General features: G+C 45.5%; 3 protein-coding genes across 4 annotated transcripts in view; 2 read left to right on the forward strand and 1 right to left on the reverse strand.

The window, feature by feature from the left end:
• PHF20L1 (PHD finger protein 20 like 1) overlaps window positions 1-34,266 on the reverse strand; it is a 91,138-nt gene extending 56,872 nt beyond the window's left edge. Inside the window, exons 1-4 of one of the 2 annotated variants that reach the window (XM_075825710.1) lie at window positions 34,089-34,266; window positions 13,787-13,894; window positions 5,234-5,423; window positions 3,530-3,614 (exon numbers count right to left, since the gene is read on the reverse strand). In XM_075825710.1, the coding sequence (XP_075681825.1) occupies window positions 3,530-3,614; window positions 5,234-5,423; window positions 13,787-13,869 (358 nt within the window). In that variant the 5' untranslated portion in view covers window positions 13,870-13,894; window positions 34,089-34,266. Of the gene's footprint in view, window positions 1-3,529; window positions 3,615-5,233; window positions 5,424-13,786; window positions 13,895-34,088 lie in introns of those variants that run through there. The other variant, XM_075825711.1, reaches the window with a different exon arrangement.
• Window positions 34,267-54,619: 20,353 nt separating this feature from the next.
• On the forward strand, window positions 54,620-123,541 carry TMEM71 (transmembrane protein 71). Its single transcript, XM_075827960.1, has 11 exons — window positions 54,620-54,664; window positions 66,654-66,723; window positions 71,847-71,907; window positions 82,122-82,331; window positions 83,211-83,353; window positions 84,633-84,752; window positions 85,959-86,102; window positions 87,677-87,790; window positions 94,336-94,470; window positions 122,458-122,542; window positions 123,426-123,541. The coding sequence occupies exons 2-11, from the start codon at window positions 66,657-66,659 to the stop codon at window positions 123,451-123,453; spliced, it is 1,107 nt and encodes a 368-aa protein (XP_075684075.1). The 5' UTR covers window positions 54,620-54,664; window positions 66,654-66,656; the 3' UTR covers window positions 123,454-123,541.
• Window positions 123,542-135,314: 11,773 nt separating this feature from the next.
• On the forward strand, window positions 135,315-211,221 carry DNAAF11 (dynein axonemal assembly factor 11). Its single transcript, XM_075827935.1, has 6 exons — window positions 135,315-135,389; window positions 200,888-201,055; window positions 201,192-201,269; window positions 205,413-205,585; window positions 206,541-206,770; window positions 211,041-211,221. Exons 1-6 carry the CDS (start codon window positions 135,380-135,382, stop codon window positions 211,219-211,221), a joined length of 840 nt encoding a protein of 279 aa, XP_075684050.1. The 5' UTR covers window positions 135,315-135,379.
• Window positions 211,222-219,315: the final 8,094 nt, after the last annotated feature.

The following is a 219,315-nucleotide window of genomic DNA, read 5'->3' on the forward strand; positions in this document are numbered from 1 at the left end:
GGCAAAAAACTGACAAAATTGCCCCCATTGATTTCAGGTGTGTTTTTTTTCCCCCCTGGCAGCTTTTGGCTGCTTGCGGGAAGAAAAGCGTCCTGTCCGTCCTTGTCGCGGTTTCCACTTGAATCAATGGGAGGCAGAAAAAGAACCGGCAGCACTCGTTTTCAATGGCCAATTAAACGCAGAGAAATATATACGTGCAGGCAGTTCAAAATCTGCCTAAAAATTCCTATGGGTCGATACGATTACGGCGATACTAAATTGAAATCTTTTTTTTTTTTACAATGTACTACAATTTTTTTTTTTTTAAAAATAGTTTTGTGTCGCCGTATTCTCCCAGCCGTAACTCGAGGTGTGAGGGATTATTTTTTGCATGGAGAGCTGTAGGTTTTGTTGGTACCATTTTGGGGTACATGCGACTTTTTGATAAAGTTTATTCCATATTTTGGGGGAAGTAAGATGACCATAAACAGCAAATCTGTTTTTTTTTTGTTTTTTTTACAGCGTTTACCCCTATTTCTTATGTCTTAGATGCAACGGTCGCTATTGACCAAGGCATCTAAGTGGTTAAATGTTTGTTTAATATCTCTAAGGCCCTGTTCACACAGAGCTTTTTGTGGGCAGAATTCCTTCAGGGAAAAAAACGCCTGTGTCTCCCTTTGAAATCAATGGGGGCGAATTCAGTTATTTTGATGCGGATTCTGACATGGTTTCCACGTCCAAGTCAGCGCCAAAAAAACCTCTGTGTGAACAGACCCTAAGGGATTCCTAGTATGTATATATACGCTTTGACTAAATATTCGCTTTGACTAAATCAATATCGTAGTCGACTGCGCTACTCATTCCGTCAAAACGACGGAACCCTTACACAACGGTGACAAACGGAAACCATTTGCACCGGATCCGTCACCATTGAAATCAAAACCTATGGTTTTCTTTTGTTACAGTTTGGATTTCGTTCATGGGTTACCCTGACGGGAAGGTCCGATGGAACCCGCGAACAGTCCCGACGCAGACGTAAAGGAAGCCTTACACGAATAAACTCAGGACAGCCCTGGGCCTATGTTAGGCCCAGGGATGCCCTTAAAACACCATACCATTACGTCCGGGGGTTGATGTTTGGAGCGCGCTCCATAGACTGCGGGTGTCGGCTGTATTTTACAGCGGACACCCGGGACTAACAGCCGGGAACAGTGATCGCGCTGTTCCTGGCTGTTTAACCCCTCAAACGCTGTGGTCAATCGCGACCACAGCATCTGAGGCTTTGAAAAGAGGGGCGGCCCCCTCCAACGCAATGAGATCGGGGGGTGATGATGGTTGTTATGGCAGCCCAGGGGCCTACTGAAGGCCCCCAGGACTGCCTTCATTCTGCCTTTGCCAAGCCCTGCATGTGGCAGGGCATAACAGATGCCTGTAAAAATGACGATATACTGCAATACATTAGTCTGGGGATGTCTAATACATTAGTATTGCAGTATATTGTACCAGCGATCTAACGTTCGCAGGTTGAAGTCCCCTAGGGGGGCTAATAAAGGATGTGAAAAAAAAAGTGAAAAAAAATTTTTTTAGTAGTAAAAAAAAAAATATTAAAAAGTTCCCAAAACCCCCTTTTTCCCCATAAAGTAATGTAAAAAATGTAAAAAGTAAACAAAATTAGTATCGCTGCGTCCGTAAAAGTCTGAACTATTACAATACAGCGTTATTTAATGCGCACGGTAAACGCTGTAAAAAAGAAAAAAAGTTACTGTTTTTGTCAACTTAGCTCTAAAAAAAAAATGTAATAAAAAGTGATTAAAACGTCCTACGTACCCAAAAAAAAAATGGTACCGATAAAAACGACAGCTCGTCCCGCAAAAATTAAGCCCGCACACGGCACAAATGGTGAAAAAATTTAAAAAAAAAGTCGTGGCTCTCAGAATGTGGGGAGACAAAACATTTTTTTTTTTTAACAAAGAGTTTATTATCAATAAAAGTAGTAAAATATAAAAAAAACAAAAACTATATAAATTTGGTATCACCGTCATCGTATTGAGCCACAAAAAGATAAGTTGTCGTTTTTACCGCACGGTGAAAGCCGTAAAAACGAAACCCAAAAACAATTGAGTAATCGCAGTTTTTTTCCAACTTTAGACCGCAAAAAAATTTGTTTTCCGTTTCCCAGTACATTATATGGAACTATAAAATGGTACCAAAAGAAACTCCTCCCGCAAACCATAAGCCCTCGCACCGCTCTATTGTCGCAAAAATAAAAGTCTCTTGGAATGCGGGGAGTGAAAAACGAAAATTAAAAATCAAAAAATGGCTTCGTCCTGAAGGGGTTAATGCCTTTCATCGATGATAAACAATGTGAGAATTTACCGTTATGGGGATTAAATATAAGTTTATATTATTTGCCGCGATAGAATTTTAACCCCTTTACACCGAAGGTATTTTAACCCTTAATGACCAAGCCATTTTTGACGTTTTTCCATCGTCTCATTCGAAGAGCTAGAACTTTTTTATTTGTTTTTTTGCGTGACAAGTTGTATTTTTTATAGCACCATTTGACCCTGAAATTTCGCCATTATTTTTTGCGTCTTAAATTTTCGCCGTTTACCGTGTGGTATAAATAACATGACTTTATTCAGCGGGTCGTTACGATTGCGGCGATACCGAATGGAGATCGTTTTTTTAGGTTTTCCTACTTTTACACAGTAAAAACACTTTTTTCAAAATAATTCGTTTTTGTGTCGCCATATTTTAAAAGCGATTTTTTATTTTTCCACCGATGCAGCTGTACGAGCTGTATTATTTTTTCCGGGACGGCTTGTATTTTATATTGGTACCATTTTGAAGTACATCCGACTTATCAAATTTTTTAGAAAACAGTCATTCTGGCATTGTTTTTATTTTATTTTTACGGCATTCACCGCGCGGGTTAAATAACGCAATCGTTTTACAGTTTTGGTCGTTACAGACGCGGGCGATACCAAATATGTGTAACGTTTTACTTTTTTTCCTAATAAAGTATTTTGTAAGGGGAAAAAGTGGGTTTTTAATGTTTTTTTTACATGGGACTTTTATTTATTTATTTAAAACTTTAATAAACTTTTTTTTTAGTCCCAGTAGGGACCTTCACCATGTGATCCGTTGATCGCTTTTATAATACACAGCAATACAATCACAAGGGGCAGACCAAGGGGCCTTTGTTAGGCCCCCAGCTGCCATAGAAACCATCGGAACCCCGCAATTGCATTGTGGGTTGCCAGTCTGATGCGTCAGTCACTTTTGATCGCCGCATCCGAAGGGTTAAACATAATCGGAGACCACTGCTAGTGGTCTCCGATCGTTGCTTTGAAGCCCGAGGCTTGCTTCAGGAGCCCAATGCGGGAAAACTCCTTCTGAAGTGCCGACGTGAAAAGGCGGCGCTTCAGAAGAACTACCCTGAACGGCCGAGGTAAAAACACTATATGGCGGTCGTTAAGGGGTTAAATAAACAGATCTCAGAGCCCACGTTATATTAGTCAGTGACGAGCTCCTCAGTACTACAAACCTTCCTTGTTTATGGTTTCGATCTTGGCAGGATAATAGCGACAGTCCGTCCAACGTGCAAGAACCTCTTCTCCTTCTTTAAAATCCTAGCAAAAAAAAAAGACAGTAAAAATGTGCTGGAAAAAGAAATTGGCCCATTTTGATGACCCCGGGGTAACTCTTTACATTCCATTGTTTCAAGAAAGTATCTAAACTTTTCTCGATCCAGTATTATTTTAGATTCACAGCTCTTACAGTAAAGAATCCTTTTCATGTATAGGGATTTCATTGATTTACTTCAGTTGCAGAGGGCAGCCCTGTTGTCTTTCAGTGGTGACTACACAGCCAACAGCTGCTCACATTATTTTTTGTACGGGGCATTTATAGATTTGTATCAACTGATCATGACCTCCCTTAAAGGTCTCCTCTCAAGTCTGAATACATATATTCACCTCTGGACATAAAGCCTACCTATAGAATTAATCTGGAAGAAAACGTAAGACCATTGTAAATACATTGCATTACTTATCTTGCAGAGATTGAATTATACTCCAGAGCTGCAATCATAATTCTGAGCCGAAATATCCCAGTATTCCCTGATGGTTCAGTGTCTGCATGTCTTAAGCCACGTTCTCACGCGGCACATTTATTGCGGATATTTCTGTGACTGCAAATCACTTCCATACATGTGAATGGGGTTGTTTCTGCAGCAAGCGCGTGCATTTCTGCACATTCAATTCAGATTAATGGGGCAGTCACAGATTTTATTTTTTTAGCTGCGTGTGAATTTACCCTTACATACTCTAGTAACGTCCAGAGCTGCATTCAACGCTTTACTAGTTTCCTGTGAGTTTTCCTGTTCGAGTGAGTTCAGACAAGACAGATAAAATCTTCTGCAGATCGGCCCGTGAATCCGCCGCAAAACCCACACGTGTTACATCCGCATTGTACTGTAAACTGTCCTGGAAATCTGCAGCGTGTGAACACACCTTTAAAGCACTCTGAAACCTTACTGCTGCCCCTTGCCGGTTCAGTGCCTGGGCATTGTCCTGGTGTGGCACATTGTAGATGTAGACGGCTCAGACACGGTCAACCTCCATCAATCCAGAGCAGCAGCATGCGGCGCATTACAGAATGTCGCGGTGCATTGGAGGGGTCACCTGGGAAGCAAAAATCTTTTTAGGGCCTGGAAAAGACCTAAATAAAACCAAAAAGCATCACTTACCTATCCTTGCTCCTGGCGATCCAGTGCTACTCCGGCACTGGATCCGGCGGCACTCCCGGTGCTTGTTTACATGCACGTAGCATGTAACCGCTGCAGCCAATCAGAGGGCTCAGCGGAGCGCTCTGGTGACGAATCCCCTTATTGGCTGCAGCAGTCACATGCTACGTGCATGTAAACATCCACCGGGACTGGCGCCAGCGCGGCAGCACTGGATCGCCGGGGGCAAGGATCGGTATTGCTTTTTTGTTTTATTTATTTAATTTGCAGTCCCTAAATGTCACTTCCTGGATGACCCCTTTAATGGATTTGGCTGCTGACTGGCCTTTGAATGTTGACCGATCCCAAGTAGCAACTAGGAGAATTTTGGATGCAGCTCTGAATGCAACTGGAGTATGAGACATGATTTAACTCATGCAAACGGTCTGCAGAGTTACTGAATATTCTATGTGGAAAAGCAGATCTACACATCGGTCAGGACAGCGTAAGAATATGGAGCATTACAGGAGACGGTGACTGTACAACGTTCTCCTCATCGTCCCGCAGTCCTTCTTTTCTTAGTGCCGGCCTTTCGAAAGGACGGATGCGGCTGCTGTCCCAGTCAATCCATTCATCGTATCGGCTGCTCCAACGTTCAAAATGGATCAACATTTTTCCCTCTTCATAATCTATTTTCTCTATCTTTGATGCATACCTGAAGAAAGAAAACCAACAGAAATCATAGAGAGCCCAACAAGCGACTGCTTCATGCAACAAGCAACGTCTACCAGAATCTATTGTAGAATAAAACCTTCTGCAACTTTCTAATATACTCTGTGCTTCAATTTCACACTATTTTCAAGTTCTCTGCTTGCTGTCAGTGAATGCCAACATTTTTATTTACATACAGAGGCTGAAAACCTGCAGAGAACAAATACAGCGGAAGAGTTTGCTACAATTGTGTCCTGTCCAGACAGTTCTCTGGGAGCTAAACCGTGGGGGATCTAGGCGGATACATTTTACATAAGTTATATTCTTGCACATTTGCGCTGATACATTGTAGCAAACTTTCAGGACAGGAGAGATATTTGTGCTGCAATGTTTGGCTCTCAAACTATGGTCTAGACTAGATACTAGGGTTGTCACAATATCAGAAATTGGACTTCGATAACGCTATTTCGTGTAGTATTGCGATTCTCGATAAAAAAAAAAATGAGATTTTATGATGTGAGGCGCGCGGTGTGATGAATTTTGAACCTCCAAGTGCCTCACATTAATAGTAATTAACCCCATCATGTTTCTCAGTCATCATGGACAACATTGGGTTAATGTGTGGGGTACATGATGGGGTTAATTACTATTAATGTGAGGCACTTGGAGGTTCAAAATTCATCATCACACCTCGTGCCTCATATTAAATACGTGAAAGAAAGAAGTTTTTATTTTAATTTATTACAGCGTAAACATGAATGTTGCTTTAGATTTGTCCGTACGGTCACGCCGATACATGTACTGTTCTATATCTATATACTGATAGTAATGTACTGTTCTATATCTATATACTGATAGTAATGTACTGTTCTATATCTATATACTGATAGTAATGTACTGTTCTATATCTATATACCGATAGTAATGTACTGTTCTATATCTATATACTGATAGTAATGTACTGTTCTATATCTATATACCGATAGTAATGTACTGTTCTATATCTATATACTGATAGTAATGTACTGTTCTATATCTATATACTGATAGTAATGTACTGTTCTATATCTATATACCGATAGTAATGTACTGTTCTATATCTATATACTGATAGTAATGTACTGTTCTATATCTATATACTGATAGTAATGTACTGTTCTATATCTATATACGGATAGTAATGTACTGTTCTATATCTATATACGGATAGTAATGTACTGTTCTATATCTATATACTGATTGTACACAGGCAGCTGTTCAGACAGATCTCAGTATGCCCTAACAGGAAATATGGTAAGACAGCCCTGGGGTCCTTCAATGGACCCTGGGCTGTCTGCCCATATATGGTATGTCCCTCGATCGCATGACAGGGATTCCCAGTGACGCGATCCAAGGGGCATCCCCCCTTCTCACTCACCCCTTGAATGCTGTGGTCAGCTTTGATCGCAGCATTCAGGGGAATAACGGCGAGGTGAGAGGTTTCTCCGATCTCCGCTGTTATTAGCGGGGCTGCGGCTGTGTAATACAGTCATTGCCCCACTGCTGACAAGTGCGCGCGCGGTCAGAATGAGGTGATGCGGCCGGTGCTGCGCTAAAGAGCGGCGGCACGGGCACTGAAACCAGAGAACATGGGGGTGTTTTGCAGTGCGCCCGCCATGTTCAGTGCTGGCGCTCATTAATGCAGCGCTGGCCGCATCACCTCATACTGACCGCGCGCGCACTTGTCAGGACTCAGGAGCGGGGCAATGGCTGTATCGCACATGTATCACACAGCCGCAGCCCGCTCTGACTACATTCTAAGTTACTATACTAAGAGGTGCGGCCGAACAGCTTAGTATCGAATACATGAATTAACGGTATTGAACCGTTTGAGGGTGCACAGTATCAAAATAGTATCAATATTTCGATGCATCGTGCACCCCTAGTCTAAACTAGATACAATTGCAGAAAATCCTCAGATGGGAGGAATCGGTCTGCGGGGTGTCAGCAGAGATCTTCAAAATAGCGTGGAATCTAAACAAAGTATATTAGAACGATTTTTAATACTTTCCATTTTACAATGAGAACGCCCCTTCCTGTTTGACCCTGACCCCTCTTAGGTCCTGGTCCCCGGATTTAGTGGACAGGTAGTCGTGAAGCTGTTCTTCATTTAAAAGGAGATTTACAACGATAATAAATCGCTTAACAGTGTGAGAAGACGGCGGTTGTAGAGATTCATCTCCCTCTTCCTGTGTACCTACAACTATGAACATTATTTTATTTTTAGATTCCAAGTTCTGTGCGGATTCATTTAATATATATTTCTAGGTGTCGAAGCTCCATTTTTCTAATACAGAGCTCCAAATCCCCTGAGAGCTATACGATAACTTACTGGTTGCCTGCAGCCACCACTAGAGGGAGCTTATGTGCTTTCTGCATATATATTATGGAGTTCAAGGTGAGATGTATAAATCTGTATGCAGTGAGCTCCCTCTAGTGGTAGCTGCAAGTACCACCTCTATGGCTGTGTAAAGGGAAGTGATTTGGAGCGCTGAAAAGAAAAAAACAAACATAGCTCCGACGCCTACAGAGATATATTATTAAAATTATTCACCACTGAATTTTGGACCTACAATGACGTTCACTGTTGGACTTTAACACCGCGCATATTACACCGTGTGGAGATTTACAATGTTTAGCCCGTTTGGCATAAGTCTACATCCCCTTTAAATTAATGGGGGGGGGGGGGGGGGGTTATAGAAAGTAAGAGCAGTAAACTTCATCTGCAGCACTGAAGAGTATGGTTGCTTAGCTGACTAAGAATTGCCTGCACAGATATATTGTAACAAACCATCAGCTGTGTGAGAAAGACTAGGTCAGAATGGTTTCTCAGCCTATAGATGTAACTAGGAATGTATCAGTTCGCTGACAGCAAGCAGATTTCTTGAGCTAGTTACAGAAAACACTTTCAACTACTGTCTAATGGATAGTATAATATACTGTATACCAAATCCTCACCCTTTGAGATTTTGCTTGCTGTCAGTGAATGACAACATTCTTTTTACATGCAGAGACTGAAAACCCGTACAGACCTAATGCTTGTCACATCTGAGGGTTCGGTACACTTGTATCCAGTCTGGACAATCCTCAGAACTGCAGACTGATCCAACGTAGCAAATCTTCAGTACAGGAGAGAAACCCCCTCCCTGGTATCTGGTATTGCAGTAGTCACTTAAAGGGGGCTGAGCTGCAATACCAGACACATCCCATAGAGAAAAGTGGCGCTGAATCCTGGACAACCCCTTTAAAAAATAATTTTAACCTAAAACTCCAAAATGATCAGTAAATATATTTATTTCAATCGTCCGGTCAGGATGCTAGAATTATTTTATATAGAAGGTCGTACGGGAGCTGGACATGTTTCACTATGTAACTCGCTCGTATTTTCCATTCAGGAATTTGAGAAGCTGGATGACCACCTCGGTGGGAGCTGCACTAGTGGATAAATTGGTGGTCACCCAGTTAGTCCAGAAAGAGATGTGACCATATTTTCCCTTAAAATTGATTTTCAGCTGTTTATTGAAGGTACTGCCCAGTACTGAACAGTCTCCCATGGTAGGTAAGGACAAAAAAATAAAAAATAAAAATGGTTTTTCTTCCGCCCACCCCTTGGTTGCTCTTCCAGGCCGCGGCTTCATAATGTAGCGGGCAGGCAGATGCGTGTTCTCACCAGCTGTACCCGCTCGCTCCACTCACTCAGACCATGCTGAAGTCTATATAAGAGGCTTCGGCTATGCTCAGAGTTTTATTTTGCGATGTATGCGTTGGGTATGCTTCCGGCGTATATGCTGAAGATATGCATAGGCCCATTAAAGAGACTGTCACCACATTATAAGTGCCCTGTCTCCTACATGAGGAGATGGGCGCTGTAATGTAGGTGACGGCAATGCTTTTTATTTAAAAAAAACCAATCTATTTTCACCACTTTATTAGCGATTTTAGATTTATGCTAATGAGTTTCTCAATGGACAACTGGGCGTGTTTTACTATTGACCAAGTGGGCGTTGTACAGAGGAGTGTATGACGCTGACCAATCAGTGACCAATCAGTGACCAATCAGCGTCACACACTTCTCTCCATTCATTTACACAGCGCATAGGGATCCTTTTAGATCCTTATGTGCTGTCTTATACTAACACATTAACGATACTGAAGTGTTTAGACAGTGAATAGACATTCCATGGGATGTCTATTCACAATCCCTGCACTTTGTTACTGTTCCTGTGGTAGTTACAGCAGAGGACGCGTAATCTCGCGAGATTACACTGTAAATGACAGGTTACAGGGAGATTACGCTTGCTCTGCTGTAACTACGACAGAAACATTAACGAAGTGTCGGGATTGTGAATAGACATCCCGTGGAATGTCTATTCACTGTCTAAACACTTCAGTATCGTTAACATGTTAGTATAAGACAGCACATAAGGATCTAGCAGGATCCCTATGTGCTGAGGAAATGAATGGGGAGAAGTGTATGACGCTGATTGGTCACTGATTGGTCAGCGTCACACATTCCTCTGTACAATGTCCACTTGGTCCAATAGTAAAACACGCCCAGTTGTCCATTGAGAAACTCATTAGCATAAAGCTAAAATCGCTAATAACGTGGTGAAAATAGATCTGTTCAGGGAAAACCAGTGAAGGGGAATGAAAGGGGTGCAGCACTGTGTCCCCTCCACAGCGGTAAAGATGGACGGGAGCGCCGCTGCACAGGCGGCAAAGGTTAGAAGGGAAGACAGCACTGCGGACCCTTCATTCTCAGTATCAGTGGGGGTCTCACCAATCAGAGTGATGGCAAATCCTAGCGATATGCCATCACTTTATAATATAGGAATAACCCTTGAACCTGTTTAGCATTTGGACATTCTGCTACCTCCAAATGTGTTACCGGGTCAAAGCAAATTGCCAGAAGGTTAAACTAAAACGATTCTGATCCGTGTGTTAAACCTGCATCATTTATTTGTTAAAAATTCCACATGTAACCTTTTCTCATGCAGTTACATCCCAGGCTGTCAGCTACATTGATTTTCATTTAAACACAAGTAGGAGGAGAAGCTAGCTACTTCCTCTCGCTGCTGCTATCACTATTCAACGACACTTCCCAGAATTCCTTGTTAACAGCTCGTTATAACAAAAAGCCTAAAAGGTAAAAGCTACAAGTTATTGATAAGAATGTCTTATCTTTCACATCCCAGATGAAAAAAAACCATTGGATACACTGAACAAATAAAAATGTGGTCGCTGATAGCTGGTCATGTGTCACATGGCTTATCTCCCACAAAGGATAGGACATATTAAAATCTAACATGCCCTACCTTTCTACCTTTCTTTCCCCCCCCCCCCCCCCAACATCTGCTGCCGGGGGGAGGGTTGGGATACCACATACACATTAGTCCTCCAGAAATCTGCCCACTTTGCTCCATGTTTGGCCTCCTTTAGAGGGATGTAATGAGGAATGACACAGGGAGGTTAAAAGACTGGGTGACAGAGTAATGAGCCCCATGAGAGTCAATATGGACGACGCCAAGAATCTTTCAGACAGTTGTGGCCTGGGGGGTCAGGAACTGAAGTCTGGAGTGAAAAGTTGAACTTACAAGGGACTACACACAATGATTCACGAGAACAGGAAAGTTTTATCTCTTTGGCTTACCAGCCTTACACTTTACCAGGCTGGCACCATTAGACAAGAAGAGTTCAGTACGGCACGGCTAACAAAATCAACACTCTATTAAATACAGATACTCAAATCAAATGCCGATTTAAATGACGTTCACCTTCGCAGAAATGTCCAATACATCGAAATTAAAAATGAAGTAACTTTGTATATAGTCTGGATTACAAAACTTCTACAATTTTGCAATTACAGCTTCTATCCTGTCCTGTGTGTCTCCATGGTTACAGACTACAAACAAACCACGTGTAGTCAAGATCCTGCAGTCATGATTCCTTTCTTCTGTCCCCTTCTAAGGCTATGTTCACACGGAGTATTTTGGGGGAGGAATATCTGCCTCAAAATTCCGTTTGGAACTTTGAGGCAGATATTCCTCTCCCTGCACGCCGATTTTCGCGGCGATTATCGCGCCGTTTTTCGCCCGCGGCCATTGAGCGCCGTGGGCATAAGACAGCGAGAAATACGCTTTCTCCTGCCTCCCATTGAAGTCAATGGGAGGTCAGAGGCGGAAGCGCCTGAAGATAGGGCATGTCGCTTCTTTTTCCGGCGAGGCAGTTTTACTGCTCGCGGGAAAAAGACGCCGACGCCTCCCATTGAAATCAATGGGAGGCGTTCTCGGGCCGTTTTTGCCGAGTTTTGCGACGCTGTTTCCGCGTCAAAAAACTCGGCAAAATACCCCGTGTGAACATAGCCTAACTTACCTACCGAACAAGAAAAAAACAGGACACGCGGAAAGGAGTGTCACTGCAGAAGCTGACTACATATGGATTGTTTGTAGTCTGTTACCATGGAGATATATAGAACTGTATCGGAGCTGTGCACATAAAGGTAGGACATTTTTAATTAAGAGTATTTGCAAAGTTGATTTATTTTTCATTTCAGATGCACTGGAACAATAAAACAAAATTGGTTGCAAAGCTTATAGGGGTCACAACAACACAACATCCAATATTCACAATGACATGAGCAATACAGTAGCAATGTTACTGTGGGTTAAGAAAATACATACACTACCTCCTACTACTTTCAGTCCGGGTTAAAGCCTGTATTATATTCCAGAGCTGCTTTCACAATTTTGAAGGCTTTAGAACTGAAATCTCCCAGCATTCCTTGCCAGTTCAATGTCGGCACACCGTTTATCCTGGTGATTTGCATATTGGGAAATGTTGTCTTTACACCAGACACTGTACAGTACAGATGTACGAAAACCTGACCGCTCAATGGATCATAAAATCTAATTTAAGGTGTCAAGGGTATGTCTGATGACAAGCTTGTTGACAGTTTTCAATAACCACCATCAGAAAAGTGAGTGCAGCTCTGGAGAATAATACAAGCTGTAACTCAGGATCAGTACTGGATAAGTAATGTAATGTATGTACACAGTGACTCCACCAGCAGAATAGTGAGTGCAGCTCTGGAGTATAATACAGGATGTAACTCAGGATCAGTACAGGATAAGTAATGTAATGTATATACACAGTGACTCCACCAGCAGAATAGTGAGTGCAGCTCTGGAGTATAATACAGGATGTAACTCAGGATCAGTACAGGATAAGTAATGTATGTACACAGTGACTGCACCAGCAGAATAGTGAGTGCAGCTCTGGAGTATAATACAGGATGTAACTCAGGATCAGTACAGGATAAGTAATGTAATGTATGTACACAGTGACTCCACCAGCAGAATAGTGAGTGCAGCTCTGGAGTATAATACAGGATGTAACTCAGGATCAGTACAGGATAAGTAATGTAATGTATGTACACAGTGACTCCACCAGCAGAATAGTGAGTGCAGCTCTGGAGTATAATACAGGATGTAACTCAGGATCAGTACAGGATAAGTAATGTAATGTATGTACACAGTGACTCCACCAGAAGAACAGTGAGTGCAGCTCTGGAGTATAATACAGGATATAACTCAGGATCAGTACAGGATAAGTAATGTAATGTATGTACACAGTGACTCCACCAGCAGAATAGTGAGTGCAGCTCTGGAGTATAATACAGGATGTAACTCAGGATCAGTACAGGATAAGTAATGTAATGTATGTACACAGTGACTCCACCAGCAGAATAGTGAGTGCAGCTCTGGAGTATAATACAGGATGTAACTCAGGATCAGTAAAGGATAAGTAATGTTACGTATGTACATAGGGACTCCACCAGCAGAATAGTGAGTGCAGCTCTGGAGTATAATTGAGGCTATAACGGAGGATCAGCACAAGATAAGTAATGCATGTACATGGTGATAAATGTTTGATCGCTGGGGCCCCCTACAGATCCCTAGAATGGAGGTTCCTTTTTGTCTACAACAGCACAACCTCGGTGAAGAGGAGCATGTATGGAGTCGCGGTCATACAAATTCTTCCTCACGGTGGTGGGACGTGTGGGGAGGAATTGTGGACTCAAAAACCACATTCTCATGATCAGTGGGGGTCCCAGCGCTCAAACATTTATTAAATAGGTCAAAAATGTTTTGTGAGAAAACCCCTTCAACACCGAGCCAACAATTCTGACAAATACAGCGAATCCTGTTTTTTCATGGTTTTGTGCGGCTCCCTGTGCTTCTTAATGGTATTTTTCACTAGTATATACGATTCAAAAACAAGGGGAAAATACATCAAAATATATAAATGCCAATAACGAAACCGCCATACCATTTTTGCAGGTAGTCCTGCGCTTCTACACGAGCGCCAACATCAAACGTAATTCCAGGGCGAATCGGAGGCGTCTTACTCATCTTAGAGTCTTCTTTTCTTTTCAACCTAAGGAAAAACCGAGACATTCAATAATCAGAAAACGTTTTGATACCATCATTAAACTCTGCTGTGCCGAGATATTGATTACACATCCCCCTCCCCGTTCTGACCGTATCACTTGTACAGTATTTCTAGGGATGCGTCTTATGTTGGCCATACCCATCAAATTTATGTGCGAAAACTGGTCGACTTCAGCAAGATCTGCCAACAAAGTCTAAATTCTGTGCGGATTAACCTTCAAATCCATCTTTATAGCGGTCGGAGTGCAGTTTTTTCTTTATATAGCTCCAAATCCCCTGCGTAAACTTAGCGTTAAAGTGAACATGTCATATTGAAAATGCAATCCAATCTGCAGGCAGCACGCTATGGAGCAAGAAGGGCGGATTGATATATACACCGATCAGCCATAACATTAAACCACCCGCCTATTATTGTGTCGTTTGCCCTCGAGCCGCCAAAACTGCTGACCCGTCGAGGCCTGAACGCCACGAGACGTCTGAAGGTTCCTGTTGTTTCCGGCACAAGACGTCTGAAGGTTCCTGTGGTTCTGGCACAAGACGTTGGCAGCAGATCCTGTAAGGTGTGAGGTGCGGCCTCCATGGATTGGACTTGTTTTTCCAGCACATCCCACAGATGATCGACCGGATTGAGATCTGGGGAATTTGTAGACCAGTCATCACCTCGATCTCTTTGTCATGTTCCTCATCATTCCTGGACAATGTCTGCAGCGTGGCGGGGGCATTATCCTGCTGGAAGAGGGCACTGCCATAGAGAATACCGCTGCCATGAAGGGGGTACTTGTCTGCAGCAATGTTTAGGTCGGTGGTACGTGTCACCTCCACATGAATGTCAGGACACAAGGTTTCCCAGCAGAACATTGCTCAGATCCTCAAACTGCCCCCGCCGGCTTGTCTTCTTCCCATAATGCATCCTGGTGCCATCTCTTCCCCAGATAAGTGACGCACACGCACCCGGCCGTCCACATGATGTAAAGGAAAACATGATTCTTATTCCATTACTCCGTGCTCCAGTTCTGATGCTCACACGTCCATTGTATAGGGACTTTCTGTGGTGGACAGGGATCAGCATGGGCGCTCTGACCAGTCTGCGGCTACACAGCACCGTATACAGCAAGCTGCGATGCTCTGCATGTTCTGACCTCTTTCTATCATAACAAGTAGTAGCTTTTTCATGAATTTGTGCTACAGTGGCTCTTCAGTGGGATTGCATCAGACGGGCTAGTCTCCGCTCCCATCAATGAGCCTTGTGCACCCCTGACCCTGTTGCCAGTCACCAGTCATCCTTCCTTGGAGCACTTTTGGTAGGTAATAACCACTTCATACCGGGAACACCCCACAAGAACGGCCGTTCTGGAGATGCGGTGACCCAGTCGTCTTCACATCACAATTTGGTCCTAGACAGATTCTAAAACTTCTCCATTATTCTGCCTCCGACATCAACTTCAAGATCTGACTGATCACTTTCTGCCTAAAATACCCCCCCCCCCCCCACCCCTGATAGCCGCCATTGTAACAAGATTTTATGGGAAAATATAACTTGCATTTGATTCATTTAAACCTCCGCTAATTCTGATCTTAGGAGTCCAGTGGATGGTCCTACGCAATGATTGACATCCTTCCCTGTATGAAAGAACATATAAAGACAATCACTGAGTGTAGGACCGCCTACTAGACACCTAAGCCAAGAATTGGAGGTTTACATTAATAATTTACAAATACAGAACTTTTTTCCACAAAAAAAAAATATATCAAATCATTTCTTCTTGCTCTACAACACGCTACATGCAGATCGGACTGCATTTTCAACATGACACTTCCCTTTAAAGGATCAAATTCTTGTTTCCTGCAGTTACCACTAGAGGGAGCTCTAGAGCTGTCTGCATACAATATACAGTCAACTTAATAATAAAATAGTATGTCTTGCTCCCTCTAGTGGTGCCTACAGAGAGACAAAATGCTTTCATTTTAGGGGGTTTCCGCTCATAACTACTTTCAAATGAAAAGTGAAAACAACTGTATCTAATCTAAACAATGCTGATACATTGTAGCAAACTATTAAGCCTCATGCACACGACCGTAGCCATGTGCACGGCCGTGATTTTTGGGTCGGCCAGCCGCGGAGCGTCACGCCCGAGCCGCCCGCATATCGCCGGCCGTGCACATTCTATGAGACTTGTCCGTTCTTTCTGCGGTCCAGGCTCCTGGGCCATTCACGGACCGTGGAAACCACTGTCATGTGCATGGGCCCATAGAAATGAGGGGGTCCGCAATTCTCCCGTGGATTTTCGGGGAAATTGCGGCCGCAAAAGCGCGTTCGTGTGCATGGGGCCTTAATGATTGATTGTTCAGCTGATGTATTTAGGTCACAGACAGAGCATTGCCCAGACTGAATAAAATTGTATTGTATGTAAACAGTAAGGCCTTGTTCACACAGCGCTAAAAAAAACCCTATGTGTAAACGCGTAAAACAAAACGCTAGTATTTTGTAGCGCGATTTTTAAACTACAGGCGTTTTTGACGTGTTTTTTGTGTGCATTTTTCTGGCGCGTAATTAGGACTCCCATTGACTATGGGAATTAGGCATGTTTTTGCTGCGTTTTACTACTTTTTTTTTGCACAACGCGTTTTTTTTATACACTAGTACGTAAAAAAAGGGTTGTATATGCACTAACAATGCGCTTTGCCATTGATGTCAATGCAAAGCTTAAATGGGTTTTCCCACGAGAGACATTTATGGGATATCCACAGGATAGGTCATAAATGTCAATTAGATGCGGGTCTCACCTCTGGGACCTGCACCTATCTCCAGAATGGGGCCCCCTAGACCCCGTTCAGCCGCTCTGTGTTGCGGCTGAATGAGGCGTTTTCCAACCATGAAAAACGTTAAATGGTCGTGAGATACGTAAACAGCGTAGCCCGCTGAGCTCCGCTGTTTCCGTAACTCCCATAGAACTGAATGGTAGTTACGGAAACATTGTATCTCGCATGCTGCGCTGCTTCTGTAACTGCCATTCACTACTATGAAAGTTAAAGAAACAGCGGAGCTCAGCGAGTTACGCTGTTTACGTAACTCCCGACCATATAAAACTTTTTTCATGGTCGGAAAACACCTCATTCAGCCGCAACACAGAGAGAGCTGAACGGGGTCTAGGGGCCCCGTTCTAGAGATAGGTGCAGGTCCCAGAGATGGGACCCGCATCTATCTGACATTTATGACATATCCAGTGGATATCCCATAAATGTCTCTCGTGGGAAAACCCCTTTAACTGGTTCCCGACCGCTGGCTGTATTTTTACGGCCAGCGGTCAGGGACGGGTCCTTAAAACCCGAGACATGGACTTTCTACGGCTCGGGTTTTAACTTGCTGCCCGCGCAATCGGGCAACTGAATGTCGGGTCTCCGGCTGTCAGTGACTGCCGGGGACCCTGAGGAGAGGATAGAAGCAGCTTTTGCTGCTTCTGTCTTCTCCTATCTCTTTTTACACAGCGCTCAATGAACGCTGTGTATAGGAATAGAGACAGCAGCAGCGCCGCTGTCTCTATTCCTCCCGGTGATCATGTGACTGGTCACATGATCGCCGGGTGCCGTTACTGAGAGACTGCTGCTGGGTCGGTCTTACTAGACCCAGCACAGCCCTATTAGTGACAATCGTCACTATGAGAGGGCTGATTTCCCTGCTGTGCAGCCCCAGTTACAGTGGAAAAAGATGGTGTTAGGCCTCATGCACACGACCGTATTTTTTCACACCCGTAAATACTGGCGTAAATACGGGTCCGGTGTCACACGTATTCCACCCATTTTGCACCAGTATTTACGAACCCGTGCCCGTAAATATGGGTCCGGTGTCACACGTATTCCACCCGTATTTATGGGCACGTTTTTGGCAGCAAAATAGCACTGCACTAATCGGCAGCCCCTTCTCTCTATCAGTGCAGGATAGAGAGAAGGGACAGCCTTTTCTGTAATAAAAGTAAAAGAATTTCATACTTACCGGCCGTTGTCTTGGTGACGCGTCCCTCTCTTCACATCCAGCCCGACATCCCTGGATGACGCGGCAGTCCATGTGACCGCTGCAGCCTGTGATTGACCTGTGATTGACCTGTGATTGGCTGCAGCGGTCACATGGCCTGAAACGTCATCCAGGACGTCGGGCCGGATGTCGAGAGGGACGCGTCACCAAGGCAACGGGCGGGAGACCGGACTGGAGGAAGCAGGAAGTTGTCGGTAAGTACGAAAGTCTTTTATTTTTTATTTTTTACAGGTTTATTCTGATCGGTAGTCACTGTCCAGGGTGCTGAAAGAGTTACTGCCGATCAGTTAACTCTTTCAGCTCCCTTGACAGTGACTATTTACTGACGTCGCTTAGCAACGCTGCCGTAATGACGGGTGCACACATGTAGCCACCCGTCATTACGAGAGCTCCATAGACTTCTATGGACTGTCCGTGCCGTTATTACGGCCTGAAATAGGACATGTTCTATCTTTTTCAACGGCACGGGCACCTTCCCGTGAGAAAACGGGAAGGCACCCGTCGCCAATAGAAGTTTATGAGCCCGTTATTACGGGTCGTAATTACGACCCGTAATAACCTGAGTTTTTACGGTCGTGTGCATGAGGCCTAAAAGAAAAAAAATATATAAACTTCCCCAAAAGGTCTTCTTTGACCTTTGAGGGACAGACCATAGTAATAAAAAAATAGTAAAGTAAAGGGCAAAAAATTTTTTGATAATAAACACACATAAAATACCCACCCCAAAAAAAAGAAAAACGGCTCAAAATAGCCCGGTCCTGAACTGGATAAATCGTGCATTTTTTTTTACACGGCGGAAAACGAGTCGAATACACGCTGTGTGAACAAGGCCTAAATGTTCCAACTCACTGACAGCAAACAGATATATTGGAAAATGGTGAGGAACTGAAATACAGTCTATTAGAAAATTGCAGTCTTTTCACTACACATGAAAGTGCTTGCCCCACGTTTGCGACTCCACGGTCTCGGTGACTGTCAGGGTCCCGGAGATTGGAAACTATTTATTTCTGCTGCTTATACAGCGCTAACATATTCCGCAGAGTTGTACACAACTTCTCCGTGCTCACGGTCGCCAGTGGCCTGTCCGGTGCTGCGAGACATGGTGCGAACCACTGGCCCACTTAACCCCATTTTCAACATGTCATCAATCATATCAGTCCCTGTTTTCAATGGGGCTCACAATCTAATTTCACTATCTCAGACACATTAGGGCCAATTACAGAGGTAGCCGTCTTTATCTTGACTATCAACGCATTAAATAAACAACGGCTAGATCTCTTATCTTGGCATTTTCAATGACTTGTTGTGCGATATCACGCTGCAGCAAGTGATCAGTCAAGATAAAGATGGCTACATCCGTACAAAGGAAGACAATTAAAGAGGCTCTGTCACCAGATTTTGCAGCCCCTATCTCCTATTGCAGCAGATCGGCGCTGCAATGTAGATTACAGTAACGTTTTGTTTTTTTTCAAAAACGAGCATTTTTGGCCGTTATGACCATTTTTATATTTATGCAAATGAGCCTTTCTTATGTACAACTGGGCGTGTATTGTGTGTGTAACATCTGGGCGTTTTTACTTGTTTTACTAGCTGGGCGTTGTGAATAGAAGTGTATGATGCTGACGAATCAGCATCATCCACTTCTCTTCGTTACCACCCAGCTTCTGGCAGTGCACAGACACACAGCGTGTCCTCGCTCATCCGACGCGATGAAGTTCCTGGGGCAGGAAGTGACGTCACAGCGTGTGCACTGCCAGAAGCTGGGTGTTAACGAACAGAAGTGGATGATGCTGATTCGTCACCATCATACACTCCTAGTCACAACGCCCAGCTAGTAAAACAAGTAAAAACGCCCCGATGTACACACAATACACGCCCAGTTGGACATAAGAAAGGCTCATTTGCATAAATATAAAAATGGTCATAACTTGGCCAAAAATGCTTGTTTTTGAAAAACAAAACGTTACTCTTATCTACATTGCAGCGCCGATCTGCTGCAATAGGAGATAGGGGTTTGAAAATCTGGTGACAGAGCTTCTTTAAAGGGGCTGTCCAGGCATGGGGTGGTTTTTCATACTGATGACCTTTCCACAAGATAAGTCATCAGTATAAGATCGGTGAAGACCCGGACCCCGCACCGGTCAGCTGTTCTGGCATTGGATGTTATGCAGTGGTCGGTGCCGGAAGCAGAAGTCTCCAAACAATGTATAGCGGCCGTGCTGCGGGACTGCAACTATTCACTTGAATATTAGCAGAGCTGCAGCGCGGCCGCTATACATTTGTCGGAGCCTTTTTCTTCCGGCACTGAACACTACATAGCTGAATGGTGCCGAAGGCAGCCGATCGGTGCAGGGTCCCAGTTTCAGACCCCCACCGATCATACACTGACAACCTATCCTGCGGATAGGTCATCGTCATGAAAAACCGCCCCGTGCCCGGACAACCCCTTTAACCTATCCGTATATTTTTGGAGCATGGGAGGAAATCTGGGAAGTTGGAGGAAAACCACAACAACATGGGTAGAACATAAACTCCATGTAGATATTGTCTTTGTACAGATTGAAAACCAGGACCCCAGCGTTGTAAGGCAAGAGTGCTTAAAAAAAAAATAAAAAAATTATCTGCATTAAACCAGAAAATCCCCAGATAGCTGCAACAATGCACCAGAAATCATCCCCCAGAAAACATCACTGCAGAGACCATTCAATGCGGGACCCATTTAAAGCGAATGTGTCGCTAGAAATTTTTTTTTTATATTTTTTCAGTTAACCAGTTAGTATATAAGTGATTACACATTGTTTTAATTTTTTCAGAAGTCAGGAAATATTCTAAATTAGATTCTTATTTATAACATTTCCATGTGCTGGCCACTAGAGGGAGCAGTTCCCAAAATTACAGCATGGTCAATGTGGTAAAGCAAGCTCATTGGTGTATGCTGCAAATTTGGAGAAGACACACTCGCTCTAGTGTCCTCACACAATCCCCCCTCCCTTATTCTGGCTAGTGCCAGGAGAAAGGAGGGGGTTGAATGTTCAAACCTCCTACACTGTGTGCCGCCATTTTCTGAGCGACTGCACAGTGTAGGAGGATTAGATACAGTGGTTATCAGACAGTATAACACGAACGTACACGGACATAATACACACATCACATACACGAACATAAATTACCCGCCGACTCCGCCGGTCTACGCTCCTATTCCTTGCTCCTGAACATATGGTGGCCGGAAGCCGTGGCCGGAAGTCGTCATCTTACTGTCCGGCATCGGCTTCCGCTCCACATGAAAATGGCGCCGGATTTCGCTCTGCGAACGAGCTTCATTTTGGTCTATGTGGGAGCGGCGCATGCGCCGTTCCCACACAGACGCCGTACGCTTCTCTGAATGGAACGGCTCCTGTTCGCATTCTCTATGGGGATGTATGTGCCGTATTCCATCTCTGTATGTGTCGTTAATCGACACATACAGAGATGAAAAAAAAATGGCAGCCCCCATAGAGAAGTAAAATCAAGAACACATTAAAAAGTTGAACATGAGAACAAATATGTTAATAGAATATTAAAAGCAATATGATAAAAAAAAATAAAAAATTCATGACACTTTCCCTTTAAGGGGAAATCTTCCTTTCTATAGTCATCTAACAAGCCGGCTCCATGTGTAATACTCTAGAGATCGGTGTCATTGTCTGTACATGGCCGACGTGCTGCAAGATGAGAGCCACGTGACGGGACTTGCACAACTTCCCTTGTAGTCTATTAGGTAACGCTGCTGCGGGACGGTTTGTATTTTCTAAATGGCCAAATGTTCTATTGTGCCGTCCTTGGGAATAGAACAGACAAAATACACCCTATAAATAAGTCCCAACTGCACAACTGTTCTCAGTAATAAGCCGCCCCGGAGATCAGCGGTCATAGGTCTGGAGAGCCGCCGCTGCAGCAGAATTATAGTATTACACGCCAATAAGCATTTAAGTCAATGGGCAACTATGTACCACGTGGGCACATCAAGTCTGCGCCTGGTTAGCGGCTCTGCTCTGGCTCATGGGGGGGTGCAGAATGGGGTTATTCTAGTCTAATAAATATATGGAAAGAGGAGGTCTAAAGAATGACCGCAACGTGTGGAAAAACCCTAACGCCTGGCCATAAAGTCTAACTTTGCCTCATATCCGACCAGAAATTGGTTGTCAGGTTGTTAACCCCTTAAAGAGGACCTGTCACTAGGACATACAAGCTGAACTGGTTACCTGACCTGAATAGCGCGGTCTCCCTGATTCCAGCGCTGTTTTTTCTTTCCTGGACCCCCCCCATTCCAGAGATATGGCCCCCTGTTGTGTTGACCAGTTATATGTCCTAGTGACAGGTCCACTTTAAGGGACGGGCAAATTTTGGCCTCAAAGACCAGAACTTTTGTTACATTTCTCTACTTTGCATCCCAGCATGCATAACTTTTTTTACTATTTGTTAGTTGTGCTTTATGTAGGTGCCATTTTATGGTACATTTACATTAGCGTTTAAGTTATATTAATTTTTATTTTGGCAATTTTGTTGCAGTTTTCATTTTATTTATTTTTTATTTGTACAGCATAGACCGATCATCATTACTAACATTTGTTGTACAGGTTGTTACGGTCGTGTCGATGCCGAATATGTGTATATTATTTGAAACCCTCCCCAGGTTTCCCCATTCTCCACCATTAGGCCAAGTTCACACAGGGCAAATACACTGCGTAAAAGCATGCAGCGTATCCGCCCTGTGCGCCGCAGGAAAATCCGGGTGAAAAAAATCGCACCAAACTGTGGTACAGATTTTCGCCCGGAATGTCCTCTGCGGCCTGATCTACTAGCAGGCCGGCCTCCTGGCATGATGTTTCATCCCGGAAGACTACTGCAGCCTGTGATTGGCTCCAGCGGCGGTCACATGGGACGAAACGTCATTCTAGGAGGCCGCGCTGGAGGGAGGAACACAGACTATTGGGCAAGTATGAGGGGGTTTTTTTCTGAGTTGCGTTTTTTTGCGGCAGAATCGCTGCGAACCAAATGCAAAAACCTGCCATTTGTTGCAGGATTTACCTCCCTGTTGAATTCAATGGGGAAAACCCGCAAAACAAATAAGCAGAGTTTACGCAAATACAATTGACGCGCTGCGAATAAAATTCTGCACCGCAGGTCAATTTCTGAGTGGTTTTACCGCTCCGTATTTACGCAGCGTGTGGAGGAGATTTGTTTTATTTCATCCACTTCGCTGCTACTGTATTTGCTGCGGTTTTTCCGCAACAAATTCCATTGCGGAAAATACGCAGTATTTACGCAACGTGTGAACCGACCCTTAGAGCGAAGCTACGGCTGTGTAGAACAGCAGTTGCTCGATCCTTATCACATGGGTACACTTGCTGCACCTGCACGATCAGAATGAGTGTATGATCGTCCTGATGCAGCAACGTCTAGTCTCATGACTAGCACACTCGTCCTAAGCTCCACTAACACATCCGTAGATTTCATCCATCCGTAAATACGGATCAGTAGTCATTTGTAGTCATCCGTAAATCATCCGCATATACGGAACAGTGTCCGGATCCACAGAAAAACAGGGCGGAATCTTGGGTAATCCCCTGGCGTCGCATAGCAACAGTTCCGTAATAACAGATGGCTACGGATGCACATCTGTCGCCGTCCGTAATTAGGGAAGCGCCCATAGACTTCTATGGGGAGTCTGTGCCGTAATTACAGACAAAAAAAGGACATGTTCTATCATTTCTACGGCACGGACGCCCACCAGTAAAAATATGGAAAGGTGTCCGTAGTCGATAGAAATGACTGGGTCTGTAATTACCCATGAAAAATACTGTAGTGTGCCTGGGGCCTAGTCGGTAACCATTTCAAGAAGCACACACAGGGAGACCTTCAACTATCAGAATAAATGTTCTCATAGAAAAAACCTTTTGATTGCTGCAAATATAAATTTGTATTTATTGCTGCTCATGCAGCTTCTCGTACGGTATTCTCGTTTTGACAGGATGAATAGCGCAGTCGACTATGGTATTCGTCGCGTCAAAACGACGGAACCCGCGCACAACGGAGACAAACTGAAACCATTGGCACCGGATCCGTCACCATTGAAATCAATGGTGATGGAAATGGAAACCTGTGGTTTCAGTTTGTCAGTCAGGGCTCCGTTCTGACAGAAAGCTCCGGATGTCGGAACGGAGCCCTAGCGCAGATGTGAACGGAGCCTAAACTCTCACTGCAGAATAGAAAAAAACTCAGCTGAAACCACAGCTTCCGTTTCCGTCACCATTGATATCAATGGTGACGGAAACATTGCTACTGGTACATGGCTACTGAAACATTGCTACTTTTAACGACAGAATCAATAGCACAGTCGACTGCGCTATTGATTCAGTTGGAAAAAACGCAACACTGCCTGAACAGTGACAAACGGAAACTATTAGCAATGTTTCCGTCACCATTGATATCAATGGTGACGGAAACGGAAGCTGTGGTTTCAGCTTGACTTTCCGTTGCGGGGTTCACCCGACGGAAACCTCCTACGCTACCCCGGAACGGCAAGCCAACGCTGATGTGAACAGACCCTTAGGGCTAGTTCACAATGAGTATATTGGTGCGTTTTTTGACAAGGAAACCGCATCAGAAAAAGCGCCAAACACACCCTAAATCGCCTCCCATGGGAGGCCGAGGCGTTTTTCCCCGCGAACGGTAAAAAACGCTCGTAGGAAAAAGCAGCAACTTGCCCTTTTTTCATGTGTTTCTGTCTTTGACCTCCCATTGCGACAGAGAAAGCGGTTTTCACTGCGTTTTTTGCCCGCGGCCGAAAAATGTGACAAATGTTCTGCTGGCAGGTCGAAATCTGCCTCAAAATTCCGCCTGCAAAAAACTCTGTGTGAACATGGCCTTATAGTGTATGTTCACACAGAGCGGATAAGATGCATAAAAACACACACCGTACGTGCCCTGGGCGCTGCTGTCAATTCCGACCGAAAAACCGAACAAAAATGTACTGCAGTTTTTTTGAGCGAAATATCCGCTGCGGAAAACTGCACAGAAAAAAAATGATACTTACCATTGAAACGCGTCCCTCCGACGTCAGACGCTCTGCAGCCCAGGGACGACATTTCATACCACGTGTCCACTGAAGCCTGTGATTGGCTGCAGCGGTATCATGTGATGGAATGTCATCCCAGGAGGCCGGACTGGAGCAAGAAACACAGGCACAGTAAGTATAAGATTTTTATTATTTTTTGTTGCGTTTTTTGCGTTGAAATCGCTGCCATTCTTCCGCAAAAAAAATTAATTCTGCTATTTGTTGCGCGTTTTACCTCCCCGTTGAATTCAATGAGGAAATCCTGCAAAAATTCCGTAAATACAATTGACATGATGCGGAATAAAGTTCTGCAACGCATGTCAATTTCTGGGCCTTTTTTTCCGCAGCGTGGAGAAGATTTGTTTGATCTCATCCACTTTTCTGCTACCATATTATGCTGCGTATTTTCCGCAACTAAATCCATTGCATTTACGCAACGTGTGCACTGAGCCTTGTAATTCAATTTTTCCACTGATTATTTACAAAAATTGTCTTAAGCGGACATGAATAAAAGTTTTTTTTTAATATATTAACCCCTTTAGGTCCAGTCTATTTTGGACCGTTAGGACAATGCATTTTTGTTTTTTTAGTTTATTCATTATTGCATTCCAAGAGCCATAACTTTTTTTATTTTATGGCTGTGTTTTCACAGTGCAGATTTGATGAAGATTTTGCAAGCCAAGACCAAAACTGGATCCAGGAGAGCAGACCTATAATGCCTTCCTCTATATATGTTATTCATTTTAGGTTCTGTTCCTGGTTTTGGCAAAAAAAAATTTGAGCAAAATCTGCAGCAAAACTGCATTGTGGGAACACGGCCTATATGTATGTTTTGGTATGTAGAGATATATATATATATATATATATATATATATATATATATATATATATATATATATATATATATATATATATATATATATATAACATGATATCATTATTCTATGGGTCGGTCCTATTAGGCTGGGTTCACACGACCATGTTACGTCCATAATATACGGAACGTATTTCGGCCGGAAGTCCCGGACCGAACTCCGTGCAGGGAGCCGGGCTCCTAGCATCATAGTTATGTACGACGCTAGGAGTCCCTGCCTCTGCGTGGAACTACTGTCCCTTACTGAAAACATGATTACAGTACGGGACAGTTGTCCCGCAGCGAGGCAGGGACTCCTAGCGTCGTACATGACTATGATGCTAGGAGCCCGGCTCCCTGCAGAGTGTTCGGTCCGGGACTTCCGGCCGAAATACGTTCCGTATATTACGGACGTAACATTGTCGTGTGAACCCAGCCTCACGGTGATACCAAAAATGGATCGTTCTTTTAATGTTTTGCTACTTTTGCACAATAACCGCACATTTCATAAAGTAAAAAAATTTATTTCGCCATTTTCCAAGAGTAACAACTTTTTCTTTTTCTGATCATGTAGCCATATGTAGGGATGTCAAGATACCGGGACGATACTTTGCCAACAGTAATAAAAAAAAGTTCTCCCGTTTTCTGATGTGAGCCACGAGGTGTGATGATGAATTTTGAACCTCCATGTGCCTCAGATTAATAGTAATTAACCCCATCATGTTCCTCACAGTAATAATGGACAATATTGGGCTAATGTGTGAGGTACCTGATGGGGTTAATTACTATTAATGTGAGGCACATGGAGGTTCAAAATTCATCATCACACCTCGCACTAATAAGTGAAAGAAAGAAGTTTTTATTTTATTTTATAACAGCGTAAACATCATAAATGACGCTATAAATGTGTTATTGCGGTCAAGACGATACCCAATGTGTGTATATTTTATGTATCGAGACTTTTAGTTTAATGTTTATTGTAAAAAATGTTTTTTTTTATATTTAACAATACTTTTATTTTTAAACTTTAATGTACTGGCATATATCTATTTGCCAGTACATTAGCTTGTGCACTGATTGTACACAGGCAGCTGTTAGGGCATACCTCAGCATGCCCTAACAGGAAATATGGTAGGACAGCCCTGGGGTCCTTCAATGCACCCTGGGCTGTGTGTCCGTATATGGTATGTCCCTCAATCGTGTCACCGGGATTCCCTGTGACGCAATCCAACGGGCATCCCCCCCCTTCTCATTTTCCCCTTGAATGCTGTGGTCCGTTTTGATTGCAGCATTCAAGGGAATAGCGGCAGAGGGGTTTCTCTGATCTCTTCCGTTAGAGTGGGGCTGCGGCTGTGTAATACAGCCATTGCCCCGCTCCTGACAATGAGTGCGCGTGATCAGCATGAGGTGATGCGGCCGGCGCTGCACGAATGAGCGGTGGCGCAGGCACCAGAGACAGAACACAGGGGTGTTTTGCAGTGCGGCCGCCATGTTCTGTCTTCAGTGCCGGCGCTCATTAGTTCAGTGCTGGTCGCATCACATCATGCTGACCGCGAGGACACACACTTGCCGGGACTCAGGAGCGGGGTTATGACTATCACACACCCGCAGCCCCACTCTAACTACACATGTATTACAATGCTAAGAGGTGAGGCCGCACAGCTCAGTACCGAAATACACAAATTAACGGTATTAAACCGTTTCAGGGTGCACAGCATTGAAATTTCGATACAGCGTGCAAGCCTGGCCATATGTATGTTTTTTTTTTTGTGGGACGAGTCATTTTTTAACAGAACCATTTTGTGTACATAATCATGTAAAACAGTGTTTTGTATTGTCTTTATTTCTACTGTGAATACTTTTTAATTATAATCTTTATTAAAATTGATTTCAATATTTGCGCTACGGGAATTCACAATGCAAACATTTGATTGCTTCAATACTGCTTTGGTAAAATCACTAAACCAAAGCATTAGTCCGTGCCAATATTCCTAATACGTATATAGACATGGCTGGCCTAGGGCCTCTGTAGGCCCCCGGTTGCAGCGACAACCATCGGCATCCCACGATCCTGTAGCAGGGATGCCAATGGGAAAACAATGGGTTAACAGCCAGGATCGGCAACTTCTGTGCCTGCATCATAATGTTGTGGTTAAAGAGGCTCTGTCACCACATTATAAGTGCCCTGTCTCCTACATAAAGAGATCGGCGCTGTAATGTAGGTGACAGCAGTGTTTTTTATTTAGAAAAACGATCTATTTTCACCACGTTAGGAGCGATTTTAGATTTATGCTAATTAGTTTCTTAATGTCCAACTGGGCGTGTTTTTACTTTAGACCAAGTGGGCGTTCTACAGAGGAGTGTATGACGCTGACCAATCAGTGACCAATCAGCGTCATGCACTTCTCCCCATTCATTAAGTCAGCGCATAGTAACACTGCGTTATTCACTATGTGCTGTCTTATACTGACACATTAACGTTACTGAAGTGTTTAGACAGTGAATAGACATTCCTTCCAGACAGGACGCGATGTCTATTCACAATCCCTGCACTTCGTTAACGTTTGTTTGGTACTTACGGCAGAGCAAGCGTAATCTCGCGAGATCACACTGTAAATGACAGATTGCAGCGAGATTATGCTTCATCTGCTGTAAGTACCAAACAAACGTTAACGAAGTGCAGGGATTGTGAATAGACATCGCATCCTGTCTGGAAGGAATGTCTATTCACTGTCTAAACACTTCAGTAACGTTAATATGTCAGTATAAGACAGCACACAGTGATCTAGCAGTGTCTATGTGATGTGTAAATGAATGGAGAGAAGTGCATGACGCTGATTGGTCACTGATTGGTCAGCGCCATACACTCCTCTGTACAATGCCCACTTGGTCTAAAGTAAAAACACGCCCAGTTGGGCATTAAGAAGCTAATTAGCATAAATCTAAAATCGCTCCTAACGTGGTGAAAATAGATCGTTTTTCTAAATAAAAAAAAGCACTGCTGTTACCTACATTATAGCACTCATCTCCTTATGTAGGAGATAGGGCACTTATAATGTGTCAGTCCCCAACTCAACATACAGTTACGTTGTTGTGCGGAAAGGGGTAGAAAATAAAGAGTAACCTCTCCTGTGCTTTGTAGTATAGAGGAGCCGTCAGCTCTCCTGTGTAGTATAGAGGATCTCTCAGTTCTCCTGTGTGGTGTACTATAGAGGATCTGTCAGTTCTCCTGTGTGGTGTACTATAGAGGATCTGTCAGTTCTCCTGTGTGGTGTAGTATGGAGGATCTGTCAGTTCTCCTGTGTGGTGTACTATAGAGGATCTGTCAGTTCTCCTGTGTGGTGTACTATAGAGGATCTGTCAGTTCTCCTGTGTGGTGTAGTATGGAGGATCTGTCAGTTCTCCTGTGTGGTGTAGTATAGAGGATCTGTCAGCTCTCCTGTGTGGTGTAGTATAGAGGATCTCTCAGTTCTCCTGTGTGGTGTACTATAGAGGATCTGTCAGTTCTCCTGTGTGGTGTAGTATTGAGGATCTGTCAGTTCTCCTGTGTGCTCTAGTATAGAGGATCTGTCAGTTCTCCTGTGTGCTCTAGTATAGAGGATCTGTCAGTTCTCCTGTGTGCTCTAGTATAGAGGATCTGTCAGTTCTCCTGTGTGCTCTAGTATAGAGGATCTGTCAGTTCTCCTGTGTGCTCTAGTATAGAGGATCTGTCAGCTCTCCTGTGTGGTGCAGTATAGAGGATCTGTCAGTTCTCCTGTGTGGTGTAGTATAGAGGAGCGGTCGGCTCTCCTGTGTGGTGTGGTATAGAGGAGCTGTCAGCTCTCCTGTGTGGTGTAGTATAGAGGAGCTGTCGGCTCTGGTGTGTGGTGTAGTATCGAGGAGCTGTCGGCTCTCCTGTGTGGTGTAGTATAGAGGAGCGGTCGGCTCTCCTGTGTGGTGTAGTATAGAGGATCTGTCAGCTCTCCTGTGTGGTGCAGTATAGAGGAGCTGTCGGCTCTCCTGTGTGGCGTAGTATAGAGGAGCTGTCAGCTCTCCTGTGTGGTGTAGTATAGAGGAGCGGTCGGCTCTCCTGTGTGGTGCAGTATAGAGGAGCTGTCGGCTCTCCTGTGTGGCGTAGTATAGAGGAGCGGTCAGCTCCTGTGTGGCGTAGTATAGAGGAGCTGTCGGCTCTCCTGTGTGGTATGGTATAGAGGAGCGGTCAGCTCTCCTGTGTGGTGTAGTATAGAGGAGCTGTCGGCTCTCCTGTGTGGTGTAGTATAGAGGAGCTGTCGGCTCTCCTGTGTGGTGTAGTATAGAGGAGCTGTCGGCTCTCCTGTGTGGTGTAGTATAGAGGAGCTGTCGGCTCTCCTGTGTGGTGTAGTATAGAGGAGCTGTCGGCTCTCCTGTGTGGTGTAGTATAGAGGAGCTGTCGGCTCTCCTATGTGGTGTAGTATAGAGGAGCTGTCGGCTCTCCTGTGTGGTGTAGTATAGAGGAGCTGTCGGCTCTCCTGTGTGGTGTAGTATAGAGGAGCTGTCGGCTCTCCTGTGTGGTGTAGTATAGAGGAGCTGTCGGCTCTCCTGTGTGGTGTAGTATAGAGGAGCTGTCGGCTCTCCTGTGTGGTGTAGTATAGAGGAGCTGTCGTCTCTCCTGTGTGGTGTAGTATAGAGGAGCTGTCGTCTCATGTGTGGTGTAGTCTAGAGGAGCTGTCGGCTCTCCTGTGTGGTGTAGTCTAGAGGAGCTGTCGGCTCTCCTGTGTGGTGTAGTCTAGAGGAGCTGTCGGCTCTCCTGTGTGGTGTAGTATAGAGGAGCTGTCGGCTCTCCTGTGTGGTGTAGTATAGAGGAGCTGTCTGCTCTCCTGTGTGGTGTAGTATAGAGGAGCTGTCGTCTCTCATGTGTGGTGTAGTATAGAGGAGCTGTCGGCTCTCCTGTGTGGTGTAGTATAGAGGAGCTGTCGGCTCTCCTGTGTGGTGTAGTCTAGAGGAGCTGTCGGCTCTCCTGTGTGGTGTAGTCTAGAGGAGCTGTCGGCTCTCCTGTGTGGTGTAGTATAGAGGAGCGGTCAGCTCTCCTGTGTGGTGTAGTATAGAGGAGCTGTCAGCTCTCCTGTGTGGTGTAGTATAGAGGACACGTCAGCTCTCCTGTGTGGTGTAGTATAGAGGATCTGTCAGCACTCCTGTGTGGTGTAGTATAGAGGAGCTGTCAGCTCTCCTGTGTGGTGTAGTATAGAGGAGCTGTCAGCTCTCCTGTGTGGTGTAGTATAGAGGATCTGTCAGCTCTCCTGTGTGGTGTAGTATAGAGGAGCTGTCAGCTCTCCTGTGTGGTGTAGTATAGAGGAGCTGTCAGCTCTCCTGTGTGGTGTAGTATAGAGGATCTGTCAGTTCTCCTGTGTGGTGTAGTATAGAGGATCTGTCAGCTCTCCTGTGTGGTGTAGTATAGAGGAGCGGTCAGCTCTCCTGTGTGGTGTAGTATAGAGGAGCTGTCAGCTCTCCTCTGTGGTGTAGTATAGAGGTTCTGTCAGCTCTCCTGTGTGGTGTAGTATAGAGGAGCTGTCAGTTCTACTGTGTGGTGTAGTATAGAGGAGCTGTCAGCTCTCCTGTGTGGTGTAGTATAGAGGACACGTCAGCTCTCCTGTGTGGTGTAGTATAGAGGACACGTCAGCTCTCCTGTGTGGTGTAGTATAGAGGACACGTCAGCTCTCCTGTGTGGTGTAGTATAGAGGATCCGTCAGCGCTCTCAGATTCCAATGAAATGAAAAAAAAAAAATCATGTCCATTAGAGGTCATATTATGGAGGTATTCTCTTCTAGAATACTTTTAGGGTACAGTACGGTGCAGTTTGGAGGCACTATATATATATATATATATAGTGGCACATTGTGCCTGAATGACTACAGATGCGTAACACAGAACTGCAGGGACTCAGTGTGCCACCACTCAGGCTCCACATACACGGCAGCTGACAGTACTGTGTGCCCCAAAAAAAAACTCAACAAGTGATCCGGTATGGGATGAGTAACGTACCGTCTGTACCTTGTGATACATCCTGACTGTATATTACACCACCATGTACCCTCCTGCATATACCGCCACCTATCTTACACTTACAGTGAACAACAATGAGGCTCTATATACATCTTTTTGCTTGTGTCCTGTATTGTACAGCAATCTGAATGTTTTGTATACAGACTGCTGCTCTATTATGGTATGTATAGTGTACAGAACCAGTATATAAGCACCACTGTCTTGACTATATACTATATAGCACATAACAGAAGTCTGCACATAACTGCCCTGATACAATGTAACATAGCGGCAGCAGTCTGTAAATATTGTGTACACGCTGCCGCCCCATCATCAGGAAAACAAAGGGAACATCTTTGTATTTAATGTAAATATTAATTTATCTTATTCTGGTCATATTATGATAAAATCAAGAAGTGGTGGAGGAGGAGCGACAAGACGGAGGAAGACGAAGACAGAAATCATGAACACGACACTGAGAACCCCCAAACAGAAGACCGTGAAGAACTACAAGTAACAGAAGAGCCGCCTGCACTGCATGGCGTCACAAGCGCTCTCCCCCCTCCCTGTGGTGCCGTCTCTTTCTCCCCTCCCCGACACGGGCCTGTCTCTTTCTCCCCTCCCCGACACGGGCCTGTCTCTTTCTCCCCTCCCCGACACGGGCCTGTCTCTTTCTCCCCTCCCCGACACGGGCCTGTCTCTTTCTCCCCTCCCCGACACGGGCCTGTCTCTTTCTCCCCTCCCCGACACGGGCCTGTCTCTTTCTCCCCTCCCCGACACGGGCCTGTCTCTTTCTCCCCTCCCCGACACGGGCCGGTCTCTTTCTCCCCTCCCCGACACGGGCCGGTCTCTTTCTCCTCTCCCCGACACAGGCCGTCTCTTTCTCCTCTCCCTGACACAGGCTGTCTCTTTCTCCTCTATTGGACTGTCTTTCTCCTCTCACAGACACAGGCTGTCTCTTTCTCCTCTCCCTGACACAGGCTGTCTCTTTCTCCTCTCACAGACACAGGCTGTCTCTTTCTCCTCTCACAGACACAGGCTGTCTCTTTCTCCTCTCACAGACACAGGCTGTCTCTTTCTCCTCTCCCTGACACAGGCTGTCTCTTTCTCCTCTCACAGACACAGGCTGTCTCTTTCTCCTCTCACAGACACAGGCTGTCTCTTTCTCCTCTCACAGACACAGGCTGTCTCTTTCTCCTCTCACAGACACAGGCTGTCTCTTTCTCCTCTCACAGACACAGGCTGTCTCTTTCTCCTCTCACAGACACAGGCTGTCTCTTTCTCCTCTCACAGACACAGGCTGTCTCTTTCTCCTCTCACAGACACAGGCTGTCTCTTTCTCCTCTCCCTGACACGGGCCTGTCTCTTTCCCTGGCGTAGGCCGTCTCTTTCTCCTCTATTGGACTGTCTTTCTCCTCTCACAGACACAGGCTGTCTCTTTCTCCTCTCCCTGACACAGGCTGTCTCTTTCTCCTCTCACAGACACAGGCTGTCTCTTTCTCCTCTCCCTGACACAGGCTGTCTCTTTCTCCTCTCACAGACACAGGCTGTCTCTTTCTCCTCTCACAGACACAGGCTGTCTCTTTCTCCTCTCACAGACACAGGCTGTCTCTTTCTCCTCTCACAGACACAGGCTGTCTCTTTCTCCTCTCACAGACACAGGCTGTCTCTTTCTCCTCTCACAGACACAGGCTGTCTCTTTCTCCTCTCACAGACACAGGCTGTCTCTTTCTCCTCTCACAGACACAGGCTGTCTCTTTCTCCTCTCCCTGACACGGGCCTGTCTCTTTCCCTGGCGTAGGCCGTCTCTTTCTCCTCTATTGGACTGTCTTTCTCCTCTCACAGACACAGGCTGTCTCTTTCTCCTCTCCCTGACACGGGCCTGTCTCTTTCTCCTCTATTGGACTGTCTTTCTCCTCTCACAGACACAGGCTGTCTCTTTCTCCTCTCCCTGACACGGGCCTGTCTCTTTCCCTGGCGTAGGCCGTCTCTTTCTCCTCTATTGGACTGTCTTTCTCCTCTCCCAGACAGTCTGTCTCTTTCTCCTCTATTGGACTGTCTCTTTCTCCTCTCACAGACACAGGCTGTCTCTTTCTCCTCTCTCCCTGTCATACTCTATTTTTATCTCCTCTCCTTGTTATTGGCTCGGTGTTTCTCTCCTCCGTATCAGTCTATTTACCGCCTTAATGTCACAGTTCTCTCACCCCGGCTGGCTCTCTTTCCTGTACGGTGCAGACCGCTCAGCCAATGAATGACACGGAGCCTCGTCTCAGATTTCGGGGTGTCCTAATCTCCGGGGAGCCTCATCCTTCCAGTAGAAGCTTCTCCGCCGGACTCCCACCCGCAGCTCCCAGAGAGCCCTCTGAACGGCCACCAGCCAATCACACCGCGTTACGTCAGAGGTCGAACATCCACGACTTCCGGGTCACCGCGTCAAAAAGAGACGCGTACGCCGCCGTCTCCAAGGTGAGACACACGTGACTTCCGGCGTGGTTGAACTGGTTTGCGTTGGGGTCGGCGGTGTGATCATGTGATCTGAGGAATTGAGTGGGCGGGGCTAATACAGCTTTGAATGGTCTGGATACTATAATTGTAACATTTGTCATATAATAACGTCATATCATTAATATATATTATGTAATTGATGGGATGAATATTATTATATTATTTACATTGCACATTTATTTCTCCACAACGTCCCCCAATTATAACCCCATCCCCTCTGCAATGACGCCCACAGCGTGCAAGCAATAGGCCGTATGCCTTATAGTGTCACTGTACACAGTGGAAATGTAATCCGGCCTTGTGCATGGACCACGTTTACATGTACCGAAAGCGGAGCGAGCAATTTAATGTAAATACACCCTTTTTTGGAGCTGCAGTTCACTTAGAGCGGTCGCCCCATCTGGACAACCCCTTTCCTATACGCCCTATTAGGACTTAAGGAGGAGGTCCACACTTGGGACCCCCTTCTGTGAGCCACGGTGGAGGGTCACTGAAAAAAGTGGCCCCTGTTCTGGCGGATTTTGTGCAACCATGCGTTAAATGGTTCCCTACTGATCCCCGCAGTGTTAGAGCGGATAAAGCCATATCCAGAGTCCCATTTTTGAGACATTTGTAAGCCCCACCCCATATCTGTCCAGTAATGCCCATAAAACCTAGAGAAGCACCAACTTTCAGGCCCATTTTCGTACATGCCCCTTTGGGGGTCCGTTTCGCAGGACAATCCCACGAGAAACAGCTTATTGCTTCATTCTGTAGAAAGGTGATAAATGTGTGATTACTGGGGGTCCCACCGATCACCAGAATGGGGGCTCTGTTTCCCCCTATGACCCGCAAAACCTACAGATCTTAACAATATGTAGAGAGTTGGTAGTGCTAAAAATTATCATACAATCCTTCCCATGTAGTCATCCTGTTATAGTAAAACAAGTTATAGATAAGGATAATATACTAGATGAGACCATAAAGGAGGGAGTGGTGGGGGTCCGACCACTGGGAATCTCACTGTTGTGTGTGGCCAGTTATCCAGGCAAATATGATTTGGCAATAATCAGTCCTTGGATAGGTGCACATACCCACCACTCCATGGTGCCCCAGGTGTATTCAAATTCACGTATTGCCCCTATATTCTGGACAGTTTTCGGGGTGGCAAATTAGGAAATTCTTTAGGACCCCTATTTTTAGCGAGCCCCGAAGGACTGAATTCCGAAGCAATCTGGTAGTAAAGCCTGTCATCTGCCATGGTGGAGACTGGCTTCTCTCTGATGTAACTCACTGCAGCCTGCGCCGTGGTGGTGACCGGCTTCTCGCTAATGTAACTCGCTGCAGCCTGCGCCGTGGCGGTGACCGGCTTCTCTGATTTATTCTGCTGCAGGCCGCGCTGTGGTGGAGACTGGGTTCTGTTTGATTTAACTCGCTGCAGCCTGCGCCGTGGTGGAGACGGCTTCTCTCTGATGTATCCTGCTGCAGCCTGCATTGTGGAGACCGGCTTCTCTATGATGTATCCAGCTGCAGCCTGCATTGTGGTGGAGACAGCTTTTTTTTATGTATCCTGCTGCAGCCTGCGCCGTTGTGGAGACGGGCTTCTTCCTGCTGTATCCCACTGCAGTCCGCGCTGTGGTGGAGACCGGCTTCTCTCTGATCTAACTCGCTGCAGGCTGCGCCATGGTGGAGACCGGCTTCTCTCTGATCTAACTCGCTGCAGCCTGCACCATAGTGGAGACCGGCTTCTCTCTGATGTAACGTGCTGCAGCCTGCGTTGTTGTGGAGACCAGCTTCTCTCTGTTGTATCTTCCTGCTGCAGCTTGCAACGTGATGGATACCGGCTTCTCTCTGATGTTTCCCTCTGCAGCCTGCGCCATGGTGGAGACTGGGTTCTCTGTAATGTAACTTGGTGGAGACTGAGAGTGACCGGGTGGGGAGACACTGCGCATGCAACAAGGGGCGAAGTTCAGCAGAAGAGCCGGACGAAGGAAGAAGAAGGAGCGTTTGCGAGGATGTCCCTGGAGGAGCTGATGGCGCGTGTGCGGGAGATGGCGGAGGATCGCGGGCAGGACTAGCTGGCGAGGCAGGTGTCCGGGATGAGGTTGGCTGCGGCAGAGTCTGGGAGGCCGGTGAGGATTTCCAGGCCTCCGGTGCGGCTGACCCTAGCCCTGTGAGGCCTACCAGGAGGCGGGCTGATGGGCGGAGACGGAGGACAGCGGGAATCGAGGTGCGGCAAGTGACGAGGCCTGCGTCCGGGCTGGGTCCTGTGCGGAGTGGCACTTCGCCCATCAGAGACAGGCAAGTGGATGTTGTGACTGCCGGGGAGGGCCCGGTCCGGCCTCTTGCGGTGAGGGGTAGCCTCACAGCTTGTGATGGTGTGGATGATGTGGGTGGCGCTCGGCCTCTGGGCAGTCCTGCACCAGATGCGGTGGGCCGGCACATGGAGGAGTGGGCTTCTGAGGCTACGACCGGGGCCTCTTCCAGGGGGCTTGCGGCTTTGAGGACGGGTCAAGCCCGGGACGACCGGTTAGTTGATGTCCTCTCGTTTGGCCATAGGATGCAGGTGAGGACCGGAGCGGCGAGGCAATCGTTGACTGGGGACAGATACTGGAGGTCAAGGACGAAGACGGTCAGCAGGGAGAGGAGTCGAGTGGATCGTGACAGTCGTTCCACGGGTGGAGCGGACAGGCACAGGACTGGAGGTTCGACTGTTCGGCGCCGTCAGCAGCATGGTGTTGGAGTGGAATCGAGGAGGTCTTCGGTGTATGGTCGGGAGGCCTTATCACCGGCGCCGCAGGGTGGACGATCAGCATGGATGGATGCCGCTGGTGGGTGTGGTGGTGATCCGGGTAGAAGGACCATGGAGTGGCAGTCGGAGCTTCAGTTGTCGGAGTACACCGGTGGACCTGGTGGTCGGGCTTCAGGAGGTGGTGGTGAGTGCTGTGGGGCGTCTGGTGACTTGGTTAAGGTAGGTTTTAGGTGAGGTTAGGGATTTGCTAGCGGCCCGGGGTGTTAGTGCAGACACGGTGGTTGATCCTGGGGTGGAGGGGGCATGGAGGTTGGTTACGGGTTCGGTGTTTTTTTCCCAGGTGGGTAGCGGGGCGGATCGGGAGGAAAGCTTGTCGCAGGTTGGGGAAACTTCGGTGGGTCCCATGGCGGACATGGCCCAGAGGGGCTCTTATTTGGCTTTCTCAGGTCCTTTGGGGGCTCATCTGAAGACCGAGGTCCGGGAAAAGATCGAAAAAGGGGAGTACGTGGAGCTTTTCTCGCTATTGCCGTTGGACGAGTTCCCGGAGACTAAGGAAACGGATGGGGCGGAAAAACAAAAGAGGGAGGAGGAGGAGCGAAAACATCGGTACCTGAAAATTCAGAAAACAATTGGAAACTGGGCTTTTTGCGTTTTTGCGAATGTGTGGGGGGCGAAATTTCCTGATAGGTGCGCGTCTTTGTTTTGCTACGTGGAAGGTATCTGGGATGCGTGTAAGACTTATAGTGGGTTAGCGTGGTGGCGGTATGACGAACAGTTTCCTCAACACTTGGCGTCTTGCCCGTCTATGAGGTGGGACCAGTTGGACCTGCCTTTGTGGATGCAGTTGATGATGGCCCAGCGCCCCTCCCCCTTTCAGCCCGGGGCCGGAGGACAATTATCCGGCCAAGTGACGTGTAACAAAAAAGGAGTTTGTTGGCCGTTTAATGAAGGACAATGTAAAGCCGGTGTGTCGTGTAAATTTTGACACAAGTGTTCTGGGTGTGGGGGTTTGCACCCCTTCTCCAGATGCTTTAAGCGCTCTGGCAAACGGCCGGGGGAGTTTGGCAAAGGGGAAGACGCCGGTGAACCTCGGCGCGATGCTGCCGTGGCTAGGACGGTATGGTAACAAGCGGCATGCGAAACTATTGCAAAAGGAATTTTCGGTGGGTTTTTGGTTTCCTGGTAGTGGGGGGCGGATAGATTCGGGGGGTTCGGGTAATCTCAAATCGGCGGTGCAATTTCCGGAGGTGGTCAGAGCCAAGCTGTGCACGGAGGTGGCTCTGGGTAAGATGGCGGGCCCCTTTTCCTGCCCTCCTTTGGTGAATTTGAGGGTGTCCCCGTTGGGGGTGGTTCCAAAGAAAGAACCGGGGAAGTTTCGGATGATTCATCATCTGTCTTTTCCTACGGGGGCTTCGGTCAACGACGACATAGATAAGGATTAGTGTTCGGTGTCGTATGCGTCCCTTAATCGGGCCGTTGTTTTGGTTCGGGAGGCTGGCCCGGGGGCTTTGTCTCCCGATTCATCCTGAGAGTCACCATCTTTTGGGATGTTTTTTGAAGGGGCTTATTTTGTGGATTTATGACTGCCAATGGGATGTTCGTTATCATGCTCCTACTTTGAGGCGTTTAGCACATTTGTGGAGTGGGTGGTGAAGGAATCGTCGGGTTGTGATAGCATCATTCATTACCTTGATGATTTCTTGTGTGTCGGGCCGGCGGCTTCCGCAATGTGTCGTCACATTCTGGACACGCTGCAGGCTGTTGCGTGGAAGTTTGGCATTCCGATGGCTGAGGACAAAAAGGTGGGACCTGTATCCTGTTTGACCTTTCTGGGATTGGAATTAGATTCGGTGGCCGGTGTTTGTTGGTTGCCGGACGATAAGCTGTCTGATCTCAGATCCGAGGTAGCGAGAAAGTGAAGCTGCAGTCCCTTCAATCGGTTTTGGGTAAGTTGAATTTTTCTTGCCGAGTCATTCCGATGGGTTTTAGCCGACTATTATGTGCGGATCACCAAGGCTCACCGGGAGGATCTCTGAGTGTGGGATGACTTTCTGGTGTCTTTCAACAGGGTTTTGGTTTTTCAGGCGAGTTTGGTGGAGTTGGGCCTTCAGACTGATGCGTCCGGTAGTGTGGGCTTTGGCACCCTGCTAGGTGTTAGGTGGTGCGCGGCGAAAAGGCCCTTGTCTTGGTCGGGTTCTTCGCTACTGAGGAATTTGACCTTCTTGGAGCTGTTTCCGATTCTGGTGGCAGTGTATGTTTTGGAGGAGGAATTCAGGAATAGGCAGGTGGTGTTTCTGTCTGACAACATGGGGTGGTGCATGCGATTAATAATTTGTCTTCTGGTTCTGATCCGTTCCGTTTGTTGAGGGTGTTGGTAATGCAATGTTTACATTTGAATGTGTTTTTCCGGGCAAAACATGTACCCCGGGTTCTGAACTTTGCAGCTGACGCTCTTTCCAGTTTTCAGTGGGCGCGCTTCCGGGAGGTGGCGCCAGAAGCCGAGGAGGTCGGGTTCTCATTCCCTCCTTGCCTGTGGTCCGTGATCATGCCGTGATGGACGAACTGGTGCAGAATTATGTGGCGCCATCTACTTAAATGTTATGGCAAGGTCTGGGGTGCATTTATGGAGTGGCAAAATGAGTTTTGGGGTTCGGAAATACAGCCGGAGTCTCTCGAGGAGGCTCTTGAGGCTTTTGTGGTACACTTGGTGGAATTAGGGGTGTCAGCGTCTGGTGTGGAACGGAATCTGTCAGCCCTGGCCCTCCACTTTGAATTGGTGGGATGGACTGACGTGACAAAAGGATTTCGAATACGGCAGGCCCTGAAGGGGTTGAAGCCCCAGAAGAAGTCGGAGGACACCAGGGGGCCGATTACGAATGGTCTATGGGGTTGTTTGATTGGGAGCTTGAACGGGATTTGTCTGCCGGGCTATGAGGTGGGGTTGTTTTCCTTAGTTTTTTCTTGGGCCTTTTTTGGGGCATTTAGGGTAGGGGAGTTGGTTAGTGGCAGTAAGACCCGCCCTGGTGGTATAAGGATGGAAGATGTGTCTATGGGTGAGGGGGTAGTTAGAATATGGTTACGAGGGTCGAAAACTGATCAACTTAAAAAAGGGGTGGCGGTGGTTCTGTCGGCAATCTCTGATTCCTGGATCTGCCCGGTGGCCAATTTTGAGGTTTTCCTGCGGGCCCGTGGAGTTGCTCTCCCGGGTCCGCTGTTCGTTCATCAGGATGGTCCCTGGCTGTCGCGTTACCAATTTTTAGCGGTGCTCAGGAAGGGTATTGGGAGTTTGGGGGGCAGGGACTCCGAATTTGGCACGCATTCCTTTAGGGTAGGGGCGGCGACGGAGGCTGCTCGCCTGGGATTGGGAGTGTGGGGGGTAAAGCAAGTGGGCAGATGGAAGTCCGGGGCATACAGGAGGAATGTCCGGCCTGGAAGGGTGTGGACGCTGTTGGTCTAGGGGGGTAGTGGTGATATTGTGGGGGGCATGTTGCTTGATGGCGTGTGACTTTGCTTTTGTTGCAGGCTCCTCTCCAGCGGTGGCGTGGATTGTCGGTCACTCGTTTACCTACTGGGTTCATCGGAGGGCTGGAGAAGGGCGAAATGGAGAGAGGCTTGGGTTTCCAATGGCACAGTTGGACTTACGTTGGTTCGGCTACAGGGGTCTGCGGTGGGACGACGTAGTGAATGAAGTGATTCGTCTGGCAAGAATGGTTGGCCATCCGAAGATATTGGTGTTACACGTTGGTGGCAACGATCTGGGACAGAGGACGCAGAGGGACTTGATTCGTACCATGAAGAGGGATGTGGTCCGCCTGTTAGGAATGTTGCCTGGAGTTCGGCTGGTCTGGTCAGAATTGGTGCCAAGGAAGGTACTTAGAGGCATTATGCCGGTCCCGTGGGAAGGTTAACAAGGAGATGGATTATTTTGTGCGTCTCCTTGGGGGTGTTGTGGTACGTCACCGTCTGTTGGAAGGTAGGACGACTGGTTTGTTCCGTCCAGATGGGGTACGTCTGACGGACGTTGGACTGGACATATTCAACTTTGGGCTGCAGGACGGCTTGGAAGAGGCCTTGGCGTTGGTTGGGGGAGCGCAGCCGGCATGAGGTGTCATACGGCTGGCTCTTGGCGGGGGTTAGTCAGCATGGGGGGTGTGGTAGGCTGAAAAAAGGGGAGTCTGAGCGCATGCTCACTCAGTTGTAAACTGGGTGGGGCATGAAGACCATCCCCTTTCTATTAAAATCTTTTAATTTTATGTTAATTATGTTAATTTATGTTAATTTTTGATTGATTTGGATAACAGTTTATGTTATATGGCTGGCTAACGTGTACAGAGAGAGGTTGTAATTAATAAATCGCCTTGGCCAAAGTTTATCCAACATATGTTTCTGAGTATTTCTTTAAGGTTTAGTGATAAAGGAGCAAGTTATCCCATCCACCGGTCATGGGTTCTCTCTAATGTAACTCGCTGCAGCCTGCGCCGTGGTGGAGACGGCTTATCTCTGATGTATCCTGCTGCAGCCAGCATTGTTGTGGAGACCGGCTTCTCTATGATGTATCCAGCTGCACCCTGCATTGTGGTGGAGACGGCTTTTCTTGGATGTATCCTGCTGCAGCCTGCGCCGTGGCAGCCTGCGCCGTGGTGGAGACGGGCTTCTTCCTGCTGTATCCCACTGCAGTCTGAGCTGTGGTGGAGACCGGCTTCTATCTGATGTAACGCGCTGCAGCCTGCATTGTTGTGGAGACCTGTTTCTCTCTGTTATATCCTGCTGCAGCTTGCAACGTGATGGAAACCAGCTTCTCTCTGATGTTTCCCACTGCAGCCTGCGCCGTGGTGGAAACTGGGTTCTCTCTAATGTAACCTGCTGCTGCCTGCGCCGTGGTGGAGACTGGGTTCTCTCTAATGTAACTTGCTGCTGCCTGCACCTTTTTTTTTATAAATTCTTTTATTTATCAATTTTTACAAACCTGACACGTTAATGGCAAAAGAATATGCAACCATATAGTACTTCGGCATGCAGGCCGGCATATGTGGACATCCTGAATGGTAGGTGTACAAACAGAGTAATGTTAAACAATAATTGGGGCTCACCCCATGCATCCTGAACCTGCAGACATGCATTAAGGCCCACAGTGAAACATATCTTAGAAAGGGGTATGAAAAAGGGAAGAAGAAAAGAGGAACGACAGAGGAGGGATAGGAAGGGACGAGTTCCGTTGTTATATGTCATGCAGAAAGTACAAATCAAGAGGCTACGATGTTCCTGAACTCCAAAGATGATTGAAACCTGACCCAATGATACCAAGTCTTGATGAACTTGGAGTGAGTACCTCTCATAGAAGCCGTGAGATCCTCCATCCTCATGATCTCCTGTATCTTATCGAACCACAAGCTGAGCGACGGCGCACAAGATTGTCTCCACACCGCTGGTATGCAGGCCCTGGCAGTATTCACGAGATGGCGGACCACAGAGCGACGATATGAGAACAACGGGACCTCGCACAGATGGAGCAAGAACAAGGCAGGTGTGCACGGGAGTGGGAAGTCCGTGAATTTGGAGGTGATACGCCACACTTCTGACCAAAAGGCAGTCAGCCTCGGGCACTCCCAAAAGACATGTATTATCGTTCCCACCTGGTTACCACATCTCCAACACAGCGGGGAGACCGCCGGAATCATGGCATGTAATCTTGAAGGCACCCTATACCAACGCGTTAAAATTTTAAATCCCGCTTCCTGATACCTACTGGCCATGGACAATTTATGTGTCATTGTGTATACCCTATCTTGTTGTTCAGCCGAGAGTGTGATTCCCAAGTCCCTTTCCCACCGTAGCAAATATGTGGGTGTGGAGAGGGTAGATGGGGAGATCAGTAGGGAGTATAGTCTGGATAGTGTGTGACGCATCGAGCCAGTGCCCACGCAGTGGAGTTCAAACTGAGTTTTGACCCGAGCATGTTCCGCAGGGTTAGGCTAGGACACCAGGAAATGTCTCAGCTGAGTGACCTGCCAGGGAGTGAGGGGGAGAGGGTCTGTCAAAGACGTCAATTGCGGGCCAGTCATCCATGACTCCCCGTGCAGATAATGAGAGGTGGGGCCCCTGCCTGCCCGCAACCAACTCCTAAATGGACCCCCCTCCCGCCCTGGAGGAAACGCCAGGTTACCCAAGACTGGAAACAGGGGGGACGGAGAAGGGGAGATCTCTTTCTGGGGAAAGACCTTCGACGCAACTGCCAGTGAGGGCCCTATCGTCGGGTGTGTCCTTGCTGACAGAGGGGTATCCCTGCCCAGCCAAGGCAGGGCCTGCAGGAGGAGAGCCATAGAAGACTGTTCCATCGAAACCCATTGTTTGACCTCCGTGTGGCAGAACCAGTCCAGGATGCGCGCCAAGTGCGAGACCTGTTGGTAGGACATAAAGTCAGGGAGCCCCACGCCCCCTTCACTCTTAGAGCGAAAAAGCGTGGAGCGGGCTATACGGGCCAGTTTCCCCACTCAAATGAAGCGGTGGAGTAAGGACAACAAAGCTCGGAAGAAAGTGCGGGGAATGTGGATCGGTAGGGCTTGGAAGAAGTACAGTATCCGTGGTAGAATGTTCATTTTCTAGATTGCACATCTGCCGAACAACGTGAAGGTGCCCTTCATCCAGGAATCCAAATCGCTCTTTACACGTTGTAGGAGAGGAGGATAGTTAACTGCATAAAGGCGAGAGGGATCCCTGGAGAGCTGGACCCCCAAGTATTGAAGCGAGTCTCTGGCCCACTTAAAGGAGAAGGACCCCGACAGGTCCTCCACTAGGGACTGCGGCAGCGATATGTTGAGAGCCTTAGACTTCTGATAGTTAATTTTGAAATTTGACAGTTTCGAGTATCTACTCATCTCCGCCATGAGGTTGGGCAAGGAGATCCTGGTCGCAGTGAGAAAGAACAGAAAGTCGTCCGCATACGCAGCCACTTTATGAGACCTTCCATCCACTGATACACCCGCTATATCTGGATTAGATCGAACCCGACAGAGGAAGGGCTCCAGGCACAAAATAAAAATCAAGGGAGACAGGGGGTATCCCTGCCGCGTACCGTTGGAGATAGAGAGCGGAGAAGATAGGGTACCGTTAACCTTAACCCTGGCAGAAGGAGATGAGTAGAGGCTTGAAATCCATTACATCATGTGGGAACCCAGCCCGATGTGCCGCAAAGTGGCGACATGAAGTCCCAGTCTAACCTATCGAAGGCCTTCTCCGTGTCCGTGGACAGCAGCAGCGTGGGCAGAGACGAGGCAGTCGCGTGATAAATCAGATTAATTGCCCTAGTGGTGTTATCCCTAGCTTCCCTAAGGGGCATGAAGCCCACCTGGTCATAGTTGATCACACTGTGGAGAAGGGGGGTAAGCCTATGGGCCAAGATCTTTGCGAACAGCTTGAGATCTACATTAAGCAGTGAAATGGGGCGGTAATTTTGGCAGCTGGTGGGATCCTTTCCTTCCTTGGGTATAACCGTAATGTATGCCCGCAAGGCATCCTGAGGGAGAGAGCACCCGTCTGTGAGAGAGTTATAGGCCTGCAGGAAATGAGGCACGAGAAGGTCTGAGCAGACCTTGTAGAACTGAATGGGGAGACCATCCGGGCCCGGCGCCTTCTCCACCGGCGAGTCCTTCAGGGCCCAGGACCACTCCTCTGGAGAAATAGGCTCTTCCAAAGCAGCTAGAGCTTCCTGCGGGATACTTTTCATCCCCGAGGAGCGGAGATATGCCTCCATCTGCTCCCGTCTAGTTCCCCCATCTGCGGTAAGAGAGGTCCGCGGGAGATTGTAGAGTGAGTGGTAGTACGCCAGGAAGGCTTCCGAGATGTCCTGGGGGCGGTGCAAACCCCCAGCTCCTGGAACCTGTACCTGGGGGACATAGGTACGTGACCTAGTTTTCCGCAATGCCTGTGCCAAAGTCCTGCCTGGTTTGTTACTGAATTCGTAGAAATGTCGTCTACACTTTACTAGGGAGGCCCTAGCCTTGGCAAGACAAAGAGAACGGACTTGAACACGCAACTGCCCCAGCTCCGCCCTCACCACCCGGTCCAGGGAGGCCTTGTGGGACTGCTCGAGGAGGTGTATAAGAGATAACAGGTCACTCAAGTGAGCTGTCCGCTCCCTTTTAAGTTTAGATCCGATCCGAATGAAGGAGCCCCGGATCACGCACTTATGTGCCTCCCAAACACTGAGCGGACTTACATCTGAAGATACATTCGTAGCAAAATACTCCTGTAGGTCCCTGTGTATTTCTGAAATTACCGTCGGGTTCTGCAGGAGCGAATCATTTAGCCGCCACTGCCAGGAGCGAGGGTGGGCTGCTGGGAGACAGAGAGAGAGTGTAATGAGGGCGTGGTCCGAGAAGGTTATATTATCAATAGAGACTGAGGAAAGGTTGGAGAGATGGGAGTGGCACAGGAAGAAGTAGTCTAGTCTGGTGTATGTGTTGTGGGGGGGCGAAAAGAAGGTGTAGTCTTTTGTCATCGGGTGCATAAGCCGCCACGCGTCTATCAGTTGGTGTTCATGTAGCAACCGACGCACCCGGCGGTGTGCCGACCTGGGCAACGACGAGTGTCCACGTGAGGAGTCTATAGTCGGGTCCAATGTAAGGTTCAGATCCCCCCCCTAGTATGAGAGTGCCTTCCAAAAAACCATCCAACACCGTCAAGACCCCTTCAAAAAAGGCGACCTGACCAGTGTTAGGGAGATAGCATGTAGCCAGTGTGAACAGTGTTAGCAAACCTACCCTTCACGAAGATATACCGTCCCACTCCATCTGTACGAGTCTCCACGTGCTCCCACGGAAGAGAACGAGAGATCAAGATAGAGACCCCCTTGGTCTTGGAGTCCGGTGAGGTACTGTGATACCCCTCCGTATAGTGAGAGTCCGTCAACCGTGAAACGCTGTCCGCCTGGAAGTGAGTTGCTGCCTGCACCTTGATGGCGACTGGTCTTTCTCTGATTTAACCCGCTGCAGCCTGCGCCATGGTGGTGACCGGCTTCTCTCTGATGTATACCGCTGCATGTGGTGAAGTCTTCTCTCTGATGTATCCTGCTGCAGCCTGTACCGTGGTGAAGAACGGCTTTCTCTTTGTGGTGGAGACTGGCTTCTCTCTGATGTAACTCGCTGCAGCCTGCACCATGGTGGAGATCGACTTCTTCCTGATGTATACTGCTGCAGCCTGCGCCATGATGGAGACCGGTTCTCTCTGATGTACCCCACTGCAACCTGCGCTGTGGTGGAGACCGACTTCTCTCTAATGTAACTCGCTGCAGCCTGCGCCGTGGTGGAGACCTGCTTCACTCTGATGTATCCCGATGCAGCCTGCATTGTGGTGGAGACAGCTTTTCTCTGATGTATCCTGCTGCAGCCTGCGCCGTGGTGGGGTCCAGCTTCTCTCTCATGTATCATCTCTCACCTGGGGAAGAGATGGCACCAGGATGCATTATGGGAAGAAGAAAACCTGGCGAAGGCAGTGTAATTCTCTGGGCAATGTTCTGCTGGGACACTGTAATGACACTGTAACGTCTATGGCCGCGGACCGACGGTCGCGGCCATAGACGAACGAGTTCACAGCGGAATCTCCCTCCTGGTAGACGCCGGCACTCACTTCCTGGTCTGGACACTGTCTCCCGCAGGGGGCGTGCGCCCGGCCTTAAAGGGCCAGTACATGCACAGTTGCAGAATACTGCAATTAGCCCAGAATGCTTCAGGACTATAAAAGGGGCTCTGCCCTCTCGATCCTTGCCTCAGCGTTGTTGTGTTACCTTTAGTTTGTCCTTGCAAATAGTCTCCTAGTGTTTTCCAGTTCCCAGTAGTACCCGTTCCTGTTGCCTGTACCCTGTATCCCGTGCTACCGTGCCTCGGTGCCTTCAAGAGTTGGAGTCGTGTTGTGCCCTCCGCTGCATATATTGTGTCGCACCCCGCCGGGTGTCTGTCTACTATCGGAGCCTCATCTTAGCCTGAATCTACCGCTACTGTCTACATTGCCTCAGGTACCCTTTCTGAACTATAGACATTGTTTTGTACCTGTTTGGCCAGCTGCTATCCCGCTACGCGGTACGGCGTCGTGACAGACACCTTGTGTCCTGGCATTCATTATATTTACATGTACCACCTATCTAAACAATGTTGCAGACAAGTCCACCCCGTTCATGGCAGTGGTATTTCCTAATGGCATTGCCCTCTTCGAGCAGGTTAATGCCCCTGACACACTGCGAAAATTGTTCAGGAATGGTTTAGTCAGCAGCAGATTATCAATAGGGCACCCTGATGATGAATCTGGCGCATGCTACATACACATAGTTGCCAACATTTGATTTTTTTTCCAGGGACACTTAGGGTGTGGCATCTTTGGTGGCTGTGTCGTATGGGGCATGGTTTAGCTGATTGGCGTGGCTAGTGGGCGTGGCTTTTCAGAATTTCTGCATACAAAAAAACAAACAAAATGTCTGCACTAGTTTGGCTGACAACTACTATGGTGGCCGGTATGTCTCTGGTTATCTGGTTGTTTACAGGCAGGTGATTTATCACTAAGGCTAGGCGATATGTGCTGACCACTAATCGCAGCATAAAAACCAGCGTAGATAGTGCCGCACGCAGTGCCCCTTGTAGATCGTGCTCCACACTGCCCCAGTAGATATTGTCACACTCCTTCCTGTAGATATTGCCACACACTGCTCCCTGTAGATATTGCCACACACTGCTCCCTGTAGATGATGCCACACACTGCTCCCTGTAGATGATGCCACATACCGCTCCCTGTAGATGATGCCACATACCGCTCCCTGTAGATGATGCCACATACTGCTCCATGTAGATGATGCCACATACTGCTTCCTGTAGATGATGCCACATACTGCTCCCTGTAGATGGTGCTCCACGCTGCCCCAGTAGATATTGCCACACACTGCTCTCTGTAGATGATGCCACACACTGCTCCCAGTAGATATTGCGACACACTGCTCCCTGTAGATATTGCCACACTGCTCCCTGCAGATGATGCCACACACTGCTCCCTGTAGATATTGCCACACACTGCTTCCTGTAGATGATGCCACACACTGCTCCCTGTAGATATTGTCACACACTGCTCCCTGTAGATATTGCCACACACTGATTCCTGTAGATGATGCCACAGTGCCCCCTGTAGATAGTTCCACATGGCCCTCTGTAGATAATACCACAATGCCCTCTGTAGATATTGCCAAACCCCCCTCCAGATGATGCCACATCCCCCTGTAGAAGATGCCACACCGCCCCCTATAGATGATGCCACACAGACCCCGGTAGATGATGCCACACAGACCCCCTGTAGATGATGCCACACAGACAACCTGTAGAGGATGCCACACACAGCCCCCTGTAGATAGGGCCACACACAGCCCCCTGTAGATAGTGCCACACACAGCCCCCTGTACATAGTGCCACATACTCCCCCTGTAGATAGTGCCACATACTCCCCCTGTAGATAGTGCCACATACTCCCCCTGTAGATAACCCCCCACCCTCCCTCCCTGTAGATAGAGCCATTGTGGCTCCCTCTATAAGCGGAAGCCCCGGCCAGCGTCAGCAATGCTCTGGCCGGGGATTCTGCTACAGGAGGTGCCCCTGACGTCACTGCCTTTATAAGGACAGTGAAGTCATGGGCTCATTCTATGAGCGGAATCTCCAACTAGGCGTCGGCAACACTTTTGCCGCGGATTCCGGCGCGCCATGGGGAGCCCCTGACTTCAATGTCTTTATATGGACAGTGACGTCGTCAGTCGCTCCCTCTATGAGCGGAATATCCGGCCAGGCTCCGGCCATGCTCTCGCCGGTGATTCCGCTGCAGGAGGTGTCCCTGACGATACTGCCATTATGTGGACCATGAAGTCATGGGCTACTCCTGGAGCGTTGGAACTCCCAGCCAAATCGCTTCTGACGCCTTGGCCGGAAATTCCGCTCATAGAGAGAGCCCTGACTTCATTGTCCATATAAGGGCAGTGACGTCAGTGGCACCCCCTGCAGTGGAATCCCCGGGTAGGGCGTCGGCAATGCTTTGGCCAAAGATTTTGCCCCAGGAGTGAATGGCAGAGAAGGAAGCTCTGCCATAGCATTCAATTGTCTTTGTGTCCTGAGGACGCAGATACAATTGAATGTAGCAGTTTCCGGGATAAGACCCGGGACAGTAATTTGCCGGGACTGTCTCCGTAAATTCGGGACAGTGCACCAGTATTAATAAATCTCCCTCAATAGTAAGGCTGGATTCACACGAGCACATTACGTCCGTAATGGACGGAACATATTTCGGCCGCAAGTCCCGGACCGAACACACTGCAGGGAGCCGGGCTCCTAGCATCATAGTTATGTACGACGCTAGGAGTCCCTGCCTCGCTGCCGGACAACTGTCCCGTACTGTAATCATGTTTTCAGTACGGGACAGTAGTTCCATGGAGAGGCAGGGACTCCTAGCGTCATAGATAACTATGATGCTAGTAGCCCGGCTCCCTGCAGTGTGTTCGGTCCGGGACTTGCTCCCGAAATACGTTCCGTCCATTACGGACGTAATGTGCTCGTGTGAATCCAGCCTTATTAAACCTCAGTGCCAAAAAAAGTGGGTAGTACTTTAGAGTAGCACCGTGCGACACATTTATCCGGTTATTCTGATTAGAAAAGACCTGATGTTAAACGGAACCCGTCACCAGCATTTCACCTATTGAACTTTACTTATCCCTCACTGGCCGCTGCTATGAAAAGTTCATTTCCGTTATCCCCTCTTCTAAACTCCTCCTCCGACTGTAAATAACTGTCTGCAAACATTTTGCGCCTTTTATCGTAATAATCCGGTGTCCCTTTGTGCGCACACACCAGAAGAGGACATCAATGCAGAAGCGCAGGATTTTGTGTGCTGGGGGAAGGCGAGGAGCTGTCAATCAAAAGTAAGGAGGCGGGGTAAACCCGGAAAGACTTGAGGAATGAAGATGTAACTCTTTTCAAACGAAGATTTGACTCTTTTATGCTCATTAGCATACGGTGCGGGAACACTAAAAAGCTGAATACTAAAGCTACAGAGCCGACTAAGAAGACACTTATTGGTTATATAGAAATGATTTTTCACCCACTACCGCCTGGTATTGCTGGTGTAATAGGTGAAATGCTGGTGACCGGTTCCCTTTAAACATGCACCTGATTCCTTAAAGGGGTTGTTCAGTTTAGAAAACCCATTACCATGCACCCTGTTAGGGAATTCTGAGATAATAGAGGGGGGTCCTCTGTTCAGGATCCTCATCCCTTGGTCAGAGTGGAGAGCGGTTACATAGAGCGTCTCTTGCTCTGGAGGTCCTGTCCTGTATTACACAGACAACGCTTTTTCCCCTGTGGTGGCGCTGCAGGGAAATTGAACGCTTAATGATAGGTTTCCCCACTGACTACAGCTGATCGCTGGGGGACACTTTGTGATTTGCTTATTGTTAAGAGACCTAGCCAACAAGTAGGGATTCTTCATGCGGAGAACTCCTTTATCCCCCTAAGGGGAGATTCACACGAGCGTTGCGTTTTTGCGCGCGCAAACAACGCGGCGTTTTGCGAGCGCAAAAACCATTTGACAGCTGCGTGTGTCATGCGTGTCTGATGCGCGGCTGCGTGATTTTCGCGCAGCCGGCATCATAGAGATGAGGCTTGTCGACGCCCGTCACTGTCCAAGGTGCTGAAAGAGCTAACTCTTTCAGCACCCTTGACAGTGAATGCCGAACACAACAGCGAAAAACCTGTTAAAAAAAAAGATAAAGTTCCTACTTACCGAGAACTTCCCGGCCGTTGCCTTGGTGACGCGTCCTTGGTGACGCGTCCTTGGTGACGCGCCTCTCTTGACATCGGGCCCCACCTCCCTGGAAGACGCGGCAGTCCAAGTGACCGCTGCAGCCTGTGATTGGCTGCAGCCTGTGCTTGGCCTGTGATTGGCTGGAGCTGTCACTTGAACTGAAGTGTCATCCCGGGAGGTCGGACTGCAGGAAGGAGACAGGAGTAATCGGTAAGTTAGAACTTCGTTTTTTTTTACAGGTTCATGTATTTTGGGATCGCAAGTCACTGTCCATGGTGCTGAAACAGTTTAACTCTTTCAGCACCATGCACAGTGAATCTCTCCCGACGTCGCGGACCGGAAATTTTTTTGCCGGGTTCGGCCAAAACGAGTTTGGCCGAACCCGGTGAAGTTTGCCTCGGTTGTCGGGGTTCGCTCCTCGCAAAGACACTCCGTTTGGATGCTTGGAAACAGAAAAGCACGTGGTGCTTTTCTGTTTTCATTCATCCTTTTCACTGCTGTTGCGCGAATCACGCTCGTCCCACGGAAGTGCTTCCGTGTGGTGCGCGTGATTTTCACGCACCCATTGACTTCAATGGGTGCGTGATGCGCGAAATACGCAGAGTTATTGAACCTGTCGCGCTTTTTGCGCAGCAGACAAACGCTGCGCAAAAAGCACGGACTGTCTGTACTGCCCCATAGACTTGTATTGGTCCATGCGTGCCGCGTGAAAACCACGCGGCCCGCACGGACCGAATACACGCTCGTGTGAATCCCCCCTAACCGTCACATTCAAATTGGTCGTCCCAAAACTGTTTTTTTTTTTAGCCATCCATAATCATGTATGCATTTTTTTTTGTTCAAGTTATCACAAATATGAGGATTAGCAAATAAGCACATGAAGGGGGTGGAGAAGATTGACTGCATCAATATATGCCATTTTTGCCGCGGTTTTTGTTGCAGTTTTTAGAAAACAAAAATGTGGGAAAAACCGTAAACTAAACTTTCACTGTGCAGGGAGAAGCTGCTGCAGAATACAAGCTGCTCTCCCAGCCCAGCGCTAAGGGTATGTTCACATCGCAAACTAAAAACGGCCATAATATACGGAGCTGTTTTCAAGGGAAAATAGCTCCTGATTTTCAGCCGTTTTTAGAGGATAAAGCGTTTTTTTCATGCGTTTTTTAACCACATTTTTAGAATGGTTTTTCTATTGAGACAATGAAAAATGGCTCCAAAAACGGCTCAAGAAGTGACATGCTTCTTTTTACGGGGCCTTTTTGTTTACGCGTCTTTTCACAAACGGCCGTGTAAAAAACCGCCCCATGGGAACGAAACGCAGTTTTTCCAATTGAAATCAATGGGCAGATGTTTGGAGGCGTTCAGCCTCCGTATTTTTTGCCGTTTTTCGAGGCGTTTACGTAATTCTCCCACATTGCATATTAATAAGTTGCAGAACTTTTCCTAATAGCGAATAAACTTTATTTAATTAAAAACGGAAAATCATCTTAACTCTTTCTGAGCTGTATTGTGATAATGCATCGTGATATCAGGATAAGTCGTGCCAGACGACCCACTCGGCTCTGCTGCATCTGCATCTATCCCTGTGAAAGCCTCTAAGCTGCAGCTCGACAGGAAATGTGACCTCATTCTGCCTGACAGTCGCTGACTGTATTTGAAAAGAAACAAGACAGTTGAGAAGTGAACTCGAAGCCGGAGACGGCACAGAGAGGGAGATCCAGATTGTGGGGGACTTGTGGGGTGTTGGGGTGGTCACTGCGCCAGTTTCCATGTAATAGACTGAATGATGCTGCAGATTCCACGGATGAATGTACAAGTCACTGACAGGTGGCACTGGCAGATTCTCGGAGTTGCATTGCATTTTTGGGACGTACCTGCAGGATCCCTCTAGAAGATCCACTAGATCCGTTCAATCTCTCCAGACAGTGATAGAAGATAGAAGCAGATCAGCTAAGACTGGTAAGTAATGCCCCGTGCTGCCCGCATCTTCCTATTCTGGAGCATAATATTGGACAATTCCTTAAATAACAATTCCTCATTACCCAATTCCCCAGAATATAGTGTGCTGAGAGATAGGCAAGGAAGCTGTGGGGAAATCCCTTCACACCGGCCAATTATCGGGCTAACGAGCGTTCACATAAATCGTTCCTGATCACTGCCCCGTATAAACAGGGCAGCGATCAGCCGATGAACGAGCAAACGCTCAATCATTGGCTGATTGTATCGTTCATGCCACAATAAATAGTATCGTTGTCCTGATAGAAATGTATGAGGACGAACGACCGGAGTAACGAGCGCTCGTCCCCATACATAGCTCATTGTGACAGGAGCAAACGAGCGCCGATCAACACACTGTCTCATTGATCGGCCCACGTCAGGCCGTGTAAGAAGACCCTTAGTCCTGTCCCATGTAGTTATCAGATTTCCCCCGTAGTGAAAGGGAGAGATACCAATAACAAATATAATGTTAAGTACCGTAATTGCTACGCAAGCAATTTCCTCACATACTTTACGTAGAAGCTTCCAGAAGATTTCATATGTTCTCTTGTTTGTATATTCACACGGCTTTTTTTCGGCCGTTTTTCAGGCTATCAACGCCCGAAAAAACGAAGCAGAACGCCTCCAAACATCTGCCCATTGATTTCAATGGGAAATATGGCGTTCTGTTCCGTTCTGTTTTTAAAAATGGCCGCGTAAAAAAACGCCCGTGAAAAAGAAGTGCATGTCACTTCTTGAGCCGTTTTTCATTGACCCTATAGAAAAACAGCTCCAAAAACGTCCGTAAAAAAAAAAGAAAAAAAGCAGCGAAAAACGTGAGTTGCTAAAAAAAACGGCTGAAAATCAGGAGCTGTTTTCCCTTGAAAACAGCTCCGTATTTTCAGACATTTTTTGCTAAGCGTGTGTGTGAACATAGCCTTTCTGTTTTGGTGTCATGAATGATTTCCATTAATATTTCAGTATAGTTTCAATGGTTTTGTATCTTCGGGTGTCTCCACATGAATTTTTTTGTGTGCTGGAAACACAGATGTAGCAGAGCTGAGTTTGCCACCATAAATTCTATTATAATACGTGATTTAACTGACTTGTCTAATCTCAATAGGGCAGATTTATTATAAAACGCCAGTCCTAAGGCCCTTTTACACGGGCCAATTATCAGGCGAACGCTCGTTCCCGATCATTGCTAGTTTATGCAACCAAAAATATCGTTATCGACAGCGCATCTCCCTCTCTACGCTGCAGAAATGTATGAGGAAGAGCGATCGCAGTAACAATCACCCCCATACATAGCGCCTTGTGTAATAAGAAAACGAGTGTCGATCAATGAGCTGTTTAGTTGATCGGCGCTCGTTTACTCGACCCATGTCGGACCGCGTAAGAGGACCCTTAATAACCAATTCGCTTTAGTAAGATAACGCCTCTGAATAAACAGCTGGCCGTGCGCTAACATTGTGGCGGAACGACCGCTCCTCAGTCCATCCCATCACATTTCTCTCAAAACTGACCAGTGTCATTGTTGTCCATAGCAACCTATCAAATTTCAGCTTTCGTTTTTTGTTTTTTTTTCAGAGAGGGCTTGAAAATAAAAGCAGCAATCTGATTGGTTGCTATGAGCAACAATGACTCCCGATTTCAGGATGTGGTGCGATTTTCTAATTTAAATAATGTCGTCATGGAGGCAGACCACACAGGTGCTATGCGGGCCGGTGGGCTGGTCGGGCCCGGTGTCCTGAGGTTGTAACACATTCAGTTGAATAAGGGTTGTCTCGTTTTTGTCGCTTTTTTGTCACGTTTCTCATAACTGAGGCAGGAACACTGTGGTTTTGCGAAAAACACGGCCAAAATACGCAGCCAATCACAGTCACTTCTTCTTGGATGGCGCTGGAGCAGTGACGGGGGGAGTAGTGAGTTGGGGACAACGGGCAGGTACAACGTGGCAGCGAGGCAGGCTCTGCACAAATTGCGACTTTTGACCTTTTTGTGCCACCCTCGTTACTTTTCTAAAAAGTAAGCAAGGCTTAGTGGAAGGGGCAGAGTCTTCCATAGCCCAACAATTTACTCTAATTTATGCCAGAAATTGTCGTAAATTATGACCTGAATCCGTCAGTCTCGCAGACCTGACGGGTTCGGTGTCAGCTGGTCCTGCGTGTCTCTGACACACAGGATCCACTTTCACAGAACCCATCAGTCCCGCGGACCTGACGGGAACAGGATTCAGCGCTACATATAGCTGCTCTGTAAAGAGAATACAGAGCAGCTGCTTCTAAAAAAGTAAAATTAAATTTTAATAAAAACAAATTATAAGATTGCACCAAATACACTGACTGACCTGTTTATTTATTTATTTTTAAAAAAATGCACCTTAAAGGTTTACATAGCCTTCAACGTCTTCCCGACATCCGCCGCATATATACGGCACATGCCAGGCAGGGGAATATGGAGCGGGCTCACAGGCTGAGCCCGCTCCATAGGACAAACGTGGCTGCTGTGTGTTACAGCCGACCCTTCCGGGTAACGAGAGGGATCCCACTCAAGCGCGATCCGGTAAATGCCGCACGTCAATAGCGACCGCGGCATTTAAATGACTAAAAGCAGGGGGGATGACCCCCTGTAACTTTCCAACACCCCCCCCCCCCGCGCGCCGCCGCCGCGAGATCGGGGGTGCCGTTGGTTGGCATGGCAACCTGGGGGCTTCATAGGAGACTGTCAGAATCACGATATACTGCAATACATTAGTATTGCAGTATATAGTGCAAGCGATCCAACGATTGTTGGTTGAAGTCCCCTAGGGGGCCAAGTAAAAAAAAGTAAAAAACAGTGAATTAAAGTTGTTTTTTTAATAAATAAAAAAAAGTTAAGAAATTTAAAAGTTTAAAACCCCCCTTTTCCCATTTTCCCTCAAGCACAATGTAAAAAAAAATTAAAAACGAACATAATTGGTATCGTCGTGTCCGTAAAAGTCTGAACTATTACAATATATCATTATTTAGTCCGCACGGTGAACGCCGTAAAAACAAAACCACCCAAAAGATTGAGGAATCACCGTTTTTTTCCTATTCCACCCCACAAATTATTTTCTTCCAGTTTCCCACTACATGATATGATACAATAAATGGTGCTGTGAAAATCTACAACTCGTCCCGCAATAAACAAGCCCTGATACGGCAGTATTGATGGAAAAATAAAAAAGTTACGGCTTTTGTAAGGTGGGGAGGAAAAAAAAGTGAAAATCCGAAAAATGGCTGCGTTGGGAAAGGGTTAATAATAAATCGGTATAATAATAACCATGATATTAATAATAAGGATATATTAGATCACGTAAGAGAAGAATCTTTTCTTGATTCCGGAAGCTGCTAATATGTCTTGACTCGCTAAAAATAGATACCGTAAGCGCAGGAGATAAAAACGTTTTGCAAGAAACCCAGTGAAGAAATTCCACGCTGTTCGCCATTGAAAAGCAATGGAAAAGCAAAGAGAAAATGATATCAGTTGTTATTTGTCCACAGGATATAAGGACGCCGGATATTTAGCAAACACCTTCTCAACTTTTGTGTCTTCAGTTCCTTGTAATTTGCAGCAGTTTTGCCCTTTCTGTGCCCTGATTGGTTTCTGTTTTGTTTCGTTAACCCATTCAGAACCCAGCCACTTGGCCTTACATGGTAACTAAATGCTCAACAAACTTCGGACATGTCATAGTGACATGTCAGAAGTTTTGATTGGTGGGGGTCCGAGCACTGAGACCCCCACCAATCACTAAAACTAAGCGCGAGAAGTGCTTGTGTGATCGCTCAGCCGCTTCGTTTCTGTTCGGCTTTTTCCGGAAAGCCGATGTAGCGGAGTACGGGCTCATAGACTTTCTACTGAGCCTGTACTCTGATACATAGATTTCCGAAAAAAGCCGAATACAAACGAAGCGACTGAGAGATCACACGGGCACTTCTAAAGCTTTGTTTAAGCGATTGGTGGGGGTCTCAGTGCTCGGACCCCCACCAATCAAAACTTCTGACATGTCACTATAAAATGTCAGAAGTTTGTTGAACGTTTACTTACCCTTTAAAGCAGTTGTCCAGTTTAGAAATCCCATTGTCATACACCCTATTAGGGAATTCTGAGGTATCAGAGAGGGGGGTCCTCTGTTCAGGATCCTAATCTTTTGGTCAGAGTGGAGAGCGGTTACATAGAGCGTCTCTCTCTCTCTGGAGGACCTGCTCTGTCCTGTATTACACAGTCAACACATTGATATGAATGGGCACTGTGTAATACTTAATTTCCCCTGTGGTGGCACTGCAGGGAAATCGAACACTTACCGACAGGTTATCAGTATATGATCGGTGGGGGTCCGACACCCGGACCCCACACCGATCAGTCACTCCGGCTTCCTCCGGGCACCGGATGTCTGTGCTGGAAACAGATGCCTCCGGTCACACTATAGCGGCCATGCTGCAGTACTGCACCTATTCAAGTGAATATTAGCAGTGTAGCAGTACGACAGCACGGCGGCTATGCAGTAGTCAGACTCATCTGTTTCTGACAGCGACCACTGCATAACATTCGGTGCCCGGAGGCAGTCGGGACAGCTATTCGGACCCCCACCGATCATATACTGATGACCCAGCCTGTGGATAGGTCATCAGTATGAAAAACCGCCTTGTGCCCGGACAACCCCTTTAAAATGATTTAACATTGTTTTCCTGATATAGAGCTTCAAATCCTGATTGACTCAAATACAATCCAGACATTAATGGCCAATAGTGTTTTAGTCCTAGAAAACCCCTTTAAGTGATAAAATTCATAGATGCATATTCTGCCTACCTGCAGCCACCACTAGGGGGAGCTTACTGCATACTGTGTTATAATTGAGTTCAGTGTTTAAACAGTATACAGTTATTCGATGAGGTTCTGCTTTTCCGTGCAGAACTAGATCTACAAATGGCTTTTTTGGCCAAACTGCAATCACTATGTAGCATGCTACTTATTTCTGTGGCTGTTTATTTTCCACGGTGCGGGGAAAAATCTGCGCAGAAATTTTCCGTTGTGTGTGAACGGGGTTGCGGAAACCGCATTTACATGCATGGGATGCAGATTTTTAGCGGATTTGATGCAGATTTGGACGCATAATCCAACACACATAAAATGAGCCTAAGATGTGAATATGTGTGACATTATTTTGTGAGATCCTTATTTTTATTTTTACTTTATTTTGGTTGTGCCAATGACAAGGCGCTCAGCGATCTTCAGTAGCGGTTTGGCTGTCCAGTCACTTCTGTTATTATTCTTAAAGGAGCGCGCACATAGCTGGAATTCCAGCTATGGATCTCACGTGTCACATCAGAGCCGGCCTGGGACTGTTCAGCAGACGTTGCCATTGTACAGGGCGGGGGCTGCGCTCATATACAGTAGACTGAGAGTATTAGGGCCGGGGACATATGGGGCGTTATTTTTATATTTGGGTTTTTAAGACATTGGATAAATTATATGTAGAGCTGAGCGAATAGTGTGACGTGATTCACCCATTGTATTCTATAGACAGAACCGTCGGCCAATCAGGTAAAAAGATTCACTCTTCTCATACCACACTAGATCTAATGTTAAAGCCTATTAATATACACCAGGGGTGGGCAGATGTTTCTGGTAAACAAGCTACTTTTTATCGTCAACCATATGCACCCCCATTACAGCCTGCACGGCCACCTACACCCCCATAACACTGAAAGCTACGAAAGCCTCCATTCCAGCCTGCCCCAGTCACAGATACCACCATTACAACCTGCACCAGTCACATATGCCCCCATTACAGCCTGCACCAGTCACAGATACCACCATTACAGCCTGCACCAGTCACAGATACCCCCATTACAACCTGCACAAGTCACAGATGCCCCCATTACAGCCTGCACCAGTCACAGATGCCCCCATTACAACCTGCACCAGTCACAGATACCACCATTACAGCCTGCACCAGTCACAGATGCCCCCATTACAACCTGCACCAGTCACAGATACCACCATTACAGCCTGCACCAGTCACAGATACCACCATTACAGCCTGCACCAGTCACAGATACCCCCATTACAGCCTGCACCAGTCACAGATACCACCATTACAACCTGCACCAGTCACATATGCCCCCATTACAGCCTGCACCAGTCACAGATACCACCATTACAGCCTGCACCAGTCACAGATACCCCCATTACAGCCTGCACCAGTCACAGATACCCCCATTACAACCTGCACCAGTCATAGATGCCCCCATTACAGCCTGCACCAGTCACAGATGCCCCCATTACAACCTGCACCAGTCACAGATGCCCCCATTACAACCTGCACCAGTCACAGATGCCCCCATTACAACCTGCACCAGTCACAGATGCCCCCATTACAGCCTGCACCAGTCACAGATGCCCCCATTACAACCTGCACCAGTCACAGATGCCCCCATTACAACCTGCACCAGTCACAGATGCCCCCATTACAGCCTGCACCAGTCACAGATACCACCATTACAGCCTGCACCAGTCACAGATACCCCCATTACAACATGCACCAGTCACAGATGCCCCCATTACAGCCTGCACCAGTCACAGATGCCCCCATTACAACCTGCACCAGTCACAGATACCACCATTACAGCCTGCACCAGTCACAGATGCCCCCATTACAACCTGCACCAGTCACAGATACCACCATTACAGCCTGCACCAGTCACAGATACCCCCATTACAGCCTGCACCAGTCACAGATACCACCATTACAACCTGCACCAGTCACATATGCCCCCATTACAGCCTGCACCAGTCACAGATACCACCATTACAGCCTGCACCAGTCACAGATACCCCCATTACAGCCTGCACCAGTCACAGATACCCCCATTACAACCTGCACCAGTCATAGATGCCCCCATTACAGCCTGCACCAGTCACAGATGCCCCCATTACAACCTGCACCAGTCACAGATGCCCCCATTACAACCTGCACCAGTCACAGATGCCCCCATTACAACCTGCACCAGTCACAGATGCCCCCATTACAGCCTGCACCAGTCACAGATGCCCCCATTACAACCTGCACCAGTCACAGATGCCCCCATTACAACCTGCACCAGTCACAGATGCCCCCATTACAGCCTGCACCAGTCACAGATGCCCCCATTACAACCTGCACCAGTCACAGATGCCCCCATTACAACCTGCACCAGTCACAGATGCCCCCATTACAACCTGCACCAGTCACAGATGCCCCCATTACAACCTGCACCTGTCACAGATGCCTCCATTACAACCTGCACCAGTCACAGATGCCCCCATTACAGACTGCACCAGTCACAGATGCCCCCATTACAACCTGCACCAGTCACAGATGCCCCCATTACAACCTGCACCAGTCACAGATACCCCCATTACAGACTGCACCAGTCACAGATGCCCCCATTACAACCTGCACCAGTCACAGATACCCCCATTACAGCCTGCACCAGTCACAGATGCCCCCATTACAGCCTGCACCAGTCACAGATACCCCCATTACAACCTGCACCAGTCGCATAAGCCCCCATTACAACCTGCACCAGTCACAGATGCCCCCATTACAACCTGTACCAGTCACAGATGCCCCCCTTTACTGCCTGCACCAGTCACAGATGCCCCCATTACAACCTGCACCAGTCACAGATGCCCCCATTACAACCTGTACCAGTCACAGATGCCCCCATTACTGCCTGCACCAGTCACAGATGCCCCCATTACAATCTGTACCAGTTACAGATGCCCCCATTACAACCTGCACCAGTCACAGATACCCCCATTACAAGCTGCACCAGTCACAGATGCCCCCATTACAGCCTGCACCAGTCACATATGCCCCCATTACAGCCTGCACCAGTCACAGATCCCCCCATTCCAGCCTGCACCAGTCACAGATGCCCCCATTCCAGCCTGCACCAGTCACAGATCCCCCCATTCCAGCCTGCACCAGTCACAGATGCCCCCATTCCAGCCTGCACCAGTCACAGATGCCCCCATTCCAGCCTGCACCAGTCACAGATGCCCCCATTACAACCTGCACCAGTCACAGATGCCTCCATTACAACCTGCACCAGTCACAGATGCCCCCATTACAGCCTGCACCAGTCACAGATGCCCCCATTACAATCTGTACCAGTTACAGATGCCCCCATTACAACCTGCACCAGTCACAGATGCCTCCATTACAACCTGCACCAGTCACAGATGCCCCCATTACAGCCTGCTCCAGTCACAGATGCCCCCATTACAACCTGCACCAGTCACAGATGCCCCCATTACAGCCTGCTCCAGTCACAGATGCCCCCATTACAACCTGCACCAGTCACAGATGCCCCCATTACAACCTGCACCAGTCACAGATGCCCCCATTACAGCCTGCACCAGTCACAGATGCCCCCATTACAACCTGCACCAGTCACAGATGCCCCCATTACAACCTGCACCAGTCACAGATGCCTCCATTACAGCCTGTACCAGTCACAGATGCCTCCATTACAACCTGCACCAGTCACAGATGCCCCCATTACAACCTGTACCAGTCACAGATGCCTCCATTACAGCCTGTACCAGTCACAGATGCCTCCATTACAGCTTGTACCAGTCACAGATGCCTCCATTACAACCTGCACCAGTCACAGATGCCCCCATTACAACCTGCACCAGTCACAGATGCCTCCATTACAGCCTGTACCAGTCACAGATGCCTCCATTACAACCTGCACCAGTCACAGATGCCCCCATTACAACCTGTACCAGTCACAGATGCCTCCATTACAGCCTGTACCAGTCACAGATGCCTCCATTACAGCCTGTACCAGTCACAGATGCCTCCATTACAACCTGCACCAGTCACAGATGCCCCCATTACAACCTGTACCAGTCACAGATGCCTCCATTACAACCTGTACCAGTCACAGATGCCTCCATTACAGCCTGTACCAGTCACAGATGCCTCCATTACAGCCTGTACCAGTCACAGATGCCTCCATTACAACCTGCACCAGTCACAGATGCCCCCATTACAACCTGTACCAGTCACAGATGCCCCCATTACAGACTGCACCAGTCACAGATGCCCCCATTACAACCTGCACCAGTCACAGATGCCCCCATTACAACCTGCACCAGTCACAGATACCCCCATTACAGACTGCACCAGTCACAGATGCCCCCATTACAACCTGCACCAGTCACAGATACCCCCATTACAGCCTGCACCAGTCACAGATGCCCCCATTACAGCCTGCACCAGTCACAGATACCCCCATTACAACCTGCACCAGTCGCATAAGCCCCCATTACAACCTGCACCAGTCACAGATGCCCCCATTACAACCTGTACCAGTCACAGATGCCCCCCTTTACTGCCTGCACCAGTCACAGATGCCCCCATTACAACCTGCACCAGTCACAGATGCCCCCATTACAACCTGTACCAGTCACAGATGCCCCCATTACTGCCTGCACCAGTCACAGATGCCCCCATTACAATCTGTACCAGTTACAGATGCCCCCATTACAACCTGCACCAGTCACAGATACCCCCATTACAAGCTGCACCAGTCACAGATGCCCCCATTACAGCCTGCACCAGTCACATATGCCCCCATTACAGCCTGCACCAGTCACAGATCCCCCCATTCCAGCCTGCACCAGTCACAGATGCCCCCATTCCAGCCTGCACCAGTCACAGATCCCCCCATTCCAGCCTGCACCAGTCACAGATGCCCCCATTCCAGCCTGCACCAGTCACAGATGCCCCCATTCCAGCCTGCACCAGTCACAGATGCCCCCATTACAACCTGCACCAGTCACAGATGCCTCCATTACAACCTGCACCAGTCACAGATGCCCCCATTACAGCCTGCACCAGTCACAGATGCCCCCATTACAATCTGTACCAGTTACAGATGCCCCCATTACAACCTGCACCAGTCACAGATGCCTCCATTACAACCTGCACCAGTCACAGATGCCCCCATTACAGCCTGCTCCAGTCACAGATGCCCCCATTACAACCTGCACCAGTCACAGATGCCCCCATTACAACCTGCACCAGTCACAGATGCCCCCATTACAGCCTGCACCAGTCACAGATGCCCCCATTACAACCTGCACCAGTCACAGATGCCCCCATTACAACCTGCACCAGTCACAGATGCCTCCATTACAGCCTGTACCAGTCACAGATGCCTCCATTACAACCTGCACCAGTCACAGATGCCCCCATTACAACCTGTACCAGTCACAGATGCCTCCATTACAGCCTGTACCAGTCACAGATGCCTCCATTACAGCCTGTACCAGTCACAGATGCCTCCATTACAACCTGCACCAGTCACAGATGCCCCCATTACAACCTGCACCAGTCACAGATGCCTCCATTACAGCCTGTACCAGTCACAGATGCCTCCATTACAACCTGCACCAGTCACAGATGCCCCCATTACAACCTGTACCAGTCACAGATGCCTCCATTACAGCCTGTACCAGTCACAGATGCCTCCATTACAGCCTGTACCAGTCACAGATGCCTCCATTACAACCTGCACCAGTCACAGATGCCCCCATTACAACCTGCACCAGTCACAGATGCCCCCATTACAGCCTGCACCAGTCACAGATGCCCCCATTACAACCTGCACCAGTCACAGATGCCCCCATTACAACCTGCACCAGTCACAGATGCCTCCATTACAACCTGCACCAGTCACAGATGCCCCCATTACAACCTGCACCAGTCACAGATGCCTCCATTACAGCCTGTACCAGTCACAGATGCCTCCATTACAACCTGCACCAGTCACAGTTGCCCCCATTACAACCTGTACCAGTCACAGATGCCTCCATTACAGCCTGTACCAGTCACAGATGCCTCCATTACAGCCTGTACCAGTCACAGATGCCTCCATTACAACCTGCACCAGTCACAGATGCCCCCATTACAACCTGCACCAGTCACAGATGCCCCCATTACAGCCTGCACCAGTCACAGATGCCCCCATTACAACCTGCACCAGTCACAGATGCCCCCATTACAACCTGCACCAGTCACAGATGCCTCCATTACAGCCTGTACCAGTCACAGATGCCTCCATTACAACCTGCACCAGTCACAGATGCCCCCATTACAACCTGTACCAGTCACAGATGCCTCCATTACAGCCTGTACCAGTCACAGATGCCTCCATTACAGCCTGTACCAGTCACAGATGCCTCCATTACAACCTGCACCAGTCACAGATGCCCCCATTACAACCTGCACCAGTCACAGATGCCTCCATTACAGCCTGTACCAGTCACAGATGCCTCCATTACAACCTGCACCAGTCACAGATGCCCCCATTACAACCTGTACCAGTCACAGATGCCTCCATTACAGCCTGTACCAGTCACAGATGCCTCCATTACAGCCTGTACCAGTCACAGATGCCTCCATTACAACCTGCACCAGTCACAGATGCCCCCATTACAGCCTGTATCAGTCACAGATGCCCCCATTACTACCTGCACCAGTCACATATACCACCATTACAGCCTGCTCCAGTCACAGATGCCCCCATTACAGCCTACACCAGTCACAGATGCCCCCATTACAACCTGCACCAGTCACAGATGCCCCCATTACAGCCTGCACCAGTCACAGATGCCCCCATTACAGCCTGCACCAGTCACAGATGCCCCCATAACACTGACAACAACCATTGATGTTCAAAAATCTACAGCTCTGCACAAAGGGATTTGAGTGCTTTAAATATAGTCCTGACTCCTTCAATACCAGAACCACCAAACAAAATCTCTGAAACCCCCCTCGAAATGACATTCTCCGACTTTATCAGCTGGGTAACATTAGAGAATAAACTAAAGGGAAAGCATGAGCACCACCGACTATTCATACACATTACAAATTCTCCTTCCTCAGGATTTGCTTTTTATCTGATAATATTATAAATATTGTTCACCCTGTCAACACCATGACCTGAACCCGGCACATAGAAAGCACTTCAGATAGGACAGGAATTTTTCCAAGTATCTCTAGTCTTTGATACAGGACAGGGAAGAAGATAAAAGTTGAGACCTTGGGGACTGGTGGAAATAACTTTTGAGTGGCAACAACAGAGACAATGGGGCACTAATACTTTTCACATCTTGGTGGCCAATCATATTTGATTATCCCCCTGTGTATAAAGATAAAAGGCCACAGCACAGCCCCCGTCATGAGACAAAAGGCTCAATTCTTGTCGGTGGGACAGAAGGGCATCAAGACCCTTGGGCTGGTTTATCCTTCCTTTGTTTGAAAATATTGCGGTGCTTGCGCTTACCTCCCAACAGTCGAATCCCCCTTTGCGGGACATTATTAAGCTGTGCCCCCATTCTGGCCAGTAACCCCCAACTAGGGGCATATTTGCATAAGCCCCGCTCCATATAAAGTATAATTCATCGGACATATAGAACGATTGTGAGGTATACTTGTGGAGAGGGGGAAGCGGTGCAGGTTAATAGCACCCCTCATATCACCCCCTAGGTTCATATCACCCCATAGTGAGATGGAGCCAAACTGACAGGGAACTCCCCTGTGGGAGTTCTGCTGATCGAGAGAAAGTGGCAAAGTAGCAGTGGCATTCGGAAAGTCCCAGGCTGCTCATTTAGGATATATTTTTTTTTACTAAAGACATAGATGGCATATCGCTAGGATGGTGGGATAGGATAGTGGCTTTAGAAATCAGCCGAACCCCTTTGGCTCATGTTGGCTCTGCTCATTTTTTTTTTCGGGGGCCACTAGGATGGCCAATTATATTTAACAGCCAAAGGGGCAGGGCTGATTTCTAGCGCCACTATCCTTTTCCACCGTTCTAGCAGTATACAATAAAAAGAGTTGCATTGGAACATTGTCATTGATGGGTAATTTGGGCATCCACTTTAGACCCATTTAAATAAATGAGATCTAGTGCCAGACTTGGACATCTCTCCAGCTATAGAGAACTGGTTTATAGCAAAAGCACATTAACCCCTCCACTGTAAAAATGTTTTTACATTTTTTAATATATAATATGATATAAATAAATATATATATATATATATATATATATTTATTTATACAAATATAAAATGTTGTACAGCCTAATACAAGTGGTAATAAAGTCTAATACCTCTCTGTATTCAGGAGCAGAGCATTGCAAATGCATTCAAATATTCAGAATTCTTAATGTGGTCACTAAGACTCGACTTATATGTTTGTAGATCCACTTAAAGGGCCTCTCTGCTTTGGCCAATCCCTACTTGTTAAGGGTCCCCTGATGATAAACTTATTTCAGGGTTTTTTTCTGGTGGAACCTCCAGCAATCAGCTGTAATTAGTGGGGGAATCCAACAACAAGTCTTACATTTATCTGCAGCGCCACCACAGGGGAAGTTGATCATTACACAGTCCCCTTAGAAATCAATGGGCTTTCCCTATAATGCTCGGACATGCTGGGTCCTCCAGAGAGAGAGCTGCTCTTTGTTACTACTGAATAGGGGGCATCCCTTTAATTACTCAGAATTCATTCAAAGGAAATATGAAAATATAATTATAATAACAAAATGGTGGGGAAATTAAATTATTCTCCAGTTTCCTGCCTGTGTGACGGCTAACATGGTCTATAGTCTACATCCCAATGTATTCCCTGTACTAACAGCAACTATCTTTCTTACAGATTATGAACTCAGACTTTTTCAAGATGGCGGCTCAACCTCCCATGATGTCAACGCCAATAAAGGGAAAATGTAGGTGTCCTGGTAATTTGCTAAATAAAAAAAGGACTGTCTTATGTTATATGTACAGTATGCGGAGGTATCACTCATAGACCCGATAGATTGAGTTATAGTAAAGAGGTATTACAGCTGCTAACATTTACCATTTGTGCCATGTAAATTACATTCTTTGACCCCCTTAGTGACCGCCAATATGCCTTTTTTTTAATTATTTTTTTTTTTTTTTTACAGCGGCCACCAAGGGGCTTTAGGCTATGCTGCCACCTTTTTACGGCGGCCTATTCTAAACTCTGCACGATTGTCCCGTGCTGGGTGAAGCGGGAGCTTGGCTGCATCTTAATGGTCTATAGAGGGAGGGGGCTCTCTCTGTAACCCACCAGCTTATAAAGAAAATAGAAATTAAATACAAGACATTAAATAAATAAAAAAAACAAAAAAAACATACAAGTATTTTATTTTAAAAACAAAATAAAGAAAGCGACAGATAATTAGCGTCTGTTACAACCTGAATTATCGAAAAAAAAAATCACGTTATTTATCCAGTACGGGGAACGGCACAAAAAAAAAAGCAAGAATTATTGTTTCTCGTTCATCCTGAATCCCGGCTATGTCGACAGAAAAATATATAAGTTATGACTTAGAATATGGCAACACAAAAAAATTCTTTGAAAATGTTTTTTTACTGGGTTAAAGTACTAAAACATTAAAAAAAAACACAAATTAAATTAGGTATGAGTGTAATCACGTCGACTCGTAGAATAAAGTTGTAACAGCTCTTGGAATGCGACAACGAAAAAATAAAAAAAATAGGGTTCTTAAAGGGACTCTGTCACCTCCGAAAACGCCCAAACTACAATAATCAGTTAATATCTTAGAAGACGCGGATTCCAAATCTAAATAACAAAAGTGGGTGGGGTCTGACATTTGCTGGCATGGGAAAATAATTGTCATGAAGGTGACAGCCACGGTCTGCTACAATGTAGAAACCTTACAGTAAAGTACAAGGAGCAAAATATTTTGCAATGTGCTCGCAAGGAACACAAATTACTATGGGAGATTTCCTTTAATAGGTCACGAGCTGCATCAGTGATGTCATGATAGTGTACTATGACATCATACTGGTAAATATAACTGCCACATATGGCCTCCGGTATGGGAAACCTACAGACCGACTTACACTAGTCAGTGTTTGATCAATATGGCTGAGGTGTTCCAGTAAGTACAAAATACAGTATATAGCCAGTGTGGTAATTACGTGCGCATGTAAATATGACGTCAGTGAACGGAAAGATTATTTTTAAAGGGTAACTAAACTTTCAGAAAACCTCTGACATGTCATAGTGACATGTCAGAAATTTTGATCGGTGGGGGTCGAGCACTGGTTCACGGATCGCTAAAACGAAGCGGCAGAAGTGCTCGGGTGAGTTTATGATCGGCTTTTCTCGGGATAGAAAGTGTATGAGCCCGTACACCAACTGCTCGGCTTTTTGAGAAAAGCTGATCAGAAGCTAAGCGGCTCAGCGCTCACCCGGGCGCTTCTGCCGCTTCGTTTTAGCGATTGGTGGGAGTCTCAGTGCTCAGACCCCCAACCATCAAAACTTCTGACATGTCACTATGACATGTCAGTAGTTTTTTTTGAAAGTTTAGTTACTCTTTAAGGGGGAGTTCACACAGAGTTTTTTTACGCGGAAACCGCATCAGAAAACACGCCAAAAAACGTCCGAAAATGGCTCCCATTGATGTTAGATAAAATTGTGCCACATTTATTAAAAGGTGCACATCTTCTAAAAAATGCTGACGCATTTTGGACTGTCCTAAAGATAGAAAATAAAATCGATGTGCGCTAAAATTTTCTTTTCTTTAGTGATAATAAATCTGTCGGAAAGTTGTTGGCCAAGACCCCTCCTCCGGTTAACCCCACTCGGTTTTTCTAGCCAGTTTTCACAAGTGGTGACTGATAAGAAAAGTTTCACATTTTAGCGCAAATATGGTGTGCGCCAAAATGCGCAAATAGTTTTTTCCATCACAAAACCGGTACAAATGGTTTGTAAATTCTCTTCAAAGTATTTTAGAAAGATACAGAAACTTTTATTAGACAGTATTTATATCAAACTGGAAAACCCATTTTTAACAGTGAATATAAGTCCTTGAGTGATCGGTATGGCCGCCATTACAACTCCCATCAGAGCTTTTCCATACTCCTGAATGGAAAATCTCCCTAGTTACAAAGTGATACATTGCCTGTTCTTTTGTTACATGGTGATCTCAGGCTTGTGTGCAGCGACCATGGAAATCCATTTCATGAAACTCCAGGCGCACAGTTCTGGTGCTGATGTCATTTCCAGAGGCGGTGTGAATCTCTGTAGTGAGTGATACAACAGAGGATAGGCAATTTTTTCACGCTTCAGCACTTCATGGCTAAGATTTTGCTTCCCCTAGATGCTTTTAATTCACAATAATAGCACTTACAGGTAACCGGGACACATCTAGCAAATAATAAAACACTTACAGGTGACCGGGGCAGATCTAGCAGATAATAATAGCACTTACAGGTAACCGGGACAGATCTAGCAAATAATGATACTACTTACAGGTGACAGGGGCAGATCTAGCAGATAATAATAACACTTACAGGTGACTGGGGCAGATCTAACAGATAATAACAACACTTACAGGTGACCGGGGCAGATCTAGCAAATAATAATAATAACACTTACAGGTGACCGGAGCAGATCTAGCAAATAATAACACTTACAGGTGACGGGCAGATCTAGCAAATAATAATAACACTTACAGGTGACCGGGACAGATCTAGCAAATAATGATACTACTTACAGGTGACCGGGGCAGATCTAGCAGATAATAATAACACCTACAGGTGACTGGGGCAGATATAGCAGATAATAATAACACTTACATGTGACCAGGGTAGATTTAGCAAATAATAATAACACTTACAGGTGACCGGAGCAGATCTAGCAGATAATAATAACACTTACATGTGACTGGGGCAGATCTAGCATGTAATAATAACACTCACAAGGTGACTGGGGCAGATCTAGCAGATAATAATAACACTTACAGGTGACCGGGGCAGATCTAGCAGATAATAACACTTACATGTGACTGGGGCAGATCTAGCAAATAATAATAGCACTAACAGGTGACCAGGGCAGATCTAGCAGATAATAATAACACTTACATGTGACCGAGGCAGATCTAGCAGATAAGAATTGTACTTACAGGTGACCAGGGCATATCTAGTAGATAATAATATCACTTACAGGTGACCGGGGCAGATCTAGCAGATAATAATAACACTTCGGGAATGTTCACACGGCTTATTTTTAGCCGTAAATATTTTAGCCGTAAACGCCCCGAAAAACGACTGAAAATACGGGTGCTGAACGCCTCTAAACATCTGCCCATTGATTTCAATGGGAAAAACGTCGTTTCGTTTCCACAGGGTGTTTTTTACGTGGCCATTTGTAAAAATGGTGCAGAAAAAATTGCCCTGTAAAAAAGAAGAGCATTTCAACTCTTGAGCCGTTTTTCGAGCCGTTTTTCATTGGGTCAATAGAAAAACAGCTCCAAAAATGGCCGTATAAAACGCATCAAAAAACGCCTGATGCATAACAACGGCTGAAAATCAGAGACTGTTTTCCCTTGAAAACTGCCCCGTACTTTACAGCTGTTTTTTGTTAAAGGGAACATGTTACCAGCATTTCACCTATTGAACTTTACTTATCCCTCACTGGCTGCTGCTATCAAAAGTTCATTGCCGTTATCCCCTCTCCCAAACTCCTCCGACTGTAAATAACGGTCTGCAAACATTTTGCACTTTTTATCGTAATAATCCTGTGTCCCTTTGTGCGCACACACCCGAAGAGGACATCAATGCACAAGCGCGGGATACTGTGTGCTGGGGGAAGGCGAGGAGCTGTCAATCAAAAGTAAGGAGGCGGGGTAAACTCGGAAAGACTTGAGGGATGAAAATTTGACTCTTTTCAAACAACGATTTGACTCTTTTCTGCTCATTAGCATACGGTGTGGGAACACTAAATAAACAGAATACTAAAGCTACAGAGCCGACTAAGAAGATAATTATAGGTTATATAGAAATGATTTTTCACCCACTACCACAAGGTATTGCTGGTTTAATAGGTGAAATGCTGGTGGCAGGTTCCCTTTAAGTGTGTGAACATACCCTTACAGGTGACCAGGGCAAATCTAGAAGATAATAATAGCACTTACAGGTGACCAGGGAAAATCTAGAAGAGAATAATAGCACTTACAGGTGACCAGGGCAGAATCAGAAATTTCCCAAATTGACTTGTGGCAAAGATGGCATCCTCTGACAGTGCCACATATAAAGTCCCTGAGCTCTTCAGTATGACCCATACTACTACCAATATTTGTCTATAGAGCTTGCATGGCTGTGTGCTTGATTGTATGCACCTGTGTGCAATGGGTGTGGCTGAAACACCTAAACTCAATAATTAGAAGGGGTGTCCACATACTTTTAGCTATATAGTGTATATTAATTCAATCAGGCAGATATATTAAGACTGACGTTTCATATGACAGTCTTGACAGTAGAGTGTTGGAGCAAAAAGCGGCACATTTATTAAGTGGGGCATGCCTCTTTATAAATTTGACGTATCTTTGGCTGTCCAATTTCTGGCCTAAATCTGTTGGTCCAATGTGGTCCCGCCCCCTCCCAACTGACCCTGACTACTTTTCTTGCCACATTTTAAAAGTGGTGAGATGAATATAATTTTTTTTTAGCTTTTAACTTTTTGACATTTGAAAACTGGCGTAAATTGTATATATAATTCCCCCTAATGTCTTCTCATAATTGTCCAAGGAAACAACTGAATGACACACTCAGCTCTGCTACATGTAAATCATCCCATAAGAAATATGTGACAAGTGATTGGCTCCAAAGACCCCTTCAAATAGGGTTGTTTTCTGCTGAGCCTTTGGGGCCCATTATGTCAATTTTGTGGCCCTACAGAGGATCCTCTGTTCTCTGGTGGGCCTATCCGATCCTGGGAGTAGTTAATTTACTGCATATTGTATCTTCAGAGCTCCGTGGTGTCACTTGCTTATTATCTGTTACTTTTTTCTTACAGATTCATCGTTCTTCCAGGACATAGCGCTTCTGCCTTACAGACTTTTTGGACATTTCTCACGGTAAATATACACTGAGACTGAGCTCCTAGTCTTAGAGTATGCCCACACGTAATGTAAATACTGAGACTGAGCTCCTAGTCTTAGAGTATGTCCACACGTAATGTAAATGCTGAGTCTGAGCTCCTAGTCTTAGAGCATGTCCACATGTAATGTAAATACTGAGACTGAGCTCCTAGTCTTAGAGTATGTCCACACGTAATGTAAATACTGAGACTGAGCTCCTAGTCTAGAGCATGTCCACACGTAATGTAAATGCTGAGACTGAGCTCCTAGCCTTAGAGTATGTCTACATGTAATGTAAATAGTGAGACTGAGCTCCTAGTCTTAGAGTATGTCCACATGTAATGTACATGCTGAGACTGAGCTCCTAGTCTAACTCTTAGAGCATGTCCACATGTAATGTAAATAGTGAGACTGAGCTCCTAGTCTTAGAGCATGTCCACATGTAATGTAAATGCTGAGACTGAGCTCCTAGTCTTAGAGTATGTCCACATGTAATGTAAATGCTGAGACTGAGCTCCTAGTCTTACTCTTAGAGCATGTCCACATGTAATGTAAATGCTGAGACTGAGCTCCTAGTCTTAGAGCATGTCCACATGTAATGTAAATGCTGAGACTGAGCTCCTAGTCTTAGAGCATGTCCACATGTAATGTAAATGCTGAGACTGAGCTCCTAGTCTTAGAGTATGTCCACATGTAATGTAAATAGTGAGACTGAGCTCCTAGTCTTACTCTTAGAGCATGTCCACATGTAATGTAAATGCTGAGACTGAGCTCCTAGTCTTAGAGCATGTCCACATGTAATGTAAATGCTGAGACTGAGCTCCTAGTCTTAGAGTATGCCCACACGTAATGTAAATACTGAGACTGAGCTCCTAGTCTTAGAGCATGTCCACATGTAATGTCAATACTGAGACTGAGCTCCTAGTCTTAGAGCATGTCCACATGTAATGTAAATGCTGAGACTGAGCTCCTAGTCTTAGAGTATGTCCACATGTAATGTAAATAGTGAGACTGAGCTCCTAGTCTTAGAGCATGTCCACATGTAATGTAAATGCTGAGTCTGAGCTCCTAGTCTTAGAGCATGTCCACACGTAATGTCAATACTGAGACTGAGCTCCTAGTCTTAGAGCATGTCCACATGTAATGTAAATGCTGAGACTGAGCTCCTAGTCTTAGAGTATGCCCACACGTAATGTAAATACTGAGACTGAGCTCCTAGTCTTAGAGCATGTCCACATGTAATGTCAATACTGAGACTGAGCTCCTAGTCTTAGAGCATGTCCACATGTAATGTAAATGCTGAGACTGAGCTCCTAGTCTTAGAGTATGTCCACATGTAATGTAAATAGTGAGACTGAGCTCCTAGTCTTAGAGCATGTCCACATGTAATGTAAATGCTGAGTCTGAGCTCCTAGTCTTAGAGCATGTCCACACGTAATGTCAATACTGAGACTGAGCTCCTAGTCTTAGAGTATGCCCACACGTAATGTAAATACTGAGACTGAGCTCCTAGTCTTAGAGCATGTCCACATGTAATGTCAATACTGAGACTGAGCTCCTAGTCTTAGAGCATGTCCACATGTAATGTAAATGCTGAGACTGAGCTCCTAGTCTTAGAGTATGTCCACATGTAATGTAAATACTGAGACTGAGCTCCTAGTCTTAGAGTATGTCCACATGTAATGTAAATACTGAGACTGAGCTCCTAGTCTTAGTGCATGTCCACACGTAATGTAAATACTGAGACTGAGCTCCTAGTCTTAGAGTATGTCCACATGTAATGTAAATACTGAGACTGAGCTCCTAGTCTAGAGCATGTCCACACGTAATGTAAATGCTGAGACTGAGCTCCTAGCCTTAGAGTATGTCTACATGTAATGTAAATAGTGAGACTGAGCTCCTAGTCTTAGAGTATGTCCACATGTAATGTACATGCTGAGACTGAGCTCCTAGTCTAACTCTTAGAGCATGTCCACATGTAATGTAAATAGTGAGACTGAGCTCCTAGTCTTAGAGCATGTCCACATGTAATGTAAATGCTGAGACTGAGCTCCTAGTCTTAGAGTATGTCCACATGTAATGTAAATGCTGAGACTGAGCTCCTAGTCTTACTCTTAGAGCATGTCCACATGTAATGTAAATGCTGAGACTGAGCTCCTAGTCTTAGAGCATGTCCACATGTAATGTAAATGCTGAGACTGAGCTCCTAGTCTTAGAGCATGTCCACATGTAATGTAAATGCTGAGACTGAGCTCCTAGTCTTAGAGTATGTCCACATGTAATGTAAATAGTGAGACTGAGCTCCTAGTCTTACTCTTAGAGCATGTCCACATGTAATGTAAATGCTGAGACTGAGCTCCTAGTCTTAGAGCATGTCCACATGTAATGTAAATGCTGAGACTGAGCTCCTAGTCTTAGAGTATGCCCACACGTAATGTAAATACTGAGACTGAGCTCCTAGTCTTAGAGCATGTCCACATGTAATGTCAATACTGAGACTGAGCTCCTAGTCTTAGAGCATGTCCACATGTAATGTAAATGCTGAGACTGAGCTCCTAGTCTTAGAGTATGTCCACATGTAATGTAAATAGTGAGACTGAGCTCCTAGTCTTAGAGCATGTCCACATGTAATGTAAATGCTGAGTCTGAGCTCCTAGTCTTAGAGCATGTCCACACGTAATGTCAATACTGAGACTGAGCTCCTAGTCTTAGAGCATGTCCACATGTAATGTAAATGCTGAGACTGAGCTCCTAGTCTTAGAGTATGCCCACACGTAATGTAAATACTGAGACTGAGCTCCTAGTCTTAGAGCATGTCCACATGTAATGTCAATACTGAGACTGAGCTCCTAGTCTTAGAGCATGTCCACATGTAATGTAAATGCTGAGACTGAGCTCCTAGTCTTAGAGTATGTCCACATGTAATGTAAATAGTGAGACTGAGCTCCTAGTCTTAGAGCATGTCCACATGTAATGTAAATGCTGAGTCTGAGCTCCTAGTCTTAGAGCATGTCCACACGTAATGTCAATACTGAGACTGAGCTCCTAGTCTTAGAGTATGCCCACACGTAATGTAAATACTGAGACTGAGCTCCTAGTCTTAGAGCATGTCCACATGTAATGTCAATACTGAGACTGAGCTCCTAGTCTTAGAGCATGTCCACATGTAATGTAAATGCTGAGACTGAGCTCCTAGTCTTAGAGTATGTCCACATGTAATGTAAATACTGAGACTGAGCTCCTAGTCTTAGAGTATGTCCACATGTAATGTAAATACTGAGACTGAGCTCCTAGTCTTAGTGCATGTCCACACGTAATGTAAATACTGAGACTGAGCTCCTAGTCTTAGAGTATGTCCACATGTAATGTAAATACTGAGACTGAGCTCCTAGTCTTAGAGTATGTCCACACGTAATGTAAATACTGAGACTGAGCTCCTAGTCTTAGAGTATGTCCACACGTAATGTAAATACTGAGACTGAGCTCCTAGTCTTAGAGCATGTCCACACGTAATGTAAATACTGAGACTGAGCTCCTAGTCTTAGAGTATGCCCACACGTAATGTAAATACTGAGACTGAGCTCCTAGTCTTAGAGTATGTCCACATGTAATGTAAATACTGAGACTGAGCTCCTAGTCTTAGAGTATGCCCACACGTAATGTAAATACTGAGACTGAGCTCCTAGTCTTAGAGTATCTCCACATGTAATGTAAATACTGAGACTGAGCTCCTATTCTTAGAGCATGTCCACATGTAATGTAAATACTGAGACTGAGCTCCTAGTCTTAGAGTATGTCCACATGTAATGTAAATACTGAGACTGAGCTCCTAGTCTTAGAGTATGTCCACACGTAATGTAAATACTGAGACTGAGCTCCTAGTCTTAGAGTATGTCCACACGTAATGTAAATACTGAGACTGAGCTCCTAGTCTTAGAGCATGTCCACACGTAATGTAAATACTGAGACTGAGCTCCTAGTCTTAGAGTATGCCCACACGTAATGTAAATACTGAGACTGAGCTCCTAGTCTTAGAGTATGTCCACATGTAATGTAAATACTGAGACTGAGCTCCTAGTCTTAGAGTATGCCCACACGTAATGTAAATACTGAGACTGAGCTCCTAGTCTTAGAGTATCTCCACATGTAATGTAAATACTGAGACTGAGCTCCTAGTCTTAGAGCATGTCCACATGTAATGTCAATACTGAGACTGAGCTCCTAGTCTTAGAGCATGTCCACATGTAATGTAAATGCTGAGACTGAGCTCCTAGTCTTAGAGCATGTCCACATGTAATGTAAATGCTGAGACTGAGCTCCTAGTCTTAGAGCATGTCCACATGTAATGTAAATGCTGAGACTGAGCACCTAGTCTTAGAGCATGTCCACATGTAATGTAAATGCTGAGACTGAGCTCCTAGTCTTAGAGCATGTCCACATGTAATGTCAATACTGAGACTGAGCTCCTAGTCTTAGAGCATGTCCACATGTAATGTAAATGCTGAGACTGAGCTCCTAGTCTTAGAGCATGTCCACACGTAATGTAAATGCTGAGACTGAGCACCTAGTCTTAGAGTATCTCCACATGTAATGTAAATGCTGAGACTGAGCTCCTAGTCTTAGAGTATGTCCACATGTAATGTAAATACTGAGACTGAGCTCCTAGTCTTAGAATATGCCCACACGTAATGTAAATACTGAGACTGAGCTCCTAGTCTTAGAGTATCTCCACATGTAATGTAAATACTGAGACTGAGCTCCTAGTCTTAGAGCATGTCCACATGTAATGTCAATACTGAGACTGAGCTCCTAGTCTTAGAGCATGTCCACATGTAATGTAAATGCTGAGACTGAGCTCCTAGTCTTAGAGCATGTCCACATGTAATGTAAATGCTGAGACTGAGCTCCTAGTCTTAGAGCATGTCCACATGTAATGTAAATGCTGAGACTGAGCACCTAGTCTTAGAGCATGTCCACATGTAATGTAAATGCTGAGACTGAGCTCCTAGTCTTAGAGCATGTCCACATGTAATGTCAATACTGAGACTGAGCTCCTAGTCTTAGAGCATGTCCACATGTAATGTAAATGCTGAGACTGAGCTCCTAGTCTTAGAGCATGTCCACATGTAATGTAAATGCTGAGACTGAGCTCCTAGTCTTAGAGTATGTCCACATGTAATGTAAATAGTGAGACTGAGCTCCTAGTCTTAGAGCATGTCCACATGTAATGTAAATGCTGAGTCTGAGCTCCTAGTCTTAGAGCATGTCCACACGTAATGTCAATACTGAGACTGAGCTCCTAGTCTTAGAGTATGCCCACACGTAATGTAAATACTGAGACTGAGCTCCTAGTCTTAGAGCATGTCCACATGTAATGTCAATACTGAGACTGAGCTCCTAGTCTTAGAGCATGTCCACATGTAATGTAAATGCTGAGACTGAGCTCCTAGTCTTAGAGTATGTCCACATGTAATGTAAATACTGAGACTGAGCTCCTAGTCTTAGAGTATGTCCACATGTAATGTAAATACTGAGACTGAGCTCCTAGTCTTAGTGCATGTCCACACGTAATGTAAATACTGAGACTGAGCTCCTAGTCTTAGAGTATGTCCACATGTAATGTAAATACTGAGACTGAGCTCCTAGTCTTAGAGTATGTCCACACGTAATGTAAATACTGAGACTGAGCTCCTAGTCTTAGAGTATGTCCACACGTAATGTAAATACTGAGACTGAGCTCCTAGTCTTAGAGCATGTCCACACGTAATGTAAATACTGAGACTGAGCTCCTAGTCTTAGAGTATGCCCACACGTAATGTAAATACTGAGACTGAGCTCCTAGTCTTAGAGTATGTCCACATGTAATGTAAATACTGAGACTGAGCTCCTAGTCTTAGAGTATGCCCACACGTAATGTAAATACTGAGACTGAGCTCCTAGTCTTAGAGTATCTCCACATGTAATGTAAATACTGAGACTGAGCTCCTATTCTTAGAGCATGTCCACATGTAATGTAAATACTGAGACTGAGCTCCTAGTCTTAGAGTATGTCCACATGTAATGTAAATACTGAGACTGAGCTCCTAGTCTTAGAGTATGTCCACACGTAATGTAAATACTGAGACTGAGCTCCTAGTCTTAGAGTATGTCCACACGTAATGTAAATACTGAGACTGAGCTCCTAGTCTTAGAGCATGTCCACACGTAATGTAAATACTGAGACTGAGCTCCTAGTCTTAGAGTATGCCCACACGTAATGTAAATACTGAGACTGAGCTCCTAGTCTTAGAGTATGTCCACATGTAATGTAAATACTGAGACTGAGCTCCTAGTCTTAGAGTATGCCCACACGTAATGTAAATACTGAGACTGAGCTCCCAGTCTTAGAGTATCTCCACATGTAATGTAAATACTGAGACTGAGCTCCTAGTCTTAGAGCATGTCCACATGTAATGTCAATACTGAGACTGAGCTCCTAGTCTTAGAGCATGTCCACATGTAATGTAAATGCTGAGACTGAGCTCCTAGTCTTAGAGCATGTCCACATGTAATGTAAATGCTGAGACTGAGCTCCTAGTCTTAGAGCATGTCCACATGTAATGTAAATGCTGAGACTGAGCACCTAGTCTTAGAGCATGTCCACATGTAATGTAAATGCTGAGACTGAGCTCCTAGTCTTAGAGCATGTCCACATGTAATGTCAATACTGAGACTGAGCTCCTAGTCTTAGAGCATGTCCACATGTAATGTAAATGCTGAGACTGAGCTCCTAGTCTTAGAGCATGTCCACACGTAATGTAAATGCTGAGACTGAGCACCTAGTCTTAGAGTATCTCCACATGTAATGTAAATGCTGAGACTGAGCTCCTAGTCTTAGAGTATGTCCACATGTAATGTAAATACTGAGACTGAGCTCCTAGTCTTAGAATATGCCCACACGTAATGTAAATACTGAGACTGAGCTCCTAGTCTTAGAGTATCTCCACATGTAATGTAAATACTGAGACTGAGCTCCTAGTCTTAGAGCATGTCCACATGTAATGTCAATACTGAGACTGAGCTCCTAGTCTTAGAGCATGTCCACATGTAATGTAAATGCTGAGACTGAGCTCCTAGTCTTAGAGCATGTCCACATGTAATGTAAATGCTGAGACTGAGCTCCTAGTCTTAGAGCATGTCCACATGTAATGTAAATGCTGAGACTGAGCACCTAGTCTTAGAGCATGTCCACATGTAATGTAAATGCTGAGACTGAGCTCCTAGTCTTAGAGCATGTCCACATGTAATGTCAATACTGAGACTGAGCTCCTAGTCTTAGAGCATGTCCACATGTAATGTAAATGCTGAGACTGAGCTCCTAGTCTTAGAGCATGTCCACACGTAATGTAAATAGTGAGACTGAGCTCCTAGTCTTAGAGCATGTCCACACGTAATGTAAATGCTGAGACTGAGCACCTAGTCTTAGAGTATCTCCACATGTAATGTAAATGCTGAGACTGAGCTCCTAGTCTTAGAGCATGTCCACATGTAATGTAAATGCTGAGACTGAGCACCTAGTCTTAGAGTATCTCCACATGTAATGTAAATGCTGCAATTTTCCACAACATATTCCATTGCAGAAAAACAGCAGCGTAATACCTCATCCACACGCTGTGTGAAAATACACCAAGACCGTTATTAATGCTGGAAATAAATTGCCCGCCATGCATTTTTTTAATCCGCAGTATGTCAATTTATGCTGCGGAATCGCTCCTTTTTGTTGCGGGTTTGTTGTCTGTTGTATACATTTTTTTTTTCTTTATGATGACCTGTATACGTTCTTCACAACATTTATTTTATTTACCTTTCTTTTATTAACCATATTATTTTGAATCCCAATTTATCAAAATGTTAAAACTCATAGGAATTAACGATTTAATTATTATTTGAGACTAACTATTTACTTCTACCTGTGAGTAGAACTGTTATACACATATATTTTCTGATGTCTCAACTGTTTAATAAAGACATATTGAAACAGAATTCAATGGGGAGATAAAACCTGCAACAAATAGCAGATGTTGCAATTTTTGCGGCGGAAAAGCTGCGATTCCGCTGCAAGAATCGCAACTCCGAAAAAAGAAAAAGCTTATACTTACCCAGAATTCTGGTTTTTTTCATCCATGCTGGCCTCCTGGGATGATTTTTCATCCCATTTGACTGATTCAGCCAATCACAAGTATGAAATGTCATCCCAGGAGGCCGGGCTGCATGACATCAGACGGATGCGTCGCCATGACTACAGGCGAGCATAAGCTTTTTTTTTTTTTAACCTGCTGTTTTCCGCAGCGGGTATTCTGTCCAAAAAACTGCACCACAATTTGGTGCAGTTTTTCAGCCGGAGTTCCCTGCAAGGTCCAGGGTGGATACACTGTGCACTTTTACGCAGCGTATCCGCCCTGTGTGAACATACCCTTAGGGTATGTTCTCCTGTACTGGTCGATGCTACCACATCTGGCGTAACATGGCAGTGGTGGTCAACACTTCATATTGTGGGTGTCTCAAATATGGCCATTGACTCCATCAAAAGACCACATATCACATTCAGCCAGGGTCGGGTAAAGTGGTAAGCGCATATGTATGACTTTTTTTTACACTGCTGTATTTATGGCCATAAGCGTATATAAATACAAACGAAAAGAGGGATGCCTCCAGCTCACCTTATATATCTGGACTTTTGTTTTGTAGTCCTTGCGCACGGGTCTTCGTGACGGCACACGATCGGTCAATTGTAAATAGGAGAAATGGTAGATCCAGCGCTGATTGTATTTAAAAAGAAACTTATTCCAAGTTTTTATTTCTATCTGTTTTAAAATTTAGGATCAAATGAAAAAATAGATGGTGGTGTCCTGTATTGCCAAGAGAATGTATATTAGGTAGATGGCCTACGCGTTTCGAACGCTGCCTGCGTTCTTAATCATGGCTTGTGATTACTGACTGTGAGTGTTGTGTTTAAATGTCCGGACATCTACTTAATATACATTCTCTTGGCAATACAGGACACCACCATCTATTTTTTCATTTGATCCTAAATTTTAAAACAGATAGAAATAAAAACTTGGAATAAGTTTCTTTTTAAATACAATCAGCGCTGGATCTACCATTTCTCCTATTTACGTATATAAATACACATACAACAAGACTTTGAGATCGAAAAGATACCCCGGTGCCCCCGTAACAGAAGACAAGAAAACAGGGTAGTTCTTCTGTATATGGTTGGGCAGAGGACACTAAGCGCCCAGTATTATGGGAAAGGTAGATGCTCCCAAGGGCAAACGCAGAATGTTTTCAAGTGCGTTGCCCACAACGGAAGCCGCAACATGCCCCCGATTATACAGACTTTGCCAACTTTCTACATTTTTGCATTGGTTTAGGGGTCAGTGATGGTATTCCTGTCTAGAGTGGTTTAGTGGTTCGTACGTAATATCTCAGGCGGTCTAAGGTGAGGAAAGGGTTAATATTGATATACATTATACACGGTGGTTATGGGTTAATATCTAATATTCCTGGAGGTCTTTGGGGCTTTAGTGGTTAGCACTTAACTATTTATTATAATTATATTATTGTATAATATTATTATATTGTTTAGGATGGGGCAGAAGTTAGTGGTGGTCTCGGGCCAGAAAGTGTACCTATAATTTAATTTTAATACATGGGTCCAGAATTCTTATAAAAGTTGGGTTCTGTTATTTTTGTTATAAAGAGCTCCAAATGCCCGGGTTTCCTTCACACCTCCTTAGAGGAACATGATAAAATTCTGTCTTCCTGCACCTGCCACTAGGGGGAGCTCACTGCATCAGGATTTTTACAGCTCTCATTGAGTTAAATAATAAATTCATTTTAATATTCCTTGAATTGGATTTTTTTTTCCTGGATCGGTCCAGGTACTAGTAAAGCCCTAAGTGCACTATATGCGTTTGCCTTCCCCTGGGGGACACACATCAGGCACATAAGGGCTGCCAGTTGGGCATCACTGGTCTTTTGGTTTTAGGTGCTCTATAGTTTGCCACAACTTTTTTAGTCTTTCAATTTAATAGTTCCCGGGCCTAATATTTTTGGATTTTTGTTGTTATCATCTATTCAAAAACAACCCATACAGAACGTCGATAATAATGGATTACGGTCCTATTAATATACTATTCACTGGGCATTGACCTTCTTTTCTTTCACAGAGATAATTCTAATACACAGAATATGGGATCTCCAAAGAACGGCTCCCCAATTCCATCCGCTGTCAATATGAGTCCCTGTCGTCATAGCCTGCGCCTGATCTCCAATGGTTACTACGTATGTGACGAAGACAGTTTCTGCTGGGATGATCTGGGGAACATATCTTTCAGCCCTACACAATGTACAGTGTCTTACAAAGAGAACATGGTAAGGTAAGTGCAGGGGCCATATGGACCCATGGGCAACAAAGTCTTAGTGGACCACACCCTTGCCTTGACAAGTTTGGGCCCTGGCATCTGTCTAGGCAATGTGATGTCTGCCCTGGGTAGGTGGTCTGAGTGTGGACAGGTTATGAAATACTTACTCATAATAATAAAACAGATGTAGAAGAGCACTTTTGGGCACTAAACTCTTTGGGGCTGCATTGTTAGCGCTTTATCATGCAGGATATTGTATTAAAACACTATAGTTATTAAAATACAATATGTGACCTTATTTTTCTAGCTTTTTACCAACAGGCTGCCCCAAATCAGTTACTTGACTAAACTTAGTGTAAACCTCCCTAATGGGAGGAGCCATAGGGAGGTGGAGAAGGGAGGCAGCACTATGTATCTGTTTGAAGCTTGGGTGACTCTGTGACAACATGACATCCATAGCTGCTAAAAATGGCTGCTGAAACTGAGCTACTTCCTTGGACCAACCAGAGAAAATATATTTGTTGGCCCATCCTCCACAACTGGTGTATGTCCACTAGAGATTGCATAGTAAACTGTGCTTTTATCTTTCCACATATAGGCCGTATTCTCGGTGAAGATTAATTAGTTATTTGTGAAATAACCCCCCCCCCCCCCCCAAATAAAAGTATTAGGCCCTGACGGTAAGTTATCTGCTTAGCTTCTGATGGAGTTGAATATCCATTGGCTCTTATAGCTGAGCCCCATCCCAGAGTCAGAACTTGGGCCCAATACAGGGTACTCTGATCTTCTGGTGGGCCAATATATCCCTGGAGGTTGTCAATAACCTGAACACCCAATTCATTGAAGAGCTCATCGGAAGCTTTGAGAATAATAACGGTCTTATTGTCCGTGTAGAATTTTTAGGAAAAGACGTAGAACCCTGGCACAAAGACGTCTCGATCTTACGATTCATGGAAACCTTGAAGACAGGCAACATTATGAAGAAATAAAATACATTGAACCTCTTATGGTCGAGCAAATCTACCACTCCAGCTCCGGTACGTTTTTTTTCTTATTTGACTTGTTTTATGTTGTTTTTTTTTTTATAGGAGGGTATTTATTGTACTTAAAGGAATTGTTCACTTCGTACAACCCCTTATCATATGGGGTTTCCTCTTTCTCGAAGGTCTCCAAGAGCAGTGGCATGCTGACAATCGGAGCCAGATCCAGTAGCAGATCTGGGGGTCTTATATGTAAGGGGAATGTGTTGCTAGAAATTTTTTCTTTGTTAAACCGTTAGTATATACATGATTAGACATTGTTCTAATTTTTTTAATTTTTTCACAAGTCAGGAAATATTATAAGTTAGATTCTAATTTATAACATTTCCCTGTGCTGGTCACTAGAGGGAGCAATTCCCAAAATTGCAGCATTGGCATGTGGTAAAGCAACCACATTGAAAAATTTGAGAAGACACACTCACTCTAGCGTCCTCCTTTTTCCTGGCTAGTCCCAGGAGAAAGGAGGGGATTGAATGTTCAAACCTCCTACACTGTGTGTCGCCATTTGTTGAGCGAATACACAGTGTAGTAGGGTTACATACAGTGGTTATAACACGAAACATACACAAACATACACAAACATGACTTACCTGCTCCTGCCGCCGCCGCCCCCTCCGGTCCGTCCGCTCGCTTCTGAACACATGTCCGCAAGCCGCGACCGGAAGTAGTCATCTTACTGTCCGACCGCGGCTTCCGGTCCACAAGAAAATGGCGTCGGATGTCGCTCGGCCGAATACCTTCCATTTGGACTGTGTGGGAGCGGCGCATGCGCCGTTCCCACACAGACGGCGTACAGCATAGTAAATGGAACGGCTCCCGTTCGCATTCTCTATGGGGATGTATGTGCCGCATTCCATCTCTGTATGTGTCGTTAATCGACACATATGAAAAAAAACATGGCAGCCCCCATAGAGAAGTAAAAGTTAGAAAAAAAAAAAGTAAAACACAAACACACAAATAAATACAATTTATTTGAATAAAACACTAAAAGCAAATAGATATAAAAATTTTTTTTTCGCGACACCCGTCCTTTAAGGATGGTATTTGTTGTACTTAAAGGAATTGTTCACTTTGGACAACTCCTTATCCTATGGGGTTTTCTCTTACTCTACAATGTCCAGAGCAGTGACTTGCATGCCGACAATTGGGGTGCCAGTTTCAGTAGCGGTTCCAAGGGTCATATTAAAAAGAGTTGTCATTTATTTTTGTTTGTTTATTGTGATGATACTCTTTTTGGAGTCAAATTTCTCAATATTTGACTTTTTTTTCAATCCAGAAAATCTAGATCTTTGTGATTCAGGAAACACCAGCAATATATATCCTCCAACCCTCCTTGAGATAGTGGAGTCAGATACTGACTATGCCTCATCTGGATATTCCCAATACATGAATAATGGTAGGAGACTGGAATATTTTTTGATTTGTATAGCTATTACTTCAATACAATTATGGCTTCATAGACTCCATCAGGTTAAATGAGTTATCCTGTATGTGAATTTTTTTGTTATTAGTTGCTGGAAATTTAAAAAAACAAAAACAAAAAAGCAATACTTACCAATCCTTGCCCCCCGGCGATCCAGCGCTGTTGCTCCGACTGTACTCCTGGTGGTTGTTTACATGAACGTAGCATGTATAACTGCTGCAGCCAATCAGAGGGCTCAGAGCACTGGTGACTAATCATATTTCTGGCATAATGCCAGAAATACAACATATGGCCGCTGAGCCCTCTGATTGGCTGCAGCAGTCACATGCTACGTGCATGTAAACAATCACCGGGTGTGCCGCCGGAGCAACAGTTCTGGATCGCTGGGGGCAAGGATAGGTAAGGATTGCTTTTTTGGTTTATTTATTTCATTTCCAGCCCCTAACTAAAAAATTGTCATATCCCGCCTAACCCCTTTAAACAATATATAACACAGTCTAAAAATGAGCTTTATCCAGTAACTTCCAATAGTCCAACATTTTTGTGGTGCAAATGCTAAAGTCAAAGCGACAGAAGAGAAGTAGAAATGTTGGGCGGATATTTTTGAGCAGCGGTAATAAAAGTAAAACTTAATTCTATTAAAAATGTTCTTGTGAGTGCGACGGGAGGAAACAGAGGCCGAATGGGCAGCAACAGGTTGCAAATATAATAGGAAAAAAGAGGGAATAAAGACAGGACAAGAATAGCTGATCAGATGAAAAGGAGGGAATGATAAGGATTGTAATGCTACAAAGTAAGCAGGGGCGGGGCCGTGACAACCTCTCATTTAATTTTAGGAACGGGAAATCAACTCTCGCAATTCCTTTGGACACATAAAAGTAGTCGGTCACATATATGAATATGTCTAGGAGCAGTTTTTTTTGGTGGGTCTTATAACATTAACAAGCAGTAATCCTTTATTATTGTGGCCGGCCCCCGCAGTATCTGATCAGATTTCCTTAGGATGTGAGGGTATACATACTTACATAGGGAATATAGCAGTGATGTGAAAGTGCTGCTCTGTAGTGTAGGAACGGACATATACAGGATGTATCCCCGGGGTCCTTGGATACATTTGTCTCAGAACTTAATAGGCTTTTATTTTTGGGGAAACTTTTAACCATTTTTCATGCTTTATAGGAAACGCGGCTCAGTGTCATCCAGAAAAATGGCCAACGATTTCGTGCCATGCCGGCAATTCTACTAAGATGCTACAACCCGAGTACAATGATGACAAGTCATCTCATCCTGTGCCCCCTGGAATCCCCCAAAATGTGAATAACGGTAGGAGCATGCAGATAGTAAATATATCTTCTTCATAGGACGTAATAACTTGCATTGTACCCATATACAGTGTCATTTTTATGTCGTAGCTGCATGAGTTGTATTTTTTCATGCCATTATTTTCGGGGTACATAAAACTTAGCGCTTAACTTTTATAAAAAAAAATTTGGGGAGAGAATGCAAAAAAACAGCAATAATGGCATTGGATTTTTTTTATGCCATTGACCGTACGGTATATAACATGCTAGCTTTAATCTATGGTTCATTATGATTATGGAGCAACCAAATATGTATAATTTATATTACATTTATAATTTTTATTATTTTTTATTCAATAAAGGCAGTTTTGATGAGAAAAACGGATTCATTCTTTTTTTTTTCCTTTATTTTTTTTCTAAACTTTATTAAAAACCCTACCAGCCGACCCCATGTAAATTAATGGGCTACTTCTGTATTCTGGTGGTTGCTAGGAAACTCTGTGACATCATTAATGACATCACGGGGATTCCCTTTGCAGAGAGGGCCTCGGGGCATGCAGAGAAGATAAGATCTGCGTTTTCTCTGCAGGTCTGTATACAGATCACTGGTAATGAATGGGCTGTTATTTGTATTTGGGGACAGATCATAGTTTACTGCTAAACTGTAGTAAAAAATAAAATAAAAATTCTAGCAATATAAATAAAAAAAATGAAAAAATAATAAATACAATGAATTTTTTAAAAAAAATTAAAAAAAATAACTAAAAAAAAAAAGTCATCTTCCACCCCGAACCCACAGACCTCCCCGAACCCACATGCACCAACATTAGACATCCTGAGTGACACAAATGCGTGGGCGTTAGGTGCTCAGCCATTAATACGTACCTGTCAAGCAGAATGTACGTTATCCCAAATATATCATAATTACCCCCGACCACCATTTTCTGTCTGTTCTACCCCGGCCTTATCTGCTTTTGCGCCTTCACTAAAATATTTCTGTACCTGGATGATTTTCCTCATGTACAGATGCTGCGTATATAGTGACCGAAGGGGTGATTTCCATGGGAAGTCAAAGGTGGAAACCGCAGCGAGAAAGGACATGCCGCTTTTTTTTCCCACGAGTGGCCAAAAGCCATACTGGAAAAAAACGCTTCTGCCTCCCATTGAAATCAATGGGAGGCGGTTCCGTCCGTTCTTTGGTTCTGATTTTGACGCAGTTTCCGTGTCAATTAGTGCCAAAAGCTCTGTGTGAACTGACTTTTAGAGGATTCATTTTTTAGGTTAATATTATTAATTGAAGAAACTACTAAACTTGAAAAAAAATGAGATCAAATTTGTATTTTTTTTCCGTTTCTGACCATTTTACGTAAATAAGACCTACAAAATAAAAAGATATCAGCTCCAGAGAAAGCCCCATGTGTCCTACAAGAAAAAGAAATATTTCAAAGGGTGACATTTCTGGGCATCAAGGCCTAAATAACCAACATAAAAAGTGTTGAACGTTTTTCTTCTGTGGACTGTTGTCATTCAGTATTAGGTTTACTGTTCCTTTACTATGATGTGACGTATAACCACATATATCCTGTATTTTATCAGAAAGTGCGAATCTAATGTCGCCTTTAAGACGTTTACCCCGCTTGGAAGAAAAAGACAACGGTGACCGACCGATCAGCCGCTATTCTTGTGGTGGATACGTGTTTGTTGACAATGGTAGGTCCTTAGAAAGTCGTCAATAGACAGAAAAAGCTAAACATACGGCTGTGTTCCTATAGTGGTCATTATGAGGCTCAAGAATGGCGGCTGCATGGACAGTAGTGCCGCCACAGGTCAGGTGACATGGACGCAGGAACATTTCATCCTTTTTTGATCCTTGATTTTTGAAAGGCGTATTGGCGGTCACTAAGGAGGTCCACCAGGCGGCTTTGTCACATGACCGGTCTGTTAGTGAAGCCGCAGTACTCATTGAGCTCTGTGTACATGTCATAGTGCTCAATGAGTACTGCGGCTTCACTAACAGACCGGTCATGTGACAAAGCCGCCTGGTGGACCTCCTTAGTGACCGCCAATACGCCTTTTCACGGCGGTTACTAAGGGGCCTTACTCCGATGCATTAGCCTTTTTACGGACAGGAGGAGCAGGTGCCCGGTTGTCTGATGACAGCCGGGCTCCAACTGTAACGGCTGTGATCGGAGTTAACTCCCATTACAGCCATTTAACCCTCTAGATGCCGCGATTAATAGCGACCATGGCATCTAAGTTGTTTACCATTGGTGGCCCACAAATGTGATCGTGGACAACCAATGGACAAGCAAAGGCCCTCAGGCCTCCCTTGGCTGTATACCAGAGGCATAGCCTAATAGACTGGCAGGCAATATACTAAGTATAACAAAGCATTATATAAGCGATCAATAGATTGCAGACTGAAGTCCCCTAGTGGAACTAAAAAATGTATTAATGGCAATTAATAAAAAGTGTACAGTAAAAAAATATATTTTGTCAAAGTGTAATAAAAATACACATATAGGGTATCGCCGTGATCGTAACGACCTGAACAATAAAGTCAAAATGTTATTTAACTCCTTAATGACCACCCACCGTCTTTTGATGGCAGGTCACCAGCCTACAACAACGTATTTTGGCGTCGTTGTAGATCAGGCTGATGAGCACTCATCCTCTAAGCAGGAGCTGTAACTAACAGCTCCTGATCCTAGAGAAGCCTCCTGAATACAGCTGGGGTCGGAAAACATTCGGACCCCAGCTGTTTAACCCTTTGATTGCCGCGGTCCGTCACCATTCCGGCAGGTTTCCGTTTTTCCGACGGAATCAATAGCGCAGTCGACTCCGCTATTCATTCCGTCGTTAAAACGGAAACCTGCCGGAATGGTGACGAATGGAAACCATTAGCAATGTTTCCATCACCATTAATATCAATGGTGACTGAAACGGAATCTGTGGTTTCAGTTTGACTTTCCGTTGCGAGGTTCACCTGATGGAAACCTCGGAACGGAACGGAAAGCCAACGCTGATGTGAACAGGCCCTAAGTGGTATGAGGTATTATTTTTTGCAGGATAAGCTGTAGTTGTTAAAGATACTATTTTGGGGTTCATGCGACGTTTTGATCACTTTTTATAAAAAAAATGTTGTGGGAGATTAGGTGACCAAAAAAGAGCGATTCTGGCGTTTATAATTAATTTTTTATACAGCGTTCACCGTGCGGGTTACATAGTTACATAGTTACATAGTTACATAGTTAGTACGGCTGAAAAAAGACACATGTCCATCAAGTTCAACCAAGGGAAGGGAAAAGGGAAGGAAAAATTTCTACACATAGGAGCTAATATTTTTTTGTTCTAGGAAATTATCTAAGCCTTTTTTAAAGCCATCTCCTGTCCCTGCTGTGACGGCTCCTGCGGTAGGCTATTCCATAAATTCACCGTTCTTACTGTAAAGAAGACTTGTCGCCTCTGCAGCTTGAACATTTTTTTCTCCAGACGGAGGGAGTGCCCCCTTGTTTTTTGAGGGGGTTTTACAAGGAACAGGATTTCACCATATTTTTTGTATGTGCCATTAATATATTTATATAAGTTAATCATGTCCCCCCTTAGTCGTCTTTTTTCAAGGCTAAATAGGTTTAATACTTTCAATCTTTCCTCATAACTTAAATTCTCCATGCCCCTAATTAGCTTCGTTGCTCTTCTTTGTATTTTTTCCAACTCCAGGGCATCCTTTCTATGAACTGGAGCCCAGAACTGGACTGCATATTCTAGATGAGGCCTCACTAATGCTTTGTAAAGTGGTAATATTACATCCCTGTCCCGCGAGTCCATGCCTCTTTTAATACACGACAATATCCTGCTGGCCTTTGAAGCAGCTGATTGACACTGCATGCTGTTATTGAGTTTATGATTTACAAGTACACCCAGATCCTTCTCAACAAGTGAATCCGCCAGTGTAGCTCCCCCTAGGACATATGATGCATGCAGGTTGTTGGTACCAAGATGCATAACTTTACATTTATCTACATTAAACTTCATCTGCCAAGTGGACGCCCAAACACTTAGTTTGTTTAAATCTGCCTGTAATTCATGAACATCTTCCATAGTCTGAACTATATTACATAGCTTGGTGTCATCTGCAAAAATAGAAATAGTGCTATTAATCCCATCCTCTATATCATTAATAAATAAGTTGAATAATAGTGGTCCCAGCACTGAACCCTGGGGTACACCACTTATAACCGGTGACCATTCAGAGAAGGAATCATTGACCACAACTCTCTGGATACGGTCCTTGAGCCAATTCTCAATCCAATTACAAACTATATTTTCTAAACCTATAGTCCTTAATTTACCCATTAGGCGTCTATGGGGGACAGTGTCAAATGCCTTTGCAAAGTCCAAAAACACTAAATCCACAGCGGCCCCTCTGTCTAGGCTTCTGCTCACCTCTTCATAAAAACAGATTAGGTTAGTTTGACAACTTCTGTCCTTAGTAAAACCGTGCTGGCTGTCACTTATAATGCTATTTATTGTCACATAATCCTGTATATAGTCCCTCAATAGCCCCTCAAACATTTTCCCCACGATGGATGTTAAGCTTACTGGTCTATAATTACCCGGGGAAGACCTAGAGCCCTTTTTGAAAATAGGCACCACATTTGCCCTGCGCCAGTCCCTTGGCACTATATCAGTCACTAGAGATTCTCTGAATATTATGAAAAGGGGGACAGAAATAACTGAACTAAGCTCTTTAAGAATTCTAGGGTGTAACCCATCTGGTCCCGGGGCCTTGTGCACATTTATTTTATTTAATTTAGCTTGGACCATATCTACATTCATCCAATTCAGTATATCAACTGATATATTAACAGCACTGGCACCGGCTTAAATAATGATATATTTTAATAGTTCAGACTTTTACGGATGCGGCGATACCAATTATGTTTATTTATTTATTTTTTTACAATGCTCTAGGGGGAAAATGGGAAAAGGTTTTTTTTTTTATATAAAAAAAACCCTTTATTTTACTAATTTGTACTTTTTTTATGAGTCCCCCTAGGGGTCTTTAACCAGCGATCGCTTGCACAATATACTGCAATACCAATGTATTGCAGTATATCGTCTTTCTGACAGGCCGGAGGCAGGGCTTAGTAGGAGCACAAAGATGGCGGACCTCTGGGCCTTCATTACGCCCCCAGGCAGCCATAGCAACCACCGCCACCACGAGATTGCATTGCGGGGGCGCGATGAGCTACTAGAGGGTGTCACCCCCCTCTTTCTAACGATTTAAATGCCACGGTCGCTATTGATCGCGGCATTTAACGGGTTAAACGAGCGGGATCGCGCGCGAACGTTACTGTGAGGTGTCGGCTGTAACATACAGCCGACACCCGCATCGTATGGAGCGGGTTCATGAGCCTGTTCCATACTTCCCCCTACCCGGCTATGACGTATGGATACATCAAATGTCGGGAAGGGGTTAATCAATAAGTACCATGTACCCGAAATAGGACCAATGAAAAATACAGAGGAAACGACTCTTGGAATGCCATGATGCAAAACCAAATTATTTTCTTTCAAAAGTGTTTTTATTGTGCAAATGCAGTAAAACATAACAAAAAACGAAACATATTTGGTATCGCCGTAATCGTACCGATCCATAGAATAAAGGTAGCATGGTATTTACATCGCACGGTGAACAGCGTAAACTTAAAACTCAAAAAATATTGGTGGAATTGCTGTTTTTTTCCATTCCCCACCCCCCAAAAAAAAAGTTTATAAAAATGAATCAATAAACTACATGCAGCTCAAAATAGTGACATTAAAATTACAACTCATTCTGCAAGAAACGGGTCCTCATATGGACGGAAAAAGAAAAAAATTCTGGTTTTTTCAATGCGGCAATGGAAAAACTGAAAAAATTGCTTGGTCATTAAGAGTCAAAATAGGTCGGTCATTAAAGGGTTGAGCGCGTCCAGCACAGCGGCTGAGGTTTAGCGCTCTGCATTACATTGTGATCACAGAGGCACAGTGCGTGTGATTGACAGCAGACCTGTTAGGGCATCCCTGAGCTACGTCGTCACTGCTGGTGGTGCATTTTACATGCACAGAGAGTAAGGGCATGTTCAGACGTGGCAGAGTTTTTCCGCTGCAAATGTTGGTGCAGATTTGGGGCAATTACGCAACGAATCTGCTCCAACATTTGCATATTTGACAGGTAATTCAGACGTTGCAGATATCACAGCGGACTTGCCACAGATTTCAGTTTTTGCATTGCAGAGGCTGAAATCTGCAGTGAAATTCCGCTTCTCCTCCGCAATAGACAGTGCATGCTGCGGAGGGAAAATTCTGCACCGCAGCCTATGGTCCGCAGTGGAGTTTTCCGCAACGTCTGAACTAACTTGCCTAAAAATGTATTGAAACAAATGTAAAAACCGTCTGCTGGAGAATTCCACTGCAATTCCGCCACGTGTGAACCTGCCCTAAGGCCTCATGCACACGAACGTGTATTTGCGTCCGCAATTGATCCGAAAAAATTGCGGACCCATTCATTTCTATGGGCGCACGGACCGTGTGGGGCCGCAATTGCAGACCGCAAAAAGTCAGGATAAGTCATTTTACGATCCGCAATTGTGGTCCTGCCCCATTGAAATAAATGTAGATCTTCTGTGTGCACGGTCTGTGATTGTGGACAGCCCGCGTATGACACTCCGCGGCCGTCCGTGCCGTAATCACGGACCGTGCATACTATAGGTGATCCAATTCATTATAATAATAAAAAATAAATGAATTAAATAAAAATTACAGTAAAAATCCCTTAGAGGGACATAACATTTTTGATAAAATAAACAGTAAAATAATTAAACCACAAAAATAAAAAAAGACTGAAAGCAATTCTTTAAAAATATATATATATAAATCCTTATTAAAGGCTATGTACACCTTTGGAAACCTTTTTTTTTTTTGTAAATACATTTTATTAGAAATAATTTTTACTTTTTGAGATACAGCTGCTTTGTATCCTGTATACAGAGCAGCTGTATCTAGCGCTGAAACCTGTATCCGTCAGCGGAGCTGACAGTTTCAGTGTCAGCAGGTATGAACTTAGATGTGATTGGTAAGGCCCCATGCATACGACCGTGCCCATATTTACGGTCTGTCATTACGGGCACGGCCGGCCGTGGACAGTCATCCGTATTTGAGGACCGTACTCCCATTATAAAGTATGAGAGCACGGTCCATAAAATAAAATATAGGACATGTCCTATTTTTTACAGAAGGTTTCTACGGCCCAATCACCTTCCTGTAAATATACGGGAAGGTGTCCGTCGGCCATAGAAATCAATGGGTCTGTAATTACGGATGAAATCTACGGTCGTGTGCATGGGGCCTAACAGCTCGATCCTGCATGTCAGAGGCACGCAAGACCTGCTGACACTGAACCTGTCAGTCCCGCTGATAGATTCAGGTCTCAGCGCTAGATACAGCTGATCTGTATACAGGATACAAAGCAGCTGTATCTCAAATAGTACAAATAATTTTTAATGTAATTACAAAGTTGCACTAATCACACTGATAGACATTTTTAGTAAAAAAGAGTTTCCAAAGATGTACATAGCCTTTAAATAGAAGTAATTAAATGAGGTGTCCCCTTACTCGTTACAACACATACAATAAAGTTCTCATGTAGTTTAGATTTCTCGGAGAGTGACGTAGAAGTAAAAAACAAAAGTGGAATTCCACCGCACATGCGCAACCAACGCTCCGTTCAAAATCCTTCCTACTGCAATCGTGTAGAGAGAAGGAGCGCAGTAAGCTCCCCCTAGTGGTGGCTGCATGTTATGTTTTAATTCTAGATCTTTAGGGATTTGGAGCTCTGTTATAATCGCTATAAAGATATATTAAGACTTAATCAGCAGGAATATTAGGTCAGCGTTAATTGCAAATAATGATGGTTGATTTTGCTGGACAATTTTTAAAACCGGAAAAAAGTTATTATCCCAAATATATATGTACAGTATACATACAGATGTAGTAGAGCTGAATTTGTCATTTAACTGTGTCTTTTATGCATCCTTATAACTGACTTATATAATGCAATACTGTAGATTTACCTGCAGTTCTATAGGTATGACTATCCATGGGTTGTGTCGAATGACAACATCAGCTCTGCTACATCTGTTTATGCACGTTACAGCTTTTAACTTGTGTTCTTTGTTTACACGAAGCTCTTAAAGTACAACATATTTTTACAGACACGGACACTTGTCGATTTTCAGACAATATTAGCAGCTGGGGACCAACAGAGAGGCGGCTCCTAAATAAACATTCTTCAGATTCCATAGCTACAACTCTAATGCCGTCTATAGAAAGTGTCTCTATGGATGTGGGTAAGTGGAAAAGTATTTGCCCCCTAATTGCTGTTGAATTCCGCTGCGGACAGTCCGCAGTGGAATTCTGCAGCAGCCGTTTTTTACATTTGTTTCTATAGATTTTTAGGAAAGTTAGGGCAAGGCCCCACGTGGCGGAATTGCTCTGGAATTCCGCTGCGCACACTCCGCAGCGTTAATCCGCAGCGGACCCGTTTCTCCATTGCCTTCCACTGCTTTTTAGTAGTGTTCGTTTAGACGATGCGGAAAATTCCGCTGCGGAGCATAGGCTGCGGTGCGGAATTTGGTGTCCGCAGCATACAATGGATGTTGCGGAGCAGTGGCGGACTGGTTGCGGACTCATTGCGGAAGTTCTCCATTGACTTCAATGGAGATTCTAAATTCCGCAATGAAGTCCGCAGATGTCATGCACATGTTATGTGTGCTGCGGAGCGTATTGGTTTTTTAACATGACATTTCTTCATTCTGGCTGGACCTATGTATTTCTAGGTCTACAGCCAGACAGAGGAAGTCAATGGGGCTCCCGTAATTGCGGGTGACTACGTGTGTGCACCCGTAATTACGGGAGCGTTGCTAGGCGACGTCAGTAAATAGTCACTGTCCAGGGTGCTGAAAGAGTTAAGCGATCGGCAGTAACTGTTTCTGCACCCTGGACAGTGACTACCGATCCCAATATACATCAACCTGTAAAAAAAATAGAAGTTCATACTTACCGGGAACTCCCTGCTTCTTCCTCCAGTCCGGCTTCCCAGGATGACGTTTCAGTCCAAGTGACGGCTGTAGCCAATCACAGGCCAATCACAGGCTGCAGCCGTCACATGGACTGCCGCGTCATCCAGGGAGGTCGGGCTGGATGGTGAAAGAGGGATGCGTCACCAAGACAACGGCCGGGTAAGTATGAATTTCTTTTTACTTTTACTAGGGAAAGGGCTGTGCCTTCTCTCCATCCTGCACTGATAGAGAGAAGGGAAGCCCTCTTCCCCTCAATACGCAACAGCTAGTCCGCATCAATTTAATGCCCATTTTAGGCAAAGCCGCAACAGAATCTGCAACGCATATTCTGTGCGGCATTGATGCGGACAGTGTATGCAGAACTCCGCCACGTCTGGTCATACCCTAAAACAAGTATAAAACAGTATAGTAGAAGTATAAAACAGTACAATACAAGTATCAAACTGTACAATACAAGTATAAAATAGCAAAATACAAGTTCTGTATAAAACAAGTATAAAACAGTACAATACAAGTATAAAACAGTATAATACAAGTATAAAACAGCACAATACAAGTACTGTATAAAACAGTACAATACAAATATAAAACAGTGTAATACAAGTATAAAACAGCACAATACAAGTACTGTATAAAACAGTACAATACAAGTATAAAACAATATAATACAGCACAATACAAGTACTATATAAAACAAGTATAAAACAGTATAATACAAGTTCTGTATAAAACAGTATAATACAAGTACTGTATAAAGAGAAGGGACAGCCCTTTCCCTAGTAAAAGAAATTCATACGCGTCCCTCTTTCGACATCCAGCCCGACCTCCCTGGATGACGCGGCAGTCCATGTGACCGCTGCAGCCTGTGATTGGCCTGTGATTGGCTGCAGCCGTCACTTGGACTGAAACGTCATCCCGGGAGGCCGGACTGGAGGAAGAAGCAGGGAGTTCTCGGTAAGTAGGTGTAGTGGCAGGAAGGAGGTGAAGGGAAAGTGAGCCCTAATCTACCCACCGCCCTGTCCCTGCCTACTTGCAACGACCCGCCCTAGGCGACGAGGTACAACTGGGCGGCGGTCCCTACGCTGGCTAAGTGCACAGGAAGACAAACAGGGAACACGCAAGGGAAGGGGCAGTAGCCACAGAAAGCCACGAGGAAACGGGGCGGCGAACGAACAGTCAGGACCAGGACGAAGTGAGTACACCCGAGCAGGCACGGAGACAGAAGCAAGCCAGGGCAAGCAAGCAGGTCAAGCAGAACTGCAGCAAGGCAGAAGCACGGCAGAAGCAGGCTGGAGCAAGCAGCAGTGGGGCCAGGAATCCAAAAGAATTACAAGCACTGAGGGAGAGCACAGGGCAGGTAATAAAGGGCAGGGGGCGGAGCTAACTCCGAGAGACCAGGCCGCGATAGGCTCTCCCACTCCTGAGCCTGCCACCCTGGTTGGTGGGAGATGGTGTCAGTCGAGCAGGTCTGGCCTCAGGTGTGGATTGATTAATCCCAGGAGTATAGCTAGATGAAGTACCTGGCAGATCCCTAACAGTACTCCCCCTTTTATGAGGGGCCACCGGACCCTTACTAAGGGGACCCGGTTTAGTGGGGAAGAGGAGGTGGAACCTCCTGATCAATACCCCAGCGTGAACATCACGGGCAGGTACCCAAGTCCTCTCCTCCGGCCCGTATCCTCTCCAATGGACCAGGTACTGGAGGGAGCCCTGGACCATCCTACTGTCCATAATCTTGGCCACCTCGAATTCCACCCCCTCAGGGGTGAGAACGGGAACAGGAGGTATCCTCGAGGGGGACCAGGACGGGGAGCAGCGTTTAAGGAGGGAGGCATGGAAGACGTCATGTATGCGAAAGGATGGGGGGAGCTCCAGACGGAAGGATACAGGGTTGAGGACTTCAATGATCTTATAAGGTCCAATAAATCGGGGAGCAAACTTCCTGGACGGGACCTTAAGGCGCAAGTTCCTGGACGACAACCAGACCAAATCCCCGACGACAAACCGGGGGTTAGCAGAACGTCTACTATCCGCCTGAATCTTTTGTGCGCTCTGGGACGCCTCTAGGTTCTTCTGAACCTGGGCCCAGACAGTGCACAGTTCCCGATGAACCTCCTCTACCTCAGGATTATTGGAACAACCAGGGGAGACGGAGGAGAACCTTGGGTTAAACCCGAAATTACAGAAAAACGGGGAGACCCCTGACGAGTTACTGACCCGGTTATTCAGGGAAAATTCAGCAAGGGGAAGGAATGAGACCCAATCGAATTGACAGTCAGAGATGAAACACCTTAAATATTGTTCCAGGGATTGGTTGGTCCTTTCCGTTTGGCCATTAGTTTCGGGATGGAAGGCGGAGGAGAAGGACAGATCAATCTCCAACTTTTTACAAAAAGCTCTCCAAAATAAGGAAACAAATTGTACCCCTCTGTCAGAAACGATATTGACTGGGGCCCCATGGAGACGCAGGATGTGTTTCACAAACAAAGAAGCTAACATCTTGGCGTTAGGTAGCTTCTTAAGGGGCACAAAGTGGCACATCTTGCTGAAGCGGTCGACTACCACCCACACCACCGACTTGCCCTGAGATGGAGGCAAATCGGTGATAAAATCCATGGAGATATGGGTCCAAGGTCTCTGGGGAATGGGCAAGGAACGTAGTAGGCCCGCAGGTCGGGACCTAGGGGTTTTGGACCTAGCGCAAACCTCACAAGCGGCGACGTAAGCCCTAACATCTTTAGGCAACCCAGGCCACCAATAGTTTCTGGTAATGAGGTGTTTGGTGCCCAAGATGCCAGGATGACCAGATAGAGCGGAGTCATGGTTTTCCCTGAGTACCCTCAGCCGGTATTGCAGGGGAACAAACAGTTTGTCCCCAGGGACGTTCCCGGGAGCTGCACCCTGATCAGCCGCGATATCAGAAGCTAAATCAGAATCCGTGGCAGAGACGATTATACCAGGGGGTAAAATACAAGCGGGATCCTTCTCGGAAGGAGGATTGGCCATGAAACTACGTGACAGAGCGTCAGCCTTAATATTCTTGGACCCAGCCCTATAGGTAACCAAGAAATTAAATCTGGTAAAGAATAGTGCCCACCGAGCTTGTCTAGGATTAAGCCTCCGGGCCGATTCTAGGAAAACCAGATTCTTGTGATCCGTAAGGACCGTTACCTGGTGTCTGGCCCCCTCCAGGAAGTGCCGCCACTCCTCAAAAGCCCATTTAATGGCTAGAAGTTCGCGGTTACCAATATCATAGTTACTCTCCGTGGGCGAAAACTTCCTAGAGAAGTAAGCACAGGGGCGGAGATGGGTGAGGGAGCTGGTACCCTGGGACAAGACGGCCCCCACTCCCACCTCGGAAGCGTCAACCTCCACAATAAATGGCTCCTCTTGGTTGGGCTGAATCAGCACGGGGGCCGAGATAAAGCACTTCTTGAGAGTCTCAAAGGCCTGGACGGCCTCAGGGGGCCAATGGAGGACATCGGCACCCTTGCGGGTAAGGTCCGTAAGAGGCTTAGCGACGACCGAGAAGTTGGCAATAAATCTCCTGTAATAGTTGGCGAACCCTAAAAAACACTGTAACGCCTTAAGGGAGGCAGGTTGGACCCATTCCGCCACAGCTTGAACCTTGGCAGGGTCCATGCGGAATTCATGAGGAGTGAGGATTTGCCCTAAAAATGGTATCTCCTGTACCCCAAAGACACATTTTTCAGTCTTAGCAAACAGATTATTCTCCCGAAGGACCTGGAGCACCTTCCTGACATGCTCCACGTGGGAGGACCAGTCCTTGGAAAACACCAGTATGTCATCAAGGTACACAACAAGAAAATTACCCAGGTACTCTCTCAGGATTTCATTAATAAAATTCTGGAAGACAGCAGGGGCATTACACAACCCAAAGGGCATGACCAGGTATTCGAAATGACCCTCGGGTGTGTTGAACGCAGTTTTCCACTCATCCCCCTCTTTGATGCGGATAAGGTTATATGCCCCCCGTAGATCGAACTTAGAAAACCATTGGGCTCCCTGAACCTGATTAAAAAGATCCGGAATCAAAGGAAGTGGGTACTGGTTCCTTACGGTGACCTTATTCAGGTTACGATAATCAATGCACGGCCTAAGACCACCATCCTTCTTCCCCACGAAGAAGAAGCCAGCACCTACAGGAGAAGTCGAGGGGCGAATGAAACCCTTTGCCAGGCATTCTTGGATATACACCCTCATCGCTTCACGTTCAGGACATGAAAGATTAAATATCCTACCCTTAGGAAGCTTGGCACCAGGCACCAAATCGATAGCGCAATCGTAATCTCTATGGGGGGGCAACACCTCGGAGGCCTCCTTAGAAAACACATCGGCGAAGTCCTGAACAAACTCAGGAAGCGTGTTTACCTCCTCCCGGGGAGAAATAGAGTTAACAGAAAGACATGACATAAGACATTCATTACCCCATTTGGTGAGATCCCCAGTATTCCAATCAAATGTGGGATTATGCAACTGCAACCAGGGAAGACCTAATACCAGATCAGACGATAATCCCTGCATCACCAGTACAGAGCACTGCTCCAAATGCATGGAGCCAACCAGGAGTTCAAAAACAGGAGTATGCTGAGTAAAATAACCATTAGCAAGGGGAGTTGAGTCGATTCCTACTACAGGGATGGGATAAGGTAAATCAATACAAGGCATCTTTAGAGACATAGCAAAATCCACAGACATGATATTAGCAGATGAGCCAGAATCCACGAAAGCACTGCCCGTGGCAGACCGGCCGGCAAACGAGACCTGAAAGGGAAGCAAAATTTTATTGCGTTTCACATTAACGGGAAATACCTGTGCGCCCAAGTGACCTCCCCGATGATCACTTAGGCGCGGAAGTTTTCCGGGTTCTTATTCTTGCGCCTGGGACAGGTGTTCAGTAGATGCTTGTCGTCCCCACAGTAGAAGCAGAGACCATTCATTCTGCGAAACTCTCTACGTTGTCGAGGGGACATGGAGGCCCCGAGTTGCATAGGTACCTCCGAGTCCTCCGTGGAGGGGCGAGGAGACGGGACCTCGGGGGGAATCGCAGAAAAGTCAGAGGGGAGCACACTGAAGCGTTCTAGCTGACGTTCCCTGAGACGTCGGTCAAGTCGTACTGCTAGGGCCATAACCTGGTCAAGGGAGTCAGGCGAGGGGTAGCTAACCAGCAGATCCTTCAGGGCGTCAGATAATCCTAACCTAAACTGGCACCTTAGGGCCGGATCGTTCCACTGAGAAGCTACGCACCACTTCCTAAAATCAGAACAGTATTCCTCAACCGGTCTCCTACCCTGACGTAAGGTCACCAGCTGACTCTCGGCTAAAGCAGTCCTGTCAGTCTCGTCGTAAATGAGTCCGAGGGCAGAGAAAAAACGATCAACAGAGGAAAGTTCAGGGGCGTCAGGAGCCAAGGAGAAGGCCCACTCTTGGGGCCCTTCCTGGAGTCGGGATATGATGATACCCACCCGCTGGTTCTCGGAACCTGAGGAGTGGGGCTTTAGGCGGAAATACAGTCTGCAACTCTCCCGGAAGGAGAGAAACGTCTTACGGTCCCCTGAAAACCGGTCAGGTAACTTGAGGTCGGGTTCTAGAGGTGAGGTGAGGGGTACTACTAAAGCAGCGTCACCCTGATTGACCCTTTGGGCCAGGGCCTGGACCTGTAGGGAGAGGCCCTGCATCTGCTGGGTCAGGGTCTCAAGGGGGTCCATGATAGCGTCAGCGTAGGAGAAATGGTAGACTAGGTAAGGGCTTGTAATTATGTAGTGGCAGGAAGGAGGTGAAGGGAAAGTGAGCCCTAATCTACCCACCGCACTGTCCCTGCCTACTTGCAACGACCCGCCCTAGGCGACGAGGTACAACTGGGCGGCGGTCCCTACGCTGGCTAAGTGCACAGGAAGACAAACAGGGAACACGCAAGGGAAGGGGCAGTAGCCACGGAACGCCACGAGGAAACGGGGCGGCGAACGAACAGTCAGGACCAGGACGAAGTGAGTACACCCGAGCAGGCACGGAGACAGAAGCAAGCCAGGGCAAGCAAGCAGGTCAAACAGAACTGCAGCAAGGCAGAAGCACGGCAGAAGCAGGCTGGAGCAAGCAGCAGTGGGGCCAGGAATCCAAAAGAATTACAAGCACTGAGGGAGAGCACAGGGCAGGTAATAAAGGGCAGGGGGCGGAGCTAACTCCGAGAGACCAGGCCGCGATAGGCTCTCCCACTCCTGAGCCTGCCACCCTGGTTGGTGGGAGATGGTGTCAGTCGAGCAGGTCTGGCCTCAGGTGTGGATTGATTAATCCCAGGAGTATAGCTAGATGAAGTACCTGGCAGATCCCTAACAGTAGGAACTTCTATTTTTTTTACAGGTTGATGTATATTGTGATCGGTAGTCACTGTCCAGGGTTCTGAAACGGTTACTGCTGATCGCTTAACTCTTTCAGCACCCTGGACAGTGACTATCTCCTGACGTCGCCTGGCAACGCTCCTGTAATTACAGGTGCACACACGTAGTCATCCGTAATTACGGGAGCCCCATTGACTTCTATGGGCCTGCCCGTGCCGTAATAACGGCCCGTGATTACGGGCGTTTTTACGTTAGTGTGCATGGGGCCTCAGTCTGGCTATAGACCTAGAAATACATAGGTCCAGCCAGAATGAAGAAATATCATGTTCGTAAAATCAATACGCTACGCAACACACATAACTGCGTATTTCATTGCAGAATTTTGACTCTCCATTGAAGTCAATGGAGAAATTCCGCAATGAGTCCGCAACAAGTGCGCTACACGTCCGCAACAGCCAGTGTATGCTGCGGACACCAAATTCCGCGCCGCAGCCTATGGTCCGCAACAGAGTTTTCCGCAACGTGTGCACGAACCTAACTAAAAAGCTGTGGAAAGCAATGGACAAACTGTCCGCCACATCTGTCCATGCCCTTATACAGAACTTGTATTATACTGTTTTATACTGTTCTTGTATTGTGCTGTTTTATACTTGTATTATACTGTTTTATACTTGTATTGTACTGTTTTATACTTGTTTTATACAGTACTTGTATTGTGCTGTTTTATACTTGTATCATACTGTTTTATACTTGTATTGTACTGTTTTATACTTGTATTGTACTATTTTATACTTGTATTATATTGTTTTATACTTGTATTGTACTGTTTTATACTTCTACTATACTGTTTTATACTTGTATTAGTGTTTTATACTTGTATTTTACTGTTTTATACTTGTATGGCACTGTTTTATACTTCCATTATACTGTTTTATACTTTTATTGTACGGTCTTATACTTTTATTATACTGTTTTATACTTCCATTATACTGTTTTATACATGTATTGTTTTATACTTGTATTATCCTGTTTTATACTTGTACTGTACTGCTTTATACTACTATTATACTATTTTATACGTGTATTGTACTGTTTTATATTTGTTTTATACAGAACTTGTATTGTACTGTTTTATACTTGTATTGTACTGTTTTATACTTGTATTGTACTGTTTTATACTTCTACTATACTGTTTTATACTTGTATTAGTGTTTTATACTTGTATTGTACTGTTTTATACTTCTACTATACTGTTTTATACTTGTATTAGTGTTTTACACTTGTATTGTACTGTTTTATACTTGTATTATACTGCTTTATACTTGTATTGTACTGTTTTATACAGTACTTGTATTGTGCTGTTTTATTCTTGTATCATACTGTTTTATACTTGTATTGTACTGTTTTATACTTGTTTTATACAGTACTTGTATTGTGCTGTTTTATACTTGTGTTATACTGTTTTATACTTGTTTTATACAGTACTTGTATTGTGCTGTTTTATACTTGAATCATACTGTTTTATACTTGTATTGTACTTTTTTATACTTCTATTATACTTGTATTGCACTGTTTTATACTTGTATTGTACTGTTTTATACTTGTATGATATTGTTTTATACTTGTATTATAGTGTTTTATACTTATATTTTACTGTTTTGAACTTGTATGGTACTGTTTTAAACTGCTATTATACTGTTTTATACTTTTATTATACTGTTTTATATTTCCATTATACTGTTTTATACTTGTATTGTACTGTTTTATACTTGTATTATACTGTTTTATACTGTATTGTACTGCTTTATACTTGTATTATACTGTTTTATATTTGTATTGTACTGTTCAATACTTGTATTATACTGCTTTATACATGTATTATACTGCTTTATACTTATTTATACTTGTATTGTACGCTTTTATACTTCTATTATACTGTTTTATACTTGTACTGTTTTATACTTCTATTATACTGTTTTATACTGTACTTCTATTATACTGCTTTATACTTGTTTTATACAGTACCTGTATTATACTGTTTTATACATTACCTGTATTATACTGTTTTATACTTGTTTTATACAGTGCTTGTATTGTACACTTTTATACTTGTATTATACTGGTTTATACTTGTTTTATACAGTACTTGTATTATACTGTTTTATACAGAACTTGTATTATACTGTTTTATACTTGTTTTATACAGAACTTGTATTATACTGTTTTATACTTGTTTTATACAGTACTTGTATTGTGCTGTTTTATACTTGTATTATACTGTTTTATACAGTACTTGTATTGTGCTGTTTTATAGTTGTATTATACTGCTTTATACGTGTATTAGGGCGGGTTCACACGTGGCAGAATTTCACTGAAATTCCGCTGCGGACACTCCGCAGCGTTAATCCGCAGCGGTGCCGTTTGTCCATTGACTTACACTTTAATTTAGCAGTGTTCGTTTAGACTAGGCGTAAAATTCCGCTGCGGAGCATAGGCTGCGGAGCGGAATTTGGTGTCCGCAGCATGCTCTGTCTGTTGCGGAGCAGTGGCGGACTGGTTGCGGACTCATGGCGGAATTTCTCCATTGACTTCAATGGAGAGTCAAAATTCCGCAATGAAGTCCGCAGATCTTATGTGTGCTGCGGAGCGTATTGTTTTTACTACCATGACATTTCTTCATTCTGGCTGGACCTATGTATTTCTAGGTCTACAGCCAGACTGAGGAAGTCAATGGGGCTCCCGTAATGACGGGAGCGTTGCTAGGAGACGTCTGTAAATAGTCACTGTCCAGGGTGCTGAATGAGTTACGCGATCGGCAGTAACTGTTTCTGCACCCGGGACAGTGACTACCGATCTCAATATACATGTATCTGTAAAAAAAAATATAAGTTCATACTTACCGAGAACTCCCTGCGTCTGTCTCCAGTCCGGCCTCCCAGGATGACGTTTCAGTCTAAGTGACGGCTGCAGCCAATCACAGGCCAAGCACAGGCTGCAGCGGTCACATGGACTGGAGCGTCATCCAGGGAGGTCGGGCTGGATACCGAAAGAGGGACGCGTCACCAAGACAACGGGCGGTAAGTATGAATTTCTTTGACTTTCACTAGGGAAAGTGCTGTCCCTTCTCTCTATCCTGCACTGAATAGGGAGAAGGGAAGCACTTTTCCTGCAGTCCGCAGTGGCCAGTCCGCATCAATTTTCTGCACATTTTGTGCAGATCCGCAGCAGAATCTGCAACGCAGATTCTGTGCGGCATTGATGCGGACAGTTGCGGAGGAAATCCGCCACGTGTGGTCATGCCCTTATACTGCTTTATACTTGTATTTTACTGTGTTATACTTGTATTGTACGCTTTTATACTTCTATTATACTGTTTTATACTAGTACTGTTTTATACTTCTATTATACTGTTTTCTACACTACTTCTATTATACTGTTTTCTACAGTACTTGTATTATACTGTTTTATACAGTACCTGTATTATACTGTTTTATATTTGTATTATACTGTTTTATACTTGTTTTATACAATGCTTGTATTGTACACTTTTATACTTGTATTATACTGGTTTATACTTGTTTTATACAGTACTTGTATTATACTATTTTATACAGAACTTGTATTATACGGTTTTATACTTCTTTTATACAGTACTTGTATTGTGCTGCTTTATACTTGTATTATACTGTTTTATACTTGTATTGTACTGTTTTATACAGTACTTGTATTGTGCTGTTTTAGGGTATGTTCAGACGGCCTATTTTCAGACGTAATTCGGGCATTTTACGCCTCGAATTACGCCTGAAAAGACGGCTCCATTACGCCTGCAAACATCTGCCCATTGCTTGCAATGGGTTTTACGAGGTTCTGTTCAGATGAGGTGTAATTTTACGCGTCGATGTCAAAAGACGGCACGTAAAAAGACGCCCGCGTCAAAGAAGTGCATGTCACTTCTTGGGACGTTTTTGGAGCAGTTTTTTATTGACTCCTTTGAAGAACAGCTCCAATAACGTCCATAAAAGACGCCGCGAAAAACGCGAGTACTTGCAAAAACGTCTGAAATTCAATAGCTGTTTTTGCCTGAAAACAGCTCCGTAATTTCAGACGTATTTTGCTACTGCGTGTGAACATACTCTTAGGGTATGTGCACACGATAACTGCATTTACGTCTGAAATTACGGAGCTGTTTTCAGGAGAAAACGGCTCCGTAATTTCAGACGTAATTGCTTGTACTGGCGTTTTTTGCCGCGTCTTTTACGGACGTAATTTGGAGCTGTTCTTCATTGGAGTCAATGAAAAACGGCTCCAATTACGTCCCAAGAAGTGTCCTGCACATCTTTGACGAGGCTGTTATTTTACGCGCCGTCTTTTGACAGCGACGCGTAAAATGACAGGTTGTCGGCACAGAACATCGGCAAACCCATTGAAACGAATGGGCAGATGTTTGCCGACATAATGGAGCCGTCTTTTTAGGCGTAATTCAAGGCGTAAAACGCCTCCTTTACGCCTGAAAATTGGTCGTGTGAACCCAGCTTTAGGCTATGTTCACACTGAGTTTTTTGACGAGTTTTTTGATGCGGAAACCGCGCCAAGAAACTAGTCAAAAACGGCCCGAAAATGCCTCCCATTGATTTCAATGGGAGGCGAAGGCGTCTTTTTCCCACAAGCGGTAAAACTGCCTCGCGGGAAAAAGAAGCGACATGCTCCATCTTCGGGCGTTTACGCCTCTGACCTCCCATTGACTTCAATGGGAGGCAGAGAAAGCGTGTTTCGCTGTGTTTTATGCCCGCGGTGCTCAATAGCCGCGGGCGAAAAACGCCGCGAAAATCGGCGTGCAGGGACAGGAAAATCTGCCTCTAACTTCCAAACTGAATTTTGAGGCAGAAATTCTGCCTGCAAAAAACTCTGTGTGAACATAGACTTATAGTTGTATTGTACTGTTTTATACTTGTATTAGTGTTTTATACCTGTATTATACTGTTTTAGACTTATTTTATACAGTACTGGTATTATACTGTTTTATACAGTACTTGAATTATACTGTTTTATACTTATGTTATACAGTACTAGTATTATACTGTTTTATACTTATGTTATACAGTACTAGTATTATACTGTTTTATACTTATGTTATACAGTACTAGTATTATACTGTTTTATACTTATGTTATACAGTACTAGTATTATACTGTTTTATACTTATGTTATACAGTACTTGTATTATACTGTTTTATACTTATGTTATACAGTACTAGTATTATACTGTTTTATACTTATGTTATACAGTACTAGTATTATACTGTTTTATACTTATGTTATACAGTACTAGTATTATACTGTTTTATACTTATGTTATACAGTACTAGTATTATACTGTTTTATACTTATGTTATACAGTACTAGTATTATACTGTTTTATACTTATGTTATACAGTACTTGTTTTATACTGTTTTATACTTATGTTATACAGTACTTGTATTATACTGTTTTATACTTATGTTATACAGTACTAGTATTATACTGTTTTATACTTATGTTATACAGTACTTGTATTATACTGTTTTATACTTATGTTATACAGTACTTGTTTTATACTGTTTTATACTTATGTTATACAGTACTTGTATTATACTGTTTTATACTTATGTTATACAGTACTTGTATTATACTGTTTTATACTTATGTTATACAGTACTAGTATTATGCTGTTTTATACTTATGTTATACAGTACTAGTATTATGCTGTTTTATACTTATGTTATACAGTACTTGTTTTATACTGTTTTATATTTGTATTATACTGTTTTATACTTGTTTTATACAATGCTTGTATTGTACACTTTTATACTTGTATTATACTGGTTTATACTTGTTTTATACAGTACTTGTATTATACTATTTTATACAGAACTTGTATTATACGGTTTTATACTTCTTTTATACAGTACTTGTATTGTGCTGCTTTATACTTGTATTATACTGTTTTATACTTGTATTGTACTGTTTTATACAGTACTTGTATTGTGCTGTTTTAGGGTATGTTCAGACGGCCTATTTTCAGACGTAATTCGGGCATTTTACGCCTCGAATTACGCCTGAAAAGACGGCTCCATTACGCCTGCAAACATCTGCCCATTGCTTGCAATGGGCTTTACGAGGTTCTGTTCAGATGAGGTGTAATTTTACGCGTCGATGTCAAAAGACGGCACGTAAAAAGACGCCCGCGTCAAAGAAGTGCATGTCACTTCTTGGGACGTTTTTGGAGCAGTTTTTTATTGACTCCATTGAAGAACAGCTCCAATAATGTCCATAAAAGACGCCGCGAAAAACGCGAGTACTTGCAAAAACGTCTGAAATTCAATAGCTGTTTTTGCCTGAAAACAGCTCCGTAATTTCAGACGTATTTTGCTACTGCGTGTGAACATACTCTTAGGGTATGTGCACACGATAACTGCATTTACGTCTGAAATTACGGAGCTGTTTTCAGGAGAAAACGGCTCCGTAATTTCAGACGTAATTGCTTGTACTGGCGTTTTTTGCCGCGTCTTTTACGGACGTAATTTGGAGCTGTTCTTCATTGGAGTCAATGAAAAACGGCTCCAATTACGTCCCAAGAAGTGTCCTGCACATCTTTGACGAGGCTGTTATTTTACGCGCCGTCTTTTGACAGCGACGCGTAAAATGACAGGTTGTCGGCACAGAACATCGGCAAACCCATTGAAATGAATGGGCAGATGTTTGCCGACATAATGGAGCCGTCTTTTTAGGCATAATTCAAGGCGTAAAACGCCTCCTTTACGCCTGAAAATTGGTCGTGTGAACCCAGCTTTAGGCTATGTTCACACTGAGTTTTTTGACGAGTTTTTTGATGCGGAAACCGCGCCAAGAAACTAGTCAAAAACGGCCCGAAAATGCCTCCCATTGATTTCAATGGGAGGCGAAGGCGTCTTTTTCCCACAAGCGGTAAAACTGCCTCGCGGGAAAAAGAAGCGACATGCTCCATCTTCGGGCGTTTACGCCTCTGACCTCCCATTGACTTCAATGGGAGGCAGAGAAAGCGTGTTTCGCTGTGTTTTATGCCCGCGGTGCTCAATAGCCGCGGGCGAAAAACGCCGCGAAAATCGGCGTGCAGGGACAGGAAAATCTGCCTCTAACTTCCAAACTGAATTTTGAGGCAGAAATTCTGCCTGCAAAAAACTCTGTGTGAACATAGACTTATAGTTGTATTGTACTGTTTTATACTTGTATTAGTGTTTTATACCTGTATTATACTGTTTTAGACTTGTTTTATACAGTACTGGTATTATACTGTTTTATACAGTACTTGAATTATACTGTTTTATACTTATGTTATACAGTACTAGTATTATACTGTTTTATACTTATGTTATACAGTACTAGTATTATACTGTTTTATACTTATGTTATACAGTACTAGTATTATACTGTTTTATACTTATGTTATACAGTACTAGTATTATACTGTTTTATACTTATGTTATACAGTACTTGTATTATACTGTTTTATACTTATGTTATACAGTACTAGTATTATACTGTTTTATACTTATGTTATACAGTACTAGTATTATACTGTTTTATACTTATGTTATACAGTACTAGTATTATACTGTTTTATACTTATGTTATACAGTACTAGTATTATACTGTTTTATACTTATGTTATACAGTACTTGTATTATACTGTTTTATACTTATGTTATACAGTACTAGTATTATACTGTTTTATACTTATTTTATACAGTACTTGTTTTATACTGTTTTATACTTATGTTATACAGTACTTGTATTATACTGTTTTATACTTATGTTATACAGTACTAGTATTATACTGTTTTATACTTATGTTATACAGTACTTGTATTATACTGTTTTATACTTATGTTATACAGTACTTGTTTTATACTGTTTTATACTTATGTTATACAGTACTTGTATTATACTGTTTTATACTTATGTTATACAGTACTTGTATTATACTGTTTTATACTTATGTTATACAGTACTAGTATTATGCTGTTTTATACTTATGTTATACAGTACTAGTATTATGCTGTTTTATACTTATGTTATACAGTACTAGTATTATGCTGTTTTATACTTATGTTATACAGTACTTGTTTTATACTGTTTTATACTTATGTTATACAGTACTAGTATTATGCTGTTTTATACTTATGTTATACAGTACTAGTATTATACTGTTTTATACTTATGTTATACAGTACTAGTATTATACTGTTTTATACTTATGTTATACAGTACTTGTATTATACTGTTTTATACTTATGTTATACAGTACTAGTATTATACTGTTTTATACTTATTTTATACAGTACTTGTTTTATACTGTTTTATACTTATGTTATACAGTACTTGTATTATACTGTTTTATACTTATGTTATACAGTACTAGTATTATACTGTTTTATACTTATGTTATACAGTACTTGTTTTATACTGTTTTATACTTATGTTATACAGTACTTGTATTATACTGTTTTATACTTATGTTATACAGTACTTGTATTATACTGTTTTATACTTATGTTATACAGTACTAGTATTATACTGTTTTATACTTATGTTATACAGTACTAGTATTATACTGTTTTATACTTATGTTATACAGTACTAGTATTATACTGTTTTATACTTATGTTATACAGTACTAGTATTATACTGTTTTATACTTATGTTATACAGTACTAGTATTATACTGTTTTATACTTATGTTATACAGTACTTGTATTATACTGTTTTATACTTATGTTATACAGTACTAGTATTATACTGTTTTATACTTATTTTATACAGTACTTGTTTTATACTGTTTTATACTTATGTTATACAGTACTTGTATTATACTGTTTTATACTTATGTTATACAGTACTAGTATTATACTGTTTTATACTTATGTTATACAGTACTTGTTTTATACTGTTTTATACTTATGTTATACAGTACTTGTATTATACTGTTTTATACTTATGTTATACAGTACTTGTATTATACTGTTTTATACTTATGTTATACAGTACTTGTTTTATACTGTTTTATACTTATGTTATACAGTACTTGTATTATACTGTTTTATACTTATGTTATACAGTACTAGTATTATACTGTTTTATACTTATGTTATACAGTACTTGTATTATACTGTTTTATACTTATGTTATACAGTACTAGTTTTATACTGTTTTATACTTATGTTATACAGTACTTGTATTATACTGTTTTATACTTATGTTATACAGTACTTGTATTATACTGTTTTATACTTATGTTATACAGTACTTGTTTTATACTGTTTTATACTTATGTTATACAGTACTTGTTTTATGCTGTTTTATACTTATGTTATACAGTACTTGTATTATACTGTTTTATACTTATGTTATACAGTACTAGTATTATGCTGTTTTATACTTATGTTATACAGTACTAGTATTATGCTGTTTTATACTTATGTTATACAGTACTTGTTTTATACTGTTTTATACTTATGTTATACAGTACTAGTATTATGCTGTTTTATACTTATGTTATACAGTACTAGTATTATACTGTTTTATACTTATGTTATACAGTACTAGTATTATACTGTTTTATACTTATGTTATACAGTACTTGTATTATACTGTTTTATACTTATGTTATACAGTACTAGTATTATACTGTTTTATACTCATTTTATACAGTACTTGTTTTATACTGTTTTATACTTATGTTATACAGTACTTGTATTATACTGTTTTATACTTATTTTATACAGTACTAGTATTATACTGTTTTATACTTATGTTATACAGTACTGGTTTTATACTGTTTTATACTTATGTTATACAGTACTTGTATTATACTGTTTTATACTTATGTTATACAGTACTTGTATTATACTGTTTTATACTTATGTTATACAGTACTTGTATTATACTGTTTTATACTTATGTTATACAGTACTTGTTTTATACTGTTTTATACTTATGTTATACAGTACTTGTATTATACTGTTTTATACTTATGTTATACAGTACTAGTATTATACTGTTTTATACTTATGTTATACAGTACTTGTATTATACTGTTTTATACTTATGTTATACAGTACTTGTTTTATACTGTTTTATACTTATGTTATACAGTACTTGTATTATACTGTTTTATACTTATGTTATACAGTACTTGTATCATGCTGTTTTATACTTATGTTATACAGTACTTGTTTTATACTGTTTTATACTTATGTTATACAGTACTTGTATCATGCTGTTTTATACTTATGTTATACAGTACTTGTATTATACTGTTTTATACTTATGTTATACAGTACTAGTATCATGCTGTTTTATACTTATGTTATACAGTACTAGTATTATGCTGTTTTATACTTATGTTATACAGTACTAGTATTATGCTGTTTTATACTTATGTTATACAGTACTTGTTTTATACTGTTTTATACTTATGTTATACAGTACTAGTATTATGCTGTTTTATACTTATGTTATACAGTACTTGTTTTATACTGTTTTATACTTATGTTATACAGTACTAGTATTATGCTGTTTTATACTTATGTTATACAGTACTAGTATTATACTGTTTTATACTTATGTTATACAGTACTAGTATTATACTGTTTTATACTTATGTTATACAGTACTTGTATTATACTGTTTTATACTTATGTTATACAGTACTAGTATTATACTGTTTTATACTTATTTTATACAGTACTTGTTTTATACTGTTTTATACTTATGTTATACAGTACTTGTATTATACTGTTTTATACTTATGTTATACAGTACTAGTATTATACTGTTTTATACTTATGTTATACAGTACTTGTTTTATACTGTTTTATACTTATGTTATACAGTACTTGTATTATACTGTTTTATACTTATGTTATACAGTACTTGTATTATACTGTTTTATACTTATGTTATACAGTACTAGTGTTATACTGTTTTATACTTATGTTATACAGTACTAGTATTATACTGTTTTATACTTATGTTATACAGTACTAGTATTATACTGTTTTATACTTATGTTATACAGTACTAGTATTATACTGTTTTATACTTATGTTATACAGTACTTGTATTATACTGTTTTATACTTATGTTATACAGTACTAGTATTATACTGTTTTATACTTATTTTATACAGTACTTGTTTTATACTGTTTTATACTTATGTTATACAGTACTTGTATTATACTGTTTTATACTTATGTTATACAGTACTTGTATTATACTGTTTTATACTTATGTTATACAGTACTTGTTTTATACTGTTTTATACTTATGTTATACAGTACTTGTATTATACTGTTTTATACTTATGTTATACAGTACTAGTATTATACTGTTTTATACTTATGTTATACAGTACTTGTATTATACTGTTTTATACTTATGTTATACAGTACTTGTTTTATACTGTTTTATACTTATGTTATACAGTACTTGTATTATACTGTTTTATACTTATGTTATACAGTACTTGTATTATACTGTTTTATACTTATGTTATACAGTACTTGTTTTATACTGTTTTATACTTATGTTATACAGTACTTGTATTATACTGTTTTATACTTATGTTATACAGTACTTGTATTATGCTGTTTTATACTTATGTTATACAGTACTTGTTTTATACTGTTTTATACTTATGTTATACAGTACTTGTATTATGCTGTTTTATACTTATGTTATACAGTACTTGTATTATGCTGTTTTATACTTATGTTATACAGTACTAGTATTATGCTGTTTTATACTTATGTTATACAGTACTAGTATTATGCTGTTTTATACTTATGTTATACAGTACTAGTATTATGCTGTTTTATACTTATGTTATACAGTACTTGTTTTATACTGTTTTATACTTATGTTATACAGTACTAGTATTATACTGTTTTATACTTATGTTATACAGTACTTGTATTATACTGTTTTATACTTATGTTATACAGTACTAGTATTATACTGTTTTATACTTATTTTATACAGTACTTGTTTTATACTGTTTTATACTTATGTTATACAGTACTTGTATTATACTGTTTTATACTTATGTTATACAGTACTAGTATTATACTGTTTTATACTTATGTTATACAGTACTTGTTTTATACTGTTTTATACTTATGTTATACAGTACTTGTATTATACTGTTTTATACTTATGTTATACAGTACTTGTATTATACTGTTTTATACTTATGTTATACAGTACTTGTATTATACTGTTTTATACTTATGTTATACAGTACTTGTTTTATACTGTTTTATACTTATGTTATACAGTACTTGTATTATACTGTTTTATACTTATGTTATACAGTACTAGTATTATACTGTTTTATACTTATGTTATACAGTACTTGTATTATACTGTTTTATACTTATGTTATACAGTACTTGTTTTATACTGTTTTATACTTATGTTATACAGTACTTGTATTATACTGTTTTATACTTATGTTATACAGTACTTGTATCATACTGTTTTATACTTATGTTATACAGTACTTGTTTTATACTGTTTTATACTTATGTTATACAGTACTTGTATCATACTGTTTTATACTTATGTTATACAGTACTTGTATTATACTGTTTTATACTTATGTTATACAGTACTAGTATCATGCTGTTTTATACTTATGTTATACAGTACTAGTATTATGCTGTTTTATACTTATGTTATACAGTACTAGTATCATGCTGTTTTATACTTATGTTATACAGTACTTGTTTTATACTGTTTTATACTTATGTTATACAGTACTAGTATTATGCTGTTTTATACTTATGTTATACAGTACTAGTATTATACTGTTTTATACTTATGTTATACAGTACTAGTATTATACTGTTTTATACTTATGTTATACAGTACTAGTATTATACTGTTTTATACTTATGTTATACAGTACTTGTATTATACTGTTTTATACTTATGTTATACAGTACTTGTATTATACTGTTTTATACTTATGTTATACAGTACTAGTATTATACTGTTTTATACTTATGTTATACAGTACTTGTATTATACTGTTTTATACTTATGTTATACAGTACTAGTATTATACTGTTTTATACTTATGTTATACAGTACTTGTATTATACTGTTTTATACTTATGTTATACAGTACTAGTATTATACTGTTTTATACTTATGTTATACAGTACTTGTATTATACTGTTTTATACTTATGTTATACAGTACTTGTTTTATACTGTTTTATACTTATGTTATACAGTACTTGTATTATACTGTTTTATACTTATGTTATACAGTACTTGTATTATACTGTTTTATACTTATGTTATACAGTACTAGTATTATGCTGTTTTATACTTATGTTATACAGTACTAGTATTATGCTGTTTTATACTTATGTTATACAGTACTTGTTTTATGCTGTTTTATACTTATGTTATACAGTACTAGTATTATACTGTTTTATACTTATGTTATACAGTACTAGTATTATGCTGTTTTATACTTATGTTATACAGTACTTGTTTTATACTGTTTTATACTTATGTTATACAGTACTAGTATTATGCTGTTTTATACTTATGTTATACAGTACTAGTATTATACTGTTTTATACTTATGTTATACAGTACTTGTTTTATACTGTTTTATACTTATGTTATACAGTACTTGTATTATACTGTTTTATACTTATGTTATACAGTACTTGTATTATGCTGTTTTATACTTATGTTATACAGTACTAGTATTATACTGTTTTATACTTATGTTATACAGTACTAGTATTATGCTGTTTTATACTTATGTTATACAGTACTAGTATTATGCTGTTTTATACTTATGTTATACAGTACTTGTTTTATACTGTTTTATACTTATGTTATACAGTACTTGTATTATACTGTTTTATACTTATGTTATACAGTACTTGTATTATACTGTTTTATACTTATGTTATACAGTACTTGTTTTATGCTGTTTTATACTTATGTTATACAGTACTTGTATTATACTGTTTTATACTTATGTTATACAGTACTTGTATTATGCTGTTTTATACTTATGTTATACAGTACTAGTATTATGCTGTTTTATACTTATGTTATACAGTACTAGTATTATGCTGTTTTATACTTATGTTATACAGTACTAGTATTATGCTGTTTTATACTTATGTTATACAGTACTTGTTTTATACTGTTTTATACTTATGTTATACAGTACTAGTATTATGCTGTTTTATACTTATGTTATACAGTACTAGTATTATACTGTTTTATACTTATGTTATACAGTACTAGTATTATACTGTTTTATACTTATGTTATACAGTACTTGTATTATACTGTTTTATACTTATGTTATACAGTACTAGTATTATACTGTTTTATACTTATGTTATACAGTACTAGTATTATACTGTTTTATACTTATGTTATACAGTACTTGTATTATACTGTTTTATACTTATGTTATACAGTACTAGTATTATACTGTTTTATACTTATGTTATACAGTACTTGTATTATACTGTTTTATACTTATGTTATACAGTACTAGTATTATACTGTTTTATACTTATGTTATACAGTACTAGTATTATGCTGTTTTATACTTATGTTATACAGTACTAGTATTATACTGTTTTATACTTATGTTATACAGTACTAGTATTATACTGTTTTATACTTATGTTATACAGTACTTGTATTATACTGTTTTATACTTATGTTATACAGTACTTGTTTTATACTGTTTTATACTTATGTTATACAGTACTTGTATTATACTGTTTTATACTTATGTTATACAGTACTTGTATTATACTGTTTTATACTTATGTTATACAGTACTTGTTTTATGCTGTTTTATACTTATGTTATACAGTACTTGTATTATACTGTTTTATACTTATGTTATACAGTACTTGTATTATGCTGTTTTATACTTATGTTATACAGTACTAGTATTATGCTGTTTTATACTTATGTTATACAGTACTAGTATTATGCTGTTTTATACTTATGTTATACAGTACTAGTATTAGGGCGGGTTCACACATGGCGGAATTTCACTTAAATTCCGCTGCGGACACTCCGCAGCGTTAATCCGCAGCGGAGCCGTTTCTCCATTGACTTTCACTTTAATTTAGCAGTGTTCGTTTACACGATGCGTACAATTCCGCTGCGGAGCATAGGCTGCGGAGCGGAATTTGGTGTCCGCAGCATGCTCTGTCTGTTGCGGAGCAGTGGCGGACTCATGGCGGAATTTCTCCATTGACTTCAATGGAGATTCAAAGTTCCGCAATGAAGTCCGCAGCTGTCATGCACATGTCATGTGTGCTGCGGATGCGTCTTGCTTTTTTTACTTGACATTTCTTCATTCTGGCTGGACCTATGTATTTCTAGGTCTACAGCCAGACTGAGGAAGTCAATGGGGCTCCCGTAATGACGGGAGCGTTGCTAGGAGACGTCTGTAAATAGTCACTGTCCAGGGTGCTGAAAGAGTTAAGCGATCGGCAGTAACTGTTTCTGCACCCGGGACAGTGACTACCGATCCCAATATACATGTATCTGTAAAAAAAAATGAAGTTCGTACTTACCGAGAACTCCCTGTTTCTGTCTCCAGTCCGGCCTCCCAGGATGACGTTTCAGTGTAAGTGACGGCTGCAGCCAATCACAGGCCAAGCACAGGCTGCAGCGGTCACATGGACTGGCGCGTCATCCAGGGAGGTCGGGCTGGATGGCGAAAGAGGGACGCGTCACCAAGACAACGGCCGGTAAGTATGAAATTCGTTTACTTTCACTAGGGAAATTGCTGTCCCTTCTCTCTATCCTGCACTGATAGGGAGAAGGGAAGCACTTTTCCCGCAGTCCGCAGCAGCTAGTCCGCATCAATTTTCTGCACATTTTGTGCAGATCCGCAGCCGTAATCCGCAACCCGGATTAGGTGCGGCATTGATGCGGACAGTTGCGGAGGAATTCCGCCATGTGTGGTCATGCCCTTATGCTGTTTTATACTTATGTTATACAGTACTTGTTTTATGCTGTTTTATACTTATGTTATACAGTACTTGTATTATACTGTTTTATACTTATGTTATACAGTACTTGTATTATGCTGTTTTATACTTATGTTATACAGTACTTGTTTTATACTGTTTTATACTTATGTTATACAGTACTTGTATTATGCTGTTTTATACTTATGTTATACAGTACTTGTATTATACTGTTTTATACTTATGTTATACAGTACTAGTATTATGCTGTTTTATACTTATGTTATACAGTACTAGTATTATGCTGTTTTATACTTATGTTATACAGTACTAGTATTATGCTGTTTTATACTTATGTTATACAGTACTTGTTTTATACTGTTTTATACTTATGTTATACAGTACTTGTATTATGCTGTTTTATACTTATGTTATACAGTACTTGTTTTATACTGTTTTATACTTATGTTATACAGTACTTGTATTATGCTGTTTTATACTTATGTTATACAGTACTTGTATTATACTGTTTTATACTTATGTTATACAGTACTAGTATTATGCTGTTTTATACTTATGTTATACAGTACTAGTATTATGCTGTTTTATACTTATGTTATACAGTACTAGTATTATGCTGTTTTATACTTATGTTATACAGTACTTGTTTTATACTGTTTTATACTTATGTTATACAGTACTAGTATTATGCTGTTTTATACTTATGTTATACAGTACTAGTATTATACTGTTTTATACTTATGTTATACAGTACTAGTATTATACTGTTTTATACTTATGTTATACAGTACTAGTATTATGCTGTTTTATACTTATGTTATACAGTACTTGTTTTATACTGTTTTATACTTATGTTATACAGTACTAGTATTATGCTGTTTTATACTTATGTTATACAGTACTAGTATTATACTGTTTTATACTTATGTTATACAGTACTTGTTTTATACTGTTTTATACTTATGTTATACAGTACTTGTATTATACTGTTTTATACTTATGTTATACAGTACTTGTATTATGCTGTTTTATACTTATGTTATACAGTACTAGTATTATACTGTTTTATACTTATGTTATACAGTACTAGTATTATGCTGTTTTATACTTATGTTATACAGTACTAGTATTATGCTGTTTTATACTTATGTTATACAGTACTTGTTTTATACTGTTTTATACTTATGTTATACAGTACTTGTATTATACTGTTTTATACTTATGTTATACAGTACTTGTATTATACTGTTTTATACTTATGTTATACAGTACTTGTTTTATGCTGTTTTATACTTATGTTATACAGTACTTGTATTATACTGTTTTATACTTATGTTATACAGTACTTGTATTATGCTGTTTTATACTTATGTTATACAGTACTAGTATTATGCTGTTTTATACTTATGTTATACAGTACTAGTATTATGCTGTTTTATACTTATGTTATACAGTACTAGTATTATGCTGTTTTATACTTATGTTATACAGTACTTGTTTTATACTGTTTTATACTTATGTTATACAGTACTAGTATTATGCTGTTTTATACTTATGTTATACAGTACTAGTATTATACTGTTTTATACTTATGTTATACAGTACTAGTATTATACTGTTTTATACTTATGTTATACAGTACTTGTATTATACTGTTTTATACTTATGTTATACAGTACTAGTATTATACTGTTTTATACTTATGTTATACAGTACTAGTATTATACTGTTTTATACTTATGTTATACAGTACTTGTATTATACTGTTTTATACTTATGTTATACAGTACTAGTATTATACTGTTTTATACTTATGTTATACAGTACTTGTATTATACTGTTTTATACTTATGTTATACAGTACTAGTATTATACTGTTTTATACTTATGTTATACAGTACTAGTATTATGCTGTTTTATACTTATGTTATACAGTACTAGTATTATACTGTTTTATACTTATGTTATACAGTACTAGTATTATACTGTTTTATACTTATGTTATACAGTACTTGTATTATACTGTTTTATACTTATGTTATACAGTACTTGTTTTATACTGTTTTATACTTATGTTATACAGTACTTGTATTATACTGTTTTATACTTATGTTATACAGTACTTGTATTATACTGTTTTATACTTATGTTATACAGTACTTGTTTTATGCTGTTTTATACTTATGTTATACAGTACTTGTATTATACTGTTTTATACTTATGTTATACAGTACTTGTATTATGCTGTTTTATACTTATGTTATACAGTACTAGTATTATGCTGTTTTATACTTATGTTATACAGTACTAGTATTATGCTGTTTTATACTTATGTTATACAGTACTAGTATTATGCTGTTTTATACTTATGTTATACAGTACTTGTTTTATGCTGTTTTATACTTATGTTATACAGTACTTGTATTATACTGTTTTATACTTATGTTATACAGTACTTGTATTATGCTGTTTTATACTTATGTTATACAGTACTTGTTTTATACTGTTTTATACTTATGTTATACAGTACTTGTATTATGCTGTTTTATACTTATGTTATACAGTACTTGTATTATACTGTTTTATACTTATGTTATACAGTACTAGTATTATGCTGTTTTATACTTATGTTATACAGTACTAGTATTATGCTGTTTTATACTTATGTTATACAGTACTAGTATTATGCTGTTTTATACTTATGTTATACAGTACTTGTTTTATACTGTTTTATACTTATGTTATACAGTACTAGTATTATGCTGTTTTATACTTATGTTATACAGTACTAGTATTATACTGTTTTATACTTATGTTATACAGTACTAGTATTATACTGTTTTATACTTATGTTATACAGTACTTGTATTATACTGTTTTATACTTATGTTATACAGTACTAGTATTATACTGTTTTATACTTATGTTATACAGTACTAGTATTATACTGTTTTATACTTATGTTATACAGTACTTGTATTATACTGTTTTATACTTATGTTATACAGTACTAGTATTATACTGTTTTATACTTATGTTATACAGTACTTGTATTATACTGTTTTATACTTATGTTATACAGTACTAGTATTATACTGTTTTATACTTATGTTATACAGTACTTGTATTATACTGTTTTATACTTATGTTATACAGTACTAGTATTATACTGTTTTATACTTATGTTATACAGTACTTGTATTATACTGTTTTATACTTATGTTATACAGTACTAGTATTATACTGTTTTATACTTATGTTATACAGTACTTGTATTATACTGTTTTATACTTATGTTATACAGTACTTGTTTTATGCTGTTTTATACTTATGTTATACAGTACTTGTATTATACTGTTTTATACTTATGTTATACAGTACTAGTATTATACTGTTTTATACTTATGTTATACAGTACTTGTATTATACTGTTTTATACTTATGTTATACAGTACTAGTATTATACTGTTTTATACTTATGTTATACAGTACTTGTTTTATGCTGTTTTATACTTATTTTATACAGTACTTGTTTTATACTGTTTTATACTTATGTTATACAGTACTAGTATTATGCTGTTTTATACTTATGTTATACAGTACTAGTATTATGCTGTTTTATACTTATGTTATACAGTACTTGTTTTATGCTGTTTTATACTTATGTTATACAGTACTAGTATTATACTGTTTTATACTTATGTTATACAGTACTAGTATTATGCTGTTTTATACTTATGTTATACAGTACTTGTTTTATACTGTTTTATACTTATGTTATACAGTACTAGTATTATGCTGTTTTATACTTACGTTATACAGTACTAGTATTATACTGTTTTATACTTATGTTATACAGTACTAGTATTATACTGTTTTATACTTACGTTATACAGTACTAGTATTATACTGTTTTATACTTATGTTATACAGTACTTGTATTATACTGTTTTATACTTACGTTATACAGTACTAGTATTATACTGTTTTATACTTATGTTATACAGTACTAGTATTATACTGTTTTATACTTACGTTATACAGTACTAGTATTATACTGTTTTATACTTATGTTATACAGTACTTGTATTATACTGTTTTATACTTACGTTATACAGTACTAGTATTATACTGTTTTATACTTATGTTATACAGTACTTGTATTATACTGTTTTATACTTACGTTATACAGTACTAGTATTATACTGTTTTATACTTATGTTATACAGTACTTATATTATACTGTTTTATACTTACGTTATACAGTACTAGTATTATACTGTTTTATACTTATGTTATACAGTACTTGTTTTATACTGTTTTATACTTACGTTATACAGTACTTGTATTATACTGTTTTATACTTATGTTATACAGTACTAGTATTATACTGTTTTATACTTACGTTATACAGTACTTGTATTATACTGTTTTATACTTATGTTATACAGTACTTGTTTTATACTGTTTTATACTTATGTTATACAGTACTTGTTTTATACTGTTTTATACTTATGTTATACAGTACTTGTATTATACTGTTTTATACTTATGTTATACAGTACTTGTATTATGCTGTTTTATACTTATGTTATACAGTACTAGTATTATACTGTTTTATACTTATGTTATACAGTACTAGTATTATGCTGTTTTATACTTATGTTATACAGTACTAGTATTATACTGTTTTATACTTATGTTATACAGTACTAGTATTATACTGTTTTATACTTATGTTATACAGTACTAGTATTATACTGTTTTATACTTATGTTATACAGTACTTGTATTATACTGTTTTATACTTTGTCCTCCAGATGACACCAGACAGAGGAGGATAACGCACCTCACCCTCGTCTTCATTCCTTTTTTGTTACTCTGCCTGATTTTTTGGTGGTTCAGGTATGTAAGTATTTGGTTGACCTCTCTCTCTCTCTCTCTCTCTCCCTCCCTCTCTACATATATGTCAGTATACCTATTACTAATGGAGACAAGGAGCCGTGGCCATTGGCCGATCACTAACAGGGCAGCAATTTTTCTTATTGCCTACCAGAGCTAATCATAGAGGTGCCAGGACCCCTTAATAGGGTATTCTCATTTTATAAAGTGATGGCATATCTCTAGGATATGCCATCACTTTATGATCAGTCGGGGTACGAACTCTCTGAGACCCCCACCTGAGAATGATGCAACTGGGACTGGTAACTAACATCCTCCTTATTATATCCAGATGGATTAACCAGTCTGTAGAAAGCATTAGGCTTGACTTCCCATACAGTCCCCAACATCTGTCATAAAAGAGTAAAAGGAATTAAATAGACAGGATTTTTACCAATGCAATAATGTATTGGATTTATTTTGCTGCGTTAAGCGGCACCTTAGGTGACTTTGCAGCTGCTTATCCCCTTAATATTAAAATAACATAAGTGTTTAGTCGTGCTGATTGACCATATAAATGGGGTTGTTCAAGATTTAAGAAACAGCGCCATTCCTGTCCATGGCTGTGTCTGGTAATGCAGGTCAGCCCCATGTAAGTAAATGCAAAACCAGATGCAGCCCCCACAACCTCTATATTAGGAGTGTGAGGGCTGTTGGCCGAACAATCTTATGTCTATCTCCAATGTCTAATGTGCTGTGGTAGGAGGTAGGACTATCCTTGTGGTAGGGGGTAGGGCTATCCTGACCTGGCCTCTCTCCTCTCATGGGCCCTATAGCAGCTGTATAGGTTGCCTCTATGGCATACACACCCTCGGTTTCTTATATGTACATTTTATTTTATCTATAGGCTACCTGACTACGATGCCATCCTGTGATCCGGACCCGGCCTGGAGTCGGCTTGGCGCTTCATTATAATATGATTATTACAGCGTTACTTATAATATTATAAGTATCGGACATCAATGATATTGTGTGTGTGTATATATATATATATAATCTATGATGCCTATTATACCAATTACTGGAAGCACTGGAATTGCTGGAGGTAGCAATGTACTGACAAACCCTCGGGTGCACATATATGTAGTTGTAATAGTTATAAATGCTTCTCCCATGTCCAATTAGGTCCAGACCCCACTCTTCTGGCTGGACATGGCTCTGGGCTTGGTGCAGGACTAGGGGCTTACATTGAAATGAACGGGCTGACGATTATTCCATTGAGTGTCCTGGTTAGTCTGGTTTTCTGTTGGGGAAACAATTACTAGTACTGCAGCAGGACCCCCACACTCAGCTGGTCTGAGAGGGACCTGTCATCCTAAGGGTATGTGCACACACACTAATTACGTCCGTAATTGACGGACGTATTTCGGCCGCAAGTAGTGGACCGAACTCAGTGCAGGGAGCTGGGCTCCTAGCATCATACTTATGTACGATGCTAGGAGTCCCTGCCTCGCTGCAGGACAACTGTCTCGTACTGAAAACATGATTACAGTACGGGACAGTTGTCCTGCAGCGAGGCAGGGACTCCTAGCATCGTACATAAGTATGATGCTAGGAGCCCGGCTCCTTGCACTGTGTTCGGTCCGGGACTTGCGGCCGAAATACGTCCGTCAATTACGGACGTAATTAGTGTGTGTGAACATACCCTAAGGCCTTATTCACATGAACGTGTAATACGTCTGGGTGACGGCCGGTAAAACAACGGCCGTCACACAGACTCATGTGATTCAAGGGGGTCATTCACGCGGCCGTTGTTTCAACGGACCGGGTGAAGGGTCCGTGAGAAAATAGGACATGTCCTATTTTTTGTGCTTCACGCATCCCTCCATAGTTTTTCACGTCCCCCCGTTTTTCACGTCCGAGATGCGCAGCGCTCGTGTGAATCTAGCCTAAAAGGTAGACAAGCCGTTTAGTGATAGAGACTTTTGATTACTACCTTTTATATTTCCTGAATTAAATTGAGGAGGAATAGGACCTCACGTAACCTATCAGATCATTGAAATGATAACAGCAGCACAGAGTATTTCAGGCAATGATTATTCTGATCTTGTAGAAGGCAATGGCATGTCCACTTCTGGCAGTACATTAGTGAGGACAGGGCTGCATGTGGCAGGACATTGTCAGAGATGAAGCGGTTGCGTCACGCTTTAAACTCAGTCCCTGTGAGGTGATGGCGCAGGAAGAGAACAACCAGGAGAACAGTGGGCTGCAGTGTGGGTGACAGACTAAGGCCTCATTTACACGAGCGTAATATACGCGCGTGCGACGCGCGTGCTTTTCACGCGTGTCGTACGCACCTATATTACTCTATGGGGCAGTGCAGACGATGCGTGAATTTTGCGCAGCGCGAGTGCGTTGCGTAAAACTCTCGACATGTTCTATAATCGTGCGTTTTTCGCGCATCACGCACCCATTGAAGTCAATGGGTGCGTGAAAACCACGAAGGTCGCACGGAAGCACTTCCATGCGAACTGCGTGATTCGCGCAAGAGCTGTCAAACCGAATGTAAACAGAAAAGCACCACGTGCTTTTCTGTTTACAAACATCCGAACGGAGTGTCTTAGACATGAGCGAACCGAACTTTACCGGGTTCGGCCGAACTCGTTTTGACCGAACCCGGCAGGAGACAGTCACTGTGCAGGGTGCTGAAAGAGTTAAACTGGTTCAGCACCCTGGACAGTGACTTCCGATTCCAATATACGTGAACGTGTAAAAAAAAAGTTCTGACTTACCGATAACTCCCGGCTTCTTCCTCCAGTCTGACCTCCCGGGATGACAATTCAGTCAAGTGACAGCTGCAGCCAATCACAAGCCAAGCACAGGCTGCAGCGGTCACATGGACTGCCGCGTCATCCAGGGAGGTGGGGCCAGATGTCAAGAGAGGCGCGTCACCAAGGACGCATCACCAAGGCAACGTCCGGGAAGTTCTCGGTAAGTACGAACCTCTTTTTTTTTAAACAGGTTACTCGATATGGTGATCGGAATTCACTGTCGAGGGTGCTGAAAGAGTTACTGCCGGTCAGTTAACTCTTTCAGCACCATGGACAGTGACTGACGTCGACTAGCCTCATCTCTATGATGGTGGCTGCGCGAAAATCACACAGCCGCGCATCATACACGGCTGACACACGGAGCTGTCAAGTGCCTTTTTTGCGCGCGCAAAACGCACACGCTCGTGTAAATGAGGCCTAAATGTGTTTATCTGTGTTGTGAAGTTAGTCTGGTGTGTGTGCTGTGTGTGAGGTGTGCTTGGACCGCACCGTTCTGGCACCTTGTGAATCAGGTTTATGGTCAAGGGGTGGGCCGCCGTGCTCAGCGCCACCGCCATGCCTTCACCTTCTACACCCTGGGTGTCTGCAGCAGCATGGGCTTTGTTGGAGTTTGATGCTGGTGCAGGTATTGGCGTGTGGTGCTGGTGTGTTGCGCCGCAACGCTGGTGTTCGTGGGCAAGTGGAAGTAGTTTTGGCGCCATGAATGTGGGAGGCACCTGGAGAACCTGTTGTTAGACTGTGGATTTATGAGGCCTGGGCTTGTCTATCGGGGGCATGATTAATTAACTGTAGGCCACAGATGGCTTGTACACGTGGTCAGGCTTCGGTGGCCTGCCGTGGTATGTCTATTGTGGGTGGGACGATGGGCTGGAGGCCAGGTGAGGTGACGCAGGGCTTAGGAGGAGGTTGTGGGCTAGAAGTAAGCAAGTCCTTTGAGGGAAGCAGTACGGCTGCTCTACCGGGTGGTCAGTAGTTTGCATCACAGAGCAGACCATGAGCTATTGGGAGACTATGAGAGTCTGGTGGCTGATAGCAGGCCGTGGAGGAGGGTGATTTGTCCAAGTTCCCTGTACACCACCGCTCAGGTGGCAACGGCTGTAGTACATTGTTGGCCAGGGTGCTGGCTCTGGGGAATCTGCTGGAGCTGTCCAGGAGTCGGAGCTAGTGGCCAAGTGAGCGGTAATGTGCTCAAACCCGGCGGAGACTGTAGTGGGGCCTAGTGAGGGGAGTAGGAGGATTCCTGTAGCCAGGGGACCGGAAGTCTTGTTGCACAGCCTTCTTTGATGACGATACGTCTCTTCGTCATGTGACCGATCCCGCTCTACTCCATGTACAAGCAGGAGAGCAGTAATACAGCGAGGTCGGTCATGTGACAAAGAGTCGTATCGTCATCACAGAAGACTGTGCAACTAGACTTCCGGTCCCCCGGCAGTGCTATAAAAATCTATGAAAATATCATAATCAGCGCGACGGGGGACCAGAATGTATATTAGCGAGTACTCACATCCTGCAGGAACTACACTGATAATAATTTTTCTTCCCCACATAACTGCTTTAAGAGAAGACCACCTTGATCCTGTGTCAGGGTCTGGAGGTCTTGTGGTGGAAGTGCATGAGAGGAGTGATCGGTGGAGGAACGTAGGACGACCGTGCCCTTAATATACTTTACCCTTGAGAGTCAGGTAGCGGTACAAAGAGGACCCTGAGCAGTTGGAAGAAGGTGTAACCCTTGAGAATCAGGAGACCGTGACGGGAAAACTACCCCTTGTAGACTGGAACCCTTATAAAACAGGGACAGTGCCAGAGGGAGAGACAGGGCTCTAGAAGACAGGATCGGGAAGTATAAAGAGATAGCGCCCTAAAAACTGGAGCGGGGAGTGAGACAGACACCTGAATCAGAAAGGCAGGAAATCTATGAGACGTGAGACTGTGTAAAGTAACATAGTCTGTCTGGTCTACCGGAGACAAGTAGAGACCGGTAGGGGAGATATTCCCGGTTGGTTGTGTTTCCAATGATTAGGTATTTATTAACCTTCAAGGAATTGTGGCACTTTATGTGTTGTAACCTCCACAACTATGTGCCTCTTCTGAGAGTTGTTTGTGTGAATGAGTGGACTGCCCGGAGGTCTAACAATGGCCAGTATGGTGTCATTTAGTTATGATAGTAGTAGTAGTAGTAGTAGTAGTAGTAGTAGTAGTAGTAGTACTATGTGTGACAGTCGTGTGTTTGATATGTAAGGACGTATGTGTGTTGGGTTCCAGAAGCGCCCTTCATAGTGACCAGCAACAGCGCCACCTGGAGGGAACTACAACCACGAAGCTCATTGTGCCCTTTGCAAAGTGAACTGTAACCACTACGCCTTTTGTGCCTCTGTATATACACTCAAGTTCAGTAAAGCTGTTGAACTGTTACGGTTTGCGTTCCATTCATCTATCTTCGGTAACACCCGTTACAGACCAAAAAGATGGGGAATAAAAGTATCATATGGAATGTATCTTTATCTCTTGTCTTGCTGCTCTCTCTTAATATATTCTGCAGGTGTTAGTTCAGGTTGCTTAGCAACCACTTGTCTTCCTGTTGGGTGACCATCATTTGACTTCACGTAGCTCCGTGTCCTGAAGTGGTCCGGGAAGTTGTTTGCTTTGCAATGCACTGCCTCTCCATTCTACACAGACTTGTTTCAGGTCCCTCCCATTTAGGTAACCAGGAACATGAGACTGCAAAATCCTTAACAGGACCCTCCAATGTCATTTATAGCACTAGAGTCCAGCGACGCACATTAAAGGGACAGGTCCCATCAGGTCCGACTTCCTCACCCATCAAGGACCGCTGCATATTTATATATGGGGGCAGAAACACTAGCGGTGACCACAGGCTACCAATGGGAGGATGTTCTCTGCCTAAATTCCCTAATAGTATTATTATTCACAGGCATGACGTACTGGTATATACAGATATATAGGCACTGGTATATACAGATATATAGGCACTGGTATATACAGATATATAGGCACTGGTATATACAGATATATAGGCACTGGTATATACAGATATATAGGCACTGGTATATACAGATATATAGGGATGTACCAGTACTCTATAGTTAAAAGAAAAACCATGCAAAGCAAAAGCCCCCCCCCCCCAATTTTTTTTTATATTTTTAAAATAAAATGAATGTTTCCAAAAAAATACAATAAACAAATTTTTTATGCACTTTATTAAATAAATATCACAACACAGTAAATACCCGACACATCCAGCATCCCCGGAACTGTCATAACCCGTACCCTCCAGCCAACATAATGTTTTTGGTGATTGGTGAATGGCCTAAAAAATGTATTGCACTTTTTTTTGCATTTCTACCGGAATAAAAGATAATACATAGTGGAGTCACATTATTATGATCACCTCCAACTTTTGACGTCGGCAGCGCGTAGTCCATGAAAGAAGTAAGGGTATGTTCACACGCAAACTCAAAAACGTCTGAAAATACGGAGCTGTTTTCAAGCAAAAGCAGCTCCTGATTTTCAGACATTTTTGTAGCAACTTGCGTTTTTCGCGGCGTATTTTCCGGACGTTTTTGGAGCTGTTTTTCAATGGAGTCAATGAAAAACTCCTCCAAAAACGTCCCAAGAAAGGACCTGCACTTCATTTGATGCAGCGTTTTTTTACGTGCCGTATTTTGAAAACGACACGTACAATTACGCCTCGTGGGAACAGAACATCGTAAAACCCATTGCAAGCAGTGGGCAGATGTTTGGAGGCGTAATGGAGCCGTTTTTTTCAGGCGTAATTCGAGGCGTAATCGGCCCGAATTACGTCTGAAAACACATTGTGTGAACATACCCTAATGTGTGGTGGCCTTGGTGGGTATATAAGGTGTGTGATAGACTCTCTGATCACTTGTCACTCGTTGTTGTCATGGGTAAAAGGGGCCATTTATCAGAGTTGCAAAAAGGGCTGATTATCGGCTTTCGGGCCACGGGTGTCGGTATTTCTCATACAGCGCAGTTTGTGAACTGTTCGCGTGCTGCTGTGGTGACCGTGTATCGTGAGTGGACAAATGGCAGCCATTGGGAATAACTGACTTGGAAACTGCGGAGCACCACGTGCCGGTGATGTGAGACGTGAACGTCGGCTATGAAGGAGCGCGAGGGCCGGACGACACGCTACAGTGGAGCAGCTCACCATGAAAACCAACCTGGGGGCGACCAGACGTTACATAGTACATATAGTTACATAGTTAGTACGGCTGAAAAAAGACACGTGTCCATCAAGTTCAACCAAGGGACGGGAAAAGGGAAGGAAAAATTTCTACACATAGGAGCTAATATTTTTTTTGTTCTAGGAAATTATCTAACCCTTTTTTAAAGCCATCTCCTGTCCCTGCTGTGACGGCTCCTGCGGTGACTATTCCATAAATTCACAGTTCTCACGGTAAAGAAGCCTTGTCGCCTCTGCAGCTTGAACCTTTTTTTCTCCAGACGGAGGGAGTGCCCCCTTGTTTTTTGAGGGGGTTTTACAAGGAACAGGATTTCACCATATTTTTTGTATGTGCCATTAATATATTTATATTATTAATCATGTCCCCCCTTAGTCGTATGATTTACAAGTACACCCAGATCCTTCTCAACAATTGACTCCCCCAGTGTAGCTCCCCCTAGGACATATGATGCCTGCAGATTATTACACCCAGATCCTTCTCAACAAGTGAATCCGCCAGTGTAGCGCCCCCTAGGACATATGATGCATGCAGGTTGTTGGTACCCAGATGCATAACTTTACATTTATCTACATTAAACTTCATCTGCCAAGTGGACGCCCAAACACTTAGTTTGTTTAAATCTGCCTGCAATTCATGAACATCTTCCATAGTCTGAACTATATTGCATAGCTTGGTGTCATCTGCAAAAATAGAAATAGTGCTATTAATACCATCTTCTATATCATTAATAAATAAGTTGAATAATAGTGGTCCCAGCACTGAACCCTGGGGTCACCACTTATAACCGGTGACCATTCAGAGAAGGAATCATTGACCACAACCCTCTGGATACGGTCCTTGAGCCAATTCTCAATCCAATTACAAACTATACTTTCTAAACCTATAGTCGTTAATTTACCCATTAGGCGTCTATGGGGGACAGTGTCAAATGCCTTTGCAAAGTCCAAAAACACTAAATCCACAGCGGCCCCTCTGTCTAGACTTCTGCTTACCTCTTCATAAAAACAGATTAGGTTAGTTTGACAACTTCTGTCCTTAGTAAAACCGTGCTGGCTGTCACTTATAATACTATTTATTGTCACATAATTCTGTATATAGTCCCTCAATAGCCCCTCAAACATTTTCCCCACGATGGATGTTAAGCTTACTGGTCTATAATTACCCGGGGAAGACCTAGAGCCCTTTTTGAAAATAGGCACCACATTTGCCCTGCGCCAGTCCCTTGGCACTATACCTGTCACTAGAGATTCTCTGAATATTATGAAAAGGGGGACAGAAATAACTGAACTAAGCTCTTTAAGAACTCTAGGGTGTAACCCATCTGGTCCCGGAGCCTTGTGCACATTTATTTTATTTAATTTAGCTTGGACCATCTCTACATTCATCCAATTCAGTATATCAACTGATATATTAACAGCACTGGCACCGGCTACATCAGCTGCTCTTTCTTCTGTTGTATATACAGAGCTAAAGAACCCATTTAGTAACTCTGCCTTCTCTTGATCCCCTGTGATCAACTCCCCATTACCATTATCTAGGGGTCCTACATGTTCAGACCTGGGCTTTTTTGCATTTATATGCTTGAAGAATTTTTTAGGATTTGTTTTACTATCCTTGGCCACCTGCCTTTCATTTTGTATTTTTGCTAATTTTATTACATTTTTACAGATTTTATTAAGCTCTTTATATTTTACAAAGGCTACAGCTGTACCCTCAGATTTGTATTTTTTAAATGCCCTTTTTTTGTCATGTATTGCCCCTTTCACAGAAGGTGTAAGCCATGTGGGGTTTAATTTGAGTCGTTTATACTTGTTACCTGTAGGAATAAATTTTGCACTATAATAACTCAAAGTAGATTTGAAAATCTCCCATTTATCATTTGTTCCATTATTTGACATTAGTTCTTCCCAGTCTATAGCCTGAATTGCCGCCCTCATCCTGGGGAAATTGGCTTTCTTAAAATTAAATGTTTTTGCCCTCCCAGCCTGCGTTTGTTTTTTACTGTATAGGTAAAATGTAACTATATTATGATCACTGTTACCGAGGTTTTCACGAACATTGACATTCCCAACAAGATCTGCATTATTAGAAATGACCTGATCCAACAGAGCTTCACCTCTAGTCGGGTCTTCCACAAACTGGCCCATAAAATTTTCCTGCAACAGGTTGAGGAAATGTCTCCCCTTTGCAGTTGAAGCTGAACCATGACACCAATGAATATCCCGGAAATTAAAATCTCCCATTATCACTACAGTACCCGCCTGTGCAGCCCGCTCCATCTGTTTATATAGCTGAACTTCCATCTCCTCAGTTATATTGGGGGGTCTATAGATTACACCAAAAGTAATTTTTTCAGTGTTTACCTCCCTTTCTAGTTCCACCCACAAGGTTTCAACCTCCTCACAGTATTCACCCACTATTGTCTCTTTCACACTCGCCTTCATATCACTTCTCACATACAGACATACACCACCACCTTTCCTATTTGCCCTGTCTTTCCGAAAAACGTGTCTAAAACAACAGTTCAGCGAATCCTGCTGTGTATGGGGCTCCGGAGCAGACGGAGGGTCACTGCTCCTATGTAACAAAGCTGCAGCGGAAACAAAGGCTTCAATTTACACGGCAGTATCGGAATTGGACCACCGATGATTGGTAAAGGGTTGTCTTCTCCAAGGAGTCACGTTTTCTGCTTCATGGAACATTCCTAGCCGTAGTGTCCCCATAACATTCCTAGCCGTAGTGTCGCCATAACATTCCTAGCCGTAGTGTCCCCATAACATTCCTAGCTGTAGTGTCCCCATAACATTCCTAGCTGTAGTGTCCTCATAACATTCCTAGCTGTAGTGTCCCCATAACATTCCTAGCCGTAGTGTCCCCATAACATTCCTAGCCGTAGCGTCCCCATAACATTCCTAGCCGTAGCGTCCCCATAACATTCCTAGCCGTAGTGTCACCATAACATTCCTAGCCGTAGTGTCCCCATAACATTCCTAGCCGTAGTGTCCCCATAACATTCCTAGCTGTAGTGTCCCCATAACATTCCTAGCTGTAGTGTCCCCATAACATTCCTAGCCGTAGTGTCCCCATAACATTCCTAGCCGTAGTGTCCTCATAACATTCCTAGCCGTAGTGTCCTCATAACATTCCTAGCCGTAGTGTCCTCATAACATTCCTAGCCGTAGTGTCGCCATAACATTCCTAGCCGTAGTGTCCCCATAACATTCCTAGCCGTAGTGTCCACATAACATTCCTAGCCGTAGTGTCCCCATAACATTCCTAGCCGTAGTGTCCCCATAACATTCCTAGCCGTAGTGTCGCCATAACATTCCTAGCCGTAGTGTCCCCATAACATTCCTAGCCGTAGTGTCCCCATAACATTCCTAACCGTAGTGTCCCCATAACATTCCTAACCGTAGTGTCCCCATAACATTCCTAGCCGTAGTGTCGCCATAACATTCCTAGCCGTAGTGTCGCCATAACATTCCTAGCCGTAGTGTCCTCATAACATTCCTAACCGTAGTGTCCCCATAACATTCCTAACCGTAGTGTCCCCATAACATTCCTAGTCGTAGTGTCCCCATAACATTCCTAGCCGTAGTGTCGCCATAACATTCCTAGCCGTAGTGTCCCCATAACATTCCTAACCGTAGTGTCCCCATAACATTCCTAGCCGTAGTGTCCCCATAACATTCCTAGCCGTAGTGTCGCCATAACATTCCTAACCGTAGTGTCCCCATAACATTCCTAACCGTAGTGTCCCCATAACATTCCTAGCCGTAGTGTCCCCATAACATTCCTAGCCGTAGTGTCCTCATAACATTCCTAGCCGTAGTGTCCCCATAACATTCCTAGCCGTAGTGTCCTCATAACATTCCTAGCCGTAGTGTCCTCATAACATTCCTAGCCGTAGTGTCCCCATAACATTCCTAGCCGTAGTGTCCTCATAACATTCCTAGCTGTAGTGTCCCCATAACATTCCTAGCCGTGGTCTCCCCATAACATTCCTAGCCGTAGTGTCCCCATAACATTCCTAACCGTAGTGTCCTCATAACATTCCTAGCCGCAGTGTCCCCATAACATTCCTAGCCGTAGTGTCCTCATAACATTCCTAGCTGTAGTGTCCTCATAACATTCCTAACCGTAGTGTCCTCATAACATTCCTAGCCGTAGTGTCCTCATAACATTCCTAGCCGTAGTGTCCCCATAACATTCCTAACCGTAGTGTCCTCATAACATTCCTAACCGTAGTGTCCTCATAATATTCCTAACCGTAGTGTCCTCATAACATTCCTAGCCGTAGTGTCCTCATAACATTCCCGCCGTAGTGTCCCCATAACATTCCTAGCCGTAGTGTCCTTATAACATTCCTAGCCGTAGTGTCCTCATAACATTCCTAGCCGTAGTGTCCCCATAACATTCCTAGCCGTAGTGTCCTCATAACATTCCTAGCTGTAGTGTCCCCATAACATTCCTAGCCGTAGTGTCCCCATAACATTCCTAGTAGTGTCCTCATAACATTCCTAGCCGTAGTGTCCTCATAACATTCCTAGCCGTAGTGTCCCCATAACATTCCTAGCCGTAGTGTCCCCATAAAATTCCTAACCGTAGTGTCCTCATAACATTCCTAGCCGTAGTGTCCCCATAACATTCCTAGCCGTAGTGTCCTCATAACATTCCTAGCCGTAGTGTCCTCATAACATTCCTAACCGTAGTGTCCTCATAACATTCCTAACCGTAGTGTCCTCATAACATTCCTAGCCGTAGTGTCCTCATAACATTCCTAACCGTAGTGTCCTCATAATATTCCTAGCCGTAGTGTCCCCATAACATTCCTAGCCGTAGTGTCCTCATAACATTCCTAGCCGTAGTGTCCCCATAACATTCCTAGCCGTAGTGTCCCCATAACATTCCTAGCCGTAGTGTCCTCATAACATTCCTAGCCGTAGTGTCCTCATAACATTCCTAGCCGTAGTGTCCCCATAACATTCCTAGCCGTAGTGTCCTCATAACATTCCTAGCTGTAGTGTCCCCATAACATTCCTAGCCGTGGTCTCCCCATAACATTCCTAGCCGTAGTGTCCCCATAACATTCCTAGCCGTAGTGTCCTCATAACATTCCTAGCCGTAATTTCCGCATAGCATGGCTGGCCGCAGTGTCCTTATAATGTTGCTAATCACAGTGTCCCCATAACTTTGTTAGTTGCAGTTTCTCTATTGCTAGCTGTAGTGTCCCCATAACATTGCGGCTTTCAGCGTCTCTATAACATTCCTAGCTGTAGAGTCCTCATAATAATGCAGTGTCCCCATAACTTTGTTAGTTGCAGTTTCCCCATAACATTCCTATTCGCAGTGTCCCCACAACATTCCTAGCTGCAGTGTCCTAATACTAACGTTAGCTGCAGTGTCCTAATAATCTTGCTAGCGCTAGTTTCCCCATAACATGGTTGACAACCCTGGTCCTGACGCTGACGGGACCTGCTCTGGTCACCCCCTCCCTTTAACCCGTCATTACCTGATAAGGCGCTAGATGTGATGTTAATGTCGCATACTCGGTCATATTCAGCTCGTCCTACGTCACCATCCCCTATCTGTGCTGTACACTAACGTCCTGATTGTATAGAACTTGTGTATTCAGCGCCCTCTATCGGACCTTTATAATATAACTACCGGTGTTCGCGGCTCACATTGAAGCTTCTTGGCTGCTCTCTCCCGCCGTTCTCTGCTCGTTGTCATGGTTACAGAGCCGCTTCTTTCAGTTGTCGCTGTTCGTACACACCGGGGTGGAAGCGTCTATATCCGCAGTCATGGTGCTCAGTGAGTATATATGTCCCGGGCGGCCGCTCATCCTCATATACATCCTCATATACATCCTCATATACATCTTCATATACATCCTCATATACATCTTTGTATGACGCACCATTTATCGAGGAACTGTGAATTCCAGCAAAAGTTCTCTCAACCTGTGGCTGTTGCATGCTGGGAGTTGTAGTTCCACAACGGATTTCAGTCGCAGTGATCTATACATTTTCTCCTTAGCTACTTGAGGCTTTGCGGTCACCTTTTTGTCGTAAAGGGACGTTCACACCGGCTATTTTCAGCCGTTTTTTGTTAAGCGTGTGAACATACCCTAACTTTTTTATCTCAAGGCTCTGTTCACACGCTTAATAATAAACGGCTGATTTTCAGCCGTTTCTTAAACAACTTACGTTTTTTACGACTGTTTTTGGAGCTGTTTTTCTATTGAGTCAATGAAAAACGGCTCAAGAGCTGACATGCACTTCTTTTTACGTGGGAGCGGAACGCCGTTTTTCCCATTGAAATCAATGGGCAGATGTTTAAGCGTTTAGCCTCCGTATTTTTAGCCGTTTTTTGGGGGTGTTTACGGCCAGAAAAACAGCTGAAAGTAGCCGGTGTGAACATACCCTTACGGAGCTGTGTGACGGCCTGTATTTTACGAGACTAGTTGTATTTTTTGATGCCACTATTTTGGGCTACATATCATTTATTGATTAATTTTTATAAACTTTTTTGTGGGGGATGGAAAAAAAATCATCATTTCTATCGTTCTTTTGTGTACGGCGCGGTGTAAATAACAATAACTTTATTCTGCCGCTCTTTATGGTTCCTTTCTTGTTTGTTTCACTATTTTTAGGCCCTGTTCACACTGAGTTTTTTGCAGGAGGAAAATTCTGCCTCAATATTCCGTTTGGGATTTTGAGGCTGATTTTGTCCTTCCTGCTCGGTGTTTGCCGCGATTTTCGCCGCCTTTTTCGCTCACGCCCATTGAGCGCTACGGGTAAAAACTCAGCGAAATACGCTTCTCTGCCTCCTATTGATGTCAATGGGAGGTCAGAGGCGTAACCGCGCGAAGATAGAGCATGTCCCTTCTTTCTCCCGCGAGCCGGTTTTACTGCTCGCAGGAGAATACCGCCCCCGCCTCCCATTGAAATGGGAGGCATTTTCGGCCGGTTTTTGCGGAGCGGTTTCCGCTCCAAAAAACTCGTCAAAATACTCCGTGTGAACAGGGCCTTACACACGAAAAAAACAGTTTTAAAAAAATGTATTTGTTTCCGTGTCGCCATATTTTAAGAGCCTTTACTTTTTTATTCTTCCGCCGATGCAGCTTTATCTGGGATTATGTTTGTTGGGGCGACTTGTAGTTTTTATTGGTGCAGTTTTGGGGCACATACGACTTTTTGATCACTTTTTATTGCGTTTTTTGGAAGGCAGAATGAACAGAAAACAGCAATTCTGTCGCAGTTTTTTGCTGTTTTATTCAATGTTACATAATGTCATCGTTTTATAGTTCGGGTCGTCACGGATACAGCAATGCCAGTTATCTGTACTTTTTGTTTTTTTTGTCGTTTTTTTTTATAATAAATCATTTTGCAAGGGAAAAAAAAGTGCAGTTTTAATTTTTTTTTACATTTTTTAGTCCCACCATAGAACGTTACTTTGATGGCTTTTATAATACACTGCAATATTTCTGTATTATGTCTTTGGCACGGCCTAATAGGCATAAACTGATGACAGACCTGGGGGGCCCTTGTTTGACCTACGGCCTCCATCGGCACCCCGCGTTCACTTTGCGGGGGTGACAGAGCGTGCCCCCCTCTCTCTGAAATCACTTAGATGCTGTGGTCGCTATTGGCCGCAGCATCTAAGGGGTTAAATGGATGGGATTGGAGGTAACTCTGATCCTGGCCATTAGAGCAGGAGCCCAGTACCCTCATTAGCTGGCCCGGGGCACCCCTACCAGGCTTATGACGAGGCGCCATGAAAACTTCTGATATGTCATAGACTCATGTTCAAAGTTTCTATAGTTGGAGGGTAAGGTACTGAGACCCCCACTGATTACTAGAACGTTTGGGCAGAGGGGCCTGGCTGAGTGCTGTGCATCTTCTGCTGTCCTCGGAGAGCTGTGTACCCGCTATATACTTCTTATATCCCATACATGGCTGTCCTCAGAGATCTGTGTACCCGCTATATACTTCTTATATCCCATACACGGCTGTCCTCGGAGAGCTGTGCACCCGCTATATACTTCTTATAACCCATACACGGCTGTCCTCGGAGATCTGTGCACCCGCTATATACTTCTTATAACCCATACACGGCTGTCCTCGGAGATCTGTGCACCCGCTATATACTTCTTATAACCCATACACGGCTGTCCTCGGAGATCTGTGCACCCGCTATATACTTCTTATAACCCATACACGGCTGTCCTCGGAGATCTGTGCACCCGCTATATACTTCTTATAACCCATACACGGCTGTCCTCGGAGAGCTGTGTACCCGCTATATACTTCTTATAACCCATACACGGCTGTCCTCGGAGAGCTGTGTACCCGCTATATACTTCTTATAACCCATACACGGCTGTCCTCGGAGATCTGTGCACCCGCTATATACTTCTTATAACCCATACACGGCTGTCCTCGGAGATCTGTGCACCCGCTATATACTTCTTATATCCCATACACGGCTGTCCTCGGAGATCTGTGTACCCGCTATATACTTCTTATAACCCATACACGGCTGTCCTCGGAGAGCTGTGTACCCGCTATATACTTCTTATAACCCATACACGGCTGTCCTCGGAGATCTGTGCACCCGCTATATACTTCTTATAACCCATACACGGCTGTGCTCGGAGATCTGTGCACCCGCTATATACTTCTTATATCCCATACACGGCTGTGCTCGGAGATCTGTGCACCCGCTATATACTTCTTATAACCCATACACGGCTGTGCTCGGAGAGCTGTGTACCCGCTATATACTTCTTATAACCCATACACGGCTGTCCTCGGAGATCTGTGCACCCGCTATATACTTCTTATAACCCATACACGGCTGTCCTCGGAGATCTGTGCACCCGCTATATACTTCTTATATCCCATACACGTCTGTCCTCTGAGATCTGTGTACCCGCTATATACTTCTTATATCCCATACACGGCTGTCCTCGGAGATCTGTGTACCCGCTATATACTTCTTATAACCCATACACGGCTGTGCTCGGAGAGCTGTGCACCCGCTATATACTTCTTATAACCCATACACGGCTGTCCTCGGAGATCTGTGCACCCGCTATATACTTCTTATAACCCATACACGGCTGTCCTCGGAGATCTGTGTACCCGCTATATACTTCTTATATCCCATACACGGCTGTGCTCGGAGATCTGTGTACCCGCTATATACTTCTTATATCCCATACACGGCTGTCCTCGGAGAGCTGTGTACCCGCTATATACTTCTTATAACCCATACACGGCTGTCCTCGGAGATCTGTGTACCCGCTATATACTTCTTATATCCCATACACGGCTGTGCTCGGAGATCTGTGTACCCGCTATATACTTCTTATATCCCATACACGGCTGTCCTCGGAGAGCTGTGTACCCGCTATATACTTCTTATATCCCATACACGGCTGTCCTCGGAGATCTGTGCACCCGCTATATACTTCTTATAACCCATACACGGCTGTCCTCGGAGATCTGTGCACCCGCTATATACTTCTTATATCCCATACACGGCTGTCCTCGGAGATCTGTGCACCCGCTATATACTTCTTATAACCCATACACGGCTGTCCTCGGAGATCTGTGTACCCGCTATATACTTCTTATAACCCATACACGGCTGTCCTCGGAGATCTGTGCACCCGCTATATACTTCTTATATCCCATACACGGCTGTCCTCGGAGATCTGTGTACCCGCTATATACTTCTTATATCCCATACACGGCTGTCCTCGGAGATCTGTGTACCCGCTATATACTTCTTATATCCCATACACGGCTGTGCTCGGAGATCTGTGTACCCGCTATATACTTCTTATATCCCATACACGGCTGTCCTCGGAGAGCTGTGTACCCGCTATATACTTCTTATATCCCATACACGGCTGTCCTCGGAGAGCTGTGTACCCGCTATATACTTCTTATATCCCATACACGGCTGTCCTCGGAGAGCTGTGTACCCGCTATATACTTCTTATAACCCATACACGGCTGTCCTCGGAGATCTGTGTACCCGCTATATACTTCTTATATCCCATACACGGCTGTGCTCGGAGAGCTGTGCACCCGCTATATACTTCTTATAACCCATACACGGCTGTCCTCGGAGATCTGTGTACCCGCTATATACTTCTTATATCCCATACACGGCTGTCCTCGGAGATCTGTGCACCCGCTATATACTTCTTATAACCCGTACACGGCTGTCCTCGGAGATCTGTGCACCCGCTATATACTTCTTATAACCCATACACGGCTGTCCTCGGAGATCTGTGCACCCGCTATATACTTCTTATAACCCATACACGGCTGTCCTCGGAGATCTGTGCACCCGCTATATACTTCTTATAACCCATACACGGCTGTGCTCGGAGATCTGTGCACCCGCTATATACTTCTTATATCCCATACACGGCTGTCCTCGGAGATCTGTGCACCCGCTATATACTTCTTATATCCCATACACGGCTGTCCTCGGAGATCTGTGCACCCGCTATATACTTCTTATATCCCATACACGGCTGTCCTCGGAGAGCTGTGCACCCGCTATATACTTCTTATAACCCATACACGGCTGTCCTCGGAGAGCTGTGCACCCGCTATATACTTCTTATAACCCATACACGGCTGTCCTCGGAGAGCTGTGTACCCGCTATATACTTCTTATAACCCATACACGGCTGTCCTCGGAGATCTGTGCACCCGCTATATACTTCTTATATCCCATACACGGCTGTCCTCGGAGATCTGTGTACCCGCTATATACTTCTTATAACCCATACACGGCTGTCCTCGGAGAGCTGTGTACCCGCTATATACTTCTTATAACCCATACACGGCTGTCCTCGGAGATCTGTGCACCCGCTATATACTTCTTATATCCCATACACGGCTGTCCTCGGAGATCTGTGCACCCGCTATATACTTCTTATAACCCATACACGGCTGTGCTCGGAGATCTGTGCACCCGCTATATACTTCTTATATCCCATACACGGCTGTCCTCGGAGATCTGTGCACCCGCTATATACTTCTTATATCCCATACACGGCTGTCCTCGGAGAGCTGTGTACCCGCTATATACTTCTTATATCCCATACACGGCTGTGCTCGGAGATCTGTGTACCCGCTATATACTTCTTATAACCCGTACACGGCTGTCCTCGGAGAGCTGTGTACCCGCTATATACTTCTTATATCCCATACACGGCTGTCCTCGGAGAGCTGTGCACCCGCTATATACTTCTTATATCCCATACACGGCTGTCCTCGGAGATCTGTGTACCCGCTATATACTTCTTATAACCCATACACGGCTGTCCTCAGAGATCTGTGTACCCGCTATATACTTCTTATAACCCATACACGGCTGTCCTCGGAGATCTGTGTACTCGCTATATACTTCTTATATCCCATACACGGCTGTGCTCGGAGATCTGTGCACCCGCTATATACTTCTTATATCCCATACACGGCTGTCCTCGGAGATCTGTGTACCCGCTATATACTTCTTATAACCCATACACGGCTGTCCTCGGAGACCTGTGTACCCGCTATATACTTCTTATAACCCATACACAGCTGTCCTCGGAGATCTGTGTACTCGCTATATACTTCTTATATCCCATACACGGCTGTGCTCGGAGATCTGTGCACCCGCTATATACTTCTTATATCCCATACACGGCTGTCCTCGGAGATCTGTATACCCGCTATATACTTCTTATAACCCATACACGGCTGTCCTCGGAGATCTGTGCACCCGCTATATACTTCTTATATCCCATACACGGCTGTCCTCGGAGATCTGTGTACCCGCTATATACTTCTTATAACCCATACACGGCTGTCCTCGGAGATCTGTGTACCCGCTATATACTTCTTATAACCCATACACGGCTGTGCTCGGAGATCTGTGTACCCGCTATATACTTCTTATATCCCATACACGGCTGTCCTCGGAGATCTGTGCACCCGCTATATACTTCTTATATCCCATACACGGCTGTGCTCGGAGAGCTGTGCACCCGCTATATACTTCTTATATCCCATACACTGCTGTGCTCGGAGATCTGTGTACCCGCTATATACTTCTTATATCCCATACACGGCTGTGCTCGGAGATCTGTGCACCCGCTATATACTTCTTATATCCCATACACGGCTGTGCTCGGAGATCTGTGTACCCGCTATATACTTCTTATAACCCATACACGGCTGTCCTCGGAGAGCTGTGTACCCGCTATATACTTCTTATAACCCATACACGTCTGTCCTCGGAGATCTGTGTACCCGCTATATACTTCTTATAACCCATACAAGGCTGTGCTCGGAGATCTGTGTACCCGCTATATACTTCTTATAACCCATACACGGCTGTCCTCGGAGAGCTGTGTACCCGCTATATACTTCTTATAACCCATACACGGCTGTCCTCGGAGATCTGTGCACCCGCTATATACTTCTTATATCCCATACACGGCTGTCCTCGGAGAGCTGTGCACCCGCTATATACTTCTTATATCCCATACACGGCTGTCCTCGGAGATCTGTGCACCCGCTATATACTTCTTATATCCCATACACGGCTGTCCTCGGAGATCTGTGCACCCGCTATATACTTCTTATATCCCATACACGTCTGTCCTCGGAGATCTGTGCACCCGCTATATACTTCTTATATCCCATACACGGCTGTCCTCGGAGATCTGTGCACCCGCTATATACTTCTTATATCCCATACACGGCTGTCCTCGGAGATCTGTGCACCTGCTATATACTTCTTATAACCCATACACGGCTGTCCTCGGAGAGCTGTGCACCCGCTATATACTTCTTATATCCCATACACGGCTGTGCTCGGAGATCTGTGTACCCGCTATATACTTCTTATAACCCATACACGGCTGTCCTCGGAGATCTGTGTACCCGCTATATACTTCTTATATCCCATACACGGCTGTCCTCGGAGATCTGTGTACCCGCTATATACTTCTTATATCCCATACACGGCTGTCCTCGGAGATCTGTGTACCCGCTATATACTTCTTATAACCCATACACGGCTGTCCTCGGAGAGCTGTGCACCCGCTATATACTTCTTATAACCCATACACGGCTGTGCTCGGAGATCTGTGCACCCGCTATATACTTCTTATATCCCATACACGGCTGTCCTCGGAGATCTGTGTACCCGCTATATACTTCTTATATCCCATACACGGCTGTCCTCGGAGATCTGTGTACCCGCTATATACTTCTTATAACCCATACACGTCTGTCCTCGGAGATCTGTGCACCCGCTATATACTTCTTATATCCCATACACGGCTGTCCTCGGAGATCTGTGTACCCGCTATATACTTCTTATATCCCATACACGGCTGTCCTCGTAGATCTGTGCACCCGCTATATACTTCTTATACCCCATACACGGCTGTCCTCGGAGATCTGTGCACCCGCTATATACTTCTTATAACCCATACACGGCTGTCCTCAGAGATCTGTGTACCCGCTATATACTTCTTATAACCCATACACGGCTGTCCTCGGAGATCTGTGTACCCGCTATATACTTCTTATATCCCATACACGGCTGTCCTCGGAGATCTGTGTACCCGCTATATACTTCTTATAACCCATACACGGCTGTCCTCGGAGATCTGTGTACCCGCTATATACTTCTTATATCCCATACACGGCTGTCCTCGGAGATCTGTGTACCCGCTATATACTTCTTATAACCCATACACGGCTGTGCTCGGAGAGCTGTGTACCCGCTATATACTTCTTATATCCCATACACGGCTGTGCTCGGAGATCTGTGTACCCGCTATATACTTCTTATAACCCATATACGGCTGTGCTCGGAGATCTGTGCACCCGCTATATACTTCTTATAACCCATACACGGCTGTCCTCGGAGATCTGTGCACCCGCTATATACTTCTTATAACCCGTACACTGCTGTGCTCGGAGATCTGTGCACCCGCTATATACTTCTTATATCCCATACACGGCTGTGCTCGGAGATCTGTGCACCCGCTATATACTTCTTATATCCCATACACGGCTGTCCTCGGAGATCTGTGCACCCGCTATATACTTCTTATATCCCATACACGGCTGTCCTCGGAGATCTGTGTACCCGCTATATACTTCTTATATCCCATACACGGCTCTGCTCGGAGATCTGTGTACCCGCTATATACTTCTTATAACCCATACACGGCTGTCCTCGGAGATCTGTGCACCCGCTATATACTTCTTATAACCCATACACGTCTGTCCTCGGAGATCTGTGCACCCGCTATATACTTCTTATAACCCATATACGGCTGTCCTCGGAGATCTGTGTACCCGCTATATACTTCTTATATCCCATACACGGCTGTCCTCGGAGATCTGTGTACCCGCTATATACTTCTTATATCCCATACACGGCTGTCCTCGGAGATCTGTGTACCCGCTATATACTTCTTATAACCCATACACGTCTGTCCTCGGAGATCTGTGCACCCGCTATATACTTCTTATAACCCATACACTGCTGTGCTCGGAGATCTGTGCACCCGCTATATACTTCTTATAACCCATACACGGCTGTCCTCGGAGAGCTGTGCACCCGCTATATACTTCTTATAACCCATACACGGCTGTCCTCGGAGATCTGTGCACCCGCTATATACTTCTTATATCCCATACACGGCTGTCCTCGGAGATCTGTGCACCCGCTATATACTTCTTATATCCCATACACGGCTGTCCTCGGAGATCTGTGCACCCGCTATATACTTCTTATAACCCATACACGGCTGTCCTCGGAGACCTGTGTACCCGCTATATACTTCTTATATCCCATACACGGCTGTGCTCGGAGATCTGTGTACCCGCTATATACTTCTTATAACCCATACACGGCTGTCCTCGGAGATCTGTGTACCCGCTATATACTTCTTATATCCCATACACGGCTGTGCTCGGAGATCTGTGTACCCGCTATATACTTCTTATAACCCATACACGGCTGTCCTCGGAGATCTGTGCACCCGCTATATACTTCTTATAACCCATATACGGCTGTGCTCGGAGATCTGTGCACCCGCTATATACTTCTTATAACCCATACACGGCTGTCCTCGGAGAGCTGTGCACCCGCTATATACTTCTTATAACCCATACACGGCTGTGCTCGGAGATCTGTGCACCCGCTATATACTTCTTATATCCCATACACGGCTGTCCTCGGAGAGCTGTGTACCCGCTATATACTTCTTATATCCCATACACGGCTGTCCTCGGAGATCTGTATACCCGCTATATACTTCTTATATCCCATACACGGCTGTCCTCGGAGATCTGTGCACCCGCTGTATACTTCTTATAACCCATACACGGCTGTGCTCGGAGATCTGTGCACCCGCTATATACTTCTTATAACCCATACACGGCTGTGCTCGGAGATCTGTGCACCCGCTATATACTTCTTATATCCCATATACGGCTGTCCTCGGAGATCTGTGCACCCGCTATATACTTCTTATAACCCATATACGGCTGTGCTCGGAGATCTGTGCACCCGCTATATACTTCTTATATCCCATACACGGCTGTGCTCAGAGATCTGTGCACCCGCTATATACTTCTTATAACCCATACACGGCTGTCCTCGGAGATCTGTGCACCCGCTATATACTTCTTATAACCCATACACGGCTGTCCTCGGAGATCTGTGCACCCGCTATATACTTCTTATAACCCATACACGGCTGTGCTCGGAGATCTGTGCACCCGCTATATACTTCTTATATCCCATATACGGCTGTCCTCGGAGATCTGTGCACCCGCTATATACTTCTTATAACCCATATACGGCTGTGCTCGGAGATCTGTGCACCCGCTATATACTTCTTATATCCCATACACGGCTGTGCTCGGAGATCTGTGCACCCGCTATATACTTCTTATAACCCATACACGGCTGTCCTCGGAGATCTGTGCACCCGCTATATACTTCTTATAACCCATACACGGCTGTCCTCGGAGATCTGTGCACCCGCTATATACTTCTTATATCCCATACACGGCTGTGCTCGGAGAGCTGTGTACCCGCTATATACTTCTTATAACCCATACACGGCTGTGCTCGGAGATCTGTGTACCCGCTATATACTTCTTATATCCCATACACGGCTGTCCTCGGAGATCTGTGTACCCGCTATATACTTCTTATATCCCATACACGGCTGTCCTCGGAGAGCTGTGTACCTGCTATATACTTCTTATATCCCATACACGGCTGTGCTCGGAGATCTGTGCACCCGCTATATACTTCTTATATCCCATACACGGCTGTCCTCGGAGATCTGTGCACCCGCTATATACTTCTTATAACCCATACACGGCTGTGCTCGGAGATCTGTGCACCCGCTATATACTTCTTATATCCCATACACGGCTGTCCTCGGAGATCTGTGCACCCGCTATATACTTCTTATATCCCATATACGGCTGTGCTCGGAGATCTGTGTACCCGCTATATACTTCTTATATCCCATACACGGCTGTGCTCAGAGATCTGTGTACCCGCTATATACTTCTTATATCCCATACACGGCTGTGCTCGGAGATCTGTGCACCCGCTATATACTTCTTATAACCCATACACGGCTGTCCTCGGAGAGCTGTGCACCCGCTATATACTTCTTATAACCCATACACGGCTGTCCTCGGAGAGCTGTGTACCCGCTATATACTTCTTATAACCCATACACGGCTGTCCTCGGAGAGCTGTGCACCCGCTATATACTTCTTATAACCCATACACGGCTGTGCTCGGAGAGCTGTGCACCCGCTATATACTTCTTATATCCCATACACGACTGTCCTCGGAGATCTGTGTACCCGCTATATACTTCTTATAACCCATACACGGCTGTCCTCGGAGATCTGTGCACCCGCTATATACTTCTTATAACCCATACACGGCTGTCCTCGGAGATCTGTGCACCCGCTATATACTTCTTATATACCATACACGGCTGTCCTCGGAGATCTGTGTACCCGCTATATACTTCTTATATCCCATACACGACTGTCCTCGGAGATCTGTGTACCCGGTATATACTTCTTATATCCCATACACGGCTGTCCTCGGAGAGCTGTGTACCCGCTATATACTTCTTATATCCCATACACGGCTGTCCTCGGAGAGCTGTGTACCCGGTATATACTTCTTATAACCCATACACGGCTGTCCTCGGAGATCTGTGCACCCGCTATATACTCCTTATATCCCATACACGGCTGTCCTCGGAGATCTGTGCACCCGCTATATACTCCTTATAACCCATACACGGCTGTCCTCGGAGATCTGTGCACCCGCTATATACTTCTTATATCCCATACACGGCTGTCCTCGGAGATCTGTGCACCCGCTATATACTTCTTATATCCCATACACAGCTGTCCTCGGAGATCTGTGCACCCGCTATATACTTCTTATAACCCATACACGGCTGTGCTCGGAGATCTGTGCACCCGCTATATACTTCTTATATCCCATACACGGCTGTGCTCGGAGATCTGTGCACCCGCTATATACTTCTTATAACCCATACACGGCTGTCCTCGGAGATCTGTGCACCCGCTATATACTTCTTATATACCATACACGGCTGTCCTCGGAGATCTGTGTACCCGCTATATACTTCTTATATCCCATACACGGCTGTCCTCGGAGATCTGTGTACCCGCTATATACTTCTTATATCCCATACACGGCTGTCCTCGGAGATCTGTGCACCCGCTATATACTTCTTATAACCCATACACGGCTGTCCTCGGAGATCTGTGCACCCGCTATATACTTCTTATATCCCATACACGGCTGTCCTCGGAGAGCTGTGTACCCGCTATATACCTCTTATAACCCATACACGGCTGTCCTCGGAGATCTGTGCACCCGCTATATACTTCTTATAACCCATACACGGCTGTCCTCGGAGATCTGTGCACCCGCTATATACTTCTTATAACCCATACACGGCTGTGCTCGGAGATCTGTGCACCCGCTATATACTTCTTATATCCCATACACGGCTGTTCTCGGAGATCTGTGCACCCGCTATATACTTCTTATAACCCATACATGGCTGTCCTCGGAGATCTGTGCACCCGCTATATACTTCTTATATCCCATACACGTCTGTCCTCGGAGAGCTGTGTACCCGCTATATACTTCTTATAACCCATACACGGCTGTGCTCGGAGATCTGTGCACCCGCTATATACTTCTTATAACCCATACACGGCTGTGCTCGGAGAGCTGTGTACTCGCTATATACTTCTTATAACCCATACACGGCTGTCCTCGGAGAGCTGTGCACCCGCTATATACTTCTTATAACCCATACACGGCTGTCCTCGGAGATCTGTGCACCCGCTATATACTTCTTATATCCCATACACGGCTGTCCTCAGAGATCTGTGCACCCGCTATATACTTCTTATATCCCATACACGGCTGTCCTCGGAGATCTGTGCACCCGCTATATACTTCTTATAACCCATACACGGCTGTGCTCGGAGAGCTGTGTACTCGCTATATACTTCTTATAACCCATACACGGCTGTGCTCGGAGATCTGTGCACCCGCTATATACTTCTTATAACCCATACACGGCTGTCCTCGGAGATCTGTGCACCCGCTATATACTTCTTATAACCCATACACGGCTGTCCTCGGAGATCTGTGTACCCGCTATATACTTCTTATATCCCATACATGGCTGTCCTCAGAGATCTGTGTACCCGCTATATACTTCTTATATCCCATACACGGCTGTCCTCGGAGACCTGTGTACCCGCTATATACTTCTTATATCCCATACACGGCTGTCCTCGGAGAGCTGTGTACCCGCTATATACTTCTTATATCCCATACATGGCTGTCCTCAGAGATCTGTGTACCCGCTATATACTTCTTATATCCCATACACGGCTGTCCTCGGAGAGCTGTGTACCCGCTATATACTTCTTATAACCCATACACGGCTGTGCTCGGAGATCTGTGCACCCGCTATATACTTCTTATATCCCATACACGGCTGTCCTCGGAGATCTGTGCACCCGCTATATACTTCTTATATCCCATACACGGCTGTCCTCGGAGATCTGTGCACCCGCTATATACTTCTTATAACCCATACACGGCTGTCCTCGGAGATCTGTGCACCCGCTATATACTTCTTATATCCCATACACGGCTGTCCTCGGAGATCTGTGCACCCGCTATATACTTCTTATATCCCATACACGGCTGTGCTCGGAGATCTGTGTACTCGCTATATACTTCTTATATCCCATACACGGCTGTCCTCGGAGAGCTGTGCACCCGCTATATACTTCTTATAACCCATACACGGCTGTCCTCGGAGATCTGTGCACCCGCTATATACTTCTTATAACCCATACACGGCTGTCCTCGGAGATCTGTGTACCCGCTATATACTTCTTATATCCCATACACGGCTGTCCTCGGAGATCTGTGCACCCGCTATATACTTCTTATATCCCATACACGGCTGTCCTCGGAGATCTGTGTACCCGCTATATACTTCTTATATCCCATACACGGCTCTGCTCGGAGATCTGTGTACCCGCTATATACTTCTTATAACCCATACACGGCTGTCCTCGGAGATCTGTGCACCCGCTATATACTTCTTATAACCCATACACGTCTGTCCTCGGAGATCTGTGCACCCGCTATATACTTCTTATAACCCATATACGGCTGTGCTCGGAGATCTGTGCACCCGCTATATACTTCTTATAACCCATACACGGCTGTCCTCGGAGAGCTGTGCACCCGCTATATACTTCTTATAACCCATACACGGCTGTCCTCGGAGATCTGTGCACCCGCTATATACTTCTTATATCCCATACACGGCTGTCCTCGGAGATCTGTGCACCCGCTATATACTTCTTATATCCCATACACGGCTGTCCTCGGAGATCTGTGCACCCGCTATATACTTCTTATAACCCATACACGGCTGTGCTCGGAGAGCTGTGTACCCGCTATATACTTCTTATATCCCATACACGGCTGTCCTCGGAGATCTGTGTACCCGCTATATACTTCTTATATCCCATACACGGCTGTCCTCGGAGAGCTGTGCACCCGCTATATACTTCTTATATCCCATACACGGCTGTGCTCGGAGATCTGTGCACCCGCTATATACTTCTTATATCCCATACACGGCTGTCCTCGGAGATCTGTGCACCCGCTATATACTTCTTATATCCCATACACGGCTGTGCTCGGAGAGCTGTGCACCCGCTATATACTTCTTATAACCCATACACGGCTGTGCTCGGAGATCTGTGCACCCGCTATATACTTCTTATAACCCATACACGGCTGTCCTCGGAGATCTGTGCACCCGCTATATACTTCTTATAACCCATATACGGCTGTCCTCGGAGAGCTGTGTACCTGCTATATACTTCTTATAACCCATACACGGCTGTCCTCGGAGATCTATGTACCCGCTATATACTCCTTATAACCCATACACGGCTGTCCTCGGAGATCTGTGCACCCGCTATATACTTCTTATAACCCATACACGGCTGTCCTCGGAGATCTGTGCACCCGCTATATACTTCTTATATCCCATACACGGCTGTCCTCGGAGATCTGTGCACCCGCTATATACTTCTTATATCCCATACACGGCTGTCCTCGGAGAGCTGTGCACCCGCTATATACTTCTTATAACCCATACACGGCTGTCCTCGGAGATCTGTGTACCCGCTATATACTTCTTATATCCCATACACGGCTGTGCTCGGAGATCTGTGTACCCGCTATATACTTCTTATAACCCATACACGGCTGTCCTCGGAGATCTGTGCACCCGCTATATACTTCTTATAACCCATACACGGCTGTCCTCGGAGATCTGTGTACCCGCTATATACTTCTTATAACCCATATACGGCTGTGCTCGGAGATCTGTGCACCCGCTATATACTTCTTATAACCCATACACGGCTGTCCTCGGAGAGCTGTGCACCCGCTATATACTTCTTATAACCCATACACGGCTGTGCTCGGAGATCTGTGCACCCGCTATATACTTCTTATATCCCATACACGGCTGTCCTCGGAGATCTGTATACCCGCTATATACTTCTTATATCCCATACACGGCTGTCCTCGGAGATCTGTGCACCCGCTATATACTTCTTATAACCCATATACGGCTGTGCTCGGAGATCTGTGCACCCGCTATATACTTCTTATATCCCATACACGGCTGTGCTCGGAGATCTGTGCACCCGCTATATACTTCTTATAACCCATACACGGCTGTCCTCGGAGATCTGTGCACCCGCTATATACTTCTTATATCCCATACACGGCTGTCCTCGGAGATCTGTGCACCCGCTATATACTTCTTATAACCCATACACGGCTGTCCTCGGAGATCTGTGCACCCGCTATATACTTCTTATAACCCATACACGGCTGTCCTCGGAGATCTGTGTACCCGCTATATACTTCTTATAACCCATACACGGCTGTCCTCGGAGATCTGTGTACCCGCTATATACTTCTTATAACCCATACACGGCTGTGCTCGGAGATCTGTGTACCCGCTATATACTTCTTATATCCCATACACGGCTGTCCTCGGAGAGCTGTGCACCCGCTATATACTTCTTATATCCCATACACGTCTGTCCTCGGAGATCTGTGTACCCGCTATATACTTCTTATAACCCATACACGTCTGTCCTCGGAGATCTGTGCACCCGCTATATACTTCTTATAACCCATACACGGCTGTGCTCGGAGATCTGTGCACCCGCTATATACTTCTTATATCCCATACACGGCTGTGCTCGGAGATCTGTGCACCCGCTATATACTTCTTATATCCCATACACGGCTGTGCTCGGAGATCTGTGTACCCGCTATATACTTCTTATATCCCATACACGGCTGTCCTCGGAGATCTGTGCACCCGCTATATACTTCTTATATCCCATACACGGCTGTGCTCGGAGAGCTGTGTACCCGGTATATACTTCTTATATCCCATACACGGCTGTCCTCGGAGATCTGTGTACCCGCTATATACTTCTTATATCCCATACACGGCTGTCCTCGGAGATCTGTGTACCCGCTATATACTTCTTATATCCCATACACGGCTGTCCTCGGAGATCTGTGCACCCGCTATATACTTCTTATAACCCATACACGGCTGTCCTCGGAGATCTGTGCACCCGCTATATACTTCTTATATCCCATACACGGCTGTGCTCGGAGATCTGTGCACCCGCTATATACTTCTTATAACCCATACACGGCTGTGCTCGGAGAGCTGTGTACCCGCTATATACTTCTTATATCCCATACACGGCTGTCCTCGGAGATCTGTGTACCCGCTATATACTTCTTATATCCCATACACGGCTGTCCTCGGAGATCTGTGCACCCGCTATATACTTCTTATATCCCATACACGGCTGTCCTCGGAGATCTGTGCACCCGCTATATACTTCTTATATCCCATACACGGCTGTGCTCGGAGATCTGTGCACCCGCTATATACTTCTTATATCCCATACACGGCTGTCCTCGGAGATCTGTGCACCCGCTATATACTTCTTATATCCCATACACGGCTGTGCTCGGAGAGCTGTGCACCCGCTATATACTTCTTATAACCCATACACGGCTGTGCTCGGAGATCTGTGCACCCGCTATATACTTCTTATAACCCATACACGGCTGTCCTCGGAGATCTGTGCACCCGCTATATACTTCTTATAACCCATATACGGCTGTCCTCGGAGAGCTGTGTACCTGCTATATACTTCTTATAACCCATACACGGCTGTCCTCGGAGATCTGTGTACCCGCTATATACTCCTTATAACCCATACACGGCTGTGCTCGGAGATCTGTGCACCCGCTATATACTTCTTATAACCCATACACGGCTGTCCTCGGAGATCTGTGCACCCGCTATATACTTCTTATATCCCATACACGGCTGTCCTCGGAGATCTGTGCACCCGCTATATACTTCTTATATCCCATACACGGCTGTCCTCGGAGAGCTGTGCACCCGCTATATACTTCTTATAACCCATACACGGCTGTCCTCGGAGATCTGTGTACCCGCTATATACTTCTTATATCCCATACACGGCTGTCCTCGGAGATCTGTGCACCCGCTATATACTTCTTATAACCCATACACGGCTGTCCTCGGAGATCTGTGCACCCGCTATATACTTCTTATAACCCATATACGGCTGTCCTCGGAGATCTGTGCACCCGCTATATACTTCTTATATCCCATACACGGCTGTCCTCGGAGATCTGTGCACCCGCTATATACTTCTTATAACCCATACACGGCTGTCCTCGGAGAGCTGTGCACCCGCTATATACTTCTTATAACCCATACACGGCTGTCCTCGGAGATCTGTGCACCCGCTATATACTTCTTATATCCCATACACGGCTGTGCTCGGAGATCTGTGTACCCGCTATATACTCCTTATAACCCATACAAGGCTGTGCTCGGAGATCTGTGTACCCGCTATATACTTCTTATAACCCATACACGGCTGTCCTCGGAGAGCTGTGTACCCGCTATATACTTCTTATAACCCATACACGGCTGTGCTCGGAGAGCTGTGCACCCGCTATATACTTCTTATATCCCATACACGGCTGTGCTCGGAGAGCTGTGCACCCGCTATATACTTCTTATATCCCATACACGGCTGTGCTCGGAGATCTGTGTACCCGCTATATACTTCTTATAACCCATACACGGCTGTGCTCGGAGATCTGTGCACCCGCTATATACTTCTTATAACCCATACACGGCTGTGCTCGGAGATCTGTGCACCCGCTATATACTTCTTATAACCCATACACGGCTGTCCTCGGAGATCTGTGCACCCGCTATATACTTCTTATAACCCATATACGGCTGTCCTCGGAGAGCTGTGTACCTGCTATATACTTCTTATAACCCATACACGGCTGTCCTCGGAGATCTGTGTACCCGCTATATACTCCTTATAACCCATACACGGCTGTCCTCGGAGATCTGTGCACCCGCTATATACTTCTTATAACCCATACACGGCTGTCCTCGGAGATCTGTGCACCCGCTATATACTTCTTATAACCCATACACGGCTGTGCTCGGAGATCTGTGCACCCGCTATATACTTCTTATAACCCATACACGGCTGTCCTCGGAGATCTGTGCACCCGCTATATACTTCTTATATCCCATACACGGCTGTCCTCGGAGATCTGTGCACCCGCTATATACTTCTTATATCCCATACACGGCTGTCCTCGGAGAGCTGTGCACCCGCTATATACTTCTTATAACCCATACACGGCTGTCCTCGGAGATCTGTGCACCCGCTATATACTTCTTATATCCCATACACGGCTGTCTTCGGAGATCTGTGCACCCGCTATATACTTCTTATATCCCATACACGGCTGTCCTCGGAGAGCTGTGCACCCTCTATATACTTCTTATAACCCGTACACGGCTGTCCTCGGAGATCTGTGCACCCGCTATATACTTCTTATAACCCGTACACGGCTGTCCTCGGAGATCTGTGTACTCGCTATATACTTCTTATATCCCATACACGGCTGTCCTCGGAGATCTGTGCACCCGCTATATACTTCTTATATCCCATACACGGCTGTGCTCGGAGATCGGTGTACCCGCTATATACTCCTTATAACCCATACAAGGCTGTGCTCGGAGATCTGTGCACCCGCTATATACTTCTTATAACCCATACACGGCTGTCCTCGGAGAGCTGTGTACCCGCTATATACTTCTTATAACCCATACACGGCTGTCCTCGGAGATCTGTGTACCCGCTATATACTTCTTATAACCCATACACGGCTGTCCTCGGAGAGCTGTGTACCCGCTATATACTTCTTATAACCCATACACGGCTGTCCTCGGAGATCTGTGTACCCGCTATATACTTCTTATAACCCATACACGGCTGTCCTCGGAGAGCTGTGCACCCGCTATATACTTCTTATATCCCATACACGGCTGTCCTCGGAGATCTGTGTACCCGCTATATACTTCTTATATCCCATACACGGCTGTCCTCGGAGAGCTGTGCACCCGCTATATACTTCTTATAACCCATACACGGCTGTCCTCGGAGATCTGTGTACCCGCTATATACTTCTTATATCCCATACACGGCTGTCCTCGGAGATCTGGGCACCCGCTATATACTTCTTATAACCCATACACGGCTGTCCTCGGAGAGCTGTGCACCCGCTATATACTTCTTATATCCCATACACGGCTGTCCTCGGAGATCTGTGTACCCGCTATATACTTCTTATATCCCATACACGGCTGTGCTCGGAGATCTGTGTACCCGCTATATACTTCTTATATCCCATACACGGCTGTCCTCAGAGATCTCTGCACCCGCTATATACTTCTTATAACCCATACACGGCTGTCCTCGGAGATCTGTGTACCCGCTATATACTTCTTATAACCCATACACGGCTGTCCTCGGAGATCTGTGTACCCGCGATATACTTCTTATAACCCATACACGGCTGTCCTCGGAGATCTGTGTACCCGCTATATACTTCTTATAACCCATACACGGCTGTCCTCGGAGATCTGTGCACCCGCTATATACTTCTTATAACCCATACACGGCTGTCCTCGGAGATCTGTGCACCCGCTATATACTTCTTATATCCCATACACGGCTGTCCTCGGAGATCTGTGTACCCGCTATATACTTCTTATAACCCATACACGGCTGTCCTCGGAGATCTGTGCACCCGCTATATACTTCTTATATCCCATACACGGCTGTCCTCGGAGATCTGTGTACCCGCTATATACTTCTTATATCCCATACACGGCTGTCCTCGGAGATCTGTGCACCCGCTATATACTTCTTATAACCCATACACGGCTGTCCTCGGAGATCTGTGCACCCGCTATATACTTCTTATATCCCATACACGGCTGTCCTCGGAGAGCTGTGCACCTGCTATATACTTCTTATAACCCATACACGGCTGTCCTCGGAGAGCTGTGTACCCGCTATATACTCCTTATATTCCATACACGGCTGTCCTCGGAGATCTGTGCACCCGCTATATACTTCTTATAACCCATACACGGCTGTCCTCGGAGAGCTGTGCACCCGCTATATACTTCTTATATCCCATACACGGCTGTCCTCGGAGATCTGTGCACCCGCTATATACTTCTTATAACCCATACACGGCTGTCCTCGGAGAGCTGTGCACCCGCTATATACTTCTTATATCCCATACACGGCTGTCCTCGGAGAGCTGTGTACCCGCTATATACTCCTTATATTCCATACACGGCTGTCCTCGGAGATCTGTGCACCCGCTATATACTTCTTATAACCCATACACGGCTGTCCTCGGAGAGCTGTGCACCCGCTATATACTTCTTATATCCCATACACGGCTGTCCTCGGAGATCTGTGCACCCGCTATATACTTCTTATAACCCATACACGGCTGTCCTCGGAGATCTGTGCACCCGCTATATACTTCTTATAACCCGTACACGTCTGTCCTCGGAGATCTGTGTACCCGCTATATACTCCTTATAACCCATACACGGCTGTCCTCGGAGATCTGTGTACCCGCTATATACTTCTTATATCCCATACACGGCTGTCCTCGGAGAGCTGTGTACCCGCTATATACTTCTTATAACCCATACACGGCTGTCCTCGGAGATCTGTGTACCCGCTATATACTTCTTATAACCCATACACGGCTGTCCTCGGAGAGCTGTGCACCCGCTATATACTTCTTATATCCCATACACGGCTGTCCTCGGAGATCTGTGTACCCGCTATATACTTCTTATATCCCATACACGGCTGTCCTCGGAGAGCTGTGCACCCGCTATATACTTCTTATAACCCATACACGGCTGTCCTCGGAGATCTGTGTACCCGCTATATACTTCTTATATCCCATACACGGCTGTCCTCGGAGATCTGTGCACCCGCTATATACTTCTTATAACCCATACACGGCTGTCCTCGGAGAGCTGTGCACCCGCTATATACTTCTTATATCCCATACACGGCTGTCCTCGGAGATCTGTGTACCCGCTATATACTTCTTATATCCCATACACGGCTGTGCTCGGAGATCTGTGTACCCGCTATATACTTCTTATATCCCATACACGGCTGTCCTCAGAGATCTCTGCACCCGCTATATACTTCTTATAACCCATACACGGCTGTCCTCGGAGATCTGTGTACCCGCTATATACTTCTTATATCCCATACACGGCTGTCCTCGGAGAGCTGTGTACCTGCTATATACTTCTTATATCCCATACACGGCTGTCCTCGGAGAGCTGTGCACCCGCTATATACTTCTTATATCCCATACACGGCTGTCCTCGGAGAGCTGTGCACCCGCTATATACTTCTTATAACTCATACACGGCTGTCCTCGGAGAGCTGTGTACCCGCTATATACTTCTTATATCCCATACACGGCTGTCCTCGGAGATCTGTGTACCCGCTATATACTTCTTATAACCCATACACGGCTGTCCTCGGAGATCTGTGTACCCGCGATATACTTCTTATAACCCATACACGGCTGTCCTCGGAGATCTGTGTACCCGCTATATACTTCTTATAACCCATACACGGCTGTCCTCGGAGATCTGTGCACCCGCTATATACTTCTTATAACCCATACACGGCTGTCCTCGGAGATCTGTGCACCCGCTATATACTTCTTATATCCCATACACGGCTGTCCTCGGAGATCTGTGTACCCGCTATATACTTCTTATAACCCATACACGGCTGTCCTCGGAGATCTGTGCACCCGCTATATACTTCTTATATCCCATACACGGCTGTCCTCGGAGATCTGTGTACCCGCTATATACTTCTTATATCCCATACACGGCTGTCCTCGGAGATCTGTGCACCCGCTATATACTTCTTATAACCCATACACGGCTGTCCTCGGAGATCTGTGCACCCGCTATATACTTCTTATATCCCATACACGGCTGTCCTCGGAGAGCTGTGCACCTGCTATATACTTCTTATAACCCATACACGGCTGTCCTCGGAGAGCTGTGTACCCGCTATATACTCCTTATATCCCATACACGGCTGTCCTCGGAGATCTGTGCACCCGCTATATACTTCTTATAACCCATACACGGCTGTCCTCGGAGAGCTGTGCACCCGCTATATACTTCTTATAACCCATACACGGCTGTCCTCGGAGAGCTGTGTACCCGCTATATACTTCTTATATCCCATACACGGCTGTGCTCGGAGAGCTGTGCACCCGCTATATACTTCTTATAACCCATACACGGCTGTCCTCGGAGAGCTGTGCACCCGCTATATACTTCTTATATCCCATATACGGCTGTCCTCGGAGAGCTGTGCACCCGCTATATACTTCTTATATCCCATACACGGCTGTCCTCGGAGATCTGTGCACCCGCTATATACTTCTTATATCCCATACATGGCTGTGCTCGGAGAGCTGTGTACCCGCTATATACTTCTTATATCCCATACACGTCTGTCCTCGGAGAGCTGTGCACCCGCTATATACTTCTTATAACCCATACACGGCTGTCCTCGGAGAGCTGTGTACCCGCTATATACTTCTTATAACCCATACACGGCTGTGCTCGGAGATCTGTGCACCCGCTATATACTTCTTATAACCCATACACGGCTGTCCTCGGAGAGCTGTGTACCTGCTATATACTTCTTATAACCCATACACGGCTGTCCTCGGAGATCTCTGCACCCGCTATATACTTCTTATAACCCATACACGGCTGTCCTCTGAGATCTGTGTACCCGCTATATACTTCTTATATCCCATACACGGCTGTCCTCGGAGAGCTGTGCACTCGCTATATACTTCTTATAACCCATACACGGCTGTCCTCGGAGATCTGTGTACCCGCTATATACTTCTTATATCCCATACACGTCTGTCCTCGGAGAGCTGTGTACCCGCTATATACTTCTTATAACCCATACACTGCTGTGCTCGGAGAGCTGTGTACCCGCTATATACTTCTTATATCCCATACACGGCTGTCCTCGGAGAGCTGTGTACCTGCTATATACTTCTTATATCCCATACACGGCTGTCCTCGGAGATCTGTGCACCCGCTATATACTTCTTATATCCCATACACGGCTGTGCTCGGAGATCTGTGTAGCCGCTATATACTTCTTATATCCCATACACGGCTGTCCTCGGAGAGCTGTGTACCCGCTATATACTTCTTATATCCCATACACGGCTGTCCTCGGAGATCTGTGCACCCGCTATATACTTCTTATATCCCATACATGGCTGTCCTCGGAGATCTGTGCACCCGCTATATACTTCTTATATCCCATACACGGCTGTCCTCGGAGATCTGTGCATCCGCTATATACTTCTTATATCCCATACATGGCTGTGCTCGGAGAGCTGTGTACCCGCTATATACTTCTTATATCCCATACACGGCTGTCCTCGGAGATCTGTGCACCCGCTATATACTTCTTATATCCCATACACGGCTGTCCTCGGAGAGCTGTGCACCCGCTATATACTTCTTATATCCCATACACGGCTGTCCTCAGAGATCTGTGCACCCGCTATATACTTCTTATATCCCATACACGGCTGTCCTCGGAGATCTGTGCACCCGCTATATACTTCTTATATCCCATACACGGCTGTCCTCGGAGATCTGTGCACCTGCTATATACTTCTTATAACCCATACACGGCTGTCCTCGGAGATCTGTGCACCCGCTATATACTTCTTATAGCCCGTACACGGCTGTCCTCGGAGATCTGTGCACCCGCTATATACTTCTTATAACCCGTACACGGCTGTCCTCGGAGAGCTGTGTACCCGCTATATACTTCTTATAGCCCGTACACGGCTGTCCTCGGAGATCTGTGCACCCGCTATATACTTCTTATATCCCATACACGGCTGTCCTCGGAGATCTGTGCACCCGCTATATACTTCTTATAGCCCGTACACGGCTGTCCTCGGAGATCTGTGCACCCGCTATATACTTCTTATATCCCATACACGGCTGTCCTCGGAGATCTGTGCACCCGCTATATACTTCTTATATCCCATACACGGCTGTCCTCGGAGATCTGTGTACCCGCTATATACTTCTTATAACCCATACACGGCTGTCCTCGGAGACCTGTGTACCCGCTATATACTTCTTATATCCCATACACGGCTGTCCTCGGAGATCTGTGTACCCGCTATATACTTCTTATATCCCATACACGGCTGTCCTCGGAGAGCTGTGCACCCGCTATATACTTCTTATAACCCATACACGGCTGTCCTCGGAGATCTGTGTACCCGCTATATACTTCTTATAACCCATACACGGCTGTCCTCGGAGATCTGTGTACCCGCTATATACTTCTTATATCCCATACACGGCTGTCCTCGGAGATCTGGGCACCCGCTATATACTTCTTATAACCCATACACGGCTGTCCTCGGAGAGCTGTGCACCCGCTATATACTTCTTATATCCCATACACGGCTGTCCTCGGAGATCTGTGTACCCGCTATATACTTCTTATATCCCATACACGGCTGTGCTCGGAGATCTGTGTACCCGCTATATACTTCTTATATCCCATACACGGCTGTCCTCAGAGATCTCTGCACCCGCTATATACTTCTTATAACCCATACACGGCTGTCCTCGGAGATCTGTGTACCCGCTATATACTTCTTATAACCCATACACGGCTGTCCTCGGAGATCTGTGTACCCGCGATATACTTCTTATAACCCATACACGGCTGTCCTCGGAGATCTGTGTACCCGCTATATACTTCTTATAACCCATACACGGCTGTCCTCGGAGATCTGTGCACCCGCTATATACTTCTTATAACCCATACACGGCTGTCCTCGGAGATCTGTGCACCCGCTATATACTTCTTATATCCCATACACGGCTGTCCTCGGAGATCTGTGTACCCGCTATATACTTCTTATAACCCATACACGGCTGTCCTCGGAGATCTGTGCACCCGCTATATACTTCTTATATCCCATACACGGCTGTCCTCGGAGATCTGTGTACCCGCTATATACTTCTTATATCCCATACACGGCTGTCCTCGGAGATCTGTGCACCCGCTATATACTTCTTATAACCCATACACGGCTGTCCTCGGAGATCTGTGCACCCGCTATATACTTCTTATATCCCATACACGGCTGTCCTCGGAGAGCTGTGCACCTGCTATATACTTCTTATAACCCATACACGGCTGTCCTCGGAGAGCTGTGTACCCGCTATATACTCCTTATATTCCATACACGGCTGTCCTCGGAGATCTGTGCACCCGCTATATACTTCTTATAACCCATACACGGCTGTCCTCGGAGAGCTGTGCACCCGCTATATACTTCTTATATCCCATACACGGCTGTCCTCGGAGATCTGTGCACCCGCTATATACTTCTTATAACCCATACACGGCTGTCCTCGGAGAGCTGTGCACCCGCTATATACTTCTTATATCCCATACACGGCTGTCCTCGGAGAGCTGTGTACCCGCTATATACTCCTTATATTCCATACACGGCTGTCCTCGGAGATCTGTGCACCCGCTATATACTTCTTATAACCCATACACGGCTGTCCTCGGAGAGCTGTGCACCCGCTATATACTTCTTATATCCCATACACGGCTGTCCTCGGAGATCTGTGCACCCGCTATATACTTCTTATAACCCATACACGGCTGTCCTCGGAGATCTGTGCACCCGCTATATACTTCTTATAACCCGTACACGTCTGTCCTCGGAGATCTGTGTACCCGCTATATACTCCTTATAACCCATACACGGCTGTCCTCGGAGATCTGTGTACCCGCTATATACTTCTTATATCCCATACACGGCTGTCCTCGGAGAGCTGTGTACCCGCTATATACTTCTTATAACCCATACACGGCTGTCCTCGGAGATCTGTGTACCCGCTATATACTTCTTATAACCCATACACGGCTGTCCTCGGAGAGCTGTGCACCCGCTATATACTTCTTATATCCCATACACGGCTGTCCTCGGAGATCTGTGTACCCGCTATATACTTCTTATATCCCATACACGGCTGTCCTCGGAGAGCTGTGCACCCGCTATATACTTCTTATAACCCATACACGGCTGTCCTCGGAGATCTGTGTACCCGCTATATACTTCTTATATCCCATACACGGCTGTCCTCGGAGATCTGTGCACCCGCTATATACTTCTTATAACCCATACACGGCTGTCCTCGGAGAGCTGTGCACCCGCTATATACTTCTTATATCCCATACACGGCTGTCCTCGGAGATCTGTGTACCCGCTATATACTTCTTATATCCCATACACGGCTGTGCTCGGAGATCTGTGTACCCGCTATATACTTCTTATATCCCATACACGGCTGTCCTCAGAGATCTCTGCACCCGCTATATACTTCTTATAACCCATACACGGCTGTCCTCGGAGATCTGTGTACCCGCTATATACTTCTTATATCCCATACACGGCTGTCCTCGGAGAGCTGTGTACCTGCTATATACTTCTTATATCCCATACACGGCTGTCCTCGGAGAGCTGTGCACCCGCTATATACTTCTTATATCCCATACACGGCTGTCCTCGGAGAGCTGTGCACCCGCTATATACTTCTTATAACTCATACACGGCTGTCCTCGGAGAGCTGTGTACCCGCTATATACTTCTTATATCCCATACACGGCTGTCCTCGGAGATCTGTGTACCCGCTATATACTTCTTATAACCCATACACGGCTGTCCTCGGAGATCTGTGTACCCGCGATATACTTCTTATAACCCATACACGGCTGTCCTCGGAGATCTGTGTACCCGCTATATACTTCTTATAACCCATACACGGCTGTCCTCGGAGATCTGTGCACCCGCTATATACTTCTTATAACCCATACACGGCTGTCCTCGGAGATCTGTGCACCCGCTATATACTTCTTATATCCCATACACGGCTGTCCTCGGAGATCTGTGTACCCGCTATATACTTCTTATAACCCATACACGGCTGTCCTCGGAGATCTGTGCACCCGCTATATACTTCTTATATCCCATACACGGCTGTCCTCGGAGATCTGTGTACCCGCTATATACTTCTTATATCCCATACACGGCTGTCCTCGGAGATCTGTGCACCCGCTATATACTTCTTATAACCCATACACGGCTGTCCTCGGAGATCTGTGCACCCGCTATATACTTCTTATATCCCATACACGGCTGTCCTCGGAGAGCTGTGCACCTGCTATATACTTCTTATAACCCATACACGGCTGTCCTCGGAGAGCTGTGTACCCGCTATATACTCCTTATATCCCATACACGGCTGTCCTCGGAGATCTGTGCACCCGCTATATACTTCTTATAACCCATACACGGCTGTCCTCGGAGAGCTGTGCACCCGCTATATACTTCTTATAACCCATACACGGCTGTCCTCGGAGAGCTGTGTACCCGCTATATACTTCTTATATCCCATACACGGCTGTGCTCGGAGAGCTGTGCACCCGCTATATACTTCTTATAACCCATACACGGCTGTCCTCGGAGAGCTGTGCACCCGCTATATACTTCTTATATCCCATATACGGCTGTCCTCGGAGAGCTGTGCACCCGCTATATACTTCTTATATCCCATACACGGCTGTCCTCGGAGATCTGTGCACCCGCTATATACTTCTTATATCCCATACATGGCTGTGCTCGGAGAGCTGTGTACCCGCTATATACTTCTTATATCCCATACACGTCTGTCCTCGGAGAGCTGTGCACCCGCTATATACTTCTTATAACCCATACACGGCTGTCCTCGGAGAGCTGTGTACCCGCTATATACTTCTTATAACCCATACACGGCTGTGCTCGGAGATCTGTGCACCCGCTATATACTTCTTATAACCCATACACGGCTGTCCTCGGAGAGCTGTGTACCTGCTATATACTTCTTATAACCCATACACGGCTGTCCTCGGAGATCTCTGCACCCGCTATATACTTCTTATAACCCATACACGGCTGTCCTCTGAGATCTGTGTACCCGCTATATACTTCTTATATCCCATACACGGCTGTCCTCGGAGAGCTGTGCACTCGCTATATACTTCTTATAACCCATACACGGCTGTCCTCGGAGATCTGTGTACCCGCTATATACTTCTTATATCCCATACACGTCTGTCCTCGGAGAGCTGTGTACCCGCTATATACTTCTTATAACCCATACACTGCTGTGCTCGGAGAGCTGTGTACCCGCTATATACTTCTTATATCCCATACACGGCTGTCCTCGGAGAGCTGTGTACCTGCTATATACTTCTTATATCCCATACACGGCTGTCCTCGGAGATCTGTGCACCCGCTATATACTTCTTATATCCCATACACGGCTGTGCTCGGAGATCTGTGTAGCCGCTATATACTTCTTATATCCCATACACGGCTGTCCTCGGAGAGCTGTGTACCCGCTATATACTTCTTATATCCCATACACGGCTGTCCTCGGAGATCTGTGCACCCGCTATATACTTCTTATATCCCATACATGGCTGTCCTCGGAGATCTGTGCACCCGCTATATACTTCTTATATCCCATACACGGCTGTCCTCGGAGATCTGTGCATCCGCTATATACTTCTTATATCCCATACATGGCTGTGCTCGGAGAGCTGTGTACCCGCTATATACTTCTTATATCCCATACACGGCTGTCCTCGGAGATCTGTGCACCCGCTATATACTTCTTATATCCCATACACGGCTGTCCTCGGAGAGCTGTGCACCCGCTATATACTTCTTATATCCCATACACGGCTGTCCTCAGAGATCTGTGCACCCGCTATATACTTCTTATATCCCATACACGGCTGTCCTCGGAGATCTGTGCACCCGCTATATACTTCTTATATCCCATACACGGCTGTCCTCGGAGATCTGTGCACCTGCTATATACTTCTTATAACCCATACACGGCTGTCCTCGGAGATCTGTGCACCCGCTATATACTTCTTATAGCCCGTACACGGCTGTCCTCGGAGATCTGTGCACCCGCTATATACTTCTTATAACCCGTACACGGCTGTCCTCGGAGAGCTGTGTACCCGCTATATACTTCTTATAGCCCGTACACGGCTGTCCTCGGAGATCTGTGCACCCGCTATATACTTCTTATATCCCATACACGGCTGTCCTCGGAGATCTGTGCACCCGCTATATACTTCTTATAGCCCGTACACGGCTGTCCTCGGAGATCTGTGCACCCGCTATATACTTCTTATATCCCATACACGGCTGTCCTCGGAGATCTGTGTACCCGCTATATACTTCTTATAACCCATACACGGCTGTCCTCGGAGACCTGTGTACCCGCTATATACTTCTTATAACCCATACACGGCTGTCCTCGGAGATCTGTGCACCCGCTATATACTTCTTATATCCCATACACGGCTGTCCTCGGAGATCTGTGCACCCGCTATATACTTCTTATAACCCATACACGGCTGTCCTCGGAGAGCTGTGCACCCGCTATATACTTCTTATATCCCATACACGGCTGTCCTCGGAGATCTGTGCACCCGCTATATACTTCTTATAACCCATACACGGCTGTCCTCGGAGATCTGTGCACCCGCTATATACTTCTTATATCCCATACACGGCTGTCCTCGGAGATCTGTGCACCCGCTATATACTTCTTATATCCCATACACGGCTGTCCTCGGAGATCTGTGCACCCGCTATATACTTCTTATAACCCATACACGGCTGTCCTCGGAGAGCTGTATACCCGCTATATACTTCTTATAACCCGTACACGGCTGTGCTCGGAGACCTGTGTACCCGCTATATACTTCTTATATCCCATACACGGCTGTCCTCGGAGAGCTGTGTACCCGCTATATACTTCTTATAACCCATACACGGCTGTGCTCGGAGATCTGTGCACCCGCTATATACTTCTTATAACCCATACACGGCTGTCCTCGGAGATCTGTGTACCCGCTATATACTTCTTATATCCCATACACGTCTGTCCTCGGAGATCTGTGCACCCGCTATATACTTCTTATATCCCATACACGGCTGTGCTCGGAGATCTGTGTACCCGCTATATACTTCTTATATCCCATACACGGCTGTCCTCGGAGATCTGTGCACCCGCTATATACTTCTTATAACCCATACACGGCTGTCCTCGGAGAGCTGTGCACCCGCTATATACTTCTTATATCCCATACACGGCTGTCCTCGGAGATCTGTGTACCCGCTATATACTCCTTATATCCCATACACGGCTGTCCTCGGAGATCTGTGTACCCGCTATATACTCCTTATATCCCATACACGGCTGTCCTCGGAGATCTGTGCACCCGCTATATACTTCTTATAACCGATACACGGCTGTCCTCGGAGAGCTGTGTACCCGCTATATACTCCTTATATCCCATACACGGCTGTCCTCGGAGATCTGTGTACCCGCTATATACTTCTTATAACCCATACACGGCTGTGCTCGGAGAGCTGTGCACCCGCTATATACTTCTTATATCCCATACACGGCTGTGCTCGGAGATCTGTGTACCCGCTATATACTTCTTATATCCCATACACGGCTGTCCTCGGAGATCTGTGCACCTGCTATATACTTCTTATAACCCATACACGGCTGTCCTCGGAGAGCTGTGTACCCGCTATATACTCCTTATATCCCATACACGGCTGTCCTCGGAGATCTGTGCACTCGCTATATACTTCTTATAACCCATACACGGCTGTCCTCGGAGATCTGTGCACCCGCTATATACTTCTTATATCCCATACACGGCTGTGCTCGGAGAGCTGTGCACCCGCTATATACTTCTTATAACCCATACACGGCTGTCCTCGGAGAGCTGTGCACCCGCTATATACTTCTTATATCCCATACATGGCTGTGCTCGGAGAGCTGTGTACCCGCTATATACTTCTTATATCCCATACACGGCTGTCCTCGGAGATCTGTGCACCCGCTATATACTTCTTATAACCCATACACGGCTGTCCTCGGAGATCTGTGTACCCGCTATATACTTCTTATAACCCATACACGGCTGTCCTCGGAGAGCTGTGTACCCGCTATATACTTCTTATAACCCATACACGGCTGTCCTCGGAGATCTGTGCACCCGCTATATACTTCTTATAACCCATACATGACTGTCCTCGGAGATCTGTGTACCCGCTATATACTTCTTATAACCCATACACGTCTGTCCTCGGAGAGCTGTGTACCCGCTATATACTTCTTATAACCCATACACGGCTGTGCTCGGAGATCTGTGCACCCGCTATATACTTCTTATAACCCATACACGTCTGTCCTCGGAGATCTGTGCACCCGCTATATACTTCTTATAACCCATACACGGCTGTCCTCGGAGATCTGTGCACCCGCTATATACTTCTTATAACCCATACACGGCTGTCCTCGGAGAGCTGTATACCCGCTATATACTTCTTATAACCCGTACACGGCTGTGCTCGGAGACCTGTGTACCCGCTATATACTTCTTATATCCCATACACGGCTGTCCTCGGAGAGCTGTGTACCCGCTATATACTTCTTATAACCCATACACGGCTGTGCTCGGAGATCTGTGCACCCGCTATATACTTCTTATAACCCATACACGGCTGTCCTCGGAGATCTGTGTACCCGCTATATACTTCTTATATCCCATACACGTCTGTCCTCGGAGATCTGTGCACCCGCTATATACTTCTTATATCCCATACACGGCTGTGCTCGGAGATCTGTGTACCCGCTATATACTTCTTATATCCCATACACGGCTGTCCTCGGAGATCTGTGCACCCGCTATATACTTCTTATAACCCATACACGGCTGTCCTCGGAGAGCTGTGCACCCGCTATATACTTCTTATATCCCATACACGGCTGTCCTCGGAGATCTGTGTACCCGCTATATACTCCTTATATCCCATACACGGCTGTCCTCGGAGATCTGTGTACCCGCTATATACTCCTTATATCCCATACACGGCTGTCCTCGGAGATCTGTGCACCCGCTATATACTTCTTATAACCGATACACGGCTGTCCTCGGAGAGCTGTGTACCCGCTATATACTCCTTATATCCCATACACGGCTGTCCTCGGAGATCTGTGTACCCGCTATATACTTCTTATAACCCATACACGGCTGTGCTCGGAGAGCTGTGCACCCGCTATATACTTCTTATATCCCATACACGGCTGTGCTCGGAGATCTGTGTACCCGCTATATACTTCTTATATCCCATACACGGCTGTCCTCGGAGATCTGTGCACCTGCTATATACTTCTTATAACCCATACACGGCTGTCCTCGGAGAGCTGTGTACCCGCTATATACTCCTTATATCCCATACACGGCTGTCCTCGGAGATCTGTGCACTCGCTATATACTTCTTATAACCCATACACGGCTGTCCTCGGAGATCTGTGCACCCGCTATATACTTCTTATATCCCATACACGGCTGTGCTCGGAGATCTGTGCACCCGCTATATACTTCTTATATCCCATACACGGCTGTGCTCGGAGATCTGTGCACCCGCTATATACTTCTTATAACCCATACACGGCTGTCCTCGGAGAGCTGTGCACCCGCTATATACTTCTTATAACCCATACACGGCTGTCCTCGGAGAGCTGTGCACCCGCTATATACTTCTTATATCCCATACATGGCTGTGCTCGGAGAGCTGTGTACCCGCTATATACTTCTTATATCCCATACACGGCTGTCCTCGGAGATCTGTGCACCCGCTATATACTTCTTATAACCCATACACGGCTGTCCTCGGAGATCTGTGTACCCGCTATATACTTCTTATAACCCATACACGGCTGTCCTCGGAGAGCTGTGCACCCGCTATATACTTCTTATAACCCATACATGACTGTCCTCGGAGATCTGTGTACCCGCTATATACTTCTTATAACCCATACACGTCTGTCCTCGGAGAGCTGTGTACCCGCTATATACTTCTTATAACCCATACACGGCTGTGCTCGGAGATCTGTGCACCCGCTATATACTTCTTATAACCCATACACGTCTGTCCTCGGAGAGCTGTGTACCCGCTATATACTTCTTATAACCCATACACGTCTGTCCTCGGAGATCTGTGCACCCGCTATATACTTCTTATAACCCATACACGGCTGTCCTCGGAGATCTGTGTACCCGCTATATACTTCTTATAACCCATACACGGCTGTCCTCGGAGATCTGTGCACCCGCTATATACTTCTTATAACCCATACACGGCTGTCCTCGGAGATCTGTGTACCTGCTATATACTTCTTATAACCCATACACGTCTGTCCTCGGAGAGCTGTGTACCCGCTATATACTTCTTATAACCCATACACGGCTGTCCTCGGAGAGCTGTGTACCCGCTATATACTTCTTATAACCCATACACGGCTGTACTCGGAGATCTCTGCACCCGCTATATACTTCTTATAACCCATACACGGCTGTCCTCGGAGATCTGTGTACCCGCTATATACTTCTTATATCCCATACACGTCTGTCCTCGGAGAGCTGTGTACCCGCTATATACTTCTTATATCCCATACACGTCTGTCCTCGGAGAGCTGTGTACCCGCTATATACTTCTTATAACCCATACACGGCTGTGCTCGGAGATCTGTGCACCCGCTATATACTTCTTATAACCCATACACTGCTGTGCTCGGAGAGCTGTGCACCCGCTATATAGTTCTTATAACCCGTACACGGCTGTCCTCGGAGATCTGTGCACCCGCTATATACTTCTTATATCCCATACACGGCTGTCCTCGGAGAGCTGTGTACCCGCTATATACTTCTTATATCCCATACACGGCTGTCATTCGGAGAGCTGTGCACCCGCTATATACTTCTTATATCCCATACACGGCTGTCCTCGGAGATCTGTGCACCCGCTATATACTTCTTATAACCCATACACGGCTGTCCTCGGAGATCTGTGCACCCGCTATATACTTCTTATAACCCATACACGGCTGTCCTCGGAGATCTGTGCACCCGCTATATACTTCTTATATACCATACACGGCGGTCCTCGGAGAGCTGTGCACCCGCTATATACTTCTTATATCCCATACACGGCTGTCCTCGGAGATCTGTGTACCCGCTATATACTTCTTATAGCCCGTACACGGCTGTCCTCGGAGATCTGTGCACCCGCTATATACTTCTTATAACCCATACACGGCTGTCCTCGGAGATCTGTGTACCCGCTATATACTCCTTATATCCCATACACGGCTGTCCTCGGAGATCTGTGCACCCGCTATATACTTCTTATAACCGATACACGGCTGTCCTCGGAGAGCTGTGTACCCGCTATATACTCCTTATATCCCATACACGGCTGTCCTCGGAGATCTGTGTACCCGCTATATACTTCTTATAACCCATACACGGCTGTCCTCGGAGATCTGTGTACCCGCTATATACTTCTTATAACCCATACACGGCTGTCCTCGGAGATCTGTGCACCCGCTATATACTTCTTATAACCCATACACGGCTGTCCTCGGAGATCTGTGCACCCGCTATATACTTCTTATATCCCATACACGGCTGTCCTCGGAGATCTGTGTACCCGCTATATACTTCTTATAACCCATACACGGCTGTCCTCGGAGAGCTGTGTACCCGCTATATACTCCTTATATCCCATACACGGCTGTCCTCGGAGATCTGTGTACCCGCTATATACTTCTTATAACCCATACACGGCTGTCCTCGGAGAGCTGTGTACCCGCTATATACTCCTTATATCCCATACACGGCTGTCCTAGGAGATCTGTGCACCCGCTATATACTTCTTATAACCCATACACGGCTGTCCTCGGAGATCTGTGCACCCGCTATATACTTCTTATATCCCATACACGGCTGTGCTCGGAGAGCTGTGCACCCGCTATATACTTCTTATAACCCATACACGGCTGTCCTCGGAGAGCTGTGCACCCGCTATATACTTCTTATATCCCATACATGGCTGTGCTCGGAGAGCTGTGTACCCGCTATATACTTCTTATATCCCATACACGGCTGTCCTCGGAGATCTGTGCACCCGCTATATACTTCTTATAACCCATACACGGCTGTCCTCGGAGATCTGTGTACCCGCTATATACTTCTTATAACCCATACACGGCTGTCCTCGGAGATCTGTGTACCCGCGATATACTTCTTATAACCCATACACGGCTGTCCTCGGAGAGCTGTGTACCCGCTATATACTTCTTATAACCCATACACGGCTGTGCTCGGAGATCTGTGCACCCGCTATATACTTCTTATAACCCATACACGGCTGTGCTCGGAGATCTGTGCACCCGCTATATACTTCTTATAACCCATACACGTCTGTCCTCGGAGAGCTGTGTACCCGCTATATACTTCTTATAACCCATACACGGCTGTCCTCGGAGATCTGTGTACCCGCTATATACTTCTTATAACCCATACACGGCTGTACTCAGAGATCTCTGCACCCGCTATATACTTCTTATAACCCATACACTGCTGTGCTCGGAGATCTGTGTACCCGCTATATACTTCTTATATCCCATACACGGCTGTACTCGGAGATCTCTGCACCCGCTATATACTTCTTATAACCCATACACGGCTGTCCTCGGAGATCTGTGTACCCGCTATATACTTCTTATAACCCATACACGTCTGTCCTCGGAGATCTGTGCACCCGCTATATACTTCTTATATCCCATACACGGCTGTCCTCGGAGATCTGTGCACCCGCTATATACTTCTTATAACCCATACACGGCTGTCCTCGGAGATCTGTGCACCCGCTATATACTTCTTATATCCCATACACGGCTGTCCTCGGAGATCTGTGCACCCGCTATATACTTCTTATAACCCATACACGGCTGTCCTCGGAGAGCTGTGTACCTGCTATATACTTCTTATATCCCATACACGTCTGTCCTCGGAGAGCTGTGTACCCGCTATATACTTCTTATAACCCATACACTGCTGTGCTCGGAGAGCTGTGCACCCGCTATATACTTCTTATAACCCGTACACGGCTGTCCTCGGAGATCTGTGCACCCGCTATATACTTCTTATATCCCATACACGGCTGTCCTCGGAGATCTGTGTACCCGCTATATACTTCTTATATCCCATACACGGCTGTCCTCGGAGAGCTGTGTACCCGCTATATACTTCTTATATCCCATACACGGCTGTCCTCGGAGATCTGTCCACCCGCTATATACTTCTTATAACCCATACACGTCTGTCCTCGGAGATCTGTGTACCCGCTATATACTTCTTATAACCCATACACGGCTGTCCTCGGAGATCTGTGCACCCGCTATATACTTCTTATATCCCATACACGGCTGTCCTCGGAGATCTGTGCACCCGCTATATACTTCTTATATCCCATACACGGCTGTCCTCGGAGATCTGTGCACCCGCTATATACTTCTTATATCCCATACACGGCTGTCCTCGGAGATCTGTGCACCCGCTATATACTTCTTATATCCCATACACGGCTGTCCTCGGAGAGCTGTGCACCCGCTATATACTTCTTATAACCCATACACGGCTGTCCTCGGAGATCTGTGCACCCGCTATATACTTCTTATAGCCCGTACACGGCTGTCCTCGGAGATCTGTGCACCCGCTATATACTTCTTATAACCCATACACGGCTGTCCTCGGAGAGCTGTGTACCCGCTATATACTTCTTATAGCCCGTACACGGCTGTCCTCGGAGATCTGTGCACCCGCTATATACTTCTTATATCCCATACACGGCTGTCCTCGGAGATCTGTGCACCCGCTATATACTTCTTATAGCCCGTACACGGCTGTCCTCGGAGATCTGTGCACCCGCTATATACTTCTTATATCCCATACACGGCTGTCCTCGGAGATCTGTGCACCCGCTATATACTTCTTATATCCCATACACGGCTGTCCTCGGAGATCTGTGCACCCGCTATATACTTCTTATATCCCATACACGGCTGTCCTCGGAGATCTGTGTACCCGCTATATACTTCTTATAACCCATACACGGCTGTCCTCGGAGACCTGTGTACCCGCTATATACTTCTTATAACCCATACACGGCTGTCCTCGGAGAGCTGTGCACCCGCTATATACTTCTTATAACCCATACACGGCTGTCCTCGGAGATCTGTGTACCCGCTATATACTTCTTATAACCCATACACGGCTGTCCTCGGAGAGCTGTGCACCCGCTATATACTTCTTATAACCCATACACGGCTGTCCTCGGAGATCTGTGCACCCGCTATATACTTCTTATATCCCATACACGGCTGTCCTCGGAGATCTGTGTACCCGCTATATACTTCTTATAACCCATACACGGCTGTCCTCGGAGAGCTGTGTACCCGCTATATACTCCTTATATCCCATACACGGCTGTCCTCGGAGATCTGTGTACCCGCTATATACTTCTTATAACCCATACACGGCTGTCCTCGGAGAGCTGTGTACCCGCTATATACTCCTTATATCCCATACACGGCTGTCCTCGGAGATCTGTGCACCCGCTATATACTTCTTATAACCCATACACGGCTGTCCTCGGAGATCTGTGCACCCGCTATATACTTCTTATATCCCATACACGGCTGTGCTCGGAGAGCTGTGCACCCGCTATATACTTCTTATAACCCATACACGGCTGTCCTCGGAGAGCTGTGCACCCGCTATATACTTCTTATATCCCATACATGGCTGTGCTCGGAGAGCTGTGTACCCGCTATATACTTCTTATATCCCATACACGGCTGTCCTCGGAGATCTGTGCACCCGCTATATACTTCTTATAACCCATACACGGCTGTCCTCGGAGATCTGTGTACCCGCTATATACTTCTTATAACCCATACACGGCTGTCCTCGGAGATCTGTGTACCCGCGATATACTTCTTATAACCCATACACGGCTGTCCTCGGAGAGCTGTGTACCCGCTATATACTTCTTATAACCCATACACGGCTGTGCTCGGAGATCTGTGCACCCGCTATATACTTCTTATAACCCATACACGGCTGTGCTCGGAGATCTGTGCACCCGCTATATACTTCTTATAACCCATACACGTCTGTCCTCGGAGAGCTGTGTACCCGCTATATACTTCTTATAACCCATACACGGCTGTCCTCGGAGAGCTGTGTACCCGCTATATACTTCTTATAGCCCGTACACGGCTGTCCTCGGAGATCTGTGCACCCGCTATATACTTCTTATATCCCATACACGGCTGTCCTCGGAGATCTGTGCACCCGCTATATACTTCTTATATCCCATACACGGCTGTCCTCGGAGATCTGTGCACCCGCTATATACTTCTTATATCCCATACACGGCTGTCCTCGGAGATCTGTGTACCCGCTATATACTTCTTATAACCCATACACGGCTGTCCTCGGAGACCTGTGTACCCGCTATATACTTCTTATAACCCATACACGGCTGTCCTCGGAGAGCTGTGCACCCGCTATATACTTCTTATAACCCATACACGGCTGTCCTCGGAGATCTGTGTACCCGCTATATACTTCTTATAACCCATACACGGCTGTCCTCGGAGAGCTGTGCACCCGCTATATACTTCTTATAACTCATACACGGCTGTCCTCGGAGATCTGTGTACCCGCTATATACTTCTTATATCCCATACACGGCTGTCCTCGGAGAGCTGTGTACCTGCTATATACTTCTTATATCCCATACACGTCTGTCCTCGGAGAGCTGTGCACCTGCTATATACTTCTTATAACCCATATACGGCTGTCCTCGGAGATCTGTGTACCCGCTATATACTTCTTATATCCCATACACGTCTGTCCTCGGAGAGCTGTGTACCCGCTATATACTTCTTATAACCCATACACTGCTGTGCTCGGAGAGCTGTGTACCCGCTATATACTTCTTATATCCCATACACGGCTGTCCTCGGAGAGCTGTGTACCTGCTATATACTTCTTATATCCCATACACGGCTGTCCTCGGAGATCTGTGCACCCGCTATATACTTCTTATATCCCATACACGGCTGTGCTCGGAGATCTGTGTAGCCGCTATATACTTCTTATATCCCATACACGGCTGTCCTCGGAGAGCTGTGTACCCGCTATATACTTCTTATATCCCATACACGGCTGTCCTCGGAGATCTGTGCACCCGCTATATACTTCTTATATCCCATACATGGCTGTCCTCGGAGATCTGTGCACCCGCTATATACTTCTTATATCCCATACACGGCTGTCCTCGGAGATCTGTGCATCCGCTATATACTTCTTATATCCCATACATGGCTGTGCTCGGAGAGCTGTGTACCCGCTATATACTTCTTATATCCCATACACGGCTGTCCTCGGAGATCTGTGCACCCGCTATATACTTCTTATATCCCATACACGGCTGTCCTCGGAGAGCTGTGCACCCGCTATATACTTCTTATATCCCATACACGGCTGTCCTCAGAGATCTGTGCACCCGCTATATACTTCTTATATCCCATACACGGCTGTCCTCGGAGATCTGTGCACCCGCTATATACTTCTTATATCCCATACACGGCTGTCCTCGGAGATCTGTGCACCTGCTATATACTTCTTATAACCCATACACGGCTGTCCTCGGAGATCTGTGCACCCGCTATATACTTCTTATAGCCCGTACACGGCTGTCCTCGGAGATCTGTGCACCCGCTATATACTTCTTATAACCCGTACACGGCTGTCCTCGGAGAGCTGTGTACCCGCTATATACTTCTTATAGCCCGTACACGGCTGTCCTCGGAGATCTGTGCACCCGCTATATACTTCTTATATCCCATACACGGCTGTCCTCGGAGATCTGTGCACCCGCTATATACTTCTTATAGCCCGTACACGGCTGTCCTCGGAGATCTGTGCACCCGCTATATACTTCTTATATCCCATACACGGCTGTCCTCGGAGATCTGTGTACCCGCTATATACTTCTTATAACCCATACACGGCTGTCCTCGGAGACCTGTGTACCCGCTATATACTTCTTATAACCCATACACGGCTGTCCTCGGAGATCTGTGCACCCGCTATATACTTCTTATATCCCATACACGGCTGTCCTCGGAGATCTGTGCACCCGCTATATACTTCTTATAACCCATACACGGCTGTCCTCGGAGAGCTGTGCACCCGCTATATACTTCTTATATCCCATACACGGCTGTCCTCGGAGATCTGTGCACCCGCTATATACTTCTTATAACCCATACACGGCTGTCCTCGGAGATCTGTGCACCCGCTATATACTTCTTATATCCCATACACGGCTGTCCTCGGAGATCTGTGCACCCGCTATATACTTCTTATATCCCATACACGGCTGTCCTCGGAGATCTGTGCACCCGCTATATACTTCTTATAACCCATACACGGCTGTCCTCGGAGAGCTGTATACCCGCTATATACTTCTTATAACCCGTACACGGCTGTGCTCGGAGACCTGTGTACCCGCTATATACTTCTTATATCCCATACACGGCTGTCCTCGGAGAGCTGTGTACCCGCTATATACTTCTTATAACCCATACACGGCTGTGCTCGGAGATCTGTGCACCCGCTATATACTTCTTATAACCCATACACGGCTGTCCTCGGAGATCTGTGTACCCGCTATATACTTCTTATATCCCATACACGTCTGTCCTCGGAGATCTGTGCACCCGCTATATACTTCTTATATCCCATACACGGCTGTGCTCGGAGATCTGTGTACCCGCTATATACTTCTTATATCCCATACACGGCTGTCCTCGGAGATCTGTGCACCCGCTATATACTTCTTATAACCCATACACGGCTGTCCTCGGAGAGCTGTGCACCCGCTATATACTTCTTATATCCCATACACGGCTGTCCTCGGAGATCTGTGTACCCGCTATATACTCCTTATATCCCATACACGGCTGTCCTCGGAGATCTGTGTACCCGCTATATACTCCTTATATCCCATACACGGCTGTCCTCGGAGATCTGTGCACCCGCTATATACTTCTTATAACCGATACACGGCTGTCCTCGGAGAGCTGTGTACCCGCTATATACTCCTTATATCCCATACACGGCTGTCCTCGGAGATCTGTGTACCCGCTATATACTTCTTATAACCCATACACGGCTGTGCTCGGAGAGCTGTGCACCCGCTATATACTTCTTATATCCCATACACGGCTGTGCTCGGAGATCTGTGTACCCGCTATATACTTCTTATATCCCATACACGGCTGTCCTCGGAGATCTGTGCACCTGCTATATACTTCTTATAACCCATACACGGCTGTCCTCGGAGAGCTGTGTACCCGCTATATACTCCTTATATCCCATACACGGCTGTCCTCGGAGATCTGTGCACTCGCTATATACTTCTTATAACCCATACACGGCTGTCCTCGGAGATCTGTGCACCCGCTATATACTTCTTATATCCCATACACGGCTGTGCTCGGAGAGCTGTGCACCCGCTATATACTTCTTATAACCCATACACGGCTGTCCTCGGAGAGCTGTGCACCCGCTATATACTTCTTATATCCCATACATGGCTGTGCTCGGAGAGCTGTGTACCCGCTATATACTTCTTATATCCCATACACGGCTGTCCTCGGAGATCTGTGCACCCGCTATATACTTCTTATAACCCATACACGGCTGTCCTCGGAGATCTGTGTACCCGCTATATACTTCTTATAACCCATACACGGCTGTCCTCGGAGAGCTGTGTACCCGCTATATACTTCTTATAACCCATACACGGCTGTCCTCGGAGATCTGTGCACCCGCTATATACTTCTTATAACCCATACATGACTGTCCTCGGAGATCTGTGTACCCGCTATATACTTCTTATAACCCATACACGTCTGTCCTCGGAGAGCTGTGTACCCGCTATATACTTCTTATAACCCATACACGGCTGTGCTCGGAGATCTGTGCACCCGCTATATACTTCTTATAACCCATACACGTCTGTCCTCGGAGATCTGTGCACCCGCTATATACTTCTTATAACCCATACACGGCTGTCCTCGGAGATCTGTGCACCCGCTATATACTTCTTATAACCCATACACGGCTGTCCTCGGAGAGCTGTATACCCGCTATATACTTCTTATAACCCGTACACGGCTGTGCTCGGAGACCTGTGTACCCGCTATATACTTCTTATATCCCATACACGGCTGTCCTCGGAGAGCTGTGTACCCGCTATATACTTCTTATAACCCATACACGGCTGTGCTCGGAGATCTGTGCACCCGCTATATACTTCTTATAACCCATACACGGCTGTCCTCGGAGATCTGTGTACCCGCTATATACTTCTTATATCCCATACACGTCTGTCCTCGGAGATCTGTGCACCCGCTATATACTTCTTATATCCCATACACGGCTGTGCTCGGAGATCTGTGTACCCGCTATATACTTCTTATATCCCATACACGGCTGTCCTCGGAGATCTGTGCACCCGCTATATACTTCTTATAACCCATACACGGCTGTCCTCGGAGAGCTGTGCACCCGCTATATACTTCTTATATCCCATACACGGCTGTCCTCGGAGATCTGTGTACCCGCTATATACTCCTTATATCCCATACACGGCTGTCCTCGGAGATCTGTGTACCCGCTATATACTCCTTATATCCCATACACGGCTGTCCTCGGAGATCTGTGCACCCGCTATATACTTCTTATAACCGATACACGGCTGTCCTCGGAGAGCTGTGTACCCGCTATATACTCCTTATATCCCATACACGGCTGTCCTCGGAGATCTGTGTACCCGCTATATACTTCTTATAACCCATACACGGCTGTGCTCGGAGAGCTGTGCACCCGCTATATACTTCTTATATCCCATACACGGCTGTGCTCGGAGATCTGTGTACCCGCTATATACTTCTTATATCCCATACACGGCTGTCCTCGGAGATCTGTGCACCTGCTATATACTTCTTATAACCCATACACGGCTGTCCTCGGAGAGCTGTGTACCCGCTATATACTCCTTATATCCCATACACGGCTGTCCTCGGAGATCTGTGCACTCGCTATATACTTCTTATAACCCATACACGGCTGTCCTCGGAGATCTGTGCACCCGCTATATACTTCTTATATCCCATACACGGCTGTGCTCGGAGATCTGTGCACCCGCTATATACTTCTTATATCCCATACACGGCTGTGCTCGGAGATCTGTGCACCCGCTATATACTTCTTATAACCCATACACGGCTGTCCTCGGAGAGCTGTGCACCCGCTATATACTTCTTATAACCCATACACGGCTGTCCTCGGAGAGCTGTGCACCCGCTATATACTTCTTATATCCCATACATGGCTGTGCTCGGAGAGCTGTGTACCCGCTATATACTTCTTATATCCCATACACGGCTGTCCTCGGAGATCTGTGCACCCGCTATATACTTCTTATAACCCATACACGGCTGTCCTCGGAGATCTGTGTACCCGCTATATACTTCTTATAACCCATACACGGCTGTCCTCGGAGAGCTGTGCACCCGCTATATACTTCTTATAACCCATACATGACTGTCCTCGGAGATCTGTGTACCCGCTATATACTTCTTATAACCCATACACGTCTGTCCTCGGAGAGCTGTGTACCCGCTATATACTTCTTATAACCCATACACGGCTGTGCTCGGAGATCTGTGCACCCGCTATATACTTCTTATAACCCATACACGTCTGTCCTCGGAGAGCTGTGTACCCGCTATATACTTCTTATAACCCATACACGTCTGTCCTCGGAGATCTGTGCACCCGCTATATACTTCTTATAACCCATACACGGCTGTCCTCGGAGATCTGTGTACCCGCTATATACTTCTTATAACCCATACACGGCTGTCCTCGGAGATCTGTGCACCCGCTATATACTTCTTATAACCCATACACGGCTGTCCTCGGAGATCTGTGTACCTGCTATATACTTCTTATAACCCATACACGTCTGTCCTCGGAGAGCTGTGTACCCGCTATATACTTCTTATAACCCATACACGGCTGTCCTCGGAGAGCTGTGTACCCGCTATATACTTCTTATAACCCATACACGGCTGTACTCGGAGATCTCTGCACCCGCTATATACTTCTTATAACCCATACACGGCTGTCCTCGGAGATCTGTGTACCCGCTATATACTTCTTATATCCCATACACGTCTGTCCTCGGAGAGCTGTGTACCCGCTATATACTTCTTATATCCCATACACGTCTGTCCTCGGAGAGCTGTGTACCCGCTATATACTTCTTATAACCCATACACGGCTGTGCTCGGAGATCTGTGCACCCGCTATATACTTCTTATAACCCATACACTGCTGTGCTCGGAGAGCTGTGCACCCGCTATATAGTTCTTATAACCCGTACACGGCTGTCCTCGGAGATCTGTGCACCCGCTATATACTTCTTATATCCCATACACGGCTGTCCTCGGAGAGCTGTGTACCCGCTATATACTTCTTATATCCCATACACGGCTGTCATTCGGAGAGCTGTGCACCCGCTATATACTTCTTATATCCCATACACGGCTGTCCTCGGAGATCTGTGCACCCGCTATATACTTCTTATAACCCATACACGGCTGTCCTCGGAGATCTGTGCACCCGCTATATACTTCTTATAACCCATACACGGCTGTCCTCGGAGATCTGTGCACCCGCTATATACTTCTTATATACCATACACGGCGGTCCTCGGAGAGCTGTGCACCCGCTATATACTTCTTATATCCCATACACGGCTGTCCTCGGAGATCTGTGTACCCGCTATATACTTCTTATAGCCCGTACACGGCTGTCCTCGGAGATCTGTGCACCCGCTATATACTTCTTATAACCCATACACGGCTGTCCTCGGAGATCTGTGTACCCGCTATATACTCCTTATATCCCATACACGGCTGTCCTCGGAGATCTGTGCACCCGCTATATACTTCTTATAACCGATACACGGCTGTCCTCGGAGAGCTGTGTACCCGCTATATACTCCTTATATCCCATACACGGCTGTCCTCGGAGATCTGTGTACCCGCTATATACTTCTTATAACCCATACACGGCTGTCCTCGGAGATCTGTGTACCCGCTATATACTTCTTATAACCCATACACGGCTGTCCTCGGAGATCTGTGCACCCGCTATATACTTCTTATAACCCATACACGGCTGTCCTCGGAGATCTGTGCACCCGCTATATACTTCTTATATCCCATACACGGCTGTCCTCGGAGATCTGTGTACCCGCTATATACTTCTTATAACCCATACACGGCTGTCCTCGGAGAGCTGTGTACCCGCTATATACTCCTTATATCCCATACACGGCTGTCCTCGGAGATCTGTGTACCCGCTATATACTTCTTATAACCCATACACGGCTGTCCTCGGAGAGCTGTGTACCCGCTATATACTCCTTATATCCCATACACGGCTGTCCTAGGAGATCTGTGCACCCGCTATATACTTCTTATAACCCATACACGGCTGTCCTCGGAGATCTGTGCACCCGCTATATACTTCTTATATCCCATACACGGCTGTGCTCGGAGAGCTGTGCACCCGCTATATACTTCTTATAACCCATACACGGCTGTCCTCGGAGAGCTGTGCACCCGCTATATACTTCTTATATCCCATACATGGCTGTGCTCGGAGAGCTGTGTACCCGCTATATACTTCTTATATCCCATACACGGCTGTCCTCGGAGATCTGTGCACCCGCTATATACTTCTTATAACCCATACACGGCTGTCCTCGGAGATCTGTGTACCCGCTATATACTTCTTATAACCCATACACGGCTGTCCTCGGAGATCTGTGTACCCGCGATATACTTCTTATAACCCATACACGGCTGTCCTCGGAGAGCTGTGTACCCGCTATATACTTCTTATAACCCATACACGGCTGTGCTCGGAGATCTGTGCACCCGCTATATACTTCTTATAACCCATACACGGCTGTGCTCGGAGATCTGTGCACCCGCTATATACTTCTTATAACCCATACACGTCTGTCCTCGGAGAGCTGTGTACCCGCTATATACTTCTTATAACCCATACACGGCTGTCCTCGGAGATCTGTGTACCCGCTATATACTTCTTATAACCCATACACGGCTGTACTCAGAGATCTCTGCACCCGCTATATACTTCTTATAACCCATACACTGCTGTGCTCGGAGATCTGTGTACCCGCTATATACTTCTTATATCCCATACACGGCTGTACTCGGAGATCTCTGCACCCGCTATATACTTCTTATAACCCATACACGGCTGTCCTCGGAGATCTGTGTACCCGCTATATACTTCTTATAACCCATACACGTCTGTCCTCGGAGATCTGTGCACCCGCTATATACTTCTTATATCCCATACACGGCTGTCCTCGGAGATCTGTGCACCCGCTATATACTTCTTATAACCCATACACGGCTGTCCTCGGAGATCTGTGCACCCGCTATATACTTCTTATATCCCATACACGGCTGTCCTCGGAGATCTGTGCACCCGCTATATACTTCTTATAACCCATACACGGCTGTCCTCGGAGAGCTGTGTACCTGCTATATACTTCTTATATCCCATACACGTCTGTCCTCGGAGAGCTGTGTACCCGCTATATACTTCTTATAACCCATACACTGCTGTGCTCGGAGAGCTGTGCACCCGCTATATACTTCTTATAACCCGTACACGGCTGTCCTCGGAGATCTGTGCACCCGCTATATACTTCTTATATCCCATACACGGCTGTCCTCGGAGATCTGTGTACCCGCTATATACTTCTTATATCCCATACACGGCTGTCCTCGGAGAGCTGTGTACCCGCTATATACTTCTTATATCCCATACACGGCTGTCCTCGGAGATCTGTCCACCCGCTATATACTTCTTATAACCCATACACGTCTGTCCTCGGAGATCTGTGTACCCGCTATATACTTCTTATAACCCATACACGGCTGTCCTCGGAGATCTGTGCACCCGCTATATACTTCTTATATCCCATACACGGCTGTCCTCGGAGATCTGTGCACCCGCTATATACTTCTTATATCCCATACACGGCTGTCCTCGGAGATCTGTGCACCCGCTATATACTTCTTATATCCCATACACGGCTGTCCTCGGAGATCTGTGCACCCGCTATATACTTCTTATATCCCATACACGGCTGTCCTCGGAGAGCTGTGCACCCGCTATATACTTCTTATAACCCATACACGGCTGTCCTCGGAGATCTGTGCACCCGCTATATACTTCTTATAGCCCGTACACGGCTGTCCTCGGAGATCTGTGCACCCGCTATATACTTCTTATAACCCATACACGGCTGTCCTCGGAGAGCTGTGTACCCGCTATATACTTCTTATAGCCCGTACACGGCTGTCCTCGGAGATCTGTGCACCCGCTATATACTTCTTATATCCCATACACGGCTGTCCTCGGAGATCTGTGCACCCGCTATATACTTCTTATAGCCCGTACACGGCTGTCCTCGGAGATCTGTGCACCCGCTATATACTTCTTATATCCCATACACGGCTGTCCTCGGAGATCTGTGCACCCGCTATATACTTCTTATATCCCATACACGGCTGTCCTCGGAGATCTGTGCACCCGCTATATACTTCTTATATCCCATACACGGCTGTCCTCGGAGATCTGTGTACCCGCTATATACTTCTTATAACCCATACACGGCTGTCCTCGGAGACCTGTGTACCCGCTATATACTTCTTATAACCCATACACGGCTGTCCTCGGAGAGCTGTGCACCCGCTATATACTTCTTATAACCCATACACGGCTGTCCTCGGAGATCTGTGTACCCGCTATATACTTCTTATAACCCATACACGGCTGTCCTCGGAGAGCTGTGCACCCGCTATATACTTCTTATAACCCATACACGGCTGTCCTCGGAGATCTGTGCACCCGCTATATACTTCTTATATCCCATACACGGCTGTCCTCGGAGATCTGTGTACCCGCTATATACTTCTTATAACCCATACACGGCTGTCCTCGGAGAGCTGTGTACCCGCTATATACTCCTTATATCCCATACACGGCTGTCCTCGGAGATCTGTGTACCCGCTATATACTTCTTATAACCCATACACGGCTGTCCTCGGAGAGCTGTGTACCCGCTATATACTCCTTATATCCCATACACGGCTGTCCTCGGAGATCTGTGCACCCGCTATATACTTCTTATAACCCATACACGGCTGTCCTCGGAGATCTGTGCACCCGCTATATACTTCTTATATCCCATACACGGCTGTGCTCGGAGAGCTGTGCACCCGCTATATACTTCTTATAACCCATACACGGCTGTCCTCGGAGAGCTGTGCACCCGCTATATACTTCTTATATCCCATACATGGCTGTGCTCGGAGAGCTGTGTACCCGCTATATACTTCTTATATCCCATACACGGCTGTCCTCGGAGATCTGTGCACCCGCTATATACTTCTTATAACCCATACACGGCTGTCCTCGGAGATCTGTGTACCCGCTATATACTTCTTATAACCCATACACGGCTGTCCTCGGAGATCTGTGTACCCGCGATATACTTCTTATAACCCATACACGGCTGTCCTCGGAGAGCTGTGTACCCGCTATATACTTCTTATAACCCATACACGGCTGTGCTCGGAGATCTGTGCACCCGCTATATACTTCTTATAACCCATACACGGCTGTGCTCGGAGATCTGTGCACCCGCTATATACTTCTTATAACCCATACACGTCTGTCCTCGGAGAGCTGTGTACCCGCTATATACTTCTTATAACCCATACACGGCTGTCCTCGGAGAGCTGTGTACCCGCTATATACTTCTTATAGCCCGTACACGGCTGTCCTCGGAGATCTGTGCACCCGCTATATACTTCTTATATCCCATACACGGCTGTCCTCGGAGATCTGTGCACCCGCTATATACTTCTTATATCCCATACACGGCTGTCCTCGGAGATCTGTGCACCCGCTATATACTTCTTATATCCCATACACGGCTGTCCTCGGAGATCTGTGTACCCGCTATATACTTCTTATAACCCATACACGGCTGTCCTCGGAGACCTGTGTACCCGCTATATACTTCTTATAACCCATACACGGCTGTCCTCGGAGAGCTGTGCACCCGCTATATACTTCTTATAACCCATACACGGCTGTCCTCGGAGATCTGTGTACCCGCTATATACTTCTTATAACCCATACACGGCTGTCCTCGGAGAGCTGTGCACCCGCTATATACTTCTTATAACTCATACACGGCTGTCCTCGGAGATCTGTGTACCCGCTATATACTTCTTATATCCCATACACGGCTGTCCTCGGAGAGCTGTGTACCTGCTATATACTTCTTATATCCCATACACGTCTGTCCTCGGAGAGCTGTGCACCTGCTATATACTTCTTATAACCCATATACGGCTGTCCTCGGAGATCTGTGTACCCGCTATATACTACTTATAACCCATACACGGCTGTCCTCGGAGATCTGTGCACCCGCTATATACTTCTTATATCCCATACACGGCTGTCCTCGGAGATCTGTGCACCCGCTATATACTTCTTATAGCCCATACACGGCTGTCCTCGGAGAGCTGTGCACCCGCTATATACTTCTTATAACTCATACACGGCTGTCCTCGGAGATCTGTGCACCCGCTATATACTTCTTATAACCCATACACGGCTGTCCTCGGAGAGCTGTGTACCCGCTATATACTTCTTATATCCCATACACGGCTGTCCTCGGAGAGCTGTGTACCCGCTATATACTTCTTATATCCCATACACGGCTGTCCTCGGAGACCTCTGCACCCGCTATATACTTCTTATAACCCATACACGGCTGTGCTCGGAGACCTCTGCACCCGCTATATACTTCTTATAACCCATACACGGCTGTCCTCGGAGAGCTGTGTACCCGCTATATACTTCTTATAACCCATACACGGCTGTACTCGGAGATCTCTGCACCCGCTATATACTTCTTATAACCCATACACGGCTGTCCTCGGAGATCTGTGTACCCGCTATATACTTCTTATATCCCATACACGTCTGTCCTCGGAGAGCTGTGTACCCGCTATATACTTCTTATATCCCATACACGGCTGTCCTCGGAGAGCTGTGTACCCGCTATATACTTCTTATAACCCATACACGGCTGTGCTCGGAGACCTCTGCACCCGCTATATACTTCTTATATCCCATACACGGCTGTCCTCGGAGAGCTGTGTACCCGCTATATACTTCTTATATCCCATACACGGCTGTCCTCGGAGATCTGTGCACCCGCTATATACTTCTTATATCCCATACACGGCTGTCCTCGGAGATCTGTGCACCCGCTATATACTTCTTATATCCCATACACGGCTGTCCTCGGAGATCTGTGCACCCGCTATATACTTCTTATAGCCCGTACACGGCTGTCCTCGGAGATCTGTGCACCCGCTATATACTTCTTATAACCCATACACGGCTGTCCTCGGAGAGCTGTGTACCCGCTATATACTTCTTATAGCCCGTACACGGCTGTCCTCGGAGATCTGTGCACCCGCTATATACTTATATCCCATACACGGCTGTCCTCGGAGATCTGTGCACCCGCTATATACTTCTTATAGCCCGTACACGGCTGTCCTCGGAGATCTGTGCACCCGCTATATACTTCTTATAACCCATACACGGCTGTCCTCGGAGAGCTGTGCACCCGCTATATACTTCTTATATCCCATACACGGCTGTCCTCGGAGATCTGTGTACCCGCTATATACTTCTTATATCCCATACACGGCTGTCCTCGGAGATCTGTGTACCCGCTATATACTTCTTATATCCCATACACGGCTGTCCTCGGAGATCTGTGCACCCGCTATATACTTCTTATATCCCATACACGGCTGTCCTCGGAGATCTGTGTACCCGCTATATACTTCTTATAACCCATACACGGCTGTCCTCGGAGAGCTGTGCACCCGCTATATACTTCTTATAACCCATACACGGCTGTCCTCGGAGATCTGTGTACCCGCTATATACTTCTTATAACCCATACACGTCTGTCCTCGGAGAGCTGTGCACCCGCTATATACTTCTTATAACTCATACACGGCTGTCCTCGGAGAGCTGTGTACCTGCTATATACTTCTTATATCCCATACACGTCTGTCCTCGGAGAGCTGTGCACCCGCTATATACTTCTTATAACCCATACACGGCTGTCCTCGGAGATCTGTGCACCCGCTATATACTTCTTATAACCCATACACGGCTGTCCTCGGAGAGCTGTGTACCCGCTATATACTTCTTATATCCCATACACGGCTGTCCTCGGAGAGCTGTGTACCCGCTATATACTTCTTATAACCCATACACGGCTGTGCTCGGAGACCTCTGCACCCGCTATATACTTCTTATAACCCATACACGGCTGTGCTCGGAGAGCTGTGTACCCGCTATATACTTCTTATATCCCATACACGGCTGTCCTCGGAGATCTGTGCACCCGCTATATACTTCTTATAACCCATACACGGCTGTCCTCGGAGATCTGTGTACCCGCTATATACTTCTTATAACCCATACACGGCTGTCCTCGGAGAGCTGTGCACCCGCTATATACTTCTTATAACCCATACACGGCTGTGCTCGGAGAGCTGTGTACCCGCTATATACTTCTTATAACCCATACACGGCTGTGCTCGGAGATCTGTGCACCCGCTATATACTTCTTATAACCCATACACGTCTGTCCTCGGAGAGCTGTGTACCCGCTATATACTTCTTATAACCCATACACGGCTGTCCTCGGAGATCTGTGTACCCGCTATATACTTCTTATAACCCATACACGGCTGTCCTCGGAGATCTGTGTACCTGCTATATACTTCTTATAACCCATACACGTCTGTCCTCGGAGAGCTGTGTACCCGCTATATACTTCTTATAACCCATACACGTCTGTCCTCGGAGAGCTGTGTACCCGCTATATACTTCTTATAACCCATACACGGCTGTCCTCGGAGATCTGTGTACCCGCTATATACTTCTTATAACCCATACACGGCTGTCCTCGGAGAGCTGTGTACCCGCTATATACTTCTTATAACCCATACACGGCTGTACTCGGAGATCTCTGCACCCGCTATATACTTCTTATAACCCATACACGGCTGTCCTCGGAGATCTGTGTACCCGCTATATACTTCTTATATCCCATACACGTCTGTCCTCGGAGAGCTGTGTACCCGCTATATACTTCTTATAACCCATACACTGCTGTGCTCGGAGAGCTGTGTACCCGCTATATACTTCTTATAACCCATACACGGCTGTGCCTGGAGATCTGTGCACCCGCTATATACTTCTTATATCCCATACACGGCTGTCCTCGGAGATCTGTGCACCCGCTATATAGTTCTTATAACCCGTACACGGCTGTCCTCGGAGATCTGTGCACCCGCTATATACTTCTTATATCCCATACACGGCTGTCCTCGGAGAGCTGTGTACCCGCTATATACTTCTTATATCCCATACACGGCTGTCCTCGGAGAGCTGTGCACCCGCTATATACTTCTTATAACCCATACACGGCTGTCCTCGGAGAGCTGTGTACCCGCTATATACTCCTTATATCCCATACACGGCTGTCCTCGGAGATCTGTGCACCCGCTATATACTTCTTATAACCCATACACGGCTGTCCTCGGAGATCTGTGCACCCGCTATATACTTCTTATAACCCATACACGGCTGTCCTCGGAGATCTGTGCACCCGCTATATACTTCTTATAACCCATACACGTCTGTCCTCGGAGAGCTGTGTACCCGCTATATACTTCTTATAACCCATACACGGCTGTCCTCGGAGATCTGTGTACCCGCTATATACTTCTTATAACCCATACACGGCTGTCCTCGGAGATCTGTGTACCTGCTATATACTTCTTATAACCCATACACGTCTGTCCTCGGAGAGCTGTGTACCCGCTATATACTTCTTATAACCCATACACGGCTGTCCTCGGAGAGCTGTGTACCCGCTATATACTTCTTATAACCCATACACGGCTGTCCTCGGAGATCTGTGTACCCGCTATATACTTCTTATAACCCATACACGGCTGTCCTCGGAGAGCTGTGTACCCGCTATATACTTCTTATAACCCATACACGGCTGTACTCGGAGATCTCTGCACCCGCTATATACTTCTTATATCCCATACACGGCTGTCCTCGGAGATCTGTGTACCCGCTATATACTTCTTATATCCCATACACGGCTGTCCTCGGAGAGCTGTGTACCCGCTATATACTTCTTATAACCCATACACTGCTGTGCTCGGAGAGCTGTGTACCCGCTATATACTTCTTATAACCCATACACGGCTGTGCCTGGAGATCTGTGCACCCGCTATATACTTCTTATATCCCATACACGGCTGTCCTCGGAGATCTGTGCACCCGCTATATAGTTCTTATAACCCGTACACGGCTGTCCTCGGAGATCTGTGCACCCGCTATATACTTCTTATATCCCATACACGGCTGTCCTCGGAGAGCTGTGCACCCGCTATATACTTCTTATATCCCATACACGGCTGTCCTCGGAGATCTGTGTACCCGCTATATACTTCTTATATCCCATACACGGCTGTCCTCGGAGAGCTGTGCACCCGCTATATACTTCTTATATCCCATACACGGCTGTCCTCGGAGAGCTGTGCACCCGCTATATACTTCTTATATCCCATACACGGCTGTCCTCGGAGATCTGTGCACCCGCTATATACTTCTTATATCCCATACACGGCTGTCCTCGGAGATCTGTGCACCCGCTATATACTTCTTATAACCCATACACGGCTGTCCTCGGAGATCTGTGCACCCGCTATATACTTCTTATAACCCATACACGGCTGTCCTCGGAGATCTGTGCACCCGCTATATACTTCTTATAACCCATACACGGCTGTCCTCGGAGATCTGTGCACCCGCTATATACTTCTTATATCCCATACACGGCTGTCCTCGGAGAGCTGTGCACCCGCTATATACTTCTTATATCCCATACACGGCTGTCCTCGGAGATCTGTGCACCCGCTATATACTTCTTATATCCCATACACGGCTGTCCTCGGAGATCTGTGCACCCGCTATATACTTCTTATAACCCATACACGGCTGTCCTCGGAGATCTGTGCACCCGCTATATACTTCTTATAACCCATACACGGCTGTCCTCGGAGATCTGTGCACCCGCTATATACTTCTTATAGCCCGTACACGGCTGTCCTCGGAGATCTGTGCACCCGCTATATACTTCTTATAACCCATACACGGCTGTCCTCGGAGATCTGTGTACCCGCTATATACTCCTTATATCCCATACACGGCTGTCCTCGGAGATCTGTGCACCCGCTATATACTTCTTATAACCGATACACGGCTGTCCTCGGAGATCTGTGTACCCGCTATATACTTCTTATAACCCATACACGGCTGTGCTCGGAGATCTGTGCACCCGCTATATACTTCTTATATCCCATACACGGCTGTGCTCGGAGATCTGTGTACCCGCTATATACTTCTTATATCCCATACACGGCTGTCCTCGGAGATCTGTGCACCCGCTATATACTTCTTATATCCCATACACGGCTGTCCTCGGAGAGCTGTGCACCCGCTATATACTTCTTATAACCCATACACGGCTGTCCTCGGAGAGCTGTGTACCCGCTATATACTCCTTATATCCCATACACGGCTGTCCTCGGAGATCTGTGCACCCGCTATATACTTCTTATAACCCATACACGGCTGTCCTCGGAGATCTGTGCACCCGCTATATACTTCTTATATCCCATACACGGCTGTGCTCGGAGAGCTGTGCACCCGCTATATACTTCTTATAACCCATACACGGCTGTCCTCGGAGAGCTGTGCACCCGCTATATACTTCTTATATCCCATACATGGCTGTGCTCGGAGAGCTGTGTACCCGCTATATACTTCTTATATCCCATACACGGCTGTCCTCGGAGATCTGTGCACCCGCTATATACTTCTTATAACCCATACACGGCTGTCCTCGGAGATCTGTGTACCCGCTATATACTTCTTATAACCCATACATGGCTGTCCTCGGAGAGCTGTGCACCCGCTATATACTTCTTATAACCCATACACGGCTGTCCTCGGAGAGCTGTGTACCCGCTATATACTTCTTATATCCCATACACGGCTGTCCTCGGAGATCTGTGCATCCGCTATATACTTCTTATATCCCATACACGGCTGTGCTCGGAGATCTGTGTACCCGCTATATACTTCTTATATCCCATACACGGCTGTCCTCGGAGATCTGTGCACCCGCTATATACTTCTTATAACCCATACACGGCTGTCCTCGGAGATCTGTGCACCCGCTATATACTTCTTATAACCCATACACGGCTGTCCTCGGAGATCTGTGTACCCGCGATATACTTCTTATAACCCATACACGGCTGTCCTCGGAGAGCTGTGTACCCGCTATATACTTCTTATAACCCATACACGGCTGTGCTCGGAGATCTGTGCACCCGCTATATACTTCTTATAACCCATACACGGCTGTGCTCGGAGATCTGTGCACCCGCTATATACTTCTTATAACCCATACACGTCTGTCCTCGGAGAGCTGTGTACCCGCTATATACTTCTTATAACCCATACACGGCTGTCCTCGGAGAGCTGTGTACCTGCTATATACTTCTTATAACCCATACACGGCTGTACTCAGAGATCTCTGCACCCGCTATATACTTCTTATAACCCATACACTGCTGTGCTCGGAGATCTGTGTACCCGCTATATACTTCTTATATCCCATACACGGCTGTACTCGGAGATCTCTGCACCCGCTATATACTTCTTATAACCCATACACGGCTGTCCTCGGAGAGCTGTGTACCTGCTATATACTTCTTATAACCCATACACGGCTGTCCTCGGAGAGCTGTGTACCCGCTATATACTTCTTATATCCCATACACGTCTGTCCTCGGAGAGCTGTGTACCCGCTATATACTTCTTATAACCCATACACTGCTGTGCTCGGAGAGCTGTGCACCCGCTATATACTTCTTATAACCCGTACACGGCTGTCCTCGGAGATCTGTGCACCCGCTATATACTTCTTATATCCCATACACGGCTGTCCTCGGAGAGCTGTGTACCCGCTATATACTTCTTATATCCCATACACGGCTGTCCTCGGAGAGCTGTGCACCCGCTATATACTTCTTATAACCCATACACGGCTGTGCTCGGAGATCTGTGTACCCGCTATATACTTCTTATATCCCATACACGGCTGTGCTCGGAGAGCTGTGTACCTGCTATATACTTCTTATATCCCATACACGTCTGTCCTCGGAGATCTGTGCACCCGCTATATACTTCTTATATCCCATACACGTCTGTCCTCGGAGATCTGTGCACCTGCTATATACTTCTTATAACCCATACACGGCTGTCCTCAGAGAGCTGTGTACCCGCTATATACTTCTTATAACCCATACACGGCTGTGCTCGGAGACCTCTGCACCCGCTATATACTTCTTATAACCCATACACGGCTGTCCTCGGAGATCTGTGTACCCGCTATATACTTCTTATATCCCATACACGTCTGTCCTCGGAGAGCTGTGTACCCGCTATATACTTCTTATATCCCATACACGGCTGTCCTCGGAGAGCTGTGTACCCGCTATATACTTCTTATAACCCATACACGGCTGTGCTCGGAGACCTCTGCACCCGCTATATACTTCTTATATCCCATACACGGCTGTCCTCGGAGAGCTGTGTACCCGCTATATACTTCTTATATCCCATACACGGCTGTCCTCGGAGATCTGTGCACCCGCTATATACTTCTTATATCCCATACACGGCTGTCCTCGGAGATCTGTGCACCCGCTATATACTTCTTATATCCCATACACGGCTGTCCTCGGAGAGCTGTGCACCCGCTATATACTTCTTATAACCCATACACGGCTGTCCTCGGAGATCTGTGCACCCGCTATATACTTCTTATAGCCCGTACACGGCTGTCCTCGGAGATCTGTGCACCCGCTATATACTTCTTATAACCCATACACGGCTGTCCTCGGAGAGCTGTGTACCCGCTATATACTTCTTATAGCCCATACACGGCTGTCCTCGGAGATCTGTGCACCCGCTATATACTTCTTATAGCCCGTACACGGCTGTCCTCGGAGATCTGTGCACCCGCTATATACTTCTTATATCCCATACACGGCTGTCCTCGGAGATCTGTGCACCCGCTATATACTTCTTATATCCCATACACGGCTGTCCTCGGAGATCTGTGCACCCGCTATATACTTCTTATAACCCATACACGGCTGTCCTCGGAGATCTGTGCACCCGCTATATACTTCTTATAACCCATACACGGCTGTCCTCGGAGATCTGTGTACCCGCTATATACTTCTTATAGCCCGTACACGGCTGTCCTCGGAGATCTGTGCACCCGCTATATACTTCTTATATCCCATACACGGCTGTCCTCGGAGATCTGTGCACCCGCTATATACTTCTTATATCCCATACACGGCTGTCCTCGGAGATCTGTGCACCCGCTATATACTTCTTATATCCCATACACGGCTGTCCTCGGAGATCTGTGCACCCGCTATATACTTCTTATAACCCATACACGGCTGTCCTCGGAGAGCTGTGCACCCGCTATATACTTCTTATAACTCATACACGGCTGTCCTCGGAGAGCTGTGTACCTGCTATATACTTCTTATATCCCATACACGTCTGTCCTCGGAGAGCTGTGCACCTGCTATATACTTCTTATAACCCATACACGGCTGTCCTCGGAGAGCTGTGTACCCGCTATATACTTCTTATATCCCATACACGGCTGTCCTCGGAGAGCTGTGTACCCGCTATATACTTCTTATAACCCATACACGGCTGTGCTCGGAGACCTCTGCACCCGCTATATACTTCTTATAACCCATACACGGCTGTCCTCGGAGATCTGTGTACCCGCTATATACTTCTTATAACCCATACACGGCTGTCCTCGGAGATCTGTGTACCCGCTATATACTTCTTATATCCCATACACGGCTGTCCTCGGAGAGCTGTGTACCTGCTATATACTTCTTATAACCCATACACGGCTGTGCTCGGAGAGCTGTGTACCCGCTATATACTTCTTATATCCCATACACGGCTGTCCTCGGAGATCTGTGCACCCGCTATATACTTCTTATAACCCATACACGGCTGTCCTCGGAGATCTGTGTACCCGCTATATACTTCTTATAACCCATACACGGCTGTCCTCGGAGAGCTGTGTACCCGCTATATACTTCTTATAACCCATACACGGCTGTGCTTGGAGATCTGTGCACCCGCTATATACTTCTTATAACCCATACACGTCTGTCCTCGGAGAGCTGTGTACCCGATATATACTTCTTATAACCCATACACGGCTGTCCTCGGAGATCTGTGTACCCGCTATATACTTCTTATAACCCATACACGGCTGTCCTCGGAGATCTGTGTACCTGCTATATACTTCTTATAACCCATACACGTCTGTCCTCGGAGAGCTGTGTACCCGCTATATACTTCTTATAACCCATACACGGCTGTCCTCGGAGAGCTGTGTACCTGCTATATACTTCTTATATCCCATACACGGCTGTGCTCGGAGATCTGTGTACCCGCTATATACTTCTTATAACCCATACACGGCTGTACTCGGAGATCTCTGCACCCGCTATATACTTCTTATAACCCATACACGGCTGTCCTCGGAGATCTGTGTACCCGCTATATACTTCTTATATCCCATACACGTCTGTCCTCGGATAGCTGTGTACCCGCTATATACTTCTTATAACCCATACACTGCTGTGCTCGGAGAGCTGTGCACCCGCTATATAGTTCTTATAACCCGTACACGGCTGTCCTCGGAGAGCTGTGCACCCGCTATATAGTTCTTATAACCCGTACACGGCTGTCCTCGGAGATCTGTGCACCCGCTATATACTTCTTATATCCCATACACGGCTGTCCTCGGAGAGCTGTGTACCCGCTATATACTTCTTATATCCCATACACGGCTGTCCTCGGAGAGCTGTGTACCCGCTATATACTTCTTATATCCCATACACGGCTGTCCTCGGAGATCTGTGCACCCGCTATATACTTCTTATATCCCATACACGGCTGTCCTCGGAGAGCTGTGCACCCTCTATATACTTCTTATAACCCATACACTGCTGTGCTCGGAGATCTGTGTACCCGCGATATACTTCTTATAACCCATACACGGCTGTCCTCGGAGATCTGTGCACCCGCTATATACTTCTTATAACCCATACACGGCTGTCCTCGGAGATCTGTGCACCCGCTATATACTTCTTATAGCCCGTACACGGCTGTCCTCGGAGATTTGTGCACCCGCTATATACTTCTTATAACCCATACACGGCTGTCCTCGGAGATCTGTGTACCCGCTATATACTCCTTATATCCCATACACGGCTGTCCTCGGAGATCTGTGCACCCGCTATATACTTCTTATAACCGATACACGGCTGTCCTCGGAGAGCTGTGTACCCGCTATATACTTCTTATATCCCATACACGGCTGTGCTCGGAGATCTGTGCACCCGCTATATACTTCTTATAACCGATACACGGCTGTCCTCGGAGAGCTGTGTACCCGCTATATACTCCTTATATCCCATACACGGCTGTCCTCGGAGATCTGTGTACCCGCTATATACTTCTTATAACCCATACACGGCTGTGCTCGGAGATCTGTGCACCCGCTATATACTTCTTATATCCCATACACGGCTGTGCTCGGAGATCTGTGTACCCGCTATATACTTCTTATATCCCATACACGGCTGTCCTCGGAGATCTGTGCACCCGCTATATACTTCTTATATCCCATACACGGCTGTCCTCGGAGATCTGTGTACCCGCTATATACTTCTTATAACCCATACACGGCTGTCCTCGGAGAGCTGTGTACCCGCTATATACTCCTTATATCCCATACACGGCTGTCCTCGGAGATCTGTGCACCCGCTATATACTTCTTATAACCCATACACGGCTGTCCTCGGAGATCTGTGCACCCGCTATATACTTCTTATATCCCATACACGGCTGTGCTCGGAGAGCTGTGCACCCGCTATATACTTCTTATATCCCATACACGGCTGTCCTCGGAGATCTGTGCACCTGCTATATACTTCTTATAACCCATACACGGCTGTCCTCGGAGAGCTGTGCACCCGCTATATACTTCTTATATCCCATACATGGCTGTGCTCGGAGAGCTGTGTACCCGCTATATACTTCTTATATCCCATACACGGCTGTCCTCGGAGATCTGTGCACCCGCTATATACTTCTTATAACCCATACACGGCTGTCCTCGGAGATCTGTGTACCCGCTATATACTTCTTATAACCCATACACGGCTGTCCTCGGAGATCTGTGTACCCGCGATATACTTCTTATAACCCATACACGGCTGTCCTCGGAGAGCTGTGTACCCGCTATATACTTCTTATAACCCATACACGGCTGTGCTCGGAGATCTGTGCACCCGCTATATACTTCTTATAACCCATACACGTCTGTCCTCGGAGAGCTGTGTACCCGCTATATACTTCTTATAACCGATACACGGCTGTCCTCGGAGAGCTGTGTACCCGCTATATACTTCTTATAACCCATACACGGCTGTCCTCGGAGAGCTGTGTACCTGCTATATACTTCTTATAACCCATACACGGCTGTACTCAGAGATCTCTGCACCCGCTATATACTTCTTATAACCCATACACTGCTGTGCTCGGAGATCTGTGTACCCGCTATATACTTCTTATATCCCATACACGGCTGTCCTCGGAGAGCTGTGTACCTGCTATATACTTCTTATAACCCATACACGGCTGTACTCAGAGATCTCTGCACCCGCTATATACTTCTTATAACCCATACACTGCTGTGCTCGGAGATCTCTGCACCCGCTATATACTTCTTATAACCCATACACGGCTGTCCTCGGAGATCTGTGTACCCGCTATATACTTCTTATATCCCATACACGTCTGTCCTCGGAGAGCTGTGTACCCGCTATATACTTCTTATAACCCATACACTGCTGTGCTCGGAGAGCTGTGCACCCGCTATATACTTCTTATAACCCGTACACGGCTGTCCTCGGAGATCTGTGCACCCGCTATATACTTCTTATATCCCATACACGGCTGTCCTCGGAGAGCTGTGCACCTGCTATATACTTCTTATAACCCATACACGGCTGTCCTCGGAGATCTGTGCACCCGCTATATACTTCTTATATCCCATACACGGCTGTCCTCGGAGATCTGTGCACCCGCTATATACTTCTTATATCCCATACACGGCTGTCCTCGGAGATCTGTGCACCCGCTATATACTTCTTATATCCCATACACGGCTGTACTCCGAGATCTGTGCACCCGCTATATACTTCTTATAACTCATACACGGCTGTCCTCGGAGAGCTGTGCACCCGCTATATACTTCTTATAACCCATACACGGCTGTCCTCGGAGATCTGTGCACCCGCTATATACTTCTTATAGCCCGTACACGGCTGTCCTCGGAGATCTGTGCACCCGCTATATACTTCTTATAACCCATACACGGCTGTCCTCGGAGAGCTGTGTACCCGCTATATACTTCTTATAGCCCGTACACGGCTGTCCTCGGAGATCTGTGCACCCGCTATATACTTCTTATATCCCATACACGGCTGTCCTCGGAGATCTGTGCACCCGCTATATACTTCTTATATCCCATACACGGCTGTCCTCGGAGATCTGTGCACCCGCTATATACTTCTTATATCCCATACACGGCTGTCCTCGGAGAGCTGTGTACCCGCTATATACTTCTTATATCCCATACACGGCTGTCCTCGGAGAGCTGTGCACCCGCTATATACTTCTTATAACCCATACACGGCTGTCCTCGGAGAGCTGTGCACCCGCTATATACTTCTTATATCCCATACACGGCTGTCCTCGGAGATCTGTGTACCCGCTATATACTTCTTATAACCCATACACGGCTGTCCTCGGAGACCTGTGTACCCGCTATATACTTCTTATAACCCATACACGGCTGTCCTCGGAGAGCTGTGCACCCGCTATATACTTCTTATAACCCATACACGGCTGTCCTCGGAGATCTGTGCACCCGCTATATACTTCTTATAACCCATACACAGCTCTGCTCGGAGATCTGTGCACCCGCTATATACTTCTTATAACTCATACACGGCTGTCCTCGGAGATCTGTGTACCCGCTATATACTTCTTATATCCCATACACGGCTGTCCTCGGAGATCTGTGCACCCGCTATATACTTCTTATATCCCATACACGGCTGTCCTCGGAGATCTGTGCACCTGCTATATACTTCTTATAACCCATACACGGCTGTCCTCGGAGAGCTGTGTACCCGCTATATACTTCTTATATCCCATACACGTCTGTCCTCGGAGAGCTGTGCACCCGCTATATACTTCTTATATCCCATACACGGCTGTCCTCGGAGATCTGTGCACCTGCTATATACTTCTTATAACCCATACACGGCTGTCCTCGGAGAGCTGTGTACCCGCTATATACTTCTTATAACCCATACACGGCTGTCCTCGGAGATCTGTGCACCCGCTATATACTTCTTATAACCCATACACGGCTGTCCTCGGAGATCTGGGCACCCGCTATATACTTCTTATATCCCATACACGGCTGTCCTCGGAGAGCTGTGTACCCGCTATATACTTCTTATAACCCATACACGGCTGTCCTCGGAGAGCTGTGTACCCGCTATATACTTCTTATAACCCATACACGGCTGTACTCGGAGATCTCTGCACCCGCTATATACTTCTTATAACCCATACACGGCTGTCCTCGGAGATCTGTGTACCCGCTATATACTTCTTATATCCCATACACGTCTGTCCTCGGAGAGCTGTGTACCCGCTATATACTTCTTATATCCCATACACGGCTGTCCTCGGAGAGCTGTGTACCCGCTATATACTTCTTATAACCCATACACGGCTGTGCTCGGAGACCTCTGCACCCGCTATATACTTCTTATATCCCATACACGGCTGTCCTCGGAGAGCTGTGTACCCGCTATATACTTCTTATATCCCATACACGGCTGTCCTCGGAGATCTGTGCACCCGCTATATACTTCTTATATCCCATACACGGCTGTCCTCGGAGATCTGTGCACCCGCTATATACTTCTTATAACCCATACACGGCTGTCCTCGGAGATCTGTGCACCCGCTATATACTTCTTATAACCCATACACGGCTGTCCTCGGAGAGCTGTGCACCCGCTATATACTTCTTATAACCCATACACGGCTGTCCTCGGAGAGCTGTGTACCCGCTATATACTTCTTATAGCCCGTACACGGCTGTCCTCGGAGATCTGTGCACCCGCTATATACTTCTTATATCCCATACACGGCTGTCCTCGGAGATCTGTGCACCCGCTATATACTTCTTATAGCCCGTACACGGCTGTCCTCGGAGATCTGTGCACCCGCTATATACTTCTTATAACCCATACACGGCTGTGCTCGGAGAGCTGTGCACCCGCTGTATACTTCTTATATCCCATACACGGCTGTCCTCGGAGATCTGTGCACCCGCTATATACTTCTTATAACCCATACACGTCTGTCCTCGGAGAGCTGTGCACCCGCTATATACTTCTTATAACCCATACACGGCTGTCCTCGGAGACCTGTGTACCCGCTATATACTTCTTATAACCCATACACGGCTGTCCTCGGAGATCTGTGCACCCGCTATATACTTCTTATAACCCATACACGGCTGTCCTCGGAGACCTGTGTACCCGCTATATACTTCTTATAACCCATACACGGCTGTCCTCGGAGAGCTGTGCACCCGCTATATACTTCTTATAACCCATACACGGCTGTCCTCGGAGATCTGTGTACCCGCTATATACTTCTTATAACCCATACACGGCTGTCCTCGGAGATCTGTGTACCCGCTATATACTTCTTATAACCCATACACGGCTGTCCTCGGAGAGCTGTGCACCCGCTATATACTTCTTATAACTCATACACGGCTGTCCCCGGAGATCTGTGCACCCGCTATATACTTCTTATAACCCATACACGGCTGTGCTCGGAGATCTGTGTACCCGCTATATACTTCTTATAACCCATACACGGCTGTCCTCGGAGAGCTGTGCACCCGCTATATACTTCTTATAACTCATACACGGCTGTCCTCGGAGAGCTGTGTACCTGCTATATACTTCTTATATCCCATACACGGCTGTGCTCGGAGATCTGTGTACCCGCTATATACTTCTTATAACCCATACACGGCTGTGCTCGGAGACCTCTGCACCCGCTATATACTTCTTATAACCCATACACGGCTGTCCTCGGAGAGCTGTGCACCCGCTATATACTTCTTATAACCCATACACGGCTGTGCTCGGAGATCTGTGTACCCGCTATATACTCCTTATAACCCATACACGGCTGTCCGAGTAGAATGGAAAATATCCACGAGAGCTGAAGGGGCCCCGCACTCCGACATTGACGTCTTCGGAGCCACTTGACACATGGGATGAGCTGCTGATTTGAACTTTTTTTATTCCGCAGTTACTGAAGACTTGATCAGAAGACGAGCCGAGCACAACAACTGTGAGATCTTCTCCTTGGAAGAAATTTCCCTTCACCAGCAAGATCTGGAGAGGATCGATCACCTGGATAAGTGGTGCAAAGAGCTGAAAATCCTCTATCTCCAGAACAACCTCATCCCCAAAATAGGTAGGTGTATTGCACTAGTAGGTCGCTTTCTTCTTGTGCTACTACAATTCCCAGCATGTCTTGCCAGGCCGGCTTCCTGTTTACAAATCTGTCACCATCTGATGTTCCTGCGCCCCAAATTCTTCTTATATTGCAGAAAATGTTGGCCGTCTGAAGAAACTGGAATACTTAAATTTAGCCTTGAACAACATTGAAAAGATTGAAAATCTGGAAGGTGAGTGCGCTGAATCATTTTATATCTGTATAGTGGTCTGCAGGGCCGGCATCAGGAATTTCAGGGCCCCCTACAGCTAAATTTTCTGGGCCCCCCTACCGTGGCACCGCCTGTTAACGGTACTCCGTCCAGCACTATATCATGGTACCCAGGGCCGCCATCAGGGGGGGTATTAGGGGTACTGATGTGAGAGGCCCGGCCAAACCTAATTGAAAGGGGGGCCCGGCAACTGCCGCGACTTGCCTTTGGTAGAAAAAAAAACAGGCCCCTTCAATGGGGCCCGTTTTTTTCACCAAAAGAATGTCGTGAGCTGCGGGCCCCCCTTTCAATTAGGTTTGGCCGGGCCTCTCACATCAGTACCCATAATACCCCCCCTGATGGCGGCCCTGGGTAGCATGGGGGTCGTCATGGGGGTCGTCATGGGGGCCGTCATGGGGGCCGTCATGGGGGTCGTCATGGAGGTCGTCATGGTGGCCGTCAAACACCGCCCGCCTGCGCGACCAATCGCGCGCACCCGCAAACTTCCGCGTGTGCGCATTCACGAGGGCGCACCCGCGACCGCACGCACCTGCGACCACCCGCGCACCTGCGTCCGCCTGGAACCGCGCACCGAATTTTGAGGCAGGTTTTGACCTGCCCACACTATCTTGCCGCGTTTTTTGCCCGCTGCGATTGAGGACAGCAGACAAAAAACGCCGCGAAAAATGCATTTTCTGCCTCCCATTGATTTCGATGGGAGGTCAGAGGCGGAACCGCGGCAAGAAAGGACGTGCTGCTTTTTCTTTTTTCCGCGACTGGCTCCCATTGATTTCAGATTAAATCAATGGGAGGCGGTTTTGGAAGTTGTTTGGTGCTGATTCTGACGCAGTGTCCGAGTCAATATCAAGGCCCAAAAACTCTGTGAACTGGGCCTTATTGTTAGGGCTTATTCAGACGAACGTGTAATACATCCGTGCAACGTGCGTGATTTTCACGCGCCTCGCACGGACCTATGTTAGTCTACGGGGCAGTGCAGACTGTCAGTGATTTTCACGCAGCGTGTGTCCGTGTGTCCGCTGCGTAAAACTCACGACATGTCCGATATTTGTGCATTGTTCGCGCATCACGCACCCATTGGAGTCAATGGGTGCGTGAAAATCACGCCCAGCACTTCCGCAGCCGTATAAACTATGAATGAAAACAGAAAAGCACCACGTGCTACAAACATACAAACAGAGTGTCATAATGATGGCGGCTGCGCGAAAATCACTGACAGTCTGCACGGCCCCATAGAGTAACATAGGTCCGTGCGAGGCGCGTGAAAATCACGGACGTTGCACGGATGTATTACACGTTCGTCTGAATAAGCCCCAACAATAAGGCCCAGTTCAGAGTTTTTGGGCCTTGATATTGACACTGCGTCAGAATCAGCACCAAAAAACTTCCAAAACCGCATCCCATTGATTTAATCTGAAATCAATGGGAGCCAGTCGCGGAAAAAAGAAAAAGCAGCACGTCCTTTCTTGCCGCGGTTCCGCCAATGACCTCCCATCGAAAACAGTGCGAGGCAGAAAATGCATTTTTCGCTGCGTTTTTTGTCTGCTGTCCTCAATCGCAGCAGGCAAAAAACGCAGCAAAAAACGCGGCAAGATAGTGTGGGCAGGTCAAAATCTGCCTCAAAATTCTTTAAGGAATTTTGAGGCAGATTTTTTCGGCCTGCAAAATACTCTGTGTGAACAGGGCCATACATGATCAGCACTTTGAGACACTTTACTCACTGTCAGAAGAGCTGCTCCCACTCCAGTCCACGTCAGGCGATGTCTTCAGTCCAGATGTCCAGTCCTTCACCTCCAGGCTCCAGAAAATGCCGGGGATCGTAGAACTCCTGCCGCCACGCAACAACTGGACTCCTCCCCCTCTCCTTACGCAGCTACGCTCTGGAGGAGGAGGAGACGACTAGTCTGTGCGCCGCTCTCCTTGTGTGGCTGTCCTTGCCAGTAGTTGTAGTTCGGCGATTTTCTTATGGTGCGTGCGCACCGCTTCCCTCTTGCCGGCGGGCGCAAGCGGGCGGTGTTTCACAGCGGTGTTTGACGAGAGTGGGGCCAGCAGCTCACGGCATTGTTTTGGTGAAAAGAACAGGTCCCATTGCAGGGGCCTGTTTTTTTCTACCAAAGGCAAGTCGCGGCAGTTGCCGGGCCCCCCTTTCAATTAAGTTTGGCCGGGCCCCCTACAGTAGTACCCCTAATACCCCCCTGATGGCGGCCCTGGTGGTCTGAGCTTTGTTTTTCTGATACAAAGCTCCAAACACCCTGCTTCCCTTCACACAGCCATAGAGGTCAGTGCCGTACTCGCCGTAAAGGCAGAACATGCCACAGCTACAAGGGCCCTCGGTGAGAGGGCGACACGGCCCTGAACTCCTCTTGCTACCCAACATAGAACCATAGCATTTACTTGCAGCCACCACAAGGTGGAGCTCAGTGCATAGAGATTTTTAGAAATTATAGCTGTATAAATTCACTTGCACTGAGCTCCCCCTAGTGGTGGCTGCAGGCAGTGAATTTTATCATGTACTGTAGAGGAAAGCATGGGACTTGGAGATGTATGGGGAGATGCATCAATGTATTTATGCCAGCTGTCTGGTGTATATACATAGATAAAATTTGACTGAGCGCCATTTATGAAGTACCTGCTTCACTTTTTCCAAGATAGGAGTCGGGTAAAGTTGGCGAGTCTTCAGAGTTGTGTAGAGCGCAACTTGTTTATTACATTTTTTTTTCCCCCTCGCTCCACTTACGAAGTGGTGGAAAAGGTCCGACCTGACACTTTAAGCCTTCTGGCACATCATTTCTTAGAACTCTATGTGCCACCCCTCTGTTATTCCTCCTAGCAATGAATACATTACGTTTTTGGTCTACTTTTATTGTATACGCCAGGAAAAGCTCCTGATCTATAAATTAAACGTAGATTGTGATGGAAGCATAACACAGGCTTCCGTCACCCACAGACTATTGTAAGATATGTTTAAGGGATACGTCATGAAAAGCTATTTAAGAGCTCGTGTTGTATATATTAAACAGATGGCTGTGGAATTTACCATACAGTAACATACGTCACCCATAGGCTTCCATGTTAAAAACACATATATAGAGGTATGTAAACCATTATTTACCGAAATTTACAAGTCCGATTCTTTTGGCATCCATCGAGCTAATGGAGTCCTGTGGTCATAGTTAGTGTGTGCGACGGGAGCTTTCCTGGCATACACGCTAAAGGTAAGGCTAAAACATAATGTGAATAGGGCCTAATATGGGGTGTCCCTACAATGTCTGACAATGTCCAATCAGTGCTCACAATCTAGGACTGTGTAGGGACAAGCCCATTTGACAATTTATTAATAAATTTCCAGGAGGAGTAACAGAGGAACGGCACTATGTAAAGTTCTAAGAAATGATGCTCCAGAATTATTATTTCATGGGGAATACAAGTATTTATGAAAACAGACATGTCAGGAAAAACAATAGGTCCTCTTTAACTCCTTCCTGACATTTGACGTAGGGTTACATCATAGCCAGGAAGGGGAAGTATGGAGCGGGCTCACAGGATAAATGCCCTTTTGCATCGGCCAATTATCGGGTAAACGAGAATTGCTGCTTTTTGGTCACCTCATCTCGCACAAAAAAATGGACCAAAAAGTGATCAAAAAGTCACACGTACCCCAAAATGGTGGCAACAAAAACCATAACTCATCCCGCAAAAAAAATGGCTTTTGGAAGGTGGGGAGGAAAAAAACGAAAATTAAAAAACAAAAATGGTTGTGGAGGGAAGGGGTTAAAGGGAACCTGTAATTCACATGATACTGCCGTCGCATGCAGAGTCTGGGCAGCGTCTCCAGACAGGAGTCCGGCGTATTCGTAAGCTACCGCTAGCTCCTCCCACTCTCTGCTGATTGACAGATGTCTCCCTATGGGGATGACAGGTTCCCTTTAATGGGCGCACTGTAACAAGTCATTTCTTCTGCACCGGCTGCCGCGGGGTAAATATGTGGCCCCCCACAGCTTCCCTGGTGATAACAGCTGAACTATATACCGGGCTGCTGGTGGTGGTCCTTTTGAGCCGGTCCGTCGTGACCTTACTATACATAACTACAGAATTTCCATCCATCAGGCTGTGAATCTCTACAGAAGTTGGATTTGACAGTGAATTTTGTGGGGGAAGTGTCCGGTATCCACAGCCTGAAACACAACGTTCACCTCCGAGAACTCTACCTGGTTGGAAACCCCTGTGCTCAGTTTGATGGCTACCGGAAATACGTGGTGGCTACACTCCTGCAGCTGAAGGTAAGGACTAGGAAGAGGGAAATGATGAGGGTTGTAGTCACCCGGAACAATGACTGCAGAATTACAGCTTGTTTGACTTTAGGCTCTGTTCACATTGCAGTGTACGGGACATACTCCTGAGGTATCCCTCTGACGGTAGTCTCTGACAATGTGTATATATAGATCTATATATATATATATACACAGTGACATACATCGCCCATTGACTGCAATACCAGACAAAACCTATGGATAAGAGTGGCGCTGTTTTGTGGAGAGAAAAAAAAATTAACCCTTTTATCTAATTCTGGACAATTCCTGTAACATAAAAATAGTTCCTATGCACAGATGTTATTCAGTATCAACCTGTGGTGTATATTACATTACATATATTACATGGTCCAAAAATGAGCATGAAAACGACAATGTTTCCATATACTGACAGCAAGCAGAGGACCTGAAACACTGTATATTAGGCTATACTCACACAGGGCGGACACACTGCATAGAAGTACGCAGCATATTTGTCCTGGAACCCGCTTGGAATTCTGACCCCAAAAAATTGTGGTGCAGATTTTCGGGTGGAAGGTGCTGCGGGTTTCAGGTCGGTTACGCTTCGCCGTTTTTACGCAGCGTATCCAAACCCGTGGGATCCCGGCCTCAGGAAGTTGCAGAACTTTTCATTATACAATGATTAATCGTTACGTAAAACTGCTTAAACATGAGCAGTGAATGGAATTACTTTTCAATGGCGTTTCGCCAAGGTTTACCCTCTATTGAGCCTCCTGTCATTGTTTTTCTGAATTCCTCCCTCTGCTCCGGTTTGTCGTGGAGCTGCGGTTCACCAGAGTTCATGTTCGACGGCTCTCATCTGCGTTATTAATATAACATTGCAGATTAGATTTCTGCTGTGATTATTTGTTTCTCCTCCTTCCACTCACGGGAGCTGAGATTCCGACATTGCTTTGTCTTGAAGTGGCTGGACGGGAAGGAGATTGAGCGTTCGGAGCGGATCCGGGCCCTGCAGGATTACCACCAAGTGCAGCAACAAATCACAGAACAAGAGGAGGCTTATCTGCTGAAGAGAGCCGGGGAGAGACGAGAGGCCCAGAGCAAGTCCTCCGCCCCGCAGCCCGACCGCCAGCAAGTACAAGGGAGGAACCCTGGCTTCGATGGCCGCTGGTATACGGACATCAATAATACATTGTACGTGGAACAGGTTCCGTCTTATTTGTCTGTAGCCTTTCTGTTGCCTGATGCAGAATGTGAAATGAACCCCCCCATGCTATAACATGATCTCCGAATACTAGGGCCACACCTGTACACCATTCCTGGCCAGAACTGACATTAGTATTAGTTCCCAGTAGTCGTCCTAGAGCCAGCCTCCTAAGGCTATGTTCACACGCAGAGTCAAAAACATCTCAAAATACGGAGCGGTTTTCAAGAGAAAACAGCTACTGATTTTCAGACGTTTTTTGTGCCACTCGCGATTTTCGCTGCGTTTTTTACGGCCGTTGGGACAGAACACCGTTTCCCCATTGAAATCAATGGGCAGATGTTTGGAGGCGTTCTGCTTCCGATTTTTCGGGTGTTTTTCGGCCCAAAAAACGGCCGAAAATAGGCCGTGTGAACATACCCTAAAAGTCTCCACCGGTCCACACTTTCTGTAGTAGTTTGGGTTAGTGTGTTTTGTTTTTTTTTTTGTGTTTTTTTAAAATTATCCTACAAATTCATTGTTATTATTATACAGATGACTCCAGATACAAAATGAAGGAATTTCAATGAGAAGGTTCTATTAGGCCGGGTCCCGATGGGACGGATACGCTGCGTAAAAACCACACGGCATATCCGACCTGTTACCCGCAGTACATTCCGTCCGAAAACCGCACCACATTGTGGTGCGTTTTTCCGGACGGAATTTCCACTGCAGAAGACAGCGGTACAAACTGCTCATACTTACGTAGGTCGCGGCCTCCCTGGATGACGCTGCAGCCCATGTGAGCATAGCAGCGGTGATCACATGGTATGTAACATCATCCCATGTGACTACAGCTGCAGCCTTTGATTGGCTGCAGCGATCACATGTGATGCAATGTCATCCCAGGAGGCCGGACTACAGGAAGAAGGAGGGCAAATATGGGTAAATATGATTTATTTAATATTTTTCCGTAGTTGCGATTTTTGTGGCGTAATCGCTGCGAATGCGCCCGAAAAGTCGCAACACCGGGCGTTCTGTTGCGGGTTTTGCACCCCCATTGAATTCAATGTGGAAAACCCGCAACGGAAAATCAACAAAAACGCAGCATATATTGACATGCTATGGAATTAAATGCCGCACCGCAGGTCAATATATTAACGTTTACGCTGCGGTTTGTAATCCGCAGCGTGGGCGTGAGATTTTCTGAATCTCATCCACTCTGCTGCTACTGTAAATGCTGCACTGTAAATTTCCGCACAGAATTCTGTTGCGAAAAAATCCACAGGGTTTACACTACAGGGATTTATTATTCATTACATTCCTGCTACATTGCGGAGATCCAGCTGGTAGCAGCAATGCTTGCTGGGAAAGGTATGCAAAATAGATCTCCTCCAGAAGGAAGAAAACTGTCTCTCTAGTGCCACCTATTGACTTACTACAGTTTTTTTCATCCTAGAGGAGAGTTATTTTGCATTTAGAAATACCAAAGACATTGCTCAGGTCCTGCTCTAGCCATATCACACTGTTTTACTTTTGCCGGAGTGTTCCTTTAACTTCTGTTTACAAAAAATATGATTAATATCACAGTAAGGCTTCGTTCACATCTGCATCAGGGCACCATTCATGGTTTCCGTCTGAGCTTTCCATCAGGGGAACCCGTGAACGGAATCCAAACGTAAACCACAGGTTTCCGTTTGCATCACCATTGATTTCAATGGTGCAGGATCTGATGCAAATGGTTTCCATTTGTCACCGTTGTTTAAGGGTTTTGTCATTTTTATGGAATAAATAGCGCAGTCGACTACGGTATTGCGTCCGTCAAACGGAACTCTTACACAACAGAGACAAACGGAAACCATTTGCACCGGATCAGTCACCATTGAAATCAATGGTGATGCAAACGGAAACCCATGGTTTCCGTTTTGTTTCAGTCAGGGTTCCGTTCTGACATGAAGCTCCGACAGGACGTCAGAACGGAACTCTGATTCAGATGTGAACGAAGCCTAAGGGCCTGTTCACATCAGCGTTGGCTTTCCGTTCCGGGGTTCCGTCTGAGGTTTCCGCCGGGTGAACCCCGCAACGGAAAGTCAAACTGAAACCACAGCTTCCGTTTCAGTCACCATTGATATCAATGGCGACGGAAACATTGCTAATGGTTTCCGTTCGTCACCATTCCGTCAGGTTTCAGTTTTAACGACAGAATCAATAGCGCAGCAGACTACAGTCTTCTGTCAAAAAAATGGAAACCTGACGGAACTGATCACAACTGATGCAAAAATAAAACCCATTGAAATCAATGTTTTTTTTTTTCTAAATGTTACCTTCCGTTCTTATGGTCCTCTGACAGATACGCTAGAACGGAGGCCACAACGCAGATGTGAACGCAGCCTAAGCGGAGACAGATGAGGGACAGTCTGATAAGAATTCTGCCACGCTGCGTATCTGTTGCTTTGCAGTCGGCACAGTCCTGCTTTGAGCTAAACAGCAAAGTCATGTCTGACAGTCTGGTTGCTATGGATGCTTTGCCTAACAACCTCAGTCTTTTCAGTGGGAATGTCAATGTCCCTACAGCCGCTCAGTCAGGTCTTCAGCTCAAGGAAACGTAACATAAGCCGCGCTCTCCCTCTTTCTGCCATAGAAATGCAGGCGGAGACCCCGTTCAATCAAATTCTACTGAAATTATTATTATGTTGAAGGTCATGCACAAAGAAAGAAGAAAAATAACTTTTTTGTGAAGTGCTCTGCGGCCCGAGACATCCCAAATCTCTGCTGCATTACAAATCTCCCGAGACCCAGGAGAGAAATTGGTTGTTAGGACAGAGGGAGATTTGCTTGGCTGCTTTTCCAGCTCTTCGGAGATTCCCCGCAGGCGACAGGCGTTGTGGGAGCTGCAGATGGTCGCACATTTCCACAGTCAGCGACTTTGTCTCAGAGTTTGTTTGGCAAGTTCTCTGTCTCCCTGCAGTGAAGCATTACACGGCGCCCGTCGTAGTCAGCGGACGGGTCCTACATGGTGACACCTTCTCTCTGCAGTGGATCTCTGTTCTGGATAATATGGCGGCGTCTCTGTACGCCCCTTGTGTCCTGTGCCCTGGTGACTTAGTCGCCCTCACTAGATCCCAGATTATGTGTCTCTAAATCATAAAGTGTCGAGCAGCAGTCTGGAGTCACCGCAGCTACTTCTTGCAAGCATTGTGTATGTGGGCGCTTGTGCCCATGTATACCACTCACATGGTAGACGTTATGCTGCTGCATAGTAGAGTTGGCCTTGTTATGGAGGTTATTGAGCCACTGCGGCTGGCAGGGTTATGTAGCGACTGCATTGTTGTGGGAGCATGTGGCTGTCACAATTAAAAAGACCATATGGCTATCACTTCTGAGAGGGCAAGTAGCAGTCAGCGTGACGGGCTCTGTGGAGATAGCAATGTTATGGGAGTTCTGTGGAGCTAGCACTGTTATGGGGGCATTGTGGGGCTAGCACTGTTGTGGGGGCACGGTGGGTCTGGCTCTGTTGTGGGGGCACTGTGGGTCTGGCACTGTTGTGGGAGACTCATGGACTGGCACTGCTGTGGGGGATCTGCAGGGCTTGCACTGTTATGGGGGCTCTGTGGTTCTGGCATTGTTATGGGAGTTCCTCATGGGCTAGCACTGTTATGGGAGCTCTTTGGGGATGGCACTGTTGTGGGGGCTCTGTGGGGCTGGCACTATTGTGGGGTCTCTGGTTCTAACACTGTTGTGGGGACTCTGTCGGGCTGTCACTGTTATGGGGGCTCTGGGGGACTGGCACTGTTATGTGGGCTCTTTGGATCTGGCACTGTTGTGGGGGCTTTGTGGGGCTGGCACTGTTATGGGGGCTCTGTAGATCTGGCACTATTGTGGGGCTGGCACTGTTATGGGGGCTTTGTGGGAACTGCTGTTGCACTGTTCTGTGGGCTCTGTAGGGCTGTCACTGCTGTGGGGGCTTTGTGGGGCTGCTACTGTTATGGGGGTTCTGTGGGGCCTTCTGTTGCAGTGTTATGGGGGCTCTGTGGGGCTGACCCTGCTATTGAACATATCTCCTATAAGGCAGTTTTCCATTATTTAGGCCCCCAAAAGAAAGCTAGCCACCCGCGTCATATGGAAAACGGTTTCCCAAAGCCGCCAACCCCTTTAGTATTTTTTATATGCCTTTGTAATACTATTTATCCAGATATAATGTATGACATAGTGAGAAGTGGTATAGGACAGTGGATGGTGATATAGAAAGATAAGATCTACCTGTTGATTATTATTTTCCAGACCTGAAACTGCGGAAAACAAAGAAAACTGTCCTGGACTGAGCACAGGGGACGGGGCCGAAAAGGAAAACCACCAGGACAAGGAGTTCTGGCAGCAGCCGTCACATTACACTCCGGAAAGTAGAATAGAAACTCACAGATACATCGAGGAGAAGCGCAAAGCTAAAGAAAGCGGCAGGTAAAGAAGAAGCGGATTGTGGATGTATCACACATTACATAGTGACAAAACTGATCGCAATTCATACAAGAGGAGTGAGGACGCTGATCACAAGAGCTTACGATCTATAAGGAAAATGTAAAAAGAGCTTCTTCAGTACAACGCTCCTGCCATGTTTTATACACACGGCGTGGTACATAAAGCTGCATGAGCCGTCACCAGCCGGTATCCGTGTATGACGGACAGGGTGCAAGGAGTGTGGAGGATGCTGCTGATTGAGGGGTCGTGATCTGAGGAATAATGTAATGGGGGGGGGGGGGGGTAAAGGAAAGTCATGATAGGCCTGCCTAAAGAGAATGAAGAGATATTTTCAGGGCACCATTAAACCGGTTGAGGTTGGAGGTTCATTTTATTGTCTGGGGTGAAGCGTTCCAGAGGACTGGGGCAGCACAAGACAAATCCTGGAGACGGGAGCGGGAGGTTCGGATTATGGAGGATGTTAGCCTTAGATGGTTGGCAGAACATAGAGCACGGGTAGGGTGGTAGACAGAGATGAGGGTGGAGATGTAAGGAGGTGCAGCACTGGGGAGAGCTTTGTGGGTGAGAGGAATAAGTTATTGTATTCTGAAGTGAATGGGCAAACAGTGTAGTGACTGGCACAGGGTAGAGGCGTTGGTGTAGAGGTCCAGTGTAGTGACTGGCACAGGGTAGAGACATTGGTGTAGCGGTCCAGTGCAGTGACTGGCACAGGATAGAGGCATTGGTGTAGGGGTCCAGTGTAGTGACTGGCACAGGGTAGAGGCATTGGTGTAGCGGTCCAGTGTAGTGACTGGCACTGGGAAGAGGCATTGGTGTAGCAGTCCAGTGCAGTGACTGGCACAGGGTAGAGGCATTGGTGTAGTGGTCCAGTGTAGTGACTGGCACAGGGTAGAGGCATTGGTGTAGTGGTCCAGTGTAGTGACTGGCACAGGGTAGAGGCATTGGTGTAGCGGTCCAGTGTAGTGACTGGCACAGGGTAGAGGCATTGGTGTAGTGGGCCAGTGTAGTGACTGGCACAGGGTAGAAGCATTGGTGTAGCGGTCCAGTGAAGTGACTGGCAGAGGGTAGAGGCATTGGTGTAGCGGTCCAGTGTAGTGACTGGCACAGGGTAGAGGCATTGGTGTAGTTGTCTAGTGTAGTGACTGGCAGAGGGTTGAGGCATTGGTGTAGCAGTCCAGTGTAGTGAATGGCATAGGGTAGAGGCATTGGTGTAGCGGTCCAGTGTAGTGACTGGCATAGGGTAGAGGCATTGGTGTAGCGGTCCAGTGTAGTGACTGGCACAGGGTAGAGGCATTGGTGTAGTTGTCTAGTGTAGTGACTGGCACAGGGTAGAGGCATTGGTGTAGTGGTCCAGTGTAGTGACTGGCACAGGGTAGAGGCATTGGTGTAGCGGTCCAGTGCAGTGACTGGCACAGGATAGAGGCATTGCTGTAGGGGTCCAGTGTAGTGACTGGCACAGGGTAGAGGCATTGGTGTAGCGGTCCAGTGTAGTGACTGGCACAGGGTAGAGGCATTGGTGTAGCGGTCCAGTGCAGTGACTGGCACAGGGTAGAGGCATTGGTGTAGTGGTCCAGTGTAGTGACTGGCACAGGGTAGAGGCATTGGTGTAGTGGTCCAGTGTAGTGACTGGCACAGGGTAGAGGCATTGGTGTAGCGGTCCAGTGTAGTGACTGGCACAGGGTAGAGGCATTGGTGTAGTGGGCCAGTGTAGTGACTGGCACAGGGTAGAAGCATTGGTGTAGCGGTCCAGTGAAGTGACTGGCAGAGGGTAGAGGCATTGGTGTAGCGGTCCAGTGTAGTGACTGGCACAGGGTAGAGGCATTGGTGTAGTTGTCTAGTGTAGTGACTGGCAGAGGGTAGAGGCATTGGTGTAGCAGTCCAGTGTAGTGAATGGCATTGGGTAGAGGCATTGGTGTAGCGGTCCAGTGTAGTGACTGGCATAGGGTAGAGGCATTGGTGTAGCGGTCCAGTGTAGTGACTGGCACAGGGTAGAGGCATTGGTGTAGTGGTCCAGTGTAGTGACTGGCACAGGGTAGAGGCATTGGTGTAGCGGTCCAGTGCAGTGACTGGCACAGGGTAGAGGCATTGGTGTAGAGGTCCAGTGTAGTGACTGGCACAGGGTAGAGGCATTGGTGTAGTGGTCTAGTGTAGTGACTGGCACATGGTAGAGGCATTGGTGTAGTGGTCTAGTGTAGTGACTGGCACAGGGTAGAGGCATTGGTGTAGCGTTCCAGTGTAGTGAATGGCATAGGGTAGAGGCATTGGTGTAGCGGTCCAGTGTAGTGACTGGCACAGGGTAGAGGCATTGGTGTAGCGGTCCAGTGTAGTGACTGGCATAGGGTAGAGGCATTGGTGTAGCGGTCCAGTGTAGTGACTGGCACAGGGTAGAGGCATTGGTGTAGTTGTCTAGTGTAGTGACTGGCACAGGGTAGAGGCATTGGTGTAGTGGTCTAGTGTAGTGACTGGCACAGGGTAGAGGCATTGGTGTAGCGGTCCAGTGTAGTGACTGGCATAGGGTAGAGGCATTGGTGTAGCGGTCCAGTGTAGTGACTGGCACAGGGTAGAGGCATTGGTGTAGTTGTCTAGTGTAGTGACTGGCACAGGGTAGAGGCATTGGTGTAGCGGTCCAGTGTAGTCACTGGCACAGGGTAGAGGCATTGGTGTAGTTGTCTAGTGTAGTGACTGGCACAGGGTAGAGGCATTGGTGTAGCGGTCCAGTGTAGTGACTGGCACAGGGTAGAGGCGTTGGTGTAGAGGTCCAGTGTAGTGACTGGCACAGGGTAGAGACATTGGTGTAGCGGTCCAGTGCAGTGACTGGCACAGGATAGAGGCATTGGTGTAGGGGTCCAGTGTAGTGACTGGCACAGGGTAGAGGCATTGGTGTAGCGGTCCAGTGTAGTGACTGGCACAGGGTAGAGGCATTGGTGTAGCAGTCCAGTGCAGTGACTGGCACAGGGTAGAGGCATTGGTGTAGTGGTCCAGTGTAGTGACTGGCACAGGGTAGAGGCATTGGTGTAGTGGTCCAGTGTAGTGACTGGCATAGGGTAGAGGCATTGGTGTAGCGGTCCAGTGTAGTGACTGGCACAGGGTAGAGGCATTGGTGTAGTTGTCTAGTGTAGTGACTGGCACAGGGTAGAGGCATTGGTGTAGCGGTTCAGTGTAGTGACTGGCACAGGGTAGAGGCATTGGTGTAGTTGTCTAGTGTAGTGACTGGCACAGGGTAGAGGCATTGGTGTAGCGGTTCAGTGTAGTGACTGGCACAGGGTAGAGGCATTGGTGTAGCGGTCCAGTGTAGTGACTGGCACAGGGTAGATGCATTGGTGTAGTTGTCTAGTGTAGTGACTGGCACAGGGTAGAGGCATTGGTGTAGCGGTTCAGTGTAGTGACTGGCACAGGGTAGAGGCATTGGTGTAGTGGTCCAGTGTAGTGACTGGCACAGGGTAGAGGCATTGGTGTAGCGGTCCAGTGCAGTGACTGTGTAGTGACTGGCACAGGGTAGAGGCATTGGTGTAGTTGTCTAGTGTAGTGACTGGCACAGGGTAGAGGCATTGGTGTAGCGGTTCAGTGTAGTGACTGGCACAGGGTAGAGGCATTGGTGTAGTGGTCCAGTGTAGTGACTGGCACAGGGTAGAGGCATTGGTGTAGCGGTCCAGTGCAGTGACTGGCACAGGGTAGAGGCATTGGTGTAGAGGTCCAGTGTAGTGACTGGCACAGGGTAGAGGCATTGGTGTAGTGGTCTAGTGTAGTGACTGGCACAGGGTAGAGGCATTGGTGTAGTGGTCTAGTGTAGTGACTGGCACAGGGTAGAGGCATTGGTGTAGCGTTCCAGTGTAGTGAATGGCATAGGGTAGAGGCATTGGTGTAGCGGTCCAGTGTAGTGACTGGCACAGGGTAGAGGCATTGGTGTAGCGGTCCAGTGTAGTGAATGGCATAGGGTAGAGGCATTGGTGTAGCGGTCCAGTGTAGTGACTGGCACAGGGTAGAGGCATTGGTGTAGCGGTCCAGTGTAGTGACTGGCACAGGGTAGAGGGATTGGTGTAGCGGTCCAGTGTAGTGACTGGCACAGGGTAGAGGGATTGGTGTAGCGGTCCAGTGTAGTGACTGGCACAGGGTAGAGGCATTGGTGTAGCGGTCCAGTGTAGTGACTGGCATAGGGTAGAGGGATTGGTGTAGCGGTCCAGTGTAGTGACTGGCACAGGGTAGAGGCATTGGTGTAGTTGTCTAGTGTAGTGACTGGCAGACGGTAGAGGCATTGGTGTAGTCGTCTAGTGTAGTGACTGGCAGAGGGTAGAGGCATTGGTGTAGCGGTCCAGTGTAGTGACTGGCACAGGATAGAGGCATTGGTGTAGCGGTCCAGTGTAGTGACTGGCACAGGGTAGAGGCATTGGTGTAGTTGTCTAGTGTAGTGACTGGCACAGGGTAGAGGCATTGGTGTAGCGGTCCAGTGTAGTGACTGGCACAGGGTAGAGGCATTGGTGTAGGGGTCCAGTGTAGTGACTGGCACAGGGTAGAGGCATTGGTGTAGCGGTCCAGTGCAGTGACTGGCACAGGGTAGAGGCATTGGTGTAGAGGTCCAGTGTAGTGACTGGCACAGGGTAGAGGCATTGGTGTAGTTGTCTAGTGTAGTGACTGGCACAGGGTAGAGGCATTGGTGTAGCGGTCCAGTGTAGTGACTGGCACAGGGTAGAGGGATTGGTGTAGCGGTCCAGTGTAGTGACTGGCACAGGGTAGAGGCATTGGTGTAGCGGTCCAGTGTAGTGACTGGCACAGGGTAGAGGCATTGGTGTAGCAGTCCAGTGCAGTGACTGGCACAGGGTAGAGGCATTGGTGTAGTGGTCCAGTGTAGTGACTGGCACAGGGTAGAGGCATTGGTGTAGTGGTCCAGTGTAGTGACTGGCATAGGGTAGAGGCATTGGTGTAGCGGTCCAGTGTAGTGACTGGCACAGGGTAGAGGCATTGGTGTAGTTGTCTAGTGTAGTGACTGGCACAGGGTAGAGGCATTGGTGTAGCGGTTCAGTGTAGTGACTGGCACAGGGTAGAGGCATTGGTGTAGTTGTCTAGTGTAGTGACTGGCACAGGGTAGAGGCATTGGTGTAGCGGTTCAGTGTAGTGACTGGCACAGGGTAGAGGCATTGGTGTAGCGGTCCAGTGTAGTGACTGGCACAGGGTAGAGGCATTGGTGTAGTTGTCTAGTGTAGTGACTGGCACAGGGTAGAGGCATTGGTGTAGCGGTTCAGTGTAGTGACTGGCACAGGGTAGAGGCATTGGTGTAGTGGTCCAGTGTAGTGACTGGCACAGGGTAGAGGCATTGGTGTAGCGGTCCAGTGCAGTGACTGGCACAGGGTAGAGGCATTGGTGTAGAGGTCCAGTGTAGTGACTGGCACAGGGTAGAGGCATTGGTGTAGTGGTCTAGTGTAGTGACTGGCACAGGGTAGAGGCATTGGTGTAGTGGTCTAGTGTAGTGACTGGCACAGGGTAGAGGCATTGGTGTAGCGTTCCAGTGTAGTGAATGGCATAGGGTAGAGGCATTGGTGTAGCGGTCCAGTGTAGTGACTGGCACAGGGTAGAGGCATTGGTGTAGCGGTCCAGTGTAGTGAATGGCATAGGGTAGAGGCATTGGTGTAGCGGTCCAGTGTAGTGACTGGCACAGGGTAGAGGCATTGGTGTAGCGGTCCAGTGTAGTGACTGGCACAGGGTAGAGGGATTGGTGTAGCGGTCCAGTGTAGTGACTGGCACAGGGTAGAGGGATTGGTGTAGCGGTCCAGTGTAGTGACTGGCACAGGGTAGAGGCATTGGTGTAGCGGTCCAGTGTAGTGACTGGCATAGGGTAGAGGGATTGGTGTAGCGGTCCAGTGTAGTGACTGGCACAGGGTAGAGGCATTGGTGTAGTTGTCTAGTGTAGTGACTGGCAGACGGTAGAGGCATTGGTGTAGTCGTCTAGTGTAGTGACTGGCAGAGGGTAGAGGCATTGGTGTAGCGGTCCAGTGTAGTGACTGGCACAGGATAGAGGCATTGGTGTAGCGGTCCAGTGTAGTGACTGGCACAGGGTAGAGGCATTGGTGTAGTTGTCTAGTGTAGTGACTGGCACAGGGTAGAGGCATTGGTGTAGCGGTCCAGTGTAGTGACTGGCACAGGGTAGAGGCATTGGTGTAGGGGTCCAGTGTAGTGACTGGCACAGGGTAGAGGCATTGGTGTAGCGGTCCAGTGCAGTGACTGGCACAGGGTAGAGGCATTGGTGTAGAGGTCCAGTGTAGTGACTGGCACAGGGTAGAGGCATTGGTGTAGTTGTCTAGTGTAGTGACTGGCACAGGGTAGAGGCATTGGTGTAGCGGTTCAGTGTAGTGACTGGCACAGGGTAGAGGCATTGGTGTAGTGGTCCAGTGTAGTGACTGGCACAGGGTAGAGGCATTGGTGTAGCGGTCCAGTGCAGTGACTGGCACAGGGTAGAGGCATTGGTGTAGAGGTCCAGTGTAGTGACTGGCACAGGGTAGAGGCATTGGTGTAGTGGTCTAGTGTAGTGACTGGCACAGGGTAGAGGCATTGGTGTAGTGGTCTAGTGTAGTGACTGGCACAGGGTAGAGGCATTGGTGTAGCGTTCCAGTGTAGTGAATGGCATAGGGTAGAGGCATTGGTGTAGCGGTCCAGTGTAGTGACTGGCACAGGGTAGAGGCATTGGTGTAGCGGTCCAGTGTAGTGAATGGCATAGGGTAGAGGCATTGGTGTAGCGGTCCAGTGTAGTGACTGGCACAGGGTAGAGGCATTGGTGTAGCGGTCCAGTGTAGTGACTGGCACAGGGTAGAGGGATTGGTGTAGCGGTCCAGTGTAGTGACTGGCACAGGGTAGAGGGATTGGTGTAGCGGTCCAGTGTAGTGACTGGCACAGGGTAGAGGCATTGGTGTAGCGGTCCAGTGTAGTGACTGGCATAGGGTAGAGGGATTGGTGTAGCGGTCCAGTGTAGTGACTGGCACAGGGTAGAGGCATTGGTGTAGTTGTCTAGTGTAGTGACTGGCAGACGGTAGAGGCATTGGTGTAGTCGTCTAGTGTAGTGACTGGCAGAGGGTAGAGGCATTGGTGTAGCGGTCCAGTGTAGTGACTGGCACAGGATAGAGGCATTGGTGTAGCGGTCCAGTGTAGTGACTGGCACAGGGTAGAGGCATTGGTGTAGTTGTCTAGTGTAGTGACTGGCACAGGGTAGAGGCATTGGTGTAGCGGTCCAGTGTAGTGACTGGCACAGGGTAGAGGCATTGGTGTAGGGGTCCAGTGTAGTGACTGGCACAGGGTAGAGGCATTGGTGTAGCGGTCCAGTGCAGTGACTGGCACAGGGTAGAGGCATTGGTGTAGAGGTCCAGTGTAGTGACTGGCACAGGGTAGAGGCATTGGTGTAGTTGTCTAGTGTAGTGACTGGCACAGGGTAGAGGCATTGGTGTAGCGGTCCAGTGTAGTGACTGGCACAGGGTAGAGGGATTGGTGTAGCGGTCCAGTGTAGTGACTGGCACAGGGTAGAGGCATTGGTGTAGCGGTCCAGTGTAGTGACTGGCACAGGGTAGAGGGATTGGTGTAGCGGTCCAGTGTAGTGACTGGCACAGGGTAGAGGCATTGGTGTAGTTGTCTAGTGTAGTGACTGGCACAGGGTAGAGGCATTGGTGTAGCGTTCCTTTGTAGTGACTGGCACAGGGTAGAGGGATTGGTGTAGTGACTGGCACAGGGTAGAGGCATTGGTGTAGCGGTCCAGTGTAGTGACTGGCACAGGGTAGAGGGATTGGTGTAGCGGTCCAGTGTAGTGACTGGCACAGGGTAGAGGCATTGGTGTAGTGGTCCAGTGTAGTGACTGGCACAGGGTAGAGGCATTGGTGTAGCGGTCCAGTGTAGTGACTGGCACAGGGTAGAGGGATTGGTGTAGCGGTCCAGTGTAGTGACTGGCACAGGGTAGAGGCATCGGTGTAGTGGTGAAGTGTAGTGACTGGTACAGGGTAGAGGCATTGGTGTAGTTGTCTAGTGTAGTGACTGGCAGAGGGTAGAGGCATTGGTGTAGCGGTCCAGTGTAGTGACTGGCACAGGATAGAGCATTGGTGTAGCGGTC

The sequence above is a fragment of the Rhinoderma darwinii genome, chromosome 5, assembly GCF_050947455.1.
Source record: "Rhinoderma darwinii isolate aRhiDar2 chromosome 5, aRhiDar2.hap1, whole genome shotgun sequence".
NCBI lineage: Eukaryota > Metazoa > Chordata > Amphibia > Anura > Rhinodermatidae > Rhinoderma > Rhinoderma darwinii.

What these genes read in the sequence shown, in the direction of transcription:
- DNAAF11 (XM_075827935.1), top strand. An exon ending in AAAGATTGAAAATCTGGAAG is followed by an intron (nt 201,270 to 205,412) that starts GTGAGTGCGCTG and finishes TCCATCCATCAG; the next exon opens with GCTGTGAATCTCTACAGAAG. An exon ending in CTACACTCCTGCAGCTGAAG is followed by an intron (nt 205,586 to 206,540) that starts GTAAGGACTAGG and finishes TTTGTCTTGAAG; the next exon opens with TGGCTGGACGGGAAGGAGAT.
- TMEM71 (XM_075827960.1), top strand. Translation starts at nt 66,657, where the DNA reads ATGAACTCAGACTTTTTCAAGATGGCGGCTCAACCTCCCATGATGTCA. An exon ending in TTCCCAATACATGAATAATG is followed by an intron (nt 84,753 to 85,958) that starts GTAGGAGACTGG and finishes CATGCTTTATAG; the next exon opens with GAAACGCGGCTCAGTGTCAT. An exon ending in ATACGTGTTTGTTGACAATG is followed by an intron (nt 87,791 to 94,335) that starts GTAGGTCCTTAG and finishes ATATTTTTACAG; the next exon opens with ACACGGACACTTGTCGATTT.